The sequence below is a fragment of the Pelecanus crispus genome, chromosome 2, assembly GCF_030463565.1.
Source record: "Pelecanus crispus isolate bPelCri1 chromosome 2, bPelCri1.pri, whole genome shotgun sequence".
Lineage (NCBI taxonomy): Eukaryota > Metazoa > Chordata > Aves > Pelecaniformes > Pelecanidae > Pelecanus > Pelecanus crispus.
In genome coordinates, this window is record NC_134644.1 from 26,875,408 (window position 1) to 27,163,765 (window position 288,358).

Consider the following 288,358-nt stretch of genomic DNA (forward strand, 5'->3'; position numbering starts at 1 on the left):
ACACCAGTTAATTTGAGTAAAATACCCTGTGAAAAAATTGAATTCATACAATGCTTTCATTTTTAAATTATATTTTAAAAGATTTGTTTGCTGTTGGGCTGGAGAAATTTACTTTGCTTCCTTAATGCCAGAAGAGTGGAGAAACTCCCTGTAGGACATTAAATGTAGGTTGGTCCACAAAAAATTTAGACTTGTTTGGGTGAACTAAAAGCCAAAGTACTTTTCAGACTAATGTAAATCGTAAAATTTGTGTGTTTTAACCAGGCTGCCAACTGTCTTGCTTAAAATGTTGTCAAGCAGAGTTCTAGCTGGTGACGCCTATTATGAAACATAAGGCTAATGTAATTTAAGCCTCAGAAGACATTGCTTACCTTTTAATTTCAAATGGGTTAGGAAATCTTTTGTCTTTTTTTTCTCTTTGGAAATGGAATGAAGTTTGATTCCTTAAGAAGTTATACAATAAATACCTTGTGAAATTTTTATTGTACAACAGAAATTCTGTTTCCCAGACAAACAACAAATGTGATTTATGGCAGACTGGTGTTAACAGTAAAGGGACCTAACACGTTGGGTGGTATTCAGTGTCCCCAATTCTTGGAAAAGCAAGTCTGTCAGATTTTGATTATTAGGAATTAATAATGCAATCCCTTGCATGTTAGAAACAGGGTAAGTGTTTACATCTATATTTAACGCTTGTTTCTTCAGAAGTCCCTCGACTGTGGGGAAAGCCTGGTTGGCAATTGAGAAATGGTCAGTGACAGCTGACAATGTTGGTGGCAACAGGAGTGAGAGGAAAAAGCTACCCCGGGTTATCAACCTTTTATACGAGCTGTAATATATACCCAGAAAAACTGACATCAGTAGCACTTAAGGGAGGTAGGAATGACAGCAGAGCTAGTAGGGAGGCACAGAATTTGTCCGCCTTTAGGTTGCTGGTTCACACAGAGTTTACTTGGCTGTTGACTTGATGGAGGAGACCGGGAAACAGCGGTCAAAAGGCTCAAACACGCCATCCGCCGTTTGGCTGCCTCTGGTACCTTCATCAGCCCTTGCAGCTAAAGCCCCACTGCCCTGTAGAGCGTGAAACAAACTTTGTTATCGGTCCCTTTTCACTCCTGGCGTACTTCTTAATACCGGGATCTTAATACCGAGATCTTAGCCAGGCTTCATTCAGATACTCTACTATATTTTGAGATGTTAATATAATTCAGAATGTAACCGAAGATCACCTAACAGCAACTAGTTATTAATAGTGACCTACTTTCTTGGGTCAAATGGTATTGCCCACAGCAATAGTCAAGGTTAGCTATATAGTAGCGTGCACATGTGTGTATATATACACATATGCATATATACCTATTTATGTATACGTGTGTGTGTATATGTATATCTACACACATGCATGCACAGCCCCGAGTTAGTTCAGCGCACTGGTGAAATTCCTTTCATGTAGAAAAGAAGAGCGCAGATTTGGAAAGCAGATTTGGAACCTAGGCTTCCTGGTTTTTAAGAACATTTTCCACAACAGTATAGTACCTAATTTTGGTTGAGGACTTACAGGACCTTGACATACAGCCTAATGCAAGCATGCTTTCCTGTTTAACTTTACAATATAATACTTGGCATTGAAGTATAGTATTGTAATTAAATGATGCCAAGTGTGAAGATAATTCCACAGATTATTGTACTGTCTTTTGGAATTACAACCAGCCTCTGACGGGTCCTTTCATATTTAAGTATCAGTACATTATGAAGTTATCATTACTAGGAAAGTTAAATCATTTCCATTTTCAATGAATCTGGTACATGCATTATCTAGACATAAGTTAAAGAACAGATGCTACTACTAATTTAGGCTAATCTGGATGCTTTTGTAGTAGTTGAAGATTTCTTTACCGCACAGAGAATATATAACAAACCTCAATGTAGTTTAAACAATTTTGGCAAGGAAAGAGCTAGAAGACCACCTTCTTATAGAAGCGCTAGTTGTAGGAAAGAGCCTCTGACTGAAAAATTGTTATGTCAGTAGGTGGAAGAATAAGTGAAAAGCTCCTAGATTTATCTGAGAAACTATAGGAAATAATCAATTAAAGTAACTGGGCTGAAATCTCAAATGCAAGTATTTGAATAGAAAACAATATAACATATCTTTAGGTTAGAGGTGAAAACTATTTGGAATTTGAAGTTCAAGGAAGAGAAAAAATATTTTGAATGAGCTCGAAATGTCACTGGGTGAATAACCATTGGAAAAAAGATGACAAGTGTCCTGGTTTCTGCTGGGATAGAGTTAATTTTCTTCCTAGTACCTGGCATAGTGCTGTGTTTTGGATTTAGTATGAGAATAATGCTGATAACACACTGATGTTTTAGTTGTTGCTAAGTACTGCTGATGCTAGTCAAGGACTTTTCAGCTTGCCATGCTCTGCCAGGTACACAAGAAACTGGGAGGGGGCACAGCCAGGACAGCTGACCCAAACTGACCAAAGGGCTATTCCATACCATGTGACATCATGCTCAGTATAGAAACCGGGGGGGGTTGGCTCGGGGGGCAGCAATCACTGCTCGGGGATGGGCTGGGCATCAGTCAGCAGGTGGTGAGCAATTGCACTGTGCACCACTTGCTTTGTATATTCTTTTATCGTTGTTATTATTTTCTCTTCCTCTGCTGTCCTATTAAACTGCCTTTATCTCAGCCCACGGGTTTTACTTTTTCTTTCCGATTCTCTCCCCCATCCCAGCCGGGGCGGGGGGGAGGGTGAGCGAGCAGCTGTGTGGTGCTTGATTGCCAACTGGGGTTAAACCACAACAAGAAGAAACTGATAAACAAATAAACTACATCCTGAAGGCCAGAAAGGCCCAAAATTAATTACTGGACCTGGAAAAGGAAATTAAAAAAAACCCAACCAAAACCTAAAGTTTTTGAGTTTTGACACAAAACCAAAGCAGAGTAACTAGTTATGGCTTGTCAGCTGCTGCACTTCATTAACAATATCCTTTTTTTCTTTGCCCCTCTTCTGTTAAAAGATAAATTTCTTCAAAGTACCTTCATTTACCAGTGTAAATGTGAGTTACTGTGGAGCATCTGACGGGGAACGACTTGCTCCTTTGCAGCAGATTGCCTATCTGTTCAATCCCTATTCATGTCCGCCTCTACAGCCATTTAAAAGAAGATGAACAAGGAAAGGAATGACACTATTATGTAAGAAAGACGAACTCAAGCTTAAGAGGTAAGCTAGGACATGGCTCTAATGCTAAACAAACATATATGCACTTTTAAAAAATAAGTATGATGTTAATGACATAGCAGTATTGACAATAGTAGAGCTTTGTAGTAACGCAATAAGGATTTTCAGTTTCAAAACCTACTGAAGCAAGAGTTAAGCACGAGTAAAAAGCAATAGCTCAGCATAAATGAGAAAATTGGGTATTATTTGCTATGAGCTAAGACTTCTAGTGTGTCAGGACTTGTAGTGTATACAGGCTTCACTCGTACCAGGCTACAAGAATAAATATACAAATCACACATTGTTTGGGTTATTTGCTGCCACTGGGAATAGGAACTACAAATAGACAGTGGCAAACAATAGAAGCATAGGGTGGATATGGTATGTTCTTCTAATTACTGACATAGCATGATACATTTCAATGAAGGAAATAATAAATTGGAATGTGTAGTGGGACCCTATAATCAAACATTTAGGAGCCGCTTGAGGAAGTGGCTGACAAAGTGATCAGAGGAAGCCTGGACGTACTATATGATCACAGAAAGGGTAATGATACGCAATGGCCCGAAGCAGTACAGGTGTGAAAAGGCACATAACAGCTATGAAAGACCACAAAAAAAAAAAAAAAACAAAAAAAAAAAAAAAAATCAATGTTTTCTAATTACCTCAGGAAGGTAAATAGCAGGGAAAGAGGGTTAGTGAAAACCAACCAACCAAAACCCCCCAATATTGGCAAAATGTTGTGAAAGGTGTATAGACTCATGGGAAACAACTCTATTTTTCTTCCTTTCCTGCCCCTTCCTTCTTTTTTCCCCTTCTGTTAAGACCTGCTTATCTGTGTACCAGCCAAGGAAGACAACCCTTTAACAGTCTTCATGTAAGACAGATGTAAGACAGTAGTTGTGAATAATTTCAGGATGTAACATTAGAAAGCTTCTAAACATCAGAGATGTTTTTGAACAGTCTCCAAGAAGAAAAGATGGGGATAAGAAGATACAGTTGTTGTGAAATGCAACTTGATATTCTTCCGAATAACAAACAGTGGCAGAAAACAAGATACAATTATCCTGGTTTGTTGTCTTTTTTTTTTTTTTTTTTTGCTGTAGTTGTTCTGGAAGTATTAGACTAGTTGCCTACCAATAAACATACAAAGTACTACCCTTCTCTAACACCTCTACAAAGGTCATTACAGAATGGCTTTGTAGAATTTTTAAAAAATATTTCCACCATTTGATATTATAGTTTATTCAAACAGAATCTACTTGTTGTGAGGAAATAAACAGGCATAGGAAATCATTGTTAGGTTTTGGCAACTATAGTGATAAAAAGCTGTGCTGGTTTTGGCTGGGATAGAGTTAATTTTCTTCATAGTAGCTAGTATGGGGCTATGTTTAGGATTTGTGGTGGCAACAGTGCTGATAATTAGTTACTGCTGAGCAGTGCTTACACAGAGTCAAGGCCTTTTCTGCTTCTCACCCCACCCCACCAGCGAGTAGGCTGGAGTGCACAAGCACTTGGGAGGGGACACAGCTGGGAGATCTGACCCCACTGACCAAAGGGATATCCAGACCATGTAACGCCATGCTCAGCAATACAAAGCTGGGGGAAGAAGAAGGAAGGGGGGACGTTCGGAGTGATGGCATTTGTCTTCCCAAGTAACCATTATGTGTGATGGAGCCCTGCTCTCCTGGAGATGGCTGAACACCTGCCTGCCGCTGGGAAGGAGTGAATGAACTCCTTGTTTTGCTTTGCTTGCGTGTGTGGCTTTTGCTTTACCTATTAAACTACCTTTATCTCAACCCACGAGTTTTCTCACTTCTACTCTTCCGATTCTCTCCCCCATCCCACCAGGAGGCGGAGGGTGAGCACGTGGCTGTGTGGTGCTTAGTTGCCGGCTGGGGTTAAATGACAACAAAAGCAAAATTTAAAATTTTATGTGATAAACAACTGGACAGAACGTAACCAATGTTCTCTCAAAAATTTAATATCATTCTGAAGGAAGACAATTTTCTTCAAAATAAAATGTGACATAATTTTACAGCATGTAAGTTTAAAAGAAACTTATCTTCAACCGCTGCATTAATAAATCCATATGAATATAAATAATCTGATTTAATCACATTTGTCATTTCCAGTTACAGTTTAGAATTACAAGCAAATACAAGTACTAAGCTAGAGTAATTTTTTGTCCTGGTCTGAATGTTGAGCCAACTTGTCCTTTCCTCTTCTTGGGATTCTGAAAATTATCATACCTGGAAACAGAAAAAGGTATTAGCAAATTCTTATGCAATGCCTTTGTGTGCATATGCCTCTTTAGATACACATTAATGCAACACAAAACTACAGTTGTTTACATATATTTTTATGGAAATGAAGAGCGCATGTCTCCTCAGACCTGGGGACCTAGAGGAGTTTTCATCCACAAACCTAACTCAGATTGCTCTCTGCCCTGCTTTCTCTTTTTTAATTTTTTTATTTTCACTTTTTGGAGCTGGGGGGGGGAAGGTGGGACAAGGAACAGAACTGGACAGGGTAGTCTAGACTCCTGGGAAGCATCTCTCATTCTCCTCCTTTCCTGTTCCTTCCTTCTGTCTTTCCCCTGCTGTAAGACCTGCTCATCTATGTATCAGCTGAGGAAGACAACTCCTAACAATCTTCATGTCAGAAGAACCTGCTGGTGAGATCACAGAACGTTCCGATGCCAGTGTCCAGCTTTTTCACTCCAGTATTTTCCAAGTCTAAGGAGATATAGTCTCCTTTTCTGCAGATTATTTCCTTTTCCCAAACACAGCAGCTACAAAGACCACTACAGAGATTCAAAACCCAGCAAAATTCGAAGATATCAGGGGCTACTACTCAGTGGGAGCAGGAGGGACCTAGCAGCAAGTCTCAGAGAATCGGTGCCTCTTTGTACTGGTATAGCTCTGGACATAATATAAGGGGTTTCTGGTCTGTGATTAGAATTTCTAGGTCCTACATTAATAAAAACAATAAAAGACAATGCATGTAATTGAATTTTTCTGAAAAAAATTGCTGTCAGAAGCTATTCAACTCTGCCATTCCCCACATTAAGTAACTATTGTGTTTCTAATGAATAAGAAATGTGAAAAGACTGAATCTCCACTGAATACATAATTACAAAAAAAAAAAAAAAAGTAATACTTACAGTTCAGTAAAATTCTTCCAGTCATCTTGGCTAATGGATGGTCTTATACCCTCAAGTGCAGTCATCAGATGGGACTGGGTAATAATTAAACTGTTCTTGGCAAGCACTGACTGATTAGGGATGCTGTCCTCCTTTAAAACAGAGCCATGAAGAGACAATGAAATTTAGCACAGAAACAAAGACATAGTGCCATGAATATCAGTAACTCTGGAACTTCCTCATTACATGTACAGACAAATCTGCATTATAAATACAATCACAATTCCCCCATCCCCCTCCAGTATTAATAGTGCAGAAATAACTTTCTAGTTATATGAATGTTAACATCTGGCTTATTTCTCCTCAAACTAGGTATCGTTTATCTTTGCTATCTTTGTTACATTATATTTAATATTATTGCAGAAATTATTTATTGAAATACCAAGAAGTGTGGGAAAACAATAGAAAAGTGTTAAGACTATATAATCGAAAAAGCTGCCATACTCCATTCTTGCTTCTGTAATTGGCTTTGATAGCATTGATTTCTGTCCTCAGGTGCTCTATTTGCTGCTCCTGGTTATTTTCCAGGGAGTCTTCTTGAGAAGCTGTTCTAAGCATTGAAGGTTGTGATGATGCTGTGTCTCTCTGAGTCACGCTGGTAAAATCGTGAGTTATGGAGTTTGGTCCAGACAAACACAAAGAACTCTAAATTGACCACAAGGAGAAATACATTAACTCATTATGGATCCAAAAGAGCAACTCCACCATTAAGATTTAGCCTACAAATTTAATTCAGTATCAGCTTGCCCCCACTGGCAAAAAGAGTACCTTCTCTTAAAAATGTATCACATGCATAACTTTTTGAACAGAACATTTAGGTTAATTTGCCACAGTGTTTGGGGAAAAGTACAAATTTGAAAATAAGGCGTTTCATCTTTACAAAAGGTCTGAATATTTTTGCAATGGCCTATCTCAAAAAGATTAAAGGTCTACTAAGTCCATTGTTTTATTTACATACGAAAATCAGTGGTTCTGAAATTTGGAAAAGTTTATGTAGTTAGCTTTGGAGTGACTCATGATTTAGATATTCATCACCTCCAAATTCTCTGTGCACTTGACAAGTGTGAACTTTCAAGTTCAACAACTTTAAGAGATCAAAGTCCTTGCAGCCTTGCTGAAAAACTTTCACATTTAGAGGAAAACTGAAGTCTCTAAAGATACACGAATGGAACACTATCATGTATAATGCAAGATAAAACACAAAAAAGCACCTTAGCTGTCAGTAATTAGTTCTCCAATTTCAAGATAAGTTATTTTCGGCTTTAAGAATCGATGCAAGACAGTTTTGAAAACAACAGCCTCACAACTTTGATAACTAACCTGTAACAGCAGTTCTACAACAGATCTTGAAAATGTATGTCCCATGGATCCCATGCAAACTCTGAAGTCCTCTGTTACCATAAGGGGCTCAGAGGCAGCATATTCTGGTTTGCTTCCCTGGCAGCCAAGCAAGACGAGCTGGCTGGCTCATCACTATGCAGGTGCTGGGTAGCCAACCAGCACATCCCTATCTGCAAGCTAGCCAGAGAATGTGCTGCTTTCTGTGCCATGGGATACTACATCAACAGGAATTCTGCTTCTTAAGAGCAACAACAGAAGCTACGGTTTACTTCTGTTGTTTACACAATCCCATGGTTAGATTATTCCATTAATGCACACTCTACTGGCAACTGAAAAACGTTTGTTGATTAAGATTATGACTTCATTCTTGAAAGCTGGATGGTCATTGTTTAGTAATAAAACTAAGTTAAAAAAAAAAACAGAAAATAAAAAAACTTAGTATTAAACTTTGGAAGGCAACAAACCATTAGACCAGACAGCAAGATCTAGTATGAATGCAGTTCGCTTGATTGTAAGGTATCAAGCAGTATTTTGGGATTTTGATTTTGAAGTGCTGCAAAGTTGCAGAGAAGTCCATATTGTATTTTGTCAGATCACACCCTTCCATCTTCTTTCCCACTGTAAACCACAAGGTACAGACTGAAGACAGTTTGAAGGACAAAGCAGACATAATTGTATTTATAAAACCATATGATATGCCTAGATCAGTTTTTCTGCTTCACAACTGATAATATTTAGAAAATTCAAAATTTAAGTGAGTAATTTACCAGTTCTGAAGGAGTTCCATTTCCCAGCTCCGATTCATAAGAGCTTCCAAAATAAAGACGATACATGTTGGACCTTGGATCTTCAGGAAGCAAGTCAGACATGTCTAGAGAAATAAGAGATTGCTCTAGCCCTGCTTCTCCGTCTATTGCCGAATCATCTGAGCCACTGCTGTGGTTTAGAAAAACCATGGAAGAGAGACTGAAGTCACTATCAGAACTAGAACCAAAATCCTGTGCGAAAGAACATAACATTAGAAGTGTTAACTCATAACTAATTGCAATCTGAAATGCATTAAAATTTTTCATATACAGTGCAAATTAAAGTATCGCTTTACATTTGATTTTAGTAATCGTTCTCTGGGAGTATATTTCCAAGTATTTTGCTAAGAAAATCCAATGCCTTTAAGCAGAACTTTCTGTCTTCCTGTTACAAAAATAACTTGAGGAGATAATCTTAAGGTTTTATTTGTTTGCTTTGAACTGTCTCACTCGCTCAGTAACAGCAAGTGTTGGGAAACTTCATGTACGTTTTCTGTCGTAGAACTGTATCACTTCTGTCTCAACCATTCCCTCCAGGCAATTTAGTATCATGCGTAAAGTGCTCTAGGAGATTGTGGTAAGTGTACTTTTACATTAAGTGCCTAATTGCCATACTCAGGTTTAGTCATAGTCAACACATTTTAAGTGCTGATGTGGAAATCACAGTTGTTGCTTTAGGCTGGCATCTGCAAATCTTTTTGATTGTACACCCTTATCAGTAAAAAATTTCTGAGCACACACCACCAAATATATACATATTTATATATTTGTAATTTATATACATGTGCTATTGAAGTTCTAATATTTTCTTCCTGCACCTCAATGGATTGTCTTGTGCACCCCCTGGGGTGGGTGCACACCACTCTGGAGACCACTGCTTTAGACAATGGCCTCCTCTAAGGACGGATCATCATCAGGTATCCTTACAAATACTTACTTACTGATGCTACAAGTGAAGGGATTGTTAGACATGCTGGAGATCCCTCCCAATACTAACAGTTGCATCCTCAGCGCCCATCCCTTGGTAACAGCTGGGACAAAAGGAACCCAAGAGGTCTCCTTGCTTTTGCACCCCTGACCCAACCCTTCCCTTTGACCGCCAAGTAGTGGAAGCCATGCCTGCCCCTTTCCAGCTAGCACCAGAAGACAGGCATTAAAAGTGTGAGGAGAGGTGGCTGAATAGAGGCTAAGAGAAGAGAGGATCTGTCAGTCACATAAGGAGTATAAATCAAGGGTGGGATCCTGTACCTTGGAAGTGCAAGTATTAGCTGGTGCCTGGAAGATGAGTCAGAGCCAGGCCACTTCAGATACCACCATCCTCTCGCCACTTCTCTCCTGACCTCAGACCAAACTCAATCTGTTGGAACAACTCCACAAAACCCACCAATTCCTTGCTTCCTCCATCATCCAAAATGTGCCACTTGAAAACTGAATTTGCTAGCTGCCTCTAAGAAACTCTGAGTGGGATCCCTCCTATTGATCTGTCAGTCATTCCTTGTAACAATGATAAACAGATTTGGCTTGTGTAAACCTGTTTAACATTAAACACCTATCATAAAATGAAAAAAACTTGTGTTTAAGAAGTATTTAAACTAATTCATTACATTACTCTTGCATTTTTCTGCATATATTAAGATTTTAATCCTCTGTACAAAAATATAGGAAAACTAAATCTTATTAAACATAATTTTGCTAAAAAAACATGGATAAACTTAACCCTTTCAAACATATCAGCATCAAAATGAAAAGAGGAGAGACTTCTTTTATATGGAGTTTTATTTACCTGTGTTAAACCTGAACCTAAATTAGTATGGATTGCCTCTAATTGGGCATTGTACAATAAAGCTTTTAGGTCAGCCCCTGTGAACCGTTCTGTTTTTGCTGCCAAATCCTGAAAGTCCACATCATTTGCCAAAGACAGAGAATGACTGAGAGCTTTTAAGATTTCATAGCGTGAATTCTGTAAAAAGGAGAAAAAAACCAAAAGTCAGTAAAGTGACCTGTTATTTTCTTTGTCCTGATTGCTAGATAGTGCTTTGGCCCTGTCACAAGTAACTTCCTATCTGAGGGAGGAAGGATATTTTTTTAAAGAAGATCATACCTTAGTAATAGTACATACAGGACATACTGTACAGTAATCAATCTTTAAAATATAGGCATACATTTTGTTGTATTTTCTTGAAGAGTCTAAGAGAAACTGTATCAAATGTAGTATACAGATAAATATATTGCTCTAACTAGTTAATATCTGTGATTTTCATATATGAAATATATAAAAATATGAAGGTGAACTCTGCTACTCATATGTCCTTTTGCAAAGAGAAGTATGACAAAAGTGAAAAACTTCGGTTTACCTGAATGATCATATTCTAAATCAGAAGTTTACAAAAAAAAAACAAAAAAAAAGAGCGTGTATCTGCGTTCTTGAGGCACAGGATCATCTTCTTCATGTGTGTTTCAGAATGAAATGATGTGGTATTTGTTAAATGTGCCAACTAATCTGAAAATGAACAGCACTAATTTCTTCTCATAAAATGGGGAATCAAAGACACATATCATCCAGCCTCAAAGGCTTGATCCAAACTCCACTAAAATCAATGGGAATCATTCCTTTCCCAATTAGTGATGCATCTGACTTAAAAGGAGCTTGAATATTCCAAATTAAATGTGGGTAAAGAAGAGTGGGATCATAGAATCATTTAGGTTGGAAAAGATCTTTAAGATTATCCAGTCCAACTGGATCAACTGGATTCAAAACAAAACTGCTCTGAAAACTTCAGATAATTCAAGAGTTGGGTTGGGAATGGCTATGGTTCATCAGTTCAAGCAAATGGCAGATCCACTGGACTAATAATTCAGAGAAAGTTGCAGAACATCATAAACACTATCCTGCATCCAATTTCTTTCTGCAGACTAGTTTCCTTTTTTATTTTTTTTTTTTTAAACCAGCTATATCCACAGCAACATGATTTGATCCTGAAGACTGTGGTAAACGTCTTTCCCCAGTTTTATGCGAACACATTGACACTAAAATCAGTGAATTTATACTGTTGTATAATTGAAGCTGGGCAATCAAGTCCGGTTTGTCCAGGTTTGAAATGCCACTAAATATAAAGAAAAGGAGAATAAAGTCCATTAATTTGATTTTTTTTTCCTTGCTTCTCATGTAAAATGTTTTGTTTCCTCACCTGATCAGGAGGTGGACAGTACAGGCACTTATCCAGTCGACCTGGCCTTAACAAAGCAGGGTCAATCAAATCTGGGCGACTAGTAGCAGCTAGCACATAAACCCCTTAGGAAAGTGCAGAAAAATATCATTAACATGTGCTAAACTTTTGCATAAAAAGCAGCACACAGATGAATTATTACCTTGTAAGCCTTCCACACCATCTAACTGAGTCAACAGTTGGTTAACCACTCGGTCTGTAACTCCTGTGTTGTCATGACCTCGGCGAGGAGCAATAGAATCAAACTCATCAAAAAAAACTATACAAGGCTTAGCTGCCTGAGCTCTAAAAGGAAAAAAACCAAGGCAATACTTAAATTCTGTTTAAGTTTGGGTCACAAGTAAGTAAAACTGCTTAGAAATATTAAAGATAATTGCTTTTTGCTTCAGAACAAGTATCTTTAATAAGAGAACAGAAAATCTGTTTTCTGTAGAAATTAAGAGGTTCTGAACAATTGGATTGCAATGGAATCACTGTTCATTTTTATGACATACCTTGCACTCACTTTATAATTTCTGAAATACTCAACTCTCGTGTTAATATACATACAGCTCTAAAATCCAATCACCGCAGATGAGGTCTTGGCTTATGTACATCTAACACAAAGTCTGCCTACACTGTAAACTACATGAGAAGCAAAGGCTATGTAAGATACATTTACGCTACTGAGCACTGAGGGTGAATAAGAGCAGATTCATAAAAATAAAACAACTGGCACTGAGGACCTCAACACCAAGTCTAGTATGATCCTATGTACTGAGCGTTCATTACTAGTCAGAGCACACTTGACTGTCTCCTGGAATCATGTGAAAGGAATTCAGCACGTGTTTTCCACAACAGTTCTGTTATGTGAACCAACACACAAATGCAACACATGCAAATGGACAGAACTGGGAGTTGAGCTTCAAAAGTGCACTCCTGATCTGAGCTGAAATGCTCATTTAAATAATGATGATCAAGTTGAACTTGCCAAGATCTCAACATCTGGTTCGGCACAACTGATTATGTCAGATGCTTTTGTGATCTGATACCATGTCTCTCCTAGGACAACAAAATTGTTTCTTGGAGCTTCAACCAATAAAATTCATTGACAACACCCCAAATCTTTACAAAGCCAACCTGTTGAAGATATCTCGAACTGCTTGCTCACTTGCTCCAATGTATTTGCTGAGCAGCTCTGGTCCCTAAAAAAACCCCATCATTAAAGAACATTCATGATATGTTTCTTAGTTTTACTGTGTAATTCAACATCAGCATAGATTTCATATACTAGAGTGAATTTTCTTGTAACCAAGAGAGTGGCATCTCTGAACAGGAGAGCTGAGGGGTCTAGACAAGCCAAAAGAGTCTTTTAAGCATTCCAACTTATTTTATAGTAATAATTTCCATTTTTCTACTCTAACAGAGCATGTGTTACAGTATCACAAGGCAATGGCTTACACTGTATTTTGAAAATACGTTTAAAATGCATTGCTCGACTTCATTGTCCAGTGGAACCAAAATCCAGGATCTTTTTATAAAAAATGGGAAACTAAGAACATCTAATTGAATTTTATAATTCTGCCTAATTAATAAGCATACAAAAAATCTCAGTAATAAAACTGTGAGGTTCTAGAAGTCAGACGGTGGGATATCCAGAGACATAACAATTTTTAAATGTGAGTTTCTTACTCTGGTATCTTGACCTCACAAGCACATACTCACAGGTATGTTAAGCTATTTCATTCAGTTAATAAAACGAATCAATTAATCTTCAAAATCTTGCTACCTTGATGCTGATGAAATTCATTCCACTCTCTCGAGCAACTGCTCCTGCTAACAGTGTTTTTCCTGTTCCAGGTGCTCCATACAGCAAGACTCCTGATCTCTGTCTTATGGGCAGGTTTGCAAATAATTCTGGATACTGGAAAAGAGTTTCAACAAGACATATTCTAAAATATGTAATTATTCTGCAGTGTGCTATAACATCACTGACTAGTACTGATTTTTTGTCTAAACAGAATGTGCCTAATTTCTTTTATCCACATTATTATCACAAGAGCTCATCTGGACTGTTACTAGTTTACTTGGGACTGAAGTGGGTTCCTAGGCTTCATAGGTAGTTAAAATACAAACAAGTGGCATTTTCTACCAAGAGGAAACAGGACAGAATAGGGATGCACTAGAGTTCTATAATGTACATATTGGTACTTCTAAATTTCTGTTTTAATCACCAACTGATACAATTAAATTATATAAGTATACAGTAAAAGATTCTGTCCATTATAGAGAAAACTGTTTAGTCATTTCTCTGATGGCTCATCTCAATGCTGGAAGTTTTAAGCAAGGCAGAAAGGCCAAAGTAAAATAAAGGGGAATTGACGGATTTGCATTCATCCAAAAGAGTACTCCTCTAGCAAAAGCACTGCAGAAGACAGCTGGAAATATTATCTTCACAGAGCCTAATCACAAACCCTGCAACAGAGAGTGCAGCAAAGATGATGTTAGCAATACTGCAGTATTCTAGAGCAACACTTGATCTGTAGAAAAGCACAAGCCGTTGCCTTTTGTATTTGGAAGAGGGAAGAGGAAGGAGAGTTTTCCAGTAGTGGAAGACAGTTGAAGACTAGGAAGCTACAAAAGTAGCTTAAAATCATACTTGTCGTCTTTCTGTCAAATGCTGTGTTACACCTTAAAAATCATTCTTCCCCTACTGACATTATGTACAAAATTGAGGTAACTGATTTAAAAGAACTGGGTACCTTTGCAGGTAACATGATGGTATCCATAAGTATTTGCTTCACATCTTTTAAGCCACCAATCCTGTCCCAGCCAATGTCCTTAGGTTTATGAAGGTTAACATTTGTCAGAGCTAATGGAGTAAAATCTTTTAGAGCTTTCTGAAAATCCATAGCTGACAGATGCAATTCTGCTAAAAAAAAAAAAAAAATCCTGATCAAAAAAAACCACCCCACCCACACAGCCTAACAGTAACAAATTCCTCACAATATATAACAATTAAATAAATTTTAAACGTAAAACTTAAAAACTAGCTTTTTATTTCTATATTACTCCACAGGTTCTGCGTAACAGAAGCAAGACTATGGAATAAGAGATTTTGTTGTCAACGTACCGCCATTTTGAAATGCATTCTGGTTGGAAACACAGGCATGAATGGCACGATCAACCAGCATAGTAAAATCTCTAGCAACAAAACCTTCTGTCTCCTTTGCAATACATTGGAGGTCAAGATCAGAGAACTTCTTTGTATCAGAATTCAGTTTCTTTTTTATTATGGAATACAGCATTTCACATCTTTGCTTCTGAAAAATAGAATTGTGCAGCAAATGTATATTAAGTTTACTATTTATATAGCTTTCAGAAATTCAAAAAGTAAATACATACAAATTACTAAAATCTCCTTAAATATTTACGTTTCACCAAACCTTCAAGTAACAAAATCTGAGCAGGCATGAGTATAAACAAAAGTTAGTTCTTCAGGTGAATTTCAATAAACTCACCAGTTTTACAACTTCAAATGTTTACCTTGCCACAGCTATCTTAAATCCAACAATAATAATGAAACAACCCTCCATCCCCCAGATTCTACTGCTTTACACCCATTTTTTCTGTTTCACAGGAAAAGGAACATCTTTCATTTTGCCGAGATGAGCAGAATGTATCTGAGATGAAATATATTGCATTAGATAAAAATACATCGGATATTTTGGTATCTTTTGAGATCCTGACTTTTCCAGTCATGTCTCATCCTTATTCATGTATTAATATTAAAAACGATAAAGGCAGACTTGCAGGAAGTGGGAGAAAGCTCCATTGTGCCTAACGCAGAATCCCCTCAGTGGCCTTTAGTTGCTAGCCTGTGACAGAAGACAAGCAGGCAGGAACCACTCATGTTAAATACAAATAAGCTGCCATGTCTGTGTCATGCCATTAGGCATGCACAGGTATAAAGTGCTGCTTTCTCCTGCAATGAAGTTATACTGTTTATTCTTCCCTCTACCTTTTTTACTTTTCAAAATGGACTATATTCAAAAGCAGAGGGATATAATTCATATAGAAAACCAACCCAAAACCTTCCCATAAAATTAACATTTTGTTTTAGTAACGTTTTTAAAATACACATTCTAGGGACATACTTATTCCTCTGAGCAGTGAAAAAACACACTTAGGTTTAATCTCATATATCTAACTGTAGTGACTTACATGTTTTTTTCAAAGCTGCTCCTCTAGAATCCCCTTACAGGTAACAAGAAGACATGCATATCTCTCCTATGTTAGACAACCTGACTTGTTTTACGTTGAACTGAAACGTCCTCTGAGTACACCCTTCTCTTGCCACTGAGGAGAGTGAGGCCAGCTGAGTTTTCACTGGATTACTTCTATTTTTTTTTAAACTTTATAATGACAGATGTGAGTTCTGAGGTATTCAAGTATCATGAAAGAACTTCCAAGATTTCCAGATTTTTTTCTCACCTTCAGATGTAACCTACTAGTTTTGCAGCTGTTCCAGTATTGTATTTGAGGTTGCAGGGAAGGCAAAAAACATTTTACCCAAATGAATAAATACCCGAATTTACCTGATCTGGAGATTGGATACATTTGAAGCACTGAAATATGTGAGTTCCTTGAGCTGAGACCAGGGAAGGATGTAGGGAATGTTCAGACTGACTTGTGGCAATTAATGCAATCAAACTCCCCATGGAAATAACTTCTTTTATCAGATCTTTCAGAACTAAACACATAAGACATTGCTCCATGAATTGCAAAATAACAAAAGATTCTGCGTTTCATAATAGATATTTCTACTGTACTGGAGAGCAGCATTAGGGCACAGAAAATGTAACATCTCGTTATATATTTGTTTTATTTCCATGTTTACAGGCTTTTTGTTAAATTAATAAAAAAGATGTATAGTTATTTTTTCTAGGACAGTACATTCCGTTAATAAAATGCCATCAGAAGTGCTCTTTAAAAGCTAAATTTGTAACATCACTGATGATGCCTACCACAGGATATCAAATGTGATTTTTTGTGCTCTATGATCCCTGTTCTAGAAATATTATTCCCTCCAGGCAAACAAAAAAGGGAAAGTTATAAGAATAAAAACAGATGCTAAGCCTAGAAAATAAGCAATCTAGGAAAAAATAATATATGAAAATCAAAGATATTATGGATGCAAGGTAGATCTTCAAGGAATAATCTTTAAAACTCTAAACCTCTGTTGTATGATTATACCTGTAAATAAAGTAATAAGAAACACAAACAATTTTGCAAGTAACTTCTAAGTGCACATTTTTAAAAAAAGAAATTATGGTAAGATTTCCTGAACTTCAAAAGTAATTTAATAAAAAATTATGCTAACTCCCTCAAACTGAGCTAAGAAATGGAAGATATTTTTTGCTATGGCTTGAATTTTACATGAACAGAGCTGAATACAGCTAAAAAAATAAAGATATTAATCTTGATCATTTAATTTTGTTTTGCAACTTATCATTGCCTAGATTTTAGGGAATAAAAAGGAATGACGTCAAACGACAATTGATAATCTTATTTTTAAAATCTGGGGATTGTTACATTGTAAAATATAATAGAAGTTCTACGAAGTCTACCAAGTAGGATGATAAAGAAGTTAGTATTCAGCTAAAAGAAGTTGGTCCTAATCATCAATAAGTATCAAATTTATCTATCTCTGTAATTATAAATAATTATGGAAAACAGGATCAGTTTTAATGATATGTCAATTATAATATTGATCTTATCAATTATTATCAGTTAAAGATTCATCTGTAATTTGTACGCAATTGCAACATATTTGAGTGCATGAACAATATAAAAAGGAACTGAGAAGCCTCTGCCACAATACCTCTGGCAGTGGTATTGACAACAGGCATTGCCACCAGCAGGGGTGGTGTACGTACCATTGGAAATAACTACTCCAAGCTTCAGAGTGGACTATTTTGATTCAGCTAGTCGTCCACAAATGGTCTACAAGTGGTCTACATACCGTAATTTGTGAATCCCTGCCATGGTATACCACATGGTCCAGAGGCAATAATGATAAAGACAGAATTGTCCAGGTAGGACAGTACAATTCAGGTGCAAGAAATTCTAAGTTGCATTATATTTTTATCCAGACCCAGGTAGCACAGTATTACCGTAAGCAAATCTATTGCTCTGAATGGTTTCAGGGCTGTTCTCATGCTCTGGTGTAGAAGGTACTCCAACAATGTGATCAAGATCATCCATCAAAAGAATGGATGGCTGTCTCCATGCTGCCTCTAAAAAAGCTTCCTCCACATTTTTCCTTATGTTTACCAATCTTTTTCCTAAAACAGAAATTCAATTTTAATGACAAAGCATATCAGGAAAAAAAAATCATCAGACTGACTATGTCTGCTCATGTAATACTATAATGTCTTGATTCACGTAGCTTAACTTTACTTCTTTATCCAGGCACAAGACTGAACCAGAGTCAACAGTCAGTAAAGAAAAGAGTCCACATCTTCTATCACTAGAAGGATCCACCTGTCCTAAAATGAGGTTGATCATCTTTCACTAACCACTGTAGAAGCCTACAGGTCTAATTTCTAGACAGTTAAAAACCAAGCAGTATCAGCAACACTCTCAATTAGCTACAAAGAGTCCCGCAATTGGAAGAATTTTTCAGAGCAAAGGACCTAGCTCTTTATCAGTCTTTCTCTTTTTCTCTGGAGCAATGAGCTTAGTAGGGACTTCAGCAAAAAGAGTATAGCCATGCAACATAAGGGCTTTGTGAGAAAACAGTTGAGTATTCTCTGCCTCTGTAACACCAAGACTATTTGGGAAAGCCAGCAAATGAAAGAGTAAAAAAAGCATTTTTTGTCCTCTTCCATCTTTGGTGCAAAATACTTATTTTGAACTCACAAAACGCAAGGATTCATCTCATCATCATCTATAATCATGAGTGTTAGATGACTACTGCCAACATACACTAGGTTAGTAAATATGCCATCATAAATCAGGTTTCAGCTGGTTGTTCAATCCTTCTTCAGTGCCTGTGTCACCCTTTCACTGAGTAATACAGGTATCCTTTTTAACACTTATGATTTGTTAATGTAACCTTTGTTCCAGCTAGCACAGCTGAAAAAACAAACAGTTCCAGCTTGCAACTTCTCCCTATTTGTTACAATTAGAAATAAGCATGGCAAACTTCAATGGTTTGAATTTGGTGGTGGTACATGGGACAGAAACTGATAAAAGTGTGAAATAAGCTTACGGCAGCTGTATTTTCATCAGACTGATGAAGATGCTTATTGCGGGACATCAAATATCCTTGCAAAAGCAGTAATAATACTAGAAAAATGATTCAGACTAAATATAAGAACTTTACAATTGTGCTTCTTCATCATACAGCAAACATTTGAGATTTAAAAAAAAATTATCATACCTCTTAAAGCTTTACAATCAATTACTTCTACATGAGCATCCAGTCTATCGAATGCTTCTTTGCAGATGGCCTTTGCTAATGTTGACTTTCCACTTCCCTACAAAAATAAATGTGAGCTAATGTAAATTGACAGAACTATTTCCTTCTGTTTCTGTGGAGTTTTTGTCACAGTGTACACCAGTTAACAAGCTGGGAAGGTGTATGCACACTGATTTTATTCCTCACCAAAAGTATATATGTATTCTGTCTTTATATATTTATATATATTTATATATTTGGTAGAGACCAAAGCCCTAGAGTGAAACAAGTATAAACAAATTCAGAATGGATACATCAACTACAGATAGTGTTCTGATTCCACTAAGTTCAGTGTTAAGACATCTGTCAGTTTCAGTGGATTATGGTTTTAAATGGATCACCATAAGAGGCAACAGGAAAATAAGAGTATCAACTCCACTGCCATTTTATGTTATGATACAGGAGAAAATACTATATTCTTATTTTCATTCAGATATTTCAGAGACAAAAAGTGTTTATTATACTATAAACACGAAGTAGATTAATCCCCTAGGGGAACAAATTGAAATTGCATTGGTAGCAATCTTTAAAACCTACATTTTATAGATATATTATATAATACACATGAAATATGAATATATATTGATGAAGTGTGCATATAATGTGTATACATTTAAAAATATAATATTGTGCTGAATTAACTCTGTTAACTGCTCTTTTTTCATTAATTCTTTAATTAAGAATTCTGTTCTTTAATTCTTTGGAATTCACATGGTATCAAAGAAAACTAATGACAACAGTTTTGTAACTACAGAAAACAATCTGGGAGGGTTTGCAAGTAGAGAGTAATGAAGTGTGTACCTTTCCTCCTGTGAGAAGCACCCCTCCACTTCGCAGTCCCACAGCAATAGTAGCCAGCTTTTGAGATAAAGGACGCCCCAGAAGACTGTGGCTTATGTGTTCAAAGGAAGATGTTCCTAATTTGTCCACTCCTCTGCAGAGCAAATAAAACATTAAATGGCCTAGGGTAGCATCAGTACACACGATGTAAATAGTAATAGCTTGCAGCAGGGTGAGGTTTCAATGCTGGCACATTTTGATGTACTTCACCTTTTCAAGAAAAAGCTAAAGACAATTCAATTTGAAGAGACAGCACCTTTATTTTGCAGTGGTGATGCAGGGGACACAGATGGGCATTGCAGAACGCCCCCACAAAGCAAGGGTTATCTAGTCATTCTACACCACCCTAGCATGAGTTAAGTCTCAGAAGGTAAGAGCTAACTGTATTTTGGGGCTTCATGTATTTGAGTGTCTGAGTAGGTTGCTACTAGGGAATGTAACAAATCGGTAAGACATGGACCATGCTTGAGTCAGAAAACTTCTCAGCCTTTTCAGAAAAGCAGCACACAGTGCATTTGAAGGCATCCTTATCCTTCACCAGTTCTAAATCTCTGTGACTGTCAACACAACAGTGCTCCTTTCAGCTCCGCAAACAGCAAGGCTATCAGTTTTGTATTTCAACTTTAAACAAAAAGTGTTGTTCCAGGAGAAATGGAATGAACAAATGAATCCTGGTTTCTAATACCCCTACCCTTGGAACAGGCTTCCTAGAGAGGTGGTTGATGCCCCAAGCCTGTCGGTGTTTAAGAGGCATTTGGACAATGCCCTTAATAATATGCTTTAACTTTTGGTCAGCCCTGAAGTGGTCAGGCAGTTGGACTGGATGATCGCTGTAGGTCCTTTCCAACTGAAATATTCTATTCTACTCTATTCTACTCTACTCTATTCCTACCACATCCCATCCCTACCACACTACCCCTAGATCAGTTCCTGTTCCCACTTCACCGTAATACACTCAGTTGCCTTTCACAATGCTGATAGCATACTACCACAATACTTCAAGTCTCTCGTGTCCCCTCTGCCCCATCCCTACCTCAAGTTTGCCACACAGTACCACTGTCTTCGCTTATACTAATGACCACAGCTTAACATATCACTTAGTTATTAGCTGGGAAAGAGCCAGCATGTCTTATGGCTAGTTCCAGACAATACCACTGCCACTAGCCACCTAGGAGGTTAACCAAGTACCTGTTGAGTTTACATTGCACTTTTTACCAGTGAAGACACGATTCTGAATTTCTCTCCTCAGCTGACAATTCTGATGAAACTATGAACTAAGTTTCTTTAAGACCCATACTATTAAATTTAGTTAAACAAGTAAACAGGTTTAAGTTACAGTGGGAAAAGGACTGACAGACAGACTGCAACATATCGTAAGTTTTGCTTCATTTGGAGACCCCAGCTAAAAACACCCTCCAACAAACCCAGTATCCCTTACTGCTACACAGAGGTCTGTCTCATACCACTTAAAAGCACAGCAAGAGTAACTGAACTATCAGTATTGCTTCTGGAACTTACACTGTTCTGAGACCTCCCATCCTACTGTCAGACAGGGTGAACTTTTCAGTACATGAGTACCTTCGGTCATGTGAAGTTTTCTACTCACTTCAGTGAGACTATTCAGAGGACAAAATTAACTATCTACATACACTAGGATAAGGTCTGAACCTGACTGTCGTGGTTTAACCCCAGCCAGCTACTAAGCACCATGCAGCTGCTCGCTCACTGCCTCTGCCCTGGCTGGGATGGGGGAGAGAATCGGAGGAGTAAGAGTGAGAAAACTCCTGGGTTGAGATAAGAACAGTTTAATAATTGAAATAAAATAAAGCAAAATAGTAGTAATAACAATGTAATAATAATACACAAAATGAGCGATGCACAATGCAATGGCTCACCACCTGCCGACTGATACCCAGCCAGTTCCCGAGCAGCGATCACTGCCCCCCGGCCAACTCCCCCCAGTTTCTATACTGAGCATGATGTCATATGGTATGGAATAGCCCTTTGGTCAGTTTGGGTCAGCTGTCCTGGCTGTGCCCCCTTCCAGCTTCTTGTGCACCTGGCAGAGCATAGGAAGCTGAAAAGTCCTTGACTAGCATAAACATTACTTAGCAACAACTAAAACATCAGTGTGCTATCAACATTATTCTCATACTAAATCCAAAACACAGCACTACACCAGCTACTAGGAAGAAAATTAACTCTATCCCAGCTGAAACCAGGACACTGACACAAGCCAAAATATGCAGAGGTTTTTTTAGATCTGGCTTAGTTTTAAAAAAATCTGCATTTCCACCAATACTTTTTTTTTTAATTCCCTTTCCCATTCCCTCCCATATTTTCTACTATGAAAATGTCTCACCCTAAATCATTTAGTTTGTGGTAAGGAAGATTCCTGTCTGTATCACACGTAGGTGGCTGGCTGTCACCATCAGCTTTTCTAGTTGGAGGATGTAAAAGAACCTAAAACAAAGGAAAGAGTTAGTACTTTACATTACATATAACTACAGAAGAAGGGTATAGAAGTGACTAACCATTTTTGGAATTGTGTAAAGAAAATGTTGCATGTATGCTTTGCTGAAGCTTACTGCGCTTGAAAGAATTGGTAAAATGGCATCAATACTACTATTTCCAAAACACAATCCACTGTTTACAATGATGTCACAACCTGTGATTAGATATTATGCCAAGTGCTGTTTATACCAGACTATGCAGCACATCATCTCCTTCCCTACTTGTAACTAATTGTTTCTTCTCCTGTCCCCTCCCTTGTTGTGCTGGCATGAGCATTTGGGAGGCAAGATAGTGAATCAGATCAGGAGCCTGATCTGGCTGAAAAGTAACCTGACAAAACACCTGGCTTTTTTCACCTGCATGGATTTTTCAGTCTAGTTCACCAGGGAGCTAGTATGGAAAGCTGGGCAGGCAAACAGGGCTAGCAGACTGGTTCACAGATAAGAACAGGCTGGTAGGAGATGCTGACACTGCTATTAAGAAATGCATTTCACCCTTTCATCTTAGTACCAGTCACTAGCACAATTTGTAGAAGTCTTCTTGTACTTCTTTACTACCAATAGAAATAAAGCTCTTTTTTTACTTTTTTTTTGAACAGGAATCCTAAATTTTGCAGAAAAACCCCTATTCTAGACAGCCAAAACAAGACACCTTAATTCTCTCCTAAAATCTACCTGTCTCAGTTTAAAAATGAAAAAACATTGTCCCACTCCTAGAACCATAAACCTGGAGTCACAGGCGCTGGTTCAACCAGCATTATCAATGGAAACAGTAATCCTAATATTAAATAGAAATATTTATTCTCCTGGGAAAGGAAAGACTGAAGAAACAGAAACTATATAAATGAGAAGACAGTGTGAGCTTGGTAGGTTTCAATGGCGAATATGCCTCATCTTTGTCAGAACAAGCTACCATTCCTGCCAGATACACTGCGAAGTGATTTTACAGTGATTTAGGTATTAAGGGAAAGAGCAACTAAGTATAAGGATAGTCTGTTCAAACTTGGACAGTGCTGACTTTCCTCTGCTCTAATTGATTTTTCTGAAAATTTAATACAGACTATGAAATTCAGTAACTAGTGTGGCATGCCTGGAATCTCACCAGTGCTGAGGCTAATATAAAGAATGCAGATAGTTAATTTAATGAACAGACTGACATTATTTCTTTAAAAAGGGAAAACAAAAAACATTATATATAAAATGTAATATATTTTTAACCAAATGTAACAATTTAAATTACTTGATACCTGATACTATGTGATATTTACTTGTATATTAGTCTTTTGCAGCAAACTGGGACTCAGTATAAAAATATTCTCAGACTTATTTTCTTCAACGTGCGTAGGATGCACTACACTAAGGAAAAATTCCTCCATTCCTGTAAAAACCCAAGGAAAACTATTAAAATTCGAAATAAATTTGTTTTTTATTCCTAACAAGATGAAACAGATTAGTGTATTTTGAATTACTAAAATATAATCCAAAATGAAAGAATAAAAAAGGTTAATCATTACTAAAGCATAATTCATGCTTACAGTTTCAGTGTAAAGAGATATCTGTTACGTTAAATGGTATATACAGACATTAAATGGCATATTGCCTGAGTAAATTCCATAACTGACAGTTAAGACAGCCACAGCACAGGACAATATACTCCTTACCTTCTTTAACAGACAGATGTATACAGTCTGTGCTTGTCATAAGCCATGGGAGATCATCAGTAGCAGAATCCTGCAGCCAAGAACTGAAAGCAGATTTAACATCATCTTCATGTATATCTTTATGCTAATTAGGAAAAAAGAAAGAGGGAAATTAAACAAAACAAGGTGTTAGTAAGTAAAACTGTTTTCTTCCTATGCATGAGGCATTTGTTTCTCTTATGGTAGCAGACAGATGGAAGAAGATACAACAGTTGTATTTATACAGAAAATAATGTTTTCCCAGCAACACCATTTCTATCAACTGGTCTAATGGAAAGCACCTGTCTAGCCCTTGCTACAGCTACAGTTGAATCTTCCACCACCTCTAAAGATTTTATCTTTGGAACACTGATGTGAGGGCAAGGAAAAGCTTTTATTCTTCTTTTACTTATCTGTATTGCCAGATCCAAGAGCACTACTCCTGGGTTTGAAAGAACACCCGTATTGACCTGTGACTTATTCTGGGTGCTCATTACACCCCTCCTCCCTGTATACTCTGCTTCCTATACAAAGGAGCCTGGGCTCACCTAGGTCAGGGGTACCAACAACAAACTTCAACAGGCATGCAACAAGATCAAACAACTTATCCCAGATCACCTAGATAAGTGGAATAGGAAAAGAAATTCAGTCCAGATCATATATATATCTTGGCTGAGTTCCTAACCACAGAAGCATAATTTCTGTCTTAAAAAGGGGGGAATCAACTGAGATCATGGAGCAGCATTCAGAAAGGAATATGAAAGTTACTGTCATATTTCTTTCTGTGTTTGTCTGGTTTGTTCCAAGAACTAAAAAAACTTCAACTGAATTAGAAAGAAAGGGAGAAATCTGTATTTAAAACCTACAGAAGCACACATAACTACTTTGTATGATTTTAGCAAATTACTGACAGAATACTCTTTTAACTCCAATATAAAAAAAATTAATAATGCAGTTCAACCATTCCTCTGTAGGTAAGAAACCAAAATAGAATATCGTGGATAAAGAATAAGCCCTGCTGTGATGGGAAGTGCTGTATTTAAAGTTTTGAGGGGCAGCTAACATGGGAAATAACCTGTCCAGTGTCACACAGAAACAAGCATATGGTACATTATGAAGAAATACGTCATTCCAGAGCTACATCTGACAGACTGTGAGAACTGGTACAAAGTATGTTCTTACTGTCACAGATGCTCACTCAGAAGGGTGGATAGGTCTCACTTACAGGAAAACAGAGGGATTCAATGATATAACTCTAGAAAATTAAATCTTGAGCATGATGGGAAAAAATATCAGCATTAAAAGGAAGTAAAAACCTAAACAGCATATAAAAAAATGTAGTAATTTTACTGCAGTTGTCTGTCTTGGGAAATCCACTGGACACTGCAGTGTTTGGAGAGTATAAGCAGATCTTCTCCCAGAAGACTTAAAATGGATGTTTCCTCTTTAACTCTGGGATTCTTTTTCTTTTTTGTTTTTGTTTTTATAGGACTAAATGTATACACTTAAAATTTGCTAGGCTGGAACCAGTATTAATGTACTGCACTTGAGGGTCTGAGGCAAAATTATCAATTATTGTTGCTATTTTGACAGCAATTTGACAGCAAAAGACCTAATTAAACAGAAAATGCACCTTTTCCCTACCAATGCCATTTTTCCTTCATGATGTCAACATCCTTTTTAGTAAGAAAGACATCAGAAATTTTCACAATTTGCGAATAACAGAAGACCCTATGATTTAAAAGGTACTATACAGCATTCCTCTAATAGCTTCAGGAAACTAAGAGTTAAAATTCAGAAGTTCTGTCTCCTCCACCCTCTGTGACCTCTGCCAGTTCCTTTAAATAAGAAATTGTTACAGATAACATGCCAAACTATTTGAAATATTTATCAAGTGCAAACCAAAATTCAATGGCTTGATGTTTACAGTATCACTGATCAAAATACAAAATAGTATTACTAGATAAGCCATGTTGAAGTAGAGCATAGCATCTTCTTAATTCAAATGACTTACATAGTAAAAGAAAAAGCAAGGAATTATTAAAAAAAGAAATTCCTTTGGAATGATGTCATACATGACACACAACTTCCAAACTATCATCTAACAAATGAAAACAAATAAACATTGAAAAACCCCCAACCTTGACCAGAGCAACATTATCAGTTTTCCAATATATGAACAAATACATGACCAAGAATATCAACTCACTAAGTTCTGTTTGGGTTGCAGTCTAAGAGATACAGGAATTTTAGGAACAGATTCAACTGACTTAATTCGGACTGTTGAATGTATTTCAATATGTAGCTTTTTTCTCATACCATCTGGAATCTGAAATATTTAAAATAAAAGCAAAGAAAAAGGAGATATCAGAAAGTAAAACAGTTATAACATTGCATATGTAGTACAATATCAGTTTCTTCATCACTAACAGAACATCTATATTTGATCATCAATCTGTTTATTGGTTGTAATCTGCAAGAGAATTAAGAAGGAAACCATAAAATGGATGATGGTATCCAAATCTTATTCTCTCATGCACACTTCTAATTGCCTTTTATTCTATTTGTGAAAGTGCTCACTATAGCTGACCACCTACTAACTTGCTTAAATAAAAACCAAAAGGTTGAAAAAGAAGAAGGAATTCTTAGAATGTTGTAAGAATGCTTTTAGAACAGGAGAAGAACAACAATTCTACTTTCATTTGCTGATTAAAATTAATTTTACATTGGCAGGTAAATATAAATAGGCCATTATACAGATCAGAACTAAGCACATCCGCAGCACAGAGAGAGAAAATCCGATTTCCCTAAATTGTACTCATCAGTTAACCCTTTTAAAAAGGAAACTACTTTTCACATATTCTGTGTTACTCTAAACATATATCCAAACTGACAATATCTCATAAATATTTATTAAGTCTGAAAGAAAGACTTTACGGTTGCTGGCATTTGGAAAATTGTTATGTCTCTCAAAAGATTTAGTGGTAAAGACCACTGCAGGCTCTTCCTCTCATTCTCAACAAAAAAAATAAGTGAATGGTGAGAAGTATCTTATGTCAAAATAGTCAAATGGTGGAGTGCATTTTATCTATTTCTGTTGATCCCACATGTGCTTCCAGGAAAGAACGAACATAAGCAGGCTGTAGTTCTATCAGAACAATCTGAAATGTCAGTGTGCGCACATTGGGACTTGTGGCACCTTACAAAATAGTACATAAAAACTAAAATAATTTAAACTATATAAAAGCTAGTTATTTGATATTATTCTTTTAAGATTTGTTTTAAAGAGTATACAAAAGCACTTGCAAACATTGTGTAGCACTAGGATACGTGATCCCATTACTCTACAGTTTGATGACACCTACAGTCCAAAGCACATTTTGAAGGGATAACTGATGAAAAGAATCTCATTATGCAGTACTGAATATAAGCAGATACTTTCACATTCTCATGAATACAGCGGCTACCAACAGATTTTGAAGAAAGCATGCATTGCCTCCAGAAACACTGAAGAATTTCCCCATTTGGTGCAAAAATGCTAAGGGTGCAGAAAACCAGAGTACACCATACATCTTGGAGGATGATGGTAAGTAATGTAGTCCAGAATTAGATGGTTTGGCAAAGCACAGCTCCAGTAAATATTATTTGATTCTAATATACTCTACTTGGAAGCTTAACAGAAAGTCTATATGCCAAAAACTGCATGTTAATTAGCCAGTTCCACAATTATCCAATAGAAAAAAAATTATCCAATAAAAAGTCCAAAAGATAGTGTGCTCAAACTGACCCAAACTCTTCCAACATGTAGGGCTTCCCCACTGTGGCCATACTCTATGACACTCTTTAGGTCTTCAAATCCGTTCCAAACGATTTGAACAACAGATCCCTCACCGGATGCTTGACTGCTATTAGAATTAGAATGATTTTTGTCTTGCGTACTAGTCAAATGCTTTTGCTTTTCAAGTGGCGGATTTTGCTTTGCTTCTTGATGACGCTGTCTTGGGGAAAGCAGCTGATTAATTTTCCCGTAAGATACTACAGGGTTTGGATCCAAATCAATAAATTCTAAATTCCACGGAAAAACATGAATAGCATTGCATTTCAGAAATGCATGAGTGGCAGATGCATTCTGTACGCTGGGAGGCTGGGACTGACATACTCTAAAAATGGAATCCATGTGAATTAAGTTCAGCAGCTTGTCTTTGAAGGTGCTCATTTCATCTTTATCACATGACGTCTTTTGTTTCTGCTCAGATGTATGAGAGAAAACGCTTCCTACGAAACTCCATATATTTGGGAGAACATTTGAGCCAAACATCATGTTTGCATCAGCCTTACTCTGTTCAAGGACTCCTGGCTTTAAGTAAGGTTGTTTGGCAAAAGGATCCTTTACTATTTCTTCTTGCTCCATGTTATTTTTCACAAAACTTTTGAGCAAGATGTCACTTTCTGCGGAAGGCGTGCTGGTGATATTTTCCTCAAGTTCACGTGTTTTGGGAAGTATCAGAAGCTCCGTGCATGGCTCTAATCTCCCATAGGGGGCTGCTGGCATAAGTGTACCTGAGTATGAACAAAGCAAGTCAATGAATGCATCCACTCTTGCAAAACAGCTTAGTCAAGGTACCACAATAGCCTTCACTGTTGCTTACCGATTTTGATGTAAACGTGAGTGTGCTGTTCAACCCATACAGGAAAGATGGCTTTTGGAAATACTATTCGAATCTGGTCAAGAAGATGTTTTTCAAGAGAGGAAGCATGAAGTTCCTGGGAAAACGTGGTATCATTATCAATTAAATACTGCATACATTTCTAACATTTGTTTGAAGATAAAAACTCTACATGTCTTCTAATACACCATTTGAAAAATAAAATACAATGAAACTCTACCACATTTAGTATTTCCTTAGGGGCTGAAAAGAATGGGGCATTGTGCAAAAAACTGCTTGTGTCAAAATCTCTGTCATCTGTAAGAAAAGGACGTGAACAGGGGAAGAGGTTTTATTACCAGAATTTCCCAATCATCTGTTGAGAGTGGTTCCACTTCTACTTGCTGGCAGGAGGAGACGTGGGAACAGGGTTCAAGAAATACCTGGCAAAAGTAACACCATTTCAAAATATTTAACTTCTTATTTTTAAACATAGAAAAGCTCCATCTATAATTCAACTAGAAAACTGACTTCTCCTTCATGATACATTTTCACTGCTTTGAACATACATCTTAACGACACTAGGTAATTCATAAGCAGAAGATGGATGTTCAACATATTGGAAATGGATTGCATTGGGCATGCCTAGGGACTTCAACACACTGTGAACGGAAGGGAACATGAAAAGCATCAAAAGCTTTATCAGCTGATAACAAACAATCAATTTTTAATGCATATTGATCACATAACTGTCTTTGCATTTTTTAATTTTTATTTTTAAATGTCCTGGACTCTAGAATGCTGAAAAATTTGTCAAGTTGTGCACAAATTTAGAAAAGGCAGAAACACATGAAGAAATGAGGAAAAAGTACAATACAAAAGCAAAATCAGCTCCTTTATGAACGGTTTCACAGGAAGTGGTTCCACAGAACAGTTTTAATGTCCTGTGTATCAGGAGGAATGACAAAAGCTGCTGCGGCTTAGGCTTTTCGGAAGGCATTAAACATATATTTCAAAAATTAATTTTTACCAAAGGTTCTGTTCAACAGAAAGTAACAATTTTCAACAGTATCATGTCATATATTTTTAAATAAACCTCAACAAATTTCTCTTGAGATAAAACTAGTTACCTATCCTCTGAGAGAGATTTATTTCAGGTCAACTTTTATAAAAGTAACAACTGATTTTAAATTCCTCTAGGTCCTCAGTTTCAAGCAAAAGTTCAGAGGAGTATCTTTTCCCCAACATGGTAAATAGAAGAGCATATTATTATGAAACACAGCAAACATGCAATTCCTGAATCCACAACAACAGCAAAACTACCTAATTATTCATTTATTCATTCGATTATACAGATGATTATTTCCAGCCAGCAGTTGGGTGAGGTTTTCTTAGGTTTGCTTTGTCAGTTGTTCTTCTGTTGAAGACTATTAATTGCTAGAACAAAAAAGGGTAGTTACCTTGCCACTGAACTAGTAAATTGTAAAGTTCTGCAAATAGATACATCATTTCTAGAGAGAATACGCTAAAAAAGTAAACAAGGTAAGATAACACACTTTGAGCCACATTCTTTGATGTCTTCTGTTATGCTGAATAAAATTTTCCGTATGAGAAACAGGCATATATGAATATACTACAGAATAACACCGTGTAGAGTAATAACTCTTCTATTCTTGTTAGTTTAAATCACTACCTAGTAACATAAAAAAACCCCAACAACTTGTGTGTTGAGATTTTAATAGTCCCATGCCAGAAATCTCTACCTGCCTCTTGGGCATCTCTTGCACTTCTGTCCAATGAAAGAATCATTTACAAGATGTTTAACACAGTGTCCAAGTGTAAGAGGCCAATTTAAATACACGTTCAAAGAGGGGACACACAAGGAACATATGGTGAATGGGGAAAAATAGGGATGAAAATTTAAATCCCAAGTAAGTCAAACAAGAAGAAATATGCAGTAAGTCAATAATTACTTTAAAATAACAGGAACTCCAGGCAAAATATTCTCATAAGGTAATTCCCAAATTGTTTAATTGCTTAAAAGTGTATTTTCCTAAAAATAATGGCACTGCAGATAGTGGCTCCAGCCCTGCAAAGACCTACCACAAGCCTATCTTAACATTATTTAAGCAATTGTTAATGATTGAATGAGCAAATCTTTTCACGTCTGAGACGTTGCATGAAGGTTAACTGTTCTTATGAGCAGATATAAAGGAAGTAACTGTCTAAATACATGAAACAAGAAGTTCATAGCTAACTTGTAAATTACTACCTTTTCAGGCATCTTGCAATATACTCCTTATTTAAATAAGAAAAAAAGATTGCATTTCAAACCTGTTCTCCATCTGTAATGCCAAGGTTCTCTGCTAACTGTCTGTTAATCTCTGCAATGTTTTCACCTTGGTGACCTCGATGCCTGATTTCCATCCAGCTCAAAAATATAGGCTGATGACCATAGGATAGTTTCACAGCTTGGCCCTATACGTTTCAAAGAAATAAAATAAATTAACATCAAACAAGCTAAAGAAGATGACTATTAGTCAACCTAAACTATATTTGACTAGAGAGATCAAAGGAATTAAAGATATTTTCTGGATTTTACATGCCTGTTTTAATTAAAATCCCCTCACAATAACTTCCAGCATTTACAACATGTTAGTAAAGGGTGTCTCTATTAGCAATGACAGATTTTTTTTTTTTTTAAATTCTGGCAGACTGGCCAACTTCTTAATAACCAAGGCCTTCCTTAGAATCCTTCTCCATGTTACCTACGTGCACAACTCTCAACATAGAAGTGCATGGTGGTTTTGATTTTTAAACAGCTTTTGATTTTTATGGACTGTTTTTAAGCAAGGAAGGTAACTCCTCTTCCCTTCTGTATCATAGCCTATCAAACAAATATCTTACAGAAATGTATAACTACGCATTTCTACTTCTCAAATGAGGAAAAAACATAAGCATATGCTTAAACTTCACATGCATTAACATTCGCATGGACTCCAAGAGTTCTTTCATGAGCTGGGGAATGTGCAAACGAAGTCATAATTCACACAAACTCAGACCAAAATAATTTTATCAATCTGTTTCAGAACCACTCAGCTATTCTGATTCCAAACTGAACAATCTGGATATGTTCAGTTTCCATATAAAAAGACTATATCCTACATTGTATCACTCCACTGATGTGTTCTGTTGGTTTTTTTTTAAAAATGACTATTTTTATGAAAATCAAGAGACCAAGATAATGTACGCTATGGATATACCACAGATTTACCTGTTAACAGAGTGATGTTTTCTAGTTTGTTCTCAACTGTATCCTAATGATTTCAAATATGATTTGACTTTTTGGTAAACTCTGAAAACATTTTCAGAGAATATCTACAATGGTTCCAAGATCCTCTTACCAAACGTAATTTTAGATGTACAGCTCTTCCCTGTATTCACACAGATAAAGCCTCTCCCCCAGCCTCTTAACCTCCACACAACGCTGAGTTTCATAGACCATTTTATCACCCACTTATCTAATATGTTCTGCAATTAGATTTAGCTTTTGATTCCATTTAAGTTTTTATATGATTTACTCAGTGTAATCTATTAACATAATTATTTATCCCCTTTTTAACATTTTTACTCAAGAGTTTGCATTTAATACGCTATGTCTATCAAGATTTCGGAGATCATACATTTTCATTTTGCGGATCACATTAAGTAAAAGCAGGAGCCCACCATAACCAACTATGTACAGAATGATGCTACAAGGCTTCAAAGCAATCACACTCCTTTTTCCTCTCTCTCGCCAGCAGATCTGTAAAACATCCAGAAACTGCAGCAGAAGTGAAGGTAACATTTATACCGGATTTCTTGCAACCCCACCAACCTCTTTCTACTACGCCAAAGAAAAAAAAGCAGGTTTTTACAAGTCTAGATGATTTTGCTTTTTGCGAAACGTCCTTTTTGGCCTTGGGGAATTAGCAGGTTACACAGGCTGGGTGAGGCCAGCCTGGCCGAGGAGGGCTTTGCCAGGACTGCGGCCGCCATCTCCACGCCTGAGCTTCGCTCCCGTCCCCCCCTCTTCACCCACCCATTCTTGCCATGTTTCACCCCGCCTGTTCTGCTAGCAGACCCTTAATTCTCGTGTTCATCGCAGAAGGGATGCACGCAGGCTTGGCTCCTGTTTTCACGTGTGAAATGTTATTTAAAATCTCAGGTGCGCTTCCCGCAACCGATCCACGTACTTAATAGGACTCTGCATGACAGGAGTGCCTTTCTATACAGGAATAGATAGTGAAAGCTTTACATACACCAAGAATTACGATTCCACTTGGATTTACCGTCTTACCTCCTACCTTAAAGATTAATTTACACATTATTCGGTTAATGCTGGTGAGTTCCTGTGAAAAGTGGTATAAAGCACATACTACTGGGAGAGACGCAGATGCCAACAGTGCCAGACTGCGCTGGGAGAGAAATGCCCGTCCTTTCCGCAGAAGAACGGAGGGCCGAGGAGCGCGGCTCGGCCGGGGCCCGGCCGCCGGGGCTGCGCAGAGAGGGCCCCGCCGGCCGGGGCGCCGCGGGGGGCGAGGGGCGGGGCTGCCGGTTGCCATGGCCACAGCGCAGCGGCGTCTCCGGGGGGCGGGGGGGCTCCCCAGCTGCAGGGGGGGGGCTCGCGCGCTCCGTCACCACAGCGACACCGCAGCGGGCGGCGGGGAGGGCTGACGCGGGGCGGGAGGGAGGAGGGCCCTTCGTGTCACCATAGCAACGGGATGCTGGGGGGGACGGGGACGGTGCTCTCCCATAATCCTCTCGGAGCGAGGCGCCCCTCCGCCCAGGCCCCGAGTGGCGCCGAGCCGGTACCTGCTGCAGGCGGAGGTGAGAGGCCAGCACGGGAGGCAAGTGCAGAAAGCAGTCCCGGGTCCCGCTCAGGACGACCGTCACCGCGGCGGCTCCAGCTCCCCCTCCGCCGGGATTGCCGCTGCCCCACATGCCGGCGGGCCGGCCGGGCCCCGCAGCCCGGCGCCACTGCGCGGCCGCTGCGCCCGAGCAGGGAGCTGCCTACTCGGAGGCGGGCGAGCGGGCCAGGCCTTCCCGAAATTCCCCCCTCGCCCCCTCCCAGACAATGGTATGACCCACTGCCGGCCAATGCGGGCGCGGCGTATACTCATTCCCTGCCTCTGATTGGCTTCTCCATCGAGGGCTTCGGCTCTTTCCGTCTGGCTTAACGACACCGCCGATTTCCGCCTCAGCGGGAGCCAATGAGAGCGCTGTCCCTGGCCTGATTGGTCCGTCTCTCGGCAAGCAACTAGAGCTGCCTCCGCGGGGCGTGGTGGGCGATGGGAAGATGGCGGCCACCGGCGGCAGCAGTAGCGGCGGGCCGGGCGATGCCTGCAGCCACCACGCGCAGCTGGGGGTCTGCGAGTCGCGCGCCAAGTACCGGGAGGGGCGGCGGCCGCGCGCCGTGAAGGTGGGCCCGGGCCCGTCGCGGAGCCGCCTCTGCTGCGGGGGCGGCCTGGCGCTGCTGGCCGGGCCGGGCCGGGCCGCGGCGCGGCGCGGGTTTGCCCCTGCGGGACCCGAGCGGGGCGGCCCCGGCCCCGGTCCCGGAGCGCCGCGTCCTCAAGCGCTGGCAGGCGGCGCTGGAGTGGGCTGTATCCGCCCGGCCCGCGGCCTGGGTTGTTGGCCGCGGCTTCTCGGGTACGGGGAGCTCGCCAGCCGAGCTCCCGGCATTCCTCCTGCTGCAGTTGCTTGCTGCCCGGTGTCCTTTATTAGCGTTCGTCCCCGTTCTGGATAAACATCCAGAATTTCTCCGGTTCTTCTTCTCTCCTTGCTGCTGAGGTGCATCGGGGCGTGGGCTCGGGCAGGCAGTAACAGCGGAAAGAAGAGCTGGAGTTGGGTTTGCTAAATTCAGCATTGCGTTTTGTAAACGAATCGCTTAAAACCGCATGTAGTGCAAGTAGGCTAGTTCTGTGCAAAATATAAGCCCAAACGCCAAGAGCAGTGCGAGGAAACTTGCGGAGCTGAACGTTGCTGTTAGTAGCCAACGCGCAGGTGGGTACGCGGTGCCACTGAACTCGGCAGGACTCGTGTGCCCCAGGCTGCTTTTGTATCGTACGTATAAGCTCTGGTGTCCAGCAGCTCCTGGGGAGATGAGGGGAAGGTCACACATCGTGGGCTGGGCTTGCTGCCTAGCAGGAACGTCTTGTTGCAGCAATAAAAATGCTGGGTTTGCTTTTTGTGTTTGCGCTTAATGTACAGGGTGCTGTAAAGGCACCTTCTAGGGCTGACTTGAGAAACAGAGCGGGTAGGAGTAAACTGCTATCGCAAGAACAATCTATGTGATCTATTTGCAGAGAATATTTTTTATCGCAGCAGTTTGAGAGCTGGTTTCCCAAGTGCTTCTTTCTTTGTCCTGCTTTTGCTGGTTTTTGAGAAGGATGTGTAGCTCATGCAATCTTATCCCTTTGATCTTATGCTTCAGCTACCTATTGTATGTTGTGAGCTGTCACAGAACTTTCCTTAGCGTCCATGCTCTGCAACAGTCATTATACAAAGCAGAAAAGAGTAGTTTTTTTGGGTTTTTTAACCTGCTGGGGGAAGACCTTGCTTCTCTCAGCATCTTACTTGTATCTGTCTGTCTTAAAAAGATATACTGTTTGATCACTGCAGCGAGGAGGCAGCTTTGCACACACATGATGTGCCCCAAGGAATTGTGGTGGTACTCTTTTTTTTTTTTTTCTTCCTCCTCACGTTTTACCTGTGTGGCCTCTCTGTAAAACAAGATGGTTCTATAGTGTTTTTTTCCTTTATTTTTTGACAGTGCCTCATATTAACTGGTTACTGGTCAGTCCTGCGAGGAAACTGGCCAGACACTCGGAGATTTTACTCAGCAAATGCCAGTACTCTGACCTGGTGCAGAAGAGTAAACTCTAATTTGTGTTCTGCTTTGAGTAAGAAGCTTGAGTTCAGTTCCTGCTCAGTGATGAAGAGGTCTCAGATAACTGTGCACTTATTGCTCCTGCACAAGTCCCAAGTCAAAATAGAGTACAGAGGGATTTTCAGCATCCTGAGAGGATTTGAGGAGCAACAGAAAACACAGAGAAAATTCCTTACTTTCGCAGTAAAGCAAGAATGTGAACATTTTAGAATATTCTTTTTCTTTTTTTCTTTCAGGTTTATACTATCAACTTGGAATCTCGTTATTTACTAATACAAGGAGTTCCTGCATTAGGTGTTATGAAGGAATTAGTTGAACAATTTGCATTATATGGTGCCATTGAAGAGTATCACGCTCTAGATGAATATCCAGCAGAGCAATTTACTGAAGTTTATCTTATAAAATTCCAAAAACTGCAATGTGCAAGGTATTGGACAGGGCAACATCTGCCTCTTGCTGTCTTAATCTTTTACACCTTCTTTATTTACAATCTGTTAAGATTCTAGAGAGCTGAAGTAAACTCCTCAGTTTTGCCAATACAATTTAATTCCCCTCAGGGTGGCCAAGAAAAAAATGGACGAACGAAGTTTCTTTGGTAGTTTGCTGCATGTGTGCTATGCTCCAGAATTTGAAACACTCCAAGAAACTAGGGAGAAGTTGCAGGATAGAAGAAAGTATATAGCAAAAGCAACAAATCAAAGAGGTTTGTAATGAGATTTCCTATAGAATCTTAACATCCTGTTTCGGTGGTGGGTGGGGTTTTGGTTAAAGTGCTGTTTTAAAGATGCATTTTAAGTATGTTTGCTGTAAAATGGAGACATCTTTCAATATTTAGAGGGCTGTATCTTTTTCAGAGTAACTTCTTGCTTTTGGTTAAGACCAAAATAAGTAAATGCTTAAGCTTTAATAATGAAGCATTTCCTTCTCTTTTTGTTTTCTTTCAAAATGTTATCAGAAGTTTCAAGCACTGGCAGGAAATTTGGGATCATCTTTTCACCAGCTTATTCAGGCATGCCCAAAGGGACAGTTTGTAAGGAAGGTGGCTATACCAGAACCTTCAACAAAAAATTTCTCCAGCATACACATCGGCACTGGAGGAATGCCAGGAATGGACTGGGCTTACAAAGGCTACTGTACTGCAGAGTTCACAGGCAGCACTGAAGGCTGGCCAAGCTGAGAAATAAGCAAATGGCTAAGCACAGGGTTCTCCTTTCTTGTGCTTATGTACTTTGATACCATTATTTGTTGCATGAGGATATTTAAAGGGAGTAAAATCACTGATTTTTAACATCAAAACACCTGGTTTTTTTCAAAGTTGCAAGACAGCCTATCCTTGAAATCATAACTGGAGGTAAAAATCATTGATTTGCAACATTAGCATGTTCTCAAAACTGCTGAAATACTTCTGCTCAGGCATTCCTCACAAACCAGCAGAGGGACCAGGCTGAAAAACTTTAGTTTGAAAGGTGCCACTTAGGAAAAAAGAATCACAGAAAGGTGGCTGGGAATGAAATATCACTGGTATTGCTTCTGTAATTGTATTAAATGTTTTTTTTTCTTATGTGTTAGAACTAATAATGACATGAAATAGTGAAGCTACTTTTTTTGTGTTGTTGTTTTAAAGATTGCTTTGTGTTAAGGAAAGTAGAGGGGCCTGAGAAGACTGTCTCAAAGAACTCTGACTGTCCACGGAGCACACCAGCGTCATGTACAACTGGTAACTGGGATCCATCCTGCTTTACAAGTTCTCAAAGGGTATCCCAAAACACAGGCTATCCATCTGGGAATCATAATCAGAGGCTGTTGACATTTCCCCAGTATGATAACAAGTGTGCTGAAACTTCTGGGTACTTTGGTCAAAGCACATCCCTAACTCTAAATGTGCAGCCAGGAGGACGTGCTCCACCAACTCCTTTAATGCAGCAAAGAACAGTTCCGATTGATAATGGAATCGAGAGGTTTATGCCTCGTACAACTCACCTGCAAGAACGTAAAAGGAAAAGAGAAGAAGGTAACAAGTTTTCCCTCATTGGAACAAGTGCGGACAGTACTGAAGTTGTTATTGGTCCACAGCTACCAGAAATACCTAAAGTGGATATGGATGATGACTCACTGAATACTTCAGCTACATTAATTCGAAATAAACTGAAAGAGGTAGGGATTCTGAAAGTTCTGATATTTTCATTTGCAAACATCTGTATTATGTGCCTGTTACCCATAAAAACAGAGATCCTAAGATAATTTAATTCAACATTTACTCAGTATTAGCAATTATTTGCCACTTAAAGCTAGTGTTCTTACTACTTAACTCTTTCATAATGCAGCATATTGCAGACCATTCTACTCCATACCTCTTACACTACACTTCAGAAAGTATAAATGTCAGTGCATGGTCCTGAATGATTTTTAGTAAGCTACAATTTTTTTCCATGTGGAGAGGCATGATAACGTTGAGGTAGTCCTGCTGACTCCAGGGTGGTACTTGTTTCTGATTGAAAGGGAGTGAAAAATAATGGAGTCAGAGTTCAATGTAATTTTGCTCCATCACTCCTTATGGCATTAAAAGATGCACAGAACCATGCTGAGAAACATGTCTTAAGCTGTATAAAATTTTATGGAGGATATTAATCAATTAGCAGGTCAAACACTCCTGATACAACTTTCCATTTAAATTGCGCCCTCAGTAAGTTTGCAGATGACACCAAGTTGGGTGGGAGTGTTGATCTGCTGGAGGGTAGGATGGCCCTGCAGAGGGACCTGGACAGGCTGGATCGATGGGCCGAGGCCAACTGTATGAGGCTTAACAAGGCCAAGTGCCGGGTCCTGCACTTCGGTCACAACAACCCCATGCAATGCTACAGGCTTGGGGAAGAGTGGCTGGAAAGCTGCCTGGCTGAAAAGGACCTGGGGGTGCTGGTTGACAGCCGGCTGAACATGAGCCAGCAGGGTGCCCAGGTAGCCAAGAAGGCCAACAGCATCCTGGCTTGAGTCAGGAATAGTGTGGCCAGCAGGAGCAGGGAGGTGATTGTTCCCCTGTACTCGGTGCTGGTGAGGCCACACCTGGAATACTGTGTCCAGTTTTGGGCCCCTCAATAAAGACAGACATTGAGGTGCTGGAGCATGTTCAGAGAAGGGCAACGAAGCTGGTGAAGGGTCTGGAGCACAGGTCGTATGAGGAGCAGCTGAGGGAACTGGGGTTGTTTAGCCTAGAGAAGAGGAGGCTGAGGGGAGACCTTATCGCTCTCTACAACTACCTGAAAGGAGGTTGTAGTGAGGTGGGTGTTGGTCTCTTCTCCCATGTAGTTAGCGATAGGACGAGAGGAAATGGGCTCAAGCTGCGCCAGGGGAGGTTTAGGCTGGAAATTAGGAAAAATTTCTTTACAGAAAGGGTGGTCAAGCATTGGAACAGGCTGCCCAGAGAGGTGGTGGAGTCACCATCCCTGGAAGTGTTCAAGAAATGGGTAGATGTGGCACTTGGGGACATGGTTTAGTAGGCATGGTGGTGTTGGGTTGATGATTGGACTGATGATCTTAGAGGTCCTTTCCAACCTTAATGATTCCTAGTTTTTATTTTCATTATAAATAATCCAGCCACCAAGCCAGGAAACATGAAATTATTACTCTACCCTTAATTGGTTTAGTGGTGGACTTGGTAGTGTTAGGTTAATGGTTGGACTGGATGATCTTAAAGGTCTTTTCCAACCTAAACGATTCTATGATTCTAAGATACGAAAAAGCTCCCTTGACTATGACTAACTAGACTGATTTGAAAGAGCTTATCTTTCATTCATTCATCAGCATATCATCTTATCAGTCAAATTGGTAAATAAGCACCCTTTCTATTAAATACATTTCTAAAATATGTGTCAAAGCACACATTTTTCCCTTCCCTTTTTCTTCTTGGAATACCTGAATTTAAAAAGCATATTAAACCTTACTTTGAAAATACCTCTGGTACGGAGAGGGGTGGTAAGATATTTAACACCCTACCACTGAGTATCTGAAATCAGTTTGTGTGGTTAAAATACAAAAATGGTACTGCTAACACTTCTGTTTTCTAAGTTTCACCTCTCTTGCGTTTATTGCTGTCTTTGGTGTTATTTTTTCCCCTTCTTCTGCAGGAAAATTCAGTACAAGTGCGATTATCATAATACATCCCTCCCAATGTTCAAATGTTGGAGACGTGGCCTTACTGTAAAACTAGCATAAAAAAGGAGTGGTTACAGTTTACTAAGATTTCTTTTTCTTTTTTTTTTTTTCTCCCCCCACCCCGCCATTTAGGTAGCAGATTCTGTTTCAAGAACATCTGTGGAAAAGCCAGAGAGTAGCTCAGCCAAACCACTTGTAAAGCAGAGAAGAAGAATATAGATACTGCTGGCAGCATCTTCCAACAGTCCTTTTTTTAAAGGATAGAGTTTAAAATATTTATTTTTTTATGTTAAAAATAACACTTTCATACTGTATTTCCAAGTAGTTCCCTGTTAAAAATTGTATCAATTTGTTTCTTGGAATGAACAAACCAGTGTAATATATTATTGTCTCAGTCTTGTCCTGTGTACCTCATACTGTAACACGTTTCATAACTCATTGAAGAACTGTATTTAGGTAGAGTAACAGAAGTAAAATCTATTTATTCTGTAGCTTTTACAGTACAGGAATACTGAAACGTAGTAACAGGTTCAAGTTACTTCTATGTCTACTATTTTTACTATACCATGAAGAACGGTGAAGAAAAAAACCCTCTTACACCAGTATTCCACTTGGAGTTACAGTTTACGAGTTTCCTGGAAAGTTTTCTGTTCAAATGCCATACTGCTCTGTTTTAAAAAAAAAAAAAAAAAAAGTTCAGTTAACTAAAGGATTTAAATTGAATTGGAAAAGATGCTAAACTGAAATGTGTAAGCAGTGACAGTCTTTATGCTTTGGCTACCTCTTGCTTTTTAGCTTTGAAAAGGTAAATTCCATAGCATTGATGAAGTCATCACTGAGAGACCAGTCAGAACATTCAAAGTTATAACTGAAGGGGAAATACCACTGCTCAGCAGGGGTAAAGTGTGACCGAGGAATGATCTGGCTTGGAGGGCAAAAAGGCCTAGCTGTGGAACAAGTTAAACTAGCTGGAAGCAGGAATGCCAGAGACTGACGGAGACCGAGATGACTTAATGTAAAGGAGTGAAATTTCCCTTGGTGAGGAGAAGAAATAGCCACAGCTTTGTGGTGTAACTGTCCTGGAGTGGGAGAGCTCAGGGGACACCTTTGGGCAGCAGAACTGTTGCTGGGGAGATGAACCCAACGCTGGGCTAAGGTGCCCCATGCTGATGCTCACAGGATTGGTGCTGGACAAGCATGTGTAAGGAATTGGCTCGTGCCACATCTTCACAGACTCCTTGTAGAACCGCTTATGGCAGTAGGACTGTCAGGTACATTGTTCATTACATTTTTTTTAAAATGTATTTAAGTACAAATGAGTGTTTCATTTGTGTCAAGGGGTACAATTAAAATTCCCCAGCATAATGCCACTTGGAAATCTAGTAAATTCTAATAAAAAGGGGTTTTTTTTTTTTCAGAAAGTTACCAGCCTCTCCCAAAAGAGGCTAGAAGTGAGGTGATGGCAGTGTTGCCAGTGGCACTGAAGAAAGAAACATAAAAGTTGTATTCCTGGAGAGCTTTTGGACAAACAATTCAAGAGAACAGTCTCATTTTCTTAGTCTGAGAGGGTGCTCATTAAGGATCATTCATTATATTGCTGCCCCAGGACAGACAAACATTGTGTTCTCATATTCTCTGGTACCAGTGTTTGACTGTATAAGGAAACATCAGTGCTGTGAAAGGTAGCTATGGACTCAGCACATGCGTATCTCGCAACTGAAGCATTTATCAGTTGACTTCAGCAGGCCCCATGTAATGACAGTTAATACCATAATACATACATCTCCTTAACAATAGTACAGAAAGTATTTGCACATTTTTTTTTTAAACTCAAGGTTGAGGTACCTTCATGTCTGGCAAACATGGTCCAAAGGCTTCTAAGAGAAGATTTTCATCTCTGACTGCTTTTTCAAAGTCCGTAAAAGAAAGCTTGCCGTCACGATCATAGTCCTACAAAAGGAAGGGAACTCTTCAGCAAAGGATGATCACTTGTAGTAACTGTCTTTTAACAGACATTTTATTCACATGGATTCTATTTTTAGTTTAAGCGTACACAAAAATAATTTCCTTCGGGCCATCAGTCTCTGCTCAGACAAGACCTGTATCATTTGCCTCTACCTAAGGCATAAAAGGTGGAGCAAGCTCAACTGTCTTGTATGACTTTGTTAACAGAATTCTAAACAAGGCAAAACTTTAACATGGGAAGAGGCTGAGCTGAGAATTGCATGGACAAATCTCAAGCATGGTTGCACTGAGATAAATTAAAAGTAGGAGACTTCAAAGAGAAAATGTTAGGATACATTCTGTATATGTATTTAAAGCATGAGTGTACCTACACCCTATTTGTGAGGCTGGAAATACTTTACCCTAGTGGTTTCTCTAGTAGGCATACTTCTGCCCCGTCTTTTTCACCTACAGCACCCAGAAGCATATGGTGGAGTATGCTGATGCCAGCCCACTTCTTTTGTACTGCAGAATCTCACCATAGCAGAATATTCCTCGGGGGGGGGGGGGGGGGGGGGCGGGGGGAAGCATCCTTGTGTTCTTATTACTTCTGCAATTTGAAAACTTCCTGTTTCTACTGATGTGGCAGCTTAAAACACCAACAAACATTACGGTGAGCATAAGTACTTCTTTAAACCATATAAGATAAAGGCTTTAAGTGAAGGTTCATGGGTGGATAGGGCCAAATCAAAATTTTTGAAGATCAAGCACCATCATAGCTGGTGAATGTGCAGGGAGCACAGGTTCTAATGGCCAGAAAAGCAAAGGCAAGGAGCTATGTAGGCAGAGAGATTCCTGAACAGCAAAACCTGCCACTGCATGCTTAGAAGAAACAGAAGTGGTTGGGTACCCTCTACCTTTTACACTCCTCAGCAAAAGGGAGAGCAGCGCATGAGCACGTTCATTACAAATGCTTTGAAGTACAAAACCAGTTACCATGGGACTGGATGTACGCTTAGTCACAATGCAGATGTACCTACAGGCGATTGCTCAAAGAGTAGTTTTTTTCTTCTTTGAGTGACAGACTCCACAAATGCACTTTTTGGGTATCTAATAATTAGTTGTTTAGTTATTTGAGATGGGCAGCAATATCCCACTCAGACAACTGCCCAGGAGCCAAATCAGATCTGGACATTCTTCAAACACATATCAGAGCTTTATTAAGTTCTCACGGGAAAGCTGAAACAGGATTATGTACATGATGAGTTCATAATACATTCTTACATATATGAAGATTCATTATGTCAAGAGCATAGGCCTTGTGCTTGGACTAGCATAGCCCACTTATCAACTGCCCAGAACATGAGGGTGTTAATTTTGGATGCAACCTGCAGGAAAGCTGAGCATGTAGGTGTTCCAAAGATAAACAAATTGCTGAGTCATAGTTTGCTTTTGGTGTGAGAGGAGACTCAGCACTGTCAAGAATCAAGGGTAAGATGGACCTTTCAGCTGAGGTTCTGCAAAAGGGGTGGGTTTGAGAAATAGAAAAGACAGGGTTAAAGAAAAGGAGTTGGCATTCAAGATCTGTTTTTAAGTGAGATTTTCGACCACCACCATAGGAGGGGAGGTTATATTTCTTGATTTGATGAACATGTTGAAACACATTCCCTGGCTCATTTGGATATCCTAGATAAATTACGGTATGACAAGTTTGACATGAATAATCTTGAGGTTACTATTCTAATGGAATATATAAATTGGATAAAGACATTTCATGATCAATTGATAAAATACAAATGTACTTAATAATACAGCTACTGCAGCTGCCTAACATTGGAATAAATGCAGCTCACGCTTTTGAATTTTCCATTTTTGACTGGGCTTTTCTTTTGACTGGGCATGCACGTGTGTATGCACACATACACATGCTAATTTATAAATAAAATTTCAATACACTCACATAATAAATTAACAGTTTCATGTGAGGATACTGGATTGGGACTCATTAGATCTGGATTATATTTCTGGCTTTCTTTAGGAGACCTGTTTATCTCAAGGACATAACTAACTCTTGTGGCTCAGAATCCCACTGTGAATCACACAGTATTTTGTTACCTCATAGGAATGTTCTAAGGTTCAGTTAATGAACGCTTGAAAGACACTCAAGTATCACAATGAGTAAGTACTTGCCATCTTCTTCAGTGCTATGTCTACCAAGTCCTTAATTCCCTCATCAGGATCTTCTTCTGATGGTTGTTTGAGAAGGCTGTTTTTCAGCATTTGAAACATTTCCTCTCTTGAAATGTATCCATCACCATTCAGGTCGTAAACCTCAAAACAGTCTTTTTGAAAGACAAATCAATTTAAAGTTTATACAAGCTGTATCACACACCATTAAAGCTGCCTGTTACCTATAGACAGAAAATCTGAATTGTATGTTGTACGGCATATCCACTGAGCCACGTTTACCATATATAACATTTATATACGAAATACACGTATCACATTTTGATACTAGTCAATTATTGCCTATTTACCCTTCATAGTCAAAATCTATTTCTCATCAAATAATTAATCTTCAGTTCACAGAAACCACAGTAACTTACAGATCGTAACTTCTGTAAAATTGTCAGTTTAGAATATAAATAAGGTTCTGGCTTAGAAGCCCAATTTCCCATGGCAGGGTCCAGCTGTCTATATCAGAAGGGCTTTGTACCTACAAAACACATCCTAGTTATTTCAGAAGCTGAGTTAGAAAAGTAAAGGTAAGAGAAGAATGAGCTGTATCAGCATGGAAAAGACAACTGAAGTATCCCTTAAAGCAAAGAGAAAATCTCTGTGACAGAGTATATTAGGTATGAGTATCTGCCTAATTTATTTTCTAATTGTTTCTACCTCCCTGGAATCAGAAATCTAGGACCATAATAAACTTTTCTCTCCTTCACAAAACTTATTTAAACAAACAAACCAACCAACCTCTTTCAGTTTTGGAACACAAGAGGTTTTTTTCTGCCAAAGACTAAGCCTACCGTGAAAAATTGTGCTGGCATACATTTATGACAGACAACATTGTATACCACTACACACCAGTATATTCTATAGCGCTTACAGCAGGGCTGCATATTTTACTGCTTGTGGTAGTACTGACGGACTGACCTACATCCCAGGCCACCTTCCAGTGCAATGCTTTATGATGAATTTATACAAGACATTAAGGATGGCTGATGCTGCAAACTGGGAACTATGGAAACAACATGCTGTCACTCCCCTTTCTCTATTATACTTTCCACCCACCTTATCCTCCCCTTTATTCCCCCCCCCCCCCCCCCCCCCCTTCTTAAAATTCTGGAGTTCTTGCTATTTTTTCTCTCCTATCTTTCTCCATCATTACTGCGGAGGTTCTCATGACCATCTTACAGACAGACTCGTTTTTTCCATCTATGCTTCCAGGCTGAAGAACTGGTAGAACTAATGCAAACGCTGCTGTGTCTGCAAATGCTGCTGTGTCCCCATTGTGCCAGTAAATGAATGTTGGCACATGTCTTGGTTGGTTTGAGACTGTGTTATTCAGCCAAAATCACACTTGAGCTACATCTGCTTCTTTCTAATTTTGTGTGTGAATACAAAAACATATATTCTGTCAAAAAACCTGTATACCATAGAACAAGCTTCAGTTCAAAAGCTAGTGTTTGTCAGCAAAAAAATAAGGTGGCAGCTGTGATAACAGCAGTTTACACAGAATAATCTCCATCTCACAGAAGCCATTCAGTATTCAGTTTCATTGCATTAAACTACACAGAAGAAAACTCTTTGATTACCAAATACTTTATAAGAGTAACTACTAAATTATAACAAAAGCAATGGGTAATTTAATAGTCATAAATTCCATGACTGCTACTAAATAGTAGCATGCAGATAAACCTTACATTTAATCCTTTCTTCCAGTGTCCCCCGAAGAAATACCGATAAGCCTTCCACCCATTCCACCACACTGATGCAGCTATCGTTGTCTCTATCAAAAGTGCGGAACACTGAAAAGTGTATTAGATGCATTTTAAATTTATATAATAGGGAAACACAAATATTTTCTTAAATTTAATGAAAATATAAAAACACATTTTTCTAAAGATGTTTCTCTGCTTTCATCAAGGTATGATTACCCTTCTTGAATTTTTCTAAGCTGTAACAACAAAGGGGATTTCATCCCTCAGTCTACTGATCTTCCACTCCAGCATCCTGCTGGGATAAGATGTTTTGTTTCACCTGTTGCTTTCCTGACTTAAACAACTACAGAAGTCTGCTTCCATGCAGACATAAACCAAATAAACCAATATCCCTTACACTAAGGCACATTTGCATGTAGAAAAGGATTTTAATTACTAGGTTTTGTCTCAGAAAATCTTGGAGAAAGTAATCCTAGAAACAATACATAAATATTTTAAATATGCAAAGAAAAATAACCTTCTCTTCTCTTTCATATACCAAGATCTTTTTTCTTCTCCCTTCCCTGAAATAAGAAACTTTCACTCTTGCACCTTCACTATTCATACAGCCTGTAATATAGTACTTCAAATCCAAGATATAATTCAAAGCATCAACTAACATCTATTACTAATTCGTATTTTAGAATGTGAATTAGTAAGTTGGCTACAGGAACACCTCTACATGCAGAGCCAAGCATTTTGGAACTGGAAAACAATAGCTTTGCTTTTGCAACTGAAACCAGCCCCCTTGTATGTAAGCATTAAAATAACTTTGAAGAACGTGTCCATGTAAGGCATTCTGCAAGACACACTTGATTTCTTGCATAAAAGAGCATTTAAATACCCCTCCTGCTAGAGAATGGGAGAAAGTTGAACTAAGAGGTGGCTCTTGGTGGCCTGAGACTGAAAAGAATGGCAGGCTCATGCCTCCTCTAGACACCTGTACATCAGAGATCATTCGTGCGACTTTCACAGTAACTGCAAATGTGGCTCTCGTTAACCTGTGAAATCACCGTATTTTCAAGGGGTTATTTCGCTCATTACTCTCATCTCCTTGTATTGTCTGCCTCGTCCCTTCAGTGCTATTCACAGCACCTCTATTCCAGAAGTTACCCACTCTAACAGAATGCCTTTCTGGGACCTCCAAGCCTGAGACAGAGCCGTCCACCAGCAGCAGTGACTGCAGCTCCCGGTGGAACAACCGGAGAAAGAGGAAAGTGACACCGTGCTGCCCTCTCCTGTCACGATACTACAGTGACTGGGACAGAGACAGTGACCGGGATAGAGACAGCCACAGGACAGCACTACCAGTGCCCCTCTGACTGGTCGCCCTCGTACAAGGGCGGGAGCTATCCTGTACTAAGGGAAAACTATTCTGCATAAAGGTAAAAAAAAAAAGATACCCTTTAATCAGCAGCTCCTGAACGTAACTTTTCCCTTGCTGTCCTTATAGGGATGAGATGGCACTATTTTGTCTAGGTGTGCTCCTCGGGTCAACAAGGTAAAACTAAAATCTTACACCTTTCCTAGTCCCATCGGTCTCACCTCTGTCCATGATCATGTCGTCTGTCATGCCAAACGCGCCGTGCAGAGTGTCCCTGAACATGTTACGGTCAAAGCCGGCCACAGCGAAGCGGTTGCTGGACTTGGCCATCAGCGTGTCGAAGAGCTTGATCAGACATTCCACTTCGCTTTTATTAACTGCCCAGTCAAAGCACAAGCGAACGTATTTTAGAACCTAACTTGGTAAAAATACACCGCAGGCTCAGGGAAGCTACAGGGCCCGGGCACCTCAGGTGTCAAGTTAAAGCGACTGCCCCGCACCCCTCCGCCCCGTACCTGCTGTTCCTAAGGGGGCGGCGGGAAGTGCCCCCCTCGAGGGGGGGGGGGTGGTGAATAGGGCCACAGAATGAGCAGAGGGGGCAACGGGAGCAGCGAAGGCCCCACGGGCGGCGGCGGAGGCAGGGCTGGCGCAGCCCACCGCCCCGCTGAGGCGGCCGGGCCGGGGGCGAGGGCCGTGTGCCGGGCCGGGGGCCCTGCCGCCCCCGGGCTCGCCCACTGACGGTGCCGGGCGGCCGGGCCCCCGGGCTTGCTCACTCACAGTGCTTGGCGGAGCGGCCCAGCGAGTCCACCAGCTCCTGCAGCCTCTTCCTGCTCATGGCGGCGGCCTCGCCGCTCCCCTGGCAACGCGGGCGGTGTTGGGGGGGGGGGGGCGGCGGCCGCCAGACGGTGCCGCCTGTGAGGCTGGCAGGTCACCCATAGATCTGTCTGTCTATATAGACATGACGAGGAGAAACTTTTATCATACACTGAAAAATAGCAGTTGTATAGAAGAAAATAACTGAATGTCAAACTTCTAGAAAGGTTTCTGGAAAGAGTTAAAAATTAAATACTATGTACAATACTGTTTGTTCATCTGCTGTCAGAAGACAGAAGTCTATTAAAATACTTTTATTCCCGCATTGCTCATTTTCTACTTTGTCCCACTGCTCAAACGTGGAACATGGTGCCACATGAAACCCACGTCACCTTCTCCAAAGGGGGACAGCCGAAGGGTTGCGACCAGACTTCACTCTTCCTTCAGGAAAAAAAAAGAGGATGCAAGAGGAGTCGCAGTGTATTTGTTAATGTCTTGGAAACAGAAACATTTCACTGTCAGTATTAAATCGCCTTTGTTGTGAACTGGCAAAGCCCATAAGCCCCGTGGGGCAGCTACACCACTTCCAAAGCATGACAGCAGCACTTGAAGCACGCAGCTGACCAGAACAAACAGTTCTCTTCAGACAATTAAAATGACATACCGGTTTATGTATTTGGAAGACTGGGGCTCTCATTTCCATTTTTATTTCTTTCTGTTGCAGGCAGTTGTGTAAAAGTCAAAGAAGGTATCACACAGGACAGAGCATTTATGCTATGGTTCATTACAAGTTCTTTTCCCAAAACTGCAACACCACAACTTCAAAAGAAAACCACCCCAACAAAACCAAACCCAAACCAAACCCCTACTGTCACTGCATCTTGCCTTTATTTCAACCTCACTGATCAAATAGTGTCTAGAATTGGTAACATCAAACCCAACAGTATAAAATACTTGATCAAAATATTCTTACTATGGTTTAGAGGGACACTGCTGTAACTCAATGGTGGTATTTTCCCAAGAACTTAACTTGAAGTCAATTTCTCTTGTAGAACGACAATACGAAATATTCTTTCTCCCCCAGTTTTTAGTTCTTTTTTTGCAGACTAATAATCAAGGTCTTAACGGTCTTGAAATTCTTGGCAGTACAATATTTGAAACATCAATATGCAACAGAGGTAAGTTCTAAGTTAGCACCTGTGCAATGAAAAAAGGGGTGGATGAAGAGTACAATCTACAGTTGACCCTCAGGATGGACGGGCGGCTTTTAAAGGCTAACAGGAGGCCCAGCAATGCGTACTTCAATGGAAAATATGAGAAGCTCATGTAAAAAACTGAAATTGAATGGTTGCTTGTGTTTTCTTGCGTGCACATTTAATTTATAAAAGCCTTTTTTCAATTTCTAAAGCAACTAATTTAAAGTAAAACAGCTTTATGATTTAGGTCAACATTCTGTAGCCCTCAAGTACAAAAATATAAATACAAACTGTTTAAACAGTATCTTTAATGAGATTCTGGCAGTAGTTTTTTTTTTTTTATCTAACAAGACACATCACGTAACAGGTCTGCCACTGAACTTGCTTAAGAGTAAAACCAGCTTCAATATGAAGCTGTTAAGGTATCAAAACCCTGCTTTTTACATGCTAAATATTTTCAGCAAGTGTGCACTTAAACACAGCAATGAACTTAGCTATAAGAATAACTAAATACATGAAACTCTGCATGTGGAACATAATTCATAGAACTGGTTACAACAAATGATTACCTGCATTTCATTAATTTAAAAATGGTACAAATCATGCAAAACAATTCTAGAGATAATGCAAAGAAAGCTACCAGTGTTTGCAAGAAGTGTTCAACTAAACCAAAATTACATTAAATGAAATATGCATATTTACTAGCAAAGATCTATCGCTATTTCAAAGAAGCAGAGGTAAAATCTTCAGGTTTTGAATGTCAGTTATACTGCAAAATGTCATTGCTCTTGCTTAATGCAGAAGCACATGCTTAGAAGCCCAGAACTGCTTATTCAGAAAAAGTCTGCTGACAATAGTTCTGGCTTCCCTAGAATCAGAGATGCTGCATGGATAGCAGAGATTTGCAAGAATCAAAGGCAAAGGCACCCTATTCAGTTAGCCAAAATGGTAGCATTCCCTTTCTCATAAGCATGAAGACGGTAATGGGGCAGATGATCAACATTTCTACAAAGGCAGCATTTTAAATGTTATCATTAATTTCCCATTTTGTAAATGCCATTAGCAGACACCAGCTTCTAATAGTTTATGTATAATAACGCTGCAGGATGAACTTGGGATTTTATTTGTCCTGATTTACAAATAAAGACTATTACTAATGCTTTAAAAGACTATTTTTACTATCTAAAAAGTTTAACTCTTATTTTCCAATAATTTACACCTCAGCTGGACTACCATCTCATATTGTTTCAAACATCTAACACTGCTTACTGGAATTTTATAAAAGTTGTACCTCATGTATTAAGCAGCAGGCAATAACAATGGTCTTTCCCAGCACAGCTGCATCTGGCTGGCTACTGAAAGATTAGGAATATTTCTAGAACACAGGAAAACTCATGCAGTTTGGTAGAGTTTGCTGTCATTTCACAGTTTAAGTTTCCTTTAGTCATTGCACTTCTGTTGATAGTCTTGGGTTTTTTAAAATATTATTCCGAATCTGAATTTGAACCAGCAATCTTCTTTTTCTTCTTTTTACCATGTTTCTTGTGCTTCTTTCTCTTTTTTGTTTTATCCTAAAAAAAAAAAAATAAATGGAAGTTACTGTATTATAAAATTGCCATCTATTAAATTCTGCTAACGCAAAATGAGAGCACGGAAAGGATATCTTTACAAAGACATTTCAAAAGAGATTTCTATAAAAGCCTATTGAGAAATCACAAAAAGAAAACCCGTATTTTAACCAGTAATTTGCACTATTATGCGCAGTCTTCCATTTATCTCCATCATGGTCTGGCTATTTCACACCTCTCATCACTGTCATTATTACATTTCCTAATCTTTTCAATGATTTTCAGTGCTTTACAGGTTTGTGAGAAAAGTAATAAGGAAGTGCTTTGACAAGCAATGACATCTTATACATGTGGGAATAACTAGGATGTTCACATATTTTAAAGTCAGTGCTTGTATTTACTGTGCAAAATTAAATAGTTCAACACCACTTACTAGAATCTCCAGCACTTGCACCGCATTTAAAATGTAACAATTATGATCTCAATTGTAAATATGAATACACTCAATCAACCCTACTGGATTCAGTCCTGAAGTTATTATCCTGATCACTGTAATACAGAAGCTGAGAGATACAATCTTGTCTTTTTGCAAGCAGAATTTCAACTGGAATTCCAAAATAGGTGTGGCATTACATAAAACAATCTTGGTAGAAAAGCTTTGTTTTACACATACTACTTACACACACAATTCTTCTAAGAAAAAAAACCACAATCAGTCACTAGAAATTTTATGGCAAACAGCTTATATGATTATGAAAAAACAAACAGGTTCCATAGAAAATGTGTATTGAGTATCACCAATACTCCTATGCTTGCATTTTTAGGTGACTAATGTAAGCTTTCCCTTCACCGTAACTCATCTACACAACTGAGATGTCTAATTAGGGACACTGTTGCTGACAGGGGAGATAGAAAGATACACAGACATCTCCAGTGGCCATTTTGGATCTCAAAATCACTATACTCCTAACTAAGGAGCCTCAGGTACACGTCATGAATCTGAGTTCTATATTAATCACCACTGAACCTTCCTCTCACTTTTACCAACAGAAACAAATCACCAAAATTGAGAAAAGCAACAGGTTGCTGACAGCTTTTTATGTGGTTGGGGGAAGAATTATATTAATGTAGATGTTGCAGCAATTATGTCCTAAGGCCCTTTTCTTGGTCTGGTAGAGGGGGCTTACCAAAGAAGAATTATACACAACACTAACAATGGAATAGCACTGATGGCCGTGTGGCAAACTGCTACCCTACTCAATGCTATACAGATCTTAGTAGTTCTAGTAGGTTGATACAGAGTAAAAGATATGCTACAGTAAGTGTTAAACTTCTATAAATCTCAAATCCTATGCATCTCTATAATGGCAAGTTATCTACAGTGACAAATTCTTCCTTTAATTCAACAACTGAAAAAACTGACTTCAGCAGGCAAACAGAGACATTGTTAATTTAGATTCATGTCACAGTAGACTTTTGCTATAAAACACTTGTATTACTGAAAAATGTGACATTGGAAATTAACCAAGTACAGAGTATTTGTATCCTCAAACTACAGTATGAATAAGAAGGATACTTGCTGTTTTCTCTTTTTCCTCGTTTTTCTTCTTTTTTGCTTGCACCTAAAAAAAATTACATCAAATATAACGGGAGAGCAGCTTTGGAAATGCTGTTTTAAATAAAATGTTGAGCTTTTGTTGCATGGAAATGAATGATGGCACAGCAGTGGCAGAACATACTGAATAACCAGTGTTTCTTCATGGGTGGCTATCTGTGTTGTATTCTAGAATATGCATTATCCTATAGACATCCGATTTGGGAAGACACTCTGCTTTTAATACACAGCAGAATAAGAAACAGCAGAGATATAAAGTTAAAATTACTAAGCTGATAATGTGGCAAAAATTCTTAATGAAAAAAACAGCAACACATTGGAACCTTCCCAGATTTTGTAATCCTACAGGAATACAAATCCTCAAGGTAGATATACACAAGGGTGAGAGTAAGATTATTATGTCCAACATTTTTTAATTCACTGGGAAATGGAGCCAAAAAATTTAGCCACCTTGAAATCTGCCAATCTATTCACAAATGTTGGAGAGAAATCCTGCGAAAGACACCCCACCCATCACTTAGCCTCATTTCATTGAGCTCTAAAATAGCCATAAAAAGTTGAAGATTTTCAAGAAAATGAATCCAAAATTACTTGTGATAGAAGCTGTACAAAACAATTCTTACTAAAAGTTTTTATTAAAGAGAAAAATACAAACAACTTCGAATGTGCTTCACTCTTAAATTCAAATGTAGAGAGCAGAATAGTTTCAACAATATATTAAATTAAGCTAGTTCGTTCATTCACTCATGCGAAACAGTAAGCTAAAAGCATTGTAACATCTGAAATTGCGGTTTCACACTGACCTCCTCTGTCTGATCTGATTCTGATAAGGATTCTGATGATAAAGGTCCATCACCACGATCGGCTTTCTTCCTTTTCCTATGGTGATTTTTGCCTTCCTACACAAAGTAATATGAGTAAAGTCAGGCCCTTCAAATTTGATAGAACTTCTGCTTAAAACTTAGATTGAATTATTTCTAAGTTGTGAAATATTTTTAAATGTTATTGACATTAAACTAATTACTCATCATCAACAAACTACCCTACCAACTGTTAAAATGCTTTTAGTGGAAATAATACTTTTCCGTATATTCCTTTCCCTTGTTACCAAGATACAGCAGCCTTCTAAAAGTGAGAGGAGTAATACTACAGTATAGTCTCTTATTTTAAATAGTAACACATGAAGAGGCAAGCATTTGAAAGTAAAATGTTTCACCACTTTTAAATACTACTGAGCAAATGAAGATGTCTCAATATGCGCATACAAACACTGCAGCTTCAGACTCTTGCTTTGTTGATGAAATTAAAAGACAAAGCTCCTCTGTATTTGTGTCCAACCAGGACAAGCTGTCCCTGCCAGCTGCACTTCAACACTTCACATATAATTCAGTATATTTACAGGACAGACTTTTTTTAGTTTTTAAATTTTCATGCTGCATGAGATTGCTCTGAGCTAATCCCCCTCACCCTCCTCGCTCTGGACCAGGCAAGGTGTTCCTAAGACCCAAGCTACTTTCATTCCATCTGTAAGGCCAGAAGCTGAAAAAAATCTTGCTAATCATCCTTCTGCAAGGTGGGATCACACATCTCAGCTGTGCTATTTAGCCTATTACAGGCATCTCAGTCCTTTCCCAAAAGTACTCATAAAAAGTACATGATAGAGCCCCTTTGAGAGACAGGGTGTGTTCAGATAGGGGAAGATCTCTACTCCCCAAATGCCCTTTGCTGTCGGAAGATGTGTGAAAGTAGCATTACACCTTAACCAAGAATAAGGGGCTATGGTAGACACTTGGTCTTTGAAGAGAAGCTACTCAAAGTTAAAACAAGTTGGTGGGAAATGCGAACTCTGCAAAATGGAAGTAGGAGCAAGGAAAAAAAAATCAACACATTTGCTTTATGCAACAGAGAATTTGTACATCAAAGTCAACAGTATTGACTGTAGTAGTAGAGGCCGATGTGATAAGAAAGATAACTGGAGAGAAAGACTAGGGTGGACTCTGAAAGTATTTTTAGTTTACATATAGTGTAGAAATAACCAAAATTTAAGTCGACAAGATTATTTGCATTAAACATAATGGAAGGAGGAAAGTCCTCAGATGTGTGTACAAAATGGTGAGGTGGTAGGAAGGAGAGAGGGTTTTCGTGCTCAGAGAAAAAGAATAAGGTAATTTTTCTTAAGCTAATACATTTTTCTCTGGAATTGTTCAGAGCTGTTCTAAGTACAATATCTATAATTATGACTACATTTAGATAAATATATCCTCTGCTTGATGTTCCTTAATTTACAGCAACAAGCCAGTATCCTACCAGGCATGCCACTGAAATATCATCACACATATTTTTAGCTCAATGTGACTGCTCAAGATAAAACCCAAAATACTAGAATGCAGCTAATGTACTACAGCAGATTAGGTACTTTCTTCATTTATGTTCCTACCAAAAACAGATCCAGCAGTTTCCACTAACAACAATTGCTAAAACAGGAGCTGAACCCAACTAAAAATCTGCCTCAAACTGTGGGTACTGAATACCTTCTGACTGTGTAGTTTTGGACAGAAAATTTCCATAGGTACAAACTGAGACATTCAATATTTGAATTAAAAAAAAAACAGGGGGGGAATAGAGGGCACTCCATTATGTATGTAAAATGCAGTTCTGATGTAAGTATTTCAAGAGTAAAAATACCTTCTCTTTTTCATAATCTTCCTTTGACCTTTTCTTTTTTGTGCTGTCCTAAACAGAAAGAAAAACATAAACCATAACAAAATTATTTCAGGAAAAAGGTAGGATTCCCAAAAGCAGTCTGACCCATTCTCTTTTTCTGTCTATCAAAGGTCATTCTTCAAAGTTCTTTCTACCTTGCAGTTCACAGTCATTTTGATGCAGCTGCTAATTTCCTGAACCAGCAGTGTGAAAAGGCCTGTATGGAATCAGGTAACAGCGTACTCTGTACACGTAGAAAGCCTCTGGAAAGTATACCAGATATCACTACTGTAACCACATATAACATGTCTAACATACAACAGTCTGGAGTCTTTATTCTCTATGCATGCCCATCTCTGCTGATCAGGCAGGGGTTAAGCAGGTATTTCCATGCAGTTTTCTGCCCTCCAATTTGAGCAGTAAGGGTATCTCTGTGTCCCTTTATGGAGCAAAGGTTTTCAAACTCCCATTAGCACAAATTCATAGGTGTATGCAAACAGTGATTCATCGCAATTTATACCACAGTGAATTAGGTATTCCAGTGAAAGCCTGTGATAAAGTCTACACAGAGTCTTAACAACTTGCTGTATTATTAATATTTAGGCAAGAAGTACAGTTACTATCCACTGTAACACAGGAAAATGCTAACATAACAGAACCAATTGCCTCATACATCTTCTCCACCTTTTTGTTCATCCAGTAAACCTGTGTTATGTCCATTGCTCTACTTTCAGAAAAGGAAAAAGACACCCTCAATTTAATATGCGTTTGGGCAAGGCTCAGTTCTCCAAGAGGAAAATACTCAGTCCACATGTATTTAGAAATACAATATTCTGGCCACTGATATCCTGCAGTATCTGTATTTTCACAGATGGTGTTCAATTAAATAGCATATTCACAAGAATTTCACAGAACATTCTTTTTTTTTAAGTTTTAATGTAGTATTAAAACTAAACATTTGAGCAGCACAAAAGCTGCATATGTCTGAATTCAGAAAAATAGCTAAAAATTGCTGGAATAAAGCACGTTGATCTTCTAAAGATCAAATTATTTCTGCCAGGCGTTGTGGCCAGTGGAGGTAGATTCCTGATTGCATCTGGAAGATACAAGTGCATTTCAGCTACAGTAAGAATGCATGGCTTTACATTTGGAAGATAAAAACCCCATACTGATATGCTAAAGTCAGAAATGTTTATGTCTTTATAACATAGATCAAGAAAACTTGCCAAGGGTAACACATGTGCATATTTACCTTGCTATCTGACTCAGATTCAGAAGTTGAGCTTGCTGAAGATTTCCGTGAGGAGCGGTATTTCTTTTTCCTTCTTTTCTTCCCTTGCTTTTTATCCTATCCACAAATATTGTAGGAAAAAAGAAAAACACAACCCTGAATTTATTCTCACAAAAATTAAAGACTTACATTAAATGTAAAGAATAGGGAACACCAAATTCCTACATGTTATCACGTTCTCTTGAGGAATAAAGTACACTACAATTGATTCTTTTAGCGGAGGACCTTCATAACTCTTCTGCATTGAAAAAATGTAAAGTGGTGAAAAATCCAGGTTCTCTAGATTCTGTTTATTATTTAGATGTGTGCTGTAGAACCTGATTATCTGTAACAAAAGATTTTTGCTAAAAAGTAACAATAGTATGTTTGCATTTTTACTATTAGATGGGAGATTCTATTGAAAAAGCATACAATTCAATGTTGAAACAGAAAGGGATCCAGTTTACAAGCCAGCCACCCAAAATTTACAGTGTTCATAAAAAATTCTTGAACAGATATACATCTAAAATTCACTTTATTATATGTACCAAATACATAAAAAATGAAACAGTTTTATGCAAACCAAGCCCTGAAACAATATTCTAAAATGTATTACCAAAATCTGTGTTAAATAAGCCTCATGAACAAAACATGTTAGGTTCTAGTAAGTTAGTTCTTACCTCATCTTCTGAGTCAGATGAACTGCTGGAAGAATCAGAGCTTGATGAAGAAGAGGAAGATGAAGACAACTTGACCAAACACAACAAAAAGTGAAGCTTGTGAGATGCAGCATTTTGTCTGGCAAACAGTCAAAAGTCCATCCAAACACTCTCTTTGAAATGTCTTCATTTGCAAAGTATTATCAATGGCATTTTACTTCCAAGAAGCTGGTCTTACATAGATTTTCTTACATAAAATGTTAAAAAGTAACTTCTAACATTTTTCATTTAATAATATCTATTTAATGCTCTTTTCCCCCCTTTAAGCAGAAGTAACATTTTCCTTGCACAGAATGTACACCACCCCTCTCAAATAAAAACCAGTTAATTTAACAGCTAATTTCAAAATTACAGCTATACTCTCTTTTTACAAGAAAACTTAAATGACAAATAGGAACAACCCCAAAGCAAAAAAGCTCAGAAAACTGAAAATTTTGCTCACCCTATTCGATTTCTTCTTTTCCTTTTTCTTTTTCTTAAAAATAGAATAAAACAAATGTTACTTGGCCATCATGTTCTTTTGTCATGCATTTAGGTTTATGGACATTGATGCTGGCTTTTAAAATATATTTGTGACATTCTGTATTGGCAGCATTGATGATAAATCCAGTTTGGAATACAGACTGTATGAAACTGAAAGTAAGTTACCTCTTTCTTTTTGGAGGAACTCTCGTTTCCTAGTAATTTCTCCCTGTGTTTTTCCAGTTCTTTCCTCCAATTCTGAAAACAAAACCAAACAGAAACAGTGACATGAGTGTCATTACCACACAGCTTTTTTTAAGAGACCTTTTTCAAAACCCTGTCCTCTACTGGACATTATAGTTTTCACAAAATCCACAGAAAATAAACAACATATAATGTTAACCAAGGCTCTAATGTATTTGATTTTACAGAATATTAATATTCATTGAAATACCATGTTAGTTCACATCTTAATGTTCAAGTTATCTGGATTTAAGAGATTGTCATTTACCCTGAAGGTCATCGATTATGGTATTTTTGCTTTTGTATCACAGTGTTCTTGCTAGAGCATTTTAGAAAGCCAGGGCACCCTGCCAGAAAAACTGCTATTTTCTCTTAGTTTTAAAATACCTGAGGCAAAATTTCAAGACAAATTCTCCTGGCCCTTTTTCAATGTATGGGTATCTCTAGTGTCTGTTCTGGGCCATGTCTGTGTCAATAATGATTAGAATATTAAATTTTTATACACATCTTCATAGAAACCCTCTTATTTTTGTTAGGCCAAGCACACTGCATAGATAGAAGTCTCCTCTCATTCCTCCTTTTCAATCCTTCACAAGGCCTCTAGCTCTACCTAAAATCCAGCCCCCTTCAAGAGCTCTGAAACATCCAACCCACTCCCATCAGACTGAAAAGCTGCTAGCTTCCATCTGCACTATTCCTCCTTCCTGTGTCAGCCACATCATGTGCTCCCTTCTTTATTACTATTATTATGATCCCTCCCTTTCCTCACAGTGAGGCTATATTGGTATTGTATTGGCAAAACAATAATCCACACATTGTGCTGATGGGACAGAAATGTAAGGAATTAAGTAAGATTATACCTGTGCAATGCAATATGATACACAGATCCCCAAGTCAGCATACTGTGAATTAGCTGAAAAATGCTGCTGAGAGACACGGCAGATTAGCCAGGATACAGTACTGTGCGTAATGTGTTTCCATGGTCCAAGGCAGCATCTACACAGTATTGCAGTGGGTTGTATACTTTGATATACCAGCTACTCAGAGCTACCTGAGGGGTCTCTAACAACAGCCTGTGCTTCATTAGGCAGGTGTTCTCTTTAAATTATTTTAAGACTGTGCTAGTGTTATGTTTTAAACCAAAAAGCACGACATCTGTCAGTAATGTAGGAGAGAGAGCACCTCATTCACAGACTTAACAGTCTTTTCAACCGTTCAGAGATTTGCTCTTAGGAGCTTTAGGAAGAACTCCTGGCCATTTCACGATTCCCTGCATCCCTTCCTACCCTTCTGCCGTACTGAAAGGCTGTTATCTTCTATCCATGCCAGTTTCAATTATTTCACAATAAAGCAAAGATAAAAGCAGGAAACGAATGCGATAAAACACTAAACCAAACTTACCAAGCTAAAACTCACAGAGTGCAGAAAACCCGATGCTCTCAGAATAGCCCCCCATGACCCTCCAAATGCTGCTATAACTTCTTAGGCAAAAAGGTATAGCAAGAGCAGAGGTACTATGCTCTTTCAGTAACAGAGGAGGAGCATAATCTACTTCAACCTGAAACTTGCGCACTATGAAGACGACTACTGCTTGAAGCTTATGCCAAGATACCAGAACCCATGAAAGAACAGTTAAATTCATTGTATACTAATTTATTCCTATGTATACAAATACGTGCAATTTTCTTAGACTGTGCAGATCTCCAGTAGGTACCAAACACAAGCATCAGAACAGCTGCATTTATAGTAGGGAACCAGCATGGAAAGTAAACAGCTTAGGATGAGAGAGAAAGAAGTGCTTTACAGTCCTATCTGTATATTGAAGGCCATTCTTTGTGCCTTCTGTATCAATATTACATGTACATTCCTTGCCAAAGACGTCTGTTTCCAGCAATACACCTCTTTCCAATATATTTGGATTGTGTGACCTTAAACAAGTGAAGATTAGCACAACAGACGTTAGTTCATCATACTGGAAAATGCACGAGTTTAATTTAATATAAACACATACATCTGTGTAACTATATTTACATTTATGAAAAGTTCAAGTTTTATTCAGCAGTAATTTTCAAAACTTTTTAATATAGTGTTTCCCTGAACTGAGAGTAGCTCTTCATTTCTTCAGTGGTTAAGGGGTAACCTTAACACCTGATACAAATGAAAGAAAACATTTACTCATTAAAAGCTTGAGTGAAGTGAAGTATTATGGGTACGTGGTGCTGCTAACAATAATGGAGGAAAAGTAGCATGTAAGATAAGAAGAATTGAGTATTAACATACTAATAACTTTACCAACCTCGTTCATCTTTTCTTCAAACTCAGCCAAAGCCCTAGATCCTTTCTTTTTCTTTTCTAGTTGCTCTTTCACTTCTTCCCTACATGAAAAGGATGATAGATCACAATTACTTTATTTTCACAATTAAAAATCCTTTCTTCAGTGTCTAACTTTTTGTAGGTTGTTTGAAGTTTAGCTTTGGCTGAACTTCCAACAGAAAGAAGAATGAAAGTATCTTAGATGTTATGCATATGGTAACCTAACCCTAATAACTTAAGTACAATAGCTAAAATCCCTCTGAAAGATCTGAAGCTAACTTTGCAATTAGGTAAGTTGTTCTCTAATGTCTTATGAGAGGTTGCAAAATGGACTGAATATAAAATAAGTTGTTGATAATATCTCAAAGTGATGATTTCGTTGGGGAGGGTAAACCGTGTTCTAAGAATATACCAGCAAAATGTTCTTCTAGAGATTACCTTGTTTAAAGATTAAATATATTTGCAGGCTTTAGGTATTAGGATTTGTGAAAGAGGTAAAATGACCAACATTTTCCTCTTCTGAAAAACACGTTGCCAAAATGTTTAAAGACAAATGAGAAATACACATTTCAAAATGGAATACTATTGTTTTTAAAAGAGGAGACTGAATGCATATTTAGAAAAGAACACCTTGGCCAGAGACAAGGAATCTTTCAAAATGTATTAATGTGTCTGGGGTGCGGGGAGATAGGTAACTATGTCATCTTAGTAAGAGAGAACAAATCTTTTTACTCAGAAGGGCAGACAAGTATTGCCACTTACCATGTTGGTCTTGGCCTGTTCAAGTAGTCTTGTATTGTTGGTCCCGAATTTTGGGCAGGACCTCGTGCTCTGGCCATAGCTATGGGATTCATATAAGCCTAGAATATGAAACAACAAAAAGAAATATAAAATTCGTCAGTTGTGCTATGATACCAAAATTTGTCCTTTTTGTTCTTCACAGAATCTTCTTCTCACTCACTGAAAAATAATTCTGACTTGTTTCTAAAAAGTAAAATATTTAACTAAATCAAGTTGATTTGGTCTGGCAGAAAGACTCAGGTTAAGTGCTTTCCGTTTGAGTTATACTGTGGCAGAAGGAACTCATCCACAAAGAGACCATGTTCATTACAATAATTCCCCTCCCTGAGCAATGACTTTGCAAACCGAGTACAGTATCACGATTGCTGAAATATTCTTCCTTGGGACACGGAAAATGTAATTAGATTTCAGCTCTTGCTCTCTGGGACAACTGATCTTATGCCTTTAAAGTTCTGCTCAAAATTGATGATAAATCAAAATTAATTCAACAAATTCTGCATAAAGTTTCTTGCTGTAGCACCAAAACAAGAAAATGGTGATGCTCTGCTACAATTATGCATGTATGAAAATTCTGTGACTTAGGGCTATTTTAAGGACCAAAAAAAATACAAAACCCCCAAACCCCCAACATTATGAGGTATTCCATCTTTCAAACCCATGCATCCTCTTCATATTCACTCTAAAAATGTAACAGGTTATAAAAGATGAATTTAAAACTTAGAATCCATAATCCACCTCAGCAATTAATTGAAAAACTCTAATCTAGCAAACAATTCTTCTTCTTTTTTTTTATGCCAGTAATATTTTTCTCATAAGAAAGGGAGGTACACGTACCCCCTTACCTCATGGGCTTTTATCACTGCATCATCCCAACACATCACAATTTACTTTTGCAAAACATAACACACACTGTTCTTACTGTCCACAGTTTGGAGGTGAGGAAAAAAAAAAATCAGTCAAAAGAATTACTAGCTTTGGTTGCCCAATTTGAGATTTTTTTTTAAGAGTACAACATTTTATAGATTTAAAGTAAAGATTCGACCATATGTGTAGCTTGTACATGTCCTGCTTTTTGTCAGGCCATAAAGTAAGCATTCAGAAACCACCATGCACAGTAAGCGGCCCTTTGTGAAAGCTGTCAAAAGCAGCAGCTGCTGCCCCCCCTTCTGCTCCCACCACTGCAGAAACAGCGGCCACAGACAACGCTGGGTTTCTAGACTGGACTGCAAGCAGGCTGGTGGCCTTCAGCTCTTGGGGCTATGTGTAGTCTTGGAAGAGGGACTCCAGGCTCTGCCTGGGAAGGGGCAGCAGGCCAGAGGGAAGCACTCCCCACACTGAATTTGGCTCATGGTCCATCAGGTGGACCACACTAAAGCGATACGAGGATTCTTTCCAGAGGACCGTTTTTTGACTCAAGTTGACTTTGCAACTCTAAGGGTGATATTTGCTGCCATTTCTTGGGGTTTTGCTCTGTTGCTTTAATTCACACAAAAAGGCGAACTAACATGAGCAAGTAACTAGATTAATCTCAGCTTGGCACTTTCTTTTGTAGCCAGGTGGATGTATGCGCTCAAGTAGTTATAGCACTTAAAGATACGTATTCACATTATTAACTCTAGCATTTTATCATATTACAAATCTACAAATGAGCAAAAATTTTGCATTTGAATTCAGCTTCGAGTGGAAAAGGAGCTCCTTTAGCAATGCAGGAAAGCAGTATTTGCACACTGTTTTCATTAAACAAAGGTAATTTCAATGTACTAGAACCACTAGAGAAGACAACAGAAATGTAATTCATGACTTGGCTTACTCCAGGGAGCAAAGTGAGTCAACTCTTTTTGGTTAGCATTCAAGAATTTATATCTGAAAACTCTAGCTTCTTACATAACTATTATTCCTAAAACCAAGGTTTCTTGCTGCTCTTAAATAAAAATTAGCTACTTCCTTAGCTGATCTAACCTGAAATGAATACCGCATTGCCCCCCAGCAGAACTGTCTCTCTACCTTCAGAACAGGCTACAACTGTCAAACGTTAGTCTTCTACTTCCTCAAACTGACCCCAGATAACTAGCTAGGAAGCTTCCTCCATTCAGTGGCTTGCTTTAACTTCCCCACAGCACGCACGTAATGACTGAATACTGCTCTATATTCCATGATTAGGAAATTTATGTCTTAAAACATGTTCTTATAATTTCAGACAGGTTTGTTTATGAAGAATTACTTCGCCAATAAACATTTCTTAGAAGTATTTACACTACTTTGCCAAACTGCATGTCACTGGCCAGAGAGAGCACTGAAACACTCTCAATAAAGGAAGTGCTTGTCTGCACATTCATTTTCTTCTTTTGGCAGTTTGCTCAAGCAGTTATTAAAAGGTATTTGTTGTATAGTTTTCATGCTCATGAAAAGCATAAGGCACCTTCAGTCAGCTAGGGCTCTCTGGGCAGGCAATACAAACTGTTACTGCCTTGGAAGTATCCTGCGGATGCGAAAACACCAAATTTAGTTTTCATCTCCAAACAGTCAGAATGATGATGTATTTAAGAAGGGACATGGGAAAGAAGTAACAGGTAGAAAGCTCTACAATCACAGAAGAAGGGCAAAGGGTCCTATATTATAACTTGTCTGTACTAGCAGCCATCATGGCATCATGAACCTTCTATAGAAATATAAAGATTTGCTGGCATTGGTAGGTGCATCCCAGCTGTCCTATTAAAAGAAAATTAAGACTAAATAGACACCCAAATACACCCAAAAACATTACAAGAGGGCAATACATTTCAAGCGTAGGCTGGGTCTTGCAGTCTAACACTGCGAACTCTTTTTCAGTAGACCCCATTATTTTCATGCCTCAATAAAGTAATCAAAGGCACTTAGCTATCCATTTGTATAACGTATATGTCCATTATATCTATGACATATTATGCCACCAAGGTGAGCAAAGCTGTTTCCCTGAATGGATCCCAGTATGAACTCATAGCACATACTAGAAAGAGACAAAGAAAGGGGGAAAAAATAGAAGTATTATGACTCGGTTTTAATCATAAAACTCATTAATTGTAAATTTACGATGCCTAAATGAAACATGAGCGTAAGGTGAATGGTTAACTGGTAGAAAAAAGTTTAAAGAAAAATACAAGGAGGGACAAACGTGGTAAGAGTATAGAATTAGGCTCTGCGAGCAGATGTGTAGAAGCGCATTTTTGGCCTTCTGACCGCTGGCTCCCGAGGCTAGCAGGGTGCTGTCTAGGGCTAAATTTCAAATCGCTCAGGTACGGCTGAAGGCCAAGTTTAAGGAAATACGGCTTAGCGACGAACTGAGCTACTTCAGCAAATGCTGCAACTCCCACTGGGAACATTTTTATCTTTGTAAGGACCAGGCCAGCATGTTAATCGTCTCCACTCAGCAGATCACAAAGCAGGCGTGGGTCCCGACCGCCGCCGGAGTTGACACGGCGATCAGGGGTTCGGCCAGGGAGCCGCGGGCACTTCCCTGCCCACGCTGCGGGACCCCCACACCCCACGCGGGACCGCCTGCAGCCCAGGCCCCGCTCCCCTCGGCGCCCGCCCCGGCCGGGCGGCTCCGCGGGGCACGGCCCGCCTTTGTTGTCTGGCGGCACGGGGCGCCGAGGTCGGCCGGCCCCCCAGCCCCGACGCCGCCTCACCGGCCAGCCCTCGAGTGCCTCCCGCCCGCCGCGGCGCAGGCCCGGCGCCACGGGGGCCCTCTCCTCCCTCGCCGCGGCGCGGCGGCCCCCTCCCACCCGCCCCCGGCGGCCCGAGCACGGCCGCGGGCCGGACAGGCCCGCCTAGGCCGCCGCAGCGGCGCGGCCGCCCGGGCTGAGGCAGCGCCCAGCTCCCCGCAGCTTCCCCACCGGCGCCCGCCCGAAGGTGCCGCCGCCGCGGCTGCGGAGGATCCCAGCGACGTCCGCCGCGCCGGCCTGGCCCCCCCGCCGCTGCCTCCCCGCCGGGCTGCCCGCGTTACTCACCACCCGGTTGTCCCGCTTCCCCATGGTGCCGCCGAGACCCTGCGCCGCCGCCCGCCGTCGCCTCGGCCCGGCCCAGGGCCCTTTCCCTGCGCCCGGGAAGCCGCGCCGCAGGCGCCCCGGCCCCGCTCGGCCCCGAGCAGCCGCCGAGCTGCGGGGAGCGGCGATGGCGGCGGCCACGCAGCGCCGCCTGCCGGGGCCGCCGCGCCACCAGGGCCGGAGCGGCCCCTCGCCGCCGGCGGGTGGCGGCCGTTAGCGCCCCGCCTCGGCTGCGCCGCGCCGCCGGCCCTGGGCGGGGGGGTGGCGGGCGGCGGCGGACGGGGCGGTCGGAAGGGCGGGAAGGCGTGGTGAAAGCGGCGGAGCCCTAACGCAGGGGCTCGGCGGGGGGGTGGCGATGGCGGGGAGCCGGCGGCGGCCGCCCCGGGAGGGCCAGCGTCGTCGCGACGGCGGCGGTGAGGGGCCATGGCGCGGCAGGCGGGCGGCCGTCAGCGGCAGCGCCCCGGCCTGCCGGCGGCAGGATAAGGCTGGGCCGGCCGCCTGAGGGGCAGCGGAGGGGAGGGCGCGTCGGGGTGCGCTGGTGTCCGGGGCGCAGGGCCCGGCGCGCCCGCCTGGAGCCGGCATCCCGGGAGCGGACGGAATGCCGGGATGAGGGGATTTCCTCCCCTTGGTCCGTCAGGGGCCGGTTACAGGCGGAACTGCGGGGTTTCCTTGACCTTTTCGGTAGCTGCGTATACTAAAGTACTACGAAATAGAAGCCTGTCCCGGCATAGAATTCAGTGAAATCGGTCTCGGTTTGAAAAAAAAAAAGTGCATATTCATCACTCGTTAGCTGTCTGCACTGCAGAATAAAGAACTTGGTAATGTTGACCCGGTCAATATTGCATTAGGTTGATGCAAATGCTAAAAGAAGCCTGGGAACTACCAGGATCTACTGTCTCAGAATTTCAGGCGTCCTTTTCTTAAATTGTGACCATTAAAAATTGCTCCACGTTAGTTTTTAGCTTTGTAAAAATGAAGAAAAGTAATTGCATATTAATACTTTAATATTAATATAATAGCAAATCAATATTAATATACTTTATAATATACAATATACTTAATACAATAATAATTATAAAATAATATTAAGAATATACTTTAATAATATAGTAAATATATTTAACAAATTAAAAATAATGTAATAAATAACAAATATTGATAATAACATACTTTAATGCAAAGCACAAATGAGTCTTGCTTCTGGAATAGCATTGCTGTGTTCATCGTGTTTAGCAACAGCTGGAAAAATTGGTGAGTCCACGGGAATTTGTGATACCAAGCTATCAGTAAAAACAAGAGCAGGCTGTGAGGAACTAGAAGAAAACTAAGGTGACTACACCAGAATTGCAAGTAAAATTTTCTCACTTGCAAATAAAATTTACTGTTGAAGACTGCAGGACAGTACATAAGGGATAACTAATTTCTCAGAAAATAGTTGGTATGTTCTAAACCAAGGATGGCTCCTTTGGAAACACATCAAGCCCAAGTTCTCACTGAGCTGCCTGTGATGCTGGAGAAGTACATTGAAGACGGAAGAAACAAACCGCAATGAAGTCTATACAAAATAAGATCATGAGCATTACTACTGTATTACGATGCCCCTTCTGTGAAGCGTGGCGATGTCCTCACCCAGAACACGTTTTCGGATTTGGGCCCTTTTGGAGTACACCCATGTGATCTAGTTTAGGTGACTAACGCCACCGCGCTGCACCCGTGCAGGCTGTCCCCAGCGCTGCTGCAGCACGAGGGTGGCCCCCCGGGTGTGGGAGCACGGCTGTCTGTCCGTCCCTGCCGCTGACACGGTGGCAGGACTGCAGGGCTCCATGGGTTTCAGCTCAGCTGCGGCAGTGTAGGCAATACCTAGGCTGTGTCAAGTCTGCCAGGACAGCATTGCTTTTCAGAAATGTTCTGCCCACGTTGGAACCAGGAGAGTTTATTCATCCAATGCTCTACGCCGTGAGGCTCTGGTGGCTTTGAGCTGGTGTCTGGTGCCTGGAAATACGAAGACTTGCCATTGTAGGACGCCGGGGGTGAGGCGTCCCTCCCTCCCTGCGCAGGCGGCGGGGAGGGGGTAGTCCTCCACGAGGCACGGCGGAGTATTTTAATTAGACTCCCATTAGCTTTTCTTCCCTGGCTGCGAAGGAGGCTTGGGAGTCCAGCCAGACAATTCAGCCAGCTAAAGCAGATGTCTAAAAATGGATGAAAATACTTAGAGAAAGGACTTCTGTGTGACAGGAGACTGAAAGGATGACCTTGTTTATTGAAGGGCGAAAAAAAAGCAACACAACTGCTGGGTGTAAAATGAGGAATGATACAGACACTGTATGTCTTGCTTTCCATGTATCAGTAAGTGGCAGGCAAATGATAGACAAAGACAATGCATTTAAATCTTTTAAAATTAACATTTGTTTCTATGGTGCTAATAAGCATGTGACATCTAGTGTCATTAGATAATTTTGAGGTGAAGAGGATGAGAACATTTATGTGAATAATGAGGAGAGCAGCATTTGTGCTTATTTCCACAAGGTCCTTAGTATTTTTGCTTAATGGATTTTGGTTTTAATTTTCTCTTCTGCAACTGGGTTTTATGAAGTTCATGCAGGGGGTAAGTCACCTTCTAACAGGTGAGGGCTAGGAAGAAAATTCCCATACAAAGAATTTGTTCCATAATTGTCCACAGACTGTTAGATTTACTTCTGTGGTATCTTGCCCTGAGCGCTATCAGAGATGAAACACCACATAGTATCCAGCTTTGTATGGTAGCTCATACTTAATCTGTTAAATACTGCCACGATTTTTTCCTTTTTTCACAATGCATTAGCAATGGCTAATATGGGTGTCCACGACACGGACTGTTCTGCTCAGCCGCAGGCCTCACCACAGTTGATTTTGTGTCTCTCCCTGGCTGGGCTGCTGCTCGTCATCTTAGAATGTGCTTAAAGACTAATTTGGAATGTCACATAATGTAAAGGTAGCTGCTGTTTTTATTTAATGCTGCATCACATCTGCAGTGTATATGTTTGGTAAAGGACTTTCATGGGTCCTTATATTTTCTAGGGGCAGTACAAAGTTTTGGGTTTTAAGTTATAAAACCCTTTGTGGCTTTGGGGTCTGGGTAGCTTTGCAGTCATTTCTGTCTAGAGCTTTCATCCAGAAGCTAAAATCTGTTTGCATGCTTGAGCTAATAGTTTTTAGATTCCTACGTCTGGTGGCTCATTGGAGGCCTTGTTTGTAGAAACTACTTGTATCCTGCTCTAAAGAGCACGTAATGATCTTTACAATAAGCTGAAGCTTTATGTGAGTTGTTTTGATGAGGATTTCTTGGTTGGTTAGGAGTGAAGACAGAAAATATACATCTGGTTTTAGAGTTTGATGTTGTGTCATTTTGTGTTTGAGTCAAAACACGCACTTTTACCATTTCTATATGCCAAGAAATGTTACTAGTCATATTTATAGCCAATCGAGCAAAACCAGTCAATCGATAAAGTGTGCTCAGATTCTTAAAAGACGGAAGATGAAAGCAGCAGAATTTTTCGGAATATACAAGTACGACGCACGTTAGTGCAACATTTGGGGAAAACACTGCATTTCATGAATGACTGAGAGCCATTATAGCTGAATTAAAGCACAATTTGCCTAAACTAAACCAAAGATTTCAGTCAAGACAAACTAGTGCTGAACCATATAGCGTTCATAGCAATTGCAACAATTTTATGCCTTTGAAAGAGAAAGTGATCGCTCAAATTTTAATTTTTTTAAATGGAATTCATCCTAGGTAAGCAATAAAGTAGTTCAGAAATGAGAAATCAGGACCAATGAGGTTAGATTTTTATAAAACTAAAGGTATGTGGTAAGGTGCATGAAAGGGTGTGCATGTGCTTCCATTTCTGTGTCTGGTTGTGTGTGTGTGTTTGTTGATTTTCTAGAATACCAGGGTGTTGAGAAAAACACTTGCAGACATAAAAACTAGAAAACAATGTTGCTAATTTTCTGTATTTAATATACAATACTTACTGCATTTGTATTCATTTTACATTTTTAGATAAAAGAAAAATATAGCTAGAAAGGTGAAGTAAACCTCAGGAAAGCAGTTTTAAATACAAAACTATTTTTTTGCCTTTTTACTTTCCAATAATTTGGGAACAACTAAAAAGAACTTGACACCGTGAAAATTTTTATTATATTGATTTTCATACTGAACCCTCAGCACCCAACAATAAATACACAACTTTGCTTTTCTTGCACTGCCAGCAGCAAAACGTTCAGTTCCAAAGGACTGTAATTCTGATATAATACAATATTGATAACCTTCTGTGTGCCTTAATTTAATTTTGCTGTATTGACACGTGATTATTTTTGCAGTCAACCATCTTTACAAATGTGTAAAAGCTAAAGAGTATGTTAAATGGTAAGGTGCATGCTTGAAAGAGTATGTTCCGATGAACTTCAATGCAGTCAATGTAAAGTAGCCCCAGCTGAGGGTGTTCTTAAAGCAGAAAGCCCCATAGGGTGAAATTTGGGACACAGAGTAGGCATGCAGTTAGATCAAAGGGCTTTGTTTGAAAGCTTGCAAAATGAGCTCTAGAGTTTCCAAAATGTCTGCATTATTTCCCAGCCATTCTGTACAGCAGAAACATACTTTTTTTCCAATGCGCATATGGTAATCAGCAGCTGTGCAAGAAGAGGAGAGAGGCTGCAAGATTTCATGTACAGCAATGGTGCAGTACTTTTATATACCACAGTTTGCATGTTGTAGCCCCTTGATGTCATATTGATGACGAAAAGGTAAACCAGTATATTTGAGTAACAATTCAAGAAAGCACTGTTACATTTTTCTGTACCTCTGTAGGTCATACTGTGCTTCACACATAGGTGATTTTAATGCTGAATGCAAAGGATGTAAAGAACACTGAATAGTAATTATTAAGCACACAGAATAAAAAAAAAAAATGATGCACCTTTAAAAGAAACAGTAACACACGCACCTTTTCATGTTTGTACCCTGATTAAAAGAACATTGTGAATTTCAAGTATGAAGTGATACAGTGAAATCATGTCCTGTGAATAGGTATCAATGGTCGTCTAGGTAGTACAGTTTGCACCATAGGTAACTTTCCATCTTGCAAAATAAAATCCTACTGCCTGTGTAGGTAAAGTGACTTGAAATGCTAAAACTTGACATGCCAGCTGTTTCGCTGATACAGTGCTGTAGAAGTCAACAGGACTATGCTGATTTTCACCAGCTGAGTATATGCCCTAAGGTGAATGAAAAAAAAATATTCGAAACTGCTTTGCATGTTTTCCTTGAATTATCAAATCCTAGACCCCTCCAAAGCAACTTATATTTTCTTACAAAAAAGGGGAAAAAAAGAGAAGAAATAAGCCAAATGTTATTGGAGGCTGTTCTACCTTTCTGAATGTTTTTCATGTTATTTTTTGTAAAATCATACTGAGAAACAAAGGTACCGAGACAGATTTTGATTTGCTAATGGATGTTGGTCTGATGTAATATCAATTAATAAAGTTACTCTGGATGTGTCTCAGAAGCTGTCCTCACTGTTCATAGTATTCTGTAAACCTGAAAACACAAGTTTTAATAATGCCTTTTGAGAACAAAACTTCTCGTGCAGATTCTGAAACCAGTATCCCGTGAGGGTTACAAACAGGCTTTACTTTATACATTTCTTCTGTTAACTTCAGTGGGTTTTGTAACATGTAAGGTAGGCACACATGGAGTGTCTGGAGCAGTAAGAACTGAATCTTATTTCTGATACATTTCTGTACCAGCATCATGCTTTTCTCCACATATCCCAATGCCACTAAGAAGTGCACTTCTTTACTTTTGTATAAAAAAGTAATGAATAGAAATTTTGAGAGAAATAACATTACTAAAGATTTTTTTATCACACATTACCATTTATATAGTATTCTTGCTGATTTACTAACGTTAAGTATCTTTATATAGACCTGAGCTGCCTGACACTGAAATTTGTAGACTTACGAGGTCAAATTCTGGGTTTAATTTAACTGTAGTCAGTGGAGTTACAACACAAGTAAATTATGCTAAATGATTTAAAATACTTTGAAACCCCAATCCTATTTCATGCAACTGTCCATGCACAAAAAAAACACCTAAATTTGCTGCCTTTATGCTTTTGTTTAGCCAACAATCTTACTTAAAGCCCAGATGGGCAACTTTATCGCTGCAAAAAACTTTCTTCAGTTGCAAGATGCCACACAAACTTGGCCCCTGGCTTAAGCATCTGGGATCAACAGATACCTGCCGGACCTGCTACAAACAAAATAAAGCCAAAGGCAGCCTATGTATTGTTTTCTAATTTTAATTTTTCAGACAACATTCCCCCCACTATGTGTAAAATTAGCTCTACAATAGCATTTCAAAGTAATCTGCTTATTCCTTTCCATATTAAAACAAACACAAATACCCTAAAGCATAAAAAAATACTACATCTGAACACACACACTACTCTAGTTGCAAAACTCAATGTACAGTATGAAGCTTATTTATAATTTTTTTTGACTGATCTAGCTTTCTGCCTCTCTATGAAACTAGCTTCATTTCAACAACCAAAATGTATTCTAAACGCAAAGAAACAATAAAGCAGCAAGACTCGACACATTTTTTGGCAACTACCCTTTCACAGGACTAGTGTGTTTTCATAAGAAATAATATACTGAATTATAATAGCAATAATTTAGGTTAATGTCAAATAACTTGCAGATAAATGTGTCCACATCTTCAATAAACACTGACCCCATTTACTGGTGTCTTGGTGCTGTTATTAACCATGTGTCCTCACAACTACAGTCAATTGCTAAAGGAAAGCCTTTTTCTGCAAATACTTTTTGTGAGCAACTATACTCACATGAGTAACCCCTCTCAGCTCTGTGGGACTGCTCAGGTGAGGTACAGTATTCATGTGTTTGCATACTTGGGCCTTCAGACCGAAGAGTATCAAGCTAGTGAGGAAATACAAATACACACTGTTACACAGAAAGTAGAAGACAGACATACAGACGAAAACACCCTGTGATGCTTTCGGGAGTTATAATATAACCATCATTTCCAAAGTATACAGTTCAACTGCTAAGACATCATTTTGAGGGTATAATTTTTCTTTAACTAGAGCATTCAAAGACATTATACTTTTAAAGCTGTTCAAAGTAATGCAGCTAAATATTACATTAAAAATAAAATCCGTACGAGATTCAATGGCAGATACAGACCACTTAAATGAATTGGAATGAAATGGACCATAAATAGATGAAACTGAACGCCTGAAAAGAATTTACAAAGAAACTGAAGACTGAAAGAATAAATGGGTGCCTGTGGGCTTGGTTTCAGTGCCAAAATCATACAGCTTTGTGTAGAAAACAGACTGTCAGAAAAATAAATGGCATCTTTATATTTTCTCTATCTTAAGTATTTTAAATTGTGTTTCTCACTTTAACAGAAGTGACTGCCTTGCCTGTGAAAGCTGCCTGGCTAAGAGTCCTCGAGACTCACTCAGGCCCTGTTTCAATAGGAACCAGCTTCCATGCCTTACCGAAAAGCACCACCATAATGTAAACTTTTGCCCACATTGCTGTGACTCTTTGTAGGAAGGGAGTTCAGTCTCCAGGAAAAGAGATTTTGAACACTGCGGAGAATGACAGCGAGGTTATTTAACAGTGCTGAATGCAAGGAAGGTGTCATGGATATTGAATTCTATTTGTTGGAATCTAAACAGCGGCAAATGATTTACTTACTTAATATTGACCACCAGAGAGCGATCAAAGTTGTTAGACAGTGCTGGCCTGCTCTGGTTTTAAGGTGGTAAACTACAGTAATGCTTTTCTATGTGACATACTCTGCACGATAGGAAGGAGAATGGTGGTGGTGGAAGTGAAATAAAGCAAAGCAAAACAAAGCTGGAAAACCACTGGGTTGCTAGAGATCTAGGGAGAAAAAGGAAAGGATGGATCAATCTCTGTAGTCCCTTCGGCCTCTAATCTCATGACACTGCAGTCCTTCTATCATGTTATGATAGGTAACTTCAGTTCAAAATGTGCATGGCAATCAATACTTTCAGACGAGCACATCCCCACTGAGCTTATATAAGCCACCTTGTACAGCCTCACATCCCCAAACTTCTTGCCAGCATCCAATTTCTGATGTACTTTTTGTTGTAGTTGCAACCCATGGTGTTGCAACCCATGGTTACAGCCACCTTTGTTACAAATGACTCCAAGATAAAGTCTCTGCAAGAAATTGTGATGGATTTTGGGTCTCGCTGGAAAAAGATTGAGAAGCACTTCTTATTTAACTAGAACTCTGCAGATCCAGGCTATATATTGAACCCAGGTTTTTTTTGTTTTTTTTTTTTTTCCCTATCACCAGTGAAAGATGATTGTTTGAGATACATCATCATCCACCTGGAATAAAACACTTTGTCTTTTCCCACAGTATGTGCAGAATTCAGAGACATCCTTTTTGTGTAGCGAGGGAGGTTTCTTAGAAGAGTTCTTACAACGCTGCTGTTTAAAATGCAAAAAACTCCACTGTCATAGAAACAGTAAGCATACTGTCCTCTCTAGATCCTGGAAAGACTTTTCCTCAGGAGAATATATTGGGGACTAAGGTCTGTCTGTGCCTAGCACTTGTGGCAGGGCTCTGAACTCAAGACTGCCATAGCAAAAAGCAAAGGAATGAGCTTGATTGCCTACATGCACCCAAGTCATCTTGAGAGTTGGGGACCTTCATATAAGGAAGAACTGTTTGATAGTTGCTCTGCCTCATGCTGGGAGGAAACCTCTCCCTGGGAACGGTGACGAAGGGGAAGGGAAGGGGGTTAGGCAATAGGAGGCTGGCATTGCTAGTCTTGTTTGTATCCATTAAAAACTTCTGTATAACAGAAGAATCATTGGCTGCTCTTGTAAGCATGTACATCACAGAGTTGTCCAGGGATCCTCTATACTTAGTAAATAATCTTCCGAATCAAAAATTGTTTTGGCTGATCAAACACAGTCTGTTCAATCTAATCTACTCTAGCTCATCTCTTTGCTTGAACCAAAGACTGTAAAAGTAGCACACACTTTGCCATAGTCTACTGTAGTATTTACCAGTTCCTAATGAGAAGCAAGGAAACACTATAGTACAAATCATTGGCTGCCTGCAGACTTGGGGGCTGCAGAATCACAAGGTAGTAATTTAGCTCACAGCTTCTTAAGTGGCCGTGGAAGTATCAGCAGGATCAGATACCAGTGATAGGTAATTAAGTGTCACTGCAGTGAGAGGAAGCAGGGTGTTGAAAGACTGTTGAGGAGTAGACTCTCCAGGGCTTCTTTCACAGTGTCACAGTAGGATGATCTGGGATAAGGAAAGGATGGTGAGTGGCCAAGTGATCTATCACTATATGTATTTAACAAATGCCAGAGGACTACTGTGTAGAATTAGCAGTTTCCCGTCCCTGGAACTGTGAAATTTGTCTCTGTGCCAAGCTTATTTGCTCATGCTTAATGGAAAGACCAAAATTAGCCGCTCTGTGCCAACACTTACCCAGCCATCCACACACATGGACTGAACACAGCAAAATGCTACACGGGCCTTGTATTCTTTATTTTTGGAGGTGGCATAACAATAGTTAATGGTAGCTCTCAGGTTGGCACAGGAGCTCAGAAAGCTCCATTCCTGCTGTATAACCTACAAAAGGACTTTTTTTTCCATGGCACCTGGTTCTGCGGTATTACACTGAGTGTCGGACAGACTTGCTAGGCTTTCAGACTTGCTCCGGTAAGACGGTGAACCACTTGGACTGATCCAGCAAAACTTGCATGCGGATAATCTTATCAAAATCCAAGTGCTCAAAATCATGCCATTTTGGATTGCCAAAGGATTTTCAATTTGCGGCAGGAGTCAGCTCACAATGCAAAATGATACTGCGCGCTAGTGGACACTGTTAGTGACTCTCCTGCATTAGAGCTGTACGTTCTCTACGTCTGCAGCTGAACTACAGGCAGTGTCTGTGTGGCCAGCTTAATCTGCACTCAAGCTGTTTCATAAGACTTTTTTTTTCATATCTACACAGAAAAACCTCTAGCTTCTGCAAAATCTGGTTTAAAAAATAGAGCTGTTGCTATGTTGAAAAACTGCACTGGAACTCATGACTTGAGTTGGCATAATAAGTATCTGGAACTAAAATCCCATGCAAGAGTCTCGCTTTATCGTCTTAAGCTTATGAAAGTGAATGACAGGAGAAAACAAAACACATGGAACAAAAGTCTTCCCCCTACACTTGTACATAACTTTTCCACATATTCAAATTCACTTGCCGAAATTGTCCTGAACTCTCCTAATCTCTGCCCATTTTTCCTATCTTTGCAGCACTTCCCAATTTTCCTCCCTCATCTAGCTACTCAAAATTGATCCTAACATTCAAGAACTGTTTTTTTTTTTAAAAAAAGGATGAGGATTTGCATAACATGACATATGTATAAATAATGGAATAAGAGGAAAGGCTGTATATTGTAGAACGTTAATTACGAATTCTTTAGGAGTAATTGCATGAAGGAAGCCAGCAGTCTGTGAAAATTCATTTTCCATTCAGCGGCAGAGACAGTGCTCTTTGGCTGGGTTTAACATGAGCATGTCAATGGGAGCAAGTATGCATGTAAACACTAGAAAAATGTGTCTTTTTCTTGCATGTGGATAGGTTTAAGGTGCAGAAAGCTAAATAGTGTGGAAGCAAATTTAGCTCGCTCAAAACTGGACAATGAGCTTGAGAGCTTTACAGCATATCCATGTAGACATCACCAAAGTAAATCACAAGTTAAACGTTACCTGTTTTCCCTTCTCCTTTCAGTCAAATAGTATAGGTTGCTTTAGTGCAAATGAACATTAAAATGGTAGTTAGAATAAGTTCATACTTGGATTCTTTTCTTCCATAAAACCCTATCAACTTTGCAAGGTCAGTGAAAAAGTATCAGTTTCAATGCATATTTAATACACATTGCTTGTATTTACATTTTTTCATGTTATAAATACGCTCATTTTCTCTTATCCCAGCAATATTTTCCCAATAGTTCCTTAAAATCTCCTTTTTAATCTTTACTAAGTGTCAGTTATTTTTTCTTAAAAGAAGGCAATATCTTTTGTTTGATCTTTTTTGAAAACAAAAAAATCAAATCTACCACAATCACCCAGTATCAAAATATCCATAGCAGAATCTCTTCTTACTTCCTCTAGCCATGCAAAAGTCTCATTGACATTGGGCTAGGTGAAGCCCACCAATACATTCTAATACAGATAAAACATTTAATCTGAAGGAAAAAATGCCATATGGTTAGGGAGTTTTGGATTATCTTATCTGTTTTGTACACTCTTTCAATGAAGGCTGGAAATTTGAATATTGCAGAAGCTCTCAAAGGACTTTATTTAAGTCAAAGCAAATTTTCCAGTAACTTTACTCACAGCAACCTTGGGCTTTTCTGCCCGGAAAGCAAAAGGCTCATCTAAGCATGGTGCTGGCTAATTTCAGCTTCTGCTGAACACATAAAGAACTGATGGTGTCTACTTGGCCTTGCAGAATCAATTTTGAGAACAAGTTCCTATTTGATTCAGTTCTGTTTGGGTGCCTATCACTGTCTGAATTAAAAACATATACATAATTTCCAGGAATATTTTTTAATGGAAAAATATATCAGTTTCAAAATTTTGAGTGTTTCAGCTAGAAGAATGATTTTTAGCTGGTTTCTGCAAGAACCTAATGAGCCCTTTTTTATATTATCTGTGCATGCTACTCCTAAGTGTTTTTTATGGTTCTAATTTTGTGTACATATTGCATATCAGTATGCAATACTTCCTGAGCTTCAAACTAAAGGGAAGAAATAATGCTTGGCAAAAGTGTATTTGTCAGTTCATATGTCCACATCTTTCTTCTTTTAATGGCCTAGTTCATTTAAATTGGTAAGAAAGCTTCTTACTGTTTTACATAAATTACTGGGATTTGATGGTTACAGAGTCTGGTCCAGAAACTAGAATTATATTACAGCCATTATCTAACAATTTTCAAAACAAAGAGATCTAATAAAATAAATAGCTCACAAATAAAACTCATATTTTGAGTTGTACAGCCTGGTAGACTGTTAAAATTGTAGTCATGTTTTTGCACACCTGAACTGTACTTGCACAAAAAAACTGGATATGAAAATGAAACTTGGAAGTTTAAGCATATAAAATCCCATTTACTTGTCTGGAGATTGTTTCTGCATTTTTTCTTGGAAAGTAATTTCTATACCCCAATGCTTAGTAATCAAAAAGAAGTAAAAGTGATAGCTTATTAACAGTCAGTTACTGAAGATTTCAGTATACAACATGTTATCATTCTCTCTGAAAGTAAAAATATATTTCTTAAATTTTCCCGCACAACTGAAGTTTGGAAAAATGTTTTTCTAATATACTAATTTCAAGAAAATCATTTACACATTAAGAGAAGTGTGAAAGCCTGTTAACATCAAAAAAGATCTTGATATTTAGAAGCAGTTTTGTAGCAATAAAATAAATATGTTAGGTTCCTAAGCTTGTGATCAATTCAAGCTTCAAGCATAACACAACAAAATCACTCTTATAGCCTAGAATCTTCTAATTCACATTGTATATAAAAATCAATCTATTCCTGAAGCTACTGTATACGAAAAATACTAGCAAAGTGGTTCTGTAAGACTGAGTTCTTAGAATAAACTTCCTCATTATTCAGCTCTTATACATGGAACATAATTTTAAACCAAACTGTGTGGTTTATGATTAATATACATATTTGACAACTGATGTGTTTTCAGTTGTGAGTCAGATAAGTGCTCCAAGTTTGTTGGCTAAAAGACCAAACCAGCATGTTTTATCTTTATTTTCCATATTAAAGTTGGCCTAATACCTAACAGCAGAGAGAATTATATGTGTAATAAAACATGCTTCTCAAAGACAGTGAGTGAACCTGTGAAAAGTAGCACGGCACAGTATTTTCTTCTTATTCACCAAAACAACCATCAAGAGTAAAAACCACATAAGAGTTACGATGCTGGATACCATCCCCCATGCAGAAGATGCTCAAATGATACAACTTACTGATTCCTTTCATGTAAAAGGCTCTGTACACATAGCACCAAATTTCAACGTTTTGCAAACATGACGTCCTCATTTTTTGGTGTGTTTTATGACAGAAACAACAGAGAAAGGTACTCTAACATTTACCATTGTGGACTAATAGGCTGAAAAAACCCTGGAGTGTGGGCACAGCCTACACAGAGATATGCACAAACCCTATTTTTAGAATTTTACTTGGTACACAGAAGGCAACATAGGTGTATGCAAAACTAAGGGTAAGCAAGGAGGTGCACAAAGAGATTCTATTTTAATCATCGGTTTCGGGCTGCTGGACAAAAAGCAGCAACACTTGGTAATAAGGACGTATGGGACACTGACAGTGCAGGTATTGAAAACTTGGAAGAATCTTGTTGGAAATAGCACCTGTGAGCACCACGGAAACCTGTTTCCATAAGGGAGCTGAAGGAGAAGAACTGGGGAGAATAACTGGAGAGCTAGAGTGAGCGTGGGGACAGCGTGAAGAGAGAAAAGGGCTGCACCAGATGTATTGCTATGGTTCAGCAATTAGCACTTCACTAGCTGGCTTTGGTGGTTTTTTTCCTTGGCTATTGGGTCTGGTTTTCCTGCAGAATTATGTAGTAGTGATAAAAAAAAGGTTGGTGTGAGATAGAAATTGCTCCTTCTGTTACTCAGAACACCCAGTTCTCTGCTGAGAAGAGCACAGTGCCTGGTTGTGGGTGCTCTAGGAGCTAAACATCTATACTTATTTTTAATACATTTTTTGTTATTCAGTGGTTTTTAGCTGCTGTTGAACGGCTCCTGCAGAAGACACACAGGCATAGTTATTGCTAAGCAGAATTGCACTCTGAAGTCTTATTTAAAGGGTGTACGAAGAGTTTTCATCACAGTCTGGAACATGTGTGTCAAGGAGCATTTTCTTTCTCATACACAATTCCTACATCCTACACATAGTCCTACACATATGGCAGTAGTGAGTAAAGGTACTAAAATATAAGAGCTATACCAGTAAAATAAAAAGAGCAAGGGCATGGGCTCGAGCACGGTCCCACAGCTGTCTGTATGTATGAGCATGATTGTTGCATGAGCATGATTCCTGGCATGATTTTAGCCAGTGCCAGCACTTTGCCCAGCCAGAGAACAGGCTTTCTCAGTTTACTAGCGTAAGTCCAGCCCCACCATTTGGCAGGGAAGACTGCCAAAGAGTAAGCCGATGGTGTGTCAAATGGAATTTCTTCCTAAAGAGATTTTGAAAAGGAGGTCATTTGAAAAGTCATTGGTCCTTTGAATCTAGGCCCTTGCTACCATAAGGACCCCATTAGATAAATCTTTTCCCTAACCCTGCCAAGACAGAACTTAGATTTCTTTTTTTCTTCCTGCCATTCCCACTGGAAGGATGTTCCAGAACGTGACCATTAATGCAGCCCTTCTCAAGCTGTTGTCCTGAATACCCCCATTTATAACCTGATCCTATATTAGACAACATACAGCACCATGTTGCAGAAGCTCTGCTTCTGATTCCATAAGCCAGCACTTGCTTTTCTCTGCTGCTCTCTGAGCTCTTCTTCTGATACTACTGACTGGGAAGTTACTGTTGATTTCCATATTCTCACTAGCTTTTGGGCCAACACTAGCCTCTGGTTTAAAGTGTTCTCTGTTCACTGTTTTACCCTAATAATGTACCTACATTCAGCAATCATATTCTCTTCTAGCCTTTGCTTTGCCAAGCTTAATACAGCAGGCTCTTCTAACATGGAACAGATGCACATCTCTATCTGAGAGTTTTGAGCCTAATTTGAAAATACCCTCTCCTCTCCTACATTTTCATCTATGCTAGTTCTTGGAGAGCTCTGGGAGAATTCCCTGGCAGCTGCTGGAAAGCCACACCAGCTGAATGCCCTGGTAAAGTAGGTATGATAGCTCGGTGCTGGAATGTTTTTAAAAGTGCTAAACTGTGTAGAAAACTTTTCTATTTGTTGCTGTCACAAGATTCTCCTGAATTTTGGCTCTGTTTGTTGTTCTAATTAGTGTTTAAAAATGGTTAGCAAAGATGTCCCTTTGGCCTATCCTTTTCTGTGACTATTAAAACCTATTCATGCTCAGGTCCATCGCCCTGTGGAGGAACAGGGCTGGGACAGCACCAGTGCAGTGGGTTCGCAGTTCCCCTTGGATGTAGGAACAGAGGGAATGACACAGGCAAGGCCAAGATTAGACGGTTAGCTGCCGTGACGCTCCCTGGCCTTCAGCTTGCCGCTCGTAGAGCTTCCAAAATTCTTGTGTTATGCATCTGTGGTTATCTCTGTGTGCAGATGCCTTGTGCATGCTCTTGCCAGGCCTAATTTGCAACTTGCCTGTTCATGCTGGTAGGTTTTGCATAGGCATCATTCCGGGCATGAAGAAAAGCACAGGCCACTGCATGCTTACATGCAAGTGGTCCTTTTAAAATCTGGTTTACTTAAACCAGACCTAATTTAACCATACATTGCGTACTTATGTGTCTAACAGTAATGCAAAGCTTTATCCAAGAGACAGGTAAGATCCACTCACTGTGGTAGCAATGGACCATGTCCCAGACAGTGCAGATACCTGAAACAGAGTTAACAGTGAGGATCACCACAACAGCCAGTCTGTCACAGGGCTGAGAAACCTGCCAGGGAGACAGCTACAAGTTCCCGTGCCACGGCTGGAAAAATTATATTGCTCACTGCTAAGGACCTGCTTCTGCCAAGCATGCTGTGAATGAGGGTATAATGCTGGCTCACTAGCTAGACAAGACGAAATAGAGATGAGGAAGAGAGAAGCCTAAGGGACTATCACAGGAGTAAGCAAAGCTAGCTGCCTCACTTCTCATCAGTTATACTGCAATAGCATATATTTATGGTTTTATGGTAAGGGCTAACTCGTCACACCAATATTTTCCCCCAAGTCATATCCAGGTAAATGCATGAAAGTCATGCTAGGGAACAGCTTTTATGGATTTAAAATATTTCTTTTTTTCCCAGTACAGTATTAAAAAAATAAAAGCTTCTTCTTAAAATACTGAAAATATATTTTAGTTAAGGTAAAAATACTAAATATAAAAATTTAATGTAATATTTAAAATAACTGTGCTATAAAGGCATGTGAATTGCTTAGTTATTTTGACATTCAATAATGGCACATTAACCCTAGTGGAGAAGCATGTGCCAGTATACCCACATGGTGGTTTAGGAGAGAAGCTCATGCATTTCTGCATAGAAAACAAGTCTGCTTAATAAATGACATCTGAGGGATTTTGAGACAGTAATGTTCATGCACTTGTGATGCATGGGGGGGTGTTGCAGATAAGGCAGCGCAGTATACAGCATACAATTCAGCACAAATACGTATCTGAGCTTATTACAGGTATAGTATTCTCTGATTCTCACCTGGAAATATTTTTTCTATTTTCCTTTTTGGCCAATAATCAGAAGAGGTTGAAGGTGAAAATCTGTATTGATTTTCATTGGCTCTGCTCATGTCTTTGAGCTGTGTATCAAAAAATTTTGAATGAGATAAAGAAAATGTGCTTGCAGCTGTTTCCAGGGGGGAATGATGGGTTAGATGATGGGCTAGAATGTGCCTGGATTTCAACACAAACTGACCATTTGGAAACTGAAAGAGTCTTTCAGAACAGGACCTAGAATATTTTTAAAACACTTGTTTTTTGCAACATGCACACAAACGTAGCTAGATAATAACTCGTTTGTGTATGAAAAAACCTAAAAGTTGAGACATTTATTATGATCACCATCATCACTGTTATTTTTATAGAGCAATTAAATGATAACATAATCCATCCAGGTTTTCAAGTGGGGAAGCACCTGCATATTATGCTATGAATGAACAGTAGCTGGATGTATTAATGCATGTATCAGTTAACTGCAGGTTGCAGAGATCTGATATTTCAATGCCATTCTTTAAATATCACTGTAAGAGATCACATAATAATAATAAAAAAAGTACCAAATCATGCTTCAGCAGCTAGAGAGAGAGACTGCATCATGTTTTGGCAGTGACTCGATCATCCTACTCCACACTGGCAGCATTCAATATTAAAAGGCTAAAATGGCAGCAGAACCGGTCAGCAGCTTCTCTTCGTCTGGAGTTTTCCCAGGTAGATAAACAAAACAAAACCAAAACAAACATAAAGCTGCAATGGGAGCAGGTCAAAGCCCTGGCCCTTGCGTTGATCTGATGAAAGTAAACTAGATTGATTTCCTTGGATAAGCGCTTCACAATCCCAAAATAAAAGATAAGTGCATAAAACCTCCAAATAATGATCTTCGCTAGAACAGCTATGTGGTTTGTATGGGACAGTGGCCTTGTCAGCTACACGTCTTGTTCATTTATGGTTCATCTTCAGTCAGCATTATGATGCATTCACCTCACTGGAGTTTTGGCTGGATGACATGTGAGAGTCCAGATTCTCCTTGCATTTCTCCACATCATGGAAATATGGGTGAGAGAGGGCAACATAGGCAGATATTCTCTTGGCTGGATTGAAGGCTAAACATTTCTGTAAGTATGAAAAGAAGTTGGTTTTAACTAAAATGTACAGTTAACAGTGCTAACATTGCATATATACATTAATGCATGCCACCTTCAATTTATGATCAGTATGAGACACAACAAGGTCTCAGTAGGTGCTGCACGATAAGATGATCATCCATATTAAAAGAAGCAGTGGGGTCATAGTATATGAATATGGCATACCCAAAGCTAACAGAAAATAACAAATTAGAAAAATCAAGTATTCATAGTTTAGGAAATCCCAGAATTCAGGTTTTCTTGAATTCACATTCACATGTGTCTCACAGACTGCAGGGAGCAACTATTCATGAAGAACTTTTGAATCCCCTCAGTGTTCAGTGCACTGTTCTTTTGTGGTTATGCAAACATGGATGGCGTCATAAGGTATATGTTCATTCCTAGGCTCAGCATTTCTATAGGTGTTGGGTCTTTGACTTTATAGCCTTCATATGCTAATGTTTTGTGTTCAGTTTCTCCCTCTTCTTCCTAGTTGTACTTTGCTTGCCTTCTTTCCAGATCCTTATCCCAGCCTTTGCCCAGCCAGCACTGAAATCTCTCCCACAGCCTTGTGTTTTATACCTTGTTCTTCTCTTTTCCTTCATGCACCTCCAAATAGTATTCTTCCTACTACACTTGTCTACCCACCTCCTACTCCTACTTTCTTTTCTTGTATCAGAATTTCTATCGTTTAACTTTCTGAAATTTAATTCAGTGACTTCCAGTCCTACTCTCCCCTTTCATCTGTGGCTCCCAGTTCTCATCTCTTTGCCTAACAGGAACGGCTTCCATTCCCACCTCACCTTCTAGGCATAGATATTTGTATTCTTCCTCCCTCCCATCATGCCTCACACTCACTGAGCTCTCTGCTAATTTTATTCCTTGTAGTTCCCAGAATATAATTCTTGTCCCACATCTAGCTTCCATTTCCAGGCTGCCTGCAAGCACAACAGACGCATTTCCCTCATCATTTCAAGTGTCCACATGTAGTCCAGCTTACTGCAGCTGGGAGCTGCAGTCATAAGGACAATGGAGGACGATGTGCTGTTCTGTAGAGATAATGTTGGCCAGAGATAGCAGTTCCTGAAGGGATGCAGCAAGTCTTTCAAGAGTTGCACTGAGCCCACTTTACTGAGCCCATGTAAACCAAGATCTTCTAAAGGCTTCCAGAGAACAAATTTAGCTAGATTTCAACAAGCACAGCAAAAGGCAATCTGAGGCAGGGCCATTCCCTATATTCCATTCCAAGACTGAACTTCAGGGCTGGGGTTTATAACATAACTATAAAAATGATGGAAATTAATTGAATTCAGTGTTACCAGTTGTACCAGCACAATTTGTTCGCTTCTGTTCCATCCTGCCATTTGTAAGAGGCAACAATTGGTGAATTCCAAATCTCAAGTTTTCTGCATTCAGTAGAAGGCAGGCACATGTAATCTGCCTCTATAGCCTATTTTTCTGCTTTATACTGGGTCCACTATACCATGAAAAATGGTAGATCAGTTTTTGTACTCATGTCAGGCTTATACTGTAAGAATGGCTGAATCAGTGGCACAACAGTAGTCAGCAATGAGGATCTAAGCATAAGGTCTAAAGACAGGTCAAACAGGTACTTCCCTGACAGAGTTTCCTAGTCTCTAACTATTCTCAGCTCTGACACCTCCTGAGCCAAAGGTGGTGTCTTTTTGCTCATGTTTCACAGATTTACATGAATTTGTCTACCTACTGTTGAGCTTTCCTTTAATAACTCCACTAAATGGAAATACAAATGTTTCTTGGCATGTTGCATGCACAGTGGGAACTATCAGTCATGCAGCTTGGAGAACAACAAACAGAAACTCACAAGAAGCAAATCTTTGCCCAGTTCATCAATATCTGGTACAAATTCTTCAATAGGCTGTGCGGGTCTGGAAGTGAAAGCATTTCTTGGAAGGGCAACTTCCTTAGGCCAGTCCTCTTCTTCTGGGAGTCCAATTACACTGTGAAAAGAAAAACATAACGTTAGGTCTGAATATTTATGCAGTCTACGCTTTATATTGATTATACTGAGTGGCAGTTTACTTTATAAGTCTTTTTGTTTAAATGAGATTAATTGTACAGTAGTGCACTGATGTCTGTAAATAGAGGTTGATGAGTGTAGGTCCTCAGTGTGCTTGGTAGAAATCATTTTGTGGCCAGCACAATTTTCTGGCCTAGGTCTCAATTTTCTTTCTATTGAAAAAGGGCTGAGTGCTTTGGAAGAAAGTTGCTCAGCTCTTGACTGGATGGTGCAAGATATGTCACTCCAGGATGATTAAAAGCAGTAAGTTTCAAAGGGGAATTGCATGCAAGGATCTTTATTCACAAGAATAGGGACTGAGAGAAGAGTGTGGGTCAAGATGAGGGTAAGGCAATAAAAGGGATGTTTCATAATGCTTCAAAGCTATGTGCAGTAATTGTTGCCCAAATTTAAACGATTTATTTGCTTCACAATACAGGTTTTAAAGTCGCAATTCAGAAGTGGCATAGGACTTGAGTGTCTATGTTTTTACTTTCAATTGTATTTTAGTTTTTCTTTACCCTTTAATAGAATACTTTATTTTAATAATTTATTCTTTACTCTTTAAATTCTAGAAGATATTTATACTTACTAAATAATCATGCTAAGGTTTAAAACCCAAATAAAGGAAATAGTATGTAAAGCTCCAATGATGGATCACGTCTCGTACATTTCGTGTTTTAGTCTGATGTTAATATTTGTGGGGTTGAAACGCCAGTTTTTGATGGAAATTCTGGATAAGACCATACATTACTTGTCAGGCTTCAGGGAAAATCAATTTTTACAGCCTGTAAAATCGAGCTTTTTAATGGAGACACTGACAGGATAAGACAAGAAGGAACATGAAAAAACGTCGCTGAATACTTGGGTCTGCACTAAGCCCAATGCCACTAGGGAGCAGCATTGACCTTTCTTCTCACTGAGGTTGGCCGTAAGACTGGGTGAGGCTACGGGCCAAACACTTTGATGTAAATCATAGGTTACCTCTGCGAACTTAGTGGAATTACTCCACATCTACCTACGTGGATTTTAGATTGTGATTTGGCTCACCTAAAATAACACCAAAACTTAGTATGTCCTCAAAACAACAGCAGGGCTAGAAGGGCAAAGCAATTAAAATCTCAGGACAATTTAATTTTACTACATCTGAAGATCTCACAGCTCTTGGGAAATGATAAGTTAAATCTGTATGAAAAATTGAGTTTGACTTTTATCACCACAGGTACAGTGGGGGTATAGGGCAACTCTGTTGGCCACGGTGGCTAAAGCCATGTGATTAGCTGTTTGAAGAACTGGTCCCGTATTAAATATAGTACAAATAGCACCGTAAGAAGATGGGAGAGTTAAATATTTGAAATAACAATGAAGTTTAACCTGCCATTCAAATGTGTTTGGTTAGTCCCAGGTTTTTTAATATTTGCATGAGAGAGCATGAACAGGGCAGAATAAGCACACGCACAGGCAAAGCTAACAGAAAGAAACAAGGAGGCGGCCCGTCAGACAGGTAGGGTGGACAAGACCAAGAGAGGAAAGGAGAGACATTTTTAGTTACACACTCACGTAGTACTCAAAACCCTTAATAATGAATGTCTGAGTAGATGCCCTCACTCTGGTCTGGTAGTACTACCATTTTGGTGACTAAGTTTGGGAGTATCTTGGATGAGTTTCACCTCCTGCCAAAGGTTCAGGCCTGGTCTTGAGAAACGCTGAGTACTTTCCACTCCCATTGATCACAGTGGGAGACAAGTCTGCTCAAACCATTGCAGTGTTTAGCCTGAAAACTGTGAGGATATCCCACACGCTGATGGTGTCCTGGAAAAGCAAGAAATTGTTTCGGGCTACCTCCGAGGGATCTATCCTCAATGCGGTGGATTTTTACCTGATGCAAATCAGAATGCCCATGTAAAGCAAAGGTAGACCACAGCCTCATTATCTGAAAGAATGCATCATTCCAGATTGCATGAAAATCCTGAAACTACTTTCTGTTCAAATTAGTCTGCAGAATGAGTCACTACTGTAGAAAGAAACAATCCTCCTACAAGAAGAGCTATGCCTAACTGTAGGGGGTTCTCCAGCTGTGAAAACACAAAATAAACACTATTTAGCATAAACCCCCCCCCAGAACCCAAGAAAGAAACTTTTGAATGATTTAAGGAGAACTGCACAAAAGAAGCAAAACCAAACTTTCTCTTTAAGTGATGTGTAATAAGGAATTTCTTCTAATATTAGCACGGCATTTTCTCTTCTTGATGAATTCTTTTCTGCACAGGTAATCTCGGCCCCTAGGGATGGAAAGATCCCTGCTGGAGGCTGCCGCTAGCAGCTATGCATTTAATCCTAGCCCAGTTAATTTTGATTTTTTCCCCTTAAGTGTCATAAATGAATAAAAATCCTTAAAAACATCACAGCTATGTTTTTTTAATTATAAAATAAGTTGTATGTATCAAAACTGTCTTCATTTAATAAAGCAGAATAGTAGGACTAAAGGAGTAGCTTTGGCAGAAGAAGAAAAAGTAAACTTTAAGGACTGATTTTTCTGGATTGGGCAGGAAGAGCTATTCAGCGCATGACAAATTAACCACGCAAGTGAGTCACATACACTGGTATGGTATGCAGGAAAGGGAAGTCAACTGTGTGAAATCAAGACCTGCAATTTAGGAACCTCGTATTAAATAATGAAAATGCTTAGAAACAGATCTGTTACGATTTGAGAACTGGAAAAATGGTTAAACAGTGAAATTCACTATTTGTTCTGTTTAAGCTCTTCTCCTTAGAAATTTTACTATCTTCTCTTTGGAATATCTTCAAGAGAGTAATATTTCAGCCCTCTCTCTCTCTCTGATCTATTTCTTATTTCATCCAGATCCCTCAATCCCTGCAGCCCCTCCATACAAAAAGGGAAGATAGAGGTGCAGAGGCAAACGGGCATTCATTCTCTGGAGTGGGACCAGCCCTATGTGGCTTTGGTTTCCTAACTGCATGATACGTGCATCAGATCTTAAATTACATGGTTCTTATAAATTCAGAAACATACCTTGCTCTGAAGAGCTTTTACAAGAAAAAGTGATATAATCCTACTTAATTATCATATCGGTAATATCAATAACTTAATTTTTTGTTTTTTAACTAAGAACATATTTTGGAAGAGTATTATTCTACCTCAGAGAGTTTAGAGCCTCGCCACCTCCTCAATATATTTGATGTACTAAAGAAGAAAAAACACAAACTCCTAGAACTGTAAGATGGTTTTAAAATAAAGCCAATTAGTTCATCTCTGACAAAGCACATGTTAAAATGTTGATATTCCTTCTGTTCTCACAGTTACCTTCCTGACCAAAATATGGACTGTTAATCATTTTAACAGGCTACACAGTATATTTTAAAAGCTAAAATATTTTCTTACATGCACAAGTCTTTCCTGCAAAGAAGGTGTTGGTAATCGTCTTAGAGATTTCAGTTTAATAACAATTTTAAAGTATTCTAATACTGTTTTCTGAAATACACAAAGAAATTACTGAAAAATAAACCCTCTGCGTTTGTTTACGTGAAGAGAATCCCTTGGATCTAACTGTTTAGGAATATGCATGAATGGTACATGCACAATATGTTTAAGAGATTTAAAATGCCCAAAACAGAAGTCTCTCATAACTTCCTGATGATGGCTGTTAGTTCTGCAGAACTATATTCCATGTTGCTTCCTCCTCCCACTCTGACACAGAATACACGGAAATATCGTGTTGCATACGGTAGCAATAGGAAATATGTTCTAGGAATACTTTGTTCGAGTCACATTATTGCATAAAAACACAAGAAACCTCAAAAGTGTTTCAATGTTAAACAGATATTGACATAATGCAACTAGTTATTACTTACTCAAAGATTTTTCCTAGCTGATCAACATCTGAATTTCCACGGAAGAGTGCTCTGAAAGAACAAAGAAATATTTTTAGGATGTAACTTGCTTTAATTAATGTGAATTTATAGTTGTCATTGACAGCTGCTAACGTAGGGTGAAAACTCGTATTTTTTGAGACCTCACTTCTTCTGCCGCTATGTTTTATCCAGTCTTTGAGTGTACCTTTCAAGTTTCTACTAAAACTGATAAAAAAGGGGACAGATGAGACATATTTTTGAATATGCTACTTTTGAAAATTTAATTGCGTCCTTTAACATGAATGAAGTAACTTTCTCTCAACTAATACTATCCTATGAATTATATCATTAACAAAATAGTTTTCACTATAAAGAACATACTTAAATAGCTGTTGAGACAAAACCGGAGTGAATGTCATGCAATTCATTAAAACATAATAAAATTAGAGATGAATTATTATGGATATAAATTCAAAATTAAATTTCTTGTATATTGTATATGTGCTCCTAGGTTTAAGGGGTCAAATAAATGACAATGGATTTATGAAGGTCTGTAAAGAATGGGTTGTGAAACGGTACAGAATTTACCTTGAAGGAGAGGAATACTTCTGCTGCGTAAATAAAGATATGTTCAGGAAAGAAACAAATTAATAGGCTGAATGTCCAAAGCCTTTCAGAAAAAGCAACGACTAAAAATACTTTCAGAGAGCAGTACACAATTTTCCTTTTCGAAGTGCAATTTAAAATATTTTCATTCATCATTTATAAAATACTATCATCCCATAGTGCCTAAGTAAAATATGAAATTCAGATTTGTACGGCTGTATTGCCATCTTTGTGTTGAATTCAGTAAGGTGTGATCAACAGCGCAATTTTATGTTTAAACTCCCAAGACATTCCAACAGATTACTGACGGATGATTAAGGATCCAGCCAAGAATGAGGGCATCTGTGAAGATCAGGCCCCAGATGCGTACCATTTTGGTTCAACAAATGGTAGATTACTCCAACAAATGCAATTCAGGCACACTGCAAACTGAGATACTAATTTGGATTGACTGAAGCCAGGCCGCCCCTCTTTTCTGGAGCACAGCTTACGGTTACACTTTCCAAAACTGTTCAACTGAGATCTGGTGACTTGACAAACAATGCTTATTCCCATGTTTTCATGGCAGCCTTTGGTTATGGAGAAACGTCAGTTCTCCTGCCTCTCTCTGCATACTCCTTTTCTTCTGCCTGCTACAGATCCTTAACAGCAGTGATAGCCAAAGACATTGTTTCACGGTTGCTGTTCATAGGAGAAGACCTCTCCCATCTACACTGGGAGAACAAGGAGTACTCAGCTATAGTCCTTCCCCTCTCGTTGCCCATATGCAGGGGCAGGTGTAGGATCTGGATCTGCTTTTGCTAACCATGAGTTAATTCTGAAAAATGGCACTTTGCATCTTGACACTCCCACTGAGACAATAGAGCTCCATGTCGTGTCACTGCCTATGTTGCGTGTCCACACTAAATACAGTAAATAGACCCAGAGCACTGTGACATTTCTCAGTTAGACATAATAATCTCTGCGGAAATCTGTGCCACCAAGAAAAAGAACAGAGCAATAACTGGAAGACATGCTCACCATCTTTGATGAACTAAACATGCATTTTGTCTCCTTCACATTTGCTGCCATTCAGGTCATGTTGCAGCAACTTACACTGCAAACTGCTTTGCGCAGGGACATTGAGAGAACAATTTCATCAAGTCCGATTTGAAACCATATGACATCAGATTGAAACTGATGGGGTAAAATGTGGTAGTCTGTTACTTGTCCATAAAGGGCTTGCTTTATTTTGATTCTGAATAAATCATAAATAATGGTATGCGCTGCTTCCCAGACATACATGATATTTACTAACTGCAGCCTCTTTGACAAGACCGTTTCAACTCATACTTAAGAGTTTTCTGTATTTTTTTAAGCTTTAAGTTATCCAGCAATACTGGCTTCTACAAAAAAACAAAGCTTAACTTCACTCAGGCAGGAGTATCTACTTCTGCTGGAAGTTTTGAGCCTGATTTTCAAAATGGTCAGTAGCTACAATCCTAGTATCGTTTGTGGCAGCAGACACACTCTGTATCTTCCAAAGTCAAACAATATGACAGCCTTAGGCATTTTTTGAATGACTGCTTAAAATTATTAACTTAGGGTTTCTTTGAGTATTTAATTTTGGCTCCAGCATTAGAATATTGGGGCCCTTTAAACTAACAAAATCTACACAATCAAATAATCCTATCCATGCAAATGGAAAGCTGATTTAATGTTTTAAAATGTATGCTGAACCTTGCGTTAATGTGAAAGCTTGGCAAAGTCAGCCTTGTTCGCAAATCACCTTAGGCAGTGTCATGCCAAAACAAGTATGATTCTTGGGATTTTTAAGGGAGGTTTTTCCCATCATTGCTGCTGTCTCAGATTCACTGAGGGCTGAAGCAAGAATTTAAATTCTTTTGAATAAATAATTATACAACACAAGGTGACCTTCCAACATACTTTGATATTTCATCATAATGAAGTGTTATTAATTCATCTTTCAGCCTCCTATCCATCCCACCATGATGACTACAACAGAATGCCAACTCCAGGTTAGGCACCACTAATGTAATGAAATTTGCCTCATGAATTTTGGCTGGAGGTTCAATTGGAATATTGGACGGATGATTGGGGAAGTAGATCCACTTAATCAGCAGCTGTATGAAGATCTCGTCTCACATTTTGGCACTAGTTACTCTTTAGTAATGACTTGCCAGCACTGCAAGGCCAGTACATAAAAACTTTCACCTCAAGCCGACTGTTTTTTTAATTCTATTCTTAAAGGTGGACATCAGCTCTCCCAGTACCACTGAACTGCGAGCATACTCAGCAGCCACAGAAATGTAAAATTTCACCTTTGTTCTTGGTATCTTTCACTTGACTCACTCACCCACTCACTCCCTGAGGTTTATTTATGCAAGCTCAATCCAGAAGTCCTTACTTGGGGATATGTTCTCCTCTCTGTAATGATACTCTGTGTAAGACTGGTTTAACTCTGAGAGTCTGATTTTGTAGAATTCCTTCTTTTTACCTCAGGAAAGGCATGGAGCTGGGTTTATCTCCTGTGGCAGAAGATGTGAGTCTGTCCTCTGACTTCAAAGAACTCCTGAAATCTGTGCGTACTTGTGTCTCAGGAAAGAGGGATATTCCAATGGAGGAAGGGGCTATCCCTGGGGATACACTTGCCTTTTGTGTGGTTCCTTGATCCTCTCAACCTTCCCTGACTTTGCCTGCTACAAAATCCATGCTCTGAGGGCTCCAACACCGTTGCTGTTACAAAACACGCACTTGAGCAGGGAAGATGGGACAAAAAGACTTACAGTGCATCTAAGACATTTAATTTCCCTATTTGCTCAAGAAGCCTCAGATGTTGTTGTGTCCCCATAATTTCCTATTTTTGTTGGTTGTTGCTTCTTTGATTTTTTAGGGAGGGGGGAGGAGGGAAATGTTACTGGGAATCTGCAGGTGTCTGTCTTGTTTGACCACTCCTTCTCCAGGCCTTGGAGCTAGACCATTATGCACTGCCTCTGGAATGGTGCCCATGGAATGGAGGAAAACCCCTTTCATGTCTAATGTAGGACCAGAATGCCCTTAGCCTACAGATATGAAGACGAGTTGGAGGCACTATATTACTACCTTGTCCCACTAAAATAAACTCCTACTGAGTCAAAAAGCGTGTCCCTTAGTTTCTGAGGTACAAAATGTGCAGCCGCACAATTAAATGGAAATTAGCTATGAGTCTGCATTGTGAGTATTTTCACAGGATAAATCTATCTACTTTTTTATATGGCAGTCCAACACAAAGGTGCATGTAACTCCTGGACTATGTGAAGAACAGCGTTGCCAGCAGGTTGAAGGAGGTGATCCTTCCCCTCTGCTCAGCACTGGTGAGGCCACACCTGGAGTGCTGGGTCCAGTTTTGAGCTCCCCAGTACAAGGGAGACATGGACTTACTGGAGAGAGACACCAGCAAAGGGCCACGAAGATGATTAAGGGACTGGAGCATCTGATATATGAGGAAAGGCTGAGAGAGCTGGGACTGTTTAGCCTGGAGAAGGCTCAGGGAGGGATCTTCTTTTTTTATATATATATAAGTATTTATATATATATATATATTTTTATATATATATTAAAAAAAACCTGAAGGGAGGGTGCAAAGAAGATGGATCCAGGCTTTCTTCAGTGGTGCCCAGTGACAGGACAAGAGGCAATGGGCACAAACGGAAGCACAGGAGGTTCTCTCTGAACATAAGGAAACACTTTTTTGCTGTGAGGGTGACTGAGCACTGACACAAGTTGCCCAAAGAGGTTGTGAGGTTGTGAAGCCTTCCACCTTTGATATATTCAAAAGCCATCTGGACATGGTCCTGGGCAACCAGTTCTAGGTGGCCCTGCTTGAGCAGGGTAGGTTGGACCAGATGATCTCCAGAGGTCCCTTCCAACCTCAACCATTCTGTAGTTCTGTGATAATACAGAAATAAAAATACAGATCATGACATAAGGTTGCAATGTAAAACCTCACAAATCCTGAAAAAGTTACCATCTGCTTATATTTTAGAAGGACTTGCACCACTGATCTTCTGGCCAAAAGGCTGTCATGCTTATATGTAGCTGAACAAATTAGATTTCACCATTCACCAACTTCAGGCTCTTTTCTTTCACCCAAAAGAATATACTCAGCCCATGTTGTTGTTTTGTGCTGAGTTTCACCTTCACTGAATATTCTGTCTGTCTGAACTGGACATTGGTGTCTGAAAGGTTGAGTACTTTATTTTATAGACACTGTGTTTCATGTCTGTGCTACTCAGTTAAAACTGAGGTATAAACATTGCCTAAACAAGTCTCCATGAAAAAATTTTCTCTGGTGCAACTCCACAGACATGCCAAAGCAATTCTAAAAGTATTGTGTACCATGACAATGCAATGACACCCAAGAGATAAATGAGGTTTAACTGTAAACTGACCACTTTACTTTCAACCTTTGGTCTACAAAGCAAAGAGGGGCTGTAACTTTTCATAAGAAAAGTTAGAATTTTCTTAAAGATTGGAATTAAAAATATTGATAAGCATTGCTCTAGTCTATACTGCAGTGCAGGCACAAGGAAAAATATAGTCTAATAAAACCACATGCATTGGGGCACAGAAAAAAATTTCTGCAGGTTTCTCGACAGTGGCTGACATTTTGAACCAATCAGTGACATTCTGATTGAAAACCATCTTCCAGTTTCTGACACTGAGTTATTCAACTACAGGTAAAATGGATACATGGAAGGAAGGTCATGTGAAGAAAAACAGTATTGAAGAGGGAAAAAAAGTCAAGAAATTATCTTTCTAACCAAAACATATTACAGAGCTATCATGGCAATTCTAGAGTTGCCAATACAACTGCCTCCAAGGTTAGACAAGCTTTGTATCTTTCCGGATATGTAAGAAATAACTTCCAAAATAACTATCTGGATTCTTTCTGCTAGTCTATTTGCTGTGTGGTGACACCAGTAGGTGGGAATCCCATCCCCTTCCTTGTTATCACACAAAACCAATAAGGATAATCTCTTGATTACCGACTTGAATACATACTATATTCTCAGTGAAAAGTCTGTATATTGGCAATTGATATGTACTCAGTGAAGTCATACAAGAACGCCCTAAAATGAAAAAAAGCATCATGAGTGGGAAAGGTACAACTTGCTTTTTGGGCAAGTAGGGCTTAGACAGTCTTGTTGAAAGGATGGCAAGGAGAAGCGTTGGGAAGAAGAGCGGCAATTTCAGAACAGGTAGCTGCTGCTTTGAAGGCATTAGACAAGATGGGGGAGGTCTTGAAAGAGAAAGTCTGTGATAATTTGACATAGTGGAAAGAAAAATATAAAGGGAAAGAATATAACAGAAGTTCATGGAAGCGGTACAAGGAATTTTAGAAGTTGGTAAGGTTGTAGTAGTAAAGTCTAGGAGTTTGTATGTCTGTGTGTATAAGAGCAACAAGGTGATGGTGAAGAAACTGAAAAAGCTAAAGTCAAGAAACATTTGCCAAGGAATCCTGCACCGTGCCATGGGAAACCTGCCAAGCTACATAGTCTGTGACTCAGAGATATATTTAAATGATGTTTTTTTTTTTTCTTTTCGTATTACAAAATGTGAATAGCTGGCAAATAATTTTGTTAGATTCTTAGTTACTTGTTATGAATAAAATATTTTCATTTTTAGAATTAAAAACAAGACCTAAAACTTGAATTATGAGATGACTAGAAATAACATGATCTGGACTGTCCTGTGGAAACCTTTATTCAGAGGGATTATTTCTGAGCTGATTCCTCACTCTTGTTCCCACCACTGTTTCTCTTTGACAGATCCCCCAGAGAAGTCTGTACTGCAGGCATGAAAAGAGAAACTAAGGCAAGATAAGAGGAAAAAGTACGTATCACTGTTTAAAGATGAAGATCATTGGCCCTTCTGAAAAGTAAAATGAATATAGTACAGTATAAAACTTTACTCTGAAAACAGGCCACAGTTGAAAACATTGCACGCTCTGGACAGTTACCCACTTCCAGTCACAAGTGACTTGCCTCAGCTGTTGTGCAATTCAGAGTTCTCATTTTAAACGTAACATTTTTTGTACTTCTCCCTCTCTTTTAACAATATCTTTGTGTGGGTGTGTGCCAGACACAGCATAGGAAGAAGTTACTTCATGTAGAGCTCATTATACTTGATCACAAATTGCTCAGAACTTTTAAGAAACTTCTCTTCTCCTACATATAAGAAGATGACATAGATAAACATTACGACTGAAGAAATACTCTTCAGCTAAAATCTGACAGAAAACAGATCAGCCATCTTGAGTTTCTCATTTTAGTCTTTAACAGCCTGATTTTTTTACTCGAAATCTATCATTCTTCAAGTATGATAGTACCACAATCATGAATAACATCTCTAAGATCATTGGGACTATGTCAGTATTAAACTATTATTAGAATCAGATCTAATGTATCAAAAGAATTGCAATAATTATTAGTTTCTCTGGAGTTTCTCAGGTCAATAGACAGAAGCAGATAAAGGAAAACAGGTAGTTTCTGAAAAACTGTTGCAAACTTCCAGTGCTGTAGTGTGTTGAATTTGCTCCCATTGCTATTTAAAATGAAGTAAATGAATTCTAAAACGAAAGATAATATTCTGACCCCCAAACACACATACAGTCTATTTCCTAAGAAACATATGGGATTTCTGCCTGAACTGAGAAAGCAAGGTGCTTTCTGAGCTGAGTGTAGGTACAAGCCAAAAAAGGAAAGACCCAGCTGGTAGAGCGAGCTTCCAGGACACTGTTCACGTACAGGTCCAACGCTGCTAGAAACGTGGCTGGAAGCTGCACGCCTCTAGTGTGCAAGAGGAGACAAAAGGTAAAACAGAAAAGAATATTAAGAGTGAGAGAGAACACACTGAAAAAGATTAGGCATCATTCTGGCAATCCACTTTGGGGTTAAGATTGCTCATTAAATGAATGTTTCCTGGTGTGGTTTTTCATCATGAAAAGTTTGCACTGCTTTGCTGCAAATGATTGTATCACATGGAGATGCTGGACTTTCTGAGAGTTTTTAACATACAGGTTGGCAGCCTGGGAAGAGCCAGAGTTGTGAAGCGGACAAATCAGAAGAAATTTGCAGGTGGATGTGCATGTTTCCTTTGCATGCATAACAGAAAAGGAAAAGTTAGTAAAAGGGAAACCAAATAGAGGCAATATGTACAGCTTTACGACCAAAGCAGGGCCAGCCTACTATGTAGATTCGGTTGTGGATTAAAAATACAGCAAAAAGTAAGAGAAAGAGCATAAATGAGAGAAAATATAAGCATCTTCAAAGCTCCCTTAGGAACTGGGCAAAGGAAGATCTTTTTCTGGGTGCTTAATATTTGCTTGACACCTTTCATGTAAGCATTGTGTTTCAAGGTCCTGGGTCCTTGGAGCAGAATGACGGGCCTTGTCCCCCACCACTGACATGAAAGGGAGCTTTATCACAGACATCGATGACCCCAGGATCAAGCCAAGTGAGAGGTTTCACAACCTCTGATAAGAAAAAAAAGGTGCTTCAACAGAAGGATACTCACATATGTGTGTGTGTGTGTGTAGATATATATATATATCTAAAGCCCAAAAAGTAAGGTAAGTGCAGATATTATCTTTGATCATATGCTCTAGCATGGGCAGATCACATCTGTTCCTGGGCAGAACTTCAGCATTCATCATTTAACACTACTTTTTTGAAATGGAAGAGCCTTGATAGGTTGAATGTCCTTCACTTACTCCCTCAGCACGCACGTCACATTCTCTTATCTGTGGACATTTGCTTCTCCAGAAGATTTGTAGGTTTTTTTCACAGGGGCTTTAAGAGTTGTTATCTCAGCTCAGGGAGCATGATGTAACAGTGGCATTTTGAAAACTGTCCCAACATTTGAAGCAAGTTCTGGAAATACATACACAACTGACCTTGGAAGAAGGGAAAGGGAAAAAAATGTATAGTCTCTGCTTGGAGTAGAATAAGAAGCATTCCTCTTGTTTGTACTGACTGTTCTACCAGCAATATGATTTAACTGTTTGTGTATTAAACACCCACCCCATCACTGCACACAGTTAAATTACATCTATCTTGTCAGTCAGCAGTTTGAAGTTTAATTATATAACGAAACTGCAGGCTTCTGCATTTTTATAGCATCCTGAAAGAACTACTGGTATGACAAATACAATATGGTCGTGCTCTTCCTGTGATCACTTATTTAGTTTTCTGTATTCTCTTCTCTCTCATGAATGTAGCTCATACCCCCTTTCTAAACTTGCACTCTCTAAAACTGCCATGCTTCTTTGCTCTTCTTGTGCAACTCAGTTTTAGGGTTTGAAGGCATTAATTGGGCTATGGATTAGATAAAGGCTGTCCTATGTGGATGGATAGGAGTCAAGAGGGCTCCTTCCTCTCCAGTCCACTTACATAAGCAATGGTGCAAATCGGTGTGCAGGATGCTGTGCGCAGGCAGTGTGTGTGTCTGCGCAGAGTTCAGGAAAATCCTCACCTCCGGGTGTTTGTGCTGTGAAAAAATTTGCCCATATTTTCCTTGAAAAGATCTAAATCCTCCTTCCAGAGCATGCCAGAGCTGTTTTTCACCACTCCTTTAACTCATAATTTACTCCTCACTTAAAAATCTAGCAGACAGCACTCCAAAATGACACATTCTAGGCAGAGTGTGAAGGTGCTCTTTAATGCTGTATTTTAAAGAAGTGGTTTTAAAACATCTATAACACAGCAAAAGACCTACCTTCAAGGGAAGCAATAGGAGTTAATAGGAGTTTAAGTCTGTTCCTAGTCTTTATCGATTACGCAAATGAAAGGAAAGCAACCTTCTAGATGACATATCTACTCCTTTATCCTGTATGAAATTTCATTGTGAAAATCTATTCAAATCACAATTTTCAGAGATACAGAATTAATTTTTTATAGTTCCACAACTTCGCATTGCCAAGATGACTCTGAGAAAGCTCATCAGTTGACATTTACCATATTTACTGATGTAAAAAACTCTTTAAAAATGGACTTTGCTCTGAGAGTGCCTCTAATGCTGGAACTAGTTTTAATCAAGAGGATATGTAACAGGTTTTCAAGTCTGAGGCCCTCTAATCAAAATCCAATTCATGCTCCACAAACTGAATATATTTTCAATCGGATTGCTTTCCCAGTAAAACTTTAAACTAAAAAACTTTGTGCCATTAGGTTGATTTCTCTTGGAATAAACTTTTTATCCAAATATGTAACAGTGTTATCATTCTTGTAGCAGCTGAAAGTCTATGCACACATAATTATTGCCTGAAGGAAACTAAATCTTACTTACTCCTGATTCTTCTATCAAAGCAGAAGCAAATTAGTGTAAAAGGAAGATGTATACCTCACATACTATTTCATTCAGTCTCCCCAAAGATACTTAGCAAATTAACATCCAAGTATGTGTTCACAGTTTTTCTAGGGTTTTATTTCTTTCTCAGTAAAGCAAGGAGCTTCACAGACTAAAGTATACCCTATAGATAAAAGAGCTTATACTCTAAATACATAACATAATATAATGAGAAAAGACAGTGTTATAAATGATGCTTTAGTTCCATCATTATGAGTTACACATAAAATGGTACATCTATTTGACTAAATTACTAGTCTAACTTTTTTTTTTTTTAATTCTAGAGCTGGGAAGAGTAAGGCAGAAAAGCAAATATCCAACTATAAAAGCATCAGAAAAAAAAATCTGAAAGACAAAATCTTTTCTGTCATCTGCAGTAGTACAGTGACAGAGTGATAATGAGGTAACAGTGGTTGTGCACGGGCATTCTCTGGGACTTCCCACAAGAGAGCTCCAATAGATGTCAAATTTCCATATTTGAAGGGAAACGTAGAATTCAAAACGTTCCACACAACCTAGAACATAAAATTCTCAATACAGAATAAAATCCAAGAAAAAGGGATTTCTTTTCTCCCTGTGGGAAAACATTACAAGATAAGAGGGAGAATCCTTGGGTTTTCTCTCCAGCTGGGCTTGAGCTGCTCCTATGTGGTATTGAGTACATGTTTTGATCTATGATCCCTTCTGTTGCCCCTGTACTAGGTGTTAATGGCACCTGTTGCACTAAGCCTCTCTAAATTTTCAGATAAACCTGAAACATCAGAAGAACTGCCGCCCCCCTGCAACTAATATGTCTCATCACCTTCAGCTGTAATAAAACACTCTTGGTTGGAAAAAAATCTCTGAAAGGGGATTACAACCCTTCAGACAAGAAAGGGAGGGAAAACGTTTCAGTACTAAACAGTAAACTGTTATGTGAGCAGAGGTGAAATTTCAACTTCAAACTTTTTATCCAGCTGCTGAGTCTGAGTGTCAAAGGACATGAAAGTGGATTAGAAGGATGGTGTGAAGAAAATACTTTAATTTTTAGCAGCTGTGCTGGCTTACAGTGAATTAATAAACACCTGCAGAAAAACTTGAGATAAGCATTTAAGGTAGAAAGTATGTGTAGCAACCATACAAGGAAAACTGATACAGTTTTCAAAGGCCGGTTAAACTAGATATAACTTTGCCCTAAGCAATATTTTGTCCTATGCAATATGCTCTGTTACTCAGGCTGGAGGAGCTGCAAGATTTACGTTCACTGGCCCATGACAATACATAGTAATCTGAGTTCACCTGTTGAGAGCTCTCCAGTTACTTATCCTGTTCAGCTATTAGTGATTTCACATGAAATCTTTTTTTCCCACTTGAACCCTGACCAAGAGAAAGGGTAAGTTAATTTCTTATGTTAAAGAGAAAAAAAACAAAAAAGAACTTCCAGGTGACAACACTGCTCAGATGCCACCCTCCCTTATGCAACTGCAGCGTTAACACACTTTATGGTATAGATTTGTGTGTTTCAAAGCTTCCCAAATTAATTTTGGGACAACTTTTATTCTGTTATCTCTGCTTTGCCATTACTGAGCCATAGGCCTGCTTCTGTGTTGTCTGTGGCACAACTCTATTGGCTTTCCATGTTATTTTAATGGGAATAGCATACAACTCTGTCTTTACAGAATGAACGTTTCCTCCATCTCTGAAGTACTGAGCACCTGTAGCTCCTTGAGCCACCCCACTTCTTGAACTTTACAGTCCTCACATCACCAGGTTGTTCACTACCTTCATGTCCACTACAAGGAGTTACCCAAGATCCAGATGGAGTTGGATGTCATTTCTGAAAAAAAACCTGATTTGCTCAGAATTAAAAAACCAGAATCCTCTTCTGGAGTAAGTGAATAACCGAGTAAAAGCTTCCTTCCATGGTAAGCCATTTTATGCCTTGCTTTTCATACAGCTGTGGCTGGAGTGTTTGCCAAAAATGGAGAGTTTACCAAAAAGTCTGGGCCCTCTTTAAACTCCACTCTCACTTTCCAGCAAAGTGCCCTAACCATCAAACTCTTAAAAGATCTAGGAGATGAGCGACACCTACCTTTCCTTTTGCAATTACTTTCCAGAAAAGGAAAACTGATTCCAAGGCAGGAGAGAAACAAGCAAGCCTGTTTCTGTGCCTCAGAGCGTAGGACAGCCAGCTAGGATACAGTTCTGACTTTGTACATATACTCTTTCATTGCTAATGGTCTGATAAGATCTAGGTGTAACCGAGTATCTTCATTCTTGCAGCGGCAGAGTATGATTCATCACTGCCAAACAGGCTTAATTTAACAGCTATAGATAGGAACATTACTGAAAAATCTCTTGCTACATATACTTCTTTAGATGCTGAAAGCTTGCACTCCAATTATTTGGATATAAAGAGCACTTAAAAAATTATTTGATTGTGTAGAACAGCGTGTATGCTGTACTGACATCATAATAAAACCTGTTTCATGGACATAATCTAATAAAAATGATCTGATAATTCACTATAGTTGGTCAAGTTCTGGATGATATAGCTGATTGAGTCATTTATCTTCAGGTAACTGATCCAGACTCAGTCAAAATCAATAGTAACGGAATCTTCATGCCAATTTACTCCAGTTCAGTACAATAAATGAGTGGAAATGAAGTAATCCCTTGGATGAAATTCTTATTTGACAAATGTCTATATTCCAAAAGCACTTATTATTGACAAACCTGGATATGTTAGGAGAGAAGCTATGAATGTGGAGAATATTTAAGTAAAAGAAGAAATACTGCATCAGAGATTGTCTTAGAGTTGCTTCCGGACAGTATGTGTTCAGCACATCTATAAAAGGAAAGCAGAGCACATTACGCATGAGTTTCTGGAAGAAGTCATATGGTTTGTCCATGCATAGCCAGACTGCTGTTTCCTCAAAGACTGCAAAATGAAGCATGTTGCCAGCATAAGAGGGCAGTCAGGCATGTCACATGCCGACATCAAGAGCTCTCGACTTGTCAAATCCTGGCTCTGTCTCTAGCAGAGGCAGCGTACCATGGTGGCTGTGTCTCACATTGACTCATTTGTACAGGGCCAGCGTGTCGGCAGGTCAAGCAGAGCACGCAAGCGAATGTGATGGCAGTGCCACAGGCGTTGTGTGAACAAAAATTAGAAGCAAGGCAACAACATGTGTATTCATCTCACAAGGTGAACCGTGGCTTCAAAGGAAGAAGGGACAGGAACTAGCGTGAGCTGTATCCTGCCATGCCTCTTTATATTTTAGTACACAGCCAATACCAGGACCCTGAGGACTGATGGCAAAGGTGGCTCCAGCTACGTGTGGGTACCACGTGTGCTGCTCTGTGGCAGTCAGCACACACATGCAGGAGAAGCTGTGGCCACCTCCCTTCCTCCCCAAATTAGGACTCTATCTAGGTCTTTGCAATCTGCAACTACAGCCAAAGCACAGACTCCCAGACCAGCTGGCAAGTTCTCTGCAGTGGTCTGAACCCTGCTGTGTAGGTAAGCTTTTCCGCAAAGGCAGTGGGGAGCTGCCTCTGGGCATTGCGGTTCCCTTGGAGAAATGGTTTCCAGAAATCTAAATATCAAACTTCCTCTTGCTTTCTCTTTGACATTTTGAGCTCTCCTCTCACAGCCAATTATGTACTTGGTACAAAGTAGTACAACATTTCAGAAAGTTGTGTTTTGCTCTGCTGTCCTTAGCTGGTTTTAAACTCCTTTTGTTGTCTGCTCCTTTAGGTGCATTTTCCACTTCTCTCATGCAGATTTATGATTTTTTTTAGATGCAAAGAACATCGAACAGCTTTGGTGAACACCTACATATGGAGAAGCACTAGTGTGAAGCTGTTGAAAAGATACAAATGTGAGACAGATTTGTCCTATATACTTCTGAACTACTACATACTATTTTTATGACTGACCAATGGTAGCTTATTATTAGATTTCTTTTCTGGACAATCAAATACAGAAAACTCAGTAAAGCTGCCCAGATCAAAATTTCTGACTAGACACTCAATTTGGAAGAAAACCCACACTTGGGAACTCAGCAACATAAGCCACAATTAAAATCTAGTCTTTCTCCCCCCTCTCCGGACTGCACCAGTGTCCAGGAAAGGATCCCGTACACCCACTTGGAGTTTAAATACCTTTTTGTAGCCATTTTCTTATGAAAGAGAAAAGTAAATAAAAACAATGTTTAGTTCTATTACGAGTCAAACAAAAGTACACAGAGCTTCCCCCGGCCAAACTCTAGGCAAAAAGCAAAGCCTCTCTCAGCCAAGTTCCTGAAGAGGGAAGCTGTGTGAAAGAGCCAGGAGACCCTTTCAAAAGGAAAGTCTTTGGGCAGCGTACAGCTGGCTATCCCTCTCCGGGTTGGAGAGGAAGGGGCACGGGTAGCATTGCTCTGCTTCTCTCCTGCTCTCTGGCTGGTGGAGTGATCACTGAAAGCCATCTGCAGCTGGGGATACCATCTAAGCAGCCCTCAGGCTGCTCTGGCTTATCCCAGGAATGGGCTTGTCTTTGAGACACTCCAGAAGACACAAAGGTGGTGCACCTTCACATCGACTGGCCGGCAGCCGTGCCGAGCACAGCTCAGCATGAGGGACCTAGGCGTTTCTGCTGCCAGCTGCATTTCCAAATATTCATTACAAATCCTACGATGTTAATACCAAGGACTTACAAATATCTACATCATGACTGACACGTTGTGGTCTTTCTCCTAGCCACAAAGTCTTTTCCTCTGACCTCTGGCCAGGCTAATTCAGATTGTCACAGGCTGGAATATCACCCCTCTAAGGAATGTATATTTTTTTAAGGGTGACGTGTGCAGTGGGATTTCAGACTCGTGCTGTGCCCCCTGCACATGAAGAAGCTACGGGAAGCTTTCCAGGAGGGGAGCGCTCTCGTGAGCTCCCACTGGGCTTGAGCTGTGTGCGGCCACCAGCTGCCAGCCCAGAGCCACCCAGCCCTGGTCCCTTGGCCACTGCCTGGCCTGACATGACCCCACACCTGAACTTAACAGTCAAATTAAACTTGGTCAGCTAACACCATTTCTGCGGGTCTTCTTACCCCTGCCTCAAGGTTCCCTTCTGGTTTTTGTCATGGGTAGTGACAGTTTTTGGTTTCTATGGTTTATCAACGGTTTCCCTTACCAACAGATCTATTCCTCTGACTGAAAGTCTGGCACAGCTGGAAACTAGGAGGAAAACCACAAATGAATGGCCTGGCACTCACTCACCACTCATCTCCAACCACAGACCGATACAGTTACTGGATTTGACTAACGGCTATCAATCAGCCCAACTGTAGACACTTAGAAAGATATCAGCTAGAAAAGGCTTGAGGGAAAATGTGAGCTAAAAAGCAACAAGGTATTTTACTTTTAATGGGGTGATGCTGTCTTGGAAACTCACATCTATTTCCTACTCAATAATTAGCAGTATTATTCTGACTGTTTGCCCTTCTCTCCATTAATGTGCGTTTGTCCTCTGCCCAAAGCCAATGGGAGTTCTGCCTCAGAGGTCAGCTTAAACAGAAAACAATCCTGCTTATCCAAAAACTGGAATAACACGAACAAGTACAGTCTTCTGCCTTCCTTTGTTAGTTAAGTTTGAAGCAAAATGTCATTGTTGTTCCATCAGATCACTAAGGTCGCTAAGCTAAATTGTGGCTTGGGTCCATTCAACTTAAAAAAATGCTTGAAAAAAATCTTTGTAATAGGCTGGCCACTTATCTGGGTAGGAAGAAAAAATCCTATTTTATTAGGTCCGGTTTGGAAAAACCATCAGCCTCCCACACACCCATGTGCACATGAATGGCAGAAGAATAAAGGAGGAAAAGTGCAAAGCACAGAATTTTGAACGCTGACAAGATCTTTCCAAGGAACGAACCTTCTCCCAGTACAGTTGGTCTGGACTGTGGTGAACTTTTATGGCACTTGCAACTTAAATCATTCTTGTAACAAAACAAGATAATTTCCAAAAATGGCAAAAACAAACTCAGGCCAGAATTGTACAGTACCTTGGTTCAAAGGTTGCAAATCAAGCTGTGTAGCTTTTACAGTTCTAAGCTGCAACATTCACCTTTGCTTGTTAAAACAAAGACAAAACAGAAAAGGAAAAAAAGTTGTTGTTTTAAATTTCCTGCTACCAAAATATAACTGTGAGCAAGCAGACAAGTGAATGATTACACTTTTGAGCTCTTGGTCCACTAGATATGTTGGTTTAAGGTTCACTGAAAAACACCAGATAATACGATTGCAAAGCCTGTGTTTAAAATTGCTGCATGATAAAGAGAACAGTTCTCTCTTAAACCACATGTAAGATGTTTACCAGTTTATATGGAAAACCCAACTTATAAGCAGCATTGATAGCTGTATTTACTCAGTTGCTTTTCACCTAGATGTCTCTACTGTCTTGGTTTTATTATGCCTTCCCTCCCAACATCCAGTTATATATCCTTTTTTTTTTTTCTTTCATTGATTCCTCTTCTGCTCCCTCTATTTCTCTCTTCTTTCCAACATAAAGCATATTTGAAAATATATTACAGCTCTCTTCTGTCTCTGCTTTTGAAAGTAATTTCAGAAATGTGTTGAAAATAACAGAGCACAAAAAGGGAACGTTAAGCTAAGAGCTGAAAAAAAGGTAGAAACTTTACTGTATGGAGAAATGCAGGATCTAGTAGGCAAAACAAAATACTCCTACTGCTGCATAGCTACAGTGCCCGCTTAGAACAGTGAGGACTAAATGATCAGATATGCTGAAGCACAGGAAAATAACTGACAAAGAATTAAAATGCATCTGAAATGAGACAAAGCCATGTCACAGAAGTGTGCCTCACAATTCCTTACATGGCAGTATTCATATTTTAGTGTCTCTTTCTTATCTTTAGAGTCTCTACTATCAGGATGACCAGGATTTCATCTGCAATATCCATACACACAGCAAGAAGTTAAAAACCCAGTTTGGTGACAATTCACAACAGTGTGCAAAACAACTTGTAATAAAGATAATTTTGAAAAGACAAGGAACATAATCTTTCCCTACAGAAATCCTGGTGATTTTTCCATGGTTTCCTACCCTACATAACTCATGCTAAGTTTATCCACTGATTTCAGTTTGAGACAGAGTTTTGTTTATGGCATGTTATATGAATATGTGGTCTCTCTCTTCTGGTCTTGTCCAAACCAAAGCATCTTCAGTCACATCTTTGCCTTCACTGATGCACTTGGGCTATGGCAAGAATATGTACTATACTTAGAAAAATAAGCTCTGTATTAAGATGCATAGTATTTTGCTGCTAATGATTCAGTATATGACACTTTACTGTTGATTACAGGCTTTAAACAAACGTTTCTGCTCCCCCAATGCTTTGGATAATTGAACAATATTAATGGAAAACATTTTAAAGTGATGACATACTGTTACTTAATTTGAAACGAGGGTCACTTAGTACATATAAATCCTCCTATCAGGTATGCATTTGCAAAGTTACAGACTCATTGTCTGTTCCTCAAGACCATTCAACACCAAAGCAACTCATCTCAAGGAATGACTAACCCAGGATATGTCTGGAGTAGAGGACACAGTGCTTCAAATTTCCAAGCAATTCTCTGCAATAGCAGAATTTCTGTGAATCACTTTCCCCGAAGCCCACTGTCCTCTCTACTTCATTCTCCAGATGAAGAACATGCTTAGGCAGTTGAGAACCTGTGGTTCTGTTGTTGAACATACGTTGCCAGATGTATACCTAATTTTTTCAAAGTGCAACCTTAAAAAGACTACATCTGTGAGAGATTAGCACCTATAGGAAGAGCTAATTCAGACCAAATGAGCGCATGATGAAACTGATGCTAGTTAGAAGAGCAGACTCAAGGATGAACTGGACTGCAGATCTCTTCCGAGATAAAAGCTGCCTGTCCCATTCAAAGCACCAGAGAACCTGCAGGCTCTGTTATGAGTTATCACTTTGTTGCCTACTGGTAACAAATGGGAGCATGTACCCTCCTTCTCTGGATAAGGACGTGCATACAGTAGCTCACATACTCGTAGCCTGATTTCCTTTGAAGTAACCTTTTTGTGTGTGTGTGTGCGTGTGTGATATTTTAGCAGACAGATAACAACAATCATACTAGCAGAGTGGCTTAAATTCTTGCAAATTTAGCTTGAACACACTTTTTTGCTTGTGCTACACAGTCTCAGGAAGACCAGAAGACAGACACTGCGAATTCCAGACTCAGCTCCTCAGCTGACAGTTCTTCGTATCTCCCACATACATTGCAACCCTTATTTTGAATGAAAGTCTCACAGTCCTGGGGGTTACCTGTTGAAGTCTATTTCACAGATAAGACAACTGAAAGCTTGTACAGGATCACTGAAAGAAGTGCAAGGAACGGAAGCTGGGACAACACTATGCAATACCCTCTCCTCTTTGCCAGTTTGCAACATGGTCTTTTACAGAGATCACTCCAGCTAAGTGCTGCACTATGCACATTAACAGAGATTAGCTCTGCCACTCTTTGTGCCACTCTATCTCACTGAATTGTTTCTAGAGAGGTTACAATCCTCTTTGAAGCCAGGATTAATTTCAACAATGATTTCAGCGAAGCCAAGAGTTTAGCACAAGATCTAGCTAAAAAAAGTTACTCTGTTCACTCAGTGACAGAAGCTCAAGCTTTCCTATCCAGCTTCAGGTTTTGGAGACAGCTTAAAAACAGGTGTTTCTGTTACACTTGGCTATGTTCTTCTGCAACCGCTTGACCATATTTATCCCACAAAGCATTAACTGAAACTTAAGCTGCAGAGCTGACTGCTCTTCCCTTGCTCACAAGTAAAGGTGGAATCCAGGGGCAGGTGGGTGCCCCGTCTCCTTCCACAGACCTATCCTACCACCTGGTTCTGGAGTTGACACAGAAAAAGTACATGCATGGGATCCAATGGCTGCATTTCAAACTCTACTAATAACCTATGGCTTGTTTGGAAAGGGGAAAAAAGATTTACTGTATCTTAGTGTGAAAGATGATTTACAATTACTCTGTACTGTAAGACATTTTATCTAAGAATGAAAAAGTGTGTATTGCTAGGTTTTTTAAAGCTGTTAAATGTTTTATGATTAAAGGCGGCCTGTAAGTCCCAAATCCAATGCTCACATGACAGCCTAATCACCAGGTGAGGCTCTAAGCTTTGGTTTTATCACATCTATATACATTACCTAGAGCATCAGAGTCCTGGGCTCATGGCTTTTCTACACAGAATGATGCAGAAAACTGGACAAATTTATACCATTGAAAGATGACTTATATGCGTATAGCTTGTTTCCCTATGTCCATTGTTTGTGTCCACCAGGGAACTTGTCCCATCATAGGTATTTTAGTAGAGTCGCACACCTTTTATCTGTTGCTGCAATTTTCAGGCATGGCTGGTAATGCAATAACTGTCTCACATATATTAGGAGCTGGCAGAGTAAGCTGAAAAATGAGACAACCGCTAAAAACATGATTTAATATTTTAAAATTAATAAATAATAGCCGCATGCTATTTGTGCCAATCTTGTGGCTTATGAAATTCTGGGACTGATGATTTTACCAACAGCAGGCTGATTAAAACACCATGGAGCTGGTGCATGAATAGTCTCAGTAAGAAGCCCATGTGCACAGAATTAATTTCTGTCTTGGCTGGATGAAGCTTGGGGCACTGAGATAATACTGTTTTACTTTTGGTTTGGGGAGGTGGAAAAGGTTTTTGGGAGAGGACTGTCTTTCAAGTTTTGGGTTTGAATTGGTACCTGTAATGTTTGTGAAGATTGCACATGCAGTCACAACACTGGCCACTCTCAAATGTATGACTTCTTCAGCTTGACTGGGCTGTGAATATAATATAGGCTACAAAAACTGATGGTCTCTTCTGATGAGTTTTAGCTCTATATTTACTACAAGGGAAGACAAACGCAGTTGCTTGTGCAATATTATAGCTAAACTTGCCTAGCTGGAATTATTATATAGATATCTGCCTCATTAGTCCCACATACACACCTACTAACACCCTAGTCTGTGCAGGATTGAAATCATATAGGATTGTGGTTTTGAAGACTGGGCATCTATAGATGCACTAAGAACTAACCATCGAAGTGTTTCGACATTTTTTCTCAAGACTGCCTACTCAGAAGAGAGTCGACTGGTGATTCCTGCTTATAGATCATTTCACCCCAATGCAGATTCCAGTCGTCTTCCCCTCTCACACTCATTCACCTTGATTAAGTATTTATTACCTAATCCAAGCAAGAAGAGAGACAGTCCCTTCTTCCTAAAACACTGGTCATGGCTTCCTGCTTTGGAGCCGCCTGCAGTCCTTGAGCCAGCTGGAAGAGTTTCATGTATCTAGACAGAAGTCGATGCTACTCCCATGTTTGCCTTTTCTTTAATGAGTTGTTCACTGAGTAGGAGGTACAAAGCCCTTTCCTACCAGCCAGGAAAATGCTCAGCCTCAGAGTGAAACCTTTTTATAAGTAATCCTTATTTTTACCTAAACATAGAAAAAAATGCTAATCTTCTTGCTGTGCCAAAGGATGCCCCCTTGCTGTTGGGTCGCTGTCAGTCCTGCCAGCTGTATCTCTGAAGGATTCTGTGACATGGTAGCAAGCCATAGCATACCTTAAAATTTTCCTTACTGGTTATTATTATCAATGCACCACAGCTTTTAAATCACAAAGAAAACAGTCACTGTGACAAATACGTTTACACTTTCGTTAGGTAAGGACAGTCCATCCAAATGTGTCTAGAAGTCACTGCAACCTACTTAATTAGACAGGAAATTCAAAACCTGAAACTACCATATAAGGAAATTTTCAAGTAATGTTTTATTTGGGGGTGCTCTCAGCAGCAGCGCACATGGACAGAAAAAGATGCTTCTGCATACATAACGCATACACCTGACTACTATACTGAGCAATTTATTGCTGATCTGTAAGTAGAGTAGGATCCTTGTGAATCTGTGCAAGGGGTTTCAGGATACAACCTTTGTCCATTGACATATGCAGAAGCCTACAAATCTGCACCATAGTTAAAAAGTGCATGTTTTAAATATAGCTATGTCTTTATACAAACCTCAGATTGCAGAAAGACCGGAGTCCTCTGCCGAGAAGTGTCATTTGTTTAGCTGAATCAGCCAAGATGAGAGAAATGTTCAAATTTACTCTAGGTGTATCTAGACAGAGATATATTTATTTTATTTTTTGCATCTATGAGTTTCTTTAAACACTTTCGTGTATTTCCAATCTATTTCTTAAACAAATACTTTGTTTGCATTTGTCTTAAACTGTTATGGATTAAGGGTGATTTAAATTACATGAGGTGCCTTCCACTTAGAGACACAGCAATCTGTAACATAGGGACTGGACATTCATATAGAGCTCACCTCTCTCCTGCACTTGTCCAAACCTACAGCACCCTGACTGTGTTTGTAACAGCCTACAGAACGATATTCTAGCAAACTCAAACTGTCACATGTCTTCTTGGCATAAACAGGATTCTGATATGTTTTGTGATGCTGTGTAGTGTTTTATTTTGAAATCCGTTCCAGTGAAGTCTCCATGATGTAAAAAAGCCCAGAGGAGTCTCAGTATGTTTCTTAAAAATGATGGAGCTTTAAAATCTTTCACAGAGAAAGCAAAGGAGAGTAGGGAAAGAAGGCAAGTACCCAGTAAGACAGTAGAAAGAAAAGGTTGACTTAATGTCAAACCAACATCTACTTCTAAGCTTTATCCGCATTCTCATACTCTTATCCTATCAACACCAGTGGAAATGCAGATCGGTGATTACCCAAGGGCACTACCATTTTCCAGCAGAAATAGCTGTTGCATTTGTTCAATCTTTTGGAAATAATCCATGGAGTTTGCAAAATTTTACAGTTTATTGCTACCAAGGTCACAGTAACATGGGTTTTCTTTTGCAATCCATCAGAAGAATCAGAAAGACAACATATATCATACAGAGAGTATTGCAACATTAACCCAATACAACAGTCCATGGAGATAGTGTTCAGTGCCGTTCATTGTAGCTTTATGGCAGTGAGCCTTGAGATTAGTCTTCCAAATCATGCTGGTATACTGAAGTATGTGAAAGTCATATTGTTTCCAATGAAACAACATAGTACATACAGACTTGGCAGATTCCTGACCTCTACAGTTTTTGACAGTCTCCCAAATTTAGGACTGAGAATGTCAGACTGACCCTGCATTTGGCAAGAATAATAGAAGTCCTGGTTTTATCACACTCCACTTCAAGTCAGATCTCATTTCCATTAAAAAAAAAAAAATCTGATTTTGTAATATTAATGTAATATTTGCATTTGTAAACAAGTAGAAAATGTAACTGTCCCTAATTTAATTTACTGTGTTGGATTTGGAGAGTCAGTGAGGCTCATACATCATAAAAGGAAAAATAAAATTAAATTGGTAGTGCTTGTATATGGCAATATTTCTTATCTGTCAGAATACTGCAAATTGAATGAGAAAAAAATGAGAGTTTTGAGCATATAATGAAGTTCTTTGTTCAGTTGTTTGTCCTGTATCACTCTTATTGCAAATGCTAGAATGAAGTTGTTGACTGCTATTTAAATCAGAAAAAATATCAATGGCTTAATGCTGTTGTGAACCTGGCAGTATATGGGATAAAACTAAATCTTTGAAAGTTTGCAGTGGCGGGTTTAATGGATACTCCTAAAATCCACATTCTTTTTTTTCTCTCATTTTCTGACCTCATTTCTGAGTCAGAGACAGAGAGGGTGGAGTATAATAATTCTACCCAGGCCATTTGACCAGGCAAGAAGCCCAAGAAAAATTACTTTTCCATATACTAACATTAATAAGTAGTAGAATCCCAAAGTTATTTTGCAAGACTTCAATTAGTATTTTGAACTTCACATTGTATAAATCAAATAGTTGTTTCTCAAGGCCCTTGCAGTATGGCTTTTCCTTGTAAATTATACTGATTTGGGGTTTTAGGCCACCCAATGCATCATTTTCTTTCACTTTTTTTTAATGTATATTCCTTGATTTCACAGTGGGTGTTGCAGAATACTATACAGTTTCTACACAGAGATCACCCAGGTGATGACAACATGCAGTTTGAGCAGTAAGCTCAACCAAAATGCATGTGATTGGGTTAATACCGAGACAGATTTACCTTGTTAAGGTTCTTGGGAGTTTGTTCCTCTCCCCACCCTACATGGTACAACCTCCATATTAGTGTCCTTCCATGGGGAAAGATCAGTACACAAGGGTTCCACTCACATTCACAACTCATGTGCATCCAACTGTAATATTTTGTAGCAAGACAGTTCTGATAGCCAATTTCATCAAATCAGCGAAAAAAAGAAGTCTTTTATCTGGTTTTTTTTGATGTCTCTGTTACCCTACACTCAGGCTAAATAGCTGATTCTTAAAAAAATCCTCCCTCTGTTTCCTACCTGTAGAAATCAACTTTACAGTGACTTGTGAGATCTCAAATATGCCAAGAGGGGACTACAAGCAAACACCCAACGCTCCAATGCACAAACTCCAGAGCAAGAAGACTCCGCTGACCACCATGCCCTGCCTTCCTCAGGGTAAGTCCTCTCCAGGATCCAACTTTACTCCAATTGATCAACAGCGCCTCTAGCCTGCTTTTATCTGCATTTGGATTCAGGAGTAACAGAAATACAATAATGCTCATACAGGCTTTACCAAAGAGCTGAGGCAGACTCCCATCAAAAAAGAAAGACTCCAAGATGGCAACAAGTATGAATTTGCAATGGATATTTACATTTTGTGCTGTAAATAAAACATCCTATCAGGCCTTTCCAATATAAACGTGATCCAGTGTATCATACCAGACATTACTGCACATTTTTTTTCAACTTTCAAATAAAAACATGAAGAAAATAAAACTGTATTTCTTACTTTCGACGGAACATTTCTGCAAATATGCAGCCAACACTCCAAAGATCAACTGGTGTTGCATAGCTGGACTGAAGCAAAACTTCAGGAGCTCTATACCACAAAGTAACAACCTGTAAAACAAAAAGGAACACAAGAGAGAGCACTCTTAGCTACAGAATTACAACTTCGTAAGTGTTGTGTAAAAAGCTCCCATTTAGTTTAATCCAAATTATCAGTCTCACAGATTAAGGCAAACTGGTTCGGCCAATGCATAAAAAAGGGTCCTGTATGGAAAATCTCAGTTTGGATAACTGCAGTGATGATGACTCAGGAAGTAAGACCACTTCTTGTCAAGAATGGTGCAGTTCAGGGTATAAAGTATCGGAGTACAGCATTGGTGTGATATCACAATATCACAGCACACTACCAGAACAACTCTGAAGGTTTTGCAACTTACAGACCCCAAACACTTTCCAGTGGAGATTTGGATTCTCTGTAGAGTGAACGTTAGTCTATTGAACGAGGCCTCCTTTTCTTAAACAACTTTTGTGGACCACTTAGATGTAGTCACCAGAGCCAAACTGGAGACAAATAAGCTAGGGAATACTGTGGGTTTACCCATAGGACAAATAAGAAACTGTAGCCCATGTCTGTCCTAAGCCCTTCATAGTTTACATATTATTTTATCTAAAAGAAATGGGGTTAGCTCAAGTGTATGGGCCAAGCTGGGTAAACATGTCTGACCTCTCTCAAAAGTTCTCTCTGAAGAAACTGAAGAAATTACAACTTTTTTTTTTTTAATCAGTTGGATACAGATTAAGTCAAACCCTCCCCAAAGCTGTCCCTTACCAAAGACATTCAGTGCTGTCCACTGTGGTTTCCTCGCACACAGAGGTACCTGAAACTGCCAGTTTTCAACTAAGCAACACAGCACGGGGATCCTTGGCAGATTCCTGACCTTTATAGTTGTGTGACTGTCTCTGCCCACGTGCTGCTGGTTAGACCAGCATTAACTTCTCTCACAAATTACTTCCAAATGATACACTCTTTCCCAGGGACATATGCCGTGTAAAGCATCTGCTTTTACGTTGTTCTTGTCCTAGTGGTCATGTCGCAACATGTCGTAGAGAGCCAGTGGGAATTTTACTGGCACTGCTCCATCGATGTACTTTGATGAGTCCTGCACATTGGAGCCACAACAGAGATGGGACCGTTTATGTTTATCTTTTTGTTTCCCACAAGTAGACCAAATACAGATGAGGCTGCCTCCATCTTCAGTATATTTACAGAAGAACTCAAGGAGCTTCTTCAGAGTCCTACGTGAGCTACTGTGTTGCTAGAATATAATCTCAGAGCCATGGGAGTATCCTGCTCCTGAACACAGTTATAATCCAGCCATAACAACACGTGATCATCAGCTAAATACCAATATTTTCTTAGTGTGTGCTATAATTTAAACCTCTGACTGTTCATCTGGGGGCAGGGAGGGTCTCAACAATTACTGGTTTGTTTCTCCAACAAACACAAAGGTGGGAGATGCAGCATTCAGGAGGAGCGGAGCATGAAACAAAGCAAAAACACTGAAAAGAAACAAGTGCAAAGCTAAGAATGAAAATAACTTTTAAAATTATGTTAACTAGGATAGCGAGTCCTGAATTTCAAGACCAGGACAAAGAAATGTGTAAGAAGAGTGGGGTTTTTTAATGATAACAATATAATTGTCTTCTAAGCAAAAATAACAATGGAAGTAATCAGCCGAATTTGCTGGTCAAAGCCGGCTGAAACAAAAGCAAATACAACATTTATTACAATCATTACACGCCCTGACAGCCTTTGGAACTACTGAATGGCTATTGAAGAGAGGTTCACGGATATTTGCCCAAGTGGTCATATTTGCTAACAGTCCTCTTAAACACTTTGATCTCTATTCATAAAATTTGTCTTTGAAACTGTTCAATAACACAGTGCAAAGTACTGCACTGGCAAGCAAGACTTCCCGATGCCTGTCCACAGAACCAGATTCCTGTGTGGAAGCTGGGCATTATTTAACTCCATTTGTCTTGTTCCTGACTTGAGACCATACCAGTGATGCTTTTCCAAAATATTTCTCTCTATAAAAACCAGAAAAGTTTCTTCAGAGATTCACTCCAGGGAAAGAAGACAAATGTAACTGGAGGTCAGGCATTTTTACTGGAGCTGCCCTATCTGAGTCAGACAGAATTCCTCCTAAAACACATACATATTTTTCTTGATGCGGATACACCTCTTAAACTGAACTGCACTTTTATTCTCTCAGTGCATTTGTGGAAAAGCTTACTGAAGACATGTTGCTTTGAGAAATTAGGTATAGCAATTTCAACCCATTATTGTTTGTCGATAGCTGGGCGCAGTGTCAGAAGCAAGAGCTGTGAGATCTCTGATTTGCGGGAACACCACCAAACCTCACGGTGCCTGGTTTGAGATCCACACAGCTCTTCTCACACCGAGTGAACAGGTGCTTTATATTCCCCAATCCCACCAGCCCTGCCCCATTAAGACTCTGCACTCTCGTGCAAAGGATGGGGGGGTGCATGGCTGTGAGACAGTTTGAGTACTTCTGACAATGTATGCCCCAAATTGAAGTCCCTTTTCCTGGGAAACGTGGCACAGGACAGCCGCTCCTTTCCTGAGACGAGCATCGCAGCTTGTGGCCAGTCCCTGGGTGCTCGCTCAGGGGGAACAGTGCTGTTTTCAGAAGGCTGCGGAAGCGTGCAGCACGTTAGCTGCTTCTCCCACGTGACCACTTACTGGCACAGTTCCCCAAGCATTTGCACCCTGCTACGCTCCATGCATGCATACACAGGGGAGTGGGAGATTTTGCCTCTGAGTAATCTGGAAACTTAAACCTTTAAAAGAAATGACTTCCAAAGTCTTACAGTTAAATTCCAGCAAATGCCTGATTGCTTTATAGTCAGAGAGGAAGTAATCTGTGTTGAGCTGTTTTGATATACTCTGTCGTTACTGTGTAATTATAAAAGTGACCAAGTAACCTTTATGGTTTGTAATATACAAGCCTGTTTCAAAATGTGAACCTGAAAGGGATCACAATGTACCAAACGTCAGTTTGCACACAAGTAATGCCACAGATGACTCCTCTAGTGGTCAGGGTCTTCTCCTGAAAAGCACAGGATGATGCAGATGATGCAGTGGTTTTGACACAGAGTTTCACACTCTTTCTCTTACCATAGAAACCAAGAAAATATTTGTGGACATTCCATTAACATTTGCAGATAAGTAGAAATGAAAATTATTCTGAACACAGGATATGGTGAGGCTGAACAACTAGATCATCGCTTCCTCTTTAGCAAGGTTCTGACTTAGAATGAAAAAATGCTTTGCTTAGGTAAGCCACACCACCAGTGAGACAGGCTCTCCCTGAGAGACAGAGCACTTGATAAAGAGCTGCTTGATGAAGTCCCATTTTTGGGATGAAAAAAGCAAGCACCTGCACCAGTACATTTCACTTAAATTCTGCCTGCCCTGAAGATCTGGTGCGCACGTAATGTGGCACATGGTGATTGCTCTGTAGGAAAAGGGGTTCATGCCCACATGCTGACAAAGATCCTAAATTCAGCGCAAGAATCCTAAATACTTTGGAGGTTGTAGGCTTTAGTGACCATGTCGCATTGCAGTCCTCTCATCTAATAACTTCACTCCTTTGCCACCTCCTTGCTTCTCACCCTGCCTGGCCTCTTCAGCTCCTCTCTTAGACCAGCCAGGTTCCTCCCAGCTGTCCCCCAACCCCCTGGCTCCTCTCCCCTGCCTCTGCATTTCTGCCACATGCCAGTGCCCCCCCTGACAGCATCACCGAACATGCCTATCCCCCTGCTGCTTGTGTGCAAATGCCTGGGTGGACACGGCCTCCTGCCCCGCCACGTCCCATGTGCTCTGCCTTCCCTCACGTTCCCTGCCTGCTCCTTTGCACCCTCAAACTCCCCCAGATTTCACATCCTGGCCCTTCTTCTTCCAATTGCCTCCAAATGCTCCTGGACCAAATTAGCTCCTCTTCCCCCTTTAGCTTCTCAGCCCACTCTGCCTGTCCTGAGGATACCCTATGACATTTGTATTTCACAGATTAAGCTATGTACGAGAAGACTGAGAGTAATTCATACACTGGAAGGATTATGTCCCTAAAGGAGTAACTACGCTCCTTTTCCAGTGCACGTTTTATGTTTCCACTGCCCAGATAAGATGAGATGATATCAGACAAGAACAATATCAGTAGCTGCAGATCACTGCTTCTAACAATTCAAATGTCAATAGATTTAGGCAGCACTTCAGGATGAAAATAAATGAAATGCATATCTGAGAGGCATTAGAAAGGAAAAGAATGCATGCAAAAGTCTACTGAGGCTGTGTCTGACCCCTGAAAGAAGGAAATGTGCTCAGTGAGAAGCAAGGGGAGAGCTGCATTTAGAGTCAAAAGAAGAAAGAGAACTTTATTTTGAAATAAAGCCTTCTGCCTTATTATACCTGACAGATGTTGCTATCTGGGACCATCTAGCCCCATGAGTTTCACTCCTGCACTTCATCGTAACTGTTTCTGATGAAAAATCAAATTAGTGGTAAGTATCTGCTCACTCGCAATGCGAATGCAAGATCTAGGCATTGTGTCAGTCTCATTTAATTTCCATTTACTTTACAGAGCAGATTTTCACTTTTGGATAACTGCTTAATTTAAATGGATCTGCACAATACACAGCCCTTTCCAAATATAGTTGCTGTCTGAATAGCATACAGTTCAAAAAAGACAAACAGAGGTTTAGGGATGGGCTTGAGTAACATAGACACAAAAGACTACATTTCGGTTTGCCACAGACTTTAAGTACAGACCAATGCTCAGTTGCACAGCTACAGGAACAAAGCAGGGATCAGACTGTAACACAGCAGCTATGTCTGTGCTAGGAAATTAAATGGGACAGGAAATGTTCCTTTGGCACTGAGACCAGCAGGCACAGAGTGGCCTATGTCCATATTATTAAATTCTCAGCCTCCCAAAAAAGGTGACCGCATGCAAACTGCTTATTGGGAATGGTCTTTGGTCCATGCTTATCTGTGCCTAGGAACTGTCTGGGGAAAGGCTGGTTGGCATAACTCAAAACCATGCCAGGAACCATTCTAATAATTTAACAGTATAGACAATTAGGCTCCAGTACCCACGAATGTTTCCTGGCACTCTTTAATCTACTAGCCAGTGAGTCACGCTGTGGCCCCGGGTCTTCCTTTCACTCCAGAGAGAAGGCGTTTTGCTATGCTTCTCTCATCTCCACTGATTCAGAGGGGGCTCCAGGAGGGCAATGGGGTGGGAGAGGCATGGCCCTCTCCTCATCTCACCCAGCAACTGATCTTATTTTACTGTAAGTGTGTAGTACAGGTCCGATGAAGACGTGCTGTGACTGCTTACTATCTATGAGTGGCCCACATGTAGACATCTTCCTTTTAGATGTCTAAAGCTGGATAAGATTAATTCTACTCTAATTAAAGTAAGTAGTTCTAAGGGGACTTTGAAGAGGCCTATAAAACCTTTTAAAATATTAGCTCTCATAGAAATCATGCCACAAAAGCAATTAGCAGGATGCTTAAATCCATACAAAGTATCCTTGAATCCAAATAAAAATAACCTTCCAAATCTTTTGTTTCTGTGATTGTGGTTTCTGCTGTACTCTTTTTGCTGCTGATTTTGTTAATTATATTGGTCATTAGACACTGGCTCATTCCATTGCTTAAAGCATTTCAGCCTCATGAAAGATTATTTCTAAATTTTTTAAGTTCCCTAACATGGTTCTTAAACTCAGTTATTTTGTTCAGTTCTCACTAACAGGGCTTTCACATTACCTTTGGGGCACCTTTTTGACTCCTTTTCATTTATTTTTGTCCTTTCTTTTTGATTAAAAAGGAAGGAATATAGCTATAGAATATAAGGTGCAGTATGTAGAATATAGCTCTTTAATGTTGCTTTGTGGTCTCCCAACTTCACACAAAATCCATCACTTCAAACTGTTCAGGAGGATTTAAAGTGGAATCTTTCCAACTTCACTATGGGGCTGCTACTGCATGGCTTCTTCTTCAGGTCTGGGACTGTAAAAGGACTTGCACAATTTTCTTTAAACTTTGTAGAAATTTCTCCTCAGCTGTATGACTAAGCCTGACACATTCACCACAGACTAGTTGGAGAGGACAGAATTACAGATGGCTAAAAATCCAGGCTTGCATATTGATTGAAGCCTGGCTTCAATCTCCACTGCAGAGAGACTCTCTCCCCCTAACACACCTCCCTCTCACTTGCTACAAACACTGCACTGAATCTCCACAGAGTCTGAAAAGAAGAAATGTAATTTCTTAAATGAATATGCTTAAAAATGGCTCACTGGTCTTACAGTGTAGTGTTACTTAAAATGAAGTCAATGTAATACTAAAAATTGCTTAGGAAAAGAAAGAACTTGTCTAATTATGTTTCATCACATGCAGTTTGGAATAGCAACTGACAACGAGGATTGGGCAGGGCAAAAGTGGCAACTCAGAAGGTAGGTGACACTAAGTTACGAGGTGATGGCATTCTGCAGGATCACGGGCTCTGGCACTCACCCTGCATGTGGCTCTGTGCCTCCCTGGGCAGCGCAAGGTGGCCCTGCTCTGCACCGTGCGGGTAGACCTTCGGCTGCCTCCAGCCCTCTCGCGCACCGAATCGCCCCTAGCTGCTTCGCTCCAGCAGCGGGGACATTCCCCACCTCCCCTTCTGCGTCCATGCCTCCCAAGGACATCCCAAAGACCGGTGGGAGCAGAGCACACCTATGCCATATAGGGAAAACTTGCGTGCGCGCGTGCGCCCGTGTGTGCGTGCGAGTCCCAGGAGACAAGGGAAGGGATAGTCTGGGGTGTGCTGGAAGTGGGGAGCAAGGAGAGAGGAGATGAGGAAGGGAGAGAGGGATGATGCCTCGTTGCACCCTGTGGCACCTTGCACAGCAACCTCCAGCACGGCGAGACAGCCCTTCCGAAACCCGCCTGCCCAAAAGGTGTAAGAAGGCCAAGACAGGTGATGGTAGCACAGGCTTTTTAGCTTTTGTACAATGATTTCAACATAGTTTTCATTCCTGGTTTGGAAGAGGAGTGCGTCTGCTTTCCTTGCTGGGGACTGTCTTACTGTATTTTCCCATCACTATCCTTAAATCATTCGCTGAGCATTCTGCATTTATAAAGCAGCCTAGGACTCTCTTTAATCTGTCTCTGAAGACCTATTATTACTTCTAACTGTGATGGAGAAAGTAATAATCACTACGTGCTTTAGTTTTCAGGGATAATATCGGCCTGAATAATTATATTTGTTTAATCTCTTTTTTGAGTAGTGGTTCTTCTACTATTATGCAACTGTTTTCGGTTCCATTGCAGAGACAGGTATAGCTGGAGAGAATGTTTCTTTCTTAGAGAAAGATGATTATATTTTCTCTGTTTATAGAAACATTAAAATAGTTTCCCTTTTAAAGTAAAAGTGAACTAAACTACCCTGGTGGCTTTTAGAAAGCACTTTATTTCTTGACAAAAGGTTTAATATATATAAAAATGACATCCTTTCAAGTGCTATGGGTCTCGTGAAGTGTACACGGTACTAGCAGTTTTATCTCTTTATTCACATTTGTCTTCGCTTTAGGCACAACCTTAATGAACTGCTTTGTAAAAAGTGGAAGGATTGTTGTTATTATTTCATTAGTTAAATCGTGAAGCAAAAAATTGTCTATTTATAGAAGACACAAATCCTGATCACATGTACCACCCACTATCAAGTTGTTACTTTAGAATGTGATCTCCTCTTTTTGATGCTAAAAGGTTTGTGCTTTGAAGAAAGCAAGTTTTAGTATCTACTGTAAGATAACTTGACAAATAAAGAAGCCATTAATTTCTTTGATGGTTTATACACACAAAACTAATCAGAATTTTGCTTTTTTTATTTCTAGGAAGAACCACATAACCCAGTGTGACGGTGCTGCTGAAGAATATTTCTAGGTACATCCGTTGTCAGTAGGAGTGCACGTGTGTGTGCGTGTGCGCGCGCATGTGTTTGCACATCATGCATGTGTATATAAACGCTAGCGGAAGATACTTTACCTACATTCAGTGGTTTTTACCTCAAAAGTCTGTGCACTAAGTAGCTGTGTGCAACAGCTACTTGAAAGGAAAACTAGCTCGTAGATGAGGTAATATTTTCAACCATTAGTGATCATTCAGAAGTTACCTCAAAACTAATACAAGGAAATATATTTCCATTAAACACAATATTTCAGAGAATTCTCTGCTGACACCATACAGAGAACATTTCTGAGACACTACCTGAGACTTCACTTGAAAAGTGTTTTATCTTTACACAAAAAGAAAGAAGCAAAAATAAAATCAGCAACACTGTCATACCTGATCCAGAGCCCACAAAAGTCAAAGAAAGACTTGCCAGGGCTTATTGTGTATTAAAACCAAAACCTCATCTCTGAGCTGCAGAGCAGCCTTCTATGGAATACGGGACAGCTCAGTTCTTTACAGAAGTGGTCAGCTTTGCATGCAACGAGGCTTGTGCTGATACTGCAATGTATTTACCTATAGAGAAACTTGACAACACTGTGACAGGCTTTAAAAAAATGTAGCCATTCTTCAGTCATGCTTCAAGACTCAATAATCAAACAAAATTGTAGACTGAAACAGCAAATTCTAATTATCTCAGAGTGAAAAAACTACAAAGGCAGAAAGAAACACCATTGGTTTCTTATGCTGATCAAGTCAAACATCTGCTATAAGAAAGAAGAAAATTCCTTCCACGATACCAAAAGAAACAAAGCATTAAAAAGGTGGCAGACTGCGACTGTGCCTTGGAATACAGGTCTTGTTCTGGATCTGGCTGCAGCAATTTGGCACGTTTCCACTCACATCAGTCACCTGTTGGCATTAGCTAGCTGAGGGAACAGTCATAATTTCTAGTACCAGATCCTGGGTCTTGTTCCAGTTGCTTTGCTCTACTCCACGTCTTTAGGTAGCCACAAAACCAACTCATCTAGCACCCTACATATTCCCACTGGGTGGAATCCAGCTCTTCTACAGTCTCTCACATCGCTTATGCCCAGTCCCTGGGAGAAGGAGAACATGTAGCTCTGCCTTGCGCCAAGGACCAAACCATGGTCGGCTCCATGCTGAGATCCCCAGAAGCTGCCCTTGTGACTGCCTGGTCCCTTCCCTAGTTCATCACGGCTAGACTAGACAATCTGAGCCTTACCACTTATGGTTTGGCTTCATAATGAAGACCAGCTTCCCATTGCTACTAGAAAACCAGGGTCTGGTTAATAAGAAAAAGTCTTCCCACTTCCTGGGGTGATGTGTTAGACTTTGGTTCTGAACAGAAGAAACCTAAATAAAGCAAAACCATGAAGGCCACCACAGACCTCTCTCCCATGGAACTTGGGCCCACTTCTGTTTTAAACCATCTTTAACAAAAGGAGATGATGCACAAAGAAAATACTGCCTGCAAGAATGGATTAAACAGTGCCAGTTCTCTAGGTGAGGGGCTTTACTGTGGACTCCACAGCTGCTTCCAGATGAGAAAGAAGGTGGAATTAATTTTTTTTTAATGAAACACAACCATCAAAATTGACCTGAACAAATGAGTCACTCTCAAAAAGAAGTACTCCGTACCATTTTGAGGCAAATGTAACCACTGGGGCAGAGCTTAACACAGAATTCTGTTAGGATCCTGAATTGTTATAAACTACTATGAATAAAATGAAGTTTTTCAGCTTGGGACTCTAAAAAAGGGGAAACTTGGTGCAAACAACTTCTACAACTGTTTTCATTCAGTTGACAATGAAACTTATGAACTATTGCTGTGCTTTGAGTTAATGGCCAGAACTGAACTGGAAAGTAAGGAAACAAATAGCAATGGGGGCATATAAGTAAGAGAGGTGTACCTTGTTTGCATATGGCAGGGTGAGCAGAGGACATGTGTGCCTGAGCTGCTGAGTAAGAGCTTGCCTGATCTTTACCCAGAATGTGTAATTAAGATAAAATAAGCTCAGTCCCAATTAATCTGAAAATATTTCTCCAAATGTCTTTTATACCGAAAGTCTGATTTGGACAAGAGTAGTCTCTGGCACATCTAAAATTAAGATATTTGTCTGGATAACTTATAAAGCTGATACATATGAGAAATTTCATACCTCTACTACATTTTAGCTACAGTTGTTAAAAATTCTTGTAACTTTGGGCTCTCTTCACTTCTATGTCCCATCAACTCCTAGGAGCACTACCAGCAGCACTAAGAGCTGTAACCTTTCCCCAGCAGCATGGCAGCATGGTAGGAACTCCCACAGCACCTGGTATAGTGTTAGGTAGCCACACAGCTCTCTTTTCCCAAATTAGACTGGGGCTGTGATGCCCCTGTTAGAAGTTGAAACTTGTGCTCCTAGAGATACAGACTCTACCAAGGCTTGAGTAGGGGCCTGGAGGCTAAGTACCAATTTCATTGATAGCCTGGTATAGTATATAAAAAGGCTAGTGGAGCAACATCTGTCAGTGATGCTCATGTGAAATTATAGCTTACAGTTAAACCCAAAGGGAACCCAGGGTTGCAAACAAGGCAGCTTATCCGCAGTAGAAACTCCTCTTGGGAGGTACCTGCCCTCACTACTTCACAAGGTGCAGATTTCAATCCTATTATCACCATGATGGCTGACGTGAAGCTGGACCTTCCTACACATATGGCATGAAGAATTTGGGCAACTCTAAACACTGCAAATCTGTTCTACATTTGAAATTGAATGCCGTAGATTTTACTATGGCTTTAAATAAATGTATAGCTTTAAATTGAAGTAAGTAGAAATAAAAATGATACCACAGAGATGCATCTCCTGTGAAACGCCTTTCAAGGGTTCCTTGAAATTACATTGGGAAACAAAACCCTCATGAAACATTTCTTTCTAAAAGCAAATGAGAAAAGAGGCTTGAAATATACAGGTTTCCAGAAAAAAAAGAAAAAGATTAACTTTCTGTATATAGATGCAATGTATGGATAAGTGTATGTGTTTATACATACTTAAACATACCACAGATCATTAGAAATGAGTTGAGTTTTAGAGTAAACATCAGCAGGACAAGGCCCTGCTGTAGACATGTAATTTCATGGCAAAATCAAGGAGTGGATAGAAAGGACAAAAAGACTAAGAGGAGTCTTCAGGCTGTCTGAATCTCACATTTAAGTAGCTTTGTGAGCTTAAGACCAATAAAATGCCAGGCACAATCTGCCAACTTTCCAAGGCTATGAGCTTTGTATTTATCTTTACTCATCAAATTCCTCTTCTTAGTCTGAAAGTGTCTGTGGGTCTTAAGTGTAGATGGTCACACGCATTAGAAAGGCCTGTGCTGGAGAAACAAGCATCTGCATTTCAGCTGAAGCTCTACTGCGTGTGATGCATGTTTAGGCAGACAGATACCCTAGATACCTGGATGTTCTCAACAGAAGTCCATACGGAGTCCTACCTAGTGAAGCCTGTAACTAAGAGTCGTGGTGGAAGCAATACGTGTTTGCATTCACATGAACATCTTGTACAGATGTTATTACGTTAATCTTGAAGTGGAAACTCAGCCCGAAAGGGACTTAATTGGCACCTCCTACATCCAAGCAAATACTTTGACTACTAGGCTAGGGTTTTTTTGGGTGACAGCTCTTTCCTTGCCTTTGCTGAAGCCAAGGCACTATTCTGCCAGGAGTATATGAGTCATGGGGCAAGACTGTGTCTGAAAGTAGCTGAGTGCTTAAGAACAATCAGCTGGAAGGGGCAAGGAGCCGAGTTTCTGGATACTGCTCTCTGGAATGTTTATGCATTTTACATTAGACCATCACTGGATAAAAATAAAAGCAGGCATTAATTACATTAACCAGGCTGGATTCTACTTTGGATATAGGCAGATTGTATTCTATGTCTCTGACTCTAATGGATGGGACTCATAAAAATTCTAGAAAATGGGACTCTGTTTAATTCTGTGGAGAAAGAAGCAACATCTCCTCCCTTGCTACTTGGTGCACTACTCACTAGCCAAAACTTAGGATTCACAGTACAAAGTGAAGCCCAAGATTTTTAAAGAATCCAAAAGAAAATTTCTTCCACTTATAAACGCTAGAGGATTTTCCAAACTGATATTAAGGATCTGAAGATTTAGCAGAAAACCAGGATGTTACAGTTGGTCCAATACTAGACCTTGCTAGGCTTTATTTCCCAATTCTCACTTTAAAGCCTGTATGTTTAATTTATATTATTTTCAAGAAGCCAGATTCCAAGGGAAATTAATTACAGATAACATATTGTATTAGTTCGATGAAAAAGATCTGAATTGGTCTAGATCACTGAAGACTCTACTCCAGAGCGGTTATAGACTTATAAAAATATAAAATGTTCTATTTGTGAAAATGATGTTGTAGAACAGACTTCTACAGATGACTCATCTCTCTCAAAATTGATACAGAGCATCTTATTTAAGCTAAAGAGATAATAGCTTAAAACAATACAAACAGGAATGTTCAAGGTAATGAGTGCTTTCATGTTACAAGTTCTCATGTCTGAGGGCACTGCATCAGGCTAAAGGACACCGAGATAAGAACAATATTGCTAGTTACTAACAAATGGCAGATAAAAGAGCTCTTCTGGATTCTGATTAAGTGACAGCATTCTACACATTCCTGTGAGTTGAGAAAGTTTGCCTGAGAACAGCAGCTATGTTACATGTGAAGTACCACTAAACAAGCATATCTCTATGTTTTCAAATTCCAGTGTGAGTAATGGCTCTTTCCCTCATCTCTTTAACTTGAACAGAAGCTGCCTCTCTCCTTCTGGACACGCAGGAATAACTTGCTGTGCTTCAGTTTCCATTAAGACGTATAAATGTATATGCTGAAGTAAAGAGAAGTTCTGTAGGACTCCGTGGCTGCGAGCCAATGTTTACAATCCCCTGGGTGGGAAATGCCGGGTGAAAGGCTCCCCATGGCAGACTGTAGGAGTCTTTGCTGTTGCCGCCAATGACCTTCTGCCTCTGTTTTCAAAGTAGCTCCCTTGTTAACCCCTTGCAGACGGTGTGCATAGAGCTCTTAGAGAGGAAACACTTTCTCTAAGAGTCCAAATCCACTTCCAGGCATCTGTTTGACAGCCTCCGATTTCAGCAGTGGTTAAGGACTAATATATGTACTCTGCATCTGCTGTTGGAGCTGTGGCACTGAGATGTATTTTTAATAGTCTAGAACTGGGTTTAGCTGTGTTCTGCATGTTATGAAGTGAATGTTCTCAGCTTCAGGCAATGGACATCAGTTTACAGGCACAGAGGTTGTGAAACACTGAGCATACTGAGTCTCCAGGAGAGAAGGAAACATCTAATTTACAGCGATTTGTTTTAGTTCTCTCTGGCCAACCAGTAGCAATGTTGTTTGCTGGTAGTGGCAATGCCTTCTCCTGGGGTCTCCTCGGGAGAGGAATGATACTTAAAATTGAAGACAGGCTGAACTGCCATTGGCGCAATGGAGATACACCACAAGGGAGCACCCGGTGTGGAATAGAGATCTACTACTTTAAAAGTTTTTGCCCCTCTCCTGCCTGAAAATGAAAAATAAGATATTCAGGAGATCTCCTCCTGTGTCACATCTCTTTTGCTGCTCCGTGAATCACTCATGTCTCCTAACTGTTCACGAAGAGTCCTTATAAAAATGATGAAAATGGACACACAGAAAAGGCCTTCTAAAATGTTCATCACAACGTGTAATCCATCCTTGAAAAGGGAGAATAAATCAAACGGGAACTAATATTCAAGAACTAGTGTAAATGTTTTAGTGGTCTCAGAGAGGGAGCCAAGAGCTCTTGTGATAACATCAATCTTACTACCAGTTGACCTTGGAATAATCAGTTTCATAGTCTACATGATGGGGAAACCCCCATCATCATCATGATGATGCTTGTCCATGCCTTTTCCCCACAAAGATCGGTTCTCAGAAGCAATCATTCCATGCAAAAATCTCCCTACATATTCCTTACAAGGCAATAAGAGCGCCTGCCAAAAAAACTTTCACAGCATTAACAGCCACATAGGGACAGCAACATCCATGACCTTTCAGAGGAAGTCCTGTAAACAACATCCTCATGTGGTCAGGAAATCCTTCAATGCATGGCTCCATGGGTGCTAAGGATGAGAGAAGAGAAAAGCAGGGCTAGAAGCTAGAGCTTCTGCAGAGAAACCAAGCCCAAGTACCAACAGCTCTGGGATTGCCACAGATCAACAGTCCCTAAAGTTGTTGCATGGTCTAAGGGTCTAAACCTAAAGGCAGAGAAGGTACAGAACAAGCTGATAGGACCTCATCTATTCTTCTGAGGCAAAAAATGTGATGCATGAAAAGGCTAATGTTGTTAGGCCGTGTTAAAAAAGCCAACCGGACTTCTGATAAAAAGCTCCAACCTAACTCCAAATATGCCTATAATTCCTACTGATTTCAGTGGAAGCTCTGGGTGGTTAGAGGAAGAGATCTTCAGACAGTGGAATCATTTATATTTAGATCTATCCTTGGTTTTAATAGTATTTGAAAAAGTAGTTTTAGAAACAAGAAATTAGAAATAACCTATGTTTTCTACAGAGTATACAATTCCATCTAATAAATACTATCTATTTTTTCTAGGAAAGTGGCAGTCTGCAAGGAAAAGGAATTTTTTATGATGGCAAACAAAGAATGTATTTAGTTTAGAATATTCTTCTTTTTTGCTAATATCATGAGGTTATGTTACTGCTGTTTAAAATCATTAATGATTGTGGGATCAGAAACTAAGTGTTTTCAAGAGCTAATAGTATGATTGTTTTTAGAAGGATACTCTCAGGCTGAATTTAGACCAAGTTAGTTTTTGTAATATGAAGCTTTTACAAAACATAGGTCTAAGTGACCCCTTCTTAAGCTTTTTTATTTACAAAGCATCTTTAAACACCAGATAAACTTTGTTTTGTTGTGGACTACTGCAAGAAAATCTGAAAATGAATCTTGTTTGAAACAAAGTAGGAACAAGACTAAAATAATCCATTAGCATAATCCAGCAGAAGGAAAACAGAAGTAAACAGCACAACTAATGAAAAATCCAGAATGGATTTTAAATCTTTTCAGTTACAGTAAAGGTGTTATCAGCAACAATAAAAGAGGCTTCTAGTGCTTCTGAATAATTGGTTAGTCTGACAACATGGCTTGAAATCAATTATGTGGAGATTCACAGTATTTCTTAAAACAATTCTGGGGTGTAAGCTTCAGGCTGGAAAATGATGTAGAGTACTGCAGATGACCTCTCTTAACCATCCTGCCGTTCCTGTCTCTAGGACCTGGGATGAACGACAGTTGACCGGGAAATGCTGTACACAAGAATGCCATGTGTTGTAGCTCGTATGTGAGGCACAAATGTAATTTTAATCAATTACATCTCAGGCAAGTACAAAGTAGATTACTTACTGCTCCCATAATAAGTGATCTATAAATCAGCTTCTTTTTCAAAGTTTAAAAGATTTGTCTTGTCCTTGACTAGAGAAGGAACCAGTGTACTTAGGGGCAATGAAGTCTATTCTAATTAATCTGACTTCCAGTGAAGTTTTACATATTTTATGATGAATAGTAGCTCACTAGGTTGCAAATATATGATTTTTCATTTTCATGAGATAAAAAAACGAATCTCTAATTTGGAAAGGAATTTTGGTATCAGTACATTTGTATTGCTAAGCATAGACCTGCTCTTGAACTTCACTGACTTCAGTGGGACCTAAGGAGTCTCATGCCTGTCAGTGATCATCAGTAGCTAGCCATGCTCATCTCTACCATAGATCTGACCCCTTCCTTCACCTAGTGTTTTTACACCACTTTGACAGCTTGTTCCCAACTGACGTCCCTAACTGTGAACAAATTACATTTATAGATGCCATTAGGGACTGGAAATGTGTAGAGGGGCTTTAAAGTGAATAAGAATCAGTTTACACATGTGGTAGGACACACAACGGCTGGTTTTAAGGGTATGAAGAAGGGATCCACGCATAGGAAACAGCACACATATTAGTAAAAACTGAGTGATTTTGCACCTTGGCTTTTACTGAGGGAAACAGAAAGAGTCCTTTGAGACTCTCTCAGAACTCCGCAGATTCATTCTGGTAGGGGACAATCATCATCAGCAGCATGTATATAATATATTCAAGCTTCTAGCAGGGACTATTACTGAAGTAATCTGTATAAGACCCTGTTTTCAGCAGTTTTTAACTTCACCAAAATTTCACTGATTACATAACATTTTCCATGCTGGATCTCTCTGGAATATACTCAGCTTTATTGGAATATTTAAGTTGAAGATGTTCAGGGGTTTCCATGAGTGAGGCTAGGGAAAAATACATGGCTTTCCCATCTTAAATGCTGGTGACCTTCTTTTTGAGTAGGTCTGGTGCCCTCATGTTTTGGAACAAGGGCTGTGGAACTTGGCCTCTATGTCAAGGAGGTGCCTCTTGCCGTCCTTGTAAAACTTGGCTCCAAATTTGGCCATATCATAAATCTGAAAAACAGCACATGCTCAGTAAGGATTTATACTCGTGCATAATTATTGCACTTTCAGAAGGTTTTGTTTTCAATGAGCACACTTCAGGCCAGCTCCAAGGGGCTCAGTGGGACGTCATGGCATGTCAAGCTTTTGACTGAGTGCAGAAAGCCTGTTACTCTGGAAATGGTCTATCCCATGTTTGAGGAAGAACCTATCAGACTCAGCCAGAGATGAAAATAGCTGGACACACTGGGGGTAGAGAGTATGAAAGCAAGATTAAGAGAAGAGATTAAGACATCCCCTTGTTGGGTTGAAGAACAATGGGGAGTGGGAGTGTGTGCGGAGAGTTGGGGTAACTGACACTGACTGAGAAAGAAGACTATGAGCTATGGAGGGAAGAAGAAGGAAAAACGACCAGTAAGGTGCGTGAGACTGGGATCAGACAAAAACTTTTAAAGAGGACGGGGGCTGCTGAGGAAGGCCTGAAGCTGAAAGCAGTGCAGACTGTGAAGTTGGTGAGGGGCATGTCTGGAGCCCAGTGGGAGGGCAGACTTCACGGAGGATTTGGGGTGGGAGCTAGATTTAGTAGAGAGAGGAGAGTGGGCTGGAGGAGAGGTAGGAATACAGGTTTGAGAGGAAGGAATAGCAGTAGTTGTGTGTTGGAAGATGAATGGGAATCTGGGAAATCCACTGGCAAGGCATCTTGCCGCCTTCTAGTTTAATCAGCTACTTATGACAGCCATCCACTACAGCCAGATATTCTGCTAGCTCAGGCTGAAGAAATCTATGTGACTGCTTCATAGGTTCAGCCCTGCTGATAACCAGTGTGCATATGAATATAATGCCAAGGGAAGAAATTCCATTTTTTATATACTTTTCTCTTTCTACAGAAGAAAACTGCATACGTACAAAGAAATAATGGAATAGATAACTTCCATCCTTTGCAGCTAAAACCAGTCACAAAAAAATTTGCCCTAAAACCAAAAACACAAACAAAGTAAAAAAACAAAGTACTTAACGCCAGAAAGAGCATGTGAGTTGGGAAGTGAAACCAAGCCTGTGGCAACAAGGGCCACTGGTCACTGGAAGATGGTCCAAGTACATCCAAAAATGTCATAGAAATATATGACAATTTAAGCTCATAACAATAATTTCTTCCCCATCCACTGAATTACAGACCTGGTGTAGCTGCAAACCCTGTCACTGCCTAGTGCAGTTGGTTCTCTTCTCTATCTATACGTATTGATAGTCTTCACACCAACTTTCATCTTCTTTGGAGAAGATATCTGCAAGGCAGTTTTACCTGTAGAAGGAAATAACAGCAACCTGTTCTTGTTTCTTCTCTTCTTTGCTGTGTACTACTAATAGCAAAAAGTCACTTACTGCATTGTGTATAGTAAATCAGGAGTACAAAACTTCCTTAAAAAGTCGCCAATACCTTAACTGCTTATAAAGACAAAGAAAATAGAAAACCAGTATCAAACTAGCATGTTTATGCAGCCTCCTGCTTTTATCCAAGTGTTAATGCTATATTGTGGGCTTTTCCCTATACCAGATAACTGTAAGGACTGATTTCATTGATGAGTTTAAAAAGGCAGCATTCACTGCTACTGAGGGTCTCCTCCTTGCAGCTGTTGCTGTGGTGGGTTGTACTTAATGAAATTTTCTCCCTCTTCCCTCTGAAAACTTAATACCTATAATTTAACATTTAAAACACAGCCTGTGTTTAAACATCTCACAACAACAAAAATGCATATGCATTGACATAATTTCATTTCTTGTAACAAAATCATTAGATTCATGCAGCAACAACTGAACTGCTCCATACACAGTATATAGTTAAAACTGCACAACTGAAGCCAAAATATGCACAGCTAAAAGGAATGTTACAGGGGGGCCTCTCTTAGTGAACAAAGCAGGCTCAGTTTGGCTCTTTTTCCCTAGCGCTACCACATCCGCACATCGTTAGTTGGAAAATTCCAGATATATGCTGTAATTTTTTGTGCTTTTTTTTCCCAGTACACTTGAGGCTTTAGTGTCCAGATGCCATTTTCCCCCCCTTATCTGTCCCTGCTAGTTTGGGTCTTTGCCAGTTGTGGTCAACAATTAATACAGCAAAAGAAAAATACAGTACACTCCCTGGCAACTGGCAGAGGCTCACAGGAAATACCAAATAAAAACTTTATTATGTATTGTTTAACTATTTTGTTTGCCTGTGGGCCACCCTGTTGTTGGTGTAATTTAGAAAAGCATGCTCCATCTGGATGATCTGTGCGCAGGCTCATTGTTCCCAGAATCTGTCACGCACAATCACTGCTTCAGCCTGTGGCCCTCTGCAGAAAGAAGCAAAGGCATGGCAGCCCTCCAGCCTGCATTCCTTTTCATTAGACAACTTGTGACCAAATGTTAGAATAGAAGAGTAACCTTTTAATATTCATGTAATTAATTTACTTTCCCCTTTAATTATAAACCTTCACGTGAAAAGAAGAAAATAAAAAGACTTCCCTTCATGATTCTCCTCCCTCCCCCATCCTTTCTATTTGCTTTTTGGGACATGGAAGGTGCTGGGAGTTTCATTATACATAGGTACTAGTACCTCTGTCTATTGGGAAATCCTCATGGTCCTAATAGGTTTGTGGGCTTTTACTTTATGTATTAATTGCTCTGGTACGTGGAATAGATTCTGAATTATAATAAAATGGGAGAAATTAAATTCTTTCCTTCTATATGCCCTTGCAGCATCTGCTTCCTTGTCTTAATCAGTGGAGTAATCTATTGAACACAAAGCCATTCTTCTACATTTGAAAACACAATAGGCATCTAACTGAGGTTCCCTTTCATACTAAGGTCAGCATATGACTCAAAATACAGTGTCAGCTGGGATTTTGGTTGTACAGACTTAGGTGCATAGGCAGCACTTTGTCAGTTCTGCTTTCCTGGGAAACGGTGCCATTTGCTTCAGCTGAGGGTAGATCAATGCTGAACTGGCTAACATGATGTAAAAGTTTGCTCCCCACAACTCAAAAAGTGCATTGATCGCCAGGGAAAGCATCTGATGCTGTAAGAACCCACCATATAAGTTCATTTCAGCACACTGAACTGGGGCCCTGATTTCTGTGTGGGTAGTTCACCTCTTTGTTGCTGTAGACCGTTCAAAGGAATCCAACTGTAGTAGGTTGTAATTTGACTAGATGAAGCTAAGATAGGAATTTCCTGTCTTCAAGTCACAGCATTTAAGTCCTTGTTGCCTGATTTTGATTGCAGTTTCAATAGGCAATGAGGACATTAAGGACTCACAGAAAGTCACTTGGCATATCAAAGGATGGGGGCCCAATAGCAGTCAAGTATCCTATATAAGATGCAATGGTTTCTATGGCAACTGAGGAAATGTTACTGGACTTCACTCATTTTTCTTTTATGAAATAGGTATACTGCCATGTTAAGTCTGCAAGTGATCAACATAGATGTTAGTGGTTTTGATTAGTTCATGCACCATCCCATCATAGGAATGGAAAGTAGCACAAGAGATTTTCTGTTGTGGCCACATGGGCACAATAACAAGTCAGGATGTTTTAGATGAGGGCAAGACAAGTTTCTGGAATGTCTTTTACTTAGTTCTAAAATAGTACTTAATTGACTTGGAAGGATTCTGCCTGTGAAGCACCTTTAGCAGGGAATAGAATAAAAACGATATCATTTGTCTTATTAATTGCAAATTCAGGGTATAATATTTCACATATTCACTAGGAAAGAATTTCAGCTATGTGGCAAATTAAACTGCTTGCGTATAAAAAAGTAGCATCTTCTGTCCAGAAGGCAAAGCAGCAACTGGAAATAAAAGTGAATTCAAACACTCCTTGGCCTAAAGCAACAAGAAATTAAAAAAACCCAACCAAGCAAAACCCAACAAAAAAAATCCTTGTCATTGTATTTAGTATGGCCTCATTTTCCCTGTCAATGCAATGATTGTCCCTGGTTTTTTATGCTTCCTCACTTTCTTTTTGCTCTCTTTTCTCCTAGTTCTCTCTGTGTATTCTGCACAGACTACTAGGGATGTGCCATCAAATACACAATATTTGTGGGGAACAAAGATGTTAGGAACTGTGATAAGCAGAATTCAAAGAAAGAGGCAGGATGGGCTGGATTCTAGCCAGAACACCACAATTTTAAAAAATATTACAGTATACTTATGACAAGTCATTAAAGATGTAACAGAGGTCAAGCTCCTCCCACAAATCCAAACTTCTTCCCCATTTTCATTTTCTGACCAAATAAGCTTGACTACTAATGTAAAAACTCAGTAATTTAATTTACATGATTTTAAATTACATTCCTGAGAGGATAAAACCCTGAGAATGATGAGCAATATGCATAACTACACACGGATGCTTACAAGTATCAAAGGAGAGTAATACACTCACATAAAGAAATCTTCTTTCCTCTGAAGAATAGGAGATATTGTTAAAATCCTTGATTAAAATAATTATGTTGACTAATAGGAAGAATTAATACAATACTACAATATACTATAATACTATATATATATATACTATAATATACTATAAATAAATAAGTACTATAATACAATACTATATTATTAACTAGGAATTTATCACAGTGGAAAAATTTAATGCTTGGCCATAAATATATAATATGATAAAATGTCTTCAAAAAAGGCTATGAAAGAAAACTAGATCTTGATTCAAATTCGTACAGCTCTTAACACAATGATGTTCTGTTCCATGATGAGGGAGTCTCAAAAGGAATCGTTTCTGCTGAGGGAATTATGACAGCAAAGGCTTAACTGTAGACAAGTTCTTTCCTGATGTCAGAACATAAATCCATAGTTTCTCTGAATGAGCTTAGCCTGACAGGATGGTCCTATAACTTCCCTTATTTTACAGCCCATCATCCTCAGTTCCACTGACCAAATCTGGAATCTTTTGCAGTGTAAATACTGTACCAATGCCATATGTATACATATACATGCCATGCCATGGGAGATTTCCTGAAGATTGTGGTGGAAGCATGCAAGGAAGAGTTCTGTTGAGCTCCCCACTTGGACAAGGTGCTTATACGACACATTAATTCTTGGAAATACCCAAAGCAGTGTTCAGAGCAGGACATTTCAGTCCTGAAATGAATGGTCAATCAGGATTAAAGGGCTTTGCTTCTCCATTTTAGCACGCGCCTCACCAGGAATTATTGAGAGGTTTGTGCTCGCACCTCTGAATGGGTTCCAGAGCCTAAAGGACATGTAGGGAATCCTCAGAAGAAAATGTTAGATGCAACAGATATGACTGTCTGTTCAATACTCATGCTGTCTTTTCAGACTTCCAGGCTTAATTACAGCTACTGTCTATTGAGTTATTCATGTTATCAATCTAATGTAAATCTAATGTGTTATCAATCTAATGTAAATCTAATGTGAACATCTTCTCAAGCTACAAGGCGAAAGCTTCTCTGCCATGATGATTTGACTAGCAACACTGAAAAAGCAAATTAAGATCAGGATATCAACTGTAGTAAAATCTTAACTCACTTCAATATCATATAAAGGAGCAAGTGAGCAGACAGCCTATTTCAATGCATATTAAATACAAAATACATGGTTCTCTTCACCTTCAGCTGTTCTTCAGGATAAAGTATAAAACACCTTCCATTTTTTTGTGTTAGCTGTCTGTTTACTGTAACCTGCTGCCACTGCTTGTAATGTTACCAAAGGTATAGAAGAAAAAAAAAAACCTCTTTGATTTTTAATATGACTTAAAAAGCTTGAGGTATTTTGCATATTTTTGACTGTACATGCTTATGATATGGGAAGATGTTCATAGTTCTCTTATTTTAAAAAATCTTTTTTTCATCCCTTGGTGTGAAAAATAATTAAAAAAACCTACTAGTAGAGTATGCAGGAGGAAGAGTGACACAATACACACAGTGATATCAAATACTCAGTATAAATAAGAATTAGCGTCCACTTAATCATGAACATTTTTATTTCTAGTCAGTCTAATAGCTTCCTCATTTTGGTATGAATCTAAGAGTTTTTGAAAGATGTATGCATTTTACTTGCTAATAGTGTGAGGGTCAGATTACACTTGTGGTGTATCAACCACAGGAAAAGTAAGTTCTGCATAAGCATAGCAGTTTCCCTCTCAGACAACCTGGTATTTGCACCCTATCCTGCACACGAATGATGTAAAGAAGGGTATATAATAGCTATTTAATCCCTTCCTGGTGAATCCACTCCTGATAATAAAATTTCTTTAAAAGGTGAGGGCTGGAGCTATCAGGCAGATCTGGATGACAAACATCACTCAGAATAGAAGGGCAATGAGAACACGTACATATAAAGTAAAAAAAAAAAAAAAAAAAAAAAAAAATCAAAGTTTGGGGAAAAAAGTATCATCGCTTGTAAATTCTAAGAACAGCTGTAGTTTTTGCCCTTGCATTTCTGTGAGTGACGTCCGAGACTACAGAAGGGGATAAATCTGTGCATACATTCAGACTTAGCAGCGTATGACTCCCATTTTCAGAACCTGATGGTTTGATACTGGAGCAGTGCAGTAGTCAATCTGTCAAATGTGACTATACATAGAATATGCACAGAGCCTTCTCACAGCAGGGTGGGAACTCCACCCCCTTCAGGGCCTCAAGAAATCTCTGCAGGGTAAATATATAGCTGATGTTGTAAACACAAAGTAGAGCGAGACAGAATTCAGGAAACTCAGGCTAAGTTAAGAAGATGTTTACACTGACGACAAAAAACTAAAAACAGTGTTTACATTGAGAGAGTCTTTCTTCTTTTCTGGCTTAATGCAGATTCTTTATCCAAACTTGTCAAAACCTAATGTACACACTTTCTAACTTTTAATCGGAATTTACCTGATGTAAACATTTTTTTTTCACTTGTTTTATCTAATGCTGCTTTTTAAACAGTTGCGGCTATTACTGCCTACCTCAAATTAAATTTTATAACATGGAAATGTTACTATTTCAGTAATTTTGCTGATAACTGCAGTTATGGATCCATTTTCATTTTTATGCAGCAATGATTGTTGCATTAGTGGATCTCAACTGGCTACTACAGTTTTTAAATGATGTACTCAAAAGTATTATTCAACGATGTGTTTCAAAGTTACTTCATGTTCTTGAACCGTCGTAATATTTTTCATTCACTCTTCATTAAAAAATGGATCACCTGCAAGGCCTTGTGAATTTTAATATGTTATTTTGACACTGTTTTGTTAACACTAGAGAAAAAAAAAAAAGTTGTATTCTACAAAGTACCTGTGAGAATTCTGTGGCCAAAGCCCGTGAACTGGATGGGCACTTATATCAATACCATTTCCAAAGGTCATTGTTGTTCTCTGTATACTCCACTCCTGCAAAGTGGCCTTAATATTTGTTCAGAGAAATTGTCTGTATTTTTCAAATAGAATATGAAAACCTGGAATGAGATCCTGGCCACAGTGAAGTTAAAGGGATGTTTTCCATTGACTGCATTGGAGCTAAGATTTCATACCATGGAGATTCAATAATAGTGTGCCAGTTCACCATCAGCAAAATTTGAAGCTAAAACCAAAACAGAGTCATTTTCTTGCTCCACATGTTTTCTTCTTTGTTTGTACAAAGGATCCTTGCTAGTCAAGTGACTATGTCTGGAGATACCAAGCTTTGTGTTTAAAACTTAGCTCATATTATAAATTCAGTTTTACTACAAACTCATGGTTGTTACTTTTTCAGATATTGATGGTAATACAAATGGTCTTGATTTCTGTTGAAAATTATTCACTTATCCCATATATGACTTGAATTCATCTGGCTACAGTGTATGACCCTGTCTGCTTTTAATGTCCTCTGAAATTACGGTTCGAGCCATGTTTAAAGTTCATAGCCAGCTTCCCACAAACCAGAGTAGTCCATAGTTGAATAACAATTTTTTTCTTTTTACTCTGTTCCACCTACATAATTTTTTCTCTAGAAAATCTAGTTGCATTTTTTATAAACTGATTATTATTTTTTTTCACAGACTGATGAAACTAGTTTTCTGGAAATAGGTTATGCACAGACTTTGGTCCATTTAACAAGGTCAGACTGTTTATTCTTGACCAAATTCTTTCCCACTGTAAAAAGGTACTTTTAAATGCCACATTCCAAAACCAGTGCCAGTAAGTCACTGAAGCATATTTTCCCACAAGAACTGATACCGTGCACAGGACCCTCCTTATTTAATTCTTCTGGTGTTTAAATTACATAAGGTGCAGGATGTCTTTAGTGTCACAAATCACTTAAATCTCTCCATAGCTTAGTAGCATTGAATCTACACAGTGCCAGCTGTGTCTTTATTAACCTAAATAGTCCCACTCATTTCAAAGCAATAGTGTCTGAGCAGCATCAGACAGCGAAAGAGAAACAAAAAGATAATTAAGTACAAAATTTAAATATAAAATAAAAATAATCCAAATGTAAAATATTCACTGATGATTTAAAGACAGACCCTCTCATTCGCCTTATAAATTGGCTTAGTTCAATGAAGCCATGCTGATTTATACCAGCTGAAGTATGTGGCTATTATGACCTACTGCAATAGCCATAAGAAAATGTAAACCAGTAAAGCACTTGCAATTTTTAAGCTATGTTTCCAAGCTGGTTTTCATTTTATGGAGCCAGAATATAAATATGTAAACAAAACTAAGGAAAATACCATTACATTAAGAAGATGCATATCTACCTCTGATCCTCTCTGTTTAGATGTTATACTGAGCATGTTTTGAGATATGTTTTTTCTTAATGTAACATGGCACCCAGATCAACCCAGCACACTAAACTGCACACCAAGATTTTAAAATTTTCCAGCAATCATACTCTGCATTTTAAGAATGACTTGATTGGTTCTGCCCTTGCAAATGTAATACGAAGCAGAACATGTAAGAATCATGTGAAAAATGTATATCCAAATAAAGCAGAGTTAAAAAGCATCAGCTAAATCTTTTTCTGAGATGTACTGTCATTGAAATTACAGTACCAGTGATGGAAGCATATTCTTTGAAGTGATCAATAGTATATTTGCAAGGTAGCCAAAACTGCACTGCTTCTAATGAACGTAAGAAATATATAATACTCTTAGTGAATATTAGAAGAAATTTACTCAAGTACTGGCATTGAAGCTGTTTAAAAATACAGAACAGTCAGGAAAAGTGTGTTTGATTATACTTTGATTCCAAAAGTAGCCCCCCCCCAATTAAAAAATATTCAAAGCTTCTCCTATCTGTTTTTTCACTGGAATTTCAAAACCTTCAACATGACTCTATGCGCTCTAACATGAAATCCATGCCATGCTCCTTTCTTGCACTTGAAGAACTCAGTCACACCGTTCCATAGAAAGCACTTCAAAAAACCCAGAAACAACTGTGTTTCCATGAATGATCTTAACGTTTTGTGAAAAACTACTTGTTTTCCATACTTTGTAGTGAACCCTGTAAAGGAGCTAAAATTTTTGTTCACCATTACCTAATAAGTGCCAGGCTTTATGCCAGAGTGAACTAAATAGCCAGCTTGCCTGTTCTATCAAGCCAGTCAGTAGAAGCAGTGCTAGTACAAACTAGCGCTTAGCTTGCATCTATCTCAATGTTATTGATATTCCAAGTGGATTAAAAAATATTACTTAATTATTCTCTGAAAACTGTTGCCATAAGTGGTATTATGAGATGTTCATACCACTCTAGAAAGCCTCAACTGTTTTATGGTACTCCCAAAGATATTGGCAGCTCCTGATAGCTTTCATTTTCAAGCTCACACCTTACTTTTAGGGGTAGTAAGATTCTCACAGAATTAGGCCTTGCATTTTCTTACACCCAAAAATCTTTCTGCTACAACAGTGTATACATAGATGAAAAACATTCCATGTTTTTCAAAGACACAACATCCTCAGGCTGCATTAGTTTATAGCATCTTCTGCCTGAAAATTTAATCAAAATAGGGGACTCATATATTAGGGTTTTTATAGGCTAGGTGAGGAGGGGCAAGAAGACATGAAGTGATCATGGAAGTCAGTATTTCTTTGTTTTGCTTCATAAAAAAGATGTAGAAAATCCTTTTTCCCTGAACAAATCAAACAGGAGGATATAGTTTTCCTCTAGGACTTATTTCAAATGCTCCACCCAGAAGCTCTCAGCTTTCTCAACATTTTGCTGTATATGTTCCTGTTGATGTCTGTGTGTGACGTGTGTGTGTGTATGTATTTGTGCACTGCTTCCCATTGCTTCTCTCACTCTCACAGTTACCTTCTCAAACACCACTGGCTCTTCGGCACTTTCATTCAGATTTCAGTCAAACCTGCTCACCCACATAGCTTAGATTCCTAACTGGCCTTGCATATGTTGTGTATTTTGGGTGGTGGTGCTTATTATTTCAGCTATATATTCCAGCAAGGTGCTTAATTGCTTTCACAGCTTTATCCAAAACATATCACTGCTTTTATGCTTCAATTAGACTTCATTTCACCAGGAGCTGTCTCAGCTCTGCCCGTATCTTGATGGAACCCTTGATAGTGATGTTCTTTATGACTCACGAAGAGCCCAAACTGCAATGGTATCAGGATTGACTTGGGCTGGATCCATCTCAGCTGACTTCAGATCTGAATACCATGTACATGTTCACATCTGAACTTCCACCCTCAACAGTCAGTGGAAAGAAGTAGGTACTTTTAGAGTCTGATTCATCTGACCTATGTTATCTGTTTCCTTCAAGCTAACTCACTATTCATGTTACTGATTACCCTGTTTAGGAGATCTCCTTTGATTACTGCCAGGCTACTGACTCAGTGGACTACCTTAGAGTTAGATGTCTACACTTGGTCACATAAATCCCACTGACAGTATTTCTATGTCAGGAGATATTCATACAGCTTTCCAAGTCCCCTTACTGTTTTTCCTCCTTTGCCCAATTTCCTTTCAACTGTTTCTCAGATATCCCCAAGAAATGTTTTTTGCTTTTAACAATAATAGGTTGTCTGGGACACAGGGACACACCTTGATAGTTTTATCCTAATTGGGAATGTATCACTACTACAGTTTTTTCAACTTTCTTTTGGCAGCATGGATATATATTTGATAGGTGCTCAGTGGGGATTGGCTAGACAATACTGAGTTTACTATGGGATCTATGTATTTGCTTCCTATTCACCACTCCATTTACTCAGATCAGCACTGGACTAGTACCCTCTGAATTTCTTCAGTATTGATTTTTACCCCCTAATTTCTCCTAGCCCTCTGGGACAGTATCAAAGCCCCCTTTTCAAAAGCTTTCGCACATGTTACAAGCCATTGAGCCTTTTTAACTTATGAGAGATTATCAGCAATTTTTCCTCAGAAAGATGTGAGCTCTTCCAAATTAGGACAGTTGCTGCATCAACCAAGTGGTCCAAATCTCTCTGATTCCTGTCAGGAGAATCATGGTCCCTGCACATCCATGCAGTGTGTATGATGTAAATGTAGATTGTTAGCTCATACCTGGACATAATGAATGATGAGGCACACTATAGCTTTAATGACTTCTGTATGCTATTAGAATGAATATTGATTCATTCTGATTCCTGTCCCTTTTGTGCTGTTCTACAAAGGCACACAGCTGAACTCCCGCTTTGACTGAAAAGTTTCAAAATTGCACATTCCTGACAGAATTTTTCCCTTATGTTTGTGTGCAATTTGCCTGGGATCCTGCACCTAGTGAAGAATGAATTCATTACAATGTCTGCTACTGTCAAGCCTCTTGGTTGCTTGCTTTGTATATCCTCAGCCATCTCAAAAAATGGCCTACTACTAACAGCTAATATTGACTGATGGGCTTCTCCTCCATGCCGAGGTCCAAACACATCAATAGCCATGTACTTCACTGCTACTCTCACTGACAGTGTAGCAAGCTGGATCTATCTTTCTCTTAGGAAAAACTTTGCCATACAACCATGGTATATCCTGCACTTGTTTTCCATTTTCTCCATGCCCTCTACTGAGTAAATTCTTCCTTTAGTTTGAGCAGGGATTTCCCAATCCCAAAATGTGCAACAGTTTAACAAGCACAGCCGAATCTTTCTTTCACGGATACCTGTAGTTACTCCGTTTCTCCCCACTCATTGTTGATTCTGTATCTCATCTTTAACTTCCAGACTACTACCACCTGCTACCATCATTGTGTTATCCAAAGATGATACTGAATTCCACCTGCCAAACAACTTCTCAATTCACATATTACAATGCTCCTATCTAGGATGCTTTTAATTGAACAGGGGATCATTCCAGCTGTCCCAGTGGATGAGCCACAATGATTCTATGATTTGTCCTTCTGGAAACTACATGAATAGGAGAAAGAAATACTGTGGACTGCCTTTTCCACTAGCTACTCAACTTGTCCCAGCCAAAGACCTCTTGCTCTGAATTGCCTCCAAAGTTTCTTGGATAGCTAGTGTGCTTTCCCCTGTCCTTTGGATCCATTTGACATTATCTACTGCTAACAGTCAAGGTGAAAAACAAGTACTACAGCATTAAGGGTATTATTCATTCATTGTAATAAACAATGATTCTTTAAGTTAAAGGTATTAATTTCGGATATTAATAGCCACACAAAATATGGTTCTGTCATTTTCTTCTGATTCATAGCTAAGGGTAAAGCCCAAGAACTAGCTGAAGGCACATCTCTGTCTCTACATATTTCTTCAAAACTTATTTCTTCTTTCCTGCTGGTCAACAATGAACTAGCTGTTTACATGGCAGGTTTCCATGGTTACAACCTAGCATAGGGCCCACACGGCACAACTTATATCTTTGCTAAATCAAAAAAATATCTCCTGCTTCCTAAGCAGAAAGTCCCTACCCTTGTTATTCCTCTTTTAAATCTACAGCATGACCTCAGAACACAATCAGCATGAACTTGCAGGTGGTTGCTTTCCCTCCTTTTTTGCATCAGAGTTTTCTCCTGTAACTGTGCTAACTAGATTCATTGCTCATGTTTTGTAATGCTAGTTGGTTTTGTTTTTCTCTTTTTATCACCTGCTCTTTGTCACTCAGGCTCAGCAAATGATTGAAATTCTGATCCTGTTTCAAATCAATCCGAACTTTAAAAGCAAAAATGTACTGGGTCTTCAAATAGTACGCAGTCACTCCTTTTTTCTTCTTCTTTACTGGAAAGCTACTACAAGATGCCTACGTTATTATGATAGTTGCCCTGAAGAGCAGAACAACTTGCTGACTGCAAACCAATTGCCCACAACTCAGTTCTTCCATACTGAAGAAGTTTAAAGGTATTTTCATAGCCTGTATCTGTAGAACAACTTTGCCTTGCATTCATTACAGAGATAGCAAAATCCAAAGCCATCATTAGTTTATCTGCTACTGATTTGCACTTGAATTCTACAGACTCCATTTTCAAATTCAGTTTTCCCAGTTTTGCAATGATCAACTTCTGTGTGCATTTCAGAACAATTAGAAGTTTTATTTTGAAATCTCCTGCCTAAGTTTCTTAGCATGTCTCATTCAGTAACTAATTTATGACCTCTCTGCACATTTCATAGAGCCAATTATACATTTTAATAGACCAATTTTGACTACTGGTACTCACCTGTCTCACCTAAACAAAAACTCAAGCCACTGCTTGTACCTCCAAGGTCTGACTTTCAACCTGGAAGAATTTCCTGAACTACATTGGGAGTTTTTGGTATATACTAATATGTCCTGGCTGGTTTTGTATTTTTGAAAAGCATTCTGCAGTCATCTTTCATGACACTTATATTTAACTGAATTATTTCTTAATCTTGGCATGGATGTCAATTTTTCTTGTTTTATAACCCAAATAGAGTATTTTTTTCTACTTGCCTACAAATGCAATTTATCAAATCAGAACCTCTTTTTCCATTGTCTTTTAAACATAGAACTGTTCTCCTAGAGTTTCAGACAAGCAGATTCTGTGGTAGCTGTATTATCTTCTGATTCCTTTCAATAAGAAAATATTCCATTTCCATAGCAAATCTTACAGATCCCCAGAGTGCCTTTGGCTTCCTTGCTTTACCTTGATTGCAAAACCCAATCGCTGCTAATGTGTCTTGTCAGGCTCTGTGGTATCTGTGTGTTGTAAGAATGCAAGTGTCCTCAGGTGTCCCTCTCTTCTTCCTCTGTCTAGCTCTTAGTAGTATCCAAGCCCACTCAGATTGATGGCTGTCCTTAACATACATATCATGGCCTTATAGCAGATCTGAACAGCTGAGGCTGAGTATAAATTCTGAAGCACCATCAGAGCTGGGCTACCTAGAAAGGCTACCAGAAGTGGTCCTTTCTGCTCCTCTTCCTCACCATTTATATAGAATACAATGCTGAAGTCAGCTTCCCTGGGGTTTTCAGTAGGCATTTCTATTACTTGAGCTGGGAAAATGTAAGTCTGCAGGACGCACACTAGGTAAAAAAAAGATAAACAGACAGTCTCCTGACAAGTTCATTTTTATATCCAGGTGTTCACTTTACTTCCACAGTAGCCTATGTTTCTGCTTACTTTCCTGTGCTGATTTTTCAGCTCAAGTCCTTGTTGCAGGTTATTTCTGTTAGTCAGTTCCAAGTTTATCCAAGCTTTTCTGGCATCCCCTGTTTCATGGAAAGCCTTCTGATCAGGTTTTCAGCAGTCAGGTTGATCATCGTTCACTGATGTGACTTGCCAGGTTCATCCCATTTCCAGATGGGAAACGTTGCAACCAGACTTCCCACTCCATCTGGACTTTTTCAACTTGCTGTCTCAACAAAGATTCCATTTTTGCCTTCAGATCATCTTTCATCCCTATTTGGGAAAATTCCAGGTTGTCTTTTTGCTTCTTTAGTGGAGTGTCTCTCTGTTTTATATCTCATTTTAGTTCTTCGCGCTCTCATGCTAGCCTTTATTTTAACTGCAGCGTCCTTTGGTTTATGAGACCATCTCCGCTATTTGCTCCATCTCATCTTAATAAAGCTAAGTAGCTCACCATTTCTTTCTTCGGAAAATGATTTTGCTCTGACATTTATGCCAATCCATCTGACCTGCTGAAAGCTGTTTCCATTCAGGGTGGGGCTCGTGAAATGCATCTCTTTGATAAAGTTGACTACATGATGCACATGAAATCTTGAAGGGGCAAATACAGAGATATGGAACTGGCATGGACTGCCTCAGTCATCAAGATTTGCCAACTGCATCACAGACATTCATCAATCTCTCTCTCAAAATCAGTTATATTCCTTGCCTGCACTGGTCCTACTGTAGGCTGCTTCAGAATCTCACTACTTGTTTTCTAACTTCCTGTCTAAATTTCTTTAAGCCCAGTTTAAACTAAATAGTTCTCATGCCACCACTGTTTTTTTTTAACTCATGTTTTCCCTCTCTGGCTCCTTCCTGATGTTTTTAGATATCAATTGTATCTACTCTCATGATTCATTTTGTTAAATTAAGTCAAGTTGTTGCTTCACAGAAAATAGTGATTGTTAGACAGAAATCTGTCCTTTCCCATGCCTGTTCCTGTCCAAAAGTATCTCTCAACCACAGAGAAACGGAACAGCTCACCGTATTCTAGATGAGGCCTGATCAACTAATTTGTGTTGTGGCATCAGTATTTTCTTATTTCTAATAAAATATCCTACACATAACAGTCTAAATTTCCATTTGCTCTTTTCATGCATCTAAACAGTGATCCACAGCCTGCCTGTGATCTCTGAAGCTCGTTACCAAGCTATTTGTAAGATCCCCAAATTTAAGGAATTCACCTTGTAGCTCAATAATTCTTTTACCATAACATATTTTCCTCTGGATTTATCCACTTAATTGTAAAAGATGGGAAGTCTAGAGATATCTAGTTTAATTCATTGGTGCCCTATAATTTACTCAAATCTGGATAATCTAGGACTATTATACTTCCACTGTTTATCAAATGAATTATCCTTCCACGTTTTGCAGGGATGAATGTATACAGCAATATGTAACTGATTTCTCTAATGCAGAGAGCCAACTACAAGGCCTTGGCCATCTGCTACCATTCAGCATATAATAACAAAGAATATAATGGAGTTAAATTAAGAATGGGAAATTGAAGGCTGGACATCAAGGAAACTTTCTGAGAGTGATTATATAGAGGTTTTGGAACAGACTCCCATGGGAAGCGATGGAATCCCTATTTCTTGGCACATTTAAAGTTAACATGGGCAAAACATTAGAAATGACATAACAGAGAACAATCCTGCCTGATTCACAAAAGGACTGGATGGTTTCATGACTCTTCTGCTTTTGAGCTCTAGAATTCCACACCAGCAACACTGAATAAGTACTAAATGTTGTTAGGCTAAAAGAAATTTCCTCGGTTGTACCTGTACAAGGGAATTTTCAGTTAGAAATAGCTTCTACAGCAGGACTTCGGCCAGTGCGCAGAGAAGATTTATGGATACTTCCCTGCCACTGCAAAAACATGTCAGCGACTCATTTTTATTATATATTAAGCCCTAAGAGCATTTCCGTCAGCAGTGTACAGACACCTGCCTTCACTCCGGAATAGCACAAGCTCCAAGGAGAGTATGCTATTTTCTCTGCTTCTCTTCCTTTGGCCGGCTCACATTCAAATACCAAACAGGCCTATGCCTGCTCACCCTATGTGCTCTGATAAAAGCATAACCTGAGGAGGTATTTTAGTGTTTCAGGATGGTTTGGAATTATGTGGGAACAGTTTTGTAAATACACAGGGAGAGACCTTGTCAAACAATCAAATTGTTTTTACAATCCAACCCACTCAATTATCTCTGGGGGTAGATGTAAAAACAGACCCGCTTAAATCAACAGAAAAATAGTGCAAAGAAGATGTAAATCACTGGGTGGGGGAAACGCACCACATATTTTTATATCTGAAAACAGAAGATAGAAGTACGGTCACACAATAGCAGGATGCTCTTTTATTGTGCAGAGAAAATACACAGTAGTAATTTTCTGCCTTTCTTTCCCCGTTTTACAACCTCCCCCCTGTCTTTTTTTAGCAGATTAAGCACAGCTTGTTCCTTATAAATTCAGTTCTTCTACATCCTGAAGTCCATTCACCAGATATTTGTATGAAAACTGTAAGTCAGTACAGTACCATTACTAATAATATCTACTGCATCTTCTTAAGTGAAAGAGAAGGAAAATAAAGACAGAAGAAAAAAGAACACTTCATTTTATCTTCACCTCAACATGTGAAGGCCTATTTGCATTGAGTATATTTTTCTTGTGCCAATGGAACTGTACTGCTGCAAAATAATACCAAATTTCACCCAGAGGTGAAAAGGAAATGCCTCACAAAACCAGAATTAAGAGGAACCTAAGTAAAATTATCAGGTGTCAGATTTAAAACAAAATAAAGAGCTTTTCTTATAGTCAACTGCAGCCCAAAGTATAAATGGTTCAAAAAGTAAGTAGATTAATTTATGAAGGATGGGTACTTCAGTAATTACTATAGATAATGATCCAGACACAATCTCCAGCACTGGAAATTGCTAAATTTCTGATTGCTGAAAGCTGGTTCTTACTCACCTTCCTAAGCATTCTCTGTTGGGCATTGGCCTTTGACAGTGCGCACAGTCAACCTTTGGTCCAGCCCAGCAGAAACTTCCTTTGTTCTGATATAAGCTGTGCTCCAAGTTGTACCTTTTTTTCCCTTTTTTTCCACCAGCACAAGGTAAATTTATTCTGCAAGGTTGCACTGGTGCAGCTGCAGGGCTGCAAAGCATGCCTAGCTCAGTGTGGACAAACTCTGTCATCACCTGATACATGTTCTAATGTTTGCAGCTCTGAAAAGGAGTTTTCTGGCACAGAAAATATTCTCATGTGGAGCCAATTTGCTTGTTTACTGTGAAATAATTTACTTTCTTTGAAGGATTAAAAGATAGGCTTTTTATGGTTCATGATAAACCTGGGCCTGAATCAGAGCAGAGGGTTGCATTCCCCGCATTCCTGACAGGTCTCGAGGGTGAGTTGTGGCATCAGCTGCGGAGGAACAGCACAGAGCCCTGAACCCAGGCCTTGGCACTGAGGGGGTAAAAAATACTCCAAACATGGATACAGATACCCTTAGAAGTTTTGTTAAAGTTGGATACAGGAAGAGCCTTAAATGAACCCGTAACTGGTTCATCTAACATCTTCAAAACAGCGTAAGTCAGCATGAGTTGGGAGGTTTTGAAAAATGCCTTTGAGTTAGTTTAGTTATTCGAGTCCTCAGCTGAAGACTTCAGATGTGGCTTCATAACTGACTCCAACAAATCTAAGACCATGGTGTCTACGGAGCGGATGACCCCATCTTTCTGCTCACCCTCCCCTATGTGTCAGTGCTTTCACTTATGTGGCAGTGCAGTGATTTGCATCCGCTAATCCACCTGAAAACGAATAGCTACTTTTTATGGGGCTCATTTTCAGCTGGACTGCAAGGGTGCGACCACTAATGCCAATGCAAGGGAAGTGATGGGAGCGTGTGGTCAAAAGCAGGACCATCCTTTCAGCAGCAGTAGAAATGTTACATCTACTTATGCCGACTGTGAAACAGCACCCTTAGAATATTATCTCTAGGATGTGTTTCTAAAAATAACAACCTTGCCATAAATCCTGTGTCTCTCTACGAGAGCAGCTAGTACTGCTCTTCCAGACAAGTCTTAAAAACTTCAAAGTTTCTTACGATGGGCAACAAAAATAAATAGTCAGTTTTGAAAATGATCTTATATGATCATAATGCAGATGAACAAAAGAAACTTCTAATTCCTAACTTTGTCCACTGTATCGTGTATTTCTGTATTGCCCTTTGATAATACTGTGACATTGAGCAATCTGCTTTTTCATTGTTATTTTCACATAAATCTGAGCCCTCTTAGTGAACATCTGATCTAAGTGAAGTCAACGTAAATGTATATTGAAATGTTTTTAGTCAGCTGCAGACTTTACCGTCAATGTGCCAATAATGATTTTTGTTCTTAAGACGGCTCTGGAGATAAATGACTCATTTTATGCGATGGCAATAACTTTCCTATAGGGTGTTTGGGAGGATGCAATAAAGATTCCTTCAGCTATCCAGATGTTAAAATATCAGAGAAATTCGCTCGTTTCTTCACAAACCCAGATACATGGACTTTTTATGCAGAACTCTGTGTTAGTAGGGAAGACAGATTTTCCTTAAATAAGCCAACCAATTTAATCATACTGCATTCCTAAATAGCCACAACCTTTCAGCAGCAGCACTGACAAGTTCAACAACACATATTTTGATCCTCTGGATGTCTGTCTGTGACTCATTTTCCTTTTCAGGGACATTTGGGTGGACTGGAGAAATGCACCATGAAGAAAGAACTGGAGATCAGCGCTCAGATCTAAGGTGATGTGCTTCCTCACAACAGTGAAGGCTCAGCACATACCAAACCAATGTCACTTCCACCTGCCAAAGGGAGGAAGATTTATGCTCTTATCCAATTATGCGTGAGATAAAATCTAGTGTCACTGTACTGATTCTGTTAGGGCACTCTTTAACACAGCCCAGATTTTGACTTTGATTCACCAGAGGCATGTGCTTGATTAATTTCCATAGGTCTGCTCCTATGTTTGATGTTAACTGCGAGCTTTAAATAGATTGCTGAATCAGGTCCATTTAGGGATTCCCAGTGCATCTCAGGTTAAAGCTGTGCTGCAACAGTCTCCAGGTCTGCTGGAACATACCCAACATAGGAATGGACTCTGCAGGGTGTATTACATACAAATAAATATAAGGATTTTGGGAAGCATAGTATCATGAAGAGGTGGCCATAAAAAAGGGAAAAAAAACCCGAAACAAGGCAAAGCAAAAGAAAGTTCTTCGACTGTGCTCTCAACTATCATATTAGCTCAGATGAGAGTTTACATTCACATTATTTACTAACAGGTGGCATTTATTAGAAAATTACAATGCAACATTGGGCAGAAAACAGGAAAGCACTCGTTCCTCTTTGGAAGATGGTTTTTCTATCTTCTTTCGTTGTTGTTTTTGTTGCTGTAACTAATTTATATATTTATTTTTACAAAGTAAGCCCAGTTAGTGGAAATTATTTTATGCTCCCTTGCTACTATACCAACAAGATGAAATCCAAGTTCCTGCATGATGTGACATGTAAACCATTTTTGCTGAAGTGACTGCCAGAAATGGATGGAAAGTTTTTATCCTGAAGAAACACTCAAATAAAATGCTAGCGTAATCTAAAATTATTCACTGACAGTAACTGCAGGATTTTTGTGTCTTCTCTTTTTAATCGTCAATTTAGCCAAGTCTAGTATTCAACAGCTTAGAGCATCAGCAGAAACAGTGATGTGTTTTCCCTTCTGATGTTTGGTAAATCTGAAAACAAGTCGGTTTTTTTTAAAAAGGAAGACATAAAACAATTTTGTTTGCATTTCATGGGAAAAAAACCCATCAGTAGTGCTGCCATCTAAGGTAAAGCACACATGTTTTGAAAGAAAGTATTATGAGTGTGTTACAAACACTAACATTTTGCCAGTTTCACTCAGATCCTGACGCAGGTCAGGTTTGCAAAGCTGGACAGCCTCGGCTCCACCTAGATGCTGCGATCACAACTGCGTGCGCTTATCTCACTTAGCATTCTCATGTGCCATGATTCAGCTTAATTCCCTTTGAGGCAATTAGAAGTCAACAGAAATAGATAAATGGCTTATTTCTTTTTCATAATGTAACTTCAGATTTTCGAGACAGCCACTTGCTCCTTTGCTCAGAGAAAGTTAGAACTGAGTGCCCATTTTTCTGCACCAGGGAAAAAAAGTGACAGTTCATTAGCTTTTGCTATCAAACTCTAAAATTACGCAGTCACATCAATCCACTTCCTCTGTCCTGTGGAGCTTCTCTGTTATCACAAAGCCTATTCAAAATTTTCCCAAGGGCCAAGACCAACACTTGAAAAAGAGTCTAACTTTGTACGAAACCAAAAGCGTGCCCTGTTACCCACCATCTGAGACACCCCCGCGTGACCTCGTTCTTTCTAGTGCTGTTATTTCAGACCTGTATCAGTTCTCAGTCTGACCACAGCTGGGAGTAGTGATCTCCACCCTGCCCCCCCAAGCCTGTGTAACATTAGTTTGAGTCTTTTATTCATTCACTGACAGAAATATCAAGAGGTTTCTTTAAATGACAGCAATATGCCCGGATGACTGATCTGCCAGAAGGATTCTTTAGCATTGTGGAAATAACTGGCTATCAGAGGGAGACTGCTTTGAAGTTACCATTTGCAGCACCCAGAGTACTTGGGTTGGATCAATTTTTACTGGCTTACTTTCATGGCAAGCTCTTTTTGTGCCATCTGAAGAGTTTCTTTGTGAGCAATGAATGAGGATGCATCTTGGGAATGATCTGATATTTCAAAAGATGGTTCTTGTCGTTTATCTTGCAGTAAGCTTCTCTTCTGAAGGAAATGCTGCAGAGCCCTTGTCTTGATCACAGTGATAGCACAGGCAATGTGCCTTTTATCACTGGGCTGTCTGCACTATCACTTTTCAATATAACTCCAGAGCAAATCCTTGCAAGGTAGGACTTCTATTAACTGATATATGTGTAGATATATGCTGTCTTTTATAATGCAACAATTTTTTCTGCAAACACTTCAAAACAAAGCTGGTCCTGCTGAAGTCAATGAAAGTTTACTCACTGCCTGGCAAAGACTGCAATTCAGACTATTTTGGGAAGAGTAAAGTCAAGAATATCTTTATGTTTAAAAAACAGAAGGTTTTTTTTTTTAAAGTTTTGCTTCCTGTACTTAGTTTTAATGGAGGAAAAAAAAAGAATTTGCACAAGAAAGCATCTAGCCAAAGGTAGAAGTTACATTCAGGAAAGGAAAACTGATGGCCTGTGTCAGCTAATACACATTTAGTAAAAGTTTCTAACCAGCACTCAGTCTGTAGGAGCAATAAAGACTGACATTTAAAACCATACCACATTATCACATTGTAAGCAACACTCCCCTATAGGTTTCTACACACTCAGACAAAAGTTGATTTTGAAGGTGTTAAACGCTAAGTGTTTTAAAACCAATAAATTTTTAACTTAAAAAAGTCATGGTCATAGCTGGGTTTTTTTCATAAGAAAATAATGATACACTAAGTTCTAGGTGTGAAAGCCATTATTCGCTCCTATGCCCATATACTGCATTTGCCATTGGTCACCGAATAATTCAGTTAGTTTAATACTCTTTAGCATAGCTGCAGTTGAATGCTTGTGTGAACACAGTACAAACTTGCACGCGGACAATCCCTTAGTCTGAACAACTCCTGTTCACAGCAGCACTAAGAGTACTAGCTAATGGGTTTTGAAACACGATTTCTAGCATCCTTCGCATAGCAATTCCGGCAATGTTCTCTTACAAGCAGGTCTTGGTATGTTTTTGCCTCAGTAGGTGCACTCGGTTTCTGAGTCTTTTGATCTTCCTTCCTATGCAGGCTACATGATCATGGACAAACTCCTGCTCAGTTCTGTAGATATTTTTTCCTCATTTTATGCAGAACTTTTAAAAAACACCCTGCTGGAATCCTTACAACCCTCTGCAATTTTAGCTTAAAGAATTTAGTAATACTCATTGAAGCTGTTACTCACTGATAACTGGGAAATGAAGAATTACAGCAATTCAGGAACAACCTTTCTTTCCTTTTCTTCAAAGCTCTGTTTTGAGTTACAACATGATCAATCCTCACTGAGCTTAGCACAGAGATTCTTTCAGCTTTGGATTAGGCTATATCCTACAGGCAATGAAAAAAACCAGCCCCAAAACACAAGTTTACATATGCTTTATGTGACGAGGATACTTTCCTATGTTTAGCACGATGATGCCTAACACTTTCTGTTGCTTCCTGCCTTCATTCACAATGAAGCCGGAACCCAGGATGTCATAGTTACATCACACAATGATGGGAAGACTCTTACAGTAACTAATAACAACGGATTGCTTTTTATCAATGTGAGCCAGGCTAATTTCTACAATACAATGTAAAACGCAAAGTGGACTCCTTTCAGTTTCTTTTCTCGGCAGTTCTCCCTTTCCTGTCTTTAGAGTAAGTGATACTGCCATGGCAGTTGTGATACTCAGAATACAAAATGGAAACACAAAAATTCATGAGCAGGCAACAAAACCAAATGACACCCAACATGCATGCAGCACGGTTACTCTTCAATACACTTCAGAGATGCTGTGCCAAGCTAACAGCAGCTGATTCTGGGGGCAGGGCCAGCAAGCGTGGAAACAGGGTCAAAAAGCAAGGAGCTGGCAGGGCTTCTCTACCAGCATTAATGCAGGAGAGGGCCAGACCTTCTGGGAGTGAGCTCATGTCTGAGCCAAGGACAACCAGGAGAGCTGCTGGGAGAGGGGCAACAGTGGCAGGGGGCCTCAAGATACTGGAGGTGCTCCTTAACAGCTGGCTTGGGAAATAGCTGTGATTTTGGCTGCCAGGTCCACTTGAGCTGCCTCCAGCGCAGCCCTATTTGGAATCATTCAGTAACATATGGGAGCAAGCATCGAACCCATATTCACAGACATGGAAAATCAGAAGCATGGAAGTGTGACATTTTCACAACTCTCTGCGTATTTTTTCAGGCAAGATACCTGGGGATCAGCACGAGTTTTATCTTAAAACAGGCAGAAATTTTCACCCTACCTGTCTTGCTTACTGTGCGAAAGAAGTCAGTATCACAACAGAAGCTAGACTGATGGAGTTTCAGAAAACTAGTATAAACCTGTCCTTCAGTAATCAGGCATGATTTAATTTAGAAACAGTAATCAGTAACTGATTACTTGTACAAAGTAACCACAACAACTTCAGTCCTGGCTGGAAAGCAATTGTTTTCGGAGACACAAGTAACTTCAATTGCAGAGATGGTTTTAGAAGCAGCATTATAATATGGGATAAAAAGCTGGGAACATAGAGAGCAAAGCACACTGCTGCATTAAAAGAAAAATAAGAGCCTCCAGAAACTTACCACTGAGGTAAGAGCCATCTGAAAACTGTAGATTCGTGCAAGGCCAAAGTCAGCTAACTTTATCTGCCCGCTGCTGGTTACAAGGATATTTTGGGGTTTCAGGTCCCGATGCACTACACGATGTGAATGCAGAAAATCCAGTCCCCGAAACAGCTGAAGCATCATATCCTAGTTATAAAGAAGAAATCAATACGCAATTATCACGACAAGGTGGCAAACAGGTAAACTCCCTGCCATAATCTGCAAAACTAATTTAATAAATATTGACTTATATGTGCACAGGAGATAAAAACAACTATTAACGTAAAATGGACAGGATGTTGCTAGAACCAGCTGACTTGAACACATGTCCTTATCAAGTTAATTTATTGTTTCTAGCTGAATTATTTGAGGTTGATTGATAGAAGTATAAAGACTGGTCAACATACTTAAAAGAAATAGCAAAAGCATGTCTGTAAATCCCAGGACAACTTCAAAAGAACGCTGTCCAAGTAAGAAAAATACATAGCAGCTTTTCGCTCTTAACTTTAAACCACACACCACTTTGCATCTCACAAGTTTATGCTTTGTCCTGCCCCACTGAAGTGAAATTTTATCACTCACTTCAACAGGCACAAGGATCTGTTTCAATCAGAAAAGCTGTTTAAATGACAAATTTGCCAGGATTTAATGTTATAGAGGGAAAAAGTTTGCTTGGCAAAACCTGTTGTACTTGTTCACTGAATAAGATAGAAACTACCTTTAGATCAAAGTTTAGCACTAAATCAGTGTAATAATCATAAGTAACAGTTCTCATTTTGCTTTCTGTTTTGTTATAGTGATGCAATCTTCTATGACATTTCCCCAGCTGAAGAAACTATTTCATCTGTACATGTTTTCACATTAATCTTAGTAATGTGAAAGGAATGAAACAACAGACTCAAAACTAAATACTAGAAATCCCCTAAATTCCAAATTAGAAGGATACTGTCAACTTGAAAATTATATTTGTAAAACAGGCAGTTATAAGAAGATGCTGGAACAAGTAAGAAACAAAAGGGGTAAAGAAAAAGTGTATTTTCTCTATGCACTTGGCTTGAGTTTATGAAACTCCAGCTCTTTCCATAAGCCATGCAGCAGAGTGTCCGCCAGTCCTGTTATTAGCAACCAAAATGATCTTGGAGAGGTGGATGGCATGAAACATGAGAAAAGGGAAGAAGGATAAATTGAAGTCGGTTGCTTTTGTTCTTCTCTATGGACTTGGGCATGTTTCAAGTAAATATTCAAGGCACACAAAAGGAATGATATCTGAAAATGGGTTTAAATATAGCTCAAAACATTCAACTGATAACACTGCTTTAGCTGGATGCATTTTTAAGATACACATTATAGACATTGCTGTATAATTTAATACAAAATTATTATTTTCATCTAATGTTCCCTGATCATCTCCACAGAAAGTATTATAAAATGTATAGATATTAAGGCTGGAGGCTCTAATCTGACCTCTGATAAAACATGGCCATTTCTATATATAGCCTATAACTCTGTCTGCCAAACAGTAGTAACAGTGCGCTGCTCATAAAGTAATCAGTTTTTATTTGAAGACCCTGATGATGGAGGTATTACCATGGAACTATGGATGCTGTAACAGTATTTAATTATTATCACCTCTGGAGGATAGTGGCAAACTGAGAACCCCATTCCCTGTTAGCTGGTGCCTTTTATTCCCTTTGCTTCCCCAGGAAAAACTGAGATCTGATAATTTTGATAACAGGTATAATAGGGTTTATGCCTTTAAAACAAATACACAAAGTGTATTGAATCCTCTTGTATTTATATCATTTCCCTTTGCAGTTCAGAAATATGTGGAAGCGCTAGGACTACAGCTCTGCAGGTTTCAGTCATCAGTAGAATTAATACATGTTATATCTGCTCACTCTGTGCTATTATAACTTAAGTCAAATCCCAGCAGTCTTTGGATCAGTCTTGCAGATGTAAAGAACATGCCAAGAACATTTAAGCGTGTGGTTAAGTATGTACTTAATGGTTTCACTGAATTTGGGTCTAATTTTTTTTATTCCAGGTAGACATAATATCAGATAGAATAACAAAGTAATTTAAAGAACTTAAAGATTAGTCAGTAGACCCTGGCGAGTCCCTTTTTGGTGACATTTCTGTATTCTACTAATTTGTCAAGTACGTAAACTCATTCCTGCAGTTACCAAACATACCAAGAATATCTTTTTCCTACAACTGATGCTGGTTTTGTTTTGACCTTCTTCCCCAAACTCAGAAAATGCAATTCTGTTCTGCGAGTTGTGAGTTGCAAGTTGCAAGCAATGTCTTCACTTTCTAAATTCAGAGTCTTCTTCCAGCCACAGGTAAAAAAAGAAAATATTTGAAAATGGAAGCTGGTATATCTTTTCCTCCCCCCATAGGACTCAAAAGATTAATATAATTTCCTGAAGTTCTCTTCACACACAAAAAATGAGATGTGCCGCAGAAAAGCGTACCAGGAAAGTGTAAAGTTAAAAGGTATTAGAAAGTGGAAGGAAAACTGGGGAAAAAAGTGCTATATTTCCTCTTCCAGGAAATTCAGAGTTAGTCCATACAGGCTATTTTTCTAGTATTCATTTTGGACTGTTGATTATGCTCTTTTGCTATCCCTTATTACTTACTATCACATGTATGAACAGATTTCAGTTCAAAATTATCTTGGAAGAACAGCCCAAAGATTCGTGGGTGTAAAGAAGGGCACTTCAATATAAAAAGACCATTTGCTATTTTTGATTCATTATTGTCCTGTTTTTAAATTCTCAGCCAGTTAGAAAAAGAGCAGAAACCCCAATCACATGACATAGGCTTATTATTATGCACTTTAAATACAGAATAACAAATTGTGCAGCTCAGAATTTGGTATTTGTTTGCACAAATAGATTTCCAATATCAAAGCAAACAAAAGAGAGCTTTTAAATTACTTTTTTATCCATAATGAATGATTAATTTTGTGATGTACATAAGCCTAATCAAAAACCATTAGGCCTCATGTTTGGAAAATGACTTCATACTCTTAGTCAGCCACTTGCAAGAAACACCAGACTCAGTCTGGGCTGTGTGTTTTCTTTGATACAGTAACTAATATCAGAAGATACTAACCTTTGCTAGCAAATTGGATAAAGGTTGTAAACATGCACAAGCCAGATCACTAGCTAATTAAATCAGGATAATTCCACTCAACTGACGGAAATGCATCCATTTTTATTAGTGATGATTACCCAGTACTATTTCAATTACTAAGATCTAGAAATAACTGCAAGAGAGTCTTCATGTGCCTCAAGGATTAGTTTGTCCTATGTCTGCTTTTCCCTGAGAAATTTTCTGTGGTAGCTAGGCATACCATATTTTGGAATTACAGTTAAAATCATATTTCAAAAGTTAATTGAAAAATGATCAATTCCATTCTACAAACAAGAAGATTCATGCTTGTTCTGAGGAACAAGCTCTAATGAGTCATGATCAAACCTCTACTGACGTCTATCAGATGTTCTTTGGATATTGTATGTTTACAAACATAGACACAGAATAGCGCCTGTTGTTTCAGATTAGAGGTTTCTGCCATGTTTCTAACATCACAAAACCTATGATGGTTGTTGCCCAAGTTGAAGATATATACATTATTCCACTATGATTACTTTCAGATAATCATGGCTTTACAACGTTCTCCCTTTTCAGGCTACATTTTCAATGCGGCCTATGCACAAATCAAAAATATTTATCTGTAACTCAGTTGAAAACTGAGCTATTTTGGGATGCAACGAACAAATACACTTTCCTTAAGGGCAAATACGTAGCTTTAATTTTGCAAAAGCCTCATAATGGAAACAGTTAGGAGCAAAATTTGTTACGGAAATGCTGCATCTTTCGCATGTTCCACCATATATGGTATTGGTGATGGCATTGCTCCGTCTGGTATTTACTGAATTTATCAGCACTGAATGTCAGGACCGAATTACAATGAACTTTTCAAGCAATACCATATTATGGCATGAGTCTCAATAATACACAGAATATGTCCTGCATATTCTGCCTCTAACATCAGCGAGGATGGGGAGAGGCTTGGGTTAGGCTGAGCAGCTGCTCTTGCTGCCTCTGCCAAAGCCGGGCTTCACGGCTCACATTTCCTGACTCCAGGGCAGGAGGAGCAGAAAGCCTTGATTTCCTACAGACTTTTGTCTCCTCCTTGTCCTGTCCCCTCTTGACCCTACGCTTCGCTGACCCCTCTTAACCCTCCTCCAGCTTCTGATCCATAAATCCCTTCCAAGCCATTGGTTTTCAAAATACGACCCTGTCCTTTAAGAGTCACCCAGCATCTTGACTTCCAGCTAAAATATCTGTCAATTGCCTGCAGTAACTTGTTGTTCAAGACCAGTCAAATCCTCTGGAGTACTCTGCCTGCCTAATCCAAAAGAGGATGGCACGGCTGTCGACCAAATAATTCAAGTGTCTACTCAAAGAAAACAGAAAGTACGGAGTTGTTTTGGGTGTTGGTGCCCAGGTGCTGGCAGCCGGGGCTGCAGGGGCCTCTGTCAGGGCAGACCAGGGGCTGCCCCATGACAGACACAGCCGGCTCCAGCAGACCCACCGCAGGGCGCAGCTGGGCCCGTCAGCCAAGATGGTGATGCCGCCATGAAAACATACTTGAGAAAGGGCAGAAAAGGCTGGAGGGAAAGAGGAGGAGGGAACAAAGGGAGTGAGAAACAGCACAGGGAACACCAAGGTGAGAGGAGGAAGAGGAGGAGGAACAGGAAGTGCTCCATGGTGGAGCAGATATCCACACTGCAGCCCATGGAGGACCCGCACTGGAGCAGGTGGATATTCCTGAGGGAACTGCAGCCTTTGGAGAGGACCTATGCTGGAGGAGGCAGAACATGTGAGGAGGAAGGAGTGGCAGAGAGGAGCTGCTATGGACTGGCCGCAAACCCTCACACCCCATGCCCCTGTGCTGCTTGGGGTGGGGAGAGTCAGGAGTGATGTGGAGCCTGGAAAGAGGCAGGGGAAGGTGTTCTTTGAGTATTTGCTTTTTTCCCCCCCACTTCCTGAATTAGCAATTAAATATCTACCTTAATTGGCATTAAACTAAGTGCATTTTCCCCACGGTGAGTCTATTTTGCCCAGGATGGTAATTGGTAAACACTCTGCCTGTCTTATGTCAGCCCATGGGCTTTCTTGTTCCTTGCTCTTCTTTCTTTTCTGCAGCCATCCTGCTGAGGCGGGGGAAGTGAGCGAGCGGCTGGGTGGGAGTTTGGCTGTTGGGCTAGGCTAAACCACCACTGCGGTAAAGGTACAGATGCTAGGTTTTGTCTTTGTAAAGGGGGACACAGCGCGATGCAATGTGAAGGAAAACACCAAGAATAACATGTCATCAGAGAACACGTGCGCCCAGAGGTAACACACATACGAATGACTGCTCATTACGTGAAGCTCATATTTTTCCTCCATTGACTAGTATGTGAAGAACAAAAAACCTTTAACCAGATTGCCCTTGGTCATGGTGATAGGAGTTCCTAATACCAGAGAAAGTAAATCTGTGGAAGCCCACAAATATACTTGGTCGTATCACCAAATAAAAGCAACACAGTACAGATCCTTGTCAACTACAACAGACCCTAAATTTGTACTAACGCACATGCTTTTTATGCCTTTTTTTTTTTTTTACCTGCCTATTTTCGTCTTCCTGCTCAATATCCATGCTAACATTTTGTAAAACACAACAATCCTGTGGAATCTCCTAACATTTCTCCTACTCCTCTGTGGAGTATCTCACACACCTGCAGAAAAACCTGCATCCTTCACCCAGAGTTTCTATCTATTTGTAACCCATTTTTCTTTTTTTGCTGAGCAGAATGGAATGTCCCTATTTTGGATGGCAGGTGTTGGGATACTCGTCCTGAATATTTCCTGTAGGAGTGTTTGCATGAGAGACAACCACAAATGTAAACAGAGGGGATGAGTTTTAGACAGCAATGCGTAATGCTAGTCAAGCTAGTTTGACAAAAAGGCTCACTGCCTCTCACTGAACAGCAGGACCTTCTCTGGGCAGAGGAGGAGCAGGATGAGGCTTCCTTCATATCCTACAGGATCATACAGAACCCTCAACCATCAAATTGCTTTCATTTTGAAGGGTGTGTTTTAAACATGCTGGAATTAATGTGTAAAGAGTTTTCACATTCTCTGGGGCCTATTTTTGAAGCAGAATAATTACAGCACTTCTATGGTTATACTTTGTAACAAACAGTCAACATTAATTAATGCCAAAAAAACAATGGCATTCCTGAGGAATTACACAGTACAGATACATGAATTGCAAGAGACGTGATTAATGTTGTTACACTGAATCCCAAAGACATTAGTAATAATGAAGTGACTCCCTGTTAAATGCAGTGATTTTCTTTTTTAGATCTTGTCCTCACACTGGGCTGGGAACCCATCACACCAGCCTATCCAGAATGCCGCGACTGTGATGTTGGGGCAGAGAAGCAATTTGCCACAGCCTGTGGAGCTGCAGGATGCTCTTCTCCATGCAGCCGGTTGGGTGCAGTGGCTGGGACACAGTAAGAGGGAGACAGATCCCTGTCCTTGTGCCCTCTTCCTTCTCTCAGGAGGAAGCTATTCTGATCGGTCTCCCTGCAGGGCATTCAGAAAGGGGAGGAAGAAGCTCTGCTCTTTGCCTTCACCTAGCCACACTATAGCCTCTCAGGAGTCATCCATGAACCAACCCAATATACACCCAGGATATAGAGCTCTTACTTTTCCTTGTATCGGGTAACAGTTTATCTCAGAGTACTCCTATTGCTTTCCCTGAAAGTATTCACAGGGTAAGGGCTGTCCCTCAGAAGAGAAGACTGCTGTGATATTCCTGTCAATTAACTAGAGAGTACCAAGAGAACATGAACTTCACAGCATGTTCAATTTAAATATGTTCACTGTTTTGAAAAAGAACAATAAATCCAAATGACCTGTTCACTTAGTCATATTAATCAACCTTAGTGTACAAGATTAAAATGTTCATTTTCTGTTCATAGAATAAAATGCTGTGCAGAGAGAAAAATACAGCAAATTCATTTAGCGTATTATTAGCAGAAGGGAACTAATACCTGCCAAGCTCATGCAAGGAATCGGTCTAATAATTGTTGGTGTTTTGCATGCTGCTACCCTAAAGGTAAACAATTTGTTGAAAATTAATTAACAGTTATATATATTTTTAAATATGAAGTAAAATATTTCTATAATTATTTTTTGCATTGTAAAATTATGTTAATCATATCAAAGATACTTTAATACACTCAGAGTAGATTAACAGATATTTTAAAATATATTCTGATAATCAGTTTCTAATCCATTTTAAACTACTTTTATAAGGAAGAAGGCACAGCTCAGACAAATGATTCTGGATTATCCAGTTGTTAGCATGAAGAACCCTACAGACATGCACACTCAGAAAAGTATGCAGGTATGTATACATGCATTTCAGTGTTTTGAATAATTCCATTGAAGGCAATGTGATCCATACTAGTCCACTGCAAAAGTATAAACACCGATATTAGTTGGGTTATGTTGGGGTTTTTTTTCTTTTTTTTTTTTTTAAAGGCTAGAACTGTTTGTACAACAATTTAAAAGATACAATACTTGAAGGACTGGAGTCTCTAAAACACTGCTTTGAAGACTATTTTGGTCGCTATTAGAAGTAGTAAGGTTACCAAGATTAGACAGTCCTAAATAAATTACTGTGGAATACAATAATCAGTCAGTTAATAGTCAATCTAGTAAAACTTGCAAATGTCACTATTATGCACAGACCTGCCCGCATATCATGACCATTATATGTCCATCTCAAGCAAAAGTACTGCAACTGTGCACAAGATTCAGGAAAAAAGCAAAATTTTAACTGAATTATAAAGGTTTATGGTAGTCTTTGAAAAAGTTTGAGGCTTAACAACGTTATTGCCTTGCCATAAGTTTGAGTTAATTTTACGTATTTATATAATAGCTTTCAGTACACCAAGGCACTATTTTCCTTTTATTGTCATGCTCCTGTTTGTAGACTGAATTAAATTCATAGCCACCACAGCAGGTTTAACATGTCCCTTTGCTTAAACTCACCAACTGTCCCCTCTGAGTTCGAAGGGAACCACTGAGTCGTACTGCCGCAGGAGATCCTGACCAAGGATATTTTGGAGTGCTCCAAAATTCCCCAAACACCAGTGCTCACCAGCGGCAAAGGCAACATAATTAAGACTAGATTAAGACAAGTAGATGCACCAGATTGTGTTCAAAGAACTGTTCTGAGTAACCTTCTGTCTGCCCTCCTTGGAAGAGACCTGGATTAATATTTTAGAGGTCTTTAAAAGTTTCAATCTTAGCAGATGTCTGTTTTACTGGTATCTTAATACTGACAGATTTTCATACTGATTGCAGTAGTTGTGAACCAAAGACCAAATTCAGTATATGAAATGTGTACTTAACATCTGTGGGATACATATGTACATACACATGTATAGGCACGTATGTGGATGAATTTCATTTTGGGCAGATCAATATTAATTTAAGTGTCTGTAAGTCTTTCCACATCAATTTCTCATTTTATAGTTCAACACCTGTCTGGTCAGTTTGCAATATAAATCTTTCAAGTTTTACTTTATCAGCTGCTATTTTTCATATTTGATGAGAAGAATTTGCATGACTGAAAGGAAACCTATGTAATTATTGTCCTACTTAGTTATTTTCAGTGATTCAGTGTACCAAAAATTCCTATCAAAGTGGAATTACCAGACATGCAAATGAAACACATAACATTTTCTATCTGGCTACTGGTATTTTTAAGAGAAAATACATGCAAATGAAATGAAAACAAAGGGGAATTTTGTTTTAACAATTTGACAGAAATTGGCAAATGTGGCACTGTTACAAAGACCTGTCCTGGCTGAGAAATTTTTACAGCAGGTAAATGTAACTCTGTGATTAACAATCTTTTTCACCACTCAAACCTTTCCACTCTTTGTGGAAAAAACAATAGAAGGCACAGCTCTTAACAGAATTTATAGATCCCAGCCTAGATAAGCAAACAAACAGATTTTTTTTCCTGTATCTCTGGATGATATCATCACAGTTTTGTGCATCCCCAAATACTTTCTGGGAAACTTCCTTTCCTTTATTACAAGCTTTTCATAAAGCCTTATTGGAAACAGTAGTCTTTCAGAGCACATCCTGGTTTGACAGTTTTTACCCACCCTGTTCTTTTATTCCTCATACCATCTGAAAAAGAGATGAGGACTAAAATGAACCGAGAAATCCCCCAAACTCTTTAGTGGCTCACCCAGTTGGTAAGCCCCATAGAAATGACTTGAAATAGCATCTGTGATTTGTATGCATTGGCTCTGAAGCCTCTTCTGGCACATGTCTGGGGACTGACACCAGTCAAAATTTTGTATCTAAGCGTCACACCAGGTCAAGCTGGATAGCTGGGGCAGAGAGGCAGTTTGAATTCTGGAGTACACTTTTCATATAATTCCAGCTTCTTTAATGGTAATGTTTCTCAACAAGGGAAGTTGTCTTTCCTTTGACTGATGCTGTGAGCTTCTTCCTTCTGGGGTAAACCCCAGACTTTCACTTGACTAAGTCAATCTATTCTGGAGCATTGAGTATACTCCCCTACCTCTATCACCTCTCAGTAGAGCTTAGTGCTTTCAGTTTTTAAAAAAGATTTTTGATTGCTTCTAATAGTATCTCTCTCCTTCTCTCATTATGGGACATCACTGCCATTTCCCCTTCATAGACTTTGCTTCTGCATTCCTAAGCTATATTTTGGGACATCCTAAGCGTATCATCACTTGTTGCACTCCTTGTGAAAGCTCTCCTGATGTGATTTCACTAATCAGTGAAATTAGTCCACCCAGAAAATCCACAAAGCTGGATGTGACTCCTTTACTTCAGTATGCTTCTGAGAGGGGTTCACAGAATCACTGTCTCACTCCCTTCCAGGATCTACAAACTACAGTAAATTGTCAACCACTGATGAGCTGATTCTCCTCCAGCACCGCTCACACCGGTCCTTACGAGGAATGGTACCAACAAACAAAACCCCTTCCCTAGAGGAGAATGCTGCTCAATCAGCACTATAGCTATTTACCAGAACCTTCGTGACACTGTTGGTCATAATAGCTCTTTCTAATTTATTCAAACTCCATGAAGGGTTAAAAATATGGCATATGTTGACAGCCAACACTCCTCGCTAACAGGAAAGACACGTTGCTGTGGGGCGCCCAGATCTCAGCTTCTCCTTCCCTGCAGCTGTCTGTGGATAGCAGCTAATTGTATCCACTTGTTTAACCTCGGGGGTAACGTCTGCAAGGGACCAAGTGCCACAAGCGTACTTTTTTTTTTTTTAACGGTCATTTCCTCTCTGGTGTAACTTGCATGACAGCATGTGACAAGCAGAAATTAATGGGGACACTGCTGTGCCAATACCTCTTGAATTGCTTTGACACTGGCTGCAGGCTGCCTGCTTGGCCACCCAGCCAAGACCTCACATGAAACGTGGCAAGGGGCCCACAGCTCTATTCACTAACAAGCCAGCTGGTCAGTGATTAGAAAGCTGAAACAATGCCGTGCACATACATCAAGAAAAATGCTTTACAAAGAGCTTCGGACTTAGGAGGTAAAGTCTCCTAGAAGAGTAAATCTGTAAATTTATCTTCTGGGGACAGCTAACTTAAGCTAACATTAAAAATAATGTGGAAGGCCCTGGAAGATGACTGCCCTACACCTGAGCACAAGAAGGGCTAACCTCAGCACAAAGACTAACATCTTAACATGCTCAAAATCATGTGCAAACAGCTTAGACCACATGGATTCTGGTCCAGAGGAGCATTCAAATTATGTAAATACATAGAGATTTATGACAGACTACTCTTCCTAATGGTCTATCAACACCTTGGCAACATTACTGACATTTCTGCAGAAATTCTCATTGGATTTGTCTGCAGTGTGCCATCAAGAAGGCTGAGATTTGTTTATACACTGATACATAATAACAAAGGATGAGACTTTAGAAGTATCCCAGAGGATTTGGATGACCAGATCTTCTACACCCAAGGCAGCTTTGAACATTTCAGCCAAGACTTTTTTGAAAACTGTCAAATCCTTGGCTAGACACAAAAGGCTCAAGAAGACTGTTCCTTTAATTTCTCTCTCAGTTTTTTTTTTTTTTTTTAAATACTATCCACTAAAAATGTATGGGTTCTTTATGAAACACCTGCATAGCAACAAGAAAATAAGTTACATTTTTTTAAAACAGAGAAAAAAGCCTTAAATAGGATCCTACACATTAGAAACCCAAACATCATTTAAAATCAATAGGACTTGGGCACCTAATTCCTATGGCTCTGTCAAAACTATAAACTGAGTCCAGCAATTTTTGTTTATTGTAACACAGGCCTGCTCCATTTCGTGATATACGCCAGCCTGCCAGCCTGCCAGCCTGTTTTACAGTGCCTTGAGCTCTTATAGAATCATAGAATCATTTAGGTTGGAAAAGACCTTTAAGATCATCCAGTCCAACCATTAACCCACACTACCAAGTCTTCTCTAAGCCAATCAAGGGTAGACTAGACTAAACCATGTCCCAAAGTGCCACATCTACCCGTTTTTTGAACACTTCCAGGGATGGTGACTCCACCACCTCTCTGGGCAGCCTGTTCCAATTCTTGACCACCCTTTCCGTAAAGAAATTTTTCCTAATTTCCAACCTAAACCTCCCCTGGCGCAGCTTAAGCCCATTTCCTCTCGTCCTATCGCTAACTACATGGGAGAAGAGACCAACACCCACCTCACTACAACCTCCTTTCAGGTAGTTGTAGAGAGCGATAAGGTCTCCCCTCAGCCTCCTCTTCTCCAGGCTAAACAACCCCAGTTCCCTCAGCCGCTCCTCATAAGGCCTGTGCTCCAGACCCTTCACCAGCTTCGTTGCCCTTCTCTGAACACGCTCCAGCACCTCAATGTCTTTCTTGTATTGAGGGGCCCAAAACTGGACACAGTATTCCAGGTGTGGCTTCACCAGCGCCGAGTACAGGGGAACAATCACCTCCCTGCTCCTGCTGGTCTCACTATTCCTGACTCAAGCCAGGATGCTGTTGGCCTTCTTGGCTGCCTGGGCACACTGCTGGCTCATGTTCAGCCGGCTGTCGACCAACACCCCCAGGTCCTTTTCCACCAGGCAGCTTTCCAGCCACTCTTCCCAAAGCCTGCAAGTCCTTTGTTTTCACAAAAGAATCAGGCCTTAGAAAGATAAGTCTTTTGTTTTCCCTATCAACAAAAAAACCCATTACAAATCATACGATACAATATCAAACTCTATGTAATTCCAAAATGACAGTCAATTAAGGAGAAACAAAGTCTTTTGTTTTCACCGAAAGCATGAGAAGTTTGCCCATAGCACCAGACTAGGAGAATGGCTGCCCATTCCTTTCCCCTTACATGGTCTATCACTTTCTCCTTTCTTTTCTGATTTCCTACCTTTTCCTTTACTTCTTTCTTTCCTCCCTTCATGTGCTGTTGCCCTTCCCTGCCCCATCCCCAGTTCTGACCCTTCTCTTCATTCCTTCACTGCACCCCATCCCACTCAGCCATTCCCTCTCCCACCGCACTCACTCTCAGGCCCTGTGGTCCTACTCCATCTTTTTGGGTTGCTGCCTCCCCCAGGCCAGGTGATTACTGAGCAAGGTAGATGAGCAGAAGATGCCAGCTATTAGCAGCTCATGTCTGGATTTCAGATATAACAATCTGTAACAGGTAGTGATGAGCCTGAGATGTTTGCTGTGGCTGCAGCAGTGGGACATGGTCCTACACATCTGTCCAGTCTCTTTGAAGTGCTATGGGCCATAGCCCCTCTAGTTCTGAGCAAAATGACGCTGATTTACATGAGCGTAAATTAGTGTAAACCTCGTCCTGTTTTCTTTTGAACACTTGACTGGTTCTTAAAAAAGGAGGCATCTTCAACTCGTAGTGACACAATGAGCGATAAGCCTACTTATTTCTTAATGTTAGCACAATAGACAAGAATCAGCTCTGCTTTGGGGGTGAAGGTGAGGCTTGGGGATGGGGGAAAGGTGCAACATGAGAGTCAATAGTCTTCTTGGGAGGGGAAAAGATTGCCTCCAGTGTTTCACAGGCACATTATTCTCTCCCTTCCCCCACCTCCCTGAATGCTAAACAAAACAAACTCATAAGAGATTTTTAATACAAAGCCAAAGATATGTTAGAAGTTAACTTGTAAAAACAGACAATCAATGGAACAAAATGCTTCCATGAAGAAGTATCTTTTGAAAGTAAAATGTCACAAATGATGCATGTGACAAATGTAGCTTGTGACAAATGCATTATTACTTCTCCAAAGGTTAACTGTGACGAGCAAGAAAGTATGCTATTGATTATGTAAGCCAATCTGGAAAAGAAAACTACATGTCTTCTTGTGTATCTTCACTGTAACCACTCATGGAAAACCTATGAGAATAAAAGTAGCTACGATCCAGACAACCTGGAGCACATACGTCTGTGCTTTGCTGAATCAGGCCTTAGAAAGATAAGTCTTTTGTTTTCCCTATCAACAAAAAACCCCATTACAAATCATACAATACAATATCAAACTCTACGTAATTCCAAAATGACAGTCAATTAAGGAGAAGCAAACTGTATCTTCAGAAGGGCAAATGAGAGAGGCTAGGGATCACTATCAAAGGACTTCTGTTTTCTTTTGTTTATTAAATAGCAACTGTATTATTTACTGCAGCTTTGCAAGCTAGTGAGCAGCTGGGTGTAACACATTTCCATGCTGTGTAACCTCTCCTTATGCTTCGTTAGATTCCTTATCGGGACCAGAAGAAATCTCTCTGTTACGCTTTTCCTGTGGCAAAGGAAAAGACAAGATGATGACTTTCCAGCTCATTTCACTTGTACAACGTTCTCATCAATCACCATGGGGTAGGTCTTTGTTATTTTCACTGAAGGACTGTCCTTAGTTTTCTGTCACAATAAAGTGTGACTCCACTAACTAGCAAATCAAGGTTACCTCCACCACGTTTGCAAAAGAACAAAATGCAAACATAAGGCTAAAGCTACTTCTGAAATATTTTCCAAGGCCCCGGTTTCACAGACATAAACCTAAGTGGAAGCATGTCTAAATTCTTTTCATTGAAATGAAGGTTGAAGTCTGAAACACTCAGAGCAGTTGAGGTAAGGAAGCTAAACTAACCATTTCATCAAGAACCAAAAGTTTTCTGCTTGTTTTGCGACTTTCTGCTCCAGAAACCAAGCAAAGAAACTGTGGTTTATTTTTATTTTAAACTCTCTGTCAAGTATGCATCCCTTTGCAGTTTTGGTTCGCTATAGCCCACGCAGCTTGGCCTCTATTCTCCTTTTCCTATGTCTTCAATAAGCCCTATAGACATCAGCAGGAATTATGTGAGCAAACAAAAAGCAAGAAACAGATCTATTCTAATCAAGGCAAAAACATAATAAGAAATGCTTTGTAAGATGGTGTCTCCTCCTTTAACTTCATGTTTTTATATGTCTTTTCCTTTTTGGTCTGTGTTGTTTCTCAGTGAATGACAGTTATACACAACATACTATTGTAATAACAAGCATATGGCTCAGAGATCACTGTTGACTTTCTCAAGTCTCAAATTAGACATTTTTATTTAAAATACATGCAAGACATTTGTATACTCTTTCATTAAATGCATTTTACATTTGTAACATCCTACGTATTCTTTTGGAACCATTTCCATTAAAATGCCGACTCTGGGTTTGGATAGCAAGTATTTCCTTTGTAACACTAAGGGAGGAGTATGTTACTGTCAAAATTTCTCTCTAAAAAGTCCTTGCTAAAATATTTACTCTGCTTGTCAGAACAGGAATATCTGAAGTTAATTCCAAATGAAAGAATATTTTAGAATGAATCATAAACTAGATGTTAAAAAAAGGCAACACGCTGCCATTCCAGTGCCCCTTCCCTGCTGTAAAACCAAACGAAAAACGACTCTGTGTTTGCATCCACAGAATATTGTAACATTTCAGAGCCTTCTGAGATTCCTTAATTGTAGTTATGCAACAGAACTGTCACATCCTAAAACAAAGGACAAAAATTCAGCAGCTGAATTTATTGGCTTGGAAATGAAATACTCTTAAGAGATGGCTAACATATCTTCTTGATTATTTTTGGCATTTTAAAGTTACAGTGCAATGCTTCCTATTGCATAGACCAAAGAAGCGGGACATTTTAGAAATACTTAGAATATTTATGGCACTGTTTGTAAAGTCACATATTTAGCAACAGTGAAAACTGTTGAGCAGTAACCTTCTTTGCAATTAAGCCACTGATGTCAATGGGCCCTTTATGATATAAGACACTGGCCAACATCAGTAAAGATATAATGTGCTGGCTTCTAATGAGTTGTTCACACTGGTGAAAACCAGCTGCTTCTTTTAAATGGGTATTCTCAAGGGTCACAATTTTCGAAGGCAAATGGGATAAATTCTGTGGCCAGAACAGTTATGATATTAATGAAAAAAGATATAAACAAACCAGTCCATCAAACCTGTGATCCTCCAGAGCCCTTTTCCATTACTGAGTCAGTTTACTATGATGACCAACTATGACACACTTTTGTGAATAGTCAGGAGTCTGGTTCCAAAGGCACAGACATTGCTTACACATAAGTTTTGAGGGAAGACGACTACCTCGCTCTGACAAAGCACTTAAACACAAGCAAAATGCATGTTTATGACTAATCTGAGACTACGGAAACAACGGTTTCAATTCTTCTTTGCTCTAGCCTTGGAATTCATCAGGCCAGTAGTACAGGATAACAACTGATTCTCCTCTGTTAGCTCCTCTAATTCGCAGTCTTTCAACCTCACTTCTAAAGCTGGAGCAATCTGTTTACATAAAATTAAGCAGATGCTTAAGTGCTTTGCTGGAGCAGAGCCTCTGCTCCCTTTGGGGTTTCTCCTTTAAGGTCTGAAGTTGAACCAGAAGGTTCAGGTATATATTCCAGCATGAGTTTAAATGTTTATGTATACTGACATAAGAAGTAGTACTGTATAGCTGTAACAATAACAGAGAAGTAAGAAGAATCTAAAATACTGATGTTTATGAGTCTTTGGATAAGGCTTCCAACCCAAAAATTAAGGACAGATTTGATCTAGGAGCTTGAGCCTTTGTAATTTGCTCTTTCTTAATTGCAAACTCTTCAGGCTTTGCATGAAAACAAATGAAAGGCTGCTTGCTAACTGATGCTAATAGCATTGCACCACACTCACCCCTGGAGGAACCCTAAGAAGCCAACAGTTACACCACAGAAGGATTTGACCCATAGTTGTGCTCTGGAGTACCGACATTGGCAAATATTACAAAACCATGTCTGCTTTATTAAAACTACAAGTAAATTAATCATTTTAATTTCTAAGTATTTTCCCTTGCTGTCGCACCGAGAGCAAACAACAAACAGTATTTCTGTTATTTCACTCATGTTCCCATTCTAAATTTTCTGTCTTCTGGCCACTGCTTGCAAACTTACTAATAATATGTGTCTTTGTTTGGACTTCTTAAAAAAAGAAGGATATTCTCAAAATGGAAGAAAGCTCATTTTATTTCACTTTGAAACCTGAGAAACCTGCAACATGAACCATATGCTGATTACAGATCATTGATATATAAAGGAAGCAGTTGTGTCAATGTGTGAGGTGGCTGTGGTGGGGAAACAGCAGAGCAGAGGAGAAGCACTATTTTAGACAAATAATGCTGTTGTAGGATCTGATTATCATGACTCATGTCTAACAAGGTATTATGTAAAGGCCAGCCAAACAGGAGGACCTATTATGGTGGGCGCTATACAGTCAAGGGTTTTCACACAGCCTCTTCCATTAAAAGCTCACAAATAAAATGGACAAGACAGACCCCAGGTGGAGAAACAGTGTGACAGTTCCATGATATTACTTTTTTTATAGGAGTAGAGTCAGTTAGGAGAGGATAAGCAAAATGGAAAGAAAAGTGATGGAGAGAAAAGTTCTGGAGGGAGGGAAAGAACAGAGGAGTGCTATACAGTGTAAATACAGAGTGAAAGTGAGGGGAAAAAATGAAGGTGGAAGGGAAGGATGGAAGGAAGAAAGGGCTGCAAAAAATGAGATTAGCACAGGTAGAGAACATTGAGTTGAAATCACTGGAAGCTCTCTGAGTGTCAGAGGTTTTGGCTTTGGTTGCTTCAGCAGCTGAGTGTAGCTGGCTGATGCCACTGGCTGGTGCTTCTCTGCAGTTGTGTCCCTGATGGCCAGAGGATGGGAAGCAGGGAGGAACCATGTCTGTTCTGGAATCTGCAGGGGCGCGTGGGATGGGGGCTCTCCATGTGTCTCTGATCTGACACACTGAGTAGGAGGGAGAGGCACAGCCTCGGCTGGGTCCCATTTTATTCTTTCCCTATGACTGTAACAGCACTCATTCCAGCTCTGCTGTATCTGATGATGAGCTGAAACATAAGCCTATGGGATGGGCTCTGGGAATCAGCAGATACAGGTGCATATATATATATATATCTATATGTGTTTGTGTTTGTATAGTATGCCTTCACACGTATGCATATAAAGACAATATACACCAAACCATTCCCTAGGCACAGAAGAAGAACTGGTGCTACCCTTCTATATCCTTGCACTTCTGACTCTTCTCTAAGCATCTGAGCTGCCAGTTCTGGCCTCTTCTGGCCCACAGCTGTTTTGAGATCATGAACTTCACAGACAGTAGTAGAGTGATGATCACTGAGTTTCCCTTTCCCTTTCTCCCACTTGCTCAAATAGCAACATTTTTTCTGCAAATATGTTAGAGGACTTTTACAATAATCATATGTATATATGTATGTGTGCTTATGTGCCTATATATATAAATAATTTTAAAATTCTTAAAGCTAATTTTAAGTCCTACGTATGAAAACATGCAATACAGAAAAATTCCTTCCCTATCCATTTGTATGGGACTTTGTTCTCTGGCATAAGCTAAATACATCTGTTACAGAGGAAAAGAAACAAACACAACATATCTTGATTAAATCAGTGTGCCGCTAAAGTAACACGCTTCAAATTAATTTTTACTGTGGGATACAATAACCTGCCTATTGACTGGCACAAAAGCAGTGCATACAGCTAGCGCAAGAGTATTAAATTTCTCTTGGGGTGGAATAGAGAAAAGTTTTATAAAAAAACAACTTATTTGATTACTATATTATCTTCTATTAGCTATGAGTTGTCTGTGGCCAGCTTTTGAATTATTTTACATTACAGCTGTACATTTGCTGTGAATAAATATGGACACTTTGTGAATACCCTAGTATAGAGAATGTGAGCTGCAATAACTTGGGTTGGCTGAGATGGGAAAGGTGTCCTGCCACAATGCTTCTTGTCCCAGGTCAGCTGACTTCAACCCTTAGAATCTGGAGTTCAACAGGAAAAAATATGTTGGCCAGGCTTCCAAATATCTACCTTGTCACAATTTATGTCATTTTGTCTCCTCTTCTCCATCTCTGTGTGCTTGTTTTGGGGTGAAGTATAGCTTTGTGGGTATGCAGAGGCATAGGGGCCTGATTTCCTTCCAGTGCAGAAACTACTATTAAGAAAGTGATTCCTATCTGCCTCCATAAAAATCAAGAATGGCTCTTTGAACGTCTCCTCTTTATCTCACATCTGCTGCAGCCCGACCCTCAAATTACTTGTCAAAAGTAATATATGGCTTGTAAGCAAAATTTAGAACTTGGGTAAATCCAAGCATTTCAGTCTATTGTTCTGCCACTACTTTACGTGCACCATGAGCTGCAACAGCTTGCTTTCTCTCAATTGCTTTAGCTGTGGCATCTCATCTTTGATGAAGAGAAAGATTCTGAAAACGAGTGACGCTTCTGCTGATCAGTGAGGCAGGATTTACTTGCAGAGCAAGCTGTGACTATATACCCCCACCACGAGACAAACGAAAGCATCTTGAAAATACTCCCCACTCCGAGGAACTGCCACTGGCTTGCTGCGGAACAGTACAGCACTGTCTCTGCATGCTGCCTGGCAGTCTAGCCCCACTTTTACACCTGCTTGAGCATTATTCCTACCACGTGCTCTTTTTCTTTCTTTCAGTATCATCAAAGCATTTCACATAGCAATTGCTACCACATTGACGTTCCAATAGCAAAAACCCAGTGTCACTAATAATCCGAGGGCATCTCAAGGGAATACAGAGCAGTAGGATCCATAAGCTTTTTTTTGCATCACATCAATGTCCAGCTCTGCAGAATTAACAGAAATGAAATGAGCTGACAGCAACATTTCACTTCCAGTGTTTGTAATATTGCAATTTTGCAATGACTTGATCATAAATTCTGTTCTACTAAAAGCTCAGTCTCCATTCCTGCCCACAATTCAGAATCTCTTCAGTTTCTTAATTCCCTTTGACTTTCGGAATAAAGATGATTTCTGGCCCTCCATCTATTGAAAACAATAGCTTCCTTCTGACTTCAAAAAGGATGTGTCCCTTAGGGCCCTACTGGACTGTACTGCCTTGAGAGTTTGGGCCATAAAAGTAGGTTGAGATGTCTATTTAGAGAGTCCTTGATAGACATCTTTTTGTAGTGACATTTCTAATTCAGTGTCATTGTTTTGAAAGCCTAAAATTATTATTTCAGGCAGGTTGCTTTCATGCACTATGCTACAATGTTGCCTGACTGCTTTCCAAACTGGAACAACTGAAAAACTGTAAAGTGCTCCAATGATTTTAAATCACTCTAGTAAGGACAGAGTGATTTAAAATTATTGGAGTGCCTCACATTTTTATGAGCTCTCAGTTTGCCAGCAATGGAGGGCTGGGCAGTCCTGGGCTACAGCACTGCAAAAAAACAACCACACATTATGATCAGTTTGAAAATGTTTGCATTTGAATTTGGAGATATTTAACGCCACTATAATTAAAATCAGTGGCTGTACACTGCTTATAAAAAGGTCCAGGCTAAAGAAGTAACTGTATGGCTACAACATTATATTTTGTAGCATCCTGTGCTCAGCAATCCCTTCATTCGAATCATGACTCCTCCTAGCCCCTTGGTCAGACCGTACATTACCACCTGCACCACCGCACCAAAGGAGATGTGGCTGTGTCTCTACAAGCAGCACAGTATGGGAAAGAAATGGCAACCTGCAACAGAGGGAACCACCACCCTCTGGAGAATATCCTCTTTTTAAGGTTTAGTTCCTTCAGAGCTGCCACTTGTGCAGGGCACCTGCTCTCTCCTGCTACCCTTCCATGCAGCAGTCCAACGCCTGGTAGTAGGCTAATAGAGAAAAAAATAAAAGATTTATTCCACAATAATATATCAGTTCAGTCCTTTTGGTTTTCATTTATTTATAGTGGCAACTCTTTTTTAATTTGTAATACAAATTCCGAACAAAATTTATTGCAAAATACTCTACAAAGAATGAGATCCTCAGCAGCTGTAAATGGGCATCAGTTCACTGAAGCTAATGGATTTACACCTCTTAGTATCAGCTGGGGATCTGATCCATAATTTGTGGACTCTAAATTCCTCACTAAGTTTTGCTTCTTTCTTTACCACAAAAGTACTGACAGGAAAATGTTAGTAATAGCTCTTCTCTCAGTATCTTTCTTATTAACTTGAGTAGGTTCTTTTCTTAGTGACTTTTAACTTTGATGTTGTTAAATACGGCCACACTCTGAAGACTCTCAGTACTGGTGAATCTGTTTTCCTGGAATATCTTGTGTTGTTTTCAGAATTGCATGATTGTGTGACATCTGCTCCACATCTCATACGTGATCAACTGAGTAGGTACAACTGTGGCAGATGGCTGATGACTCACCTCACAACACTGAACACTGGTTTGCTTTCTGGGAAGCAACATCTTCATATTAATTTTCTAAAAGTCTTGCAAAGATGTGACTGGTCTGCCTGGTTTGATAGCAGGTAATGTAAGTTACAGGAAATGCACAGGGATGCAACAGCAACATTTATTCTAGGACTGGGGTAGTATTTTAAAATTCAATTTTTGCACTACTATCAGATAAATCCACAAAAGGAAATTAGGTTCACTGCTGTACTTTCTAAGTTTTAGGCATCTAAATAGCAAAATCTGGATCCTTGAATCAGATGGACATCTAGGCTTCCTATGCACAGGAGATAGAGAATAATATCCACAGAACCATTCACTTGAGTGAGGAATCAGGAAACACCAGAGAAAAGGATATACCTTAAACCCTGTTCTCTCTGTGATTTGGCTGCCCTGTTCCAGGCTGGGGGGAATACCACGAAGATTCACAGATCAAAGACCTGGGTAGAAGGACATTCCCAGCTCTCCCAACATCCCATGGAAGATAACATATGCACCTGCTACACCAGAGACCTTTGTTTTGTTCCCTCCTCTGCTGACTGTCAGATTGAAACAGGCACAGCGCAGTTAGCATGTGTAGCTTGAGTAGGCTAAGTTCTGATCAGTTGTAGGAAAACTATGGCAAGAAGCCACAAGTTCACTCATAATGACATTACCTCGCAAAATTACCTTTGTTCATTACTAAAGTTAAAGAACCTCGGTAACTGTTTGTTATCCCCTCTCATTCTTACAGACTCCTTGGCATGGCAGAACAAGATGACTGGAGGGAACTTTAAAGAGCTATTCCTAAACCACTTAATTTACAGCTCTATATACCAAGGCATCACATGCATATATTAATTTAAAGCTAAATATTGTTATATACATTGCAATAGCTTAAGTCAATAAACATCAGCTTGTTTGTATGCACGATTTCCATACTAAAAATGTAATTAGTGTTGTAACAACCGTATCCGTATCCAAATCCTTTAGGATCAAAAAAATCATGCTAACATCACAAGCATCACGTCAAAACGTGACCACCCAGCTTAAACATGCTTCAGTCCGAAAGACTAACACATCAAAATGCTTTAGTGGCCTGTTAACTATTTTTTTTTAAAAAAAACTTTCTGTAGCAGAGACGTGTCATTCCCATTTCCACTACCCTTATGTCAACTAACAAAAGTTCCTGATGAGCCAAGTCTCTTGGAGGCTCAACTGCTAACGCCATTAACGTTACCAAAGACCTGTGCATGACTAACAGCTGTGTCCTAAGGAAACTGAACTCATACCTTCCATTTCCACATAAACTGCCCTAAAGTTAAAGAGTATCCCAGAAAGAAAAGAAGGGGGGAGACGATGGGTAGAGAGGAAAGAAGGAAGATGTTGTCATTGCTGATTCTCATTCATCCCGTATGGAACATACATTAATCAGGTCTGACAGAGAAAGCCAGCAAGGGTGAGGAGGACTATAATCCAGTAGTTACAGACACATATTAATTAGATTAAGGTCTTGAACGTAGTTATCTTTCAAAGGTGAATGCCATGTCCAATCCCTGCTCACTGCAGGGGGGTTGGGCTCGATGATCTCTCAAGGTCCCTTCCAACCCAAAGCATTCTATGACTCTATGATTCTATGATTCTATGATCTCATGTCTACAAGAATTTGGAGTCATGTTCGCCATCCCTCTAGCCCAAAGTAAACTCCATTAAAAAATAATGGAGGTGCTTCAGCAGAAAAGATTTAAAATACCTCTGTCCAGAATAACCTAGAACTCAGTAGCCAGAGCTATAGCCACAGAAACGGACTACAGCATTCATGCTCCTGGCGACAGGGAGGGGAAGTGAGCATGTCTGCCTTACCTCCTGGGTAAGTATTCCCACTACCAGGCAATACCTCTAAATGAAACTGCCTCTCTTCTACAATTTTATGGGCACCTCTGGATATGTTTCTAAAATACCCTCTGGGGTGAATCCTGCTGCAGGGCTTTAGACATTAGAAAGGCATCGCTCAGCAGCATTAAGACAAAAGCTTTAGTTGTGTTCAAATGATGGATATGGTTAGTTTCTCTGAATTGCTACAGTCTGATTAGTATCTGCTAAACATAAAGGAAATTCTTCAAATGGTACTGGTGTCACTTATATTCCTTGACAGTTGGTAACTAAAAACCCCAGCATGCGCCAAACCAGCAAAAGCTGAGTCTCCCTCCCTGAAGTGCTATGTAATGATGTTAGTTAATTCACACAGAGAATATCTTTTGGGGCTGATACTTCTCTAATAGCAATTTTATGTCATTCAAGTTCCACTAACAACTGTTGAGTTTACACCATGGTGCCAAAGAGGTATATTAGATTCTTCAACTTCAAGCTATCCAGAGCTTACTCGGCTCATTTGGCACCTCTGTGTTGCTAACACACGCAGAACTTTAACAGATGGTCTTACAATACTGGCAGTTGTTTTGTACTGTGCTAGTAGTGGTAAGGGGAAGTACTCTACACAGATTGTCTGCAATTCTGGAAAATAAATGAAGTACAAATCCATATTAACCTCAAAAGCCAAACTATAAAAAGTCAGATTAGTCATTTAACGATGTATGTGCTCTGGGTTAAATGCTCAGTTGCTGCAAAATGGCAATATTTCCCTGCAGCCAGGAGAACTATGTTTTGCTTCAGTTTCTATGAGGAATATCCATAAAGACTGTATCGTTAGAAAGGTATCGAAAAGCATTACAAATAAGCCTTGAGACCCTTCCTCATGTGATCAGCCCTGACTATCAGCAACAGTACCTCCACAGACCGGGTGTTTTCACATAAATAGGGAAGCAACAGGGTGCAACTTAAGTTAACCAAATCTCTTTTTTCCCGTGCCAAACAGAATTCAAGAAATAACACATCAGCTACTGTGCAAATGTTGAAATCAACAGCGACGACCAAGTAAACAGCAATTTTACTTTTTTCCTCACCCATTTAAAAAGAGCTGTATGTACCACAAGCCGAATTTTACACTCACAAATTTCACTGGCTGCAGTGGAACTTGCACTGTACATAAAAGATCAGAATTGCTCCTCCTTGTTTCTGTGTGGCTAAATTTTTCTCTTTTATTGTGCCAAATTATCAGATATATCAACTGGGTTGAACTAGTAAAACCACATATGCAGACTAGTGCTTTTCGAAAGTAAACCCAACAGTTTCCTTCAGCAGTATAAGACCTCCAAGAAATGTGTGTTCACACATATGTATTACAGTCTGCTAGTGCAAATTTAGAATAGGCTTTTAGAAAATCACAAATGTTTTAGTCCTATGTTCACCTCTTCCATTTGCTTTAAATGAAACATAGCTCGAAAGATATTTCAAACTGAGATTTCAGAGCCTTGGTCATTCAGTTCCCATCCATTTCAATATATTTAGTTAGATAATATGTCAGTCACCTTGTACATTATTTTCACAATGTTAGCTACATTGAAATACGTTCCCTTAGGTAGCTTCAAAGCCCTAGAAGGAAGCAGAACCCTAAAAGCATTATCATAAAAGAGTCCTTCAAACGCAAGAGGTACATTCCAGTCTTCTGCTGGGACTGAATCACAGCTCTATCCATTTTTTAAAAATTTTATTTTATCCATTAAGGTTGTTTAAAAAACATAGTTGCTGGAACTGGCTGATGTTGTACATTTGTGACTTTGATATAAGTGAAAAGATCTTTATCAGTTTTATGTCTAATTTTATACTGCAAGATCAAATAACTCCTAAGTTTGAAGCTGTTAACAAAAAAAAATATTAAAACAACTAAATTTCAGATACGTTTCATGTTTTCTTTTCCCCCCTCAGGACTTTTGCCAGATTGAGATGACACAACATACTTCCAGAAAGTACTTATACAAATGCAAGATAAACTGTCTCTGAAAGCATAAATTATTTCTCCTCATGAAAAAAGAAAAATCAAAAGAAATGTTAAACAGACACAGTCAAAATGTGGAAAAGTCAGTCCCTCTGCTTCTCTTCCCAGGTGTAAACCTTTTGTCAAACGTTTCAAGCTGTGATCCTCGATGTAGCATTTTGCTGTGAAATTCCCAGGAGAGGAGTTGGTATACGTATTTTAGTACCAATAATGCAAGCACGTCCTATCCTGGGAAGAGGTCCTCCCCTACAGATGCAGAATATGGGATAGCATAATGGGAAAACTTCATGATCATCCTTCCAGTTACTGAGAGCCTTCCCAGCTTCTACAAGGCTACCCCCTTCCTTGAGCCCATCCTCTGCAAGAGCTCACCAGAGGTCCATGGTGAACATTTCCTGCTCTTGGAGTGTATAGAAACCTTTCTGGCAAGAGGGACATGAAACAACAGGATTCTCTTGGGGAAACAAAAGGCAAAGGGAAGCGGACAGGAGCACAGGATTTATTTTATCCATTCTAACAATACCCAGCACTCTACTAGACACCTTCTAGGGAAGGTTCAAGTAGTCTTGGACTAAACAATAATGGAATCATCTGCCTACAGCTGCAAGCAGAAGTCATTCTTAATGATTTGGAATGCTACATTTGGTAAAACAGTAGAGACTCAGGGGATTTATAAATCTGAAAGGGCAAGAAAACCAAGTGCAACATTTCCACAAAGAGATTACATCTGTTAGTGCATACAGATCTTCGCGCTGCAATTCATATCCCAAGCTGGGCATTACTCAGTTTTGATACAACAAAATCCTATGGAATCAAAATACACTTTGTCTTTGTGACTCATCTCTTTGCCCTTCCTATCTAACATTTTCTGAAATAATATCCAAAATCTTTCTTCTTAAATACCTTTATAGTTTCAGTAGGCACTCCAGGCTCTGGAACTTTACCCAAGTAAGTAGTCAAGTCTTGATCCACGTGTTCAAACACTAATGTTAACTTGGTCTCTCTGTCTGTTCGTGACACGGTGCACACATCAAACAATCTGAGAGGAGGAAAAGAAAAGAGGAGGTAAGTATACAGGAACCAGTACAGACATACATACCTTGCAGCTCATACATGTTATTTATATTTCTTACAGTTTACAGAATGGAAAAAAGAGCTTTCCAAAGGTAGAGTAATCTTTGAGCTCTTCATTCACCAGATAACTACCGATACATCAATAATATCATATCTCTCTCTCATGTGTGGATTCTGAAATAGGATTAAGTATAAAGAATTCATCAGCTGTTCAAAGCAAAATAATTACATGAAAAGAAAATATTTTTTTGACAGAGCAACTAAACTTAATACAGAAAATGACTTGATATTTATCCACATCCTATGCTGCAGCACTTACAGTAATTTTAAAAAAAAAAAGCGAGAAACATTTTTTGAGAAAAAATATACAGGGTGTTTGCATCCACCTTCAGTTTTTCCCACATAACTCCCATGTTCACCATTACACGGCTTTATAATTAAATCTCACTCGGCAGAAACAGAATTTTTTTGCTGATTACTCTTGCAAGTTCCTAGACACAAGGAATACCTTCAGAGTCAGGATACAGTCTGGAAAAAAGCTTTCTGCACAAGATGCCACTACTAAGAAAGCTTTCTTCTCTCACCACTTTCTGTCATCCTTTTACTGAAATTTCTTTATCATTTCACCTTGTTGCACAACATCAATTCAAATTAATTTGCAAAGCTCTTCATAATGTTACATTCCTATCTGATTACTCTATTTTCTATTGTTTTCTCTTTTTAATTAGGATTTTTCTCATCTTCAACACTTCATCTACTGTACCAGCTTTAATCACTGTTTTATTTTTTTCACAAATGTCTGCCCATCCTTCTACGCTTCACAGCTATACTCATACCAGTGCCTTTCACTATCCCCAAGTCCCACTTCTACAAAATCACAATAGGAAACCAACTCACAGATGGAAGGATGCTTGTTCCCCGCTCACATACTTTACTAATGCATTTATTCATTTAGTTTTAAATTGTACAGATTGGATTGCCTTTCTCTCTGAAGCAAGGCAGAATCAATCGCTACTTTTATTAGGTGACAGTAGACTTAAAAAAAGAATGAATACAGTTATTGAGAAAGAAGTCTATATAGTTAAACTGAAGAACCTATCATTGATAACAAACCAAAGAGTACTTTGGTTGATACTACTGCTTATTTTGGTCAACATCATAGCAGTTACGTTGTTTTATTACACGCATCTTTCATCCTCTTACTTAGAATAACTTCTTCCTTACTTTGTGCAAAGTGCAGGATTTCTGATAACATTATCAAGTAACATTTTTGTTGTTTGTCCTAGGACTAAACGCTTTATATGCAGGATCATATATATCATATCTGTAGACAACAGATCACGCACAAAGCCTTGGGGGTCACTGCTTTTCAAAGAGGACATCTGACAAACAGACTAGGAAAACGCTTTGTACTGTGTTTTTACTTCTTGCCTTAAATCTCAAAATAGTTCACAAGAGAAGGAAAGACAAGAATTGGCACAATGACCTGTGAAGACTGTAATCCAGGTTTAAGAGAGCAGTATGTTTCACTTGAGGTGATAGAGATTTAACGTGTTAAGGCTGTGGTCCCACTTTAACAGCATTTCCTAAATAATCTTTGGCCAGACACTTAAAAATTGTTTACTAGCCACCATGTTTTGAAAATGGATGCATTCACATTCCTTTTAGCTTAAAGAAGCTTTTCAGTGAGCAATAATTTGGGAACCGGAGTTACAGAATATAGAGAGACTATCACCCTACCACTACTAGAAGACTAATCTGTACTTAATCTGTAATCACCATATGAACAAATATTAATTAAATTATTACGGTAACATAGTGACTGTAACAGCAAATGTCTCAGCACATTTCTCATAAAGACAAATACTGTTCTCTTTATGATTCCCTTAATGGGGCGTACATGGAAGATAGATGTCTTGTACACAGTAAATCAGTTTTGTGAAAAGTCACAAACCTTCCTGAAAAGAGAAATTTGCTGGTATTTGGCTGGAGGTTAATAATCTGCAATATATTTATATAAATCAATGTGGAATGTAGCCGGACTGCCTATAACCCCAACACATGCAAATAGAGAGGAGCCAGACAGGTCTGAACATCTGAACATAAACACTGGAAAATATTTCCAACTGTATGATTCCTTTGTGTTGACCTACATTTACCTAAAAATGTTCTAAAACACCTTTTTTTGCCAGATATTTAATACACTGGCAAAATAATCTTTTCAACTATAGAAGAATAATAATTCAAGAAAAAAAGGAAAAAAGATTTCACTGTCTAGAATATAGAAGCAACATGTAATTTCCAACTCACTGGGGAGGGAAATGCTGATTCTCTGTTTAATTCTTCTGTATGTGGCTTATTTTGATTCTGGCATTTTCTGGCACAGCAAAATAAGGAACTCAGAGGACTGCGATTCTAGACACCTATTACTGAGTAATAATATTATCACTGAGTAATAATATTATCTTTCCTCTTTATACACCCTTTATGTGAAACTCTAAGTGCTTTACTGTTAATAATAAAAAACTCCAGATCCTGCACCGGGCTGGGTGGAAGCACATTGTGTTTACTCACAGAAAATACAACTGCTGCCTTGGAAATATAATAATTTAAAGCACAGCTTATATGAATCTGCGATACTACAAAAAGACAACATCTGGCATTGCCCGTGCTAATCATTCTGGAAATAGATTGAGAAAGACACAGCCTCTTTATTTAGTAGTTTCCATAGGGATAAAACTACTTTTTATAAATTATATTCTTTTACATCCACTGTGAGAAAATCATAAAGTCGACTTCTTTAGCTAGGAACATCTCTGCTGTACACAGTGCACATTTCTCAAGCCATTTCCTCATGATTTTCTGTACGTGACGGGTTAGTTTTGCATGTGATTGCCTCTCTCAAACAGGCAACAGCAAAAGGCCTTTTATTTAAAGAGTTACCATGTGGACACTGTCCTAAGTGAAGTAAATGTACCTCAATTAATACAGGATTTCCATACTGAATACTTTGTAAACACAAGCCCTGCCCTTCTATTGTACTTACAAAAGAAACGTTTGAATTATTTGATTAAAGTAAGATCCGCTATGGGAAATCCTGTAAGTATTTAACAAGATGTTTGGCTGGGAGTCATACACTGCCTGATGTGTCGATCTGAACTGGAACACTGTTGAACAGACACTTATGGAGTACCTGTGTTTCAGTGCAGGCATTTTTTCAAGTTAATTGTACTAAAGTAAAAAAAGGTTATCAGCTACAAATCTATGTCTCTCTTTTATTTTATGTTTCTAGTGCCTAGTGGATCTTACCTAGCAGAATACCTGCCTTCCGACAAAAATAATTTGGTTTTTTTGAACACAGAAAACTAGATGACGCATCTTGAAGTCTCCATAGCTTCTTACAACATGTAATCTGACAAATGCAACCTCAGTTCATCTTCATTGTACAATATACAGTCTGAATGCTTAATGCTTTTATAAGAAAAGACACAGTTATGCCAATTCCTTTGAAAACTATTGCATCTACTGACTGGTACTAATTTGGTAACTGCTTCTAGAAAGTCCTTAAATGTTACTGGACTTGATTTTGAGATACTCTGAGAACTGCTATAAAGTTACCCACTTTCAAGTGGAATAAACATTTTTTTTCCTGAGCAAACTGAGATAACAGCAATGGAGATCAAACCTATCAGCCCAAGCCACCTGCAAGAAATACCAAAAACCAGATCTGAAAAACTGTAGGGCATCAGTTCTCTTGGCTATTGTCAAGCAGATGAGTAAGTGCATCTGGAAAATTAGGCACATCGTAGTCAAAGGGAAGACCACAGAATTATATACTTGCTGCCAATGCATCCAAAGGCTTATTGTTATTTTTGCTGCAGTAGGACTAATCCAACATGAACACATATCCCTTTACTTTGCTGGTCACTCACAGCACTGAACAAAAACACAGTCCTTGCCCTCTAAAGTTTTTCAATAACATGCATTTACTTTTCATTTTCTTGGGAACAGTGTCTTCCTAGCTTATGCATGACAGAGAAAGAGAACTGGAGCCATTGGTTTATGAGTCGGAGAAATGTTTAAGACAACTGTGGTGTGGTAAGTAGAGGCAGAGTAATACGCTACAGTTTTAAGGTTTCATGAGCCTGGACAAAGACTCAGATGGAAAGAGTTTGGTGGTCTCAACCTATCTCCGAAAGGTATTCATCCATGTGACAGAAAACCAGCACAGAATTTATGTGTGATTGACAGTGCTTATACAAACACCACAAGATTGGGATACCAAGACTATTACAGGTCATGACTGAGATTTATTGCCAAATATATTGGGGGGAGCCTGAATAGCTTCTGCTTTCACTGCCTTTGGCTCAGGTTAGTCCTGTGAGTCCATAATTTTCAAGGGCACAGAAAATTTCAGCCTCTCATACCTAAAAGCATTGCAGAATGACAGGCATCCTTTGAGTCCAAATTTCAGCAGCAGCCTTAGACTCTTCTGTTCTCTGGAAGCCACTCAGCAGCAAGCCCAACAAGCTCACCCCAGCTCCTTAAATTACGTACTCCTTGAAAAAAACAGTTTTCCCCATACTTTTAATACTATCTACCTTCTCCTTTCTTGCTTTTGAAGAGGAAAAAGACTGCTAACAGAAACCAGTTTCTACTTGGAATCGCATATACCCGATGTATTGTAACAAAGGGGTCGTATTTCAGATGAAGAAGACAATAGCTGGGCAAGTGGAGTGGAACATGTGCGTTACAAGAACCATGTCCCACGTAGCAAAACAGGAAATAGAGCTTCACACTCTGAAACGTATGACAGAGCTCTTTCCCTTTGTTCAGGACATGCTGCTTTGTCTCATCTTAATCAGCAGTCACCTACTCCTCCATGCCTCTGAAAGCTGGTACTTCGGACGTAGATTTTTCTTGCTCAAAGGAGCAAGTGAAGTACTTAGTGAAGTACTTTTAGATGAAAAAAGAGCACATGCAGATGAACAGGCCACTAAATTCAAAGTATCTCATATTCTAAGTGCATTTTTTCTGGGATGCCATTTCTAAAACCACGTAGTAATGCAAGACCCAAGCTCCATTTTCAAAAGCGTATGGGGTCTTCAGGAGCTTCCCAATGTGCTTGTTATGCCAGCTGCAGCTGCACCAATGAGCATCAATAGTTAGGATATGCCTCCACGGCAGATTGCAACATAATGCAGAGACCCTTAGGCCATGCTCAACTGACCCACCTCAGTACTGAAAATGTACAGCGTGACAGCACAGCACTGCCTGCAGCATGGTAAACTAGCCCACCGTGAGCTCCATCCAACGGCAGTCAGATGCCCAGAGTCAAATTCGATTAATTAAAATAAGCTTGGGTATCTCTACACTGATCATGGCAACTTATGTCTCAAATCCTTATTCTCTGCATTTCTACTGGGTTCTTGGAGTTTGTGAACACTTTTTGTGCTTTGCTACCCTTCCAGGAAAGAGTAGCAGGATCTCTTCTTGTCTTCAGAAGAAACCTCTTCCAGGCAAATAGCAGAAGAGGGCAGAACATAACATTAGATAAAATAAATGACTTCATCTAGGACAGGCAGATGTTATGCAGATAGATGGTTTCAGCTCTGCAGTCACTCATTCATTATCTGCTGTGCACAGAGCAGGAAGAGCTACCGCGAAGAAGCAATTGCATGATGAAAGCAAGGCAGCAGAAGTCCTATCCTGGAGATCTACTCCAGCAGAGCCCAGCCAATATTCTTGCTTATAGCCCACTCATCAGTGAGGTTTAAGGGAAGGAAGGGGGATATTAGGATGACAAGGCAATCGTTCATCTGCAAGCTGAGCTTTGTGCTGTAATTTTTTCCAGTCTCTCTCCCTTTCTGACTTGGAAAAATTATTTAAAATGCTTAGCCGTATAAAAGATGTTTTTGTTCTTTAAGTGTGTGTGAGGAAGAGAGACAGAGAAAGTGACAGAGAGAAATAGATGCTCTTGAAAGCGAAGTAAATAGCACTGGCTAAAGTCCGATAGTGTGGGCTGACTGGGCAAGCTTTCAACGCTCAGTACCGACTGCAGCCCTGACCTGCAACACCCCTGCTCTCCTGCGCTGGGCCCCACTCGAGCAACGACGAGCCCTGGTGCCAGACTGAATGGTTTTGTGATGCAGACAAATGTCTGCTCCGATGAAACCACCAAAACTAATTTTCAACAGAAGCCAAGATTTGTGCCCAAAAGATAAAAAGGCCAAGTACATTTACTCACTGTGCCACCCAAGTCTCTAAAAGATTCGGTTGTTAAAGAGTTTTACTTCAAGGCAAAATATGCCTGAAAAGACATTGTCTGCACACACCTCTGTTTATAGCAGCATGCTGTCTTTTTTAGCCCTCACACTGCCATTTCTTGTTCACCTTCTTTGCGAAGGGAGATTATTTTTAATAGGCAAGGACCAGAAATGGATCTGGTAAGGCTCAGTAATTCAAACAATATCCTGCCTTGCAGATCTTCACTTTCAGGACTTGTCCTACAGTTCACCAGTGTTTGAAATACTTAACTCCTCACCAGTCCATTAACAGCTTCATCTCATTGCAATTGATTTTAAATCGAAACTGGCCACACACTGAGCAATTGCCATTACCGAGGGAAAATACCAGCCTGCTGGTGCCTAGTCCCGTGCGCTGCCATACCAAACAGACTGTCAGATTCTCTCTGCAAGGGACAGGCCAAGTCACCCCCAAATCAGAAAAATAACGCGGCCTGTTAGGAAGACAGTCGCTGACAGATTGTTTAGGATCAGCAATAGCTGTCCGACCTATTCATAGTGCTCTCATGTGATCCTTGAGCAAGCAAATGTACACTGCCTTTCAGAGTCATGTACACTGCCGTTATACAGTACTGAGAGCTTCCAGTAAGCTTCCATAAGCTTCCAGTTCAGAGTACAAATTAAAGATGCTCCAATGCATTGGCAGTGCATGTGCATCTTTTATTAAGTGTTTTAGATTTTCTGTAGAATACCTTCCTCAGGGAAAGCTGCATTCCTTTTTACATTCCCTAAATTGCTCAACATGTAAATAAAACTTATGTCTGAATATTGATTTTGTTTCATGCAAATGAAAGGAGCACAGAAGTTATTCTGGACTCCCAGCTGTACCTGGTGCAAGATGGGATACCACAAAATCCAGTCTTTATTCATGTGTAGCTCACAGTCAAACTGATTGTTACAGACTCCACATTTCAGTTTACATTTTGAATTCATGCTTGTGCCAAACCTACAGGATCTAAATCTAAGCTGATCATCTCTTTCCTAGCTTTAAATAAAACCAACAACTCATCTTCGGAAGATCTTACAACAGTATAAGTATCATTCACTCTTTAGTAGCTTAATAATCTAATCTATCTATGCTTGGGACTTAACGGCAATGCCAACATATCAAAAATAACAAAGGAAATAACAACCCTCCAGTCCATATAAAAAGTATTCACAGCAAAATATCAAACATCCTGTTTGATACTCTGTACCATTTCATATAGTTTTTAAAATCCCTGCAATATCACAGCAGTTCCCAAGGTGTTTAATTCAGCATTTATTAAGTGGTAAGTAATTCCAATGCAGACTTCATTCCAAGCTCTTGCTTTTTAGAGATGCATGGGGAAACCTAAAAAAAAAAGAAGCAGGTACTGTAGAAGATGACAGAAGAGGACAGAAGAAGTCTACTGTTTTGATGCTTACCATCAATTCAGGGACTGCAGTTCCTGAATGACCTCCAGCTTACTCTACACCACAATTCTACCGGGGGATGGCAGCTGTACGCAAAACTCATGTGCTGTTTGAATCTGAATTAACCTTCCCACGTACACTAAGCCCTCAGGAATACAAGCAACCACAGCCTGACTAATAGTACTTCTGAAAGGCTAATCCAGTTGTCAGAGACGGTGAACAAGTAAGGTAAGGGGGCTTGCTAAATGGTGCAAATACACCCGAGCCCTGATGATGTTGCTACCACGTCATACGAAGAAGGGTCAGTACTGGCAGCAGCTGAAAGGAGCCCAAAGCTGGTATAGTGATGGTGATGAGGAGGGTAGAGAAAGCACTAGGTGCAAAATGTCTTGCTGTGGTTCTTTTACTGGCGTTAACAAGTTTTGATTATAACCCTCAGAAAAAGTATTGTTGTAGTGATTTTTGAGACACCGACACAGCCTTGTAAGAAAATACATTTCTACATTTCATAGGTAGAGATGGGACCAAATGGTCTGTGTTTCTCAAAGAAGGATCAAGACCTGACTTTTAGAAAGGGAAAACTTCCACGGTTCAATAATACGGTGAACAAAAGCAAAAGAGCAGGAAAACAAAAGAAAAAAAAAGCCTAAAGAAAAATAAAATGCTCAATTGGCTAAAGCTGACAATACTGATATGCACAAAGTAAATAAATAGCATATATGTTAGTAAAGACAGCTGTTAATTTGAAAACCAAATTCATTCTTTTTAGTCCTTTGAATTGTGTTGTTCTATTGAAGGAATTATTAAGGAAATCTGTAGGCTTTTTAATGTAACATGCTGTATATCCATGTATTAAACAGAAAGCAATTAGTATACTTAGGAGTAAAACACAGTAAAACATTGCATGGTTCACTGTCATGCCCATTTATTTATGTTTGGGTTTATTATTATGTATCATGTCTCACATACAACGTTCTTGGCTCTCTAGGTGACCTTAAAGCAAAGAATATCCTTGCTAAGAGAATGAAACAAGCACCACTCTGGGAAATCAGGTGCAAACTTCTTACAGAGTCTGTTTGTTTATTGCTATGACAGCACGGTCAGCTGACATAACACATGCTTTGAGCAGTGTTTTATGAAATGTTTTTAGATCTGTCAGTACAAAAATGCAATTTTGGAGTTAGGGTAGTAGTGTGCAGAAAAAAACTGTCATAGATCTTGATCATGCACAATCCACTAGCCCTGAACTACCAAAGAACTTAAGCTGTGCTTAACTTCCAGCATGCAAATAACTTCTAAGGAAGTATATATCATCTAAAGCTTCAGCTCCCTTATCTTTCAGAAACGAAAGCAAAGAAGAAGAAAAAAAAAAAAGATAATTTGTTGCCTGTGCACATGGAATGAAAGACAAAAGGCCAAAAAAGCTCATTTTTCTCTTCCTTAGACTCAGCCAGTCATTACCTGGACAGAGCAATGTCAATCCCTGTATGCCATTTAAATCCGTATCTACTATGATAGTTGGTGTTTGTCGTTCCTGGTCTGGCTTCTTTTACCCACGCAGTGAGAACTCTACACCTTGGGGCCCTGCATGTGAGCTCCCCTTTTGCACCTCAGTGCCCTTATCTGTACCACAATCTCTCCTTCCTAACTTTGTAATTACCTTTAGGACTCAAGCTGATTCTTGAATATGGCCATACATCTCTGAAAATGATGTTCATGATTTATTCCGAAGAGATCATCACAATATTTGTTTTTCATTAAATTCCAAAATGAACAAAACTGTGAACCATTGCTTTCCCAGTCTTTACCTGGGGGACTAGAAAACAGCAATGGATATGAACAGTTCGTGTTATCTTACAAATGGAAACAGCAATTTAACACCAGATTTTTAAACTGCATGAAAACAACTTTTTAAAAGTGTCTAAATCTGTTGAAAGAATCTGTTTATGGATTCACTACAACTGCTCAAAATTTCCTGAAAACGGACCAGACATATCCACCCACTTCCAATGCAAGCACGGTGGTCAGGCGGCGAACGCAGTTGCCACATTCAGCAATAGACCAAGTGAAAATCCAAAAGGTGTCTTACATTTTTTGTGTTGATTTCCACACATGCTTGTCCTGCATGAGGTTAAAAGACATAAAACTAGAGACGCAGTTTACAGTGCTTTTTGGCTACACTTGCAATGGGGAATGACTTTGATCAGGCTTTGATGCCAGATGTATTCCCAAGAAGCCCGCATGCCGTGATGCCAAGGGCACCATTAACTTCAGACAAAGGGAATTTCTCCATTCACTTCAGCAAAACCTGGAAGGGAGCACAGTGAACTCAACTGACCTCCCAGCAGCACTGTACTGTGTCCTGTCGCCACCACTCAACGTGCTACGAATCACATCCCATCTGCCCAAAATAAATAAATAATAGCACTCAGGTGATTTCCAAAAATCAAAAGACAAAGGCAATTGGTCACATGGGTAAGAAAAACAAAGAGGGTTTGGCCAGGTTTTGGGAGGCAGCCAGATTTATGCAACCTAACATTGCACTCCTCTTTATAAATTGCATTCTAAAAGAAAAACTGAGTGGCAGAGGGTAATACATAACTTCATAAGAAAAAGAAAACAGTGAGGGGATATTTATTCTAAAAGCAAAGCATCAAAACTAAGGCAATACAAAGTTAAAGTAACACTTAAATTCAGCACATACAGAAGGCAGATTTAACGCTTGCAAGAAGAACGTAGCTGTCTTTGGCTACCCATCACCAGATAGTTCAAATGCCATCCACCAACACAGCAGCCCGGCAGAGCTCGTGGAGCCCTGAGTTCTCCTTTCAGCTACCATGGAAGAGACATAACTCATGTCATGGAGCTGCTCAGGGGTTCGGTGGTTAGTCTGAACGGGTCATGTAGGCTTCCGTGTATTCAAGGGAAAGAAGTAGGTTGGCTGAATCACTCTGCGGGGTCGGGGGGGGGGGGTACTGTCTCTCCCTGTTTGCTATGGAAGACGCCTAGATGACTAATTTAGACAAGATGCTGGAATTTAACTAGGAGACATGACTCTTTCCGAGGAAGACCGTAACTGAGCAATTTTACCTGGTGGGATTCCAGATTATGTTCAATTGATTTCTGAAGGTATTTAAAAATATTTCTTCTCATGAGGAACTTAAAACAAAATGAGAGAGAAGTAGAAAGAAAAAGAAAAAAAAGACACTGAAAACGCCTCTGCCCCATTCGCTCAACCCATACAGACCAGGATAAATCTCTGCACACAAGAGCCTTTACCTAAGCCTCATGAAGTCAGTATATGTATTTAACTGGCTTTGGCTCAGGTCCAGAATTTCCTTTAATTTGAAAGGGAGTTTCACCTGTGACAAACTTGCAGGATTGAGTTTAATATTCATGTTGTACAGAACAGAAACAAATGGGACTAATAAATCTTCAATAGAAATTTACAAGATTTTTCTGGCTTAATAAATTTAGCCAGGGGGCAATTGCTCTTAAACACTCGATACATAAAAAGGGATCCTCGTATCCACTAGCATGCAAATTCCTTATACGTTTCATCAGAATTTAAGAAATTACATCTTACAGGTTTTAAAAATGTGGACTTCATGGCTGCTCTTTTTCCCATTCACAGCCATTCAGACGTGGCCATACAAGCTCCTTGGCTGTCATGTCATTTCCTCTACTGAACTGTCTTCTTTTTTTATTTTAGATTAATTCACAGCGCATGCAAAGAAACCAAAATAATGTCTATTTTTGTAAGATTCTCAGGTGCTTTCATCCTCCAGCTCTTCAGGTAGATGTCTAATACACGTTTCCTCCTTTTCCAGCCAGTTTACACGGCACTGTGAGCCAGCCATTTAAAGATTAATGCACACGGAGCGAAGTAGTCTACAGGCTGTACAGCTCTTTAACTATTTCCTTTAAGCTCTTGCACACGTATGTAAAAGAAAACAAATTAAAGATTATTTGCAGAGTTTGGCAATGAAAATGAGGTGTTAGTAGCATTTTGAGCTGGCAATAAATTTTTTTCGACTGTTTTATTACTTCAGGGCAAAGGCAACTATTTCTTTTGGGGCGTCTTTTAGCAGCGTGAGATGAGGGTTTACATTTTAATGCACGGATAGTTTTGAAATAAATTCAGCATTTTGTAAATGATAGCGTATGTCAGATGCAAACACATGACAAAACTGTATTTTGGTTGTTTTGCAACCATGTCTTTCACATTTCTGAAAGAAATGAGCAAACTGTAATAAATCTTGCAAAACAAGGTCTGGTTCCTGGAGCGCTAAAACATTTTTATGTCTAGGCGAATGAAAACAAAGCACATCTACCCAAGCTCTGCAAGCAAAGGGGAGCGTGCTCTGCGACGTCCAGGCAGCCAGTGTCAGCTCAAGCTGAGCTGAGGAAGATCTGAGGACAGCAGAGCGTAATGGCTGAGGCTCTGCAGCGCTAACATGGCTACGCAGCTTCCAGCTGGCTCACAGCACTGGCAGGGCGAGTAGGCATCTGCCTGGGAGTCAGGCAGGGCTGGTTCACATCTGCTTGCAAATGCTGCATGGACTTACAAAGCGGTGGACATAGAATACTTCAGATCATAGAGCAAGTCGGTGTCAAAACTGTCGAGCTTAATTTGCCAGGAATTACCACTTCAGGTCTTACACCATTCTCCGACCTATCTGCTCTTTCTCACTTCAGAAAAATACTGGGTGAGATGGAAATTGTTCTAACCTTTTCTAAGCCATATATGAATTGTTTTATTAGTGCAATCATTTTTATTTCAAGAATAAGTCAAGAGACATCGAGGGCTGAAGGAGTTGCTCCGCATTATTTTCTCTAATCCATCCCCAAACCCTACAATCATCCTATTTACCTCTGTTCGGAGAAAGAGCACGGAAACTTATACCACAGCTGATGGTCTTGAGCCTTTGTACAGTTGACTAAACAGGCAACACTACACGCCATACAGGGCCCACAGAATCAGCACAGTCTACAAAAGCCTTTTCTGGTTGTGGGCAGCTCTCCTATTCCAGCGACACACTACTATTTTATTTTTTTCCAGTTTCCATCTTTTTTCCATCTGACAGAAACAATTACCCCTCTTAGTTCTTCTTTAAAGCTTCCATTTATCTTCTATTTAAATATGTAGTCAAGGAAAAGACAAATTTTCACACTGTGAAATGTATGTAAACATACTGGACATCACTATTTATGTACAATTTTTACATGAATTTTCATGCTTATTGCACCACAGGCTTTTAATTAAGGTATCACTGGACTACCAATTATATCAATTGCTATATCACGTAACTCCTGGGGGGGGGGGGTGAACACTTACAGTGGCACTGGCCTACAAAGACAAATATTTTTTTTTCACCCCCATGGCCAATACACAATGGAACGGAACAGCAGGAGGTAGAAAATAAACTAGGATTCCAAACTCAAGGAGTCAAGAGTAATTAAATTGAATAGATACAGGGAACACATTAAGGAAATGTACAATCTTAGATAGTAAAGATATGGCTGCATTAATTGCAAGGGGGAAAAAAAGACATCATAAAACTGTCAAGATAAGTTAAGTGATTTAGCAACCAAGGTCCCAAATTACAAAATAACCTAGGTATTTAGGGTTGTCAGTACATCTGAGAATCACTTGTTGTCCGAAGAGTCACTTCTTGATGATTTTCAACTAGTATCCCAATGCCTAAATCATAGGAATGTAGGACTGGAAGAAAAAAATTAGACTAGTTGCCTGCATTAATAAGCACCCACGCAACATACATTTAGGAGGATGCGCAGATACTGTAGGCCATCCCACACCAAATGCAGAGCTAGAAGGAGAGTTACAACCCTGGAGTTTTTCCTTACAGTGCATTTTAGTTCGAGAGCCTCACCGTCACCCCAGGTCCCTGAAGCAGTAGGATGTTCATGAAATAAAACTCCTAAGTTATTCCAGGAAGCTGACCTCTACCATTTTACACAGGATATTAAATAGACCCCAGCTGTCTCCACTTAGAAGTGACTTAGTTCATATGTTTTATAAAGGTCCATTCAGCCGCTTTCTGCGTTATCACAGATTTGAAGCGACTTTCTGTGAAGAAAAAGTCAAACTTTCTGGTGATTTCTCCTACCTACTTTTCATGCAGGCATGTCTTGGTTTTCAAACATCACAACTGGCATCAATATGTTCTGAAATAAGAATCTGTGTCTGGATTATGAAAATATTTGACTGAGAAACAACTGTCTCAAGTCCATTTGGAAGAAACATACAAAATAGAGCAATTTTTCTTTTTGCTAAATCCAGGAAGACACAGTAGTCTTCATTTCCATGAATGCCTCTTTACTCAAGCCCCTATGGTATATGACTATTGATCTCAAGCGCAGTACAGTCCGCATCCTCTCACTCCAGAAGGCAGAGAAGTGACATGGATTTAGATTTTTCCAAAGCACAAGAACACTTTTCCAGGCTTGTGAAAATAAGAGTGATCAATATATTTGAAATGCTGTGATAATCCTTCAGAAAATTTGAGTTAAATTATTTCAAGAACTCAATAGTCTTTTTAAGAAGAGCCTCCATTTAAAAGCTAACAAGATGATATTGCAATATTTTTGTATAAAGGATGTGCTCTGGGATGAATGAGTTCTGAAACTGAGTGAATAATGCAATTTAAAGATGGCAATTTCATGCTTGAAAGAAGAAAGATCAAAGTTACCTTAAATTTTACAAGATTTGAAAAATTTAAAAAAGGGTCAATATTAAAAGGGGACACATAATCCCATCAGCTAAATATTCCCTAGAGCCTTTAAAAATGTACATTTGTGCTGCACACAGGAGGAAAAAAAGCCATCTGTTTCAAAAATTAGTTCTGCTGATTTTAAATATTGACATCCCCTGTTCAATTGCCTGCTGCAGCGGACTGTGCCCCAGTTAGGTTAAGCCATTAGATGTTTACTCTTTTGCATATTGCCTGGGCTCTTTGCCACTCACATCAGGCGTCATAATTTTCATTTACTCTTTCCAGAATACATTTAATAAAATTTACTATTTTATTATACTTAGCAGTGAGATGGCATTTCAGTTCCAAGTTCCAATTTTCAATGTCATGTAACTTTTTAAAAACAATTAGGTTTTGGGATGTTTTTTTCCCTGGCTTGCCTTCATTCCTTTTCAATTTTTTCTTTTAACTTTAAAAAAGAAAACTGTTCAAACATTTTTAAGGCACAGACTTTAAACTAATTGCAGTCCTACATGTCTAACAATCTTCATCCATGTCACAAAATAAAAATTCTGAACTTCCTGGTATAAATGCAGTCAAATCTTGAAATTTGCATGATTTTTCTTTTCCACATCACACACACACATATGTAATATGAATATCCAAACAGCTTAACAGAGCAGTTTATTTGCTTTACTACAATTATATTGTCTTAGTGGTTCCATAATAAAAAAGCTGTTTTCAAGCTTTGTAAATCAAGCTATAAAAGAACTAGCTCCAACAGATACTCAACATAAAAAATGATGGAGCAGAATCTGTTAGCATTATTGATTGATTTTAATTTTGCAGGCTATTACCGAGCAATGTGGGCTGACACATTTTGAGATTATGGAAAAATAAAACTTTAAATTAAAAAAAAATTATTCCAAGAGATAAAGGTATACTACCACTGCTTTCCAAGCACTTGGGTCTTGGATAATTCAGGGTGGAATATAAGTTAGACACCAGAATTTTCCAGCTATTGCAGTTGTACAATCACGTAACTTGCTCGAAAGGAGTATCAGGCAATGAAACTATGTGTAGCATCAGAATTTTATCAATAATGAGATAATTAGCCCACTGAGTAGCAAATCCTGTATGAGACCAGTATGGCAGAATGAAGGGAAATGAGAAAAATACGCAAGAGAAACTACCTCTGAGAAAGCTTTGAAAGGTGCCTTAAACCACTTGTAGGCTGCATGACTGGCCATCTCCAACACACATCTTCAGCTACTCTTCCTCTTGTAAAAGATTAACAAGTTTTGACCCAAATGGCTCCTGCTGGAACTTAAAATTGGGTACAGGGTAACCAGGCAATGCCCACCTGTTCCAGCTACATCCTGTTCTCCTTAGTACTTTAATGCCAAGAGCAAACCAGAAGCAGATTGTCTGAAGTCAGTACATTTCACAGAAACACACACTCTGCTATTAGGAAAAGTACATAAATTTTGCCAACTGATAAAAAAGGTGTCTTGTACAAACCCTTACCAACAATCCATATACTATAGACTTTGGTAAAAAACAAAGTTCCCCTATAATACTAATTTCTTATTCAATTATCTCCTCTGATTTCTCAGAATTCAAGTGCCCTTTGATTTCAATAGCAGCTTTTTGTTCCCCCACTCCCAAAATAATTTCCTATTTGCTTTTGTAACTTCTCTTATTTGCTGTACAAACTCCCTACTAGTGTTTCCACTTTCCACCTTCAAGCCTGAACCGCACCGACTGGCATTAATCTCATCTAGCTGTAGCAGGCTACAGTTGGGTGTCCACTCTGCATTAGCCACCTGGGCTCTCTCTGCAGTCAACAAGAGAGACGCAGGCGTTTCCAGAGGGCAATTCATTCTGCTCCAGGGTGGGTAAGGAGCATGAGTGGGATGAATTATTCTGAGAAAGTGCATCCTTGCTCTGCACGCACTATGGGAAGACTCTAAATGACTAGGATGGAGTATATTTTTAATATTCAGATGGTTAAAGGTCAGATGTCTGCTCACAATTATCTTACATTCCTGTTTTATTTTTTTATGCATGGCTATGTGTACCTTCTGTGAATCCGTCATGATATACTGGAGCAGAGTCATAAAAGGCGTAGAGAAAGTTTGGCATCTCCTTTTGACACCCTTCACCCCTCCGGAGAGTTTGAGGAACCCATATGTTTAAACTGTCCTCTTAGAGCTAGTGTCCAGGAAGAGGCTATAGATCCAAAGCAGCAGCCAGGATTTCCAGTGGCTGGACAGAGCATCACACCAGGGAAAGGTGTATGTCCCCAGTGACAAAATGTGTTGCCACAAATCTCTATTTAAGTACCTACCACGTTAAATCTAGGCATTTTCATATTATTCCTCTTGCCTGTTGAATTTTTTATTACCTCCTGTTTCTCAATCTCTCTTTTCTAAAGCCTATTAGGACGAGAGGAAATGGGCTTAAGCTGAGCCAGGGGAGGTTTAGGTTGGAAATTAGGAAAAATTTCTTTACGGAAAGGGTGGTCAAGAATTGGAACAGGCTGCCCAGAGAGGTGGTGGAGTCCCCATCCCTGGAAGTGTTCAAAAAACGGGTAGATGTGGCACTTTGGGACATGGTTTAGTCTAGTCTACCCTTGATTGGCTTAGAGTAGACTTGGTAGTGTAGGTTAATGGTTGGACTGGATGATCTTAAAGGTCTTTTCCAACCTAAACGATTCTATGATTCTATGATTCTGTTGTTACTACATCAAGTTTGGGAACCATCCCTTTTCCAAATATATCAGATTTAATTATTGTGGTCACTATGACTGTGTGTCTTGACTACAAGAACTTCTTAAACCAGCTACTGCAACTTATTTCAGGCTATGCAGAGAGTGACTTCTCTTCCTTGTACTCCAGGAACAGCTGCTTCATTGACCGTGTCTGTAAGTTTTTTCTTTAAACCTTGTCTCATTTGTCCACTTAGGAACATTATGAACATTGTCCACATTATGAACAGTGGTTGAAATTGTCCTTTATCACCATTTTAGTAAACTTAGTTGACTTTCCAGCTTCTTCCAGAATTACAGGCTCAATATCCTTTCACTGATCTAGCGGATGGCAGAAGATTTAAATTTGCTTTTCATGACTTAAGTTTTGTTTCTACAGAATGGTCTTCTCCACTCTCAACTTCAGGTTACTAGAAACCAAGCAGTCTTTGAAATGTATTTTCTTACAGACAGCACAATATCCTATTGATTTGGGACATTCCAATATACTTTAAAATTTCTTCTAAAAAGACATCAGTGTTATTCAGTTATCTGGGTTTTATCTATACGCACAAATACCTTTCATTTTTAGTCAAATGGGTTACCTGACTCTTCAGTGCAACTCCTAACTATTCTAGCTGTTGTACTGCTGTGGTCTTCAGGTCCAGTCTCATTTCTGTTTGTATTTTTTCACTACTGCATAAAGATTTGCTTTTGAAATAACTGCCATCTCTAAAAGACGTTTTAATCTAACCAAATAAAATTAAAAAGTAATAAAACCTTCTTGATTTCTTAAGAAGAGAGACAACATGAATAATAAGCAGCATAGAATTAAGTAATACCAGGTAACTCTCTTTTCTTTTTTTTTTTTTTTTTTTTAAATGATGTTACAAACATAAAGGCGATGTGATGAACGGGATTCCGTGCAATGAAGAGATACAAGTGCTCTGCAGAAGTACTAACTTGTCTGGGTCCTTCCAAGAATGCCAGATCTTTTAATGAGACATTTAATTCTGATTTTCAGACTATAGTCATTGATTCAAACCTGTCTGGATATGGGTATTATTGCTTTGATCAAAACTTGTTGCTCAGCATTTTACAAAAAGCAGAGATGAACATTAAGGCAACGAATTGATTAGAGTTGTCTGCGAAGAAACCACAGAGATCAGTGGATAGGCCTATCTCCATTAACAATCTAGAAGGTTATCTAAGGATAAACAACTCATTAAAAGTGCAGATGCTGTTCAATCTCTGTGTTGTAAAGATCACAAATACAACCAAAGTATGCTGTTAGATAAAATTAGCAAAATGAGATTCACCTTATAACCTACTTCCTACTAGAGAAAAATAGTACAGGTCATTAACTTTCACCATCCCGAAGAAACCTGGAAATCAACAATAAAGGTTCTAGTGCTGTGCTAGTGAATAACAAGTTAGACATAAACTTTCATTGCTGCACAGCAATCAGAAAATCTCTAATTGTAGCTATGGAAGCATATTCTCTTGAAGAAGGGAGATGTACATAGCACAGAAATGACCATGTCTGTGACACAACCTGGAGTTGGGAGTAAGCACAGCATTGTACAAATTGCTTAGGTGACAACATAGAGATAGACATCAAATATTTCAGAGGGTACATACTAAGGTAGAGAGGAATTATTTGTGGTGCTAAAAGGGAATGTAATTAGGAGGAGCAAAACAGGTCAACAGAAACTCTGAGTCCCTATCAGTGAAAAACCTCCTACTGAAAGAACTACTTTTATACCCCAGTTTGGTAAACTCAATAGTTGCAGCACCTAAAACCTGAATGGTAAAGTCTCAAATGTGCATGCCTGATGAGACACCTCTGCACAGTCTGCCTGTCCTAATGCATTTTTGTTCATCTTAACATTAGGAATTCATGATTTGAACAACCAGAGCTTTTTGAATCAGTGTAGCTCTATGGACTTTAACTTCACCAGTGGAAACTCAAGCCTTAAATTTACAACTGCATTCTTGGATTATCTGGAAGATGTGGATGCAATTCCCCCGTTAGTAGCAAGTGTTAGGCTGCTCACAGAGATGAACAGTTAACTGTGCATATTGGTTTTCAGAACATAATACAAGAATAACCATAAGATCTTACTTCAACTGTAATCTTCTAGTTAAAATATTATATACATGATGATCTGCTACTGCAAAGTCAGAGCACTTAAAGATCAGAATCATCTTTTCTGGAGAATACCATCCAACTATAATTTATTGAATGGCTGTCATTTATTATGAGACGCATTGATATTCTAGACAGCCACAAGAGTTTTTCTAGGAAAATTATTTGATCACCAGTGAGGGCAACTGAAAAGCAAAAATCATATATAATACATAATACTGCAAATCTGAATAATCTAATTTAATTTTTAATACGCAACATAAAAAAAATCACATCATATTTATATGATGAGGAAAGGGGTAGAAAGTCAAAGCTAGGGGAATGACAGAACGTGGGAATCTTAGTAAGACTTACTAAAAAGGATCCAATTTTAACATTGATACAATGTATCTATGAGAAATGCACCATATTTCTATGTTGGATTTTTTTATAACTTCATTCAAAATGCTGTTGCTAGGGATGTTTAAGTTTATCGTAAATAAAAGACTTCCATGTCCTATATCTGTTTTTAATATCACAGGGTTTTTTTAAAACGTATGATTATGTATTTCTATGCACTATAGGTTTCCAATTTTTTGTAGAAACACTCACAAGGAGTCCAATTCCCTATCATAATGAGTGAAAGTTAAATGTGACATTCAGTGGCTTCACAGCCCTCCGTTTTTATGGGGAAGGAGCAGTGTGGGCAAAGTCCTCTAAGGTTGTTTCACTTCAGCAGTAGCTGTGTATCCAGACCAGAACTCCCCCAAACATCTAAGCACAGTCAGTACATTCCCAACTCCTAATGCCAAGTTAAAATGAAAACGGTCTTAGTTCAGAAATGATTGAGGTGGTTTGCTCTAATCAAATTAAACCAGCCAAATGTTCTTTTCAAAGGTAACTGTCTACTCTGCAGCTGTATGCAAAATACCACATCAAATGTGAAAAAAAAAAAAATAGTGATAGAATTCTATCCTTACAGTAGAGCCCTGGCTCCACAGATGAAGAGAAACAAAAGCACCAGTGCAGCTAGGAATTACATTCACAGAAAGCTCCCAGAAATATGCTAACTTAAGAAACTGAACAAAGTACTGAAATTTCCAGTTTATAATTAATTGATTTCAGGGAGAAGGGAACTCTCTCACATTGTTAAACAGCAACAGACACCTTCAGTTATTTATCAAGTGACCACACTTCAAATAGATATTAAATAGATACAGCCAAAGCTTCACATAAAAGAGAGAAAAAAAATCACATAGGCTTTTCCATTCTATTTCTCACTTCCTCTCTCTGTTTCTATCAAAACATGTTAACATTCTGCACTGACTAATGTTGCAAAAGTCCAAACTCAATAGGTTTCATTTAAATTCAGTATGATTCATCTGGACTAGAACTGAGTTTTCAATCATTAAATATGGGAAATTCCTGCAAAGATTAATTCATATGTGAGTTATTTTTTTATTTTCTTTTACTAAGAAAAGATCAGTCACCTGTTAATGATAATCCAGAGTGATAACAATCAATGTTCATATGAACGCTTTTAAAAGAGTATGGAAGTTTTTGCTAAGTTTGTAGATTGTTTGCTAGGTATGTCATGGGAAATCTACCCCAGGGCAACTCTACCAATATCAGCAAATTGGCACATTCCAGTACACCCTGTATTTAGGTATCCAAAATCATCACCTGGTACTAAAATTACATGGGAAGCTTTTTAGGTTAGAGACCCATCTTCTTCTAAAACCCTAAAAAAACATCTAAACCTTCATATGGAAGAGTTTATTATTACTCATACAAAACATTCTTTGTTCCACCTAAAGAAAACACAACTGTGTTGTTAGAATTTTAAGGCCTCATTTTAAAAGGATTATTTAGCGAAATATTTCCTTGTGAACATTTTCTAACGATGGGACAAATTTTCAAAGGCTGAGGGTAAATAAATAAATAAATAGGAAATTCAATGCAGTAATTTGGATGCAGTGAGGTATTTTGAAACAGTTTGGAAATCAATGGTCACATTTCCACTCTTTGATGATCATCTCATCAAAAGCTTCCCAAATGGAAAATGTCAAAGTACACAATGGAAAAAAACACTCCTTGGAAAAATCTAAAGCTGTGTGTTATTAAATGCAAATGCTTTATAGTTTAAAGGTATAACTGTTAAACAATCATGCATGCGTAACTTAAAATATTTTTCAGAATATAAGAAAAATATATGAAGAACTGATACAGGAGGAAAAATTTCCTCTCTTTCAAATGAAAAAACACAGCTTAGTTATATAGGTATATGGGCACAGTTATCTTTTGATAATTTGTTAGATCATTAAGAGTGAACTTGATCAGCAAAACCAGAAAACGACTAGATTTCACACAAAGAGTAAAAAATCAAATGCTCTATATACAGCTGCAAAGTTCTGGAATGAACAGCAACTTCTATTTTATTTAGGGTTATGAAACGTTATAAAAGAATTTTAAAACTTTGGAACTAAATTAAGTCAACTAAGAATTACTACACAGATAAATAACCACTCTTGATGCCACATTCATGTTACTGCTATATCGGGATAGTTATTTATTCTGCATGATTTATTTTAACTTTTAATAGAAAAATTCTCTAGAAATAAGGCTTCAGTTAATGTAATACATGAGTAAGAATCAATATCTGTGATTCACATTCTTATGTATATTGCCCTTGAAGTCTATTCAGAAAAGCATTTTAAAACTCAGTGCATACTTAGTATCATAGCTATTTCTATTCAATAATGCACTTATATCTGTGCTAAACTTCAAACAAAGACTTAAATCCCACTGAGTGTACCTGAGTGACTCAGTGCTTTGCTAAGTCACAGCCTCCAGCCTACTCTCTTTCAAACACCTGGAAAGCGAGCACTTTCCTTCTCCCTGCTCTGTTCCACACTTCAGCTGGTGGTAGGTACCATGAAGCAAACTGGAAAGTCCTGATTAACCTACCCTGGCCCCTGTTTCGTGGGGTGGACCATCCACTATCGTGTCCTTTTCAAGGCTCAGTTTTCAGTCCTGGACCCCACTCCACTAACCCAGGGGATGCTGATGCTTTGCCTGGCAGTCACAGGCTGTCACCAGCAATGGTTGTGGCAAAATGAGTTGGTTTTCCATTCTGGGCAGGACCCAGCAAGACTAGATCTCTCCAAGAACAGCATAGACACAATCATCCACAGATTTAAAGAAGGAAGGGAGCACTGGACATAATCTAAAATGACTAACATTTACTCACACAAAGACTGGAAACATGTTTTTTGTAAAAAGCTTAGATTCAGAGTAAGATAAAATACTTTTTGAAGAAAGCTTGTACTCACTCCAGAAACTGAATTTCCTAAGGCTCAGAAGGCTATTCCATATTCAACCCTTCCTTCCTGACATGCTCTTATCTTGTCCTGTTTCTAGCAGACCATGTATTCAAACTAAATCATCACATCCATTACTATTAAACAATTCATATGGGCAGGAAGAATATAACTTATTTTCCCTGCACATGCTTATGCTGCACACTGTAGGGTTGCAAGCAGATGATGACAGGCCAGCATTCATGTGCAGTCGCTTCACAACGTCCTCTGCTAACTTAACAAACTTCTCCAAATCCTACCTACTGCCCAACCCTGTTCAGTGTCAGCCACATCATTCCCCTTTGCCCTCTTGCCATGAGAGAAACCGTGTTTCCAGGTAGGCAGTCCCCCCCTCCTCAAGACCGTTGCAGTGTTCCACCTCGCAGTGGCCGGTCTGTGCAGGGACCATCTCCCTTCCCCTCCGACAACCACTGCTCCGCAGCCTGGAAATGCTTCTCTCCCGCCAAGGCACTTCCCGTATTCACATCTGTCTTGAAGACCATCCTGTTTGTGTTAGACTAAAACTGACTCTGAAGCTCATTCAGTTTTTCCTTCCCATTACTCATCCACCTCTTCTACCTCAGCTGAGACTCATCTGCAACATTAATCCCTTTAACCTTGGCAAGTTGCAAGTTCAGTTTCTTCTGCTTCACTCCGTCTGGCATCTTATTTTATTCTATTCTGCATGCAAGACAATCCCTGTACCTAGCAATGTAGAGGCAACCATTTCTTTCTTTCCAAGGGCCTGCCAGATGTCATATGAGTGGTGGTACACAAAAATAAACTGTATTGCACAATACAGCACACTGCTGATCTGTAAGAATGATGTCACACTAGAAGTTTAACATTAGCCTGGCAGAAAAAGGAAGTAAGGAAGGAAGCAGAATTCACTGGAGACAAACACCCCCTAAAATAGAAATGTTTCACTTGACGGGATGGAACTTCTCAATGATTTTGAGAAGATCATCCTTTGAACTCATGAACAGTACAGTAATAAAGCCAGCAGCCAATATCAGCGTCACCACAAACTGGAAAGAAACAAAATTAGCTACTGCATTTTGAAATTCTTTTCCCTCCGTATGTTCCCATATCATTTCAGTTTAACAAACAGAACAAAGCAAAACAACTACAAGTTCAAATTGCCTTGCAAAAGGTTAGCTAGGTGTTGATGCGCTGCTACAGATATGTTCTGAATGCCCTCCCTATCAGGTTAGACAAGGAATTTTAAGACACTTATAAAAAGATGCGTTCTAAGTATAACGCAATTTTAAGCACCAAGCCATTATATGCTTGTGGGACCTCTGAGCAGAGTCAAGTGCTGGCCTTCATGTCAGGGCATGTGAGGATGGGGGAGTCAAGTGTGCCCCAGCCTCTTCGCCCCGCACTCAGGTTGCCTTGCCAAGGGATTCCGTTGATGGGCTCCATCAAGTACTCAAGTGCAAACCAAGAGATAACAGCAGGGACCACTGGATTGCAAAAGCAGGGAAAAAGCAACGTGACAGTACTGCTGTACCACAGAGGACAGTTTACGTGCCATTTATATTTCAATGGATATGAAATAACATAAAACCTTGAACGTGGCATAATGGTGCAAATACTCATAACTACTGGGTTGCCCCCACACTGATCCGTATACCAAAAAGACTGAGGAACAGAGTTATACTTCCAGCTAGGTGGATCATTCTGTTGAACCTAAGTCGATTAGCTGGGGCACCTATTCTGCAAGTTAACAGGAAGAATAGAACTAAGATTTTTAATTCCTTATTATATGGCAATGATAACCTTGAATGGCAAGATTTCTGACACTTATCTTTGAAATAATAACTCAGATTATATTTTAATAGATTATATACAACATAATTTTTGTTATTTTAAAATTGAAGGCTTACTAACCCATGAAAATACTAAAATAGTTGTACTTATCAAAAAACTATGAGCCAGGAAGCAAAAATATACAGCTTTGCAGGTTTGCTCTATTTGCTTAAGGTTTAACGCTATTAAAACTGTTAAATATATGTATGTTAGAAAACAAGCACAGCAAGAATTACAGTATTCTGTCTTGTATATCACCTTCCCAGAGTGCAAATTCACAGTCTGATGCATGATTAACATTAGGGGAAAATTATTCATCTGATTACTAGCAGGAGAGAGATAAAATGAACACAATCTATTGCTGCATTTAGCATTATAATCACAAGATGAATTTTTACAGATATATTGCAGCAGGGAATACTCCCAGTTTTACACACAGGAATTTCCTGAATCTAATATGTCATTTCTTCCTGGCAAAGTCTGTCCTTTGTCTACATACATTTCATTTTTCCCAAACAGAACAGTACTAAGCTACATAAGTGCTGGACCAACTTTTGCCAGACTTAACTACTGTATATAGTAAAGCTTTAGTAAAGCATTACATCTTATTATCTGAAAGGTGAGCTAGAGGAGCACCTTAATCATCCTACCAGTTACAAAGGACATTTCAAAGCCTACAACATACCTCATTTTAGAGCAATTCACAGTAAGATTTACTCTTGAAGATTCTATTTTTTACTTTGCTTTGTGAAGATAAATAGAGTAACATGTCCTGATGGAGGGGAACTCTATACAAGGGCAAATGTGAACAGGAGAGGATTTTAAGCACATAGCAATCATCCTTTTAACTGTATTTTTCCCATGCCTTTCTGTATACTATTTTTGACAGTCTTACAAAATTTTAGATCAGTACTCCAGACCTTATTTCCATTATAGTCAATAGTCTAGAGACTTCCACTACCATCACTTTTCTGATGAAGATTAGACTTCCTTTCACTTCTTATCTTGCACCTCAGTTTTGCTTTATTCTGCAATGAAGTCTTATCTAACTTCATTATCTACCGTTGTAAAAGCAACCGTGCTGCGAAAAATGCATCTCTGCATTGTACGAATATGGAAACGATAGACTTGGAGAGCAGGAACGCGAAACAAAGCTCTCAAAATTAGCAAGCAGCAGCATGGAAAAATACAATAAATATTTTGTTTAAAATTATTCTATGCTATTTAGACATTTCTACTTTATGGAGAAAACCTCTTCCATCCCCAATGCCAAGCACTGTAAACCAGTTTTGGCTCTAAGTGTTTCTCAGGATTTTAGAGGAAGGGAATCTACGACTGCTATGACAAACCTGGGCTGCAGTAGCAATGCTGGTCCTCCATCATGGCTCCACAGAGCTGTGGAGCTCCACCTCTGCCTAGCAAGTACTGGGTCTTTTCCTTACCAAATTGTTCTTCACATTCAGCACCACTTCATGGAGACAGAGAAGCCCTGGCCTGCTGAGCTCCTGTACTCTCTGGAGATGCCCAGACCTACCATCCGAGTTCAGCATGATGAGAAGTTGCATGTGATTTCTGCCATTGCCGTCAGCTGATGCCAGAGCACCACAGCTGAGCACAGGGCATATGTGGTTCATCTGTTCGCAGTCTGTCTAAATTTAAGATTCACAGAATGACTGTCGGTTTGCACTGAGCAACTCATGGATCACACATGCCGTTACTCAGAGGTAACAGGTTCAACATTATATCTGCAGTTCTCACTTACTTCTCTCAGGCTAGTTGCCTGTAATATTCAGAAAAAAGTTAGGCATCCCCTCAAAATCAAAAACATTTGATTTCTAATACTTGTGTTGTTATCCCAGTGCTCTGAAAATGATGTACACTTTAATCCAGTATGTAGGCAATGCATTTGCCATTATTTTTATTTACCAGCCTGGCCACGATACCACTTTCCAGAATGCATGCCCAAACAATGAAGATTTTTGTGAGCATAATATGTTCAATAATTAAGTACAGCTAGGTCTGCTGCTTAAAATTGCAGATCTTCTTTTACAGTATTTCCTTTTCTGAGTATATTTACATACTACAAAAATAGACCTTTAATTTCAATAAATTACAAACTCTTCTACCGTATTTTGTAACGGAATGGGGGCATTTAAATATTTTCAAATAATCTTTCATTACAAGGTTATGATTTCTCTCACTCTTATAGCTATATCTGCTTATAGCTATATATGCTACTTATAGCTTAATTTGCTCTACAGATTAAAAACATGCACAACAGAAGTGAGTTTTTAAATAGCATTCCTCCCATTTTAGAAGAGAAGTTTGGAATTGCTTCTTATATTCCCCTGCCTGTTTGTGGAAAAAGGTGTGCAGCTGAGGTCCCAAGTATCCTGATACATCACAGCCCTTGCATGTGAAACGCTGCTTATGGCAAAAGGTACAAGCTTCACAACACCACTATGAGGACCTGGACTGCACTTTCAGAAATTTTTATATTGAAACTACATTCTCACATTTCTGGTTGAAATACTTACTGCTTGCGGATAATGAATTTTCATTCAAACTTGTAAAAATATTTTAAGCTTCAATATATTTATGCAACGCTACGTTGAGATTGCACTGCACTTAAACCCAAGCAAAACAAGCCCGCAGCTGCACAGTCAGTTCATCAAACAGCTCTTTGGAAAACAAGAATTTCATTTTTCATGATTTTGCTGAATTCAAGATTAGAAAGCTCTTAAAAAAAAATCTTTTACTTCACATGGAAAGATCTCAATGGCAGAGAAGTGTTGCTATGTTGAATTATTCCCACACAAGATTTACGGTTTTCAAATATGTAAATGTCTAAACCTGGACAACTAAATCCTCATTTACTCTCATAAATTATTGGGCTGGATTTTAGACATTTTGAGAACTCTTAATTATTACTACTGCCAAGGAAGAACTTTGTGTGCGCTCCTCTGTAAACCAAGCCACTTGATTCGGTGATGAAACATGACACATTGTCCACACAAAGATGCCCTGACTTCTGAAATTTATTGACGAAGTCTCTGGCATTACTAGATGCCAGTCAAAATAATGATTATTAACCCAACTGTTTGCTTGATTAGCAATGGGAAAGTGTGAGCTGCAGCCAGCATCCCATTACTCACTGCAGTGACACTGATGATGCGTACTCCATTATCAGTATTTCGGAATACACATGCTTTGCCTAGTCAGTTTAGACAGAAATGGGACTGTTGTATTACACTGTCTTGAGAGGAACAAAAATGATTTTACCTCTAGCTATTCACTTTTATATGTTAAATACTGTTCTCTGTCTCACCTTTCCTCTTGCACCTACTGTAACCCCCCTCATCTCAGACCCTAAAACAGGAGGATCACAGCTACAAGCCATTTTGAAGGTCATCTCTAACTTCAGAGTATCTATTTCTCTAGGACTGAAAGAGGCTTGGTGTTAGCGAAGTATAAAACATTTTCCTTTTGCTATGCAATATGTGCGTACAATAACTCAAAGAACAGGAAATATTCTTGTTAATACAGCACCATCAGCAAGGTGCTGACCAGTCTCAAATCATTGCATACGTGGGTATCTGCAAAGTGAAGCTTACTTGAAGTTCATAATATTAACGAAAGATGCTCACGGGCTGCTGGAGGTTTCCAGCTATGGAAAAATGTAAGAGGTTATGGTAGGGCCAGCCTCACCATTGAGAGAATCTGTTCAAGAACACAGGGTCATTTATCTGGGGTTTATGTTACTGACGTGACAGAAGGGACATCCTGGAGCCAGGATGCCACCGTTTTGCAAGCGGTGAAATCGGTACCAGTCGAACAGTATTCAACCATAAGGCCGCCTGCAAGGCTTGAAGTCTTAAGCTGTTACTTCTCCTTAACACGACAATCTACAACTCTCTCTAAAAGCATCTAAAAAGGTAGAACGCACATTCCACTACCGTGCTCATATTCTTTGCCATTTTGATAATGAATAGAGCTGCTAAAAATCAGCTGCAGCTGGCAGAACTAACACCTGAGACAAAACCAGGGAGACATTGGGCTTTTTTAATTCTCGCTTATGCCCGAGGAAATAGTGTATATATGGCTCCTTGCCCATTCACTCAAATGCTTAAGTCACACACCTATGCCTCTGGAGATGGGTGTTTGTGTGTGTGGGAGGCAATGCACAGGGATGAGGTGAGGTCTGGCAGGCAGCACCATGGCCTGCCGAAACCTCAAACCACACTTCATGTATGCAGTTTAGTGCAAACCCAAACAAGTGTCCAGTCCATTTATGTACCCAAACTCTTGCTTGCCCGATTCCTGTACTAAAACCAGGACCCCGCTGATCAGGACACCTGCCCCATTTCCTCACCTGACCACGTTGGGGTGCTCGAACGTCTCGAGGTGCCTCAAAACTGCCACCTCTCGGATGGTGGACAGCGGCATCCCCTCCTCGCTGGTCTGCACCCGTACCCGCTTGAGCGCAACAAAGCGACCTCCGTTCTTCAAGTCTCGGGCTTTGAAAACCTTCCCGTAGGCTCCTTCCCCAATCTCAGCCACACATTCATACTGCTGGTCAGCCAGGTTTGCGCTGTCCTTATCCATGCTGGCGCTGCTCCTCTTCCTCCCGTGCTCCAAGTGTCTTGGGGTGGCTCTCAGTCTCGCTTGCTTTCGGAAAACTAGTACTTCGCTTGCGTTGCAGATACGCCACGCACTTGGTACCTCTGCCAGAGGGGCAGTAGGAAGCTCTCGCCCTCCTGTTCTCGTTCCTCTTCTGTACAGGCCCCAATGTGCCTCCTCTTTCGGCCGCCGGGAATTATCATACAGTCTTTGGGAGCATCGTCTGTGTAAAGCCAATTAGATCTGGAGGACAAACCAAGCAAGAAAAGTGAGTTTAGTTTACTTCCTTACTTTGCATCATTTAAAAACTGAGAAAATTAAGCTGATATAGTAGCTAGCTACACGCGAAGCAAAACTGTGGTGCAAAGGAAGACGTGAACCAGCAGGGCGACACGTGGATCAACGTTCCCACATGGCTGATATAACGCTACACAGTTATCGCGGTCTGCACAGAAGGCTACAACACGCAGCTACAGAGCAAACACGTGCTGTGGGATTTTACTGCGCAACGGGCTGAATACGACGACCCTGCGAGACACGGATGATGGGCCCAGCAGAGCTAACTATGCGTGTGCGAGAGGAAGTAGCTTATGTCAGGATTGTAGGACTCAAAGGTTTCTTCAGTGCACATGGTGGGGTCTTGGAAATACATCCCACGCTATACTACTGTTACTTATTTGTAAATGATAGCACTTGGAGGTTTCAGCCCCGATCTGCCCTCCCCTGTGCTAAGCCCTGCATGAACAGATCGCAAGAGACAAGTTCCTGCCTCAAAGCGCCTGTGGGGAGGAGAAATACGTACACATTTAAAAGACGATAGTAACGTGTTACCGAGCAATGTGTGCTAGAGGTAGGTTCAGAAACGTACACTTTAGCAAAGTTATGAACGTGCGAGGGTTTTGGCTGTGGGTACTGCTACCGCTGGATGTGTGACTGGCAGCTCCTTGCAGAACAGCGTGATGAAAGACGGTCTTGAGGAACAGCACGCTCTGCCGTGCAGCGCATGAGGCTGGAGAGCAGAAGCGCTTCCTTCTGCATCCAGTTTCATCCACGCTTTCGGCAGGACTGTGGGCAACTCCTGTCCCCTCACAAAGCCCCACACCAATCCGCCCCCTTCCCCCTGCCCCTTTTCAGCAGGATGAGATTGCGACCTCCGGGGCTGCAACCCTCTCCTACGCTGCATTTTCAGCGTGCCAGGTTTAAAGCGCCCCAGACAGCTCAGCCGGGGACCCCCTAACTCGAATCCACGCATGAAGCCAGGGGTATTCCTTACATTTAAGCCGATCTTACACCGCAGCTGCAGCCGAAAAGAGCGAACCAGGAGGAAACCTGTGCCCGCTGCTCATCACTTCTCCCCCGCTGCAGCCAGCGGCACCACCCTGCCCCGCCGCCCGCAGCCGCCGCCGCCGCCCGCTGCCCCCGCACCGCCGCCTCCCGCCGGCGGCCCCGCGCCCCCCGCACCTCCGCGGCCCCGGCACCGGGGGCGGGCGGCCGCGCCGCCTCCCCGCCGCGGCGGGGGGACACCTGCCCCGGGCCCCGCCGCGCCCCGCAGCCCCCGCCGCGCCGCTGCGCAGGGCGCCCCCCGGCGGCGGGCAGCGGCGCCGCGCGTGTGCGTGGCCGCGGGGGCGGCGGGCCTGCCTCGGCGCGGCCGCTGCGCCGGCTGGAAAGCTGCCGCTCCCCGGGCGCGGCGGGATGCCGGGGGCGCCCCCCCACCCCCCCGCCTCGGCACCGAGCTCCCCGCCGCCGGCGCCCCACACGCGGCGGGGGACACGCGGGGAAACGCGTCCCCCCGCTTCCTCTCAGGGGACGGGGGGGCGGGGGGGGCGGCTCGGCTGCTCGGCAGGACGCTGAGAGACACCCCCCCCCCCCCTCCCGGCGGCTCCCCGGCAGGGCAGCCCCCTCCCCCGCGGCCCCCTCCACGGCCACCGACACGGGGGGCGCCCCCACGCGCGGCGCCGCTGGGCCGGGTGCGCGGAGCACATGGGCGCCCCGCGTTACCTGGTGTGCGCCACGGCCGCCTCCGCCGCCACCAGATCCCCAAATAATCCTCAGCCCGGGGGGGGGGTGGGGGGGTGGATGGGGAGGGAGGGGGTGAGTCCTCCCTAAAACAAACCTCCCATTGAGCGAGGCGGGGTGGAGAGCCGGCCCGGGGTCTGCCCCTTCACATGGCGATGTCTCCGGCAGGTCCCGGCAGCGGCCGCCCGGGCCACACAGGTAGCTGCTCCGCGGCTCGGCCGCCCTCGGCTCGCATCCTCCTGCCGCCGCCGGGCTGCACCTTGGCGCAGAAGGCAGCTCGCACTCGTCCCCCAGCCCTCTTCTCCCGCCCCCACCCTGCCCGGGGAAAACGAAAACGCGAAAAAAAAAAAAAAAAATCGCGGCCGGCGGCCCCCGGGGAGCTGCAGCGCCGCGACCGCAGCCCCGCCGGCCGCAGCCTGCCGGTGCGGGGCTCGGGCACCGGCCCTCGGCGCTGCCGCCGCTCCGCCGCCGCCCCCGCCGCTGCGCTGCCTCCCCTCGCTCGCTCCCTCGGCCTCTGTTCAGCCTGGGAGCAGCAGCAGCTTGCTGCTTTTTTTTTTTTTTTTTTTTTTTTCCCCTCGCCTCAACTTTTTTTTTTTTTTTTTTTTTTTTCCCCTTGCTTTCCCACGCTGGCTGAATGTGACTTGACCCCGTTTCAAAAAAGTTTGACATAGTGCTTCAACATTTCCGCATTCCTCCCCGACTACAAAGGCTGCAGCCGCCTCCTTCTGCTTTCTGTCTCTGCTCTCTGTCTTCACACTCAATGAAATCCTTCATGTGCCTCTGCCAAAGGCAGCCGCATACCGCAAGGGTCGCCGCCAGCGCCGCGGCCAGGCAGGGCCCGGGGCGAGGCGCCCCGGGGGGTCCCGCAGGGCCCGGCCCCGGCCCCGCCGCCGTGCTCGGCGCTGCACGGACGCGGGCTCAGCCCGCTGCGGCAGCACTGAGAAGCCTGACTCATTCCTAGGGCTCCGGCAGCGAGGCGCTGGGAAATAACCCTTTTGCTCTGGGTTTGGTTTGGTGCTTGGTTTTTTTTTTCTCCTTCCCTGGGAAATAACCATATTTTTTTTTTTTTTCCCTCCAGAAAAACGCGGATTCTTCTGTGCTTTCTCGCTACTTTCCATTCCCAGAGAGCGCAGAGCTCCGGCAGGAAGTAAGCGCTCGTGAATGCTTTCGGGAAGCATCACGAAACTTCGTTGCTGAAGAACCCCCCTCCAGCAAAGTCCTTGCCCCGACAGGCTTGCAGCTGGAGATGCGCAGGGCAGGGGGGCGAGGAGGGCAGGGTGTGCGGAGGAGCTGGGCACGCAGTCAGCCCGCTCTGTGTTGCAGAGAACATTTTGTAGGGAGCCAATTCCTACAAGTATTGAAATTCACCACAGGGGAAAAAAAAAAAAAAAAAAAATCACAAAGCAGATGCCGATCTACTCTGTCTCCATGAGGGAAAACGCACATCTGGAGTGCCTATTTCCCAGTTCTCCCAGCCGGTACCCTCCAGCCCATGCTTTTCTGGACCTCGAGGATGGTTATGGTCCAGCTCCAGAGCCAGCTCTTCTGTGGTTTAATTGGGTGGGAGTGGACCCAGATCTTCTCTTAGAACGGGAAGCGTAATTTAACTGAGTGCGTTTATAACTCAAAAAGTGTATGTTGAGGACTTGGCATCGTACACCGATTTAGAATAAAGAAGAAAATAGGTATAATACTGTAAAAATGAAAAGAATTCAGATCAGAAAGCAGCAGATGATATAATTGCTCTATCTGGACTCACAGTGCTACCAAGCATATATGAAATGCTATAGCTTAAATAAAACTTGTTTTCCTGGCTTCAAAACTGACCCCAGCAATTCCACATGCCCTTCCCATTTCTGAGAGGTTTAGAAGCAGCACCTGGGGGGCTGGTGAGGGGAAACTGGCTGAGGACAGAAGGGAGACCTCTGATTTCTCCTGCAGAAAAGAGGGAGCTGGTACCACTCACCCCTTCAAGGAAAAGGCCAGTGGCATGTGAGTGTTTGCAGGAGACCGTGCATACTTTGCAGGAACTTAATTTGTGCTCATAATACATTTTAGTTTAAATCACAGAAATTCCTCAACATCTTCTGAAGTCCAGGTTTTATGAGAAAAAGATGCTGAAGTAAACCCCATAACCTTTAAATGTGAGTGTCAAAGATTCAAATACACAGATCAAATCTTTGTCTTTTAAAGATGTGAAAAATCACATCACATTACAAGGTTCATATGTACATACACTACCTCCCTCCCTTTTCTCTGTTTTGTAACATTGATGGTTTTCTTAAATGTATCTTCTTTCTTTCTTCCTTTCTCTTCCTTCCTTCCTTCCCTGCTTCCTTCCTTCCTTTCTCTCTTTTTCTTTTCTTTCTCTCTCTTTCTCTTTCTCTCTCTCCCTCCCCTCCCCCCGCCCCCTCCTTTTCTTTCTTTTTTAACCTGTTATTTAGGCAGCTGTAACAAGCTTGGTACACAAAACCCTCCTCAGGCTCCAGGGGCATTACCTGTCTCACTTCACATGCAAAGGGCTTCACTTTTGGGGAAGGAGAGGTGAAGTCTTGGTTGCTGTCTCCCCCTGAAGATCTCTGGATCTGCAGACTCCAGTCGGGCTCTGTTCCCGAGAAGGGACCGAGGGACACCGGGTCCTTTGGCCAGGTAAAGGTGCAGCTTCACGTTCAGGATGAACGTGGAAGGGAGATTTCTGCAGCCCCCTGACATTCACGTCTGCGCTCAAATGCGCTGATTTATCATTCTTCTAATAAACACAAACTCACCCTTTCATCCCATATTCTCCCAACGTTTTGGGGGAGCATGTGTAATGGTTCTGTCCTTTAGAAGTGTTTTATCTGCCTTTCTGTGTGGTGATGCCAGTAGAGAACGCCATGGGAGATTATAATGCTATCAAACGGAATAAATTTAAAGCGTGAAAGTGCCACATAGTTAATGTGGCTTCATATGATCCTCAGATTTTTTTCAGGGACTTTTTCAGAAAATGATGTGGTTATTTTTTTTCTTTCTCTCCACCTGAAGACCAGGTAATAAAACCACTTTGTATCCCAAAGTGCAGAGTTCAAAGAAGATATTCAAACCTCTAAAATGACCTAAACCAATTTTCTCAATTTTCTTTATATAAAAGTTAAGTGATTTCAGGAAGAAATTTCCAAACATGACTAAATATAAACATCAGCTAAAATGGATGATATTACAAATAATTTGTTGCAGAGGCTGAAATTACTTCACTGAATTGTCAGAATTCTTTGAAAATATAAAATCTACTACATTCATTTTAAAGTTCAAAGTCAAGAGGATGTTTCAAATAATATACATTTTAGAATAGTTATAAATAATCAAAAAAACCCACTTTAAATAAAGTTTTTTTTCTTTTCATAACAACCTTTAAAAATGTTTAATCTTTTGTTTTCATGAAAACAACATCCTACTTTTAATATTTCTGATCTAGAATAGGTAAATATACATTTATTTTTTATTAACAACAGAGGTTTCCCCATAGAAAAATTAATAAATCCCTTATTTCTTTTATAATTTAAAACATCTTAATTTTTAGAAACTTACACCTATTTTGAGAAATTAATGTTTTAAGAAGCTAATTAAATATTGTTATGAAATGAATTCTGAATACCATTTGTTGCTAATTCTAAACTTACTTAATTTTAAAGTATTTTTTGTTCTGGAAAAACAAAAGTTTGGGAATATTTATCGAAAGAGGAAGAAAAGAGCTTTCTTTCTACATCACTGTTTTCCAATTTTCCATCAACTTTATCTTTGTAAAAATATGTTTTTCAATATTTTTCAATTCCAGTATTTTTAATTCTAGTATTTTTTAAAAATCACAGTGAAAAAGACAACTTACACTGAAATGCATTTAAAAAGGAAAATTCTAATGTATTATTTGAATTGGAATTAAATTGCAATCAAACTCCATTAGAACAAAAAAGAAATCGTGTTACGTGTTGTATAGAAATCATTTTCATAAAATGAGGTCTGTAATGTTTTGCTGGAAATAATGAATAAGCCAGTGGTGTGGAAATGGATAACAAGCAATTACCAGTATGAGAATAAAGCAGTTGATTAAAATAAGCTGGTAGTGGTGGGCAATACCAAGAAGTGTGATGAATAGACTAAGACTTTCAGAAAGGATGAGACACAGTGTATTGTTCTGTTTTGTGTATTTTATCTGTGTTTCGGGAACAGCTGAGCTTCTGCTGGGGATTCACGGTTTGACCTTACAAGAAGTGTTCTACAGAACAGCATGAAACTTACTTTTCAAAGTACAGATATTCATAAAGCTTTTGGAAAACAATGTGCTTTGATTATGGTGTTATTGACGGGTTTTGTTTGTTAATTTGCATCTTCAGTCTCAGTTAATATGAATTTTAACCATTTTTTCTGGGCATTTATCCTGAAGAAAACACCTGAACTGATGAAAGACCAACTATGGTTGTAGTACAGAGACATCAGTCAACTATTGTGAATATGAATATTTAGAACCTGCAGTAGCTAGAATTTGTTTTAAAATGGTAACATAAATTAGAGCTTTTTAGAAGTTCCCTTTAGCAAGCCGAAAGAGGTTTTATAAACAAAGCAATTAGTATTTATACTGCATAGTAAATTGTACCTGAAAATGTGTTTCAGACATCACATCTGATACTGAACTTGGGAAATAATTATTTTCACCTATCATTAGCTGTGTTATATGTGTGTGAAAATGGACTATAAATATATACTAAATATTTTAAAGCTACTTTTAATGAAGCAGAGTCATAATGAGAAATGTGATATAACTGAACACTAAGAATTGATTCCAATGTGAAATATTAAAATATTTTCCATACATACCTTCGTAGCTAGTTGAACAAGAACAGAAAAAAAAAAATCTAAATCATATTTACGGAAAATAATTCATTAACATTCGCACAATGTTTTAACTAATTCAAGTGACAGAAAATGCTGTCTAATCCATGTAAAATGTATGCAGCCACTGCATAGTTTGCAGTTATTAAAGTATCTAAGCCAATTACAGCATGATTGTTTAGTTTATTTTCCTTTCAATCAGCGCCTTTGTTTATAGCAGATAATTTTATGCTTTACAAATTGTATCTTTCTGTTATTACACTAATAACTATACTGCGGGGCTATTGTTTTTTAGTACAAAGAACCATAACATAATGTCAGTCATTTAAGCATACACATATTTCCCCATATTTGTTTGTGTATGCTTTAGTAATTACCAGTCACAGGAGTGGCCAAGAAATGTGCCATGTGAAAAGCATGCCCACAACTAACACAAGCTTGTTTGCTCCAATAGTCTCTGAATATTCCAAGGAATGCACCTGAGTGAATCCACCAGCTGTATTTTCTTATCCAGCTCTTAAGGCAAGAGCCAGCAAACTTCGTTGGCTTTCTTCAGAAAGGAGGCTTTGGGGGTTATTACACAATGGAAGATCAAGGGCAAAATGTATACCTACTGTCAAGAAAACAGCTCACTATTTGTATTTGCACCGTTCCCTCAGAGCTTTAGCTAGGAGCAAGGTCTATGCGGCATCATACTGAAAGGCAGTCTTTGCACCAGATTGCTTGCAGTCAGAGCCAGGGAAATGGAAGGACGGAGAAGGGGAAAGATTTGCTGAAAATCACACTGCAGATCAGTAAGGAAAAAGTAGAGCAAGAAGGTGGAGACTTACGGAGCCCTGATCCTATGATCTAGCACAGGGGTAGATAAACCGTGGCATGCACGCCGCTGACAGTGTCCAGGGTGGTGGGGTTCTGGTGGCACGTTTTACAGCATGGGACTGGCAGCTGGGCTGTGCCTCTGTGGAAGCTGCCAGGTAATCCCAATCCCTAACAGGAGTAACAGTGGGGAAGCAAGCCAGCGGGGTCTGCTGAGACAGGCACTGCCAGCTCATCCCGGGACCCCGTGGCATGCAGTATGAGGTGGGACTCCTGAGGAGCCAGTGCCATCTCCCATCTGTGGTCTCTTGCTGGCACTCGTCCTTTCAGCTCAGAGTGCTGAGCCGAGGGGTGTCTGTCTTGGCCTCAAGATTAAGACTTTTTTGGAATGGGGCTCATAGGCGCAGAAATATCAGCCACCCTGAAGTTGACAGTAGCCAACGATTAAGGGACACAGTAGAGAAAGGACCTGTGTTTTATTTTCTTCCAACTGTTTTCCCTAATTTGCAGTCATTGCTCGTTGGCTTTATATCCTACACTTCTTTATAGCAATATTTGGCATGGGTAAGATTCTTCCTTCTCCCTTTCTGCTCTCTCTATTTGTTTTAGTGGCTTTTACATTTGCTTCAGATAAGTGTATTTGCATCTGTGCATTTGTATTCACTGTATGGCCATACCATTTTTTCTTCATGCCTTCTGCAGAACGCTTATTCTTAATCTCTGTTTTCCATTCAGTGTAGGAGAGAAGCAGAGACAGATCTTTAGCTGTGAAAACTGATGTTGTCCATGGAAGCTTTCAAAGAATACCCTGCTTGATTTGTACACCATAATCCTAAACTTTTTGTGTCATTCAGGTCTTAAAAAATTACTCACTATATGACTTATTTTAGAGTGTAGCTGTGATCAGGAAAGTTGGCCACAGAAAATAGGACTTTACTCAGCTGATCTGGCCCCAAGTAAACATAGTCTTATCTGTTGGTAACAGTGACTAATACAAGATTTTATAAATTTTTCTTCTGTTAGTGTTTCACAGAAAGGGAACAGACTTTGAATGTAGATAGTGTGGGGACCAAGTTCTTAAACATGTTGCAGTTGTGGGTTTCCTTCTGTCATGCAGAAAGAACCTACCTTATCCCAGAGCCCACATGGCATTTATCTGGTGGGTGGCCAGTAAGCATTTTTTTGTGCTGCACTTGGGAATTAAGTACCTTTGATCTGGAAATTGCCAGTTCACCCAGAACACCAGTACGCCATCTGTATAGTCACATTTTGGAGAGAAATTGCATATTTGTTCCTGCTTAATGAAAAATGCAGTAACATTTGTCATAGCGTGCTAGAAAAACTGGCGTATGAGATAGGAACATGCCCAAAGTATGATATCACTGTAAGTTAATGAACATTTAGCCAATAAATCAAATAGAAGTAGGACCACATACAATCTCTGGTGTCAGTCAGTAAAAATAAATGTAATGAAAATGAAGCTGAAATTATGTAGCACTTGACTGCAGAAAAAATGAAGAGTGTAAAACTGCTGGGGGCTGGTAAGAAATTGCTGCCCTAAAGCACCAAAGAAGCACCGTGTCATATCAGTCAAGTGATGGAGGGGATAAGGAATGGCTGCCGCTCAGCAGCTGCAGAAGGGAGCTGTGGCTGTGTTTTATTACGTAGAAATAACTGAGAGTTACGTTGTATCATCGATTGATTTATACAGGTCTATCAGATCTGTGCTGTTTATTGATCTGTATCAAGAAACAATTGGCTTAATTTACAGCACAGATCTATGTTAGGCATTAAAAAACACTTTCTAAAGACAAGCATATAGTTAAGTACAAGTATTGTAGCACAGGGCCAGGCAATCACAAGAGGCAAACATCTTTTGGGAATGATCTAATCCTGCTCCAGAGAACTGGGATGGACTAGGTCATTCTGAGATCATCTCCCATCTAGCTGTATGCGTTTCTGATTATGTACTGTTCCGGAGTACAAAGACAGTAATAGTATATAAGCATCAACAACAGCTGCCGCAGAATGCATAGCATTTTGGATAAGAAAGTCACTTTATATATTCTGGAAAAGCGCTGGGAACATGGAAACCTTGTAGCTAAGTGCTCTCTAACATTTAATAGCAAGTGTTTAATACTGATTGCTCTGTCTACAGTGTCACATCAGTGCACCCACCTCTGTTTCTTCCCAGTTAGCTGGTAAATACATAGCAATGATTTGGAGAGGGGAAAACTTGGTCTGCCTTACACAAATCCATGGATTAGAAAGCTGGGATAAGAAGAAAGGCAAAACTTTAAGAGCAACTAAAATCAGTAGGAATGACAACAAATTGTACCAGCCAGTATAATTTACCTGTATTTGGCATCCAGTGATGCCATTTGTATGTAAACTGTCATAAATGACAAGCACAATGCTGCGAATGTTGGTAAGTGATGTCAATATACTTATCACATCATCTAAAATACCCATGCACTTTAAATTAGAAACTTTATTAGATAAAGATATATATTTATACATTTTATATATTATACTGCCTACAAAATTGACTATATTATTCTTATCTCTATGAAGTTATACCTATGTAATGTTGAAGGAATAGTTGCCTTTTTGAGTGGTATGGAGGCTGCTGTGGATTCTTCATCTCACCCTAGTGCCATAGGGTAGGGACTGATGGCTTCTGGTAAAAAATTCTTTAATGTTGCCCATGACGTAGGCTTAGAAATACAGTGCTATTGAATCCAAATTGTCACTGTTACTGATTTGATTATACTGCACATTTGTGTAGACCTCAATATTTCTATAGCAGGCACAAAATGCAATGTATGCTGAAGTCACGTAGATAACAGTCGCTATAAAATGTTGCTGTCCCCTGTTTTAAAGGAAAATTAGACTTTACAAATAGTGGGCAGGTGTGTTTTCAGGATAAAAGCACTTCTGCCAATATTCTGTAGAGTATAGTGTGATCTCATTGCACACGGATTTACATGCATAACTTCTATTAAAATTAATCGATGTTACTTGCATAAGTGCCCTTGCTTGTCCACAGGAACAATGTATCCCTTAAGGCTGCAATACAGTTTAATCTGTTTAGTAAATGTAATGTAATACTACAGTATGAAAAAGACTTGGGAAACTAATGTTGAGCATGCACTAACTCATTTTAGGAACATTCCAGATTCATAAATATGAGCTGTTTATTATCCACACATACCAGAAAGCTTCTATCAAATATAATTATGCAGTAGATTATGCACAATGGATGCCTGCCAATATTCCCTACTTGTACTACTACTATTATAGGATGGTCAGTTCTAAGTATGCAGTCTGGCCTTCATCAAGAGATATTCTCCTTAAGCTGCTTTAGAAAATTAATTTTTTGTTTTCTTGCCTGGTGCAAACAATATGCAGTAGTTATTAAAAGCCAATATTGATGTCAGGATGTCACATTTCTAATTTCTATACCAAGCAGAGGAGGTAAACATGGGATTTCAGGTACCAGATAATGGCAACAACCCATTTAAATAAAAAAATATGAACAGCTACACTGGGTCGGAGCAAAGATCTCTATAGTGCAGCCTCTGACAGTGGTTAATAATGTATGCCTAGAAGAAGAGTTTAAACATAGTACTATCGATTCCCTGCTCTACTACTTTTTCAAGATAAAGGAAATTGTCTGATGCCTATAACTAGGGATTAAAATCCCAAAGTTCAAGTTTCTAGCCGTGCCTCTGCTATTAGTACATAAAGCTGAGCAAATAAGAAACAGTGTGTGTACCAGCCCAGCCACTGCTAACGTGATTCCCTTATCCCCATTTCACAGGGTAAAGACTGAAGGGTCCTACACAAGGGACCACTGTCATTATTTATGACAGTGAAGTAAACCCATTATTTATTTCTTCCTAGCTAAGAATATCCCGAACTTTAATGGGAAATTGCATCACCTTTCAAGCGTGGGTGTACATAGGCACACATGCGTGTACACACAGAGCTCAAATATTTTGCTCTGAACAAGATCTAACATCACTGACAAAACCTCACCAGGTATTAAAAGGAGATGACATTAAAAGGCAAAATAATTACCTGAGGGTTAAACTGTATAATTGCGTATTTTGTGATAAAGTAAATATATTGAAATCAGATTTAATAAATTATGAAGTTATGAACGAAATTGTACCAAATACTCGGGCTCCTTCTAAGCTGAGAGACCTGGGAGTGCTGCAATACTCCATGTCAGGGCAAGAACCAGGGTGTGTACAACTCCCTCTTCCTCCTCCTTTCCCTATTGTCTATGCCTTACTTTCTGCAGAAAGTAAACCCAGATTTCTGGGCTGGACAGGACCTGTGGCACTTTCCCACCAGGATGGAGAGACAGAACCCAGGGGGTTCTGACTTACTGGGGTTCCTCACTGCAGATCGGCTTATAGGTACTTCTGAGATTTCTAATACCCAACTAACATAGCTATTTTATTATATTTTTATTTCCTAAAAGCTTTGCCATGACAAAATTTACTGCATATATTTTCTAAGTGCTTCAGGAAAAAAACAATAAAGGAGATAGGTGTATACAGCCTGCTTCACCCAGCCTCTCCATTACTGGTGTAAGAGCAGCTCTTACTGAAATCTTTCTAAGTCTCTCTGCTTCACTGATTAAACTTCCTGGATCTGTTTTTATGTCACAACTGAAAACGTTGACCAGATCTACCCTTTGGCACAGTTCGGAAGTGAACCTCTCCATCCTAATTCTATGACTGAATATTTCAGTTTATTCTTATATATGGCTTGATTCCAGGAAAGACTAATGCATCAAAATGTAACTTGCAAGGAATTTGGATGTCCAGATTTATAATCACAGTCCTGAAAACTCCCACCCTCCTACTGCCTAAACTGAAGTACATCAAATTCAGTAATTCAGGTTTCTGCATTTGGGGATACAGCTGTTTCCAGAAATGTCCAATAGTAATGGAGCACAAAAGTCATTAAAACAGTAATTTAAAAAATCTACGAAGAACAACAGGCTCCTCATAAGTCTATCTGAAGGCAGAAGTTAGACTGGTTTCTTTCCAAGTATACGTTTACATATTGTTTACACAGTCCTTGAAAGCTCTTAACGGTTATGAGTAACAGCTTTGCCATAACACCTGACATTCAGAGAAAACCAGATTGTTGCAGTTAAAAACTAAATGTGTTCTTATATTTATTGTATACTTAGAGTATTTTCCCATACTTAAACCACTGTTTATCAGGGACTAATTATCTAAAGGATTTTATTGCAAGATAAGAATCTTATTGCAATTTTCATTTTTTTATTGCATGAGCATGCAGTGGCTAAAATACAAGCACACTACAGAGGACTGCCTCTTCTCTTGAAACCACGCCTAAAGGAAAAAATATATTTCTGGCACCACAGAAAATATTGCCTCTGTCAAGGCCCCTTCAATCAGCTTCAGTCTCCTTAGGAAAATGTGAATCCCTTTCTTTTCTGTTCTAAAAACAGAGTTAAAAGGTTGGGATCACATGACAGATGTTTTTCTTACCATGCTTTGCATCACCAAAATGTGCATCCCCGACCTTTTCTCTTGGCCATACTTCAGCTGAGGAAGCAGTAGAAGACCAATGTTCCCCTTCAGTGTTGTTAATAAAAAAATTGAGACAGACCCCTGAATTAATGAAAACTGGGCAAAACCTGAAAACTATTAGATTTGGGATTTTAGGTAGAGATGCAGTGAGGTTTGAGGGCCAGGCAATGATCGTTCATACCTCACCTCAATGTACTCTATAAAGACGCTGTGAAGCCCTGAAAAACTGCTAAACTCAGTAAAGACACTGCATGAAATTTATGGTTCGGAAAATGGAGACAAAAGGACTAGCGCAAGGCAGAGACAATGGAGGAAAAACTGAATTGTGCCACCATGATCCATGAGCAGGCTGTTCCTGACGCGGGAAAGGGAGCAGCAGGGCTAAGGGACGCGCTAGGACAGGACTCTGCAGAGCAGAGTTGGATCCTGCTGCGACCATGGGAGGGAAGGGGAGGGAGAGCCAGAGGCACTGGAGACCTGTGACTTGGGGCCCAGCTTGCCCAGCACTGCTACCAGCAGTGCCATCGCGCCTCCTTCCTGCCAGCAGCTGTCCCCATCTTCTGGCGCAGGCAAAGCAGGCAGCAAGGCCACAGACATTTTGCTGCACCCTTCCTCCCCTCGTCTCCTCCATTTTGCCATTTTGCTGTATACTAGGCTTGTTGAATAAAAGTATTTGTTGATATAGCCATGCCCTCCCTCCTTACTGTCTTAGTGATCTCTTGCTACTGTTTTAGCATTTGCCTAGCGCATATACATGCTTTCCAGGACATGGAGCGTGTTTTCATCCCCCAAACACAAATCATCCCTAAGTATCAGAAACTACAGTATAATGACAAGTAAAGCTGCTTTCTGAGTGATGGAGAGAAAGGGAAAGGGTACTTATATATGTCAAAGACTCTTTCACTTTATACAGGGCCCAGCATTGATGCACTAGAGTAAAAGGAATCATTCTTGAAGAGTTTGGGTTCAGCCTGCCACAAAACTGTGCTCAGGGGAGTCTCAGACTGCAAGGAGGAGCTGAACTCCCATTCATTGAAGGCAAAGAAAGTTCAAGGCTCTTGCGCCTCCAAAAGAAGCTCAGTACCATTTAGGACTGAACCAGCAGTTAATTAATAGGGTAATTTGCATTTATAGTTATGGTTTTAAAATGTTTCTTTTTTTTAAGTGGGAACCACCATAATAAGGGAAGAAGGCACAGAACTAGCTGGAAATCTACAGACACTGGGATGCATCAAAAGCGACAGCTTTTTGTATCAGATGTGACAGCTCCTCTAAAAAAACTATTTAAAGTTCGAGGGAGAAAAGCATGCAAATGGGATGCTTCACTTTCAAAAGTCCATCCAGCAGCTTGCATGAGCTTCCAGGGGAGCTGCTGAGAACTCAGAGGCTTTCAAGGACTCTAAAGAATTTAAAAAACAGGTCTATTATTTAGATGTCTAACTTGAGGCTCCTGCTTCCAAAGTCATGTTTTATATCTCCATAATGGGTTGGGGACTTATTCATGCACCAAAAGAAAGAGATCTGAGGGTAAAGATTATGGACTAATTTCACTTATTAACCATCAATGAAATTTTTGGTGCTCCTCATCCAAAAGAACGAATTTCAGAGTACCGCAACAGATGCATTGTTCAGTAATGTTATATCAACTCTTAATGATTCAGCACAGAAAAAAACATAGGAATGAAACCAGTAACTGTGGTTATCGCTTATCAGCTAGACAAGAAATTTGACTCAGCAAAGTAAGCTGTCGGTGCCGCACACATCAGATTAAGCACACAACTGCCTTTTGCTGCAGGGTAATAGCCAATGCACAAACTTAAAATGAAACTACAAAGTGATTATTCTGAATGCCTATCATGGTACTAAAAGACCAACAAAAATTACTGATGTGAAGTGCCTTTGTCTTCCCATGCACTGGACTTTGGATATTTGAAAATATACATTGTTGAAAAAATTGAGTTTATGTGAGTTGTTGCTAAGTTTACCCATTGCAATAAATCAGTAAAATTATAATTTTAAAGTAAATGAAAAAGGTTACTGTGAATTCAGCATTTTACTTGGCAGCAAAAGAAGCCTAAAAATCCTGCAGTATATCCATAGCAGTTCAGGCATTTGGAATATAGAACTTGAGCAAATTACTATCTGTTTTCCTATTGGAAACAGTACCACCGGGAATCTATATCGTAGTATTTAAAAGCCTATAACTGCCAGTGCTGAATGTATGGGTAAACATATGAGAAACAAATGGATCTGGATAGCCAAACTCCCATGAGGTAAACAGGTCTGTTGAAGTCCACTGAAGTCAAAGGCTAGAGCTTTCTTGTTGCCTCAGAAATATGTGGCGTTCCTAATTAATTGAAATAGGCTTTGGAAGTGCATAAAAGTAACTGAAATGGAGGAAAAATGCAAACTTATCTTCCTTAAACCTCAGTTTCCCCAGCTGTATTTTAAGGTCCCTGGACTGAAAATGAAATATAAATAAATATTATTATGAAATTAATAAGTATTTTTATATGTAGAGGAGTAAGAATAGATCTCTAAGATGTATTCTAGCCGAGCAGATACACAAGTTAACAAGGAATTTGCCATGGTTCCACAAACGTGCCAGCTCCACACTCAGGAGCTGGTCATTCCCTGCCACACTAGCAAAGACTATTTTCATCAGGCAGAGACACCTTTAAAATGTTATTCCTACAGTTGCAGATTATTGTCTGATAGGAGTTGTCCGCTTATGTAGCTATTCTGAGAGACATGCAATAATCAGATGCTATGGAGAAGTCCATATTCCCGAATTCTAGCTATCTAAAATTTAGGCAGCTACTCTAAACAAATGAGCTAGTTCCCCTCCATAGTTACTAAGGGCTAGGCACTTCCAGAGAATTATTCATACTGCTGCTCTTAACTATCTATTTTAAGGCAAGATGACTCATGCTATGAGTATCTATCGCTTTCTAAACTGAACACCTATCTTTTAGATCACCAAATGTAGGTGAAAAGAATGCTCTCTTTGGTGTAGGGGAATGTGCCTTTCCTTAAGGGAACCTACCCAGAAAACACAATGAATGCTCTGTGCCCTCCAAGTCAGGGGGCTGAAAATCAACTAATCAATTTTTTTTGGGGTGGGCAAACTGTAGGATTTAAAACAGAAAACTAACCTGAGCAGTTCAGCTTTGGAACCTTATCATCAGATGCTGAACTCTAGACCCCTAATACCTCAGGTATCAGTAATAAGGCTGTGCTTAGGAGCTTTAGGGGAAAATTGGACCACTGGGAATTTTTAAAGATCAAAAAATGAGAAACTTATCATTATCCCAATGCAAACAAAATGTTACTAATGGCTTCAGTCTGAAAATCTTTCAGAGCTGACAATACACAGCTTGAAAAAATGATGCATGATCATAACTCTAAAAACTAAATAGATTCTTTTAAATGCCTAAAATTAAGTTATTTGGAGTAGCCCCTGGGATCCTGTGCCCAAAGCCTTCCATAGTGTTCTGTTCCCTTCCCCTTTCCAGCACCTCTCAATTCTGGGCTCTTTCTGATTTTAATTAAAGGGAAATAATGACACAAGGTATCTTCTTTCATGAACCCCAGAAGGGAGAATGAGAATTATAAAAGGTAAAGCAATACTTTAGACTCAAGGAAGTAGGGATTATGAATTACAGGAAATATACTATTATATTAAACATTCTTTTAAATCAGCATGGTTTGTTTCTTATCAAAGGTTTGCTTTTAGCTTCTAGTTCCACTAACTACCTTTTGAAATGGATGCCAGGATTTTCTGTTCTTTTTGAGTTTGTTCCCTTTATCCAGGGGTGGGAGATTGATGTTAGAAAACAGGAAAAAATACCTTGCATCAAAGCGTGCAAAAAAAGGTAGCTGAATGCTAGCACTCTACGGGCAAAAATCTGTACTGACTACATTTTAGGCAGACCCACTGACTGCAATAAGAGTTGGAATGAGTACAACTCAAAAGTTGGCTCCATTTAATAGAAGAAGGGAACCTCTTTTGATTTGTACCTATTTCCATAAAAAGTGTGAATTACAATAACATATGTCAATTAGGTTTAGCATCATTTGGGATTTGTTGATATTTTTGATTGGAACAGGCTTTATATAACCAAGTAGAGCCTTTAAACAACAGGGTCCCACAGTTCAAGCCTTTTGTCAGTGGTGTAGAAACCAGACTTCCATAAAAGTGATTCCTTCAGTCAGTTTTTTTCAGAAACTCACAGGGTAATAGTTGGTGAAGAGAGACAGTCTTGCAAAATTTGATTATATTGCAAAGCATTGTAGTAATTTAAAACACACAGTTTAGGAAACACAAAAAAATTGTATTAAACCATGAGGTCAGTTTCTCTGAGCATCTGAATTATTGTTCAGGTTGGTATCACATTCTGTGATCAGCTTGGGAAAGAAGCTATCTTCTTGGTGAGTCTTGCTGTATAGTTGGGCCAGACACCTTCTCAGCCCCTTTGACCTAGAAATACCCCTGCAATGTGGAAAAAAGAAGAGATTTCTAGATGTTCTACATTTTCAGTTGGGTCAGAAATACTGTTAGAGAATCACTCTTGTGGCATTTTGAGATCTGGTATCTAAGGAAACTAAGAAGCAGAGAAGCTAAAACTAAACAAAAAGCAAGAGCTGAACATATTTTTCAAGATAGTAAAAATCATAAACCAACATAAGTTGAGAAAAACAATAATTACATTTCAGTTTCAATTAAATTTAAATTATGCTTACAAACTGAAGTTGGTTCTTATTATATCCACAGAATCACAGAATGGTTGAGGTTGGAAGGTGCCTTTGGAGGTCATCTCTGCCAACTCCTCTGCTCAAGAGGGGTAAACTAGAACTAGTTGCCCATGACCATGTCCAGATGGCTCTTGAATATCTCCAAGGATGGAAACTCCACCACCTCTCCACGCAACCTGTAGCATTTACTCATGAAAAGAAATGAACGAAAAGAAAGACTTTCCTCTTGGTTCCTGCCAGGACCTATAAAAGTACATCTCACTTCTGTGAATCAAGGATTCAGGATGGATTTAATTGGCTGCTTCTTTCCCTTTACTTCTTCTTCACACTTGATTGATATTGATGACCTAATGGTCCCAAGACACAGGGAAAACTGATTTTAGTAAACTTCGCATCTAGTCTAAAGATACTTGTTTCTTACAAGGGAACATTGGCTCCCACCACACAAAATAATACTGAGTCTGTGGCTCTGGAGCCACAAATACAGCTTCAGGGCATTGTGTGTGGCTCTGATGGAATCCAGAGGAGCTGAGGGAATTCCTCTCTGTGGTTGGGGACCACAGGAGAACTGTGCTTGTTACAAGAGTGATCCTTGTGACCCATATAAAACAGGACAGGGACAGCTGAACAAACATGGCACCAGGGAGGACCCTTCCCCATTTCTGTAAGTGGCCAAAATAAGGAAAAGGACAATGAAGGAGAGGAAAAAACTGACACCGTAATAAGGGTTTGGAGGTGAGACTGGGGAAAATGAAGATTATGAGTAGAAATGCTTTTTATTCCCTGCCAACATCTACAAAAGAAGGCGGGAGTATGATGAGCGGAATGGTTGAGATCCACAATAAAAGGCTGAGCTTTGCACTATGGCACCTGTGTTTCTTCTCCAAATCTGATGATCAAAGGTCAATGCATTCTACTTTTTGATGGTATTTTGCATAACAGTGAAACTTGAGGAGGACAATTCTTATTATCCCGATTTCTATGCCCCTATGCAGATCTATTGTGGAACAATTATTAAAAAAACCAAACCAACACAACAAAAAAAACAACCCAGCCCTGAAGTTCGTGGCAAACAAATAACAGTGTTTTGCTCCCTAGGCTCCCTCTTCTGGCTCTGGACTAGTAGTTTTCTAATAAGCACTGTTTCTGGAATCATATCCATTTCTATTAACTGAATGATGCTTCAGTGCACAAAGAAATAAAGAGGCAATACTGGGGAAATAGAAGAAACTCCATTCTTGACAAGGGAAGAACTGAATCAGTATCCCAGGAAAAGTTTAGCATTTTTAAGGTGTGGTGGTAAAAGCAATTTAAAAAGCACAAAAGTACTCTGCTAGTTATTAGTAAATGTACAATATGCTGTATGTTAGATATGATGAATGTTTTAGTTGTAATGCATTAGATCCAGTAAATAAATAAACCAATATCCCTCTACAGCTTCTGTGACTGGTTTGTCAATAACATCTGTACTGGGAATGAAATATTTCTGTAGCTTAAGTACAACTTTTCCCACAGTGGCTTCAACACAGTGCCACAAACTATCTCAAAGCCTAGAAGATGTAAATCTGGTCTTTTAAGTCAGAAATAAATGTATTTTCATTTACAAATATAATCACAACTAAAGACATAGTCATATCAACAGGGGAATGGCACAGAGCCACAGCAGAGCACAGGTGCATATTTGGCTCAGGGCATGCCAATACATTTTTTTCTCCGGCCATAAAAACCAGAAAACAGGCAGCTGCTTGAGGAAAAATGAAGTTTGGGGTGTGGCACCCCCCCCCCCCCCGCCCTCCGCCCAAGTACTTGGTATGTGTTTTCTGTTCACTTTTTCCATTTAACACAGCAGCTAAACAATCAAGCTTGCAGGTTCCGCCCCCCCCCCCCCCCCCCCCCGTTCTTTCCAGATTTGATAAATCTTAAAGGATTCAAAAAAGTGCCTTAGAAAGCATTTTAAAAGGCATCTTGTACTATTGGAAAATTTACAGTTAATCACTGGCCAGGTTTTCGGGAGTGCTGGGTGATTACCACTCCCACAGGAGTTGGCAGGAGCAGTGGGTACCTCTGAAAATCATGTCAGAATTTTTTTGAGACAGAACTGCCAGACATCAGGTACCAGATTGATTCTTGTTTTTATCAAAATAAAGTACAGTAAATAGCTTATACCGAGGGATTAATTTGGCCAATGTTTGTTGGTTTGTTTTGGCCCCATAGGCATTGAATCCATATTTCTAACCTGCTGGAGAACTTTTGTCCTGATCGGAATTGCCAAGCAGTTACAAAGATATCCCACTACTTGGCTTCCAGGCTGCTGGGCTCCCACTGGGATAAACTGAAACCCATCCTGTCGTTTCAGTGGGGGGGACAGGAAGCACAATGACTGCTATAAAAGACATTGATTTAAAAATAAAAGAAAAGAGGGGACCCCTCCTTAAAGAGAACCATGAAATATAGACTGAAAGGGATCCTTTTCACTGCAAATTCCCTCTGCATTGCCTGATTTATTTGCTATTAACTATCTGAGAGCAAAGTGTTCTTGACTTAAATGAGTTTCATCCCTGAGCTTTAAACAGTACAAGTATCTATCCTTTTACCCACTCCTTCAACCTGTATTTTCCACTGCTGCATGCAGCTATACATGAATATGTCTATCATAACATATAACAGGGCTGTGATAATAGATTGTTTATTTCTGGATTACAGCAGCTCTGAAAAAAAGATATACAATGTCTATGAAGAGGAAGTCTAACTTTACTCGCTAAGGATCTCTGCTGTTGTTGTTTGATAAACAGTTGAACTACAGCACAGGGGCAGTATGAGTTCCCCTTATCTCTAGGATGCCTAATGCTTTCAACCACATTAAAATATCATTAATTTTGTTTGAGAAGTTTCCGTACCTCCATGGTTTTCAAACAGGCTTTGAAATTTGGCAGCCGTATAGTCTTGGAGTCAAGAAAATGCTTTTTGTGGGAACTATGTAGATCTGTTCAAAACTAGCCAAATTATAAGATGTCAAAATCCTGACCTTTTCTGTCTTTCAGACAGCTTCGTTTTGGCTCTGTACCAGAGTTCCCTGAGATCTGCTAATGCTGAATGTGCACTTGGCCAACCTCTTAGCCTTGCTGTCAGTACCCGGAAAAAATACTCAAGACGGAACATACTAAACAGATTCTTCTTATCCTTCTGCCATCATTTTCACGGGGATCCAAGAAACCATTCATTCTGGATCTTTTCTCACTGTGGTGAATGAATTCTCACTGTACTTTCATGCCGATGGCTTGTTAACCTAGGACTGCAGAACCTGCAAAAGGATTCTCATTCCTTTGGATGGCCAATACGATCTTGAGGCTTTGCTGCTGTCTCTTAACAAATCTGAGAAATGTGTACTGGCATACACATCACAAGGTGTCCCAGAGCAATGCAAAGACATTTCTGTGAATATGGCATTATAGTAAATTCATTCCAAAAATAAAGGATATTCACTGAGCAGGAGTCAGAAAAGGGTTTTTTTTTGCTTGGTTCTGCTCTTATTTGTTGTATCTTTTCTGAGATGTAGGCAGAATGTGCATGCAATGTAGTATTTTCACATTTTTTAGTGTACCTGTGATATTATGGACTTGCAGACTTGCGGAATCACATGGAACACAAACCATTAACAATACTGGACTTGGTAGTGTAGGTTAATGGTTGGACTGGATGATCTTAAAGGCCTTTTCCAACCTAAACAATTCTATGATTCTATGATTCTGTGATTTTTTACATCCAACCTTGCCACAAAATCTCTTCCTCAAACTTGTAGTTTTATGTGAGCTCTAAGGCATTTAATGAATACAGACCCTAGAGACAACTTTTATCTGGGCATGAGCTATTCTGCTTTCCCAGCTTGGTCCCTAGTAAATCTCTGTTCATTTACATCTCTGGACATTATCAGGGACATAACCATTTATGGACTGCTGTAAGTTAACACAGATCCTGCTATGAAAATCTTAAAATGTACAAGGCACAAAGAAGTAAATTGTTATACAGAACAACTGCAAAGTGGTTTGGTTATTACAGAAGAAGGCTCTAAACAGATATCAATACTTTGTGACTTATCTAGCCTTGAACCCCTCAGAGATTTGGAAGCGGCTGAGGCTGCCCAGTGTGATCCACTGTCACTCAGTTCTTCTCAGCTGCTTTACTTAGCCATAAACTGGTTTTTTGGGGGGTTTTTTTGGGGGGTGGGGTGGGGTGGGGTCAGATTTCTTAGTGTGGGCATCTCTAAAGTGAGGGGTTAACATACGGTTGCTTGCCCTGTGCTCAACACTCAGTATTGTTTACATTAAAAAAAAAAATCCAAAACATTTTATGTCTTTTATGCATTTTAACATGATTTAAAGGCTGGAAATGAGGAGGAGCTAGAAGAACATAACAGGTGAATACTGATCTCGAGCAACACTCCTTGAATTACTCCCAACAGGCACAGTATCAAAACAAATGCAATTAAGTTCGTGATAGGGAGTGTAAGCCTATAGATGTAGAACTGATGAAAAGGCAAAAAGATACCTGGACATCTTCCTATCCAGGCAATAAACCAAATGGTGTATCCTTTCCTGAGTCATTACAAGATGATGGAGTGTAAGAAATGCTCTAGATATCTAGGTCTTAGGTGTTATTTCCCACACCAGATATACGCTTTCTTGATGCCCAGGGATGAGTCATGCTGAACAGAGAAAGTGGGAAGAGTACTTTGATGGTGATGTTTAAGACTATGAAGAAAATAGCCTGAAGAGAGCTTGCATGGGGAATGAAGAGGATGTGAACAGAAAACGAAGCACAGGGAATAGGGAGATGATAACTGATGAAAAAGGGTACTGGATTTGTGCATCATAGGCACAGGTGGAAGGCTGAGAAGTTGGGAAGAGGAGATATATTTTGCTATGGGAATGAGGACAACAGTTAGCACCTGGAAGAACAGCTCAGACTGGACAACTGAAAGAGAGAAAAGGGAGAAAAATATATTATGATGATTTTAGGAGCCTTTGGACATTAAAGCAGCTGATAGTAAATTAAGCAGACATGGCACTGTTTGATGATTATTAGATCTTTCTCTCCCACTTCCATACACTGTAATATCCATTCACAGAGACATTTCCTTCTCTTTGCTGTTGCTCTGAGAACTGAACTTTAAGCTGACTGTGTCCACGGCTCAGCCTAGATTCACAGTGGGTCCACCTTGGGGAACCCTGAGAACTGCTGCTGCAACAATTCACACAGGCGGTCTGGCCTCAAGAGCAGGTTTAAAGGCAGAAAAAGTATCAGATTTGCCAGCTATCACTAAATTTAGTAGTATAAGAGTTTTCCCAACTAGGCACTACTTGTCATTGTCCAAAAACTATGTATGCAGGGAGGTTTAGTCTTGATTTCTTACACCCTGAGGTAGGAAGTTTGCACGCTCTTATCACAGGGTTGGCTTGTATAGCTACAAATGTTAATGAACAAACAACTAATGAACAATCCTTTCTTAAAACCCAACTGCAGCAGTTCTGCAACTACCTTCTGCAGTGTTGAATTCCAGTCTGACTGCACACTGCTGAAGGAGATATTTCCTTTTCTTTGTCAGAAATGCACTGCCTTTGTGTTTTTCTGGTCTATCATTGCCCAGCTGGGTACAGCAGATGGGCTGTGAGTTTCTATGGAATCCCTGAGAATTCTCAATATTCCAGTCAGATGCCTTTAAAGTTATGTTTTCTTTAGGATTAAAATCACATTCATCTTTATAAGCTCTGCGTGCACCTGAGACCATTTAACCTATATGTTATCCATCTTTTCACTCTGTACTAGAGGACTGTGAAGGTAAGTTGATACACAAAGGACACCTTACCAGAACTGAGTGTATCTTTGCTAGTTTTTTGCTCTGGGTCTTGGACAATGGACAAGTTTTGTTACAACTTGTAACAACAAAGACAGACAGTATTGCATTTAACACCCCCACACACCCAAATGACCGCTGCTAACATCAGTTGCTGGCAAGAAATAAAAATATGTTTTATTGTAATTCTATTTCATTCCTTGCAAAGAATCAGTGTTTATCAGCAGACACAAGGTGGTTTGTAAGTATAACATCTCATATGTTGATTCAAAAATAGTTTTCATCTCTGGTATTCAATCACATTCAGCCATGGTACAAGAATTCTATGAGAAACTGCAGCTGGAATTTCCACTCTCCACAATACCCATTTTTATCTTGTTCCAATGAAAAAAAAGGCTTGGAAAACCCAGATTATTTTATTTCCTTTTTCAGGTCTTATCGAACCCCCTTGAAAGCCTGTAGGCTTTTAAAATAGTCAATTACATCTCCTAATCCTCCAGTCAGTGTTTAACTTTGAATATAACACCTTTTCAAAATGAAAATTTACTTCCTCTTTCATGGCATGAGTTCTAAGTGTATCAAATAATTCCATTGCCCATAGCAGCAACTGGCATATCTTACTATTATTTTTTATCACTGTGAAGCGCACCTGTTCATTATTACTTCGATTTTATCATTTAACAAATTTTTAATCCAGACAAGCTGTTTGCCCAATGATCCATGATTATTTGACTTCCTTATTAATTTCTTATCAAAACTTTTTGAAATCCACATAAATTACATCTCCCAGGTTGTTTTTATCTACAGATTTATAACCTACCCAAATCCTGTCAGGTTATATTAAGTTTACTTGCAATTTGCAGTTTCTGTAGGACTGTGAGGAGGCTTGGTAGTCATGTTGTTCCAAAACCTTTCTTAGATAATTTTTTAACATGCATACTAATACAGTAACAGTAATGCAGAAGCTTTTGAGACTCTAGATATGACTTCTACTCTGAAGAGGATATTGTTTATACTGTTAAAATCTCAGCTTTTTCCACAACTTAACTTCTTAAGATTTCCTATTCTTACACACCCCAGTAAGTAATATCACCTAAATTGTTTAGGTTGCTCCGGAATATCTTCCAGGATGAAATGTACTCAGATTATTAGTCCACATGCTTTTGCAATAGTACTATTCTAGAATCTTCTCCTCTGATATTCATATAAAATATTTTACCTGACTTCTCAATTTGGTTTATTTATCCCCATTGACACATTCTAGGTCTGTAATTGAGCTAGGATAACACTGGAATGTGAGACTGCAAGCTATGGTGCTGAAGAACAAACAGATATTTCAGTGGGGTCTTCTCTACTTTCTTGGTTAATGCTGGGACAATACTAAGGGAAATATGCTGTATCTTTTGAATAAGAGGTAAGTGGATATCTTGTAAAAACAGGGTTACAATATTCTGACTTTTTAGCCAAGCTCTGATGGGGACCACTGTCCTATATTCTGACTGTTTTCTGTTTCCATTAGTGCAAAACTGGCCTTTAACAGATTTTAATTATGGGTTTTAAGGACTGAAGGGGGCACAGGGATTTCATTTGACCTCTGACATAGCACAAGCCCTATCTTTTTACTCTCACTACCTACATCACAGTCTATTAAATGTCACTCAGTCTGTGCTGAACATAATACATTGTGTTTGACTATAGTGTAATTTTCACTAAAGCTTCTATTGTTTATTTAGATCCATCGAGAGATGTAGAACAAATTATTTCTTTTGCGTGTTTGTTCCAGTGGCTAACTATTCCAATGTAAAAAATTTATGCCTTATTTTAAAAGTACCTGTTGTCATGGGACGAACCTATGTGCTCCTCTTAAATCACCAGAGTGCCATGAAATGACTGAAAAAAAATGTATATATTAAAGCCCGTTACTAGGTTTTGCATTTGAATTGTATGTAGTATTTCATTCTTTAGGACTCTTGAATGCTTTATGAACTTGCTGCAGACAGGTATTGCTACACCCACGAGGGAAAGCCAGCCACCTGTAGGCAACAATTACAGTGATACCAGAACACTACATGAAAGTTTCAGCACGGGAAGTAGAGAAGAATGAAATACTTAATTGATGTGACAGGGAGATTTAGACAGGCAGAATGTGATAATATGAGGTTAGAAGATTAACCCATGCTCTTATGGACAGTGTCATGGAGTTTTTAAACTAACAGGCTGTCCTAAAGCTTTCTACCTGCATTCATGAACTGACAATTTTGTTCATCTATGCTACCCATCACTTCTTGGCTTTTTTTTTTTTTTTTCTCCATTTCCTTTCAAAACTGTCTGACCAACATCAGCCAGCTAGATAAATCCCAATACTGCACAACAGATGATCCATTTTCAAAAAATCAGTAAAATGTCACTTACAGGAAAACCAGCACATGACAATTCTGAAATTTTCATTTATGATTCAGTTTGTTCACCAGCAGGCTACTGACTACATTGTACAAATCTGCAATATGTTAGGGCAGGAAAAACTATACAGAACTTATTTTTAAATTTTTTACAAATTAACTGATTCATAAAAAATTAAAAATATTTGCCAATGTTTTCTGAATTTTGTTACTATTGGGGGGGGCAAAATAAAGGAAGGAAGGGAAAAAAAGAAAAAGAAAGAAGTAACTATAATTTCTAGATTCAGGCATCTACCATTGACTCAGATAGATATCCAGATGCCATCAGCGGCATCTGTGATTTATTGCAGATAAATGTGGGAACAAATGAGAAGCTAGCTGCCTTCTTCCAAGAACCGTGAACATAAAGATAACATTCTGTTTGCTGCATAAACAGCAAGGAAATATTATTAAACTCATCTGTAAAAGAACTTCAGCAAGGTCATTTTATGGCACTCAGTAGTAACTTAATCCTTTGTGAACTTCCTAGCTAATGTCAATTGAACTAGATACAGGATGAATTGGACTCATTAAATAAAATTGTTGAAAAAGTGGGGTTCACCTTATCAGATACATTAACAATTGCATGCCACAGTACTTTCCTTTTCTTTCTTTCCTTCCTTTTTTTTCCCTTTTTTCCTTTTTCCCTTTTTTGCCTGCCTTCCTTCCTTCCTTCCTTCCTTCCTTCCTTCCTTCCTTCCTTCCTTCCTTCCTTCCTTCCTTCCTTTTTCTCTTTCTCTCCTCCCTCCCCCAATTTTGTGTTAAACTAGAAGCCTGAAAATTGTAAAAACTCATCTGTAAGAAACAACAAAAAACCACACACCCCCTTAAACCCCCCCCCCCCAAAAAAAAAAAAGAAAAAAAAAGAATACAGGACCTACAAAAAAAGGCAGGATCTACAGAAGATTTTATGAATACTCTAGGGAAATCAATTGTAATTTTTTTATAGATTAAAAATTTACTTGGAAATTTTTCATTGAATGAATTAGCTAAGTACATGAGTCTTAAAATTTGGCTTCTAAATTTTGTCTGGAAAAGTTTATGCAATGTGTGGTATAGTTACAGAAAAGCAGAGCTAACATCTGAATTCCACAGTTACTCTCTCAGCTTTTTGGTGGGGAAGTTAATTAACAAATATCCTGGCCTATTTGATTTACTTTCAAGCATCTGAGCATTTGAAGAACTTCCTGCTATTCACCCAAAGTTCCTTCTAATAAGAGACCTTTTTTAAAAAAAAATTAACCCTTATATATTCAGAAAATCAACATATGTTTCTAAAAGCAATCTTATTCATATATTTTATAGATTCCTATGAAAGTGTGCATTGTGACCTGGAGCATGAGGAATGTCAGGCTTCATAGCCTTAAAACAAACTTAATGGAAAACTGCCTGTAAGAGGCACCTATGTTCCAAAATGTAGGTTTAAATATGGATATAATTATTTGTGACCAATCACAGAGACTTTGTGAGAGTGAATGCAATTGTTAAAATATTTTTTTAGGTTATTGAACAAGCACATGGGTATAGATTTCAGACACAGTATATTATATTCCAGTTTACCTTTGAGGGGGATGCCACACACTAATTTGAAATAATAAAGGAACTTGGTAAAGATGTAAGTGACCTTCTGATTTAATGATTGCAATCCAGATGTCCACAGAGCATTGCTCCTACCAAGCTCTCAGAAGAAAGAGAACTTTCGTAGGATTTCCCTGCTGAAAATTTCAGCTGAAGTTGAAAGAATACTGCCTGTCATGCCAACAGCTTGAGAGATCAGTTCAGTTATTAGCAATCAACAATCCCATTTTTTGGCTTTTTTCAAATGAGTGTCTGAACTGTATAATCCAAATGATGAGACTCCTCTTTAATCATGATGTTCCTGTAAGAAATAAATAATAATAAATGACCTAACTGGGGATTAAATGAAGGTCTTTTGGCTGCTATTCTTCTGGTATTCTGTCAACTAAACCATTAAAGCATCTGTCTGACCTAATGTTTGTTTTGTTGATATCATTCACCAAGCCTATAACTTCAGGTGCAGTCTGCAAGAGACAGCCTGATGCCTCAGCACAGCCTTCTTGGGTAAATAAAAAAAAACCCCAACAACATAAAGAAACCATTTTAAGAGCATTTAGGCCTCCCCTCCTACCTCATTTATTAAGTCCAATGATTCCATATTATAGGAATGTTAGGCAGAGTTTCTCAAGGGGGTCCACAGTTGAATGTTAATTTGGATGAAAGTAGGATGTGAATTAAAGGCAAAATTATTTTTCCTCATATTCTTGCCATTTGGATAGGAATAAGTTTAACTAGAACAACTCTTTGTATTCCCAGAATTAAACTAATGATTGAACACAATAAAATTAAGAAAATATATTAAGTCATATTTTACTTTATATACGGGGTAGATAAAGAGTGTTCATGTGGGATGTGTAGCAGTTTCACTGATTAGCAATGTCTTCCTATCCATGACATCTTAGTTACATGCTTGTTCTACACAAGGGTCATCACAGAGTCATTTAGGCATAGCAGAGCTCTGTGTAGACAAACCCTAAGCAAACAGAGAAGTCTTCTTCAAAAACATCTTTTGAATGGGCCCGATCTGAAGATCTGGGCTAGAAGGAAGGAACCAAAACTGTTAGTCAGCTGCTGACTTCCATCTCCTTTAAATAATGGCCACCATGCCACGTGTGGCTCATGGTGCCTGTAAAATTGTGAGTTGCCCTGCACACCATAAGGCCAGAATTGGGTTTACCATTATAGTGCACCTTGGTACAAGCAGGTTCAGCCATGGCCATTTCATGTGACACTAGAGGTACAATGACCTGCTGATAAATCATAAGTGGTGGAAGAGAAAGGAGCTCAGACTTCTTTAGCTGTCTCTGGGAAAGCTGTGTCTGACACAACCACTAACAACCCATGAAATCTGAGGCAAACATCAGTGTCTCATTTGTGCTGGACTCCATTATACTCTCATCTACTGGTGTCAGGGGATCTCAAATACAAATGGGAATCAGACTCACTATTTCTTTTGCACCCTGAAGCACAACTGGTCCTAGTTCTTATTTAGATCTTATTTGTCCTGCTCCTTTTCTGCTACTTTTTGCCTTCTGTCTCGCAGGAGTCTGGATTAGTCAGCCAGGACAAATCTAATCTTGTGACACTTTGCTGTGATTAGTTTGGCAAGCTACAAACCATTCCCGAGCAGTGCAATCTTGGTTAATAAAACCCTCTCTGTTTCCCCACAGACTAGCCAAAGGAAAGTAAGAGCCAGCCAGCCTGTAGAGCCAGCAGAGGAAAGCTGGTGTCCAAGAACGGCTAAGGGGTTTGTGTGCCATGCTATACCTGCACTCTTCCAGCAACTGAACTGTGGCATTATGGTTAGAAATGATTTTTTTTACCTACGGCTGTTCTTTTTGCTTGACCTGCATGTATGCCTTCACCTTATAAACAGAGATGGAGGAATCTCACCTATAGTTTCTGATAACATGCTAATATATTTTATTGGGGTAAAAAAAGAATCTATTTTTAATACTAGGACATGTTCAGCTGAGGTTATCCCTCACAGAAGAATTTACACAAATGCTAGGAGGAGGAGGACAGCAACATATGGAATAAATCAATGTCAAGTCCAAAACCTGCTTTTTAAACATCTCTGTATGCATGACAGTATTTATTGGGCTATATAAAGCAGCCCTTTCCCTCTAGTCTTTTCCCCATAAGGGTTAAGTAATTTCCTCAAGGACTGTCAGGAAGATGCTTCCTTCCCTTTACAGCTGAACCATCTATTAAGGGTAGCCTTGTTCTGGGAGTGTTGCTACAAATTTACCCAGTCAGCATCTTACACCCCTTCCTGACCTACCTAGACCTAGTCCTCTTTCACAGACCTCATGAGAACAGTCCCATAAGAAAACAATCTCCCTATGTAGAAGGGTCAGCACTGGGCTTCTGCACAGTGGTAGACAGAAAAATCAGTATGAGATGCAGTGTTATCTTCCTAAGTATTCCACAATTTTCTGCTAAACAGGAACATAGAGCTTTACAGAAACAGCTTTCTGAAGAAAGTTTAAGACACACATTGGCTAGACACCTTCAAGAGCAAGCAAGGGCCACTGACCAGGGACAAAATCACTCTACCCACGAAATACTTGTGAGACCTTCCAAATTTCAGAGACCCCTAGGCCCAACCATCAGGAACCTACTTCCTTCCCTTCAAAACTGAACTAAGTTCACAAGAAAAATTTCCTTCCCTTCTAGTGTGACTCCCTGTCCTCTAAGACAAAGCCTTTTTATAGCAGCAGCTGCAATTGCATACAGCTGGTCGGCTTCCTGCCCCTCCTAGGGGTTGCAGTTAACTCCTTCTCTGCCTCTCCGTGTGTGTGGACTTTACACAGCTCCTCGGTATCCTCAGCAGTGCTCTTGATGGCTATCTGAGCCTTCACAAACTCTCACTGCACCACCACTTCGTTATCTCCTAGTTAAAGACTAGAAGTGTATCCCCTCATAATTTAACTTGCTTGATTAAACAAGCAAATTTCCCCGTTGAATTTACCCGTTGCTTTTTAAAGACTGAACTGAGGGAAAAAAAAAAAAAAAGCATTAATGATGGAGGCTTTGACTATGTAATGATGTTTTCCAGAAAGCTGCTGGCACCTGGTTGCAATGTGTTGATACCTCCCAGAGCGTTTCTGTGAGGCTGGGACTCCAGGGGCACCCGGCAGGGTCAGTTCAGTTCAGTCAAATCACTGACATGCATACGCATGCTCATGTATACATCTGGAACATTATTCAATGTATCGTTCAAGGAACAAAATATCTTCAAATGTGTTATTAGGGGTCATGAAAACCCAAGCTGTGGAAAGACTGACAATTTCAAAGGAGACTGTTTATGAACTGGCTACAGTACATATCTGAAAAATGTCTTAACTTGTAAAAAAAAAGTGTACCCCCTATTTTTTCATGCTCTGATTCTGCTTAAATTTCCAAAACCACCAGTTCACTTTTGGGCAGAAAATACTGGGCATTTAAATTTCTTTTTAAAGGCATAACTAACTGAAAAAAAGGGGAGGAGGTAAGGAAGTTTTTTTTAAACTATAAAGCTATCAGTAAGAAAACAGCCAACAACTGTCATATCCTCACACTCGTACCTCTGATAGCGATACTGCGAACAGTTGCACATCTGATAACTTCTATGAATCTGAATAGTGTGAACTCTCCCACTCAGTGCCCTTTGTGCATGTGCAATTCCAGGAAGCCTGAGCTAATTTGTCACCTTAATATCTCCAAAAATCTGTCCCTGAGTGTCTGCAAAATGGGTGATTTTATTAAAACATATAACTTATATTTATAAAAAGCTGTTGTTTGAAGACACAAGCTCCTAAAAGGACCTATTAAATTTTCACAATTACATAATAAAGCAGAATTTGAATTTGTTATTAGACACTGAAATGTCTACTTTATTGCACCTACAAGGAAAAAAAAAAAAGGGCTAAAAATAACACTTAATTATCTGCTGGTTATTTCCAGACACACAAAGTGCTGAGGTTTTGTCCTTGTTAAGAAGATTATCTTCGCTTTTTCCTCTGGAATGCATGTAAAACAGCTCTTGCCTTGCTGCAAGCTTTAGGAAAAAAAGTTCACTGCTAAATTACCTGTTGTCTGGGGACTTACATTTTGCAATAAGCTGCTGAAATTGCATTTTAATAAGGAGTCTTGACCTGTGCTGTGTATTTCCCTTCAAGGCTCCTCAAGCCATTTTTCTTACGGAGGTCCTGACCTGAGAAGCTCAACCTGGATAACCACAGCCAGAGGGGGATAAAATGCAACACCTAGGAGATTTCAGTAAACAGCAAAACCATTCCAACTTAATCTGTGCTAAAATGCTTGGAATGTGAGAGCCACTGATGATGCCCCTTGTCTGTGTGTCTGACTGAATCCTTTCTTTTCTCAGAGGAAAGCAGAGCCTGGGAACTAGGCCAAATGCCTGCCACTTACCTTAAATTGATCAGCCACTTTAAGATTAAAAACACTGAAAACTGCAACACCATGAAAACAAGGCTTCCTTCACATTAAATGCAAAATGCAACATTGGGCTTGCTGTGATCTTTTTTCCATTTTATTCAGCGTACACTTTTTTTCCATTTCTGCTCAAAGGTAGAAGCCAATAGTTACAGCATCTTGGCCAAGCATTCATTAAGGTTTATAAAAAAGAAATTTATGGTTATTTAGGAGTTGGCACAAAACCACGTTGTTGCTGGAGAAGAAATATAGTTTTGAAACAGTCTGAAACATTGGATGTCTTATTTCAAGTAAAAGCTATATTCTATCTTTGCCTGTTGTATTTAAAGAAGTATTGAAGTATGTGCTTGGGATAATTAGTAGGTAAATTTCTCAGTGGTTTTATCTACTGTAAAGATATAGTCAATTCAAGGATTTAGTTTGTTCTGCAAGAATTATTTCATTGTTGCACTAAAGATAAGTGTAGATATAAAATACTGGAACGAAGTCATCATTCATTGAAGCAGGTGCATCTAGCATGAAATGAGGGGGGTTTATGTGTCTGTCTTTTCTGGAAGAACTGATTAAAAGTACAGTAGCAAAGGACTATTTGACAGAAAAAAATTCAGGCTGGATCCACACTCAAATATGGATATACCCAGACCATGGTACCGGCAAAATATTCTAGTAAAAATGGTACTTTGGCTTGTAGATTTAATACCACTTCCTCACCTGAAACAAGGCAATCAAAGAAGACACATTTAAGTCAAAATTACTGTGTCTATATTTGGATTTTTCTTTGTATGGAGGTAGCTAGATATATTTGCTCTCTAACACATGTTGGCAGAAGTGCCAATATGAAACCTGGTGTCCTGTAATTTCAGCTGTTCTCAGTGCTGCATGGCTTCATTAAATTACTTGAACTGTTTCTCTCCAGTGTTTCTTGACACAGTCATAAAAATCACCATCATGTAACGTAACAGTTATTCATGTAACATCACAAAGTCGTTGCTGTGCGTCTGCAGTCAGCCCTGTGGGAGCGACAGAGAACTCGTGCATGGCGGACTGTGGGGTCCATGCAAGCTCCCTGGGGTCCACCCTGAGCGTTCACACGGGGGCCCAGGACGAAGGCGAGGGGGAGTGTGCTCCTGCTCTGCTGCTGCTATGTGCCTGCCAGCAGCTGGATTTTCTCCCTCCTCTCTTAGCAGAGTAATTTGCTTGTTTTTAATCCTTTTCTTCTTATTTTAAGGTCAGATCAAGCAGAAAAGACACATGACTTTCTGGCCGTGCATGTCTTAGAAGCCATAAGATGCTGGCCCTCCAGTGGGTTGGCTTAATTAGGGGAAGGTCAGCCAGCAAAAGAAGGCCAAAAGTAAAACAGAATAATATACTCCCTTGGAGGCAGATTAGATTGGTTAAAAGAGGAAAAGCTCATGTTAGATTTACAAAACCTAATGCTCAACAGTGTATGGTTTTAGATTTGTCTCTATGTATTTCTGCATCTGTGGCAACATCTGGAGTCACCGAGCAGTATGACCATGACACAGGAAGACACGGTTCTGATCTAAGGCCTGGAGATCCGTACTCATAACTGCACAGCTGTTTGGGAGCAGGAAGAGCAGAGATATCTCTCCTCTAAACCTTAAGGAATTATGTTGGTGCCTTCTTGTTTCTCAGGATTAGGCCCCCCTACATGAAAGAAGCAGAAAGCAACAGAAAGTAACCATTGCTCCAAAGAATTTCTAAGAGAAACTTATAATGGAAGCATCAATTTCCTTTTTGAAAATGCAGCCAGCAACTTTGGAGACCTTTTTTTGTCTTCCACCAACATTATATATAAGCCCACTTGTGGATTTGTAGGCTGCATAGAATGTCACTTGTGAGAAAGTGTCACTTGAAAGACTTGAAAGGCAATGAAGATTGTGTACCTCAGCTCTGGTGTGTCTGGATCCCTCAGAAAAAGCACAACAACATTGGGTTAATCAGTGGTACCACTAAACCCATGGCCAAAGGTAAAGAATTGTGGAAAATAATAGAACAATGGGTGAATATGGGAAGATTCTGTTCATGGGAGTATTGCTTTTGGAAATCTGTGCTTTGGGGAATTCCTGAGCCACATGATGTCTTTTCATCATACACTTTTTCTGTAAATGTTTTTTGAAGCCATTTAGACTTTTGGTACTTAAAGTGTCCTTGGACAATGAGCTGTGTGATGAAATTGCATGCTTTATACTCCTCTTGTTTGTTTTAAATCTGCTGCCTGAGAATTTTATCTGGTGATTCCTTATTCTTGAGATAGGTGTAAATGGGTGAGTTACTGTTTCTAGTCATCCTCATCTTTCACCACTCTCTGAATTTCTACTCTGTCCTCCATAAATTGTTCTTATCTAGGTCTGAAAGTCCTAACCTGTGCAATCTCTCCATGTATAGAAGTCTTTCTCAACCTCTGATTATCACTATTTTATTCCTGTGCCTCTTCTAGTTCTTTCATAAATGTTTAGAAAAGGCTTCCCAGAAACAATACTCTTTTTTTTTTTTTTTCTTTTCACAAAACGATAAGGTAATAGCATAATGTTGTTTTCCCACTTTATTCTTGCTTTCTTTCCCAACATGTATTTTCTTTTTTTTTCTTTGAGCAGTCCTAGGCATGGAACTGGTGTCTTCAGGGAACTAACCAAAATGGGCCCAAGATTTATCTTTTCAGTGCCATTTTTAGTGCACAGTTACTTTATCACGTGGCATCACGACAGCCTTCTTTTTTCCTCTTTGTAGTACAACTCCCTGGAGACTCTGCAGGTAGTGAAGACCCAGTATGTACTCATACCTTTGTCCCCTGATTGCTAACTACTTTTTTATTCATGGAATGTCCTTCCTCCAATGGCTTTTATAATAATTTCTGTTGAAGACCATTGTCAAAGACTTCTTGGAAATCCACTGAAGCTGTACAAATCATCAGCACTTTTCTAAAATGAAGCTCTGCAAAAATCTTCACTGGCCTGGAGAGGTGTGATTTTTCTGCAAAAGTTGTGTTAAAGCCACCTCTAATATCTTCTAATATTTTTGAATTAAATATTTTTATATTTTTATACCATTTTTCTGGTACAGAAGGAACAAGTTGTTCAAAATTTACTAAAACCCCTTTAAAAATTGAAGTGTATTGGCCAGCTTTAGTTCCTTTCATTTAGTTTGGTATTGGTTGAACTTAAGTGATGACATAGCTAAACAGCACATCTCATAGTTCAGCAACTTCAAATCTGAGTTCCTTTAGAACATCTGTTTCTGGTGATTTGTTCCTGTTTATTGGATAGATTTGTTTGAAACCTCTTCTGCTGACACATCAATTTGATACAGTGCCTCAAACTCTTCACTTCTGAAGAAAGGCTGTGTGGATTCTCCCTAGGGCTCTTTGTGATGAATATCAATACAGTAACTCATTTAGCAACGTTGCCATGGCTGTATCTTTTTCAAGTGCTTCCTTTAAATTGTGATCACCTATTTGGCAGAGTCTGACAGGCTTCCTGCTTCTGATATGTTTGAAAAAGTTTTTATTAGTAGTTATCTGCTCGGCTAGCTATTCCTCAGAATATTATCTGGCCTGTTTTATTATGGCTTTACGGTTAACTTGCTGAATCTTGTATACTCTAATATTTTCCTTACCAGAACACAATTTCAACTTTTTGAAGGACCAACTACTTCTTTAAATTTCTAATATTCTCCTCTACTGTTCAAATATGATGATTTTTTTGGGGAGGGTCAGTTTGACTTTTTTGTCAAAGTCAGGCTGTCCAGAGAGGTGGTGGAGTCACCATCCCTGGAAGCGTTCAAAAAACGGGTAGATGTGGCACTTTGGGACATGGTTTAGTCTAGTCTACCCTTGATTGGCTTAGTGTGGACTTGGTAGTGTAGGTTAATGGTTGGACTGGATGATCTTAAAGGCCTTTTCCAACCTAAACGATTCTATGATTCTATGATTCTATGATTCTATGATTCTATGATAGTATTCATCCACCTTGAAATTATAATATGATGCTAGTAAATGGTCTCCATGCCACATGCAAACATTTTACCCTCTTAGATTACAGTTTTAATTTTATTTTAAAAAGTGCTCTCAATTTAATGAAATGAAATGAAATGCTACTGAAGAGGGTGGCATACTTTGACTCTTGCTGTAACAAGGATCCTGAATTAAAAAATGTTGCTATCCCTCCTACCCTGCAGGTTCTTCATCCCTCCCCCATGCACTGCTTAGGACTACATCAAGAGTTGCCTTTTCTTTTATGAATTGCTAACTAGTTGGTCTAGGAGAGCAACAAAAAATTCAGTCTCTGCACTGTAACCTTTCAAGATTACTCAGTAGAGTAATCACTCAGTAGATTACTCAGTCTACATGGGCATAAATGAATTCTTCAGTTATTACTGTGCTTTTTGCCCAGTAGGATCCCTTGTCTCCCTTGGCATGTCACAGTTATTGTCACTCTCTAAGCTGGGTGACTGGTGGGATAGCCCTGATGTTACACTCTCAATAATTCACTGTCTCATCACTTTCACCAATTTCTGTCTACTACCTGCTATTTTAGTATCTCCATTTATCATGTAGTATTCCAGTTCATCCAGCTATTTTTAGACTTGTAGCATATATGTTGAAATCCATATAAGTTTCTTGTCAGCATGTTTGTCTATTTTTACATCCTCTGCTTAAATGAGACTTTACTTGAGCCTGTTCTTCACTGTTTCCTTCTTCAGTTGTATCAACGTCTGTTCTGTATTTTATTCAAGGATACAGGGTTTTACAACTTCATATCTAGAGGATGCAGCATTCAAAAATCTTCCTCACCTGCCAGCTTTCCTTCAAACTTAAAAAATTTCAATTTGACCTTTTTACTTTTAGTGTCAGCAGCCTGATTCAATTTTGGTTTACATGAAGTTCATCCTTCCTGCTCTATTTATTCAAAAATTTTCCCTCATAAATCAATCCTTTCTTTCCTTTATTACATTCAGTGCCATGCACTGAAACTTAGTTTTCTGTTGCATTGATGGTGAGATAGATCTACTGCCACAATGCCCAGCACCTCAGCGGGAAGCACAAGAGTTGCTTTCCAGATATTGTGGGGTTTGAAATTAGTTAAGACCTGTATTTGAAATCTGTGGATTTCTTTTCATCTATGATGTTCAACTGCTAGGCTTTAAAATCTACTAAAACCTAACAGACTAGAGCTTAAACTCTGTAACTTTTTCTTTCACAAAGATAAATTGTACAGTCTCAGCACATGTCAAAATCTGACAAACTTGGACTCTACAGGCTTTCCTGGAAATTAAATGCTAAACCAGAAATGCTTCTGAAGACTGGCTAAGGTGTAGAATTAAAATTTATTTTTGTAGGTTTTAGAATTTGTTAAAGTCCAAAATTGAATTTAGTCTAAGTAATTTCCTAAATCAGAGATTAAAATTTTGAAAGCAGAGGTCACCGAGAGGTTTAGTTGGAAACATCTAGGTTCTGAGTAGCTAAACTACAAGGTCACCTAGAGTCCCTTAGGAAGTTTAAACTGAAAATACTTGTGTCCATGAACAGGGAACACTGTGTAGATGAATATGCAAACATCATGTCCCAGTGGACTTTTGCCTATGGCCCTTGCACTGTTAAAAATGGGACTAATGCAGTATTTTTGAAGGCACAAATGTTAGTTAGCAACCTGTTGACCGCTGAAAGTTAATGCGAATTGTATCCCATATGTCTCTTGAGCCTTTGACATCTTTCCTTTTAGGCTCTAAAGTGACTGACATGCTTTTGAAAATGTTACGCAGAGGTCATTTTTTGCTTAAATAAGATTATCTTTGAAAAAAGTCACAATTCGATCTCAGAATTATAATCCTGAGATGTAAGCAGGAATACAAGGATCCAGGGGCTCAGAAAAAGGAAAGGACCTGGAGATCCCAGGAAAATGAAGAAATAGCCCTTTCAACTTCTGAGCACATCAGTTTTCTATCAGTAACTTCAATTTTTAGTGATTGACAAGGACCCTGTGAATTGTTCTTTACAATTGGATCTATCTCCAGGAAGTTACCTTCAAAGCAGCAATCATAAAAATGATTGGAAAAATGTTCTTTGCTCAAATAAGGAACATACACCTGCTAAAAAAAACTCCAAAAGAAATAAAGCATGGCTTTAGTTTACATACTAGAAAGGTAAGCAGGAATTGTTCAGGATTCATTGCGGTATTTCATACCCTAAGTGCCCTGAATATGTTAACTGCTGTACAACACAGTTTGTCTGCTCTTTGTGGTATACATGGGACATATGTTTTAAAGTTCCTACTTAACAAAGCAAGCACTATGAATAAGAGTCCTTTTTTTATAACAAAAAAAAAGAGAGGTCACATTTTAAAACTAAATTTAAAAGGAGAGAAACAAAAGGAGAGGAAAAGGAGAACAAACATCGTTTCTATAGCTCTTAATATAGAGCAAAACAGCAAATGACCTGCAATTTCTGGATCATTTTCCATGGGCAAAAGTGAATGTCTGTGGGTTCTGGACCGGACTTTTCGGACCAACCTTAGCTTAAGCTAAGAGATCAGACTAAAATCCCTGTCCCAGAAAGACCTAGAAATCTCTAGAGGGCAATTTAGATCTTAGATGAATGGAACTGCCTCCAGAGGTAAGAACCAAGATTAAAGAAGAACAATCAAGCCTGTAGTTCAGTTGTTTCAGTTATGTGTCAAAAGTTGGATAGTTTGAATATAGGCCCAATATCTTAGATAAATGTCCATCTACCTGGCTCGTGTTAAGAAGAAGAGAGCTCTTTATCAGTGTCCTTGTCCCTCATTGTGCACAGCCCTTCCCCTATCAGCTGAATGCCCTTTGGAAGTGATACAGCCCAGTCCTGTATATCCTAACGTGCAAGTGCTATTGCATTTCTTGTGCAGGAAATGAAGGGCCTGGACTGAAGTCTTTTCTATCCATCTTATGACCGGAAGCTGCTGAAGTTCTTGTTGCCTCTAGAAGTCAGAGAACTTTTTCTTTCACAATTGTTCAAGCATCCTGGGCAGGCTGAATGCACTACATCAGTAGACCATGGGATTCTTTTACCTTGAAAAATTTGTTTGATAGCCTAGCCTGAGGTCAACAAGTATTTTTCTAGGGTCTTTTATGATAGGATTTCCCTTTTCCATTTTCTCACCCCTTCCTCTGTTCCCCTGCATACATTACCGTGCACATTTTATAAAGAGACAGCAAGATGTAATAGATATATCTGTTTCAGCCTAGGCCATGTGAGAGGCTGGTCATAAGAAGTACTGAAAGACTTTTGTTCCCATAATGCTGAATAGGTATTTTAATCTTCAAGCAGAACGGAAGGGTAATGACTTCCCAGCTCTGAGGTTCATGCCTTTCAAAATATCACGGCAAGAAGCTTTAGCTGAGATTTTGAAAGGAATTCATACTCTAAATTCTCATTCTAATTTTATAGCCAATGGATACTTTTAACGTTTATAATAATTTTTTTCTATATCCAAAAGAGTTCTTTATTTTGAGTGTGATTCAATCAATGATGATATGGAACAAAAAATCTACCCACTTTTCTCATTTATTCTATTGAAGATAAAAAATGTATGAGGCCTTATGGTGTTATTTTACTAAGACTTAGTTTGGTACTCTGCCTTTTATGTTAGTTCAAATACCATCACTCGCCTTTTATTCTCATATAGTCACAGGTTTGTTCCTTGTTGCTCTTTTTCTAAATGCTTACCATTAGTGTTAACATAGAATCATAGAATGATAGAATTGTTTAGGTTGGTACCAACCTTTTTCTCTTTAAAAAGTCAAAAAATACATTTAAAGGAGGTAGAAAAAAGATTCAGAGTAACTTCTGATGACTTGATATTTTTCTTATCAGTAAAGCCTACACTTTACTCTTCTTTCAGGAAACAAACACCCAACCCTTGTGTTGGTATAGTTGTGATGGGTATCTACCATAGACAGAGGCCAACAGGACACAGCTCATAATAAAACCTATGTGTTAAAAATTAAATATTTTCCCTTGCACTGTAAAAAAAAAAAAAAAATTAGGCAGTAATATTCTTCTCCCACACAATTGCCTTCCAAATCCTGAAATTTGGAACAAAATGGTCATTTTCTATCTTGGAAATTAAAGTGATGGTCCTATGTCACAAACATTTAACTGCAAAAATCCAGTAGCTGTCACCTTTGGCATCTTCTCTGTGTGAGCTGTGGGCAGGAAGGAAAGACAAATGTGGAAAAAGAGTCTAGCAGGCTGCTGAGGCCTCTTTGCTTATATCCCTGTTCAAAGTTAGCTTTAAGAAAAGGAGTGCCCTGTTCCTGCCTCAAGAAGAAGGTAAAGATAGCTAAAAGGAAATTTGCTGTATGCAAGAAACCATTATTTTTCATTAAACTCATCACTCTGGAGAGAGTGATGAGTCTAATTTTCTTCCTGTTTTGGTGAAAGTGGACTAGGAAACTAATGAAGTTAGGAAAGCTCCCTCAGCCCCCTTCAAAAATCACCCCATCAGAATTCTTCCCATTTTCCCAACACTGAACAGAGTTCTAGACAGTCATGATGTGAATGTCATTCTCTAGGTAGGGCAAAACCAAAGCAATACCAGAAAGAAGTCAGAAAAATATTCTGCCTACTTTCTAACTCACACCTCTTCCAAAGCAATATCAAGGTAGGTCACGGCAGATTCAACAGTGGATATGAGGAAAGGTTTGGACAAATTTTTGCTTAAGAGTGGGCAGCCTTTTGGACTGTGTACGTTTGTGAATCTCCAAAATTATCTTATTTATTTATTTATGTATGAACTCTTAAAATCAAACCTTGACAGCTCTAGAGTAAGAAATATTTTTACATTAAATACAACAAAAACTTTCACTGACTTCTTCCATTACAAAGACAGGACTGAAATGGATCCAGACTAAAACCAGCCCCACATCCAGGCCCCTTCATCATTGTGAAGGTATTTATTAAAGAATTGTAAAAAGAATCATTCTTCAAAGCAGTGTCAGATAGATTTGTTTCATCTATACCATATGCTGTCTAACCTGGTATTTCCTTCAACAACAGGGATCCCACACTTCCCAGGACAATCTACACTAATGCTTCCATAAGTTCAGAATTTTTTAACTTACCTTAAGTTAGACTTTTTCCCCCTTCCCTCAAGTCAGATTTTTTTCTAGATTTCTGTCTGAAAACTATTCTTTAATCTCTCCTTGTCATTTTTGTTTATAGACATCCTTCTATAATGCCATGAGGTACCAGTAATTCTCCGTACTTAAACCTTCCTCAAAACATAGCCCTAGGTCTTCCCCACACCAGCCTGCATGTTCTCAAGACAGACTTGTTAACAAACAATGAGACAAAACTAACAGTTAACTGTAACAAAGTAAAGATAAAGACTGCAGAATTAATGAGCTATGCTATGTAATTCTCCCTCTTTTGGTGATTCAATGTTCGCTTACCTTGCTTGCCTGTAATCTCCAGCATATACAAACACCTACTCCAGACTGCTGGCTGCTCTGGACAAGGACCTGATTTTCTTCTCTGTAAATCCCTTGGTTATTGTTGGCACTTTCCAGTGACAGGAGTAATGAAAACTACATATTTCATTTATATTGTGGTGGGCTCCCTCTCCCTTCTCTGAAGTGCTGGGAATGTGACTTGCAAATGCAGAGAAGAAGCCTAGATAGCTGTGCTGGAGGTGAGGCTGCCTGAACTGGGCTTTGGGGGTTTGTGACTGCACTTAGGGTGGTTGGATTTTTCTTTCAAATATCCCAATAGTTCCAAATTTTAGAGAAACAAACATGCTTTTACCCTTGCCATGTTTACAATAGAAACCCTTCCGTATGACAGTGAAATCACAGGGAGAAGTGAAAACACAATGTCCATTGCTGCCTGGAAACTTTTGCAAAAGCCCGTGATGACCTACCTGCAATATAATACGATGACTCTGAGAGACCTACACTGGAAAAGGCTGTCAACAAGAAATACATAAAAGGAAGACGTCACTGTCGAGTAGATTTACTATGTTTAATAAAGCAAATAGGTAACATGTTTCTAATTTTGTTGATCCATGCAAGTAAGATTTGCTTGTATGCCTTATTGCTAACCTGAGATAGAAAAGAACCATCAATAAAGCGGGAAGAATTGCACAGCAACAAAATGTTTTGTTAATAATATATCACTGGCAATACAATTACTTGCATTGTTTTAGTACTTGATTAAGTGAACAATTATAACCATTTTGATCTGGCAAATTTTCTTGGTCACCAGCATCCCTTCAAAGGAACTCTGGCTGATAAAGTGGCAATAAAGTGCTGCTGTTCGGGCATATCAGATTGCACTTGGTTATTTAAAAAAAAATATATATTTGCAGTTGAGGTTTGACATACAGTAAAATGAAGTTACAAAGGAGACTGGTTTTCTGTTTGTCAGCAGCAGCTGCAGATATTCAATCAGCTGCTCGAAGAAGAGCACTTCAGAACAGCTCATTTTTCTCCACCCAACTGTTTCAATATAGAGTATTTGAACCAAATCATTTAAAGCCTTTGACCTTTTTCCATTAACAGAGAGGGCAAGGAATGAGGTGAAATGCAAAGTAATCTGGAACCATCAAAGTTCAGACCCCCCCCCTGTTTTAAGAAAGCGTCCAATTAATAAAAATATCATCATTTTGGGGCCTTAGTCATCTTCCTTCACTCTTTTGGAAAGCAATAGTTTCTCCACCAACTTATATTGAACTACAGTGTATTTTGTAAGTGACAAAGCATGTTTCTTCTGCTTAATCTGAAAACGCAGATTGAACTTGTCAGTGTCTCATTTTTATGTGGTTTGCATTTTCCATCCATTTGTGACAAACATACAGATGGCTAGCTAGACAAAGATTAGCAATTTGATTTAATGCCAAAGCAATAGTAATGCAATTAAATTAAAACACACACTTGTGCAAATAAGCACATGCAGTTTTTCAGTTTCTTTTTCTTAAGATCTATTCTGTGCCCAGATCAACTTTTTTCAGTGATGAGTGACCATGGACTGGAAGATGGCATCGCTCTGGGGATAAGTGAAGGACTGTGAACACTTCCTGGTCCAGGTCACAGATTTATGTGTGTAGAACAGTGCAACACCAACGGAAAGTTATTGCTATCTAATGAGCATACAGTGGTAAAATGAAATACGAGTGTCAGTCCAAGTGTCCACATCACAAAAACCACAACTACCACACATTTGCTGGCAATCCTCTCTGTGTCAAAACCCCCAAAACAGGCATGGAAATTTAGCTGTTTTCAATCCTCAGAGATAGCCCAACCTTTCAGGCTTGAGGGATGTTGACAACATAATACGGAAAAGTTTACTGACTCGTGTAGTCAGTTCATGTATACATAGACATCAGCAGAGCTGACTGAATACTGCAAGGAGTATTTGTGCAGAGCCCTTTACATTCTGAATAACTCTTTATTCATACTGCTATGCAGGCACTTTTGAGGGCTTTTTCTGTTTCTTTCTCTTCTGGGTAGGAGAAGTGGAGTCAAAAAGGCTAATCATCATAAGATAAAACTGCAAAACATGAGGTGAGCCTCCTCTCACTGAGCAGCAGTAATGAATTTGAACTCTCATGCAGAGATTGATGAAATTTATCATGCCTAACTTCAGCCATTTCAGAGCTGTGCTTAGCTGTAGCCAGGCATCTAGAGTCCTTCTACAGTCAATGCAAAAACATGGGTAACTCCAGAAAGTGGCTCATCCAACCCACCTCACACAACTATCTTAGGGGGCTTCTTTCCCTCCACTCACTGTAGAGAAAGTGTTGAGGATGAGCTTAGACTAAGAACTTAACTTTTAGGTGGCTAAATGTAGATGTAATGAATCCTACCCACCTAGACACATGGACTCAAAGAAGAGCATTCCACTTACTATCCTTCTGATTAAAAAAGTTTGATGCAACCCAAACCTAAACCAGTAATCTGGAGTCAAGGAGATCAGTTTGGTAGTTTAACACACAGATGAAGTGTTAGACAGTCAATAAGGACAATTCAAAAACAGGGTTATTAATATTGCCTGTTCTGTGGGCAGTGACAGCAAGTTTGTCATTTAGTAATTCACAGACACATGCCAACACAAAACAAAGACTTCTTTACCTAAATCAATGATTAGGCCAGACAATCCCACTCTCTGAGAGGTTTAATACATAGGATTGTCAGGATATGATCCATTGTCACCTTCTTCAAAAAAATATTCTTTTTAGAGCTGAGATTTTACTTGTCTCTATCATTTCCTGTAACATTACTTTGTAATCCTCAGATCCTATAAAAGGGGGAGATACTGGGAGGATGAAGGTGTACTCCAGGAACCTAAAAGTCCTGCTACACCTGTGCTGTTACTCATACAAAGTGTTTTTACCAACATTTCCTTCTCTTTTTTGCATCAATATCAGGGACAGGTTTTGTAGATTCATCATGAAATAACAATTTTTTTATTCAGCTGTGGAGGATGTAGCGTCCCTCCTACATAAGGCTAAATGATTCTTAATCCACAGACTGACTTTTCAGTGCCTGCCTCTAAAAAACTTCTTTTTAACACATCCATGGGGTAAATGTAGAAATCACTTGGAACAAGCATGTGCACCTCCCTGTTCAAATTGCTGAAGAAGAGCTCCAACTAAAGAATGGAATAATATCTTCTCTCCTATTTGTTTCCCTAGAATAAATGAGTAGAAGGACAGGAATCTTTTCAATTGTACACAACATAAAGTTGTATCTCATATCTCCTAAGGAGGACTGTAGAGTTGTGCAGTTCCAAGAGTGAATGAACCCTATATAACCTTTTAACAGAATTCTTTTTCAGCATACTACCACACTTTAAAGCTGTACTTCCTCCAGCTTTTTATTCTAAACAAAATACTCTACCATTCTAGTTTTCATTTAGCTTCTTATGCTTCACTGCTAGATGCTCTTCTACCATGAACTAGATGTTATTTAGCATTTTGAGATTTTTCTTCATTTTTTTTTCGCTTATATCTCAGTTCTTGGGGTTCTCAGCATGTCTTTTAGAAGCATTGAAGTGTCTCTTAGAAGTGTTAGGGGGCCCTAGCAAGGAGGAATCCAAGCTGAAGATATTCCTTGAAGACAGAATAATGTTTGTAGGCATTTCATGCATGGGCTAATGGAGGCCATTAAAAAAAGAAGGTTGAAGCTAATGAAGGGTGTGGATCTAGATCAGAGGAAAGAAGGACGTTTTTTGTGTTTCTTGGAAGGTGCAACCAATCCAAGTGGCAGGCAGAGAACTGGGATTTCTCAGCATGAATCCAATACAAATCATTAGGAAACAGAGTTTATTTCAGTTTCTTTTAAAGAGCCAGGAGATGTTGGACAAGCCAGCAGGAGTCTTACAGGAGACCTGAAACTGAGTCCTGAGCTCACTTCCTTACTACTGGGCAAGAGAATGAGAAAATACGATAGATGCTGCAAGCTTAGCTCTTTTCTGTGGCCCTGGCAGCTGTATTAATGACATAGGGGAGAGACATGCATCCTGCTCTGACTGAGCAAGGTGGAGATTACCAGGTGGAAAAGAAAAAGGCTCTGGAAGGTCCTGTCTCCAAACAGTGTATATTTTAAGTGACAATAAATCAGCATACATTGGATTTTATTGGATTACTTTCCATGCTTTCCCTTAATACTAATCATATAAGGCATAACCCCCTGTCAGCACTGGAATGGTATGTATTACATGAATTACTAACAACTGTACACATCCTAGATCACCTTTATGTTGCACTTATTTAGTACCTTTACATTTCTGTCTAAGTGATTCTGAGAGCCCATAAAACAACAGTAAAATGTAACAGAATCCTGGAGAACTGCTGAAAATCTGACATTCAGTATGCAGACAATTGCTTTCGTAGCAGTTTATCTGTAAGCAGAGGGCAGGTCCAATTTGGTCCGTGAAAATGTCACCTTAACAATAAATGCTGTCTTGGCATCTTCAAAAGACTCTTCTTTCCTCAGAATAAATACAGATTCTCCATTTGTATGGTGTCACTGTACTCATCCCAAATAAGAAAAAAAGCAGAACTAACCAAGGTACATAGAGTTACCTGAGGAGGGGAAAAGGGGAGAAGAAAGAAGCAGAGGAAAGATCAGATTTTTCAGGAGAAAACCTGAATTCTTTGAAGTCTGCATTCGGGCTGAGGGGGCCATTGACAGACACGTGTAATTACAGACAGAAAACTGATAGATGTGTGATTATAGACAGATGGTTATCTCAGCAGGAGTTTCTGACAGCTGGGCTCCAGCACTTCTTCTCGTCTTTATGACCTGATCTTTCTTCAGCACATAAATATTCACGTACTTACATTTTAATGTATGATTTAGGTGTAAAACAAGTAATGGTTCTGCAAGGTGCTGAACAGCCTTGTCTTTAAAATTAACCATGAAAACTTATGCCAGATGTTTAAATTTAAGCAGTCCTGCTGACTTTATTCGTTTTCATGAATCTTTCTATTGGATTCACTAGTCTGTGTCTCAACTGTCATGGGTAGGTTTTATTTAACCTGACTTTGGCTATCTGAAGTGAGGTGTCTATTTTAAGAGAGCCTTCAAAGCACCCTTTGACTCCCTGGAGAGGAGTGACAGCTTTCAGAAGGAAATTCCTTCTACCTCAGTAGGATGTCTCAAGCATGTGGGAACAATCATGTGTGATAACTAGTTTGGATGAATTTTTAGTTTGGCTAATATGAAATGAAATAAACATTTGCCTACATTGCATGCTTTTGGACTTTAAAAGAAAAAAAAAAAAAAAGAAACTAAAGAAACTTTTCTTGTTTCCAATGAACTTCTCCAAAGCAAAAACAGTATGATGGCTGTACCCAGCAGAGGCTCTTAGACCAATTCTGTGTTCTTCAGTTTGGGTGCATGATGTAATTGTGCACAAAATCTTTATTAGGACAAGGTGTAGACAGGCACCAGACTTTCCTTTCTAGGCAAAGGACACCAACATGTGGGTAGGAGGGAAGTGACAGTTTGCTCTGATCAGATTCCTAAACCACATAATCTGTGGTGACAGATTCAGGGGCAAGCTAAAAAAAATCCCATGAGACTGAAATCAACTCTTCCCTTTCCCTCAGACTTTATTTCTTTTAACCTCTCTTTTAATTCTTTCACTCTTCATAACAATTTCCTCAGCACAGGCAGGGAAATAGACTTCTTTGATTCATGCTATAAGAACTGCAAAATTTGAGGTACCCTAGACATAGATATACCAGCTAGAGACTTCTCTCATCATTATTTCAGCTTTTTGCAAGTAGAGCAAACACTGTCATATTTTTCATCTCAGTAGCCTGAGTGCCTTAACAGCTATAAATGAGTTACTCTGTAGATGTGGCTATGAGGTCTTTGGGTCTTGTTACTGTATCAGTTACCTGATGTTTTAGCTTAAAAAACCTGCTTCTGAATTTCCCTTCTGTCTTACTAGTTCTAGGTTATTCTTCCTGAAAACGTTTTGTCCTAAGGTAACTTCGTATTTGTTAAAGAAACATAAAGCAAAAGCATCAAATATTTCAAGCCAAATATCTGTAGCTAGTCTCCTAGTTTTGGACCTCTTCTCACATGTATTTAGCAATTAGTCCATTGTGTTCAGCTCCCAGTCAAGTCATGCAGTGTTACATCATGCTGTGGTTTCTATATGGAGCTCAATAGCAAATTTACCAGTGTGAATTTTGAAGCGGTAGCCACTTTTGCAGAGCTGTCAAAACCACACACAGCCAACAAACAGTTCCATACCTTCAATTAAAATGCATGTCAGTCTTCTCTTCACTCATTAAATTCTAGATCTTCTTCAGCACTTGTCTTGCAAGCTCTGCTGAATGTAATTATTATGTTTTTAGGACAAGACATATTTTCCACACAGAACGAAACCAGGGATATCTTACACCACTGGTTCTCTGCAGTTTCAGCATGGTCTTACTTTTGAAATGAAGAGATGGCTAGCCAGACATGACTGGTATTATTTGCTCTCTTTTAATTATGACAAGCTATCTTTGTTGCCACTGGTTTTGAAGATCGGACATTAAACTAAATGTATTGTATGATAAAGCCCAGAAAGAGTAATACAACTTCAATCTTCCTAATTGCTAGTTGTGTATGAACTTTTTTAGTTCTAGCACACAGGCCTAGAGCAAAACCCATGCAATAGAACAAAAGCACTGGCATTATTTCAACTTTCCTGACCAACTCAGCAATCGTTCCAACTCCTGAGATACAGAGTCATGCACTGATCTTTTAGACCCGCAAAACTGTTATTCGAGTGGAGACAGTGAAGTTCTCTCTTGCAAGAACCTGCCATTATAGTTCACATGGTCTCCTGAAAGCATCCAAAAAGACACTCTGACTGTTGTATAGGACTTTCTCCATTTAGGCTCATTGATGATGACCCTCTGAAACTGTACTGTATGTTACCCACCACAGAGCAGGCTCCAAACGCAGTCCATGGAAATCTTTACTCACCAGCCAGGTAAATGTGTGTGTCTTGGATTAAAGCAGGGGTGAGGAATCTGTGGTCTAGCCTCCAGTGTTGTTTTATATGGCTCCCAATCACGAGATCCTTTTATTCCTTATTCCTGGGTAACATTACACTATGTAGTAGAGATATGCAATTTGCCAAGTGTGTCTAAAAGGCCTCAAAAAAGACAGAGTTTCTCATCCGTGCATTAACCAAAAGCAGCTATCATCCTATCATGCCAGATGTGTTTAAGGAGGGATGAAGCTAAAACACTGTGCAAAAGAACAGTGGTATTTAAAATTAGCACAGACTGTGATTAAAAAGAAGCTCATAATTTTATGTAAAGAGCTTATGTGAGAAGGCCAGTTGGAAAGACAAGGTTCCTTGGGTGCAATTCCTATCTGTATATATGGAACTGTTTTTGTTGATTCTGTTTAACTGCACTCATTGTGGCATTCTAGCAAAGTAAGTTATGACTGAGCCTGGCTGGTAGCTTGTCTGATGTAATGTAGTTCTAGATTTCAGGAGCGCTGCTTTCTCAGAAGAATGTAATGATCTTAGACCTCTGTTACACAGATTCTGTTTGCTGAAAAAAGTCCACCTTTTCAGTTACATAATAGGTATTTCTTTTGAAATCACAACAAAAGGCTATCAGAAAATAACTGCACCAAGTTTATAAACCTCTCTGAAGAGTGAACTTGTTTTGAAAGACAAATTGGGTTTTGTGTTTTTGTATCCAGTGGCAGTTTCAGGCTTCTTGTCTGGTGTATTACATCAAAGCTGCAAGTACAAGTGCTATGTCCAATTGCAGCTGCTTAATTCTAAGGCTGGTTCTGCTCTGGTCCTGGCGTTCCTCACAACAGAGTCCTCCCTGAGCCTGACTGCCAATTCAAGAATGGCTGGGAATTTGTAGTGCAGGAGATCCAACTGACCTCTGGCTCATTTTTTCCAAATCACTAGAAATTTTAGTAGAAAAAAAATATCTGTTCATCCAAGGATAATTTAAGGCCTCCTTCTGAGTTGCCAGAAGACTTTCTGAAGGTATTGCTAGCTTCTGTGAAGTTATTTCCTAGGAAGCCTTCAAGTAAACATAAAGGAACACATATGAAAGGCACTGATTGTCCGCTTTCATTTCCTAACCATTTGCAAGCACAAAACTACTGTAAAATTAGCGTGGGATCATTTTATAATCACGCTACAGACAGTGGACCTGCCATATCCAATGCTTCTGGTCAGTTTTTCTCCAGTGTAACCTCCCCCATGTAATGGTGCAGAACTTGTAAAGAAGTATCAAAGGAGATTTGATTTCAGCTTACTCGGGATAATATAAATTAGCTGGGCGCAGTTCTAGTGCAAAATGGAATCAGTTCCATAAAATGGAAGAAGGGAGTTCACCTCCGTAAGAAGTATTTAACCTCATGATACCTTTTGCCTTAACAGATCCTGTTATTTTTATTGCAATCACCTAAAACCAACCTAGTTTAGTAAATATTTATCATTTTTGAGAAACCAGATACCTTAAACTGCTTCAAGCTGAGCTGAAATCCGTACCTTTAAGTACTGGAGACTGCTAAAATGTCTAATACAGCCCAATTAATTTGTAACCAGCCAGTGCTGTGGGAAACATTTGTTCTACTTTCTTAAGTTGTTAGCCTATGTTCACCCTTTAAATTAACATTCACTTTTTTATATCAAAGCTATAAGTGTATGGTTAATTTCCAGTAGTCAATAATTTTATGAATATGTAAAAGATGGCTATATAAAATAAGATAATGAGGAAGTGATATTTTTGGCATGTTCCTCTATAGGGACTAAAGGGTTCAGTGTTATCCCCTTTGCAGATACACATGAATATGCTTGTTATACAGAAGTCCAATCCTATGAAAGAAGCTCTTGTGAGAAACTAGTCACCATAAGATGCTGTATCCACTATAAAATGTAGAAGACAAACTTTAAGTTGACTCATTCAAATGCCTCTTCAGGATCAAGAGACAACAGTTATGGGTTATGCTGTATCTTTTTAACATCTGTTTCACAGTATTACAGAACAATCTACTATTAATTAATTCGGCTTGGTTGAGATGAATAAAGCTCCTGGGGACCATTTCAAAACTGTGAGATTATCTGCCAATAGGTCGGAGACTGCATTTATTAATGACACTGGATATTTGCTTAAGCAAATACCTCACATGTATCTCCAGTATTTAGAATTATTTTAAGAAGATTTTTCTTATTTTTGCTTGTAAAGATGCATCATCCAACACTGATTTGCTTATTTGTCTAAGAACAGCCATTAGCACCAATTTGTAAACCTAATAAAAATTTTTCTGGGATCCCATATAGTCTGAAGTTTTCCTGAATTTCTTGGATTTAATTTCATCCCTTATTTTTTCTGCTATGTTTTCATTCCAAATGTATTTTTTATCTCCTTTTAGACATGGACATTCTACTAAATTAAAATAAATGAACTGTAATCTTTTGCACTTTAGCAATATTCTTCTGTAGACTCCACAGGTAACGTCTTAATATTAATTTATTTTCTTATCTGTGATCAACTCAGTCTTATTAGGGGTTCATCTATATTCCAGTAACTCATGGTGGGGGGTGTGTGTGTGTGTGTGTGTGTGTGTGACAAAATCTGAAAAGAGTCCAATTCTGCTAACACAATTTCAATATGTGGGCTTTGATTGTACAGTTTTTACAGACCTAGATTTATTTTATTGGAAGATTTACATTTTTCAGTTTATTCTTTTCTTTCTACTAATTTACACTGTTGGTAGAAAAATAAATTACTCTGAATTTAAACCAGAGTTTTGAGTATTTGAACCAATACCCTGGTGGCTTTCTCTTATCCTACGTGAACCATATAAATAATGTATTAGAATGCCCCCTTGAGGAACATTGCCAATGACTACGTATTTCAGCCATCATCTTTTGAGGGAGGGATCTGAAAAATCTCCAATTTTAGTTCATTCCACAACTCACTGCAGTATTAGTCAGAACAAGACACAGCCTGTTCAGAACAGGGAAAATATAAGGAGGTAAGATTCAGATACCTAGGTCCCTATTTTAAAAGGAGAGCATGCTGGTTTTCTGTTTGGGGTAGGTAAGAAAAAAAATTGTATGTATCTACAAGCTGAGATCAAATGTGTTTATTGCTTGTGCAAATTCCCAGCTTTATACTCCAGATTTCAGGCTCTCACCTCTCACGGATGTTATTAAGATCACGATTTCACTGTTAATGTGCAATTCAGATAAGAAGCTCCCTCCTCTCCATGCATATTTTTTGTTGGCTACATGGCTGGTGCTGGGCTCGACGTGTTTCTCACTATAATGGAATGGAAACATTGGGGCAGTATGGTGGGGGTTGCCACTTACACATAGTAAAATGGGAATCAGGAAGGTTTGGGCAGATGGAGAGAGTATGACCAGAAGTTTTACATGTTATTTCTATTGATGGCACAGTTTTAGGAAAATATACAGCCCATCTGGAACCACTGGAAGATGAAAAATAAAATTAAAACAAGGGTAAAAAATAACCAGACAATTCACTGTTTTTTTAAAGCAAGGCTGCAGAAGACAACAACCAATGAGCAGCCTCACCTCAGCCCAGTATCTCTTAATTGACCAGGACACTGTCTCCTCTCCAGATGCAGTGGAATTTAATCCCATGCATTATTCAGCAAGGACAGGATTTTCTTTGGAGGAGCACTTATGAGTCATAGAAATTTTTTCTGAGAGATCTTCACATATTGTAAATAGAGAATAAAGAAAGTGTAGAAGAGTGCTGGAACTGGAGGTTTTGTCTTTCTTTTATTGTATCTGTAGGCATTAGAGTCTCTCATTCCCTGTAAGGCAGGAGAACGGCATCTAGGACTGTAGCCTACATCTTCAGCAGTCACCACCTGCTAGCAGAGATAACAGCCCCGCTGTCTGCAGTCGTCTTCTGATATTTGGCATGACTGATAAAGATACAAAGGGAGATGGTACTACAGGCCAGAGACAAAGAATAGATTCTGATCAGTGCTGATTTAGACCAGCAGAGGACTTGGCCCAGTGCTCCTTATCTAGGGAGACACCAGGAGATACTTGCCTCCCTATTGAAAACAAAATAATTTAATTCCCTGAATATACTACTAATATGTGATTCAGGTTGACGTAGCTGGATGAGATAACCAAATTCCTAAAATGGATCACCCTAACCCAGCTGTCCCATTTAAGGATGATTTAAAGCTAATGAAAAATGAAAATGGCATTTTTTAAAACTTAAACCAAAAAAATAACAAGAAATTCTGAAGATTTGAATTGACTTAATGAGTATGCACAACATTTTTTAGGAAACTGGTTGAATTTGCTGATCTGAAACCATCTGAATAAGCACTGAGTTCAGAGTTCATCTTTGCCATAACTCTAGCTTGAGCTCTCATTCTCTGGAATTACAGTAGCCTGAACACGGCTGAGGGTGCTTAGACAAACTCATGTCACCCATTTAAGGAGCTTGTGAGTCAAACTGGAGGAAATACACCTCACATCTCCCACTAAAAAGAGCTGAATACTTTAAAATTATTAAAGAACACTGTACTTTCTTCTAAACAGTCAAACAGAAATTTACCCTGGCCATCAGGGATATTATCAGTTGCTTGAGCATTGTAGCTTTTCCTTTGATCTGTTTTTAGAAGAGAAAATAGCAGAAGACTGAATTCTTCAGATATTTCTCAACACATGGGACTTTTACTGTTTAAATTCTGAAGAGAGTGAGAAAGAGATGGTCAATGTAACCTTGAAACACAGCATTTGAAAAAAAATACTTAAAAACAAAGCACCTGTGTTTTCTGGCTGGACAACAGTGTGTCAGCCAAAATAGCTGTTTTAACAATTCTGGCCGTGGTGACCTAGCTCCCCATAATTCATTTCATAATTGGGAAAAAATGTAGCATTTTCTGACATCATCTCAGTGCACTTTTGGACACATTGTACTGCAGAGAATCCAACAATAACCACTTAATTTTTCTCTCCTTGATTTAAGAAGAATCCAGTGACCAGGACTGCATATGGTGGCAATACATGTTCATTTGGGCTTTTTGGTTAAAAATCTAGACACAATAATAAATGTGCATTTGAGTATAAATTTAAATTGTATCTATGAACTTGTATTCTTTCTCTTTCCCTGCTATTAAAAACAAATCAAAGAATCAGACCCAGAAGTTTCAGAGGCCAGAATCTGAAAACTACATGTCAGACTCTGCGGGAGAGGAGAAAAGTGTCATCTCTCTGTTTTGTGGTTTGGAGTTATATTTAAATGTTATTGCTCAGTTTTTTTTTTCTGTCCAGTCCCTATTTCAGTGGTAACTGACTCGTGCCCTATTACTTGTTTACTACTTATTTTAAACCACAGGCTCAATCACACAACTGGGCTCAGAATTCCTCTGTGTCACATATGAGTAAAATCTGTGAAATTCAGCTGGCAGATCTCCCTCCACAGCTGAGCGGGTCATTGCAGAAGGAATTGCTTTTGGAGAGCAAGTGATCTTCTCACCAGAAATTGACTGCAATTCTAGGACAATAATTACTACAAAGACGGCAGCAAGATCCTGATTCTGACTATGGCCATCCTGATGCAAATCCTGAATATGACCCCCTTCAGTTAGTTACTCTGAACATATAGATCAAAGAATATAATTTGACTTTTTCTTCTACAGGGAAACAGGGACACGTTCTGAGGACACTCTGGTGCTTTTCATCGTGTGAGAGCTTTCTGCTGAGAAACTAGCAGGTGACAATCACCCTGCCATTTCTGGCTTATTTTGCTTTACCTGATCTGATTTAAGACAGATTAGAGAAAGTGATGCAGATGAACACAGGTCTATGAAGGGAACACAGAAGATGCAGCAAATGCAAAGGGGGCAGGGATGGTGCCCGTTCAATTCCACCTGGCTGCCTGTCTCCAGGGTGACTGTCATTATCAGGGAACACAGCCAAGTCCTATTTTTAACTTGTGTAAAAAAAGCAATTGTCCTCTAGTTTATATTGAAAACCAATTGAATAACAAGTCCAATCTGGGAGAGAATGTCTAAGATTCTGCAAGATCAGCTTGTAGAGAATGGCCCAAGAATTACAAATCTAAACAAACCCTCAGTTGTTTATTAACATAAATCTTTCTAGACTCCTTCACTGTCCCTCTGTCTAGCACCATTTAGAATTGAGTGGGAAGGGGATATGGAGAGAGGAATGAAAAGGAAGGGAAGCAAAATGGACACAGAAAGGATAAAAGTAGAAAGCAGCAGAAAGAGGTGGAGAAAACAACCTCAAAATTCTGCTAAAAAGATCTTAAAAATTACATGTCACATCCAATTCTTCAAACATAAGCCATGACAGAGCAGCAATGTAAACTTTCTCATGATCTAGTCTTTGGTTTGTTCACATATTGCATAACATTCATAAAGGGATTATAAAGACTAACAAATGATTAATGACTATTATATATATGCTACAGACATGAAAGGTATGTGCTACACCTGGCTTTAGGTATAGCAGTAAAAGTGTTATATATAGTTAGAAGCCATACTATAAACCTCAAATCCTTTACTAGGAGCTTACTTGATTTTGCAATTCAGCTTTAATGTAGTAAGGATGAGTTAAAAATTGTCAAAGATGAGAAGTCACATTATCTCTATAACCAACTAATTGCAGTTGAAAAGTCATATTTCTGAGGCAGTATTTTAATTTTTACTGACACTGCATCCGGAACACATGATCTAGCTGGTATTTAATGGGACTAGAACTACAGCAAGATTTCACAGCGCTGTAGGTAAAACCAATAACATCACCTACAGCTGAAGTATTCTGACACATTGTAAGACTACTATTAGTGGTTTATGATTTTATTAAAATATGACTTCTGGAATTAAATTATCCGTATCCTCTGCCTCAGTCTGGTTAGTCTATGTTGCAGCAGAAACATTTCAGATGTTTCTAAGAAATAGATCACCAGCAGTACATTATCTTTCTATTATAAATTCTTAAAAGTGTTTTTGTGAACAAGTCTAAGTGCCATATTTTCAATGGGGATGAGTGAGGGACATGACTTTTTAGAGTCTAGAAAAAAATTATCAAATTAGGCCAATCTGTAAGAATGTGAACAATCTGGGCTTTGCCTGTTTAAGTCTTAAAATAAACTGTCTCACCTGATCATGCTTACAATCATGCCTATGATAATGATCATCAGAATCTTCTGCCTGGATGCTAATTAGACCATGGCTGAAGACATCCAAAGATGAGCTTTCACTGCTGTAGCTAGGTACCAAGGCGATCAGCCTCCTAATGTTCTGCCCATACAGTTCAGGGAACACCCTGGATGAAGTGACCATGGAGGAGAAACAAGTCACATGGGTTGTGGTAGTAGCTTATGAAGGAAATTATAAGACTGGGACTGGGAGTCAGGAGTGTTAGCAGCATAATGAAAAACTGGCACCAGCTGAGCAAGTATGGGGCTAACAGCTGGGACTCATAGCAGGAATGATGGGGAAAGAAGATGGGATGTGGAATAGAGTGAAGTAAGACAAGCTAGTTACTGGAACAAGTAATACCAGGCAGAATCAAGCAGAGTTTAGGCAAACAGGGATGCCGGTGTGTCCACACTTCCCTCACCAGCACCTGGAGCTGAGCTGAACATCTCTCTTCTGTCTATAAACATCAGTGAAGCTTAGTGGAAAAAGGCATGTTTCATCCTATCTTGTGTCTGCTCCACATTGTGGATGGCAATTTGCTCCTTCTAGCAATTATTCTGTTGTTTCCAGTGCCAGAAGTCAGTTCTCTGGTTGAAAAAGGTTTACTCCTAGCTAAGGTGATGGTGATTTGTAGAAGACCAGTGTGATTTTCTGTCCGAGAGAATTGGTACAAGGTTATGCAGAGCTGAGTGATGTTTGTTTTTTAAATAATTTGGGTTTACATCCAATTGCACAGCACCAAAAAGCCAAAGATACATAGCACTTCTGTAAGAATACAAGGTAGTGGCTATTGTCAATGGTGACTGCAAACACAAATGACCCTGAAGATAATCCACAAAAGTAGGATGGACATGCTTAATGTCTCAGCAACATCTGCCAAAAATGTGACAACAGATTATATCACGGCTTCTGTGGTTCAGCTCACTGTTTGACTATTTGCTTCAAGTTCAGTTTACCACATAGAAGAGTGCTGCTTCAAAATGGCCTGGAAAAGCTGCAAACTCCCATGCAGTCTATGTAGATGGAGAAACCTGTATCAAAGTACCAAGCTCAAAGTGCTGGTAAACTGAATGGTCTTTAAATATGATGTTGTATATGTGCTGAGTTTCTACTGCTGAATGGTGTTCTAGGAGATTCTTGTGTTAACAGACATGTTGGCTGAATGCTTGTTCAAAAACAAATTGAAATGCTGTATTTTTAAGAAACTGTCTGACTTAGAAGAACCTCATGTAGTTCACTCTGTATTTGAAAGCATGTAACCCTACCTGGAAAAGTCAGCTGCAACTCTTGACAGTTTTATTAGAAAATCTGCTTCTGACTGCATATTGGAAAACAAAGTTCTTGTAAATGAATGCAAATAACTAAAAAATAATCCCAAAACAATTCTAATGTGTACAACTTCCAAGTAACCACAAAAGACACATATCCACTTTCAGATCAATACTCACATGAGAATAAAATAGGGAGCATTTTCATTTATTTGGCTATGACTAGAAGAATGATGTCCACAAAACTTTAGGGAAATGGGTTTCACTATAGTCAGTTAAAGGATGATTCCTTAAATTCAACTGCTAACTGTTATGGCATGGGATTTTTAGACAGTTTTCTCAACTTCTCTTTGCATTGTCAAATCAAACAATTAACACTGTTGGAGAGAGCTGGCTACAGCCATATTTCTCAGCTTCTTTCCTAAAGTGCAATGTAAGATGAAGATCTGTTGTTTTTTTTTTTTTTAAACATAATTTTTATGTTAAAAAATCAAGTATTAAAAACTGGCATTACATCTCATAGACAAAATATTGATTCTATGACAGCAAATGAGAACTCTTCAGGGGGTATGGACAAAGACAGAAAATGTGCACATTTTCAAATATGATCATATGCAAATATAATCAAATTTGCTGCTATAAATGTCAACAATTGCCAACAAATAACATAGGGAGGAAGTAAGCTAGTAATGTTTGTGTCTCAAAGAAATTTTAGTATAATAGAGTGTTTAGTATAACTTCACTGTGGTAGTTCGTGTAATGATTTTTAAAGTCATGCCATTTATGGAAGTCAACAGAATTAACTGGCATAAAATCCACAAAATCTTTACACTATGCCTATATTTGGAAGGAAGAAATGTTAATGGTGACTTCAATTATTTGTTATTTCAGAGAAATAGCTGCCTCTTGATGCTTTTGAACATGTCTAAGACAAATCCAAGACCTTTAACAGAAATTGTTATGGTGTCTAACTTTTGTTCCAGGCAGGCTAGGACTACAGACACAGAGCCAACTCTGTATCTGGCCTAACTCCACTCACAAAATTTGGCCAAAGATAAATTTGTCACATTGATTTCAAGTAAAGTTCGGATCCTGTGTGGTGCTCAGGACTTTTCCAGAACAAACTGTAATACAGGAAGTCTATAAAACCACATTTGGAAATGAAGGCTTTGAATTGCTATTCTTTCTATGACTTCCATATAAATGACTGAGCTTGCATTTTTCTAGGGTTATTACAGTTGAGTATTTCTCTACTTATCATAGCTATTTACTAAAACAAATCATCATCTGTTTTCATGGATACTATACAAACACCAGAGAAGGTGCCCTATTGTAAAGACTGCCTGGGTAGATTGAAGGAGGAAAAAAAAGTACAAGTTGCCATATAGCAACTGAATACATCTTGACAACATCAATTTTGAGAATGTTTTTCTAAAACTAAAAGCAAAGAGACTTCTAAACTGTCCCTCATGTTTGCTATTTTCAATCATTTAGTTTATTGCAGATATAGAAACTATTCTGAAAACAGGTCTTGCGCAGTTACAGTGCAGAAAATAAAGGTCCTGTGACCCAGCTGAGGAACAAAGCTTATGAAGATTATGCGTAGGAAACACCAGGGAGGAAAGCATGGAAAACAGATTTGAGGGAGGCAGATAAATGGAAGACAAAGGCTGGCATCTTTGATGCACCATATGGAGTGACGGGGTGACATAAAAAGAGGCAAAGTAGTCCACATACTGTGGACTTGGTAGTTGAAGCCAACAAGTCTGCAGCAGTTATTTCAGAGATTCAGATTGGAAGGATGATAAATATTTATGAGGAAGCTTTTAAATGACCAAAGAACATGGTCAGTCTGTTAAAGAAATCACTGTTTGGTGTCAGCATTGAACATAAGATACTCTGATTAGTGTATATTTTATACCAGATGGTATAAACTGTTCTCTAACTGGAGTAAGAAACCACGATCTCTGTACAATTACAAGTTATGCATTTTTCATTACATCTTCTGAGAATCTGATATTTCCCCCACATAACTAAGATCTTAGCAATGTACACAATTGTGCAAAAGCATGTGCAAAAGCTCTTTATTTCTTGTTGTTTGAATGCTTCTGCAATAACAAAATGAAAATCTTCCAACCCAGTCCACAGAAGGTACAAGCTGTGGTAACCCACCTCTGCAGAACTTCAGTTTAAGCTGTTGCATTTTATGTTTACAGCTCCAGTAATGTCTTGTGTGAGGATCTGAATGCTTGACTGGTTTCTGTAGGAGTAAACTGGAAGGCACAGGTGAGTTGGGTGGAGGCTTTTGTTGTTTGGCACTGACAGTAAGGAATACAAGCATAGATTTTGGCAAATTCCCTGGCTCTGGGTGATTTCTGAGCACCCCATCTGAGACAGCGTCTGGTGAGTTAGCCAAGCTGTATGAGAACAACTTAGGTATCTGTTTCTCTTTACAGGTACAAGTAACACAAAAAAGTGTGAGAATCCATTCAGCTTGCCTTAGTACGGAGCAGAAGGGAGGTAGTCTGCACAGTTTGTTCAAGAGTCAGTGCCAGGCTGCAGCTGGGATAAGATGTTTCAGTGCACTCTATCTCCTTGCAGCAGGTCAATGTGGCAATCATGGGATCTTCACTCTTTAAATGCAAGTCTTGTTTCTCTGCTCCCCAAATACTGGCACATATTTGGGCTAATTCTGTGGTAAAGAGGAAAGAGCACCTATACTTTGAACCCTAAATCTTCCTCCAGCAGTGGGCTGTAGGCAGAATGACTATGAGTAGGCTAAAAACACAATTAACTTTCCAACTTGGTGAACAGGTATCAGTACTGATCACATCTGTGTGGAAGCTCCCTGTACCAATACAGAGACATCTAGCAGAAAAACATCAAAAATACAAAAACATAGTAAGGAAAGAGAGTGTTCAGTGGCCAGCAGAGTGCAAGCTTCTTTTATCAAGGCAAGGGTGATGTCTGAGTGCAATGTGTGTTATCTTGCCCCATTGGTCATTCAGAATACAGATGACAAATGTAAATGGGAAAATATCCAATTCTCACATCCAAGGAGGACCAGAAAATATGTCTTTCTCCTCAACAGCAGAGAAATAGTTGGTATTCGTTTACCGTGTGCAAGTTATTAGAGCCCTGTCAGATTGAGGATATATTTTGTTTTACCAGCTGGGTTACAAAACTTTAGTCATTGCTATGAGCACATGGATATGCATTTGTTTAGTCGTTTTACTTTCCTTGGAACACAGCCGAACTGATCTTTGGATCTGACAAAAACGTGAGTTACCTGTTTTTCCTGAAGCTTTGTCTGATGCTTTAAGACCAAACTTGTGGTGCCAGTGAAATAATCTAAATTAATCTCACTAGCAGGTTTTTTAAACCACTATTTCTCCTCCTTCATAGTTTTTTTACCCTACTGCCACATAAAGAGTTGGAGTGGGCTGATTTTCCACAGTAATCCATTTACACCAGGACTATATGGCCATCATGTAAGGCTTCAGTCTTACTTCTTAATTGCTCTTGGTACCTTTTCTTCAGACCTGCTTCCTCCTGCTTCCTCCTGCCAGATTGGTTCTTATTTAAGCACATAGTTTCTTATTCTAGCTCATGTCTTTTTCATTCAGTATTGATACTGGTTTGGGCTCTGTCAAGTGGTTTTTTTGCACATTTGTGTTCATTGCATCCACTCAGTGCAGGAAGCTGTGACTTCAGAGTTCTGTGAAATTGTTAAGCATCTGCCTGAGACAATAAAATGTACTTTCCATCTGCTGCCATACTATATCTTTTAAGATTGTTTCCAAGATTTTCTCATATGCTTGTTGTTAAGTCCATTGATCTACAGCTTCCTGGTTTATCTTTTCAAGTTTTGGAAGTATGCATTGATAAAAATACTGTAGTTTACAGGAACTTGTCCTAATTCCAGTGAGTTTTTACATTTTTCATTTCAGAGTTTCACCTATTTCCATGCCAGCTCTCTTTCAGTCATTTTCCCACCACAGTAAAAAGTTCAAGTCTTCATTGATAATTTCATTTAAAATATTTAGATATACATTATTTGTCCTTAATGTTTTCTCTGTCTTCAGTGCCTATAATATTCTGGTTTGCACATTTCCCTCATTCCCCCAATATAGCTAAACCTGTCTCTTTTCAACAAATATTGATCTCGTTCTTACAAATGTTGAGTTGGGGCATTGTATTTATACCATCATAAATCATTCCCACTTAAGAGTGATTTTCCTTTTTTGTTTTACTGACATTATATAGATTTAGATGTATTTTTCTGATCTTCCAATTTCTCCTCTAATCTGGTGATTTGTCTTCTATTATCATCTCTTTAGTGTTTTCTTTTTTCCTTTCTTACTTATTTTTCTGCAACTAGAAAAGTAATTTTCAACATCTGTTCTTTGCAAATTCTCTAATGATTTAAAACTATCTACCATTTCTCCTTGTTTTCTCTGATGTGACATGGTGGTTCATATTGTATGTGACAGGATTTGGAGTTTGCATAGTCCCTGCCTGTGCTGAATCAGTCCCCAGCTATGGATTTTCTGTACATTACTGAATTCCAAAAAATTTCCTTTACCTTCTCATACCATTCCAAAATCTGTTTACAAACATCAATATTTTTTACTAAATAGAGTCTATATAAATCCCAATCAAGTTTTTCCAGCGTAAGTGCTCTCCTCTTGAGTCTGATTCTGGTTTAACACATACAGGCTTTGCATTTGTCGTTTCATTGATATTAATGGATTTTCTTCTGATCCACTGTGGTGTAACACAAGGCTCAGCTCCTCTGATTCACAGAATGCGACAAAGACTGCTACACAGAATGTAACAAACTGCTCACAGTTTGTTATGCTTGCCTCATTTCCAACTATTAGGTATAAAATTGTTTCAGCTCTATTTGGCTCTTGCATAGTACATTGAAACTTGTCTTCAGTTTGTTGGACTTCTCCCAACTAGCAAACACATTGTGTTCAAAACCAAAAACTAATATCAGAAGTGAAAAGAACAGTTAAAGACATTTCTTTGGCCTGACTCAGATGAGTAATGAGGATACAGATTTCCCCCCAGACAGATTTGTTAGCTTAATCTTACCCTTGTGAATTGTACTTCAGAAATAAATGCATGAACTACTTATATCAGCTGAACAAAACAGTGAGACTGTTTAAGCAAGAAGGAGCATGTTTTTTTAAGCCATGCATCCCTAAAATAGTATCAATTTTGGTTAACTTTGTTCTCAACAAGCTTCTCAGTTTACCACTGTTCCTCCTTGCCCTCCCTCCCTGTAAGCTCTAACCCTTCTTAAGGTGTTCTCAAGTGTCCAGTCTTAGAAACTGTAAATATATGAATACTCTTGAGCACTGGTCTTCATGCTACATCAGTTCGCTTTCATCAGCAGCTGATGTTCTAATCTTGCTCTTTTACAAATGGCCTGCTCAATATTTCAACCTGTTGTTAGAAAAGCTAAAAAAAAAAAAAAAGTTAATTCTGTAATTCTGTTGTGGCTGATGCCCATGCAGAGAATGACAGATAACAGGTAAGACATGTCTGGAGTATTATCCATAAGTTAAGTAAGAAAAAGAAAAAATACTTGAGCTCATTACCAATCAGTGTATTTTACACTTTTACTGTTTTTCTCCTGAGGATCTTGAGACCGTATCAACGAGAAAGTCTACCCTTAATTGGTTTAGTGGTGGACTTAGTAGTGTTAGGTTAATGGTTGGACCGGATGGTCTTAAAGGTCTTTTCCAACCTAAATGATTCTATGATTCTAAGAAAAACTGTATTATGTCACCAGAACACAGCTCAATTTGTGGGATTACTGCTATGTTTCAAATGTGGTGGTAACAAGCAATATAGGTATTTCTAATGACAGAAAAAAGGGAAATGTCACATTAATTTTCAAGAAAGGAAAGAGGGATGATTTATAGGCCAGTCAGCTTCACCTCTGATCCCAGAAAGTCTGTGAAATACATCCTCCTGGATGCCATTTCTGGGCACATGAAAGACAAGAGGGTGACTAGAAACAGCCAGCGTAGATGTACTAAGGGCAAAATAAGTCTGACCAATCTGATTGCTTTCTATGATGAGATGACTGTCTTTGTGGACAGAGGGACAGTAGTGGATGATGTTTACTTTGACTTCAGCCAGGCTTTTGTTGTGGCCTCCCATAGTCAAATCAGTGAGATATTGTTTGGTTAGGTGGACAAAGGATATTTGGAACACTGGTTAGATTGCTGGACTCAAAGCATTGTGATCAAATTTCAACCAGTGGATGGTTACTCATGATATTCTTCAGAGATCAATCTGATACTGAAGCCAATAGTATTTAATGTCTAGTAAAGACCTGCATGTTGCGATGCAATGCACCTGTTGAAGCTTCACAGATGACATCATCTTGAGGGGAGTGCAGTGAGATACAGTGAAAGGCAGGTCTGCTATTTAGAGCATCTGGAGAAACTGACTGACAGGAATCTCATGCCTAGGAGCGGAGTCCTGCACCTTTGATGGAGTCAGCCATGCAGAAGTACAGGCTGAGTGACAACTGGCTGGAAAGCAGCTCTGCAGAAAGTATTGGTGCCCTGGGAATCCTAGTGGACAAGCTAAGCATGAACACTTGGGTTGCTCTTATGATGAGGAAAGCCAACTACACACAGGGCTGTGCAGGAGTGTAGCTGGCAGTTTGAGGGAAGTCATTCTCTTCTATTCAGCACTTGTGAGACCAGATTTATAGTACTGTGTTCAGTTTGGGGGCTTCCCAGTACAAGAAAGTCATTGATGTAGTATCATGAATCTGGTGGTGGGCCACGAAACTGGCTGGAGGCTGAAACACATGATTTCAAGGAAAGGCTGAGAGAACAGTTTTAGTTGCACATTAAGAATAGAAATCTAAGGGGGATTTTATTGTCATGCTCACCCATCTAATGGAAGGGTCTAGAGAAGATGGAAGACTAGTGACAGGGCTAGGAGGCAACACAGCCTCTCTGGGCACCCGTTCCAGTATTTGGCCACTCTCATAAGATTTTTTTTCCCCCTTCTATCTGATCAGAATTTCCATATTCCAACTTGGAAGGATGGAATCTCCATCCTTCAAGATATTCAAAACTTGACTGGACAAGGTCTAAGCAACCTGATCTAAGCACTTGAGGGCTGGAGGGCATCTAAATCTACAAGGTGAGATCCAGATGTCCCTTCCAACCTAAATTCTTCTGTGGTTCTGTGATTCTGTCCTCCCAATTCCTGGCTCTGGACAGCTTTAGAAATGGACAAGCAAAAAAGACTATTCCTAAGGCTTTTAAAAAACAAACAGAGAAAACCCCAGAAAAACACTAGCCAAAAAGTTAACAGAGTTGAAAAAAAAGTCTATTGGGATAGTCAAGTTACCAATATTTGTCCTATAAAAACAGTTAAAAAAGACTTTTCTGACTTTAATGAAAGCCAAATGTTGGAAGTATTAATTAGAATGTTTACGGTGAAGTGCAGTTTTAGATCTGCAGTGTAGCCATGCCTGACAGGTTTTGATTAATAATGGCAAGCCACAAAATAGGCTGTTCTTTCAGTAACATGCTGCGATATCCAAGATATCCATCAGTCATAGTGTGTCTGCTTCCCCATCATCCATCTTGACTTTATGGGCTGGTGAATCCCTAGTAGTAAAGGACTATCCAAAGAGAACACTTTGTCATCCTAAGCAGTCTCTGATTGAGCAGGGCAAATATCAAAGTTTGATCAGGTTGCATGGAGCTTGTTAAGATAAGTTCTGTATATCTCCAAGGATGAAGATTTCACAGCCTCTCTGGGTAACCTGCTCCAGTGCTTCATAGCCCTCAACAGCTCTGTTTTCAGAAATACTGCTGCTTGGTTCTATTTCCATACAGTCTGTTCCTGGTACTTTTAGTTCTGTCTATACTAAGGATCAAAGCAGGGTCAGGATCCCCAGTTTTCCATACTATTTAACTGTTACATTGGCATGGTTTTGGTTTGCGCTAGTCAGCAATTCCCCAACCAGTGCTTGGGAAAGGCATTTGATATGGACTGTGAATCATTGTAATAGTGACTGTCCGCAGTGGACAGTTCAGATGTGTCCATCCTGTGCTGGATGAAGGATAAATAAGATGCATGAACACATAGCTAACTCCTTTTGTTTAAATGATGCACATTTAACCTTGTGGCTTAAATGTGCATCAGAACAAGAGAACACACCCAAACCTGTTCTGTTTAGTAGTATAGCTGTGACACCCCCTCACAAGTCCCCAGTGCTTCTTTTCTTTTATCATGAAGCACTAACATAGGCAGTTGTTGAATTGTGAGAGAATAAGTTTTTATTAAATAGAAACAGTCTTCTGACACAGAAGACAAAAAATGTATTCAGACCTCATGATGAGGTCTGAGTTGGTGAGCAGGGTACAAAGCTAGCTGTCCTAGTAGGATATGTGGGAGTCATGAAGAGAGGTCTGCCACCTCAGTTCTATATTCCAGTCTAATAGACGTTATTTTCTCTTTACCCTTGTGTAATCTGGTTACAGTCTGGCCCACATATACCTGTCTCCTTTTACTGCTTCCATACCACTGATTCCTTGTTTTAATCTTGGTTCATATACACTGTTCATGTACAAATAAAATGGTGCATTACTACTCTTGTAGAAGTGCTGGTATTACACCTGTAATGGAAAGTCACACCAAAATATGACCTCTGTGCATGTTGTCCAATCATTATATTAGTAGTGAATCATATACAGATGTAAGACACCATAAAACTAGAATTTTTCTGTTGGTGTGCCTCAGTCTTATATGAAAACTTTTGCCTTGACTTGACTGTCCAGATGGAACTGCTTGAAGATGCATGGAAAAAGAAATTGTCACACAGGCTTTGAAAACTTTAAAAGAGGTGGAAATGCTGAAGTGTATTGTATTTGATGGTGAATCTCAAACCTTAGAAGTACTGTGTGCTGTGCTCTTCCAATAATAGGAAAAGAGTTTTAAGGAACTGTCAAAGTTCCAGTAATAAAAAGGTTGAAAACTCCTGAAATAAACTATTAATACAGCTGAAGTCACCATGCCACAGTGGACCAGAAAGACAGCTTTCTATTTCATTGCCTAGATACACAACATCTCCCAGATTTTGAAATCTCAGCTGGGATATACATAGAATAATGTATTTTTCCCTTGTGATTTCACTGTGGTGCAGTATTAGCTTGTTCAGTGCTCTGTTTCAGGCTCTTAGTAATGCACAGTACTGCAGCAACTCACCAAGAATGTAAGATGCATCTGTTAACGAGTCTATCCCCATGCCATGCAACATATGGTATGCTTCATGAATCATCACAATAATAGTGATAATGAGGTTTGTGTGGAAGTCATAAGGCAGAGGCAGAGGCAAAAAATGAACTGTGTTGCTCCAGCCACATGCTAGCTGAATATAGGTGCATGGTTTTCACTTCACTTTGAGCAAGCCTTACTCAGGACTGCTGCAGAGAAAGGATTCCAAGAACTCAAGCATCTACTGGCAGAAGAAATGGGAAGTTTAGCTTGTCAAGAGGATCTAGCTTGCTACTTCTGTTCTTCTAGCATGCACTAGTGGAAGAATTTTGGCAGCACTGTGTATCAGTGTAGAACAGCACAGTAGCTAACACTACGCATTTACTCCAACCTTTTCCAGATGCTGTGTCCTTACCACTCCTGGGTACACCACTTTGGACCTCTTAGATGTATGTATGGAGAAGAACATCGTACCTTTGTCACTGAATATCCTCTGCAAAAGGAAAAAAATTGTGCCAGAAATACAGGGTGAGTGCAAGTTGGTAGTGGACAGGTTTCTAAAACCTGTAACTGAGCTGAAAAACAGACCTATTTATGGTACTACTGCTGCTCTGACCTGGGCAAGGTAAGTTTTTTCTAGCAAAATGTTTTGATCCTCCAGTTGAAAAAAAAAAACCTAATAGCAGAGAAAGTGAAAGAAAAAGTGACAGAAAAGGAGAATAGAAAGAAAATAATTAAGGGAAGAATAAAAGGAATTGAAGATACAACAATAAGAGGAGAAAGAAAAATAGCTTCAGAAAATTTGAGTCAGAAAATAGGGAAGGGGATACTGAGAAAAGGGAACAGAGGAGAAAGGAACAAAATGGAATGTAATATAGCATTTGTGTAATTTAAAATTGCCTTTAAATCCAAAATCTATTTAAAACTTGGTTGTGCTGTTGCTGAGTATATGCAACACCCACAGTCCTTGCATCCCAAATGCAAATCCAGTGACATAAGCTCATGTTATCCCACTCCAGTTCTACAGGAGCAGAAGGGGCTTCATGAAGGCAGTTTAGCTAGTGAGAGAAAGGCAGACATACAAATTAGCTGCTTATCATCCTTCTTTGAGCATAAACCCATTCTACCATTGTATGTTCCCAAGGCAACAAAAATCTTGTAGAAATTGACATCTATGCAAAAAGCTTAAATAAAGCATATTGATTAAATAATTGCCAGATGTAGAAACATAATGGAGAGAAGTGCATCTTTAGGAAAACAATCTGAAATCTGAAAAAATTTCTGAACAACCTGAAGTAGAATTTGTGGACGAAGAAGAGTACAGAGGTAAGAAACAGACCTTCCAAAAGCATTTTTTTCCCTGATTATGGTTGTCAAAAAAGCACCCAGGACTTTATAAGAAAAGATCTATTTCATTTTCATGTTTTTGTACTTCAATTTTTTAAATCTGCGATTGGGGAAATAGAAACGTTTGATGGAAACAGTCCAGAAGTTACTAATACTGTGAAAGAGAACAATTCAATTAAACTAAAATCAAAGTTCCAGTATGACTGGAGAGTTTCAAGTGTTTAGCAATATTTTGTCTTAGTATTATCATCTCAAATAAGTCTCTTCTGTTTTTGACCTTCACTTGCTCACACATGACAAAAACTAGCTGAAGTGGTGCTTCTTGTACATCTGAAAGACACCTAGAAATATAACTGTGATGGGAACCTAAGAATGAGAATAAAGCAGAATTCATTTTAGGGTCAACTTCTTCTTTGGTTATGACAAACATAGTCCTCAAGTGAGAGGAAAAAAGCGTGGGCCTTTTACAGCTGATCAGTGAAGATAATCTGCTAAGTGGCCCGCTCTGAATTACCCTATAAGGCACTACTGACTATTAAAACAGGCGAATCCCCCCAAAGAGAAATCCCTGTGCAACACACTGACCACAGATGTGGTCAGGCTGCCTCCTGGAATTGCCTCTGCCAAGGCCAGGTCAGCTTTTCCTAAAGTCAGCACTAGCTGTGGATGCACAACATCTCAGAAAATTAGATCTTAAAAGATCATACAGACTACCTGAGCAAATATCACTGAAAACATCTGCTACACATTTAGGAAAGTGGATGGTGGTGGTACTTTTACATTTAGAATATAACTTACATGGATTTGTTTCCATATATCAAGGCAACACCTGGGAGCCCAAGGGTGGACAAGAGCCCCATACGCTGTTATACAGACACAGCACAAAGTGATGGACCCTGGCTGAGGAAACTTAAAATCTGAAGATGGTGTTTCTGTGAGTTATGTGTACACTTTTTTTATGTACTGGTTGCATGGTGCAGTGAATTCATTAGTTATTCTGGTAATAACAGATAACCGGGCAGTTGCTGTAGTTCAACCAGACATGAAGCAGCTCTGATCCTGAAATAATTACTGTGGTGCTGAGATCCCATTAAATGAGGTCTGATCCAAAGCTAGAGAAATGTGGTTACAAGGTTTCTGGATAAGAGCTGGCTTTCCCTCAGGCAGTTCGGAGCACAGGGGAAGTGGCCATGCAGTTGTCTGTATTTCTCTATGCAGATAAGTTCTGCAGATGTTTGTTTCAAGTTTCGAATACCTTTTTTTATTTTCTTTGGGGAGCAGGTTAGGGTAACCTAAAAATGCCCAGAGCTTGGAAAAATACTGGGTGCGTGGGTACCTTGCAAAGCGTGATAAAATTATATGTTACTTCAAGTTGACTAAAAATTTATTAAGTCAAAATAAAAAAATCTGTAAAGAAAACATAACCTTGAGACTGATTTCATGCTATCCAGCACCTACTATCTATTTGAAAATGCGTCGAGTTCATCGTGTACAGTTGGCACTGATCACTTACTATGTATGACTTCATGCATTGTAGAGGAATACCTCTACAGTGAGTCTGCAAGGTAATGGCTTGATCCTGTGCCTTGCACCATCCATGGTAAGGTTTTCAATGCCTTCAGTTGTTTAGGAGCCAGACACCAGAACAACATCTGGAAAAAGCCAGTCTGATTGTATGAACCTAGGTTCCCAAAGTGATTCTTCACCAGTACCTTAGAAATCCCATTCTCTTAACACTACCTACGGCATGTTTTGTCCCAACACTGTTTGGATGTATGCTTCATGTCACCCAGAAGCACACATTCTTTTAATGCATACTGTTTTCAGGCAATCATACTGACACAGAAGGAAAAGGTACCACTCAAAACACGGTTTTGATATTGAGCTAATCAGCACTGTCTGGGATTTATTATTCTTCATACGAAAACAAACTGAAAGGCAAAAATCTTGTGAACATGACTTTATAAGCATTTTGCACCTACAATTCCCTTTGACAAACACTCCTTTGGTGGTACAAAGGGCTCATCTTGCCCCTTTGCATGTTAACTGGTGAAACATGCCAAAGACTGTGATGCTCAATTAGAAATGACTTACAAGACCAGCTTAAAATTAAACTAATTTAAATTTGCCTTCATATGAAAAGAAGGGCTTTGCTTTCTAGAAACATCAATTGTAAAATTGTATCAAATGATCCAGTATTTCCTACTGCCATAAATTATGTGGATGCTGTGTGCAAGCTATGTAAGCGAGCCTGTAAGATTCCAGTGTACATGCTGAAAAGTAAAGAACTCCCTGTGTTTGTGGAGGACCTCATGTAGCAACGGTCTAAATCTGCCTTTCTCTCAAACAGAGAGCATCCAAAAGTTAAACCACTTGCTGGGGCCTATGTTCAAGATGAAGCATTCAGCCTGTCAGGCAAGAGGCATGATTGATTCTTAGTTTTAGGATGCAAAAATATTAATGTGATACATAGGGTTTTTTATGCTTTCTGTGAACATTTTGCTTTTTAACCTGAGCCCTCTTAGGACTAATGAGATCAGCATGGTTTGTTATATTGAAGTACTTGTTCAGAAAGAAACTTTAAAAAAAATGGAAAAATGGTGGGAAAAAATGTTTGCACAGAGGATGGAACTGTCAAAGAACATGCAAATCTGAGTTACCTTCTTTTCAGGCATAAACAGGTCCTTCTAATGCAGCCTGACTAACATGTACATACCTGGGCTATTACATACCTCTCAAAGATTGCCACAGTAAGCTTTTCAGTTTTAGGAATACTACAAAAATTCTGCTTCTTAACCAGGCATACTTTTAACCTTGTTTGCTTGGAAAAAAAAAAAAAGATAGCTCATCCTTTTGTTGAACAGTCAACATCCTGTTCTAGGAACAAGTGATTCTGAAATAATAAAGGTTTTCTGGCTCTCCAGAGGTTCTTAGGTCCTTATTATTGCTTTTGGATGATGGTTGCTTTCTGTTTAGATTTGCTGAATGGATTTATCCTGGCTGACAGGCCTTCTGATACCTGTAGAGTTGACTGCAGGGTTGTTTGTGTGCGCATGCGCAAGCGTGCATGGATTCTAACAAAACAGCTTGTTTACATGGTCTGTCCCTAACCAGGGACATTCTATTTTGTTTCTTTTGTTTAAGTAATCACCACAATGACCTTAGTTAGACTAAACGACCTTATACTGTTGATAACAAACCGCCTGAAGGAGTATTGACCACAAATACCAACCCTGATATTTGTCACTCTGTCTTTGTGGAGCTTTCAGAGGACATTCCATTTCCAGCTACACGAGTATCAGATCTGTACTGGTGTGACCGAGTGGAGCTGTGACTGACTCACCTACAGGCCAACGATGACCTTGTCAAATCCAGTGCTCAGGCTTCTGCTCACCACAGATCTGTGTTTTTCTTGTCATACGCAGGAACTAGATGAGAGGAGAGGATTTAGAAGATGATCACAGCAGGACCCTGACTGAAATACATGCTTTGACTTCTCCTCTGAGGGACCCTGTGTCTCTTTACTAATTGCTAGGAAGCCCTGGGACACCAGCCAGGTACCTAAGCAACTGAAACTGGAGAATTTAAAACCCAGCCTCCCCATCATGAGTGAGGTGAGGTACTGGGGCCTCCATCCTGCCAGCTGATGTTTGTGGGTGAACTCCTGAAAAATTACTGTTATTTGTTACTGTGTATGGTGATCTTGTGTGATTAAGTTCTATGTAAAAAACATTTTAAAGGTGTTTTGTGCAGTTAGAGCTACCACTGCTTCCCTATTACTAAAATAGCACTATAGTAATGTAGGCCCCCCTGTAGGCACAGTGACTGAAGAAGAAACCACTTCAGACTGACTGATATGAGTAAGCAGTGATGGAGCATTTTGCGTGGGAGCACAATGCAGCATATGTGTGTGTGGATGTGTGGGGTTTGGGTTTTTTTTTTCCCCCCAAAGGAATATATAAAATTAGGTATCCAAGATACCTGTGCAATAGCTTATTTCATATTCATGACTCTAAACACAGTATTTGCTACAGGCTTTTTTAAAATATGGTGTAAATTAACTTTTACCATTTGCTTACACCTAAACCCAAGACCAGTCATAAGGATAGCTTCTAAAGATATTTGATGTGAAAACCACTATAGATAGCTACTCAAAGAACGCATGCCTTCTATAGTTCTCAGTTTAGAGAGCTCAGTTACACCACATATATACATATATAAATATACACAAATAAATGATACATGGAGTAGTTTTATGATGGAGTAGTTTGCAGCCCATTAGTAACTATGGAGGATGTTAAACAACATCTACTAGAAATAAACATTTTTAAATCAGCAAGCTAGATAACTAGCACCCAAAAGTCCCTCAAAGAGTTCATTGAGGAAATGTCTGGTATGCCAATGCTGGTTTTTGGTAAATCCTGGAATAGTGAGGAAAGTCTAGAAGAGTAGAAATAAGCTAACATTGATTCAATATTACAAAGAAGGATATAAAGGAAGGCCTGAGTAATTATGCTGCTGTGACAGACAGAATAATAAGAAATAGGGCATGCAATTCAGTTAATAGAGTGAATGGATGGGAATGGAATTCATGTTTTTCAGTAAAGCTCTATGTCCTTTAAATTGAGCATTTTAAACTAAACTGTTGCCATTTTGAAACAAAATTCCAAGTAATTGGACAAGTGAAACAGTATAATTCACAGGATGTTTATGTCTTACTGGGCACTCTGCTGGCCATTGCCACTATTCAGTACAGCACATTAAAACAGTTTATGAACAAGTTGAACAAGAGTTTTTAAAAGTAACTGACAAATTAGAACCATTTTTCCCTGGAAACTCATTCTGTCATTATTATGCCTCATGCTATTCAGCAGTTTTGCAAATGATCTAGGAGTAAATATGAAACCACTTGTGCTAAAGCTAGCAGGCAAAGAACTGGCTGATAGAATAGTGCAGAGGAACCAGATGAAGTAATAAGCTGATCCCATTCCAGCAAGACACATTTTAGTACAACTAAATAGAGGACATACATGAAAGAAGAAGGCATGACAACACCACCTTCTGACTGGGGAACAGCAAAGAAAATTTTATATGGAAAAGGTTAGGTTAGCTGTCCTAATAAAAAGACAATACTTCTTCCTGTATCTTATCTTGCTGATATCCTTAACTAAATCAGGACTGCAAAGCTACAATGTCTATTCAAGCAGAAACTCAGAAGTTACAGGTCATGCTGGAGATAAAGTTTCACATGAACACCTAGTGTGATACATACATCCTTGGATACATTTATTTGGAGTATTGAGCAGGACAAGAGAGATGATGGCACCTCTGTGAATTGTGCTGGCGTGGCCAACATTATGATACTACGCAGTCCTGCGATGGAATTTCTCTCACACTTAATCACACACACTCACAGTGTAGACTTCCGCATCTGTTAATCTCTAGATGGCTTTCATAGTTAATGGAAATGAGATCATTTAAGGTGATGTTCTTTTCATTATAAAAGGCATCCTAAAATAGCTTGAAGATGGCTGTCTGTGGCACACTGTAGGTGCTTCTCCCTGGGTTAAATGAATCCCAGCTGTGGTGTCAGATACTTTAAAAAATACTGAGAAACTGAAGAGCATGCAAAGTTATTCCAAGCTGCCTGAGAATCATGTACAAGAAGAATCCAATGTTGTTCATGTTATCAGAAGACTGAAAAATTACTTCTTAGAATAAAGAGGAAACAGAATAACAAAAAAATATAAATTGGTGGTAGCTAAACAGGGAGAAAACTACTAAGCGGAAATGGAGAAATCTCCTGTCTGAAGGACAACTGGATATTTTCTTAGAATACATGGTTTAGCTGAAGACAAGCTAGAGTACAGCAGTGAATGAGTGAAAAGCGATGGCCTGTGATGTACTGATTAGACTGGATGATCTAATGATCTCTTGTGATCTTAACCTTGCCGAGACAATGAGTTACTCAGTTTAACTGCAGGAAAGATAAGATTCTGATGCAGAAATGCTCCCAGTATAAGAATGGAGGCATGCTAATTGGCAAATAAAGTTAGTTAAGACAAGCTGCAAACCTGTGATTTAAAGTTTATTACACGTTAGTTAATAGCATTTGGTATTTTTCCATAGAGTTAAATTTCACAGCTTTTTGTGGGTCTGCTTGGTGCTAAAGCTATGGCACAAACCAGCTTTCATTATGGGGTAGGGTCCATATAGAAGGAAAAAAAATTATGTGTTCTTTTTAGAACGCAGGTAGAAGACAAGTAGTAATAAAAGGCAGATAACTCCCCTGTTGGCCTGTCTTAACTAAGTAATTGCGACTAGTAACCCCTTGCCTATATTCTGGAAATGTTTGGTTAAAGATAAGGAGTCTTTTGTGTAGTTAATGCACCAAATAATGTATTACCAAGGCACAACTTTGTCAAGTGCATCTACAGACAGTGAGCTACAGCTGTACCTCTTCAGGCTTGCTTTATGCTGCAGAACAGTATGCGTATGTCCATGCAGACCTCCATACTGGGCTGAAGTCTGCTCCTGTTAGTTCTCCAACCTTAAAATGGGGCAGTTCAATTAAGTTGGTTGCTTTGCTGGTACATGAACATCCTAAGGATCATCTCTTACTAAGAAATTGCAGCAAGCTGTATTCATATCCACAACGCTCAATAACGTAGTAAGAAAATGTATGATGGCTAGAAAAAAAGGAGCAGAAAAGATTTGCAGAAGTATGTTTGGTTTTGTTAACTTCATCACATATATACGCAGGGCCCTGTAAAATATGCAACAGATTAGGAACCGCACACTGAAAGTAGCATCAACACAGAGTGAGCTACTTACCACCGTCACTTCCTAGAAACATGAACAGAACTCTTGTAATAGGGAATGAACATTTCAGCAGTGAATACAAAGACCAGAGGCAAACATATCTGAATGTGATGTATACACTGATTTACCCTTAACTCACTGTTAGTCCAGAATTCACAGCACAATTCACAATTTTTTTTACTTCTTCTAAATTAACCTATCCCACTCTAAAATATGCAGTTGAATGTTAATGAAAGAACTAGTCAGAAAATAAAAGTCTCCAAAAGCAAGTTGCATTGCCCTCCAGCTTCTAAGATTTTTTTTCCAGCCCTCAGTCTTGTACTCTTGATTTTCCTATATGGAGTAAGTATCAACCATTGTTTTGCTAGCTTGAGTAAGCCACTCTGTTTGCTTCATTCTGTTCCCCTTCAGACCATGCTAATCCTTCTCTGCAGCTACGCCATGTTGAGTTTTTCTTGCATGTGAACAACCATGGATCTACCCAGCATTCCCCATGCTAAGAGGTTGCCAGACGGAGACCTGATAGAGCTCACTAGCCAGGGTGGATGTTGTACACTGTGTAGATACACTAAGAGAGAGAAGCTCTTCTTCAAAGAGCTGACAACAGACAATATAGCTGAGATGGACAAAAGGTGTGATGTGAGATGGAAGGTCTTGCTTCACTAGAGTGAGGTAAGAAGCTGAGGGCTGATATTAAAAAATACTTAAGGGTCTCAAGTAGATTTGCAGTTAAGAGTTTCAAAAATGCTGTAGCTGACTAGGCACTTAAATCTTGCTGATTGCACTAGAAGTGGGATTCCTTATCTGCCAATTGCAAATCCACAGCTTCAGGCTAGCAGCAACCCAGGAAGCCTCTGAGGTAGCAGAATGAGGCAGCGGATTCCTCACAGTTTCTACAATTTTCACCAGTTGCCTTGTCCCACTAGTTTGGGGATGACAGAGCATTACCAGCCACACATTATAAACCAGAGATAAGTGTAACAGGAAGTGAATTAAATCCTTAAAACATGAGCTCCTCCCTGTCAGGGAGATCTCCTGAAAGCCACCATGCTGTGACGGTGCAAATAGGTGGCAAAGAGCCAGGTTCTAGGCTAGGTAGTTTATTTCCTAGGCACAAACATGACACATTTCTCTAGAGAGAGATATTAATACCCCCTCTTATGATGGGGCCAGCATCTATCAACTCCAGCAATGTTAGTTTTAAAATCCTTTACAAACCATCACTAGCTCTCCAGGATCAAGGATACTGTTCCTGAATTTTCAGGAAAAATTGCTGTGTGATCTGATATTTCCAAACTCATATTCAGCTGGACATATATTTGAAGTAGGTAAAGTAGTTTGAAAGGGAGGAGGGGAAGGAAACTCCATCTTATTAATACAGTGCTAACAATGTTAAAAAAAGTGAGCATGCCAATTGTTAATGCAACATTTACAAAAGCCTTTGCAGGTTTTATCCAAGCTGTATCCCTGTCCAGCTAGTGAAAATGCTGTAACCTCCCATCCAAACATGTCCCTCTAACCCTTACTAATTCCTACATTTTTCTCATTCCTCTGCTGTAATGTTAGTTTGCTTACTAAAATGTGGGTACCTAACTTGAGGTCCAGCTGCTACTGTTTGTAAGCCAATCCATAGGACTGTACATATTTTTAAAACACTGAGGCTGCTGTTTCCCTGTAGAAAGTAAAAGTGTTTTCCTGATAATGCACAACCAGCTGGCTGACCAGTTTTTGCATATGTACAGTCAAGGTGTTTCATTCACAGTGTTCTGAGAGATTCACCACTGATTAGTGTCCTGAAAGAAAACTTACCATCTCTTAATTGATTCACTCAGAATTCCCAGGAACTCTTAAATTCTTCATGCTCATCAGATCTTAAAAGAAAGCAAGAATAAAAGATGTATTACTGTCTGACCTGAAGGGATTTATTAAAGAGTTTATGCAGGATTTAAGTAGGTGTTTATAAAGCAAGATAAACTTTGGAAACAGTAACTTTGTATGTTACTACAGATAACTATGGATAAATACATAAGGAAAAATAAATGTGATGAACTTTGGTATGAAATGCTCCAGCTTTTGTTTAAGCTGAGTTTTAATGCCTTAAAAAGACATTTATGTTGTGGTATGTTTCCTGGACTGAATATCTATGTTATATAAAGGCCACTGAAGTGCTCCCTTCCCCCTTCCGTTTATAGCCTTTTTAGTTTAGATCAATCGTCATCCATCTGAACATGAAAAGCCACTTCTGATTTTTCCCTCAGTGTTTTCTCTATCTGCAGCAATCAATAAAAGAAATAGAAAAATATAAAAAGAAGAAATCAATGAAATTTTATCAAGCATGAAATGGCATTTTAACAAAACAGGGGGTTTTGCTGAAGTAATGTTTCAGTAAGGAAGGAAATACCATTGACTTTATTACAGCTGCCTAATGTTTTCCACGAACTGCAGAAAATAATTCATTGTATCTTAGTGACCTACAATAACAGCTGACTGCTTGCACTTGATGGAAATGTGATTTGTGCCTACTAAAAATTAACTATTTAACTTCTCCATATTCCTCTCTCTGGTAACACATTAGTTTCCTTTGCATTCTGTTTTGAACTGCTTCCTGAGATGTGAACTCCGGTAAACACAAACGCCAATTGCTGTGCAATGTTCTTCCATGAAAGAAGAAAAATAGAGGCAGACTGCATGTTTCTGTGAGCTGCAAAACCCATGCTGGGCTCTAAAAGACTGCACTTAGATGAGGCCCCTTCTTTTTAATAGTAATTTTGTCTCAAAGGTTCAATAACATAATAAATACAAAGGAACATATCTGACAGTTGCACATGTACAGACACATGCATACACATGTACACTCAGCAGAAAGTTCCAGTATCTATCCACATAGTGTAAAACTGTATATGTAGGTACATCACATATACAATATCTATCACCATCTACATCTACATTGCATGTATATACAGTCGCTAATGGGTAGCTGTGCTCTTTACTAGGGAAGGAGAATTTGGCCAGGGATTGCGAGCAAATTTTACTTCAGTAGAAGGTGACCTGGGATCTTCATGTCCATTCAGAATAAACAAGAATTTATTTTCAGGCATTTAAGTGATTGAAGAGAAAACATGTAATGTAAGCCTTGATAAACAAGTTCACAATGATGGCCATATAAGTAAATATAGTGAAAATCGCATTCTACAAAAGGGGAACACTCATCATTGAGAGCTGGGTTTTTAACAGGCCTTTCAGATGAATGTATCCCATAGCTCACTTATGTGGTTCTTACAAACTGAAGGTGGATATGTCTGACAGATTTTGTCTTGCTTAACCACATAGAAAACATCTATATGATGCAAACAAATGTTTGAACCATTTTATAAAAAGTACTGCAGAGCTTTCTGTCTCAGTGGGTATTCCAACAGTATGCTTCAGACTTTCATTGTAGAAAACATCACTCACTCACTCACTGACTGATACTCATTATTACTAATTTCACTGGATATACTCTTTGGGGTATAAGAAGCAAAATACAGATGTCTAAATGGCTTTCTCTACACCATCATTTTCTACACTTCACCTTCTCTTCTAATATCCCTTCTCCCTAAACTAAATTGCCTCAAAAGTTTTAGTCTGCCTTTGTGTTGAAATCTTTCTCTGCCATAGTAAGAATTAATGAGAGAGTAAAAATAAAGTAGTATTTGCCATATTGGCTTTGAGCTCGTATGATCTTAACACTCAGGTTAGAGAGATAAAACTGTTTCTATATGGCATTAAAATGTTTACAATATTATTCTCAATGTTTTTCTTAGAGTGACTTAATTTCTTCCTTGTTTTTCAATGAGTGTTAAAAATGGAGTGGATTTTTTTAGTTTATAATAATACATAGGTTTTCCCAGCTGATTTATAGCACATCAACATGCACAAGTAATTTGATTTTCTTGACTTACCTACACTGAATTCTATATGTCATCATGCCTCTACATTTTGTTATTTTCCCTTGAAGTTTTTCACTAGCCTCTTGCCATTTTACTACACCTTTTCCCTCTTCTACCAATGCTTCTACTGATTTGTAAGACTCTCTATTTTTTTTCTCCAGGTTAAACATCAGGAGAGGAACTCTCACTTAGAATAAGATCTTAGAGAGTCCTAACTGAATATTACCATACTGTAGAATTTTTATTTTAATGTTATTGTTAAAAAAAAAAGCCTTGCTGAAAAAAAGTGCACTGAGAAATCTGCACAAAAATTACTTAAAACACCAGCAGATAATGGTGCTACCAGTGGCACCAATGCCATCGGTAATGACAGCACTGAAGTAAGTATAGTTACAAGACATAGCTGTATCAGTGTTAAGGCAAAAAATAATCAGTTCCATAATCTTTGGTTATACGTTCGCACAATATTATTTAAAGAATGTAACACAAATTAGTACTTTTTTTCCCCCAAAGGACACCTTCCAGATGAGCATGTAGTAATATCTTGTACACTTTTTCATTCCTGTGTGTGCATACATTGTCCAAAAGTGTATGTACTAAATGTGTTGTCTTCTATTGCCAACATAACTGTTCTTAAATACAGTTCAGAAGATGAGATGGTTAACTAACTGCGCACTTTCTCAGGTTCTAGCCATTCTTAAATACAACCTGGGAAGCTGAGAGATTACCCTTCAATGAATTACCCTTGTGAACACCAAAGCAAGACAAGTAAGGGGTGTAAAATTAATCCCTCTAGTGTTGTAGACATTTAAAAGTATTTTGGTCAATGGTTGCAATTCAGTCTCAGCTTGGTAAGTGTTTCAGTATCTGATACATCAACATTTTCTTACTGTAGCTTCTTAACAGAAGCTGGGTATGTTTCTCTAAGGGAGTTAGATGCATGTAACTGCAGCTATGTCAATTACTGTACTGTGGGCGTGTAGCAAAACACACCTCCAGTGTTCTGCTTGGCATGTCTTTAGTGAGCTGCCAGTTTTGCAGACAAATGTGAAAGTCTAGAGGATACTGTAGCGGAGAAACCACAGTGGAATGCTACAACGAAAGAGTTAAGATCAGAAGCCCTACAAAACATAAAACATTAATAATTATACTACAAAAAGCTACTCAATAAATAACATATGGTAATAAGCTGTATTTTTGCATGCTACACTAACTGATCTTCTGTGGAAATGTAGTCTGCTCTCATACTTGTTAAATATATCCAGACAATGAGACAGCTTGCTTGCCAGGTGGATTTTATTTATTTATTTTTAAAAAAAAATCTTGTGGAATAGTAGAGATAAATCCATGCCTAGATCACCACACTAATTGCTGAAGAGAGTGATGCAAGTCCATATAAGCGAAGTATCTGGTGCTGAGCCAATACTGTACTTTTCAGGGGTCTTAGCTAAAAGGAACTTGAAAGAGACGTGATAGAGAAATTGGAGTGTCTTGCAGGTTTGCCTCGCTCAGGAGTTCAGTGGACAGTGGCTTCCATGCCTGACATCAAGAAGTATCTTTCAGTGGCGTCTGTCA

At 39.4% G+C, this 288,358-nt stretch overlaps 5 protein-coding genes across 9 annotated transcripts; 1 reads left to right on the plus strand and 4 right to left on the minus strand.

Moving 5' to 3' along the window:
* Window positions 1-5,199: 5,199 nt before the first annotated feature.
* Window positions 5,200-33,968, minus strand: PEX1 (peroxisomal biogenesis factor 1). 3 transcript variants are annotated; one of them, XM_075705178.1, is made up of 24 exons: window positions 33,840-33,968; window positions 31,320-31,463; window positions 29,345-29,428; window positions 28,989-29,103; window positions 28,127-28,899; window positions 26,549-26,668; window positions 24,322-24,445; window positions 23,929-24,038; window positions 22,510-22,610; window positions 20,109-20,241; window positions 19,230-19,326; window positions 17,959-18,129; window positions 16,381-16,535; window positions 14,916-15,105; window positions 14,545-14,711; window positions 13,572-13,706; window positions 12,923-12,987; window positions 11,946-12,088; window positions 11,765-11,868; window positions 10,360-10,536; window positions 8,538-8,768; window positions 6,874-7,074; window positions 6,391-6,521; window positions 5,200-5,476 (listed from the first exon to the last, which is right to left on the minus strand). In XM_075705178.1, the coding sequence occupies exons 1-24, from the start codon at window positions 33,966-33,968 to the stop codon at window positions 5,392-5,394; spliced, it is 3,885 nt and encodes a 1,294-aa protein (XP_075561293.1). In that variant the 3' UTR covers window positions 5,200-5,391. The 3 variants fall into 3 exon arrangements, with proteins under 3 accessions (XP_075561293.1, XP_075561291.1, XP_075561294.1); XM_075705176.1 differs by having other exon boundaries at window positions 14,545-14,714; XM_075705179.1 differs by lacking the exons at window positions 5,200-5,476; window positions 6,391-6,521 and having other exon boundaries at window positions 7,036-7,074; window positions 8,538-8,641; window positions 14,545-14,714.
* Window positions 33,969-34,323: 355 nt separating this feature from the next.
* On the plus strand, window positions 34,324-40,319 carry RBM48 (RNA binding motif protein 48). The gene is made up of 5 exons (XM_075704874.1): window positions 34,324-34,446; window positions 36,150-36,340; window positions 36,471-36,616; window positions 37,538-38,067; window positions 40,195-40,319. The coding sequence occupies exons 1-5, from the start codon at window positions 34,324-34,326 to the stop codon at window positions 40,279-40,281; spliced, it is 1,077 nt and encodes a 358-aa protein (XP_075560989.1). The 3' UTR covers window positions 40,282-40,319.
* A 277-nt stretch (window positions 40,320-40,596) lies between these two features.
* On the minus strand, window positions 40,597-48,178 carry CLXN (calaxin). The gene is made up of 6 exons (XM_075704875.1): window positions 48,091-48,178; window positions 47,535-47,690; window positions 45,933-46,037; window positions 44,197-44,348; window positions 41,908-42,012; window positions 40,597-40,730 (listed from the first exon to the last, which is right to left on the minus strand). Exons 1-6 carry the CDS (start codon window positions 48,146-48,148, stop codon window positions 40,680-40,682), a joined length of 627 nt encoding a protein of 208 aa, XP_075560990.1. The 5' UTR covers window positions 48,149-48,178; the 3' UTR covers window positions 40,597-40,679.
* A 533-nt stretch (window positions 48,179-48,711) lies between these two features.
* On the minus strand, window positions 48,712-65,055 carry FAM133B (family with sequence similarity 133 member B). 2 transcript variants are annotated; one of them, XM_075705979.1, is made up of 11 exons: window positions 65,003-65,055; window positions 60,978-61,075; window positions 60,199-60,277; window positions 57,846-57,917; window positions 57,640-57,672; window positions 57,159-57,227; window positions 56,461-56,556; window positions 55,191-55,238; window positions 53,309-53,404; window positions 52,471-52,512; window positions 48,712-50,893 (listed from the first exon to the last, which is right to left on the minus strand). In XM_075705979.1, the coding sequence occupies exons 1-11, from the start codon at window positions 65,024-65,026 to the stop codon at window positions 50,807-50,809; spliced, it is 744 nt and encodes a 247-aa protein (XP_075562094.1). In that variant the 5' UTR covers window positions 65,027-65,055; the 3' UTR covers window positions 48,712-50,806. The 2 variants fall into 2 exon arrangements, with proteins under 2 accessions (XP_075562094.1, XP_075562095.1); XM_075705980.1 differs by lacking the exon at window positions 52,471-52,512.
* A 6,763-nt stretch (window positions 65,056-71,818) lies between these two features.
* On the minus strand, window positions 71,819-208,093 carry CDK6 (cyclin dependent kinase 6). 2 transcript variants are annotated; one of them, XM_075706068.1, is made up of 8 exons: window positions 207,861-208,093; window positions 178,854-178,989; window positions 153,116-153,283; window positions 112,541-112,650; window positions 88,615-88,665; window positions 84,547-84,682; window positions 82,561-82,692; window positions 71,819-72,019 (listed from the first exon to the last, which is right to left on the minus strand). In XM_075706068.1, exons 1-8 carry the CDS (start codon window positions 208,091-208,093, stop codon window positions 71,819-71,821), a joined length of 1,167 nt encoding a protein of 388 aa, XP_075562183.1. The 2 variants fall into 2 exon arrangements, with proteins under 2 accessions (XP_075562183.1, XP_075562185.1); XM_075706070.1 differs by lacking the exons at window positions 71,819-72,019; window positions 88,615-88,665 and having other exon boundaries at window positions 82,546-82,692.
* Window positions 208,094-288,358: the final 80,265 nt, after the last annotated feature.

Coding starts and splice junctions, on each gene's coding strand:
- PEX1 (XM_075705176.1), bottom strand. CDS start 33,968: ATGTGGGGCAGCGGCAATCCCGGCGGAGGGGGAGCTGGAGCCGCCGCG. Junction 22,611..23,928: donor TGCAAAAGACTAATATACAA/GTAAATATCACA, acceptor CCTTTGTTTTAG/GTTCTTTTACATCCTCCAAC. Junction 14,715..14,915: donor GAATGCATTTCAAAATGGCG/GTACGTTGACAA, acceptor TTTTTTTTTTAG/CAGAATTGCATCTGTCAGCT.
- CLXN (XM_075704875.1), bottom strand. CDS start 48,148: ATGAGCAGGAAGAGGCTGCAGGAGCTGGTGGACTCGCTGGGCCGCTCC. Junction 46,038..47,534: donor CGACATGATCATGGACAGAG/GTGAGACCGATG, acceptor TACACTTTTCAG/TGTTCCGCACTTTTGATAGA. Junction 42,013..44,196: donor ACATAGCACTGAAGAAGATG/GCAAGTACTTAC, acceptor TTCCTTTTGTAG/GACTATGATCGTGACGGCAA.
- RBM48 (XM_075704874.1), top strand. CDS start 34,324: ATGGCGGCCACCGGCGGCAGCAGTAGCGGCGGGCCGGGCGATGCCTGC. Junction 34,447..36,149: donor GGCGGCCGCGCGCCGTGAAG/GTGGGCCCGGGC, acceptor TTTTTCTTTCAG/GTTTATACTATCAACTTGGA. Junction 38,068..40,194: donor TTCGAAATAAACTGAAAGAG/GTAGGGATTCTG, acceptor CCCGCCATTTAG/GTAGCAGATTCTGTTTCAAG.
- FAM133B (XM_075705979.1), bottom strand. CDS start 65,026: ATGGGGAAGCGGGACAACCGGGTG. Junction 60,278..60,977: donor AACAGGCCAAGACCAACATG/GTAAGTGGCAAT, acceptor CTTTTCATGTAG/GGAAGAAGTGAAAGAGCAAC. Junction 55,239..56,460: donor AATCTGAGTCAGATAGCAAG/GTAAATATGCAC, acceptor CTTTCTGTTTAG/GACAGCACAAAAAAGAAAAG.
- CDK6 (XM_075706068.1), bottom strand. CDS start 208,093: ATGGATAAGGACAGCGCAAACCTGGCTGACCAGCAGTATGAATGTGTG. Junction 112,651..153,115: donor AGATGGCTCTTACCTCAGTG/GTAAGTTTCTGG, acceptor TTTGTTTTACAG/GTTGTTACTTTGTGGTATAG. Junction 82,693..84,546: donor TGGGCAAAGATTTGCTTCTT/GTGAGTTTCTGT, acceptor TCATACTTACAG/AAATGTTTAGCCTTCAATCC.